Source organism: Thalassophryne amazonica, chromosome 4 (genome assembly GCF_902500255.1).
Source record: "Thalassophryne amazonica chromosome 4, fThaAma1.1, whole genome shotgun sequence".
In the NCBI taxonomy this organism is placed as follows: Eukaryota; Metazoa; Chordata; class Actinopteri; order Batrachoidiformes; family Batrachoididae; genus Thalassophryne; species Thalassophryne amazonica.
The window spans coordinates 2362851-2645576 of NC_047106.1; the positions used below are offsets into that span (position 1 = coordinate 2362851).

Below are 282726 nucleotides of genomic sequence, written 5' to 3' on the forward strand. Positions count from 1 at the left end.
GCTTGTGGCGTCCCACAGGGGTCAGTATTGGGTCCAAAACTGTTTCTAATTTATATAAATGATATTGTCAATGTTTCCAAAATATTAAAATTAGTATTATTTGCAGATGACACAAGCATTTTTTGTTCAGGGGGGGATTTGCAGGAGTTACTGAGGAGGATCAGTATAGAAATGGGAAAATTGAAAATATGGTTTGACAGAAACAAATTATCATTAAACTTAAGTAAAACAAAATACATGTTATTTGGCTATTGTAATACAGACATACAGGTTCAGTTACAAGTCGAGGGGGTAGATATTGAAAGGGTACATGAAAATAAGTTTCTGGGGGTGATAATAGATGATAAGATAAACTGGAAGACTCATATAAAACATATACAAAGTAAACTGTCAACAAGCATTTCAGTTCTAAACAAAGCGAAACATATTCTGGACCACAACTCACTCCGCATTCTTTACTGCTCACTGGTTTTACCATATTTACAGTACTGTGCAGAGGTATGGGGTAATACTTATAAAGGTACAACACAATAAACAATTTACTTCCAGCAAATATTAAAAATATGTTTTTTAACAGATCAGGGGATTACAGTCTGAGGGGGAAATTTAATTTAAAGCATCAGTGGGCACGAACAACATAAAAAGGTTTCTGTATTTCTGTCTGTGGGGTGAGGATGTGGAACAGATTGGGAGTGGGGCTCAAGCAATGTCCAAGCATGAACCAGTTCAAACAGCAGTACAAAAATATGGTTTTTCTAGGTATAGGGAGGAGGAAGGGTAATGAGGGTTAGGGTGTTTTTGTTTTTTGCTTTGGCTTGTAAATATATAGTATTTTGTATGTAAGTAGGTATGTGTAGGTGTATATTTATGTTTGTGTATATATATGTGTATATATGTGTATGTGTGTATATGTGTATATATATGTGTATGTATGTTGATATATATATATATATATATATATATATATATATATATATATCGGTTTAGGTGTGTAGGAATCTATGTGTATATGTGGCAAAGGGTATTACTGGTTGTGGGGAAGAAGGGGTAGGGATAAATAAGCTGATGCTTCACCCTACCCCTTTTCGGACATGTTGGGTACACAGTAGGAACTTTTTTGTTGTTGTCTTTACTGATCTATCTTGTAATTGTTGTTGTATCAAATGTTCGAAATAAACAGTTTTCATTCATTCATTCATTCATTCAGTCTTGGTGGGATAAGTCCTAAGTACATGGTTTTGAAGTCGAATGGTATCCATGTATTGAGGACTTCCTGTATTGCATTATGTACATCTTTCCAATAATTTTGTATTTTTGGACAATCCCAAAAAACATGATAGTGATTTGCAGTCTGACATCCACAGCCTCGCCAGCAGAGAGCATTATTATTGTTTTGGTGCACCTTCATGACTGGGGTGATGAAGTATCGGGTTATATTTTTCCAACAGAATTCCTTCCATGCATGAGATTTTGTAGTTTTCCATTGAAGTGTGCAAATATCTTCCCATTCTTTATCTGTTATTGTTATGTTTCCTTCCCTTTCCCATTTAACTTGTATATATTTTGTTGAGTTAGTTTGTAAGTTCTGTAGACTCTTATACAGTCGGGAGATAATCCCTCTCTCTATGTTCGATTTGTATGCATCAATAAATAATTGAACAAATGGTTTACTGGCCTCTCTACCATCCCTATTTTTTATTTTTTTTGATTAGAATAATGTAGTAATTGGAGGTATCTATAGAAATCTTGTCTTTGTAATGAGAAATTATCCTTTAGACTTTGAAAACTCATAAGAGTATCCTTCTGTATAATACTGCACACTGATGTGATGCCTTTTTCAGTCCAAGCTTTGAATCTATCATCAAATTTGTTTGGTATGAAATCCGAATCAAAAGCACACCAACTTAAAATTCTAACCTCCGCATTCAGTTTATATTTTCTAATTAATGATTTCCATGTTTTGAGAGTGGAGTTCACCCATGGATTTTCGAGTCTATCTATATATTGTAAGTTTTTATCCGGTAGTACGGCCTGTATATTTTTCCAAATTTTTATATTGAGAAACTTGATTTACTTTTTGTATTTGAAATGGCATAAATTAAAATGCATGAAATACCAAGGGGCCAAATACTTTTGCAAACCACTGTATTTTGATCTCCGTCAACTCCAATCAGTATTTTTTTATGCCTCTGGTATATTGTCTACTTTTTCTTTTGTAAAAGTGCTGCTAAAAAAATTATTGAGGCTTTCTGCTTTTTCTTGGTCAGCGGTTGCCACATTTGTCTCATCCTTCTCGTTTTTGACTTTTTATTCACGTACTTCCAGAATAACTTTGGGTTTTTCTTATTATTTTTTGCCATCCATTTCTCATAGTTCTTAGCTGCCTTCCTTGGTGCCCACCAAGCTTGAGTTCTCGCTTTAGTGTACTTGGTGTCGTCTTCTGGCAGTTTAATTTCTGAAAATCACTTCGTCTTTTTGTTTCTTGTTTAGCTTGGTTATGGTTTCTCTGGTTTTCCACGGCAGCCTTTGTTTCTTCTTGGTTGACAACCTGGTTACGTGTTTGTCAACAGCTGTTCTAACAGTATTGGCAAAAAGTGACCAGCTTTCTTTTGTATCTTTATTTTGAAGAAGCTCCACCCACTTGAGGTCTAGTTCCTCAGCCATCATTTCATCGATTCCCTCATAGCTCTTGCTGCAAATTGCTCTTTAATGTTGGAATGTATCTGGATGACATTCAGATGACTGCATTCCACACAGCTGGCACAGCTTGAGGTTGACTGGCACACCACTGACTGATCGGCCAGCTCCCACTGGAATGCCCGTTGCCAGGAAGTCCAGCGTGGTCAGCACCTGTGTGGGCACAGACAGCCCCTGGCTCCTCACTGTATTGCTCTCTGGGCCGGCTGCAGTTTTGTGCACAACTCCAGTAACAGTGGCTTCATAATCAAAATCGGCTTATGAGCCAATTATCCTCATTTGCAAGTAAATCCTCATGTTCCTTGTATACATGCTCACGTCGGATTGAACCATTTGTAAAGGTGCCCTGATGTTAGCACAACTTTGATCCGCACACTTGCACGCACATCGTCATGATGATCCCACTTGCTGTGTTCCCAGCTGGATGCCGTGCTTTGTGCGCTGGACACTGTGTATATAAAATTATTATTTCATAGCGGATTCATCGCTCTGAGGTGTCTGTTGAAAACATCTGTAATTGTTTCTGGAAACACAGCGTCCTGCTCCAGCTGCAGCGTTTCTCTCTCATGCGCGTGCTTAATGTGGTGGAGAACGCATGTGGAACAGTCTATAAAGGTAATTATTTGTAATATTTATATTGCAGTGGCTTGATAAAACAGTTGCATGTTCATTCCTTTTAATAAGCAGCTGTAATTTCATCAGAATTTTGGCTCTCTGTTGGGACTGTTTACACAGAGACTGCTACCTGCTGCTTTGGACTTTGAACTAACAGTCTTTTTCAAGACTTTTTTACTTTTTTACCTTTTTACTTTTTTTACTTTTTTACTGTGCTCCAACGCCTAAGGAAGACCTCTAACGGTCGAAACATCGCGACGGAGCACTTTTATCAGCTAACTTTCATCAGCGTTGGCAAGCTAACTTGCCAACGCTTTCGTTTTTATTTTTTATTTTTTTTATTTTTTATTTTTTAGCACTGTTGTCGTGCGTTATCTGTGCTGCTCCACAGCGTGTTTAGTCGATTTTTATTTTATTTTAGCACCGTTGTCGTGCGTTACCTGTGCTGCTTCATGGCCTGTCTGGTGCCTTAACTAAAGCACTCCTTCTGCTGAATCACCTCTAAATTATTTACACATTATTCACTTTGTGTGTTTTTAGGAATCCGCTAGGTTGCGTAGCTACTAGCTCTTAGCCGATTTAGCATGGCGGCTTCTCCTGTCTCTCCCGTACTTTTCTGCTCTGGGTGTGAAATGTTTAGTTATTCCTCGGCCTCCTTTAGCAGTAACGGTACTTGTAATAAGTGCAGCTTATTCGTAGCTTTGGAGGCCAGGCTGGGCGAATTGGAGACTCGGCTCCGCACCGTGGAAAATTCTACAGCTAGCCAGGCCCCTGTAGTCGGTGTGGACCAAGGTAGCTTAGCCGCCGTTAGTTACCCCCTGGCAGATCACGAGCAGTCGGGAAAGCAGGCCGACTGGGTGACTGTGAGGAGGAAGCGTAGCCCTAAACAGAAGCCCCGTGTACACCGTCAACCCGTTCACATCTCTAACCGTTTTTCCCCACTCGACGATACACTCGCCGAGGATCAAACTCTGGTTATTGGCGACTCTGTTTTGAGAAATGTGAAGTTAGCGACACTAGCAACCATTGTCAATTGTCTTCCGGGGGCCAGAGCAGGCGACATCGAAGGACATTTGAAACTGCTGGCTAAGGCTAAGCGTAAATTTGGTAAGATTGTAATTCACGTCGGCAGTAATGACACCCGGTTACGCCAATCGGAGGTCACTAAAATTAACATTAAATCGGTGTGTAACTTTGCAAAAACAATGTCGGACTCTGTAGTTTTCTCTGGGCCCCTCCCCAATCAGACCGGGAGTGACATGTTTAGCCGCATGTTCTCCTTGAATTGCTGGCTGTCTGAGTGGTGTCCAAAAAATGAGGTGGGCTTCATAGATAATTGGCAAAGCTTCTGGGGAAAACCTGGTCTTGTTAGGAGAGACGGCATCCATCCCACTTTGGATGGAGCAGCTCTCATTTCTAGAAATCTGGCCAATTTTCTTGGATCCTCCAAACTGTGACTGTCCAGGGTTGGGACCAGGAAGCAGAGTTGTAGTCTTACACACCTCTCTGCAGCTTCTCTCCCCCTGCCATCCCCTCGTTGCCCCATCCCCGTAGAGACGGTGCCTGCTCCCAGACTACCAATAACCAGCAAAAATCTATTTAAGCATAAAAATTCAAAAAGAAAAAATAATATAGCACCTTCAACTGCACCACAGACTAAAACAGTTAAATGTGGTCTATTAAACATTAGGTCTCTCTCTTCTAAGTCCCTGTTGGTAAATGATATAATAATTGATCAACGTATTGATTTATTCTGCCTAACAGAAACCTGGTTACAGCAGGATGAATATGTTAGTTTAAATGAGTCAACACCCCCGAGTCACACTAACTGTCAGAATGCTCGTAGCACGGGCCGGGGTGGAGGATTAGCAGCAATCTTCCATTCCAGCTTATTAATTAATCAAAAACCTAGACAGAGCTTTAATTCATTTGAAAGCTTGTCTCTTAGTCTTGTCCATCCAAATTGGAAGTCCCAAAAACCAGTTTTATTTGTTATTATCTATCGTCCACCTGGTCGTTACTGTGAGTTTCTCTGTGAATTTTCAGACCTTTTGTCTGACTTAGTGCTTAGCTCAGATAAGATAATTATAGTGGGCGATTTTAACATCCACACAGATGCTGAGAATGACAGCCTCAACACTGCATTTAATCTATTATTAGACTCTATTGGCTTTGCTCAAAAAGTAAATGAGTCCACCCACCACTTTAATCATATTTTAGATCTTGTTCTGACTTATGGTATGGAAATAGAAGACTTAACAGTATTCCCTGAAAACTCCCTTCTGTCTGATCATTTCTTAATAACATTTACATTTACCCTGATGGACTACCCTGCAGTGGGGAATAAGTTTCATTACACTAGAAGTCTTTCAGAAAGCGCTGTAACTAGGTTTAAGGATATGATTCCTTCTTTATGTTCTCTAATGTCATATACCAACACAGAGCAGAGTAGCTACCTAAACTCTGTAAGGGAGTTAGAGTATCTCGTCAGTAGTTTTACATCCTCTTTGAAGACAACTTTGGATGCTGTAGCTCCTCTGAAAAAGAGAGCTTTAAATCAGAAGTGTCTGACTCCGTGGTATAACTCACAAACTCGTAGCTTAAAGCAGATAACCCGTAAGTTGGAGAGGAAATGGCGTCTCACTAATATAGAAGATCTTCACTTAGCCTGGAAAAAGAGTTTGTTGCTCTATAAAAAAGCCCTCCGTAAAGCTAGGACATCTTTCTACTCATCACTAATTGAAGAAAATAAGAATAACCTCAGGTTTCTTTTCAGCACTGTAGCCAGGCTGACAAAGAGTCAGAGCTCTATTGAGCTGAGTATTCCTTTAACTTTAACTAGTAATGACTTCATGACTTTCTTTGCTAACAAAATTTTGACTATTAGAGAAAAAATTACTCATAACCATCCCAAAGATGTATCGTTATCTTTGGCTGCTTTCAGTGATGCCGGTATTTGGTTAGACTCTTTCTCTCCGATTGTTCTGAGTTATTTTCATTAGTTACTTCATCCAAACCATCAACATGTTTATTAGACCCCATTCCTGCCAGGCTGCTCAAGGAAGTCCTACCATTATTTAATGCTTCAATCTTAAATATGATCAATCTATCTTTGTTAGTTGGTTATGTACCACAGGCCTTTAAGGTGGCAGTAATTAAACCATTACTTAAAAAGCCATCACTTGACCCAGCTATCTTAGCTAATTATAGGCCAATCTCCAACCTTCCTTTTCTCTCAAAGATTCTTGAGAGGGTAGTTGTAAAACAGCTAACTGATCACCTTCAGAGGAATGGTCTATTTGAAGTTTCAGTCAGGTTTTAGAATTCATCATAGTACAGAAACAGCATTAGTGAAGGTTACAAATGATCTTCTTATGGCTTCGGACAGTGGACTTATCTCTGTGCTTGTTCTGTTGGACCTCAGTGCTGCTTTTGATACTGTTGACCATAAAATTTTATTACAGAGATTAGAGCATGTCATAGGTATTAAAGGCACTTAGCTGCGGTGGTTTGAATCATATTTGTCTAATAGATTACAGTTTGTTCATGTAAATGGGGAATCTTCTTCACAGACTAAAGTTAATTATGGAGTTCCACAAGGTTCTGTGCTAGGACCAATTTTATTCACTTTATACATGCTTCCCTTAGGCAGTATTATTAGACGGTATTGCTTAAATTTTCATTGTTACGCAGATGATACCCAGCTTTATCTATCCATGAAGCCAGAGGATACACACCAATTAGCTAAACTGCAGGATTGTCTTACAGACATAAAGACATGGATGACCTCTAATTTCCTGCTTTTAAACTCAGATAAAACTGAAGTTATTGTACTTGGCCCCACAAATCTTAGAAGCATGGTGTCTAACCAGATCGTTACTCTGGATGGCATTACCCTGACCTCTAGTAATACTGTGAGAAATCTTGGAGTCATTTTTGATCAGGATATGTCATTCAAAGCGCATATTAAACAAATATGTAGGACTGCCTTTTTGCATTTACGCAATATCTCTAAAATCAGAAAGGTCTTGTCTCAGAGTGATGCTGAAAAACTAATTCATGCATTTATTTCCTCTAGGCTGGACTATTGTAATTCATTATTATCAGGTTGTCCTAAAAGTTCCCTAAAAAGCCTTCAGTTGGTTCAGAATGCTGCAGCTAGAGTACTGACGGGGACTAGCAGGAGAGAGCATATCTCACCCATGTTGACCTCTCTTCATTGGCTTCCTGTTAATTCTAGAATAGAATTTAAAATTCTTCTTCTTACTTATAAGGTTTTGAATAATCAGGTCCCATCTTATCTTAGGGACCTCGTAGTACCATATCACCCCACTAGAGCGCTTCGCTCTCAGACTGCAGGCTTACTTGTAGTTCCTAGGGTTTGTAAGAGTAGAATGGGAGGCAGAGCCTTCAGCTTTCAGGCTCCTCTCCTGTGGAACCAGCTCCCAATTCAGATCAGGGAGACAGACACCCTCTCTACTTTTAAGATTAGGCTTAAAACTTTCCTTTTCGCCAAGGCTTATAGTTAGGGCTGGATCGGGTGACCCTGGACCATCCCTTGGTTATGCTGCTTTAGACGTAGATTGTGGGGGGGTTCCCATGATGCACTGTTTCTTTCTCTTTTTGCTCCGTATGCATCACTCTGCATTTAATCATTAGTGATCGATCTCTGCTCCCCTCCACAGCATGTCTTTTTCCTGGTTCTCTCCCTCAGCCCCAACCAGTCCCAGCAGAAGACTGCCCCTCCCTGAGCCTGGTTCTGCTGGAGGTTTCTTCCTGTTAAAAGGGAGTTTTTCCTTCCCACTGTGGCCAAGTGCTTGCTCATAGGGGGTCGTTTTGACCGTTGGGGTTTTTCTGTAATTATTGTATGGCCTTGCCTTACAATATAAAGCGCCTTGGGGCAACTGTTTGTTGTGATTTGGCGCTATATAAGAAAAAAGTTGATTGATTGTAAAAGTATGTTTATGATCGATTTAACATCTTGTTACAATCGATCAGACGAGCTGCGCTCTGATGCGATGAGTTTTTGTCATTTGCATTCACGTGACGTTAACGTCACTAATGCATGATGGAGATTTTGAACATTTCAAAATTTTCTTTGCGCATGAAACCGCACACGGTTTACGAGTTTGAGACAAGTTTACTCTCGTGCACGGCAGAGTGTGTGCGAGTGTCAGGGGGTGTTAAGGTCCTCTAACAACACTCACGCAGCCACTGCTGGTGCCATTTTTATGCATCACTTTGTTTTTATATCCATCCATGTAACAAATGTTCATCAGTGTGTCTCTGATGTGCACGTCACTCTGATGACTTCATGTTTTCACATTATTAACGGTTCCCAGCTTCACCTCTACATGTCTGAAGAGAGGAACAGTAGCTGTAGAAATGTGCGTACGCCCAGCCAGGATGTTGGAGTGGTGCACCGCACATTTCCACGCTAACCCTGAACCGCGCTTTTATGATGCTGGATTGAAACCAAAAAAGACCTTTGACCCCGTAATTCCAACTGCTCCATTTCCACGATGACAAAGAAACAGGAAGTCAAAATCTGTTTCAAAACCTGTTTTTTTTTTTTTTTTGTGCTGCAGTAAAAACAAAATCTGAGTCGGGTTCGTCTTCTGCAGGATTTAATAGTTTCTTGGATGTTTTTGTTACAGCTCGACAGCATTACTCCATATACAAGTACAAGTACTGCGTTTTGTACACATTTTATTCAAATACATCATTTCAGCGCCGTATTTACAAACACGTTCATATTTACACAGTTTCATGTCAGTGCAACGTCACGTTTCAACATGTTACAAAAAGCTCTTTAAATTAACTTCAGATCCACAAAAACCAACTTACAGCTCAGTAGTCGACATATCGCAACATTCCTGTGGGCGGGGCCAGGGGTGGGACTCAGAAGCACCATGAAATTGATGAGGTGGAGCTACTAGCGTGACGAGAGTCAGAGGGTTCGACAGTTTCACGCACATTTCATTTTTGGGGACAGAAACATTTACCTGCAATCAGTCAGACGCAGTGCTGAAATATGGAAACACTAAAACCACTTTTTGAAATATGTGGACATTATCTTCTTATTTTGCACCAACAGCATTTGTATTTTGTGCTTGTTTTTTTGGCATTCACTCCTCTGGCAACACCTCGATGGGACTCGGCCCACAGATTTGGAACCAGCAGTCTGCAGAAAAATGAAGCTTTGTTCACAAACAAACTGTGTTCACAGTGATCAGAGTCTAAACAACAAACACTCAGAAACCTGCTGACAGTGAACGGAGCACGAGGCGGCGCTCACGCGTGTGAAGCTTCAGGCAAAGAAAAAAAAGAAAAAAGAAAAAAAAAGATGCATTTTAAGCAACTGAGTTCAGAATCGCAGTGAACACGTTAACAAAGGTGAAGTGAGGCAGTGAATCAGAATCAGGTGAATTCTTCAAATTGGATTTCAGAATCGGAAAATGTCAGTCACACCGAGGGGGCGGGGCCAGAGAAAGACCAGTTATTCTTACACATCAACATCTGCATGAAATTCTTATTTCAAGGTCATGAATTAGACAAAAGACCAAATTAATAAATGATAATTGAAGAATGTGAATTTAGTCGTTTGCATCAATTTGTTTTTCTTCATATTTGTGCAAAGGAAGATTCATGTAAAAGTGAATTAATTTGTGCACACCACTGATTATTCTGTTATCAATAAATGCAAACTTTCTGTGAGTGAAATAATTCATGCAGTAATTAAACTGATGATTTGTGACAAGCACAAATTAATAATTACATATTAATTATTAAGCAAATCACAGAAAGTGAAATGTGAACGATTTATTCATTCAAAGTCTCCAAACAGGAATTAGTGTTAAATCTTTTTTTTTTTGACCATGAAGGAAGAATTAAAGTGCAGATTAATGTTAAGAATTCTAATTGTTATATTCATGAATTTAACACTGAATTAATACATCTGAGTGCTAATTAAGAACTTTGAATGGAATGAATTAAAACTACATATTTTGGAATTTGTGAGCAATTAATTATTCATTATAATGAGTCTCAAAGTTAAATATTTTATTTTTAAACAAAAAACATACACACACACACACACTATATATACATACATACATACATATTATATATATATATATATATATATATATATATATATATATATACACACACACACAAACAAATAAAATCTTTATTAAACATGAAATAAAGAGTTCAACAACTTTTGTAGCTTTCTTTTGAAATCGTGGCACCCGTCATTTTATTTGCAAAATGAGTAACGTGGATGAGACATTTTGGGTCAAAGGTCAAATAGCGCATAAATCAGCAGTGATTATTTGGCAGCGATGTCACATTTATGTGTTAAGTGAAATGTGTGAAGCTCATCAATGACATGGAAGTGAGTAATACTGTCGCAGTTTAGCCAAAAACTACACAAATCAATGAGGTAGCATACGACCCCCCCAACACACTACCCCCCACACACAAACAAAACAAAATAAAATAAATAAAAACAACAAAATTAATAAAAACTATTTCCTCAGTTTCTTGTTTTAACAAGAACATTTCATGTTAAAGACATTTTTCTCTGCAATAATTTATTTTGAAGGACTTTTAGGAAACGTCACCGCGTTCAGAACGATTCGCTCCGATGTACAAATCGCTCTTCTTTGTTGTGCGTTACATGAGAAAGCTTCAGTCATTGCAGAACGCTAATGAGGAAACCCCGACCAGAACATCTGCAGAGTTCATAATTGACGTGAAACCTTCAACCAGAGAAAAATGTCGTTAAATGGTGAAAACAATTATTGATCGCGAGAACAGAAACCGGCTGCTTTTGCTTCTTGGCGGTTGAACTGTGACATGCTGTTGGCACCGAGGAGACGGCGGGTCAGTCTGGTTCCATTTGTGCAGGACTCCGTTCTACACCTGGAATTTAAAACCTGGAGCCCCAATCAGCCAATCACAGCACTCCGTTCTGATTCATTTCAAATGTTCAGCAGCAGACTTTATTTATTCATTTATTTATTTTAAATTCTTATTTATTGTACTTTAAACTGGTTTGAAACCAGATCCAAGTTTCTTCTGAAGTTAAACCAGTTTGAAGATGAACCGGTTTTGCCTGTGATCCGTTTGGATCCTTGGTTCTGTCTCACTAAGACTTCTTAAAAGAATTTTCTCAAATTTTCTGACAGATTTTTTTTTTGTTTCAGCTGAATTTCAGATATTTAGCAAAGAAAAGACTTCAGTTCTGATCCTCAGTCGTGGGACCGGCGGTTTTGTGGGTCGTTTCAAAACAAAACATTCAAACTGCTTAAATCGATTTATTTTTTTGTGACGTCGTGTTGGATAATTCCAGGTGTAGACATCCCCCCCATTCTGACATCATAAACAAAGCAGCACCGTTTCACGCGTTGGACACTGGGGGGGGGGCTAGTCTGGACAGATGCGTTTTTCCCGCTGAGCCTCGGCCGCGGTGAGGAGGGTCCATTTGTTCCGCTGGGCTCAGAAAAGTGCAGCAGTTTAGTGCTTGAACTGCAGCTTCGTCTCGGCAAACGTAAGTTCACATGGATGCAGAAAAAGTGCTGCGATGCATCCTGAAGGACGAAGTGCCGCCGTGCGACGGCGCCGTCCATCAGTTCCTGGTACTTTGTTAACCAACACGTGGCGCAATATGAGCAGCGTTACTGCAGGACGCAGTACTTCTTATAGTCCGACTCAAAGTCTTCGTCCATGCTACTGGTGTCGGCAATCTTCTTCCCCTCGACCTTTGGGAGGAACTGCGAGTATGCGACGTCCTGCTGCTCATAGAACAAGATGTAGGCGGAGTCAGTGTCAATCTCCTCTGAGTGCACCTCCTGAAAATTAATTCAAAGAGTTTAGATTTCTGTTATTTGAAATCACAACAAAGCAGGTTTATTTATGTCTTAATTTTTAAAGTTAGGAGTGTGTGAAGGCTCCATTAATCTCTGCTGGTCAGAACGCCCCCTGCAGGTGGAGTATATAACGTACACAGGAATGAATTTACTCTAAAACCTGGATTTGGATGACGGCTCACGAACTGTGGGAGCAGACAGTCTCCTTCGGTCTGCACAAACAAACCATTTGGAGAATGTGAGAGACTCAAAGAGACCTCCACAACAAGAGCAAATTTCACATTTATTTTGGCTTCTCTCACTTTTTTCTTTCAAAGGAAATAATCTGAGTGCCTCTGTGGTTTAGGAAAACAAATCAACATATCTGTCTGTTATTTTGGTATTTTTCAGGACTATTCCCAGATCTCGGCTGTTTACTCTGTAATGTCGCATCTTCGGTTTTTTACTTTGTATGTTTGATGGGGAAAAGTTTATACTGAAGAAAAGGATTTAGGTTTTTTTCTATTTAGCCGAAATATATCTCTCTCCAGGCAACATTTTTCTTTCACTAATATAGCGAGCGAGAAAACAACATATTATAAATGAAAGCAAATTAAAGATAATCAATTGCTCCACATTACGAATCATCACTTTTGGATAACATCAGCAATGAGAATAATAATATACTTTTTGACATGATCAAATCAAACTCGTCCAAACTGAAGCTTGATTCATTTTTCAGGAAATGCACTTAAAATTTCCCCGTAAACAAAACGGCGGCGTGTTTTTGGGCCTCACCTTGCAGCTGCTGTCGTTGTAACAGTACCACTTGTCGTTGGGGTTTTTGGCGTACGTCACATAGTGGCCTCCTCCCAGAATTCCTGAATGGCACTGAGGACAGAAACGGGCTTCAGCAGAAACATTCCACAGCCTCCACAAAGCTACAGCCACATATCATGGAAAAGGACCGACCCCTTGCCATGGCGACGGCAGTGACTCACAGATATTGCATAGAGGTTGTAGACGGCGTCCAGACAGACGTCTCGCTGTGGCAGCGAGGCGTCGAGGTCGGAGGCATCGGAGCCCAGCCCGCTGCCCTCGCCGTTCATAAGGACCATATCGCCGTGGCTGGCGGGCGCCTCGGGACCCGACAGAGACTCGTCTCCTGATGCAGGAAGCCCGTCTGTCTCTGTCTGCGGCGCACCGACCCCGGTGTCAGGATCATGGATGGCGGCAGCCTCCAGGTTCTCCTTGCTGCTGGACAGACGGCTCCGACTGCCCAGCTGGGGTAGACGGAGCCGACCCGGCCTGCGACCCCCGCTGCCGGTCTTGGGACTGCTGGAGGGGCTGCTGGTCCGGCTCGGAGACCGCGCTGGCGTTCTGCTAGAGGTGGGGGAAGCTGTTTGAAAAGCAAAGACTTTAATGACGCCATGTTCAGAAGTGTAGCCTGAAAACACTGTGAATAAAACGCCGTGTGAGGTCATTTAGGGGTCACCGCCCACCGCCAGGTTCTGATTGGCCCGTTGGTGTTCTACCTTTGGGGAGGTTGCAGAATCCAGCAGGGGCAGAAATGGAGGACAAGTTGTCCTCTCCAACCCTCAGCAGGTCCTCGCCTTCGCTCCGGGAGTGGAGGTGATGCTGCGCCATGTCTCTTGGTGCCAGGAAGGCGCTGGGATCGAAACTCTCTTGCGGAAACTTAACGATCTTCTGGGACTTGATCCAGCGACCGTTCACAAACTGGAACCGCTTTAAGTGAACAATCTGGAGAGAACAAACGTGACATTTTGATGTCATTTGGACAACAGGTGACCAACCCGTCTATGTCATGATGAACCCTTTGAACCCTCTCTCTGCATAGTCACGGCTCAAACTAAAAAAAACTGTCGGACACAGACCAGAATGGGCGGCAGCCTCCAGAGGTCCAACTTCTTGGTGGCCATGCGGTGCGTCTTGCACTTGGAGCAGTAGTAGAGTTCGTCCTCGCCCAGCTCCTCTTCGCCGGTGAACGCCCTCAGACAGCTGTCCAGACTGATGGGCTCGGCCTGAGCCCGGCGTGACTGCTCCACGCTGCAGTGCTCCTCCACGATCTGCACACAGAGAACCCTCAGACACCTCCTCAGGACCTTCAGTCTGCAGCCAGACGGCACAGAACAACGTCTGGTCCTCTGCGGTCATACTCAGAACGTCTTTTCATTTGGACATTTAAACCATCAACCAGAACGGTGACTCCAATTATCATCATCACATCTGACTGTCTGAGGGTCCATGACACCACCTCAAATTAACATCACCCTGTTTTTCACCTTCTCACAGCTGCTGCTTTTACTGTGACTGCATCAAAATGAACAGTTCTCACTTAAAAACGAGACGTCAGAACACGACATCACACTTACTGGAATTATTCTGTGCCTCCGTTCTTAATGTTAGCAGCTACATTCCATTGAAGCGCACGCTGGGACGCTGCTAGTAACGACGTCACTGCTGTCGGAAACACCCGAGTACTCAGGAGTACTTTGTTTTCAGACGTCTCCGTAGCTGGTGGCTCTTCAGATGGTCACTAACTAGGGATGGGTATTGATAAGATTTTATCAATATCGATGCCATTATCAATTCTGCTTATCGATCTGCTTCCTTATTGATTCCCTTATCGATACCTCCTGTGAATTTTCTGTGTACTAAAAGTCAGCTTTACAGGTTTTTCTATGTCAACATTTATTGAGTCTTAAGGTAAATAAATGTGAAATTGGTCACTGGATCTGTAATTTTTTGTTAAACAAGACAAACTTAGATGATGAACTTAGATGAACTGTCAGGAAAGGATTATATTGTGTGTTTCTGATGACATTGAACAGATGTTTAACAGAAAATATGTTTTCTGCAAAATGTGTTTTCTTTTAAAGGAAACTATACGTAAGACCAGAAATTGGAGTTAAAAGAAGAATTTGAGTGAAAACACTTAATCTGTAAAGAAAATGAACAATGGATTAAAAACGTTGAGTGACCCCACAGACTGGGTGGAGCTCAAGAAGTGAGCTTATTAGTATTTTTGGTGTAAAAGTGTTAAGTTTAGAAAGGCCACTCATTCTGGGTGGAGTCACTGACCCCTGAAGTGTATAAAATGCTTTGTCCAGTGTCAGGTCTTCAAAGCGGCCCTGGTGATGCTGTAACGTGATCTCTGTGTGCTGCTTCCTTTTGCCGGCAAAATCAAAACTGTGACTTTGGGACTTTAATTCTCTCTGATTTTTATGGACACTTTTAAGGAAAAGATTCTCTGATTGAGCAGCAGAAAAAACTCAGACTGTGTCTGGTGAGTAAGAACTTTGCTCTAAATTCTCTACGACAGATCTTTGATCTCTGGACATAAATAAAAATAAACTAAATCTGTAGTTTTTGTCAAAAGCATTTCCTTTCAGGTATTAATGAGACAAATGTAACTCCACAGACTGAGCTGAGTTCTCCTTTCACTAACAACCTAAATCCAAGCTGTTATGATTTCAGTGTGACATGTCCTTTAAAATCGGGGTGGAAAAAAGGGAACATTTTTAATTTTAGAAATTTAAAAAGGTTTGTGGCTGTGATAACTAACGATTATTTAGACTTAAAGGCCTCTACTGGTGGTTGGCTCTCACTGCGGTATTGTATCACTTCCTGTTCCGGAGCACAGTGGTGTTTTTCTGTATCTGTTAGCTGTTTAATCTGCGCAGTTAGATTGATCTAGTTAACTAGATAACGATTTGTTTCACAGTGTAATCTTCACGTGCCTTAACTAAAGCACTCCCTCTGCTGAATCACCTCTAAATTATTTACACATTATTCACTTTGTGTGTTTTTAGGAATCCACTAGCTTAGCGCAGCTACTAGCTCTCAGCCGATTTAGCATGGCGGCTTCTCCTGTCTCTCCCGCACTTTTCTGCTCTGGGTGTGAAATGTTTAGTTATTCCTTGGCCTCCTTTAGCAGTAACGGTACTTGTAATAAGTGTAGCTTATTCGTAGCTTTGGAGGCCAGGCTGGGCGAATTGGAGACTCGGCTCTGCACCGTGGAAAATTCTACAGCTAGCCGGGCCCCTGTAGTCGGTGCGGACCAAGGTAGCTTAGCCGCCGTTAGTTCCCTTCCAGCAGATCCCGAGCAGCCGGGAAAGCAGGCCGACTGGGTGACTGTGAGGAGGAAGCGTAGCCCTAAACAGAAGCCCCGTGTACACCGCCAACCCATTCACATCTCTAACCGTTTTTCCCCACTCGGTGACACACCCGCCGAGGAATAAACTCTGGTTATTGGCGACTCTGTTTTGAGAAATGTGAAGTTAGCGATACCAGCAACCATAGTCAATTGTCTTCCGGGGGCCAGAGCAGGCGACATTGAAGGAAATTTGAAACTGCTGGCTAAGGCTAAGCGTAAATTTGGTAAGATTGTAATTCACGTCGGCAGTAATGACACTCGGTTACGCCAATCGGAGGTCACTAAAATTAACATTGAATCGGTGTGTAACTTTGCAAAAACAATGTCGGACTCTGTAGTTTTCTCTGGGCCCCTCCCCAATCGGACCGGGAGTGACATGTTTAGCCGCGTGTTCTCCTTGAATTGCTGGCTGTCTGAGTGGTGTCCAAAAAATGAGGTGGGCTTCATAGATAATTGGCAAAGCTTCTGGGGAAAACCTGGTCTTGTTAGGAGAGACAGCATCCATCCCACTTTGGATGGAGCAGCTCTCATTTCTAGAAATCTGGCCAATTTTCTTAAATCCTCCAAACCGTGACTATCCAGGGCTGGGACCAGGAAGCAGAGTTGTAGTCTTACACACCTCTCTGCAGCTTCTCTCCAACTGCCATCCCCTCATTACCCCATCCCCGTAGAGACGGTGCCTGCTCCCAGACTACCAATAACCAGCAAAAATCTATTTAAGCATAAAAATTCAAAAAGAAAAAACAATATAGCACCTTCAACTGCACCACAGACTAAAACAGTTAAATGTGGTCTATTAAACATTAGGTCTCTCTCTTCTAAGTCTCTGTTAGTAAATGATATAATAATTGATCAACATATTGATTTATTCTGCCTAACAGAAACCTGGTTACAGCAGGATGAATATGTTAGTTTAAATGAGTCAACACCCCCGAGTCACACTAACTGCCAGAACGCTCGTAGCACGGGCCGAGGCGGAGGATTAGCAGCAATCTTCCACTCCAGCTTATTAATTAATCAAAAACCCAGACAGAGCTTTAATTCATTTGAAAGCTTGACTCTTAGTCTTGTCCATCCAAATTGGAAGTCCCAAAAACCAGTTTTATTTGTTATTATCTATCATCCACCTGGTCGTTACTGTGAGTTTCTCTGAATTTTCAGACCTTTTGTCTGACTTAGTGCTTAGCTCAGATAATTATAGTGGGCGATTTTAACATCCACACAGATGCTGAGAATGACAGCCTCAACACTGCATTTAATCTATTATTAGACTCAATTGGCTTTGCTCAAAATGTAAATGAGTCCACCCACCACTTTAATCATATCTTAGATCTTGTTCTGACTGCTTCGATCTTAAATATGATCAATCTATCTTTATTAGTTGGCTATGTACCACAGGCTTTTAAGGTGGCAGTAATTAAACCATTACTTAAAAAGCCATCACTTGACCCAGCTATCTTAGCTAATTATAGGCTAATCTCCAACCTTCCTTTTCTCTCAAAAATTCTTGAAAGGGTAGTTGTAAAACAGCTAACTGATCATCTGCAGAGGAATGGTCTATTTGAAGAGTTTCAGTCAGGTTTTAGAATCCATCATAGTACAGAAACAGCATTAGTAAAGGTTACAAATGATCTTCTTATGGCCTCAGACAGTGGACTCATCTCTGTGCTTGTTCTGTAAGACCTCAGTGCTGCGTTTGATACTGTTGGCCATAAAATTTTATTACAGAGATTAGAGCATGCCATAGGTATTAAAGGCACTGCGCTGCGATGGTTTAGATCATTATTTATCTAATAGATTACAATTTGTTCATGTAAATGGGGAATCTTCTTCACAGACTAAGGTTAATTATGGAGTTCCACAAGGTTCTGTGCTAGGACCAATTTTATTCACTTTATACATGTTTCCCTTAGGCAGTATTATTAGACAGCATTGCTTAAATTTTCATTGTTACGCAGATGATACCCAGCTTTAGGGTATGTCCTTCAATGCACATATTAAACAAATATGTAGGACTGCTTTTTTGCATTTGTGCAATATCTCTAAAATTAGAAAGGTCTCGTCTCAGAGTGATGCTGAAAAACTAATTCATGCATTTATTTCCTCTAGGCTGGACTACTGTAATTCATTATTATCAGGTTGTCCTAAAAGTTCCCTGAAAAGCCTTCAGTTAATTCAAAATGCTGCAGCTAGAGTACTGACAGGGACTAGAAGGAGAGAGCATATCTCACCCATATTGGCCTCTCTTCATTGGCTTCCTGTTAATTCTAGAATAGAATTTAAAATTCTTCTTCTTACTTATAAGGTTTTGAATAATCAGGTCCCATCTTATCTTAGGGACCTCATAGTACCATATCACCCCAATAGAGCGCTTTGCTCTCAGACTGCAGGCTTACTTGTAGTTCCTAGGGTTTGTAAGAGTAGAATGGGAGGCAGAGCCTTCAGCTTTCAGGCTCCTCTCCTGTGGAACCAGCTCCCAATTCAGATCAGGGAGACAGACACCCTCTCTACTTTTAAGATTAGGCTTAAAACTTTCCTTTTTGTTCAAGCTTATAGTTAGGGCTGGATCAGGTGACCCTGAACCATCCCTTAGTTATGCTGCTATAGACTTAGACTGCTGGGGGGTTCCCATGATGCACTGAGTGTTTCTTTCTTTTTGCTCTGTATGCACCACTCTGCATGTAATCATTAGTGATTGATCTCTGCTCCCCTCCACAGCATGTCTTTTTCCTGGTTCTCTCCCTCAGCCCCAACCAGTCCCAGCAGAAGACTGCCCCTCCCTGAGCCTGGTTCTGCTGGAGGTTTCTTCCTGTTAAAAGGGAGTTTTTCCTTCCCACTGTCGCCAAGTGCTTGCCCACAGGGGGTCGTTTTGACCGTTGGGGTTTTTCTGTAATTATTGTATGGCCTTGCCTTACAATATAAGGCGCCTTGGGGCAACTGTTTGTTGTGATTTGGCGCTATATAAATAAAATTGATTTGATTTGATTAAAGGAGTCAGCAGAACCTAAAGTCCATTGGTTAAAGTTGTTTGTGCAGTTAATTCTTGGGTCAATTTCTGATTTCCATGTTATTTATTTATTTATTTATTTACTTTCAAACAGCGCCACCTGCAGTTTAGCCTGAAGTGGATTAAAGTTACACCTGAAATCTGACTGACTCAGAGGCAGCACACAGATCAGATCCAGGATCAGAGCCATGTCTGTCTTCAAAAAGCAGAGACAAAGTCTGTGGCCTGTCCTCCCACTTCACAGAACACGTCAAGGTCATCAGTCTTAGGTCAAGGCCAAATCAGAGGTCATGATGCTCCGCTTCCTGTATTTTAGAGGCGTGGCTTTCCTTGTACGGCTGTGGAACACAGCGGCGAGAGAGTCGACGTCGCTCGACTTACAATCGCTTCAGTCACATCCGGACCTCAGGGCAAAGTCTCGGCACTCGGAGGTGTTTCTGTGTCTCACCCTCTCCTGGGACGTCTGATAGCGTAGGTGCAGGGCCGTGGGGTCCCAGTCCACAGCGATGTAAGAGTTCCCCAAAGATGCTTGGTCCTCCGTGCACTTGACTGTGCAACCTCTGCAGAACCTGGAAAAACAAACCCACAGCCTCAGAGACGCACATTTAAGATCATGAGCCTCCTGCACAAACATAATCCACAGAATCATTTAAATTATTATCGCCAGGGGGCAGTAGTCCATTACAGCCCATCAAACTGCCTCCAGCCACCTGAGAAGACGTAAGATGTTCATGTGAGGTGCACGTAGACACCTCACCTGTACCAGGGGCACCAGGCGCACGAGTTTCCATCCTTACCCACCGCTCGTAACGTGAAGGGGTACTGGTAGCCCAAACTGTCGTCACTGCGGATTGAAACATCATGAGCATTGATTACAACAGCACACCTCCAACAAAATAAAGAATAAATTAGACAATAAATTAAAGACGAATGTTTTATTGTGGCGACACAGAATGAAGATGCTTGCGTCGTCGTCCAGATGCTTATGACACCAAGCGTATCGTATATGGAGCAATGACTCAACAAGTTGAAATGGAACCAATTTTGAAATACATGATGCTTCTCCCCGTGTTTGTGTGGGTCCCTCCCGGTGCTCCGGCTTCCTCCCACATCCAAAGACATGCAGGTGAGATGGACCGGAGACTTTAATTTGTCCGTAGGTGTGACTGTGTGTGTCTGTCTGCGTGTGCCCGTGACAGACTGGCGTCCTGTCCAGGCTGAACCCACCACACACGCTGTGACTGCTGGGATAGACTCCAGTCCCCCGTCACCCTTAATTGGAGTAAACGGTTGTAGATGAGTGAGCGAGTGTTCCTTTAATTATTTTCATCAGTGTATTTCTTTATTTACCAAGTAGACACAACAATACAAGGAATCTGACTTCTGTTTGAGCTGCACTCTCTCTGTGTACAACATGTATACAGATACACTAAAAGTTCAAGTTCAAGTTCATCATTTATTCGCCTCATCATATATACAGATACATACAATGTGGAAATCATTTTAGTCCTATGCGCTCTCTTAAAAAAAAAAAAAAAAAACACTGAATGATTCGCAGTACAGATGTGCAAATGAAACATGCAAGAAAAAATGTGCAGTAAAAAATGTGTGCAAAGGAGAAACAGACAAAAACATTAAAGTTGCACATAAGGTATATGAATGAGTGAGTTTTTTGTCAGGTTAAATTGTTCATCAGTGTGATGGCATGTGGAAAGAAACTGTTCCTGTGTCTGGTTGTTCTGACGTACAGAGCTCTGTCACGTCTACCAGAGGGGATGAGTTTAATCAGGGTGTGTCCAGGGTGGGAGGGGTCTGCAGAGATGTTACCAGCTCGTTGCCTGGTCCTGGGCCAGTATAAGTCCTGGATGGAGGGCAGACTGGCTCCGATGATTATTTTCTGCAGACCTGACAGTTGGTTGAAGTCTGCGCCTGTCACGTTTGGAGGCAGAGGGTAACCAAGCAGAGATGGAGATGCAGGACAGACAGGACAGACTGGATGATGGATGTGTAGAAGATGATGAGCAGTTGAACTTCATGAGCTGTCTGAGGAAGTACATCCTCTGCTGGGCCTTTTTCCTGATGGAGTCTATATGGGACGTCCACTTCAGATCCCCAGAGATGGTGGATCCCAGGAACCGGAAAGTGTCCACAGTAGGCACAGCGTTGTTGAGAAGGTGGGTGATGGTGGGTTTCTCCTGAAGTCTACTATCATCTCCACAGTCTTGAGTGGGTTCAGGTCCAGGATGCTCTGACTGCACCAGAGGACTAACTACTCCACCTCCTGTCTGTATGCAACCTCAGCACCATCCTGGATGAGTCCAATGATGGTGGTGTCGTCTGCAATCGTCAGGAGTTTAACAGAGGGGTTCCCTGAGCTGCAGTTGTTGGTGTAGAGGGAGAAGAGCAGTGGGGAGAGCACACACCCAACGGGCACCAGTGCTGATTGTCCATGTGCTGGATGCGGTGGTGGGCACAGTTCCGCTAATGCGTTAACTACTAATTAGCGAAGCTAACTTTTTTGTTAGCGGATTAGCTTTTCAGCTAACTTTGAAAACCATCAACGGACCAATTAGCGTCTGCTAAATTTAGTTTCGCTAACTTTTAGTCTGCTAACGTTTTTTGCTGGCATAGTGAGTAAAGCCAAAAGGTCAAAAATGTTTGTAAACCCTAAAATCATACATGTCAGTTCCTGTCTGTTATGTGCTTTGCAGCAGTCAGGCAGCTGTGAAGAGCTGAGCTCAACCCGACCCCAGCAGAAGGGGCCTGGCTGCTACTAAAAAAAAAGGAGTTAACATACAGTGCCCCATACTGTGGCAGAAGACCTCAAAAACAAAGCAGTTTTGACTTATGGTCTCATGACTCATTCATCTTCAACAGCTTATCAGGGATTGGGTCATGGGGGCAACAGCTCTAGCAGGGAACTCCAGACTTCCATTTCTTGGGCAACATTGACCACCTCTGACTGGGCGATCCCGAGGCGTTCCCAGGCCAGTGTGGAGATATAATCTCTCCACCTAGTCCTGGGTCTTCCCCGGGGTTTCCTCCCAGATGGATATGCCTTGAATACCTCCCTAGGGAGGCATCCAGGGGGCATCCTTACCAGATGCCCGAACCACCAGCTGGCTCCTTTCAACGCGAAAGACCAGCAGCTCTACTCCAAGCTTTCAATTTTTTGAATTTCAATTTTATTTGGTAAGAGGGACTCCCCATGGATGACCAAGCTTCTCACCCTATTTCTAAGGGAGACACCAGCCACCCTCCTGAGGAAGCCCATTTTGGCCGCTTGTACCCCTGATCGAGTTCTTTCGGTCATGAGCCAAACCTCATGACCATAGGTGAGAGTAGGAATGAAGACTGACCAGTAGATGGAGAGCTTCGTTTTTGGGCTCAGCTCCCTTTTCGTCACAACAGTACGGTAGAGCGAATGCAACACTGTCCCTGCTGCACCGATTCTCCGGCCAATCTCACACTCCATTGTACTCTCACTCGTGAACAAGATCCAGAGTTACTTGAACTATTTCACTTAGGGCAAGACCTCATTCTCTACCCGGAGTAGGCAATCCATCGATTTCCTGCTCAGAACCATGGCCTCAGATTTAGAGGTGCTGAAACTCATTCCAGCTGCTTCACACTCGGCTGCGAACCGATCCAGTGAGTGTTGGAGATCACAGGCCGATGAAGCCAACAGGACCATATCATCTGCAAAAAGAAGTGATGAGACCCTGAGCTGGAAACCAAACTGGAAACCGTCCTCCCCCCGACTACGCCTTGATGTCCTGTCCATGAATATCACAAACAGGATTGAAGAAAAGACGGAGCCCTGGTGGAGGCCAACCCCCACCGGAAACGAGTCCGACTTACTGCCGAGCACGCGAACACAGCTCTCACTTTGCGAGTACAGAGATTGGATGGCCCTGAGAAGGGACCCCCTCACTCCATACTTGTGCAGCACCTCTCACAGTATCTCCCAGAGTACCCGATCATACGCCTTCTCCAAGTCCACAAAACACGTGTAGACTGGATGGGCATACTCTCGCTGCAGCTTCAGCAATGGAAGCTTTGAACATTGCCCATTCTGGTTCAATATCCCCAACCTCCACAGGGAGGGATGAATGAATGAATGAATGAATGAATTTATTTGGCACACAAACTCAACAGTAACAAAAAACTGATACACAAGACAATTCCACAGTGACGTGTGACCAAAAGGGGGTGAGCAGAAGCAAAGCTTAAATGCTAGAAAAGCTCCATCCGAGGTGGGAGTTGAAGATCTGTTGGACAGTGAGCTCCTCCAGACGTTCCAAGATCACCCGCACTATCCGTTTGGGCTAACCAGGTCTATCCAAAGTCCTCCCCCACCCTCTGATCCAACTGACCATCAGAGCTGATCAGTTGACAGCTCTGCCCCTCTCTTCACCTGAGTGTCCAGAACGTGCGTCAGATCAGATGATACGATCACAAAATTGGTCATCAATTTTCGGCCAAGGGTGCTCTGGTACAATGTACACTTATGAGCATCCTTATGTCTATGTGTTTGGACAGCCTGTGACTAGCACAGACGTCAAATAACAAATGACCATTCAGGTTTAGATCAACCAGTTGAAGTTGTTCAAACTTATAAATACCTTGGGACCCTCATTGATAATTCACTGAAAAGTTTGAGTTAAACTGTGAGTCGGTGTCCAGGAAGGGGCACCAGCACTGGGTCTGTATCAGGAAGCTGCCCAACTTCAGCCAAACCATGTTAACACTGTTTTAATGGAGTCTTTTCTGTGGTGGCCTGGTTTGGCAGTCTGACCCTGAGGGACAGGAACAGAGTGTAGGAGATCATTAAATGGTCCAGTTGGCTGATTGGTGAGTCGCAGCTGAGCTTAGAATCCCTGAACACCAGACTGTTACAGCGGATAACCAGCTGCATCACAAGTGATGACTCCACCGTCTGGACAACGAATTCCAGCTCCTACCTTCTGGTCGTAGGTTCAGAGTCCCAAGGTGTCAGACAAAACGCTCGCTACAGGAGCAGCTTTATTCAGCTGCAGTTGTCCACTTGAACAAATCTTAGCAGAGTTTGCACATATTTATTTGATTGAACTATTTATTTGCCCTTTGCACACTAATTTTACACTGGCGCTTTTAGTGGTTTCTCTTGATCAGTGGTGGGCACAGCTAACGAAAACGTTAGCTTCGATAACCATCAATCAGGTACCTGTAAAGTTATCTTTTATGATGATAAACTGATAAAAAAATTTATCTTTATCACAGAAAACTGATAACTATTAGTACTGATTTGGACGCGGCCACATCAGATTACACTGTCGGCTTCTGATAAACCAGTTTCACTTGAAGCGCCGCAGGGGCTGCTGGGTAAATTCAAGGATCACAAACACAAAGAACATATGAAACCCCAAACACTGTCATCATGTTTCAAAAGCAGTAAAACAGTATTAGAAGTCACAGTTTATCTCGGTATTAGATACACCGTCACTTACGAGCTAAAAGCTGCTGCTTTTTTCACACGCTTTGAACCCCGAGGCTTACACAACCGAAATACATCCATTAATGCATTGACTGGCAGAATAAAATACACGTAGTAAATATACATTCTTACCTGTTAGTTTCAGTGGGATTCATCTGAATAAATAATCCACGTTTTAAATCCAAAACAATGTCTTATGCCATGTTCACACCGGGCATGACGCGAGTGACAGCAGCGACAGGTTGCCATGTAATCCCTATGTAAGGACGCGTTTTGGTGCGAAGTCACGCAGCGCGACGGACGCGAATGAAGTGACGCAAGTGAAGCGTTTTTGAGCGACTGGCGCGATATTGCGTCGCGTCACGTCGCCCTCCACCCCAACTTGAAAAATCTGAACCTTTTCATCTTGTTGCGTCGCGATGACCAATCAGGGACTAAATATGTAGTGACGTGGAGATGTCTGGAGTTTGACTGAAGATGTGAACATGTCCTGTATCTGGTAGCAGCCTGTGAGCAGGACTTATATCTCTTTTGTCCTTTATTTCACAATTATGACAGAGTTTTTGGAGCGAGCAGCTCCACAGCAGCGGGAGCAAAGTTTCTTTCTCTTTTTGTTTTACGTGCGCGCGCGAGCGAATCGTCCATGGAGATTATTTTACTTATTAACTACACAGATGTATAATAAAACAAATGGTGACTGGTTTCTAAACACAATTATGACAGTTTTTGGAGCGAGCAGCAGCCCCACAGGAGGGGCAGCGGAGTTTCTTTCTTTTTTTTTTTTAAGTGCGTGCACAAGTGAATCGTCTGTGGAGAGTATTTTATTAATTAACTACACAGATGTATAATAAAACAAATGGTGACTGGTTTCTAAACACAATTATGACAGAGTTTTTTTGGGGAAGAGCGAGCTGCAGCCCCGCAGCAAGCAGCGGAGTGTCTTCCTTTTTTTTTTTCTTTTTCTTAAATTGTTCACATGTGCGCGTGTGAATGGGACAGTTGGTCCTCAAACTGGGTCCCACAGAGGTGGAAGGACCACTGAAAGCAGCCGTGCACGCAGCTCCTGCAGCAAATAATGATACTCCCCGAATTGGGAGCTTTCCACAACAACTCGCTCTGTGTGATCAAGGTCCGTCATGTTAACTTGACTGACAACCGGAGCCAGCGAGCGGAATGGAAGCTCCTCCTATTTGATGACGCACCGGGGCGAATTTTCGCAGCAAAAGCAGAGCGACACACCGGGCAATGGTGATGCGTCCATCACCACGCGACCCCTGCGAATCTGTGGCGTATGATCGCGCCTGGTGTGAACGCGGCATAAATGTGAAGAAAAGTCCCTCTGTACACACAGCTGCGCTGTTAGAGCTCCTCTCCCCCACCGAGTCTTGGCAATTAAATTACAGCCACAAAGAAAGAAAATAAAATAATGTTAAAATTAGTCTGTTTTGTTTTTGTGTCGAGTGGACAAGCCACTGTAACTTGCAAAGTGAACCTGAACTACACTACCCACAAAGCTCCCTGCGTCCGGCCAGTCACGTTGTGCACTTAATGATGTCATCAGTAAGCGACAGGCAGCCACTCTGCTCCGTGGCTACAAACACACAACAAATGGACTAAAATGTTTGATTTTAGGGTTTACAAATGTTTTTGACTGTTAAACTTTACCAGCAAAGAAAATGTTATCGGACTGAAAGTTATCGGAACTAAATTTATCGGAAGATAACTTATCTGAAAAGCTAATCTGACAGCAAAAACACTAGCTTTGATAATTATTTGCTATCGGATTAGCTCAACTGTGCCCTCACTGCTCTTGAGTCCTGTTTTTAGTCTTTCATTCAGCCTGTGGGAACCCGTTTGCGTCTGTGTTACAGTTTTGTTTTGCACATGTTCTTTGTCAGTGTTTTTCCTGTTTTATTGTCAATGTTTTCGTCTGGCTACATGGACGCCCTCTGTTCTGTTTTGCTGCCAGACAAATCTACCGCCGGGTACAAATAAAGTCACCTGAGGCCGGTCTCCCGTACTTGGTGGCATGCTGAAGACCTATCCACACTGCTGCAGGGTCACTGGCTGAAACCTGTTTTTTTTTTTCAGCCTGTCAGAGTTGCTCCTCTTTGCTGGTCTGATCTCCTTTGTCAGCGTGTTTCTGGTCTTCTTGTACAGGAGCCTGTCTCCGTCTCTGTAGGCCTCTTCCTGGGCCTGGAGGAGTTCCCCAGTCAACCAGGGTTTGTTGTTGCTGTCTGTGCAGGAGGTTTCGGTCTGCACACACAGGTCCTTACAAAAACTGGTGTAAGATGTCAGAATGTCAGAGTCCATGAATGTCTGTAGATGCAGCTTCAAAGACGCTTCAGTCTGTAGCTACTGCCTCGACTCATCCATCCACGTCTTCACTACAGGCTTGCAGACCTTAGTGGCTGCCTGTCGGTGGGGATAAGTGTCCATTACTATGGTGTCGCAGTGGTCAAGAATGTTCTCGCTCCTGCTCGCCAGTGTCTCCTGTAAACTCTAAACACAGCTGCTGCTGCTCCTCCAACCAAAACATCTGGAGAACTCCCCGGCTCGGTGAAACCCGGCAAAAAAGTTTCAACAGATGACAACACAATGTTTATGCTCTTCCTCGGTGTAAGAGACCAAAGGAGAGCAGAATGAAAAAAACCACACACACACAGTACGAGACAGCGCAGCTCCACGATGGCCATCTGCGGCGCCATGAAATGAGTTAATGTTAAATGTTAAATAAAAGACATGTGCAGAAGAGGTTACAATTTGCCAAAGAACACATCAACTGGCCTAAAGAGAAATGGAGGAATATTTTGTGGACTGATGAGAGTAAAATTGTTCTTTTTGGGTCCAAGGGCCACAGACAGTTTGTGAGACGACCCCCAAACTCTGAATTCAAGCCACAGTTCACAGTGAAGACAGTGAAGCATGGTGGTGCAAGCATCATGATATGGGCATGTTTCTCCTACTATGGTGTTGGGCCTATATATCACATACCAGGTATCATGGATCAGTTTGGATATGTCAAAATACTTGAAGAGGTCATGTTGCCTTATGCTGAAGAGGACATGCCCTTGAAATGGGTGTTTCAACAAGACAATGACCCCAAGCACACTAGTAAACCAGCAAAATCTTGGTTCCAAACCAACAAAATTAATGCCTCGCAGATGTGAAGAAATCATAAAAAAAACTGTGGTTATACAACTAAATACTAGTTTAGTGATTCACAGGATTGCTAAAAAATTACTGTGAACACCCCCTTTTCTACTTTTTTTTACTAATAGCCCAATTTCATAGCCTTAAGAGTGTGCATATCATGAATGCTTGGTCTTGTTGGATTTGTGAGAATCTCCTGAATCTACTGGTACCTTGTTTCCCAAGTAACAATAAGAAATATACTCAAAACCTGGATTAATCTTTTTAATCACATAGCACTACTATTATTCTGAACACTACTGTATTTACAGTAAAACCGTTTTCTGCAGCTGAGAATCTCGTTTAGCAGATTTGGGAGTGTGTGTGCGTTTAGCTGTTGCTCAGCGTTTTCACAATTCTGGAATGAAACTGGTTCTGTAGTTTTCGTCACGTTTCCTCCAGGTGGACCTGCAGCAGGTGGAGCTGAATCCCTGGACTTCACTAAAAAGGATTGAGGGATTTGTTCATGGATCAGGTTTTATTTAGGCAACAGTGACTTTTTTACAGTAACGTCTAATCCTCCCTGAGCCAGCGCAGATCTTTCCTCACCGTCTTCATGTGTTGTGTAAGACTCAGTGAAGTGGACAGAACACAGACATAAAAACAGCAAAACAGTGACGTTCTTAGACTGAACCCTGGCTTGTGTCAGAACCCAGGCCCTGAATAAATACGACAGCCCCTAATTTCAAAGAAAGAACTGAACTGCCTCAGATCACTATTTGCTACTTTCTTTATACTCTAATGTCCGTTTTATTTTCAGTGGATGTGATGACATCACTTTAATAACTTCCTCTGTACGGTCTTTTCTTCTTCTATCTGTGAGCCTGATGTCTAAATGTTTGATGAATCATCGGATCCTGTTCATCGCAGTGGATCAGGTATCAATCAGATCAAACTGTGAGCCAAACGTGGCCGCTAATGTTTGTGGTCGTGCATTTTACTGGGAACTGCTCTGACGGTTGCAGATCCTCATTGTGTGAAGATCTGTGCCTACCAGTCCTGGGCGTGGTTACTGGCTTCCTGCGGGGGCAGCGGGCTGGCCAGTCGGGACACTTGGATCCAGACGGCATCGTATAAGTCCTTCTTGCTGGTGTGGACCGTGCAGGGCACAATAAGAGGCATGCCGAACAAACTGGGACGGTTCTTCTGAGATGACAGGAAGTAGAGCTCCGTACGCATCTGAAGGGTGGACAGAGAAACAAGAAAAGCAGACTGAGAGCCGGAACTCCAACCCAGGAGGACGTCTTGACAGGACAGCAAGCAGGTACAACCTCAGACATCTGACAGATGGAGATTATCCAGCGTTCCCTGGACCCAGTCCTCCAGGACCACCTAACCTCCACAGGTGAGGGGGGCGAGGAGAACTGGGTTAAGAACAGTGGTGGGCACAGCTAACCAAAAAGTTTGCTTTGATAACCGCAAATCCGCTAACTGAAAAGTTAACTTTTATAATGCTAAATCGATAAACCGCTAAAAAATTTAGCGCAAGTTGCAGTTAACTGCAAACTTTTAGCATTGATTCAGTACACTGTTGGCTATTGATAAGCCATGTTCAAGTTTAAGCACCGCAGGGGCTGCTGGGTAAATTCAAAGGCAATCACAAACCCAAAACACACACAAAAAATAAAGAAATACAAAAATTAAACCCTAACAGAAAGAAGTCACAATTTATCTCTACATTATGTATTGTGGCGAGCTGCGTGGAAGGAGGAGTCAGAGCTTCTGTCTATACACACTCTGCTGGCTGCTGCAAGCTTTTCACACACACACACGGTGGCAGAAGACATCAAACACAAGACGCTCTTCACTCATGGTCACAACATAAGCCTTAACCAAACTGACTACACAACGTGAACTATACACAACAAATCTACAACACTAACAACACGGCTAAATGGAAAATCACTAAGGGCCCTTGAGCAAGGACCTTAATCCCCGAGTTGCTCGTGGTGTGTAGTGAGCGCCGTTCATCTCTTCTGCCACAGCCTGTGTTGTGTGTAAAAAGTAAAGGATACTTCTTTGCGGCAGCCGACCCGCCCCCTTCAGCTGGAACAGACGTGTGTGATTTTAGGCTTTACAAACATTTTTGACCGTTAAACTTTACTCATTATCATATGAATCATATTTATCTAATAGATTACAATTTGTTCATGTAAATGGGGAATCGTCTTCACAGACTAAGGTTAATTATGGAGTTCCACAAGGTTCTGTGCTAGGACCAATTTTATTCACTTTATATATGCTTCCCTTAGGCAGTATTATTAGACGGTATTGCTTAAATTTTCATTGTTACGCAGATGATACCCAGCTTTATCTATCCATGAAGCCAGAGGACACACACCAATTAGCTAAACTGCAGGATTGTCTTACAGACATAAAGACATGGATGACCTCTAATTTCCTGCTTTTAAATTCAGATAAAACTGAAGTTATTGTACTTGGCCCCACAAATCTTAGAAACATGGTGTCTAACCAGATCCTTACTCTGGATGGCATTACCCTGAGCTCTAGTAATACTGTGAGAAATCTTGGAGTCGTTTTTGATCAGGATATGTCATTCAATGCGCATATTAAACAAATATGTAGGACTGCTTTTTTGCATTTGCGCAGTATCTCTAAAATTAGAAAGGTCTTGTCTCAGAGTGATGCTGAAAAACTAATTCATGCATTTATTTCCTCTAGGCTGGACTATTGTAATTCATTATTATCAGGTTGTCCTAAAAGTTCCCTGAAAAGCCTTCAGTTAATTCAGAATGCTGCAGCTAGAGTACTGACGGGGACTAGCAGGAGAGAGCATATCTCACCCATATTGGCCTCTCTTCATTGGCTTCCTGTTAATTCTAGAATAGAATTTAAAATTCTTCTTCTTACTTATAAGGTTTTGAATAATCAGGTCCCATCTTATCTTAGGGACCTCGTAGTACCATATCACCCCAATAGAGCGCTTCGCTCTCAGACTGCAGGCTTACTTGTAGTTCCTAGGGTTTGTAAGAGTAGAATGGGAGGCAGAGCCTTCAGCTTTCAGGCTCCTCTCCTGTGGAACCAGCTCCCAATTCAGATCAGGGAGACAGACACCCTCTCTACTTTTAAGATTAGGCTTAAAACTTTCCTTTTTGCTAAAGCTTATAGTTAGGGCTGGATCAGGTGACCCTGAACCATCCCTTAGTTATGCTGCTATAGACTTAGACTGCTGGGGGGTTCCCATGATGGACTGAGTGTTTCTTTCTCTTTTTGCTCTGTATGCACCACTCTGCATTTAATCATTAGTGATTGATCTCTGCTCCCCTCCACAGCATGTCTTTTTCCTGGTTCTCTCCCTCAGCCCCAACCAGTCCCAGCAGAAGACTGCCCCTCCCTGAGCCTGGTTCTGTTGGAGGTTTCTTCCTGTTAAAAGGGAGTTTTTCCTTCCCACTGTAGCCAAGTGCTTGCTCACAGGGGGTCGTTTTGACCGTTGGGGTTTTTCCGTAAATATTGTATGGCTTTTGCCTTACAATATAAAGCGCCTTGGGGCAACTGTTTGTTGTGATTTGGCGGTATATAAATAAAATTGATTTGATTTGATTATACAGACTGAAAGTTAGCAGAACTAAATTTAGTGGAAGCTAACTGGGACATTGAGCTGGACGTTTGTGTGCACGCACTCCCCATTAAAACAGTTTCACATGTTTGAGGTTTCCCCCAGTTTCACAAACTCTGGTGCTAAAAGCAGAATTTAGGCCAGAAAGTGTCCGAGTTAGACGTCTGTCTGTCCCGTCAGAGGAGGCGTCTCCGACAGGACAGCAGCTTCTTTCTGTTTAAGCGACAGGCACAGAAACGGTTCTTCACGGACGTGGCCCCGGCATCACTCTCACCATCTTCCTGTGCATGGCGATGATGTATCCGGTGAAGGGGCTGTCCTGCACCAGGGAAACGTGCACGTTGGTGACCCCATTGACGAGTGGCGTCTCTGGGCTGCAGTTCACCACAGCGCTCAGCCCGCCGTTGGGGATGAGGACGAGTTTCTCACCGAGGTGTCCGTTAGCAGGTGAGCCGTTGGGTACTGGGGTGATGTCTGAGGACAGGAACAGTGGCAACTTTAATTCATTAAATTAAAAATAATAACTAAATAAAACAAACAGATCTGACCTGAAAGGAAACATTTTCACACAGTCATCATCACACGCTTCACTCCACCATATCGACGTGTTTAACACGATTCTGTCTAAATCAAGCTGCGTCAGTCACAGTCAGTCAGAGCTGCGTGTCGTCAGAGTGAGCTGCAAAAAGTTTGTACCTGAGTTTTCAGAGGTGGTGTTTGTAGTTGCCATCTGCCACGCCGGTGTTTGCCAACCCGGACAGTGGGAATACCACCTCAACCGGCAACTTAGCCCCGCGACTGGACAGCAACAACGTCCGAGGCCCAACGTGGTGAATTCACTGAGGCCGCGCGCTGCGTCATTAGAACCGCGCGTCACGAGTGCCGCTTCCCCGAGGCCTCGTGCAGCCACCGCGCATCCATCAGCGCGGAAACACCGAGGCCGCGCGGCACCAGCGAAGTGCAGATCCATCCCGGTGACAAACAACGCAGGCTGTTAACATCGGCGATCGACAAGCTGCTCATAAGCCGACCATGGGGCCTAAGAAGGTTCTGACAGCGGAGGAAGGTGACGATATTAAAAAATCTCTGGACTTTTTATCAGAGGAGATTTCTGTTGTGAAGCAGCAACAGAAATCAATCATGGATCTGGTGGAGGAGGTGAAGGCATTACGGCTCCAGAATGCCGAGAAAGACCGGCATCTGGTGCAGCTGGAAAATAGAGTGGCTGAATTGGAGCAGTACACCAGAATCAACGACGTCATCATCACAGGTCTTCACATCAAACCACGGTCCTACGCACGGGCGGTAACAGATGAGAGCGGAGGGGAGCCCAGTGAACAGGAGGTCAGCTCTGTGGAAAAACAGGTTGCTGATTTCCTCCTATCTAAAGGTATAGAAATGGATTTAAATAACATTGAAGCATGCCACCCTCTGCCCCGGAGAAATGACGGTGATAAACGAACCGTCATCATGAGATTCATCAACAGAAAACACAAAACAGCACTGTTAAAACAAGGAAGAAAACTGAAAGGGACAAACGTATTCATCAATGAACATCTCACCAAACGGAATGCCGACATCGCCAGGAAAGCACGCTTCTTGAAGAAACAGGGAAAAATCCAGCACACATGGACTTCAAACTGTAAAATATTCATCAAACTGAACGGATCACCAGAACAAGCAAAAGTCATGGCAATAAGGAACATCGAGGAGCTGGACAAATATGAACAATAGTGTTTCTTAAAGCGAGGATCTGGACAGATATGACCAATAAGGTATGAGGACACAAACACATCACAACACCATGACACAGACCAGAGGAACCTATTCATCTACTACCTATTCATCTACATCTGGAGACAAGAAGGATATAACTCAAAGGATTGCTGATCATGGAAAAGTAGAACTGAGAACATTTAAATACACAGACCACAATGTACTGGACTTGGAGCACGATATAGACCCGGACAATAATTTCTTCTCAAATATCAATGACAGTTGTTGCTATTATACAGATGAACAGTTTAATCGGATCATTAAAACGGATAACAAATTATCAATAATCCATTTCAACAGCAGAAGTCTATATGCAAACTTTAACAACATTAAAGAATATTTAAGTCAGTTTAAAAAAATATTTAACATAATTGCTATATCAGAAACATGGATCAATGAAGATAAAGGAATGGATTTTGAACTGGATGGATATGAATTTAATTGTGTAAACAGAAAAAATAAGAGTGGAGGAGGAGTGGCTGTGTATGTGGATAAGAACATGGATTATAAAATAGTAGACAATATGACAACTGTGATTGATAACTTATTAGAATGTATAACTATTGAAATATGTGAAGAAAAAAGCAAAATGTATTAGTCAGCTGTATATATAGAGCACCAGGATCTAGTATTGAAACATTCACTGACTGTATGGGAAAAATGTTCTCAAAAACTAATCAAAAAACTGTGTTCATTTGTGGTGACTTAAATATTGATCTGCTCAATCCAAATAAGCATAAAATAACAGATGAATTTATCAGTATAATGTACAGTATGAGTTTATATCCAAAAATCACCAGGCCAAGCAGAATTACATCCCATAGTGCCACCTTAATTGATAATATATTCAGCAATGATATTGAGAATAACACTGTGAGTGGATTATTAATCAATGACATTAGTGATCATCTACCAGTTTTCATCGTTTATAATAGAAACCATCGGCGGAATCAGCCAGAGGAGAAAATAAAATACAGGCGAGTGCGGACAGAGGAAAACATGAACACACTAAAGAAGGATTTACAGGAGCAAAACTGGGAAAAGGTATACAGTGAAAGTGATGTTGATAGTGCATATGAAACTTTTTTACAAATATTTACATCATTATATGATAAAAATTGTCCAATTAAACAAGACTACAGAAAACAAAAAATCCAAGCTCGACCATGGATGACGAAAGGGTTACGAAATGCATGTAATAAGAAAAATACACTGTATAGAGAATTCATAAAACTAAAGACTAAAGAGGCAGAAAATAGATATAAGAAATACAAAAATAGATTAACTAATATTATACGGGTATGTAGGAAGGAATATTATAGTAACATATTATATAATAACAAAAACAATATTAAAGGAATATGGGATATATTAAATAGCATTATCAAAAATGGTAATAAAAAACAGAGTTACCCTCAGTATTTCATTGATAATAATGTCAAGAAGGAAAATAAGGATGAGGTAGTCAACGGTTTTAATAATTTTTTTGTAAATATTGGACCAAGCTTGGCAGAAAAAATTCCCGATTCCCAACCTGAGGATTGGGATAATAATCTCATAGAAAGAAATCCCTGTTCAATGTTCCTCACAGCAGTGGATGGAAATGAAATTATAGACATTGTGAATAATTGTAAATATAAAACATCTACCGATTTAAATGAAATTGATATGGTGGTGGTAAAACAGGTCATTGAATGGATTGTAGAACCATTAACATATATCTGTAACTTATCATTTCAAACCGGTAAATTTCCCAATCAAATGAAAATAGCTAAGGTTGTGCCGCTGTATAAGACTGGGGATAGACACCACTTCACAAATTATAGACCTGTTTCTTTGCTTCCACAATTTTCCAAATTATTAGAAAAGTTATTCAATAATAGATTAGACAAATTCATAAATAAACATAAATTACTTACTGATAGTCAATATGGATTCAGAGCACATAGTTCAACATCACTTGCATTAATAGAATCAGTTGAGGAGATTACAAACGCCATAGACCACAAATTACATTCAGTTGGAATATTTATAGACCTTAAAAAGGCTTTTGATACAATCAATCATGACATATTAATCAGTAAACTTGAACAGTATGGGATTAGGGGGTTGGTGTTGCACTGGGTGAGAAGCTACTTAAGTAACAGAAAACAGTTTGTGAAGTTGGGGGAATATACATCATCATGCTTGGACAATGCTTGTGGCGTCCCACAGGGGTCAGTATTGGGTCCAAAACTGTTTCTAATTTATATAAATGATATTGTCAATGTTTCCAAAATATTAAAATTAGTATTATTTGCAGATGACACAAGCATTTTTTGTTCAGGGGGGGATTTGCAGGAGTTATTGAGGAGGATCAGTATAGAAATGGGAAAATTGAAAATATGGTTTGACAGAAATAAATTATCATTAAACTTAAGTAAAACAAAATACATGTTATTTGGCTATTGTAATACAGACATACAGGTTCAGTTACAAGTCGAGGGGGTAGATATTGAAAGGGTACATGAAAATAAGTTTCTGGGGGTGATAATAGATGATAAGATAAACTGGAAGACTCATATAAAACATATACAAAGTAAACTGTCAAGAAGCATTTCAGTTCTAAACAAAGCGAAACATATTCTGGACCACAACTCACTCCGCATTCTTTACTGCTCACTGGTTTTACCATATTTACAGTACTGTGCAGAGGTATGGGGTAATACTTATAAAGGTACAACACAATCACTATCAGTAATGCAGAAAAGAGCTATAAGAATTATTCATAATACTGGCTATAGAGATCATACAAATCCACTATTTTTACAATCCAAATTATTAAAATTCACAGACTTGGTTCATTTTCAAACAGTACAAATTGTGTATAAAGCAATAAACAATTTACTTCCAGCAAATATTAAAAATATGTTTTTTAACAGATCAGGGGATTACAGTCTGAGGGGGAAATTTAATTTAAAGCATCAGTGGGCACGAACAACATTAAAAGGTTTCTGTATTTCTGTCTGTGGGGTGAGGATGTGGAACAGATTGGGAGTGGGGCTCAAGCAATGTCCAAGCATGAACCAGTTCAAACAGCGGTACAAAAATATGGTTTTTTCTGGGTATAGGGAGGAGGAAGGGTAATGAGGGTTAGGGTGTTTTTGTTGTTTGCTTCGGCTTGTAAATATATAGTATTTTGTATGTAAGTAGGTATGTGTAGGTGTATATTTATGTTTGTGTATATATACGTGTATATATGTATATGTGTATATATGTGTATGTTGATGTGTATATGTATGTGTGTGTATATATATGTATATATATATATATATTGATATCGGTTTAGGTGTGTAGGAATTTATGTGTATATGTGGCAAAGGGTATTACTGGTTGTGGGGAAGAAGGGGTAGGGATAAATAAGCTGATGCTTCACCCTACCCCTTTTCGGACATGTTGGGTACACAGTAGGAACTTTTTTGTTGTTGTCTTTACTGATCTATCTTGTAATTGTTGTTGTATCAAATGTTCGAAATAAACAGTTTTCATTCATTCATTCATTCATTCATCAAACTACTTCTGCAAGTTTGGCTCCACCACCTCTTTGATGACTGCTCTGTGTGTGTGTGTGTGTGTATGTATCTGTGTGCATGTGTGTGCGCGCGTCTGTGCGTGTGCATGCATATCACACCTGTTAGCGTTGGCGAGCTCAGGGAGGTGGGGGTACCAGGTACTGGGACCTCAAACGCACACAGGAAGCCGTTCACAGACAGACGGACCTTCTGGTTGTCCTGAGGAAAGTTCTGCACACAAACAAAGCGCTGCTGACACCGAGCTCACCGTGCCGCCGCGGCTGTGACTGGCGGTTGTTTTCACAGTGTCTCCAGTCACAGCCGCTCCACCTTGTACTTTATTGTTGTGTTGGGAGGGTTAAAGCAGGAGAACCTTGATGTTTGAGGCGTGGACCTCAGCCAGGAGGATCTGCTCAGGCTTCAGGCTGCAAAGTTCGCTCAGCTGTTTCTTCAGACCTGTGTACTTCTCGTCCATGTTCAACCTCAGGCCGAAGCGCACCGGAGTCGAACCGTCCAGTTTGATGACTAAACACAAGTATAACAGAATTTCTCATGTTTTAAAAAACCAACACTGAAGCAGAAACTTCAGTCTGGTCCTGCAGCGTCCTCACCAGTGATCTCCAGGTGCATGGAGCTGTCCATGGGCAGCGGCAGGGACAGAAAGTTGAAGGGGTCGAAGCGGGCACTGATGTGGCCACAGGTCTTACATTTCACCTGGGACTTGAGCTGGCCGTGGAACAAATCCACCACGATGGAGCGGTTCCTCCTTAAGTGGTTGTCCCAGGCCTTCAGGAGGACACAGAGACAGTGCTCAGAAAAGCCTGATCATCCCCAACATCAGGACCAACAAACATTCACACCATCACATGAGCACTTCCTCTCTCTCAAGAAGTGATTTTGTTTAAAATCTCACACACACACACACACACACACACACACACACACACACACACACACACACACACACACACACACACACACACACACACACTCTGAGGCAAACGACTATTTGATCCACTGTTGATTTTGCAGGTTTTCCCACCTACAAAGAATGTAGAGGTCTGTAATTTTTATCGTAGGTTCACTTCAACTGTGAGAGACAAAATCTAAAAAAAAAATAAAAATCCAGTAAATCACAATGTATGATTTTTTAATAATTTATTTGTATGTTACTGCTGCAAATAAGTATTTGATCACCTACCAACCAGCAAGAATTCTGTCTCACACAGACCTGTTAATGTTTCTTTAAGAAGCCCTCTTATTCTGCACTCTTTACCTGTATTAACTGCACCTGTTTGAACTTGTTACCTGTATAAAAGACACCTGTTCACACACTCAATCAATCACACTCCAACCTGTCCACCATAGCCAAGACCAAAGAGCTGTCTCAGGACACCAGGTGTTGTGTGGGCCGCCAGAAGAGGAGGTACTGCTGGCCCACCACCAGAGGGCGCCCTGCATGAAGTGCAGGCTTCAGGCACGAGGGCGCTGCCGCCACGGACACAGCCGGGGGTGACAACTGTCACTCATTATCTCATGACAGCTGTCACCCATCTACACTTCATCGTACTACTGCATAAAACCCGGACGTCATCTCCACCTCAATGCCGAGATATCATCTACCTGTGAAGGTAATTCTCTGCTGTACTGAAAACTGTGTCATAGTCTGAACTCTTTTTGCAGCCGCTTTCCTGTTGTGAGCCTTATCTGCTGGATTGGCGTTTGGTGTGAACAGCGACGGCTTCGCTTCATACCCCAACCAGATAAGTGGTTAACAGGAGCTGCACGAGTGTGTGATTAGAGGTGGAGGTGACTTTCCACCTTTTGACTGTTTTTGTTACTGGGTGTGCACACACCCACATCTCACTGTTTGTGCTCCTCACCAGCAGTACCAGATCCGACAGTCGGGGACGGTGATCACCTGGGAATTCGGAACTTGGCGGCTCCAGTATTCACCAGGTTCGGTGGCGGCGGAAATCGTGTGGTTCCGGCTCTTCTCAGGACAGACGTCTTCTATCCTCGAGCCTGCCCACATGTCACCTTTGTGTATTGACTGCTATCAGATTCTGAGATTGTCTGTATAGTCGTTGTGCACATTCACAACATTAAATTGTTACCTTTTGGCTCATCTATTGACCGTTCATTTGCGCCCCCTGTTGTGGGTCCGTGTCACTACACTTTCCCCAACACCAGGGACAAAACTGTAGACCTGCAGAAGGCTGGGATGGACTACAGGACAACAGGCAAGCAGCTTGGTAGAAGACAACAACTGTTATGATTATTTATTAGAAAGAGGAAGAAACACAAGATGACTGTCAATCTCCCTCAGTCTGGGATTCCATGCAAGATCTCACTTTGTGGGGTAAGGATGATTCTGAGAAAGCTCAGAACTACACAGGAGGACCTGGTCAATGACCTGAAGAGAGCTGGGACCACAGTCACAAAGATTACATTAGTAACACATGATGCTGTCATGGTTTAAAATCCTGCAGGGCAGCAAGGTCCCCCTGCTCAAGCCAGCACATGTCCAGGCCCGTTTGAAGTTCACCAGTGACCATCTGGATGATCCAGAGGAGGCATGGGAGAAGGTCATGTGGTCAGATGAGACCAGAATAGAGCTTTTTGGAATCAACTCCACTTACCATGTTTAGAGGATGAGAACAACCCCAAGAAAACCATCCCAACCGTGAAGCATGGGGGTGGAAACATCATACTCTGGGGGTGCTCTTCTGCAAAGGGGACAGGACGACTGCACCGTATTGAAGGGAGGATGGATGGGGTCATGTATTGCGAGATTTTGGCAATAACCTCCTTCCCTCAGTAAGAGCATTGAAGATGGGTCATGGCTGGGTCTTTCAGCATGACAATGACCCCAAACACACAGCTAGGGCAACTAAGGAGGGGCTCCGTAAGAAGCATTTCAAGGTCCTGGAGTGGCCTGGCCAGTCTGCAGACCTGAACTCAATAGAAAATCTTTGGAGGGAGCTGAAACTCCAAACCTGAAAGATCTAGAGAAGATCTGTGTGGAGGAGTGGAACAAAATCCCTGCTGCAGTGTGTGAAAACCTGGTGAAAAACTACAGGAAACATTTGACCTCTGGAACTGCAAACAAAGCCTACTGTACCAAATATTAAGGTCTGTTTTTCTATTGGATCAAATACTTATTTCATGCAATAAAATGAAAATTAATTATTTAAAAATCATACAATGTGATTTTCTTTATTTTTTAGATTCTGTCTCTCACAGTTGAAGTGAACCTACGATAGAAATGACAGACCTCTTCATTCTTTGGAGGTGGGAAAAGTTGCAAAATTGACAGTGGATCAAATACTTATTTACCTCTCTCTCTCTCTGTGTGTGTGTGTGTGTGCGTGAAATAGTTTGAGACTGTTAATTAAAATAAATAAACAGTGATGCATTCATGGGTGATGAAAGAATACAAAAATGATCAAACCATCATGAGCACACTTCATCCACATTCAAGTAAAGCTCAAACCTCAGAACTGAACTTGGACCAACGTGTCTCAACCAACAACCACCCAAAAACAAGCAGGTGGAATTACAATGACAAAAATGGTAAATGGACTGCATTTATATAGCGCTTTTCCATCTGCATCAGACGCTCAAAGCGCTTTACAATTATGCCTCACATTCAACCCGATGTCAGGGTGCTGCCATACAAGGCGCTCACTACACACCGGGAGTTATAGGGCATTAAGGACCTTGCCCAAGGGCCTTTAGTGATTTTCCAGTCAGGCTGGGATTTGAAACGAGGATTTTCTGGTCTCAAGCCCAACACCTCCCCCACTAGACCAACACCTCCCCCAACAAAAAACTGAGTTATAAGATTAGACTGTGAACTCTGACCTCTGACGCCACCTCCCAGTCGGGACGGCCATCACTGTCCTTCAGTTCCACATAGGGCTTCTCATGGACTCTGTTTAGGTCTTCATGGAGGCCGTCCAACAGAAAGGCTAACAGCTCCTGGGAGTCCTGCTGTTGGAAGCCATTGAAGCGCGGAGCATACTTGGCGATCGTCCACTGCAAATCACATCAAGAGGGTCAGTTACCATTGTTTCCTGATTGTCTTTTTTTTTTTTTTTTTTACTTGTTTCACCGGTCCTGCAGCTTATACATGGGGGTAAAAAAATACTGCATTATCTACATCTAAATGAGGTCCTGTGAATCACACTCTTTAGCAGAAGGTGACGGGAAGGCACCATTGAACTCAATGGCAACTGCTGTACTACAAGAATAAGAAGACGATCTCTGAGAAGGATGTGGAAGGTGTTAGAGAATGAGTGGAATTCATAAATCAGGCTCTCAAACTGAAAAGATCACACTTGAAGACAGAGGGAATACCCTTCATATTACTCAGCACTCCACTTGTTAGGACTGTGTGAGACAAAAACAACAACGGTGAGGATGGCTAAGTCAGTGGTTTTTAAAATGTATTTTAAAAAATTATGGGAGGGGGACTCATGGCTGAGGGGTTCAGGCGCGCCACATACCACAAAACCCACTGAAACACCCACTGAAAAAAGAGTTTGAGCTTTTGCCCTCAGGCTGTCATTTTAGGGTTCCTATGAGGAGGCCTAAAAGATTTCAGGTCTCGTTTATCCCAAGTGCAATTTTATTACTTAATGGCAATTAGTCCTTAGGTCCTGTTGTTTTTCTTGCACTACTATTGCTTATTTACATATCCACACTTTGCACTTTTGCAATACTTTGTACTGTTTTTTTCAGTTTTGGCATGAATTCTGGATTGCACATTTGACATTTCATAGTGATTTTGTGTATGTGTATGGTACTTTTTAATATTGCATTATTTTTATTATGTCTGATTTTTGACTTTTAATTGGGTCTTATCTTCACTGTAAATATTGTTATATTATTGTCATTGTGTACCTTGTCTTTTGTGTGCTCCTGCTGCAACACTAATTTCCCTTTACAGGACAATAAAGAAATAAAGTACAAATAAATTAAGTAATAAAGTACTGGTTGCATGTCAATCCCTGTCTTCAATCCACCGTTATGTCTCTCTTCTATGATAAAAGCTGAAAATGCCCAAAAATATATTTTATATAATGAATGGGAAATGTAATATGTTTAATTACATTTCCTGAGGTAAATGTGCATATTTACCTCTGAACAGATGTTTTTCTCTGTTCTATAGTTACATGAAGCAAAACGGTAAATGGACTGCATTTATATAGCGCTTTTCCATCCCCGATGTCAGGGTGCTGCCATACAAGGCGCTCACTACACACCGGGAGCAATAGGGGATTAAAGGCCTTGCCCAAGGGCCCTTAGTGATGTTCCAGTCAGGCTGGGGATTTGAACCCATGATCTTCTGGACTCAAGGCCAACACCTTAAGCACTAAACCATCACCTCCCAGCAGCAGTTTACAAATAATTATCCTGTTAGCTTCTGCTCACTAACACAGTGTTTGTCTTATTATGAATAATGTTCTGATTACAACCCCAATTCCAATGAACTTGGGACGTTGTGTAAAATGTAAATAAAAACAGAATACAATGATTTGCAAATCCTCTTCAACCTATATTCAGTTGAATACACCACAAAGACAAGATATTTAATGTAATTATATTATATTATTGTTTCTGATTTTAGAAATTGCTGCATTTATTTCTTACATTGTTGTTTATGATATCAATGAGTTATTTTGTTCTTCTGTTATTTGTGGTAGATCTAAGCCATTTAAGAAAACGTCAGTTTGGGATTCATTGTTATTATGTGCTTGGGAGTACAACCTATCATAGTAAAATTCAAAGCATTTATGAATGTGAGCTGCCTTGTATACCACAGAATTCTTTTGTGGCTCTTGTATTTTGTAAATGTTTCTCAATGTTTGCTGCTTTTTTTTTTGGAATTTTTTTTATTTTTAAGTTTTCAAATATACGATGGGGAATGAATGGGGAAGAGTGCTGTTACATTTGGTCAGAAAATGAATAATCAGTATTCATTTATAAAAATATTGTTCAAGTAAAGTCCGATCTTGTATATTTCACATATTCTGTCCACTTTGTCCATGTTTCGTAAAAAGAGTCTCTTTGGTTCTGAATGATGGAGGATAGTTTTTCCATCTCGTAGATATCGTGGACTATTTCTATACATTCTTCAACCGAGGGAGGGTCTGCCTTCAACCATTTTCTTGTGATGGCTTTTTTACTTGCTATTAATAGGATTGCCAATAATTTTGTTTCACCCCTTCTCCAATTCTGAACATTTACATCTCCCAAATATAAGCATTCAAATGTAAACGACACTTTAGAGCCAAAAACATAATTCACATGATTGCAAATCTGTGACCAGTATGATTTGAGAATACTGCAATCCCAAAAAATGTGATAGTGGTTGGCCCCAGAGGAGCCACAGAGCCTCCAACATGAATCCCCACTCCCTCTGTGTCTTTTTTGAACAGGTGTCGTAAAGAACCTCGTAATACTCTTACATCCAAACTCTCGCCATGTATTAGATCCTGTGGTCTTCCACTGAAGATGACAGGGTGATGAGTGTGAAGTTGGAAATTGAAGGGGTGATGATCAATCAATCAATCAATTTTTTTTTTATATAGCGCCAAATCACAACAAACAGTTGCCCCAAGGCGCTTTATATTGTAAGGCAAGGCCATACAATAATTATGTAAAACCCCAACGGTCAAAACGACCCCCTGTGAGCAAGCACTTGGCTACAGTGGGAAGGAAAAACTCCCTTTTAACAGGAAGAAACCTCCAGCAGAACCAGGCTCAGGGAGGGGCAGTCTTCTGCTGGGACTGGTTGGGGCTGAGGGAGAGAACCGGGAAAAAGACATGCTGTGGAGGGGAGCAGAGATCGATCACTAATGATTAAATGCAGAGTGGTGCATACAGAGCAAAAAGAGAAAGAAACAGTGCATCATGGGAACCCCCCAGCAGTCTACGTCTATAGCAGCATAACTAAGGGATGGTTCAGGGTCACCTGATCCAGCCCTAACTATAAGCTTTAGCAAAGAGGAAAGTTTTAAGCCTAATCTTAAAAGTAGAGAGGGTGTCTGTCTCCCTGATCTGAATTAGGAGCTGGTTCCACAGGAGAGGAGCCTGAAAGCTGAAGGCTCTGCCTCCCATTCTACTCTTACAAACCCTAGGAACTACAAGTAAGCCTGCAGTCTGAGAGCGAAGCGCTCTATTGGGGTGATATGGTACTACGAGGTCCTTAAGATAAGATGGGACCTGATTATTCAAAACCTTATAAGTAAGAAGAAGAATTTTAAATTCTATTCTAGAATTAACAGGAAGCCAATGAAGAGAGGCCAATATGGGTGAGATATGCTCTCTCCTTCTAGTCCCCGTCAGTACTCTAGCTGCAGCATTTTGAATTAACTGAAGGCTTTTTAGGGAACTTTTAGGACAACCTGATAATAATGAATTACAATAGTCCAGCCTAGAGGAAATAAATGCATGAATTAGTTTTTCAGCATCACTCTGAGACAAGACCTTTCTGATTTTAGAGATATTGCGTAAATGCAAAAAAGCAGTACTACATATTTGTTTAATATGCGCTTTGAATGACATATCCTGATCAAAAATGACTCCAAGATTTCTCACAGTATTACTAGAGGTCAGGGTAATGCCATCCACAGTAAGGATCTGGTTAGACACCATGTTTCTAAGATTTGTGGGGCCAAGTACAATAACTTCAGTTTTATCTGAGTTTAAAAGCAGGAAATTAGAGGTCATCCATGTCTTTATGTCTGTAAGACAATCCTGCAGTTTAGCTAATTGGTGTGTGTCCTCTGGCTTCATGGATAGATAAAGCTGGGTATCATCTGCGTAACAATGAAAATTTAAGCAATACCGTCTAATAATACTGCCTAAGGGAAGCATGTATAAAGTGAATAAAATTGGTCCTAGCATGACGATGATGATGAATATCATCAGTGCATATGCCCCACAGGTAGGTTGTGAGATGAAGGAGAAAGAAGATTTCTGGAGTGTGTTAGATGAGGTGGTGGAGAGTGAACCCAAGCATGAAAGAGTGGTGATAGGAGCAGACTTCAATGGGCATGTTGGTGAAGGGAACAGAGGTGATGAGGAAGTAATGGGTAGATATGGTATCAAGGATAGGAATGGGGAAGGACAGATGGTAGTTGATTTTGCGAAAAGGATGGAAATGGCTGTGGTGAACACCTACTTTAAGAAAAGGGAGAAGCACAGGGTAACATATAAGAGTGGAGGAAGGTGCACACAGGTGGACTACATTCTTTATAGGAGATGCAAGTTATGTAAGGTGGTAGCAGGAGAGAGTGTCACTAGACAGCACAGGATGGTTGTTTGTAGGATGACTTTAGAGGTAAAGAAGAAGAAGAGAGTGAGAGCTCAACAAAGGATCAGATGGTGGAAGTTGAAGGCGGAAGACTGTTGTGTGAAATTTAGCGAGCAGGTGAGAGAAGCACTGGGAGGGGAAGCAATTTTGGACAACTGGAAAAGTACTGCAGATGTGGTGAGGGAGACAGCTAGGACAGTACTGGGTATGACATCTGGACAGTAGAAAGAAGACAAGGAGAATTGGTGGTGGAATGAAGAGGTCGAGGAAAGCATAAGGAGAAAGAGGTTGGCAAAAAAGTTTTGGGATAGTCGGAGAGATGAAGAAAGTAGACAGGAGTACAAGGAGATGCAGCGTAAGGCGAAAAGAGAAGTGGCAAAAGCAAAAGAAAAGGCATATTGTGAGCTGTACAAGAAGTTGAATAGTAAGGAAGGAGAAAAGGACTTGTACCGATTGGCCAGACAAAGGGACAGAGCTGGAAAGGATGTGCAGCAGGTTAGGGTGGTAAAAGATGCACATGGTAATGTGCTGACAAGTGATGAGTGTGTGCTGAGAAGGTGGAGGGAATATTTTGAAGAGTTGATGAATAAAGAAAATGAGCGAGAGAAAAGGCTGGATGATGTGGTGAGAGTAAATCAGGAAGTACAAGAGATTAGCAAGGAAGAAGTGAGGGCTGCTATGAAGAGGATGAAGATTGGAAAGGCACTTGTTCCAGATGACATTCCAGTGGAGGCATGGAAATGTCTAGGAGAGATGGCAGTAGAGTTTCTAACCAGATTGTTTAATAAAATCTTGGAAAGTGAGAGCATGCCTGATGAGTGGAGACGAAGTGTGCTGGTTCCTATTGTCAAGAACAAGGGTGATGTGCAGAGCTGCAGTAACTACAGAGGCATAAAGCTGATCAGCCACAGCATGAAGTTATGGGAAAGAGTAGTAGAAGCTAGGCTTAGAAAACAGGTGAAGATCTGTGAGCAGCAATATGGTTTCATGCCAAGAAAGAGCACTACAGATGCAATGTTTGCTCTGAGAATACTGTTGGAAAAGTACAGAGAAGGACAGAAAGAGTTACATTGTGTGTTTGTGGACTTAGAAAAAGCTTATGATAGGGTGCCAAGAGAAGAGTTGTGGCATTGTATGAGGAAGTCTGGAGTGGCAGAGAAGCATGTTAGGGTAGTGCAGGACATGTACAAGAATAGTGTGACAGCGGTGAGATGCACAGTCGGAATGACAGACTCATTCAAGGTGGAGGTGGGATTACACCAAGGATCAGCTCTGAGTCCTTTCTTGTTTGCAGTGGTGATGGACAGGTTGACGGATGAGATCAGACAGGAGTCCCCATGGACTATGATGTTTGCAGATGACATTGTGATCTGTAGTGAGAGTAGAGAGCAAGTTGAGTCTAGTCTGGAGAAGTGGAGATATGCTTTGGAGAGAAGGGGAATGAAAGTCAGTAGAAGCAAGACTGAGTACATGTGTGTGAATGAGAGGGAGCCCAGTGGAATAGTGCAGTTACAAGGAGTAGATGTGGTGAAAGTAGATGAGTTTAAATATTTGGGGTCAACTGTTCAAAGTAATGGAGAGTGTGGTAGAGAGGTGAAGAAGAGAGTGCAGGCAGGGTGGAGTGGGTGGAGAAAGGTGGCAGGAGTGATTTGTGATTGATGAATATCAGCAAGAGTGAAGGGGAAAGTTTACAAAACAGTAGTGAGACCAGCTATGTTGTTGTTGTTGAGATTCTCTTTGGGAGTGACAAGAATGGACAAGATTAGGAATGAACATATCAGAGGGACAGCTCAGGTGGGACGGTTTGGAGACAAAGTCAGAGAGGCGAGATTGAGATGGTTTGGACATGTGCAGAGGAGGGACCCAGGGTATATAGGGAGAAGGATGCTGAGGATGGAGCCACCAGGCAGGAGGAGAAGAGGGAGACCAAAGAGGAGGTTCATGGATGTGCTGAGAGAGGACATGCAGGTGGTTGGTGTGACAGAGGAAGATACAGAGGACAGGGTGAGATGGAAACGATTGATCTGCTGTGGCGACCCTTAACGGGAACAGCCGAAAGACAAAGAAGAAGTTAAGACTAGATGTTCTTGCATAGCTTTATACCACTCTGAATTAAATCCATCGGCCCCTGGGCTTTTGCCATTTTTCAATCTCTTTATTGATGCTGAAACTTCTTCCTTTGTTATTTTTGATGTCAATCTCTTATTTTGATCCTCTGAGACTTTAGGTAAGTTTAGGGATAATAAAAATGCGTCAATGTCTTCACTGCTCCCTAATTGTGGTTGAGAATACAATTTCCGGTAATATTCTTCAAAGCATTCTTGTATTTTTTCAGGGCTAGTCACCACAGCATTTGTTACTGGGTGTTTTATTTTATGTATTGTCCGTTCTGCCTCTTGTTTTCTTAATCTGTAAGATAAAAGCTTGAGTGCTCTCCCGCCTGCGTCGTTATATCGTTGTTTTGTAAAAAGGAGCTTTTTTGAATCTCCTGTGTGTTTATAGCATCTATCTCATTTTTCACTTCTTTTATTTTTAATTTGACCAAATTATTTAGTGGAGTGTTCTTTCACAAGTTCTTTAAGTTTGGTTTCTAATTCTTGTATTTTTTGAATTTTACGCTTCTTTAGAGTAGCAGAGATTGCTATCATCTTTCCTCGAATTCCTCGAGTGACACCTGAGCTGGTGGGTCAATAAGCGAGCAGCTTTTGCACCATATTCATAGTAGTTACAACTGCTCAACTTCCCTCGTCGAGATCAAGTTGAACTCACGCTGCAAATTAAGACGCTGCTTATAAACGTCTGGTGAAGGTTTCTGGGCAGACTGATGGTCACGTTTTAAAATTTGGAATGACAAATCATTTGGCCTGTAAGATAAACTTTTAGAGTTTCCCATAATAAAGTGTTTGAGGTGGCATCAGATTTATTAGTAATTAAAAAGTTATCGGTAGAAGATGAAATATACTCACAGAAGGTAGAGTCAGTGAGTAGTTGGGGGTTTAACCTTTGAGGAGGTTGAGATGTATGGTGAGGGGACAAGAACCAAAGGAGCATGATCTGAGATCACAACAGGAAGATATTCAGAATTATGAACTTTTGAAATAAAATTGCCATTAATTTAAAAAAAAAATGATACGAGAATATGTGTGATGAACATACGAGAAAAAAGAAGATACTCTGGATTGTTTTTATTTATTTAGCTTGTAATTTTACTGTTGTTTTTTTTGTTTGTTGCTGTTGTTGATGTTTATGCACCAATGACACCAGATCAAATTCCTCGTATGTGAGAACCTACTTGGCAATAAAGTCGATTCTGATTGTGATTCTTCTGGATTATGAAATCGCCAAGGATCCATGTATTTGTTTTGGGTCATAAAGTCTGAAAAGGATCAAGACAGAGCAGAAGGGGTTTTTATACTAGAGGCAAGTACAGGATCCATCCAACCAATTTCTTCCGCTTTATCCGGAGTCGGGTCGCGGGGGCAGCAGCTCAAGCAAAGCCGCCCAAACCTCCCGATCCACACACACCTCCCCCAGCTCCTCCTTGTTTTTATGCTTTTCACTCTTTTAAATTCATTTTATTAGTAAATGGAGCGGGCCGCGGCCTCAACTTCATCTAAATTCTGGGTTTTTTTAGTTAAGTTTAGGCCTAGTGGCCGGCAATCACCTTAGTATTTCTTCTGTTTTTCTTGTTGCTTAATGCTGACAAATTACACTGTATTTCTCTTTCTGATGCTTGATTCTGCTTTTTTTCTTTTGTCTCTGTTTGAGGTGCGGCTCCATCCAGAGATGGGTGTGGTATCTGTTCCAGAAACCACCCTGTGCAATGGCAACATTTCCTGTACATTCGTTTTGTGAACTGTTCTTAATTTGTGTCTGTATCATGGCCCAAGCAGAGGGTCACCCCTTTTAGTCTGGTCTGCTTGAGGTTTCTTCCTCAGAGGGAGTTTTTCCTTAACACTGTTGCTCTGAGGGTTGGTAAGGTTAGACCTTACTTGTGTGAAGTGCCTTGAGGCAACCTTGTGATTTCATGCTATATAAAATGAAATAAATTGAAATTGAAATCTGTAACCTCCTACTGCCGGCTCCAGCCACATTATCCTCATGACTTTATGAAAATATAATGCAATACTAAAATACCCTCGGCCGTATGAGCCTTGTGTTCTTTATAATTAGCAGTTGTTTAATTAATTATTAAGATCCTGTTATCTTACACACAATTTGTACATGTTCAATGAAGCCCCTCTCTTAATCAGTTAAATGTTTTGACAGCGTCTGCAGGAGGCTTTGCGTGTATATAAGCTTTTGACAAAAGCAGAAGCTATGCAAATCAAGGAGTATTTGTCGATGACCCTCTGTGCATTTCCTGATATTGAGACAAATTTAACTATATAGGAAGTTAGCTTTGAGTTAGTGTGCACACTAACGCTACAAAATATGTTATCAGGTTACAAAAAGAGTATTTTCAGTTGTAGAAGCATTTATTTCTCGCTAGCTTTTACATAATACTTGTATATGAAAGACATATATATAAACAAAAGCAAAGCGGTTTTGAAAAGACCAGTCACTGACATCACAGTGCAGCTCTACTCTGATTGGCTGTCATCTCCCACCACTCAAAAACAAAGCAGAACAGATTCAAACAGAATGTGACTTTTTAACCTCTTAAAATACCTCTTAAAATAAATCAAGGTTAGCCATCTTTGAACTTGTCCAATGTCTGTGTCCCAAAAATGTTCCCTGTGAATTTGAAGACTGTGGCAGTAATAGAACTGGACTTATGCTGAACACAGACAGACAGACGGACGGCACGTCTTCACAATACCTGATGGTCATATGCTGTCCTCAGGAAAAAACAAACCAAAAAAGCAACCTCAGATGATAAGGTCTTAATATTAAGAGCAAAAAAAAAGAAAAAAAAAAAAAATCAGCAAAACATTTTATTAAAGTTATTAATCCAGTGAGACATGGATGCAAGCACTGGAAATTATGAGGGGGGGGGGGAATATATATATATATATATATATATATATATATACATATTACACTTCATACCATCAAGTAAACCTACAATCCAAACAAACATTCTGGCGTCTGCTGCGTCCCTCCAGGTCTGACATCTTGGATTTTAACCACTCGTTATGTTTTCGGAGTGCAGAGTATTCACCCTCGAGCTGGTCCAAACACTGATCAAAGTCAGTGTGCGCAAATTCGAGAGAATTAATACGTAAACCTTGTTCACTCATTGCTGATTGGACACTGTCCCGCTTAGACGACAAACTTTCAAAAGAAGACAAAGTCTGCAGAGAGCGCAGCTCTGTGGTCTTCCAGCAGGAGGCCAATCTCTGCCACAGTTACAGGTGTCACAAGCGGAGATGTTTCTCTGTCTCGTTCAGACTTACTCTTGGACATTTTGCAGGTGGTCAGAAAGCAGTAAATACAAAAAATAAAAATAAAACTGTGATTCCAAATACATTGTGAGGGTCTGCAAGGTAAAAAATCTTTATGGTGCAGTGGAGCAAGCTGAATATACATTTACTCACTAAACACCATACTGGAAGGCTCTCTGTTTGTGGAAACTTAATGGGCAAATTTGCAAAGCCATGATCTCATGTATTATAGATCTGAGGTCACGAACCCTGCTGCCGGAGGTCACCTGCTGCAGCTGGTTAATTGCGGATGGCTCTTGACTGGCTGTGAAACATGAAACAGAGATGCTCACCCTGAGTTTGAGTGGAGCAACATTCTTCTGGGTTCCACTCCACAGCTCCATCACCAGGTCACCGTAGCACTTGGCCATGTGACCTCGCATTCCAATGGGGTTCGTTCTGTAAAAGCACCACAGGAAGATCACATGTTCAGGATGATTCATTTGAGATTCAGATTCTAAGGAGTTTTGTGCACACACACACACACACACACACACACACACACACACACACACACACACACACACACACACACACACACACACACACACACACACACACACACACACACACACACACACACACACACACACACCTGTTGAGCTCGTACAGGTGTTTCCCTGAGATGAAATAGTCCGTCAGAGGCTTGGTGTTGCTCACACACTGAATGCTAGAGTTCATGAAGCATGTGTTGCCAAGGTTACTGAGGCCAGTGGCTCCTTTCTCTGTTGGAACTAAGAAGCAGAACAAGAACTTACTGGGTGAATGCAAAGATCAACATGATTCACTCTGCTGCACATCCATCAAAAACAGTGACATCTGTCCATCAAGAGACACTCTGTGACATCATGACAGTCCTGACCAATCACAGATGTGGTATTTTGTTGCTTCATGGACTAAATAGTGTAACTCAAGCCACATGGGGTGTGCAGTCAGTACACTCTGAGCACCGGTCCCCAACCCAGATAAAAGAGGAGGGTTGTGTCAGGAAGGGCATCTGGTGTAGGACAAGCCAACACAACCATGAAGAGCACAAATTGAATTTCTTTACCGACTGGTCGAGGCCCGGGTTAAACAACGGCTGCCACCAGTGCCGTTGCGGGCTACTGCTGGGTGAAGAAGGAAAACGTATCCAGAGAAAGCGGGAGAAGAGGAAAATTAGATGGGTGGAAGTGAGTGGGGACTGTGAATGTTGGCAGTCTGACTGGTAAAGAGAGAGAGAGCTGGCTGATATGATGGAGAGGAGAAAGGTAGACATATTGGCAGTGGAAACCTCATGTTTGGTCCCTTAGAACCCCAACACAATGACTACAGACCTGTGGCCCTGACATCACACATTATGAAGTCACTGCACAGGCTCATCCTGAGGCTCCTCCACACAGTCACTGAATCATCACTGGACCTCCTGCAGCTTGTGTACCAGCCCAACAGGGGAGTGGAGGATGCCACCTTCTTCTTGCTGCACAGAGCTCACTCTCACCTGGAGGAGGCAGGCAGCACTGTCAGAGTCATGTTCTTTAACATCTCCAGCGCCTTCAACATCATCCAGCCTGACTTCCTCAGTGATGAGATACAGGACATGAAGGTGGAGACTCCACTGTTGGCCTGGATCACCAACTGCATCACAGGCCGCCCACAGTATGTGAGGCTTCTGGACATTACAATCGACACCATCAGGAGCAGCACGGGGCACCACAGGGGACGGTCCTGTCTCCCTTCCTGTTCACACTCTACACCTCAGACTTCAGGTTCTGGTCACAGTCGTGTCACCTGCAGAAGTTTTTAGACGACTCTGCTATTGTGGGCAGTGACCAGGAGGCTGAGTACAGGAGTGTGGTGGACAGGTTTGTGGAGTGGTGTGGACTCAACCACCTGCAGCTCAACGTATCTAAAACGAAGAAGCTGGTGGTGGACTTGAGAAGACCAAAGACCCATCCGAACCCAGTTAAGAACAGTGGAACTGATGTGGACATTGTGGACTACTACACGTGCCTGGGTGTCCACATAGACAACAAACTGGAGTGGTGTCAGAAAGGTCAGAGCCAACTGTACTTCTTCAGGAGGCTCAGATCTTTCAATGTCTGTAGAAATATGTTGCAGATGTTTTATCACTCAGTGGTCTCCAGCGTCATCTTCTACACTGTAGTGTGCTGGGGCAGCAGGCTGACGACAACTAACATGAACAAACTCAACAAGCTCATCAGGAGAGCTGGCTCTGTCCTGGGGGTGGAACCGGAGTCTGTGGTGGAGGTGTCAGAGAGAAGATGCTGAGGAAGCTGCTCAGCATACATGACAACATCTCCACCCCCTGCATGCCACACTGACGTCCTGTCAGAGCACCTTCAGCCACAGACTGAGACCACCGAGGTGCACCACAGAACACCACAGGAGGTCCTTCCTACCTGTGGCAATCAGGCTGTATAACTCCTCCCCCTTCTGCAGGATGAATACATACTGAACAGTTATTCAGTTACTCAGAGCTATGTGCAACACTGTCAAACATCTTGTGCAAATGTCTTTCAGTCACTTTGCATAAACATGTAGTCATTGTTCTCACTGTAGCCCAAAAAAAAAAAAAAAAAAAAACAACAACAAAAAAGCAATGTTTACTGTATTGGCACTCTGGCAAAACAATTTCCTTTGGGATAAATAAAGTTCTTTTTTTTATTTATATTTTATTCAGCCTTAAAACAAGAGCACTGTAGCTTCGAACCAGGTTGTACAGAAACATCATTCAAAGTCTTTATATATCCAAGAGTCCACTTAATGTCACATTAAAGTCCACTCAAAGCAGAAGGGGGGGGAAGAAAAAAAAAAAATAGAAATGTCCCTGACGTGCAGTAAAGTCCTTTACAAAATCTGATCTGTATTGTCTAATGTATTGTAGCCATCCCTTCATATGATTGAATTTGTTTACCTCTGGTCTAACAGATGCGGTCACTTTCTCCATAATGTATATATATTCAACATGACATCAACCATTCCTCCAGCTTGGGGACCAGATCTGTTCACCATCTTCTGCTGATTGCCTTTTTGCTAGCCAAGAGCATGATTCTCATAATTTATTATCATCTTTTCTTAAGTTCAACATTTCAATTTTACCCAAATACACAATTTCAAACCTTATTGGAATTTTAATATGTAGTACATCTATAACTTTTTTAATTTCAGTCCAGTATTGAATTAAGGGGCAACCCCAGAACATGTGGAAGTGATCTGCTTTATCCTCACCACATAACCTCAACATTTAATACAGCATACTTCCTTTGCGCAGAAGTAATGAAAAAAACTTTTTTTTTTATTTTACACCCATATTATCTCCAAAACAAGGAACTAGTTTTCCAATGATATATCATTTGTTCCCAGTCCCCTTCCAAAATTTCAAGGTTTGTTTCCCTCGCCCACCTTTCCTTCACATATACTGTGGCATCCCCTTTTAACTCTTCTAAAGCTATATATAGTTTTGAAATAACTTTACTACTTAACTCTGATTTATAAGAAGCCAGGGCAATTTTAAGTATATTCAATTCAGAAATATTAACATTCCCATTTTTATTTTTGCTGTATATAATGCCTTAGCTGTAGGTATCCTGATTGCTGAAACAAAAACAACTTTTACTTGCTGAAAACGCATCACTTCATCTCTTTTAATTAATCTCCCAAGACATTTTTGGACCATTTTCCCACATTTTAAATGTGCCATCCACTGCATTTGGTGCAAAATCAGTATCATATGCGATCCATCTCAATAGCCTGCATTTTTCTATCAGTTGTACTTTTCAGGATTTCGGACCACAACCTCAGACACCCACAGCCAAGGATTCACATTTTGTCCCCAGATTTTCTGTAATTGCAGATCCCACAAAAAAAAAAAAAAAAAGCTTGGACTGGTGGTACAGTTTTCCCCTCAATGTCTTTCCATTTTGCAACATATTCTGGATCACATAAACCTAGAAGGACCTTCAACTGAGCAGCTTGGTAATAGCGCTTAAGGCAAGGTAAAGCTAGACCGCCCTTTTTTTGGCAATTGAGGAGTTCTATATTTAAACAGTGGTCTAGCACCCTGCTCTATGTAAGTAGATATTAATTTGTCCCATTCTCTAAAATCCTTCTCTGTTAACTCAATGGGAAGGTTTTGAAATATATACAGCAAGCGTGGCACTATATTCATCTTAATCACCTCCACTCTTGATACCAAGCTTAAAAAAGGATAAAATTCCATTTTGATAAATCAGCTTTTATAATTGATATTACCTTATAATTTGACGCTTTCAGGTTTCCAAAGTCTTTTGTTAGGTGACTGCCCAAGTACTTCATTGATTGTTGCTCCCAATTAATCGAACAGTTTTGTTTTATAAATTGGTTTAGTTCAAAATTAAAAGATAAAGATTGGGGTTTTTTGAACATTAATTTTGCATCCCGACAGGCTACCAAACTCTGTCAAGGATGTCATCAGGACAGGTAATGATGAGTTTGGGTTCTCCAGATAAATCAAGACATCGTCTGCAAACAGCGCTATTTTCTGTTCTTGTTCCGACATGGTTATACCCTTAATATTCACACACTGTTTTATCCATTGGCTAAGGGGTTCCAGAAAGATGGCAAATAATAATGGGCTGATCGAGCAGCCTTGACGACACCCCCTCTCGAGCTTGATTGCCTTTGACAGACTACCACTGAGCTTGATCCTTGCTATTGGATCCATATATAGAGATCGCACAGTCCTAATACATCCATCATGAAAGTTAAACTTTTTTCATTACTCTAAACAAAAATTCCCACTTTACGGAATTGAATGCTTTTTCTGCATCCATTCCCAAGATGACAGCCTCCAAGTTTTTTTCTTTAACATGTTGCATAATCAGTAGAATACGTCAGATACTGTCATGTGTCTGTCTTTGTTTCATAAATCCAGTCTGATCTAAACTTTTGATCTCTGGCAATATTTTCTCCATTCTTCGAGCTAAAATTGCAGTAAAAATTTTATGATCCACATTAAGTACGCTAATGGGTCTGTAGAGCAATTTGTTCCATCTTTACCCTCTTTCGCAATAAACAAAATTATTGCTTCCCTCCAAGAATCTGGAATTTTCCCAGCCTGTCAAATCCAACTGAAATTTTTTGTAGTAATGGAATTAGAGTTTTTCTATATATACTTTATACCATTCAGAGCCATAGCCATTGGCACCAGGACTTGTATTAGTTTTGAGTCTGGAAATGGCAGAATTTATTTCTTCCCCTGTTATTTCAGCCATTGACTTTTGATTCTGCTCCTCTGTTATTTTTGGTAGATGTAACTCATCTAAATACTTTTCTATTTGGGATTCATTGTCATTTTTTGTTTGGGCGTACAACTTAGCATAGTAGTATTCAAAACATCTACGTATATCTTCTGTTTTGTATACCTCTTGTTTTGTTTGGGGGTCTTTCATCTAATAAATTTGTCTTAATGTTTATTGCTTTTTAAGTTTATATGCCAATAATTGTGCGGATTTACTCCCCGCCTCATAATATCTTTGTTTGGTGTAAATCCTCTGGATTTCTTGGGATAAAATATCATTAACTTTTGCCCGTATTGTTTTAATCTCATCAATAATCTTACTATCAACCTTGTTTTTATTTTCGTTCTAAGTAAAACAAGTAAGTTTCACAATACACGGTGTATTGTGAAACTTGTTTTTATTTTCCTTCTCCCTCAATCCAAATCTGTTTGTAATGACTTCAGTGTTGCTTGTCTCATCTTTTTTAAGTGAACGAATTTTGCTATCAACTTCCCTCTCAATACCACCTTACATGCATCCCATAATACAGATGGAGACACCTCGCCATTATCATTTTCTTGAATATATTCACAAATATCCCTCTCAATTTCCTCCTTCATCTGACCATTGAGAAGACTTGAATTTAGTCACCATAATGTTTTTTTTTTCAGTCCCCATGTACATTTTTAAATATATTGGACAGTGATCAGACAGATCCATAAGCCCCATATCACATAATTTTACTCTATAACAATCTTTTGTGTGTATTAGAAAATAATCAATCTGTGAATACAGAGCAAGAGAGGCCAAGTAATAGGTGTAATCTTTTTTCAGTGGGTTAAGTTCCCTCCATATGTCCAAAATCCCATGTTCTGATAGTAATTTAGAAATTCTTTTACCAATAGTAGTGTTTTGTTGGGCTTTCCCCGAGGAATCTAACTGTGGATTAAGTCTCTGATTAAGGTCGCCTCCCCCAATCAATACCCCTTCACTCTCAGTTATCACCAAATCAAAGAGGTGCTTTAAAAAAAAAAAATCTCCAATATGAAACTTGGGGGGGTGGGTGCGCATAAATGTTGAGGAATGCAACCAAAACTCCTTCTGGGCTCTCAATGACTATGATATACCAACCTTCCCCATCTTTTATGGTATTAAGTATTTCAAAACTCATTCTCTTACATATTAATATACAAATGCCTCTCCTATGCCCCAACTGATGCGAAGATGAAAAAATCTGATTATAACCATTTCTCTTAAGTTTTTCATGCTCTTTATCAGTCATATGGGTCTCCTGTAAATATAGTACCTCCACACCCTCTTTCTTCATCTTGCTCAAAACTGTACTCCTCTTGATTGGACTGAGGAGCCCGTTTAGATTATAGGAGTCTACTTTAATCTGATTACTCTGTAGTACGATTTTGTACAGCTGAAAACAATTTTCATGATTCTTTCCACCCATTGTGCTACTTAACACAAACTTCTAGAACAATTATAACAAAAAATTAATTTTGAATAACATATGTAGGACTTCCAAACCTGAGGTCCAAGAAAGAACCTTTCTGGGGCAAGTTACCAGCTCTGAGGGATAACCCCTAGTCCCATCTGGTAGGGGGCCCTTTTGGCCATGTTCATTCTTCAAAAGTTCTCGTTTTCCCTTTCAAAGAAAAAAGCACCCCTGAATGACACTTTAAATAAAAAGAAGGTGGCTCACTTGTCCATATTCTAAACTTAAGCACGATGTTAAAGTATCTTCAACATCATCTCGCTATAACCCCATTGTATCTTACTGATTAAATGTTCCTGTTGGTCCATTGGCTCACCGGCCTTACGCTTCTGTAGTTAAAGGCCTGCAGTTTCTCCTTGTATCACAAAGACGTTGCCTGGTCCGGCTTGTCTCCTTGCCGAGCAGAGCGCCACAAACGGTAGAATCTCTCCAGGGGGGTCCTCTGCTGGCTTCACGATGTGAACTTGAAATCCTCTTGCCGTCATATCCTTAGTTGCTTCTGCTGCCATGTTGTACACACGAGTCCCTTCTTCATAGAAAATGAAGCTTTGCAGGAAAGGATGTCTGGAATCTGATTTTCTTCTCTTTCAGCACTCTTTTCGCTCCGGCGTATTCTTTTCTCCTCTTCATCACCTCAGGCGCATAATCATGGTCCACGTAAACCCGTTGCTCCTCGTACATAAAGCCCCTCTTCTCCCACTTCTTTATAATTTCTTCTTTGCATTTGTAACTTGACAGTTTCACAACAATCGATCGTGGTGGGGCATCTGTGGGGGGACGTGGTCCGAGCACTCTGTGTGCTCTCAACGCGGAGTGCAAAAGTCTTTCCCACAGTTTCCACGAAATCTCCCAGTGACTCCACGCTTTCCTCAGGCCGTTCTCGGATGTTGTGAAGGTGCATATTTTCACGTCGCCCACGTCCATCTTGGTCCACCAATCGCTCCTCCAGCCTTTTCTGAAGCTTGATAAGCTCACATCGCCTCCTCTATGCCCTTGACTCAATCTTCAGCCCCCCGATACATCACTCTGTTTCGTCAACCTGCTATTAGCCGTTTTTAGTTCTGCCTGTATATCGTTCAGGTTTTCCACTGTTTCCAGGTGGAATTCCCTTATTTCTCGTAGAACTGTCTCCAAGTCAGAGACCTGTTCACTGGCCGCTCTCCCTACGCATCCACCTCTGTTAGCTCTGATGCTAGCTTAGCCCGTTCCGTGGTTTCGTCTGTAACTAACTCAGAGGCACAAGTAGCTCTTTTTGGCTTGCCTCTTGTCATCGTAAAGGCCCCCGTACTGCATTGGTATTTTACGCTTACAGCTCAAATTGCACCTCTCAGGGCCTGTTACCACTAAAAGTCGGGGGAGCGATGTTTTTAGGCTACTGCCATTCTCAAGTTCCGACCGGAAGTCCGAATAAAGTTCTTTCTTATTCTTATTGTGTGTGCAAGAGACCAAGTGGAAGTGAATTAAAAGCAGGAGCATAGGAGGTGGGTTCAAGTTGTTGTATCATGGTGAGGACAGGAAGAGAAATGGTTCTGGCATCATTTTAAAGGAAGAGTATATGAAGTTGGAAATTGCTGGGGTGATGATGAATATCATCAGTATGTATGCCCCAGGTAGGTTGGGACATGAAGGAGAAAGAAGATTTCTGGAGTGAGTTAGATGAGGTGGTGGAGAGTGAACACAAGCACGGAAGAGTGGTGATAGGAGCGGACTTAAATGGGCAAGTGATGAGGAAGTAATGGGTAGATATAGTATCAAAGATAGGAATGTGGAAGGACAGATGGTAGGATGAAAATGGCGGGTTTATTTGTCTGTCTGTTAGCAGGATTACATCAAATCTACTGCACGGATTTAGACAAACCTTTTACCACAGATATTAGGTCATGGAAGACTCCATTAAATTTTGGAGTTGATTGGGATGAAGATCTCGATTCTGGATCATTTCTTAAATTTTCACCATTTCATCATGTCAGCTTGGGACTCCGGCAAGGGCCGTTGCATTCCTCCCCTGTCCTCTCCTCCTTTCTGTTCTCTATCTCTGCTCCGACCTTCAAAGTCCCAGCTTCAGCAGACTGTGAAGATTTCAAATTAAGATTCGGATCAACTATGAAACTGATCAGCTGGTCTCTCAACACTATTGACAACATTTTTCGACAAGGAAATCAGGGCTGGAGAGCGTGCCCTGATGGAATCTACCCAGCGGGCTACATGCTCGACGCCTGTGAGAAATGGAGTGTGACATGCTTGGTGCCACTCTGTGTGGAAGACGCTGAGGATTTATTTCTATTCGCTTTTATGGTGGGAGGTTTGGCACTGATTGGTCTGTGCGCTGCCCTGACCCACAGGCTCCAGAAGGTCAACTGTCCTGCTCTTCCCCCAGAAGGATCAACAGCCTTGGTGAAGGAATTTAGCTCCCCCTTCTTATCTATCTAGACACCCCCCCCCCCGAGCCTGCTGTTGCCTAGCAACATCAGACTTTATGCACACACGGACAGAAACTTAACTCATCTGCAAACGACGCACAACGCACCCCCCCCCCCCCCCCCCCCGCGCCACACACACACACACACACACACACACACACACACACACACACACACACACACACACAGACCGTGACTCTCCACTCCCCTCAGCCTGGCTTCCTCCACGCCACCTCGAAGGCAGTGCGGTTTTTACTGCTGCAGCCTTCAACACCCCAAGCTGGGCGGTGAGGGCCCCTCCTGCTGCAACCTTCACCCACTTTGCCTCAATACGGATGACGGACTGCTTCAAGTTTAGTGCACATAAACAATGTCAAATGTATATGTGTTGTCTTTCATTCTGATGTGTGCCATTATTACGGTAAACTAGTAATTTTGTTGTTGCACTCGTGCAAAGACAATGACAATAAAGCTCATCTCATCTCATTTCGAGGATCATCTCAAATCTGCTTGATGGATCATGACAAAATGTAAATCACATGTGGCTGTTGTACAAAGGAAGAGCCTGTTAGTGCTGGATGTTGGGATCCAGATCAATATGCAGGTTCTGCAACAGAAAACAATCTATATTTTTCTGGAAAACTATAGATTGTTGAATTTTGAAAATATTCAAAAAATGGCTAGTATCCAATTAGTGCACAGAATGATTCATAACTCTGTTCCTGCTCCTCGGCAGAACTTTGTCCAGTTAACATCTCAAGTGACAAACAGACGCACACGCTCCACCACCAGGGGGCAGTGTACTGTTCCAAAACGCAAAACAACTTTTGCAGACAGCTTTTTCGTATAGAGCAATTAAAGAATGGAACAATCTTCCTACTGCACTAAAAAGTCAAACAAATTATTTTATTTTCACCAGTGAATTAAAAAAGTAGCTGTTGAATGGTCAGACCTGTCAGCACTGACTCCAAGTCTGTTTTTTTATTATCTGTGTAAGAAACTGTTCAATGTTATTTCCATGTTTTCTTACATACAATCTTTTTTGTTTTTAGATGTGTAATAGTTCAGCCTCTAGGGGGCATGGATTTTAAAGTAATTTAAGCTGTGTTGTAAATACTAGTAGAAATGAAATTGATTAGTATTGTATTGAGAGTGGTGAATTATTCTGTGGTAGATGAATGTATGTGATATGATCTGATTGTGACGGACTGTGATATGATCTGACTTTGCCTGTGAAAGTGAGTGATTGTGGCAGATCAATTTTTGAATATTGTGCAATTTCATTGTTAAATTATTTGACGTATCCAGGGACTGCAGATGGAAATTAGCCATTCTGGTGCAACTCATCTCTGTCTCACTGAGCTTAACGATGCTTTACATTGTCCCTTAAATAATCTAATAAACTAAACTAAAGATACAACATCACAATATAAAATCAAGATCAGGATGACACTAATTTGTTTCAACTTGTGATTTAATACAGATTGCAGCATCTTGATCAGTCGTTCTGGATTAGTATGCAGTTATTGCATTGTGCTGTGGAATCTGGATCCAGGTAAAGTCCAGATCACGATGTGAATCACATTTTATTTTGAGTCCTTGTCAGCCCTTGGAGGACGTCAGAAATCTCAGACTGCTCTTGTTACCTTTGCGCCTGTCTCACTCACACATCTTCAACCGCTTACTCCAATTAAAGGTCACGGGGGGCTGGAGCCTATCCCAGCAGTCATAGAGCGTGAGGCGGGTTCACCCTGGACAGCACGCCAGTCTGTCTCAGGGACACATACAGACAAACAAACACATTCACACCTACGGACAATTTAAAGTTTCCAGTCCATCTAACCTGCATGTCTTTGGATGTGGGAGGAAGCCGGCGCACCTGGAGGAAACTCACACAGACACGAGGAGAACATGCAAACTCCACACAGACGGACACAGGTTGTGTCCGTCTGTGGTCCCATTTATATTCACCTTTGCGCCTGTGGTCCTATTCACCTTTGCGCCTGTGGTCCTCTTCACCTTTACGTCTGTGGTCCTATTCACCTTTGTGCCTGTGGTCCTATTCACCTTTGTGCCTGTGGTCCTATTCACCTTTACGTCTGTGGTCCTATTCACCTTTACGTCTGTGGTCCTATTCACCTTTGTGCCTGTGGTCCTCTTCACCTTTGTGCCTGTGGTCCTCTTCACCTTTACGTCTGTGGTCCTCTTCACCTTTGAGCCTGTGGTCCTATTCACCTTTGTGCCTGTGGTCCTATTCACCTTTGTGCCTGTGGTCCTCTTCACCTTTACGTCTGTGGTCCTCTTCACCTTTACGTCTGTGGTCCTCTTCACCTTTGAGCCTGTGGTCCTATTCACCTTTGTGCCTGTGGTCCTATTCACCTTTGTGCCTGTGGTCCTATTCACCTTTGAGCCTGTGGTCCTATTCACCTTTGAGCCTGTGGTCCTATTCACCTTTGAGCCTGTGGTCCTCTTCACCTTTGAGCCTGTGGTCCTATTCACCTTTGTGCCTGTGGTCCTATTCACCTTTGTGCCTGTGGTCCTATTCACCTTTGTGCCTGTGGTCCTATTCACCTTTACGTCTGTGGTCCTATTCACCTTTACGTCTGTGGTCCTATTCACCTTTGAGCCTGTGGTCCTATTCACCTTTACGTCTGTGGTCCTATTCACCTTTGAGCCTGTGGTCCTATTCACCTTTACGTCTGTGGTCCTATTCACCTTTACGTCTGTGGTCCTATTTACCTTTGTGTCTGTCCATCTTGCTGCTGTTAGCAATGAAAGACATCTCCTCCGGCCAGCTCATGTCTTTGTTCCTGACTGAGGAGAAGAAAATGGTTTTGGGTCAACAGACTCTTTCTGTCTCCACTCAACATGGGGAAGGTTTCTTACCCTCAATAACGAGCTGCTGGTCATCCTGGATCTTTAGACTTTCCAGCATGTGGTCTTCATCATCCAGAAGAGTGAGGTAGTTCTGGAAAAAGAAGAAAACTTTTAAACGTTTGCACCTGACCAGGGATGTCCTGATTAAGGATTTTCTGATAAAGACATGAAACGTCTGTTCCATGTTCTCCAGGGGGCACACTGAAGACCTGAGCTGAGCTTCCTTCTGTTCTCCTATTAACATCCTTCTCTGCTCCACCATGAAGCTCTATAACTGGTGACACAAAAGACAAGTAGTTCCAATCACAACCACAGAAGCTTGTAACTCCTTCAGAGCCGTCTGGGCATCTTGGTGGCTTCAATCACTTGTCTTCTTCTTGCATGGTCACTCCAGTTTTAAGAACTGCCTCCTGCACACAGATTTACTATACAGTCCCAGACTGTTTGTGTTTCTATGAGAAGATCCAAAAGCCGCTTAGAGGGACCCAAAGAGCTCACAGGAGTTTTACGTTTCAAAAAGGGGGGATGAAAACTTCTGAACAGATATAATTTTCATTACTGCAATACAAACTTCTTTTCATTTGTTCAAGCTGAATGCACAAAAACATGTTTATTTAAAAACCCTGTTTTGTTTTTTCTTTGTGCCGTTTCAAACTTGGCAGACAGAAAGGTCGTGCAGGACAGAAGTGGAGCCTCAGAGTCCTGCCCTGAGCTGACCTCACCTCACTGTTGTAGAGCCACAGTCTCATGTCCTCCTCCTTGATGCGGAGTCTCTGGGACAAGTAAAGGTGAATGTCTTTGATGGTGCCCATGCGACTGAAGCAGCCGGTGCACGCCAACACACGCTTCATAGGAGCACTGGGGGAGGGCACGTTACCTGTCAACACACACACACACACACACACACACACACACACACACACACACACACACACACACACACACACACACACACACACACACACACACACACACACACACACACACCACATATCAGCAAGTCTGCTGTTTAAAATATAGACAGAATAAATCTAAAGTCAAATTTGGTCACTGGATGTTTTGCACAGAGCACGTTTCATTTATTACGTCCACCAAGGATGTAATAAAATCATCGGGGTTTACTTATTTGTCTGTCTGTTAGCAGTATTACTGTCAAACCTACTTCACAGATTTGCACCAAAACTGCACCACAGACAGATATTGAAACATGGAAGAAGCCACTGAATTTTGGAGATGATCTGGACTGGTGGATGTCAGAAATCTCTGACTGCTCTTGTTTGTAGTGCATCCAGAAAGTATTCACAGTGCAGTATCCACATTTTGTTTTGTTACAGCCTTATTCCAAAATGGATACAATTTATTTATTTTTTCCTCAAGATTCTACACACAATATCCCATAATGACAATGTTTTTTTTTTTTCTTTTGCAAATTTATAATAAAAAAAAAAACAACAAACAAACCAAAAACTAAGAAATCACATGTCCATAAGTATTCACAGTCGTTGCCACAAAGCTCAAAATTGAGCTCACGTGCCTCCTGTTTCCACTGATCATCGCTGAGATGTTTCTACAGCTTAATTGGAGTCCACCTGGGGTAAAGTCAGTTGATTGGACATGATTAGGAAAGATACACACTTGTCTACATATAAGGTCCTACAGCTGACAGTCAGAGCACAAACCAAGCATGAAGTCAAAGGAATTGTCTGTAGACCTCAGAGACAGGATTGTCTCAAGGCACAAATCTGGGGAAGGGTACAGACACATTTCTGCTGCTTTCAGCACAGTGGTCTCCATCATCTGTAAATGGAAGAAAATTGGATCCACCAAGACTCTTCCTAGAGCTGGTTGCCCATCTAAACTGAGTGATCAGGGGAGAAGGACCTCAGTCAGAGGTGACCAAGAACCCAATGGTCACCGTGTCAGAGCTCCAGCATTCTTCTGTGGAGAGAGAACCTTCCAGAAGGACAATCATCTCTGCAGCAATCCACCAATCAGGCCTGTATGGTAGAGTGACCAGACGGAAATGGCAGCCCACCTGGAATGTGTCAAAAGGCACCTGAAGGACTCTCAGACCAGGAGAAACAAAATTCTTTGGTCTGATGAGACAAAGACTGAACACTTTGGTGTCATGTTTGGAGGAAACCAGACACCATCCCTACAGTGAAGCATGGTGGTGGCAGCATCATGCTGTGGGGATGTGTTTCAGCAGCAGGAACTGGGAGACTAGTCAGGATTGAGGGAAAGATGAATGCAGCAATGTACAGAGACATCCTGGATGAAAACCTGCACCAGAGCACTCTTGACCTCAGACTGGGATGAGGGTTCATCTTTCAGCAGGACAATGACCCTAAACACACAGCCAAGATATCAATGGAGTGGCTTCAGGAAAACTCTGTGAATATCCTTGAGTGGCCCAGCCAGAGCCCAGACCTGAATCCGACTGAACATCTCTGGAGAGATCTGAAAATGTCTGTGCACCGACGCTCCACATCCAACCTGATGGAGCTTGAGAGGTGCTGCAAAGAGGACTGAACCAAACTGCCTAAAGATAGGTGCACCAAGCTTGTGGTGTCAGATTCAAGAAGACTTCAAATCAAATCAAATCAATTTCATTTATATAGCGCCAAATCACAACAAACAGTTGCCCCAAGGCACTTCATATTGTAAGGCAAAGCCATACAATAATTACAGAAAAACCCTAATGGTCAAAACGACCCCCTGTGAGCAAGCACTTGGCGATAGTGTGTAGGAAAAACTCCCTTTTAACAGGAAGAAACCTCCAGCAGAACCAGGCTCAGGGAGGGGCAGTCTTCTGCTGGGACTGGTTGGAGCTGAGGGAGAGAACCAGGAAAAAGACATGCTGTGGAAGAGAGCAGAGATCAATCACTAATGATTAAATGCAGAGTGGTGCATACAGAGCAAAAAGAGAAAGAAACACTCAGTGCATCATGGGAACACCCCAGCAGTCTAAGTCTATAGCAGCATAACTAAGGGATGGTTCAGGGTCACCTGATCCAGCCCTAACTATAAGCTTTAGCAAAAAGGAAAGTTTTAAGCCTAATCTTAAAAGTAGAGAGGGTGTCTGTCTCCCTGATCTGAATTGGGAGCTGGTTCCACAGGAGAGGAGCCTGAAAGCTGAAGGCTCTGCCTCCCATTCTACTCTTACAAACCCTAGGAACTACAAGTAAGCCTGCAGTCTGAGAGCGAAGCGCTCTATTGGGGTGATATGGTACTATGAGGTCCCTAAGATAAGATGGGACCTGATTATTCAAAACCTTATAAGTAAGAAGAAGAATTTTAAATTCTATTCTAGAATTAACAGGAAGCCAATGAAGAGAGGCCAATATGGGTGAGATATGCTCTCTCCTTCTAGTCCCTGTTAGTACTCTAGCTGCAGCATTTTGAATTAACTGAAGGCTTTTCAGGGAACTTTTAGGACAACCTGATAATAATGAATTACAATAGTCCAGCCTAGAGGAAATAAATGCATGAATTAGTTTTTCAGCATCACTCTGAGACAAGACCTTTCTAATTTTAGAGATATTGCGCAAATGCAAAAAAGCAGTCCTACATATTTGTTTAATATGCGCTTTGAATGACATATCCTGATCAAAAATGACTCCAAGATTTCTCACAGTATTACTAGAGGTCAGGGTAATGCCATCCAGAGTAAGGATCTGGTTAGACACCATGTTTCTAAGATTTGTGGGGCCAAGTACAATAACTTCAGTTTTATCTGAGTTTAAAAGCAGGAAATTAGAGGTCATCCACGTCTTTATGTCTGTAAGACAATCCTGCAGTTTAGCTAATTGGTGTGTGTCCTCTGGCTTCGTGGATAGATAAAGCTGGGTATCAGCTGTGTAACAACGAAAATTTAAGCAATGCTGTCTAATAATACTGCCTAAGGGAAACATGTATAAAGTGAATAAAATTGGTCCTAGCACAGAACCTTGTGGAACGCCATAATTAACCTTAGTCTGTGAAGAAGATTCCCCATTTACATGAACAAATTGTAATCTATTAGATAAATATGATTCAAACCACCGCAGCTAAGTGCCTTTAATACCTATGGCATGCTCTAATCTCTGTAATAAAATTTTATGGTCAACAGTATCAAAAGCAGCACTGAGGTCTAACAGAACAAGCACAGAGATTAGTCCACTGTCTGAGGCCATAAGAAGATCATTTGTAACCGTCACTAATGCTATTTCTGTACTATGATGAATTCTAAAACCTGACTGAAACTCTTCAAATAGACCATTCCTCTGCAGATGATCAGTTAGCTGTTTTACAACTACCCTTTCAAGAATTTTTGAGAGAAAAGGAAGGTTGGAGATTGGCCTATAATTAGCTGTTTTTTTAAGTAATGGTTTAATTACTGCCACCTTAAAAGCCTGTGGTACATAGCCAACTAATAAAGACGAAGAAGTAACTAATGAAAATAACTCAGACAGAACAATCGGAGAGAAAGGGTCTAACCAAATACCGGCATCACTGAAAGCAGCCAAAGAGAACGATATGTCTTTGGGATGGTTATGAGTAATTTTTTCTCTAATAGTTAAAATTTTATTAGCAAAGAAAGTCATGAAGTCATTACTAGTTAAAGTTAAAGGAATACTCGGCTCAATAGAGCTCTGACTCTGTCAGCCTGGCTACAGTGCTGAAAAGAAACCTGGGGTTGTTCTTATTTTCTTCAATTAGTGATGAGTAGTAAGATGTCCTAGCTTTACGGAGGGCTTTTTTATAGAGCAACAGACTCTTTTTCCAGGCTAAGTGAAGCTCTTCTAAATTAGTGAGACGCCATTTCCTCTCCAACTTACGGGTTATCTGCTTTAAGCTGCGAGTTTGTGAGTTATACCACGGAGTCAGGCACTTCTGATTTAAAGCTCTCTTTTTCAGAGGAGCTACAGCATCCAAAGTTGTCCTCAATGAGGATATAAAACTATTGACGAGATTTCCATACCATAAGTCAGAACAAGATCTAAGGTATGATTAAAGTGGTGGGTGGACTCACTTACATTTTGAGCAAAACCAATCGAGTCTAACAATAGATTAAATGCAGTGTTGAGGCTGTCATTCTCAGCATCTGTGTGGATGTTAAAATCACCCACTATAATTATCTTATCTGAGCTAAGCACTAAGTCAGACAAAAGGTCCGAAAATTCACAGAGAAACTCACAGTAACGACCAGGAGGATGATAGATAACAACAAATAAAACTGGTTTTTGGGACTTCCAATTTGGATGGACAAGACTAAGAGTCAAGCTTTCAAATGAATTAAACCTCTGTCTGGGTTTTTGATTAATTAATAAGCTGGAGTGGAAGATTGCTGCTAATCCTATGTTGATCAATTATTATATCATTTACTAACAGGGACTTAGAAGAGAGAGATTTAATGTTTAATAGACCACATTTAACTGTTTTAGTCTGTGGTGCAGTTGAAGGTGCTATATTATTTTTTCTTTTTGAATTTTTATGCTTAAATAGATTTTTACTGGTTGTTGGTGGCCTGGGAGCAGGCACCGTCTCTACGGGGATGGGGTAATGAGGGGATGGCAGGGGGAGAGAAGCTGCAGAGAGGTGTGTAAGACTACAACTCTGCTTCCTGGTCCCAACCCTGGATAGTCACGGTTTGGAGGATTTAAGAAAATTGGCCAGATTTCTAGAAATGAGAGCTGCTCCATCCAAAGTGGGATGGATGCCGTCTCTCCTAACAAGACCAGGTTTTCCCCAGAAGCTTTGCCAATTATCTATTAAGCCCACATCATTTTTTGGACACCACTCAGACAGCCAGCAATTCAAGGAGAACATGCGGCTAAACATGTCACTCCCGGTCCGATTGGGGAGGGGCCCAGAGAAAACTACAGAGTCCGACATTGACTTGAGGCTGTAGTTGCTGCAAAAGATGCATCAACAAAGTATTGAGCAAAAGCTGTGAACACGTAGGTACATGTGATTATTTTAGTTTTCCATTTTTATTTTTAATAAATTTTCAAAAAGACAAAAAAAAAAAAACCTTTTTCCATGTTGTCATTATGGGGTGTTGTGTGTATAATATTGTGGGGAAAAAAATGAATTTACTCCATTTTGGAATAAGACTGCAGCATAACAAAATATGGAAAAAGTGAAGTGCTGTGAATAAAATCCTTGATGTTTATTTGTCTTTTAGCAGGATTACATCAAAACTACTGCACGGATTTAGACAAAAGTTTCACCAGCGACAGATATTAGGTCATGGAAGACTCCATTATATTTTGGAGTGGATCAGGATCAAGATCGTGATTGTGGATCATTTCTTAGATTTTCACCATTTGGAGGATCATCTCAAATCTGCTTGATTAATCTTGACAAAATGCAAATCACATGTGGCTGTTGTACAAAAGAAGAGTCTGTTAGTGTTGGATGTTGGGATACGGATCAATATGCAGGTTCTGCAGCTGACAGATACGACATCACGATGTAAAATCAAGATCAGGAAGACACTACTTTGTTTCAACTTGTGAATTAAATACAGATTGCAGCATCCTGATCAGTCGGACCGTTCTGGATCAGTATGCAGTTATTGCATTGTGTTGTGGAATCTGGATCCAGGTAAAGTCCAGGACACGATGTGAATCACATTTTATTTTGAGTCCTCATCAGCCCTTGGAGGACGTCAGAAATCTCAGACTGCTCTTGTTGTTTACGTGTCAGTTATTTGCACAGTGCACGTGTCAGTTATTATTAAGTCAGTTATTTACGTGTCAGTTATTTGCACAGTGCACGTGTCAGTTATTATTAAGTCAGTTATTTACGTGTCAGTTATTTGCACAGTGCACGTGTCAGTTATTCTTAAGTCAGTTATTTACGTGTCAGTTATTTGCACAGTGCACGTGTCAGTTATTCTTAAGTCAGTTATTTGCACAGTGCACTTGTCAGTTATTTGCACAGTGCACGTGTCAGTTATTCTTAAGTCAGTTATTTGCACAGTGCACGTGTCAGTTATTCTTAAGTCAGTTATTTACAGGTCAGTTATTTGCACAGTGCACGTGTCAGTTATTCTTAAGTCAGTTATTTACAGGTCAGTTATTTGCACAGTGCACGTGTCAGTTATTCTTAAGTCAGTTATTTACAGGTCAGTTATTTGCACAGTGCACGTGTCAGTTATTCTTAAGTCAGTTATTTACAGGTCAGTTATTTGCACAGTGCACGTGTCAGTTATTCTTAAGTCAGTTATTTACAGGTCAGTTATTTGCACAGTGCACGTGTCAGTTATTCTTAAGTCAGTTATTTACAGGTCAGTTATTTGCACAGTGCACGTGTCAGTTATTTACAGGTCAGTTATTTGCACGCAGTGAGAAAACTGCAGGCTGAAAACCTGCACGTGCAGTGAATGTGTATGTGAAAGTGTGTGAATGAGAGGATTAGCTGTAAGAAAGCAGCAAGAATCAGCACACGTTCACTGGTCAATCATCTTAGTCTACTTACATCAAATAACCAATCTGCATTAGTTTTGTTAAATCAATATTAAAAGTCATTGAAATGATTGATTGATTGATGTAATTGGTGTCCGATTTGGAATTCTTTTCTATCAGGACAGTCTTGCCGTTGCAGGAACTTGCGGTGGAGAGCTGTTTTCTCTTGTCAGGATGATGGTTTGTGGAATATTCCACCAGGGGATAATAACCAGAACGATGCTCACAGTCTGCTCTGACGGTTGTCGTCCAGATGTGGTGAGGATCAGATCCCCCTGAACAACTGTCCACCTTAGTCTTACTTCTTTTGTTGAACTGGTTTAAGAGCAAATAAATGTGTTCTGTACTTCTGGTCAGCTGGTGACAGACTGAATTCTTTAAATTATTTTACTTTGCCTTTGTGATGAAATATTTTATTGCATCTCACAGACATCAGAAGAAGTCAGGTCTCACCAAACGTCTAGTTGTATGCACAAACATTTACGCCATGGCTGACTTTACACCCTGACAGTGACAGTTTACATCACAGTTAACTTTACACCCTGACGACAACTGTTGACGTCACAGCTGACTTTACACCTTGATGACGACTGTTTACGTCATGGCTGACTTTACACCCCAACAGTGACAGTATATATCACAGTAAACTTTACACCCTGACGTTTCTGTGTAGGCTCTCAGTTGTCCAGGTGGTTTCCATAGTAGAGAAGCTTGAATCTTCGACTGGACTGGGTTGCTTGATGCGAGGACGTTTCGCTTCAAATCGCAGAAGCTTCCTCAGCTAAAATTCTTGCTCTGGAAGTCTGACTTCTGTCTTGACTCTTGTAGAGAAGAATAAAACAGAAGCCAACAAAAGCTGGAGTTTTAAACCTAACCAGACCCCTCCTACTGAGAGGCAGACTGCTATAGGCTAGTGACTAAACAATAGCTCTAATTAGCAACTACTGTGCTCTAGTTAGCACACCTAATGACAGGACAGCTGTCCCTCTGATGATGGGATGGATGCCTTTCTGATGGCTCCCTTGATGACGTGAATGACTCATTACCATGAACAAAAGACTGAAACTCCTTTGACCTGAGTACCCCATTGTAAACAGGGGACAACGCGTGTCTCAGACCCCCTCCCCGGTTAAGGCTGGGTTTCAAACGTTTCACAAAGAATGCCTCCTTGATCCCTCTCTCAAAACATTTCTTCTCTCTGGCTAATATTTTAACTTCCTTGTCCTCAAACGTGTGGTTAGTGTCTTTAAGGTGGAGATAAACCGCAGACTGAGGTCCACTGGTGCCCTCTCTGCGGTGCTGGTATAACCTTTTGTGTAAAGGTTGCTTTGTCTCACCTATGTAGTGTTCGTTACAGTTTTCCTGACATCTGATATGATACACTACATTGCTCTGTTTGTAACTAGGGATCCTGTCCTTAGGGTGAACTAATTTCTGTCTCAAGGTGTTAACCGGTTTAGAGTAAACTGGGATTTTGTGCTGTCTGAAGATCCTCTGTAGTTTTTCCCCTACTCCTGCTAAATAAGGGAGAGACACTCCTCTTCTTCTTGTCTCCGTCTCCTGTCTATCTGGTCTCTTTGAACTCTGGGACTTCTGCACTTTGTCCAGGGACCATCGTGGGTACCCACATACTGTGAGGGCTTTCCAGACACGTTGTTGTTCTTTAGCCCTTCCCTCTGCAGTTGTGGGCACCTGTAGGGCTCTGTGTTGAAGCGTCCTGATCACCCTGAGCTTGTGTTCAAGGGGGTGGTTTGAGCCAAAGAGCAGCTATTGGTCAGTGTGAGTTGGTTTTCTTTAAACCTCTGTCTGGAGCTGCCTGTTCTCTCCAATCGTAACATCACAGTCCAAGAAGGCTAAATGGTTGTTTCTGGCATCCTCACGTGTGAACTTGATGTTGGCGTCCACCGAGTTGATGTGTTCTGTAAAGTCCTCAACTTGCTGTTGCTTGATTTTAACCCATGTGTCATCAACATATCTGAACCAGTGACTGGGAGAGATGCCCGTGAAAGATGTTAAGGCTGTCTTCTCCACTCGCTCCATGTACAGATTGGCCACAATGGGGGATACCGGAGACCCCATTGCACAACCATGGATCTGCCTGTAGTAATTCCCCCTAAACAGGAAATACGTGGTGTTGCGACAGATCTCCAAGAGTTGGCAGATGTGGTCTGGTGTGAGTTTGGTCCTTTCAAGTAGAGACACATCCTCCAGCAGTCTCTGCCTCACAGCTGAAACGGCCTCAGCAGTGGGGATGCAGGTGAACAATGATGTCACATCAAATGACACCATAGTTTCATCTGCCTCCAGCTGTAAGTCCTTGATCTTGTTCACAAAATCTTGTGTGTTCTCCACATGGTGGTCTGAGTTACCCACTAGATGAGCCAAAATCCACTTGAGGTACTTGGCCAAATTGTACGTGATGGAATCTGTGCTACATACAATAGGCCTGAGTGGCACGTCCTGTTTATGGATTTTGGGCAGTCCATAGATGCACGGCTGACTTTACGCCTTGATGACGACTGTTTACGCCACGGCTGACTTTACGCCTTGATGACGACTGTTTACGCCACGGCTGACTTTACGCCTTGATGACGACTGTTTACGTCACGGTTGACTTTACGCCTTGATGACGACTGTTTACATCACGGCTGACTTTACGCCTTGATGACGACTGTTTACGTCACGGCTGACTTTACGCCTTGATGACGACTGTTTACGCCACGGCTGACTTTACGCCTTGATGACGACTGTTTACGCCACGGCTGACATTACGCCTTGATGACGACTGTTTACGCCACTGCTGACATTACGCCTTGATGACGACTGTTTACGTCACTGCTGACATTACGCCTTGATGACGACTGTTTACGCCACAGCTGACATTACGCCTTGATGACGACTGTTTACGCCACAGCTGACATTACGCCTTGATGACGACTGTTTACGTCACGGCTGACTTTACGCCTTGATGACGACTGTTTACGCCACAGCTGACATTACGCCTTGATGACGACTGTTTACGCCACAGCTGACATTACGCCTTGATGACGACTGTTTACGCCACGGCTGACTTTACGCCTTGATGACGACTGTTTACGCCACGGCTGACTTTACGCCTTGATGATGACTGTTTACGTCACGGCTGACAAGATTCAAGCTTCTCTACTTTACACCCCGACAGTGACAGTATATATCACAGTAAACTTTACACCCTGATGTCAACCGTTTGCGTCCCAGCTAGCTTTATACCCTGACGACTACCGTTCACGTCCCAGCTAACTTTACACTGTGACGTGACCGTTTACATCAAAGGAGGTATCGGAGGTATTGTTTACACCATTAACTTTGCACCCTGATGACAGCCGTTCATGTCCCGGCTAAATTTAGGCCCTGATAGCGACCATTTACATCACGGCTAAATTTAGGCCCTGACAGTGACCATTTACATCACGGCTAAATTTAGGCCCTGACAGTGACCATTTACATCACGGCTAAATTTAGGCCCTGACGGTGACGTTCACATCACAGCTAACTTTATACCCTGTCGGCAACCGTGCAACTTTGAGCTTCTGATATAGATGGAAAAGCGCTCTATAAAAGCAGTCCATTTACCATTTAGGTGGAGCTATAAAGCCAATGTACAGTGGGGAAAATAAGTATTTGACCCCTGTCAGTTTTGCAGGTTTTCCCACCTACAAAGAATGTAGAGGTCTGTAATTTTTATTGCAGGTAAACTTCAACTGTGAGAGACACCCCTACAAACCAGCAAGAATTCTGGCTCTCACAGACCTGTTAATTTTTTCTTTAAGAAGCCCTCTTATTCTGCACTCTTTACCTGAATTAATTGCACCTGTTTGAACTTGTTACCTGTATAAAAGACACCTGTTCACACACTCAATCAATCACACTCCAACCTGTCCACCACAGCCAAGACCAAAGAGCTGTCTAAGGACACCAGGGACAAAACTGTAGACCTGCACAAGGCTGGTATGGACTACAGGACAACAGGCAAGCAGCTTGGTAGAAGACATCCCAACCGTGAAGCATGGGGGTGGAAACATCATACTCTAGGGGTGGTATTCTGCAAAGGGGACAGGACGACTGCACCGTATTGAAGGGAGGATGGATGGGGTCATATATTGTGAGATTTTGGCAAACAACCTCCTTCCCTCAGTAAGAGCATTGAAGATGGGTCATGGCTGGGTCTTCCAGCATGACAATGACCCCAAACACACAGCCAGGGCAACTAAGGAGGGGCTCCGTAAGAAACATTTCAAGGTCCTGGAGTGGCCTGGCCAGTCTCCAGACCTGAACTCAATAGAAAATCTTTGGAGGGAGCTGAAACTCCAAACCTGAAAGATCTAGAGAAGATCTGTATGGAGGAGTGGACCAAAATCCCTGCTGCAGTGTGTGAAAACCTGGTGAAAAACTACAGGAAACGTCTGACCTCTGTAATGGCAGACAAATGTTTCTGTACCAATTGTTAAGCTGTTTTTCTAGGGGGTCAATACTTATTTTATGCAATAAAATGCTAATTATTTAAAAATCATACAATGTGATTTTCTGGATTTTTTTTGTCTTAGATTCTGTCTCTCACAGTTGAAGTGAACCTACGATAAAAATTACAGACCACTACATTCTTTGTAGGTGGGAAAACCTGCAAAACTGACAGGGGGTCAAATACTTATTTTCTCCACTGTATATATGCTTTTAAGAGCTTCAAAATGTTTGTGTTTTGTACTTTTGTGCTGCTACTTCTCTGTGGCCGTGGTTTGACACAGCTCTGGATCCGTGATAAACAACAACAGCAAAGTCTGTGCAGATAGAAAAGTTTAACAAGCAGTGATTCCCCTTCACGGGCACGTGGTTCATTCCACAGCTCACTGCAGAACCCCGTCCAAACCGAGTCAGACCCCCTCCAAGAACACCACTTTAACTGGATCAGCCCACTCCAGGTGGATTAAGGGGGTGTGCAGGCTGCTGAATCAAAACGTTGGCAGACGGTTGGCTGTGGTCTTGCTGCAGGCTTACATTACCTCTTGATGGGGGGAAATACGGTGGGAACATTCGGAGGCTGGCCATACCCATATTGACCCAGATGTTGGATTGAGGCGAGCGGGTAGCCGGCTGCTGGCGGAGGAAAAGGAGGTATCGAGGAAATAGCTCCAGCTCCGGTTGGCTCGTTCTACTGTCCAGGATGACCTGTTGGGACCACAGCGCCCAATCTGCCATGATTCATCATCACACTAGTGCAGCAGAAAACAGAATATTTACAGAGGAATCCTGCAAGGGCTGATACAAGCACCAAATTCAGCACAAATACTCCTTAGACGTTCCTCTTTTGAAAAAACTAATTGGCCACTTGAATTTTCAATAGGCAGCCAGATAGGTGTCAACTGAAGAACTACACAGGATGCTCCAATCAGACTGAAAACTGTATCACATTATTTGTCTGATTAGTACAAAGTACAGAGATTCCACAACAGTATAGTTTGGACTATACCTGACTGCAAACTGAAACTGACCTTTGTTACCATTCTTGCTGTTTTTAACCCCATAACTCCAGAACATTCAGTCACAGACAGTCCAAACGGTACCTTTTTTGGAATTTTTATGATCAGACAAATAATTTGGTATAGGTTTCAATATGATTGAAGCATCTTTTAATTTTGACCCCTGTGTAATTCTTCAATTGACCCCTACATGGCCACCTAATGACCGAATTTCAAAGAGTTCATGTCTAAAGAGTATTTGTGCTGAATTTGGTGCTTCTATCACCATTTGAAGGATTATTTCAGTTATCTGCTGCACGACACATCCTGACAGAAGGTTTAAAGGTTTATGACGATGACACGCCAGACAACAGAACTACATGATCCACATTATCTCACTCACACACTCATCTTCAACCGCTTACTCTGATTAAAGGTCATTGGTGGGGGGGGGGGGGGGGGGGGGGGGGGGGGCACTATACCAGCAGCTCCACGTTATTGGTAGTGTAAAGACAGTGATGATGTTGGCTGAGCAGGGCCTGGCCAATGCACTTTATTTTGTAATTACTGCTAGTGTTTGTTTACCGTTACTTTCATGGGTGTTATCTCCAAGTGTGTTGCCATAAAGGAGTGCAAAAACCTCAGGAATATGAGGACCCCACAGTTGCAAAAAATGTCTCTGCATACGGCTGTGTTTGTGATGTCGATGGTAGAGCTGCGACATGGACACGGGACTTGAAATGGCGACTACTCAGAAGTATCTTTGTTTACATATGAAGCCGTGTGAAACCGGAGCAGCACTAGGCAGCAGAACAATATTCCACATGGCTAACGTGCTAACACAGGAGAAGTAAAATCAGCAGGATGTGGTTGTGTATTTATTACTACCCTGTTTGTGTGTTATGAATACTGTACACCATGGGTTACAAAAGAGCTGGAAAAACGTTTGTCCGCCAGCATCTGTAAACTCAGGTAAAATCAAACAGTCTGCCCCCTGTGATAGGATGGAGAATTACAGATGCTACAACTATTTCTAAAGCTGGTAAAAGTCAGTGATTTACTTACTGTACTCAAACACACACACACACACACACACACACACACACACACACACACACACACACACACACACACACACACGCTGATCTGTTGTCTCTCATGTATCAGGTCAATAAAAATTATCCTGGTGGATCAGATTTGGAAATGGCTGCATGGGATTACCGTACAGGCTTTTTTAATCTTCTGTTCTTCACAGTGACGAAATGTCTATATTTAAAATCAGGTTTTCTTTTTTTATGCCATAAAATAATAAAAGTGTATAAAAAGCTTGAGGAGTTTATTTGCTCACCGGTCGCGGCAGGCTGAGGTTGGCGCCGTACCAGTGATAGAGCGCTCGCCACACCGGCTCTGGTACAGTCTCAAAGTCTTGACCAGGTACCAGCTGCAGGGAGCGTTTCAGTCGACCGCCTTCCAGTGTCAGCGTAGGAGCCTGGACAGGAAGTAACAAAACACAACGTCAAAAAAAAAAAAAAAACCCACAACCAAATCTGACTGCTTGAGATAAAGAAACCGGAAAAAAACTGAGGAGACCAAAGACACCAGACAAGAAAGTGTTTGGGATGTGAATCTGGATTTTAGAATCCAGATCTTGCTTGACCCGCTTTTAAACCAGCTTTAGCCAGCGGCAAAACATGCACATACGGGATTACACCGAAAGGTTTCATATTCAATAAAAGCAGCAGGCTGAACACACACGGAAGAGTGTAACATTAACACTGTGATCCACCCAACACCAGATTCAACACTTTACTGCCACATCAACCAGGTTGACTGGAATCCATCAACAACAGACGGTGAAAAAGTGCTCACACAGGGCTGCCATAAAGCAATCGGAGCAGAGTGCGCTAACTACTGTGGTTGGGCTGATTCACAACAACAATGAGACAGCCTACAGAGAGGAGGTCCTGAACCTCACTACCTGGTGCTCCCTAAATAACCTGGCACTTAACTCCTCAAAGACAAAGGAGTTGGTGCTAGATTTCAGGTGAAAGAGGGAGGACTGACCCCCCCCTTGAATACAGTGGTGGAATACAGTGGTGAATAGAGCGGGGCCCATCATAAGTATCATATACACTGATATCATAGACGCTGATTTACATTTTGACTGGTAGACGTCACTGCAATACAGCTGGATGCACTTTTTGTTTGGACTATGGATAAGAATAAATGACAGTTTTAAGGTGCATTTACACATAACTCTGTGAATTTTCAGACCTTTTGTCTGACTTAGTGCTTAGCTCAGATAAGATAATTATAGTGGGCGATTTTAATATCCACACAGATGCTGAGAATGACAGCCTCAACACTGCATTTAATCTATTATTAGACTCTATCGGCTTTGCTCAAAAAGTAAATGAGTCCACCCACCACTTTAATCATATCTTAGATCTTGTTCTGACTTATGGTATGGAAATAGAAGACTTAACAGTATTCCCTGAAAACTCCCTGCTGTCTGATCATTTTTTAATAACATTTACATTTACCCTGATGGACAACCCTGCAGTGGGGAATAAGTTTCATTACACTAGAAGTCTTTCAGAAAGCGCTGTAACTAGGTTTAAGGATATGATTCCTTCGTTATGTTCTCTAATGTCATATACCAACACAGAGCAGAGTAGCTACCTAAACTCTGTAAGGGAGATAGAGTATCTCGTCAATAGTTTTACATCCTCTTTGAAGACAACTTTGGATGCTGTAGCTCCTCTGAAAAAGAGAGCTTTAAATCAGAAGTGTCTGACTCCGTGGTATAACTCACAAACTCGTAGCTTAAAGCAGATAACCCGTAAGTTGGAGAGGAAATGGCGTCTCACTAATTTAGAAGATCTTCACTTAGCCTGGAAAAAGAGTTTGTTGCTCTATAAAAAAGCCCTCCGTAAAGCTAGGACATCTTTCTACTCATCACTAATTGAAGAAAATAAGTATAACCTCAGGTTTCTTTTCAGCACTGTAGCTAGGCTGACAAAGAGTCAGAGCTCTATTGAGCTGAGTATTCCATTAACTTTAACTAGTAATGACTTCATGACTTTCTTTGCTAACAAAATTTTGACTATTAGAGAAAAAATTACTCATAACCATCCCAAAGATGTATCGTTATCTTTGGCTGCTTTCAGTGATGCCGGTATTTGGTTAGACTCTTTCTCTCCGGTTGTTCTGTCTGAGTTATTTTCATTGGTTGCTTCGTCCAAACCATCGGCATGTTTATTGGACCCCATTCCTGCCAGGCTGCTCAAGGGAAGTCCTACCATTATTTAATGCTTCAATCTTAAATATGATCAATCTATCTTTGTTAGTTGGTTATGTACCACAGGCCTTTAAGGTGGCAGTAATTAAACCATTACTTAAAAGCCATCACTTGACCCAGCTATCTTAGCTAATTATAGGCCAATTTCCAACCTTCCTTTTCTCTCAAAGATTCTTGAGAGGGTAGTTGTAAAACAGCTAACTGATCACCTGCAGAGGAATGGTCTATTTGAAGAGTTTTAGTCAGGTTTTAGAATTCATCATAGTACAGAAACAGCATTAGTGAAGGTTACAAATGATCTTCTTATGGCTTCGGACAGTGGACTTATCTCTGTGCTTGTTCTGTTGGACCTCAGTGCTGCTTTTGATACTGTTGACCATAAAATTTTATTACAGAGATTAGAGCATGTCATAGGTATTAAAGGCACTGCGCTGCGGTGGTTTGAATCATATTTGTCTAATAGATTACAGTTTGTTCATGTAAATGGGGAATCTTCTTCACAGACTAAAGTTAATTATGGAGTTCCACAAGGTTCTGTGCTAGGACCAATTTTATTCACTTTATACATGTTTCCCTTAGGCAGTATTATTAGACGGTATTGCTTAAATTTTCATTGTTACGCAGAAGATACCCAGCTTTATCTATCCATGAAGCCAGAGGATACACACCAATTAGCTAAACTGCAGGATTGTCTTACAGACATAAAGACATGGATGACCTCTAATTTCCTGCTTTTAAACTCAGATAAAACTGAAGTTATTGTACTTGGCCCCACAAATCTTAGAAGCATGGTGTCTAACCAGATCGTTACTCTGGATGGCATTACCCTGATCTCTAGTAATACTGTGAGAAATCTTGGAGTCATTTTTGATCAGGATATGTCATTCAAAGCGCATATTAAACAAATATGTAGGACTGCCTTTTTTGCATTTACGCAATATCTCTAAAATCAGAAAGGTCTTGTCTCAGAGTGATGCTGAAAAACTAATTCATGCATTTATTTCCTCTAGGCTGGACTATTGTAATTCATTATTATCAGGTTGTCCTAAAAGTTCCCTAAAAAGCCTTCAGTTGGTTCAGAATGCTGCAGCTAGAGTACTGACGGGGACTAGCAGGAGAGAGCATATCTCACCCGTGTTGGCCTCTCTTCATTGGCTTCCTGTTAATTCTAGAATAGAATTTAAAATTCTTCTTCTTACTTATAAGGTTTTGAATAATCAGGTCCCATCTTATCTTAGGGACCTCGTAGTACCATATTACCCCATTAGAGCGCTTCGTTCTCAGACTGCGAGCTTACTTGTAGTTCCTAGGGTTTGTAAGAGTAGAATGGGAGGCAGAGCCTTCAGCTTTCAGGCTCCTCTCCTGTGGAACCAGCTCCCAATTCAGATCAGGGAGACAGATACCCTCTCTACTTTTAAGATTAGGCTTAAAACTTTCCTTTTCGCTAAGGCTTATAGTTAGGGCTGGATCGGGTGACCCTGGACCATCCCTTGGTTATGCTGCTTTAGACGTAGATTGTGGGGGGGTTCCCATGATGCACTGTTTCTTTCTCTTTTTGCTCCGTATGCATCACTCTGCATTTAATCATTAGTGATCGATCTCTGCCCCCCTCCACAGCATGTCTTTTTCCTGGTTTTTTCCCTCAGCCCCAACCAGTCTCAGCAGAAGACTGCCCCTCCCTGAGCCTGGTTCTGCTGGAGGTTTCTTCCTGTTAAAAGGGAGTTTTTCCTTCCCACTGTTGCCAAGTGCTTGCTCATAGGGGGTCGTTTTGACCGTTGGGGTTTTTCATAATTATTGTATGGCCTTGCCTTGCAATATGGAGCACCTTGGGGCAACTGTTTGTTGTGATTTGGCGCTATATAAGAAAAAAGTTGATTGATTGATTGATTGATAACGACAAGTCATGAATGTCACAAAGTACACATTCTTGGCCGCTGATCACGAATGTGATGATTTGAGGCAGAGGCGTCAGGTGTCTTCAGGAACTGCTGCAACCTGATACCACGCATTACGATTAATGGAACGTGTTGCTGGAAAATGATCAGGAACCATTACGCACAGTCAAGAATAAGTTTCCATGTTGTTGCGTGCTTTTTCCATGTTGGAAAAAGCACTGTCCTTCAGCATGCTGCAGCAATGAAACTGAATGCGGTGCAGGAGGGTTTAATTGTGCACACGTGAGAGAAGAATGCTGTCACGCTTTAGGATCAACACTAATCAAGACAGATCAACACACTCAGTTGCGACTTCCACGACATGATGCATTAAGTCACGTTAAGAATGTCAGGAATGTGCCAAGAATGATGCAAATATGACATTCGTAACGCGTCCTGCCTATGTGTAAACACAGCAGTAGGCACCTGAAGACCATAAAAGGGAGGGGAAAAACAATACAAGAAAAAATACATTGGAATGAGGATCCATCAACAGTTTATATTATAATATATATATATATTCTCTCTGCTCTCTTTTTCGCTGCCACACAATGTTAATGTTTAATGCCAAGTTCTAATTTATATTGTAACCCTGAGAGTATTTTTGCTATATTCTTTATTCATTTTTTTTTTCTTCCTGTGTTTAATTAAAACCTTGTTATTACTGTTGCCAATCTGGTTTGATGCTACCTCTATCCTGTGGGGATATTCCTCAATTGTAAGTGCTAAGAATTCTAACTTCTGATCCAATAAGTGACAGTACATATGCAGCAATAATGGCATTGGGGGGATCCCTATGTTATTTTGTTCTACCTTTGCAGAGTTCATGCGAGTGTTTGAGTCAATGTTGACATGTTATATGCTTACGAGTAGGAGGAGAGGTTATAGGGCAGTCTTGGGTTCAAAGAAGACCAGCCCAGGAGACCAGGATGGTAAAAGTAGGTATGTTTAACTGTTTGTTTTTGTCTGGGTTTTTTGGGGGGTTATGGTTTGACTCAAACATTCAATTCAATTTCAACTTACTCAATTTATAATGCGCCAATTCGCGACAGCGTCACCTCAAGGCGCCTCACACAAAACAGTTCAAGAACAATGTAAAATAAAATTAAAAGATCAAAAGTACAATTAAAAGTAAAAAAAAAAAAAGCACAATAAAAAGTAAAAACATTAAAAGAATTAAAAAAGATGCTAACATAACATCCTAACTATAAGACTGATTAAAAAGGTGCCTTTAGTCTGTTCTTAAAAGTCTCCACAGAATCTGAATGTCTTATTGAGGCCGGGAGATCATTCCACAAAACAGGGGCACGATATGAGAAGGCTCTCTCTCCTGCAGACTTTTTATTCACCCTTGGAACACAGAGCAGTCCTGCATCCTGTGAAGGCACAGCCCGGGCCGGTACGTAGGGTTTAATTCAATCAGCCAGACAGACCAGTGCCAGTCCATGTACAATTTTATAGGCCAATAGCAGAATCTTGAAATTGGATCTCACAGAGGCAGGACGCCAATGAAGAGATACCAGAATAGGTGTAATGTGCTCAAACTTTCTGCTTCAGCAGCAGCATTCTGAACCAGCTGAAGACCCCTAATGCTGGACGGCGGTAACCCTGGAAAGTAGGACATTACAACAACGTAATCTGGAAGAAACAAAAGCATTGATCAGGGTCTCAGCATCAGCCATAGACAGGATGGAACAAATCCTCACTATATTTTGCAGAGAGAAAAGGGCACTTCTTGTAATATCCATAATATGGAGGCCAAAGGATCAAAAGTCACCCCAAGGTTCCTCACCTTATCCGTATGATGTATGACACACAAAGCCAGGTCAAGCTCCAGCTGGTCAAATTGATGCTGAACGTGAACGTACTGAGGTACTCAGATATAGCCAACATGTAGGACCGGCTCATCCCAAAATGTCACGATGGGATTTTGGATAAAGTAAGTAATTGAAAAAGAGTAATTTCGTTTGTTAGCTGGAACATCAAAGAGTTGAAAAATTTGGTTAAACGGAGCAAAAATATTTAGTCATTTCAAATCATTAAAACCTGATATAATATTGTTGCAAGAGATGCATTTAAATGCTAATTCTCAAAAAAGACTAAGCTGTAAGTGGATTGGGCAAATTATTCATTCATTCATGCTTTAACTATAAAGCCAGGGGAACAGCAGTTTAATTAGGAAAGGGATTCCATTTGAACACTCTGAAGTCATATCATATAGTTTTACATCCTCATTGAAGACAACTTTGGATGCTGTAGCTCCTCTGAAAAAGAGAGCTTTAAATCAGAAGTGTCTGACTCCGTGGTATAACTCACAAACTCGTAGCTTAAAGCAGATAACCCGTAAGTTGGAGAGGAAATGGCGTCTCACTAATTTAGAAGATCTTCACTTAGCCTGGAAAAAGAGTTTGTTGCTCTATAAGAAAGCCCTTCGTGAAGCTAGGACATCTTTCTACTCATCACTAATTGAAGAAAATAAGAACAACCCCAGGTTCTTTTCAGCACTGTAGCCAGGCTGACAAAGAGTCAGAGCTCTATTGAGCTGAGTATTCCATTAACTTTAACTAGTAATGACTTCATGACTTTCTTTGCTAACAAAATTTTGACTATTAGAGAAAAAATTACTCATAACCATCCCAAAGATGTATCGTTATCTTTGGCTGCTTTCAGTAATGCCGGTATTTGGTTAGACTCTTTCTCTCCGATTGTTCTGTCTGAGTTATTTTCATTAGTTACTTCATCCAAACCATCAACATGCTTATTAGACCCCATTCCTGCCAGGCTGCTCAAGGAAGTCCTACCATTATTTAATGCTTCAATCTTAAATATGATCAATCTATCTTTGTTAGTTGGTTATGTACCACAGGCCTTTAAGGTGGCAGTAATTAAACCATTACTTAAAAAGCCATCACTTGACCCAGCTATCTTAGCTAATTATAGGCCAATCTCCAACCTTCCTTTTCTCTCAAAGATTCTTGAGAGGGTAGTTGTAAAACAGCTAACTGATCACCTGCAGAGGAATGGTCTATTTGAAGAGTTTCAGTCAGGTTTTAGAATTCATCATAGTACAGAAACAGCATTAGTGAAGGTTACAAATGATCTTCTTATGGCTTCGGACAGTGGACTTATCTCTGTGCTTGTTCTGTTGGACCTCAGTGCTGCTTTTGATACTGTTGACCATAAAATTTTATTACAGAGACTAGAGCATGTCATAGGTATTAAAGGCATTGCGCTGCGGTGGTTTGAATCATATTTGTCTAATAGATTACAGTTTGTTCATGTAAATGGGGAATCTTCTTCACAGACTAAAGTTAATTATGGAGTTCCACAAGGTTCTGTGCTAGGACCAATTTTATTCACTTTATACATGCTTCCCTTGGGCAGTATTATTAGATGGTATTGCTTAAATTTTCATTGTTACGCAGATGATACCCAGCTTTATCTATCCATGAAGCCAGAGGATATGCACCAATTAGCTAAACTGCAGGATTGTCTTACAGACATAAAGACATGGATGACCTCTAATTTCCTGCTTTTAAACTCAGATAAAACTGAAGTTATTGTACTTGGCCCCACAAATCTTAGAAGCATGGTGTCTAACCAGATCGTTACTCTGGATGGCATTTCCCTGATCTCTAGTAATAATGTGAGAAATCTTGGAGTTATTTTTGATCAGGATATGTCATTCAAAGCGCATATTAAACAAATATGTAGGACTGCCTTTTTGCATTTACGCAATATCTCTAAAATCAGAAAGGTCTTGTCTCAGAGTGATGCTGAAAAACTAATTCATGCATTTGTTTCCTCTAGGCTGGACTATTGTAATTCATTATTATCAGGTTGTCCTAAAAGTTCCCTAAAAAGCCTTCAGTTGGTTCAGAATGCTGCAGCTAGAGTACTGACGGGGACTAGCAGGAGAGAGCATATCTCACCCGTGTTGGCCTCCCTTCATTGGCTTCCTGTTAATGCTAGAATAGAATTTAAAATTCTTCTTCTTACTTATAAGGTTTTGAATAATCAGGTCCCATCTTATCTTAGGGACCTCATAGTACCATATTACCCCATTAGAGCGCTTCGCTCTCAGACTGCGGGCTTACTTGTAGTTCCTAGGGTTTGTAAGAGTAGAATGGGAGGCAGAGCCTTCAGCTTTCAGGCTCCTCTCCTGTGGAACCAGCTCCCAATTCAGATCAGGGAGACAGATACCCTCTCTACTTTTAAGATTAGGCTTAAAACTTTCCTTTTCGCTAAGGCTTATAGTTAGGGCTGGATCGGGTGACCCTGGACCATCCCTTGGTTATGTTGCTTTAGACGTAGACTGTGTTTCATAATTATTGTATGGCCTTGCCTTGCAATGTGGAGCGCCTTGGGGCAACTGTTTGTTGTGATTTGGCGCTATACAAGAAAAAAGTTGATTGATTGATTGATATCAGATGCTAATGGCAGATATGTTGTTGTAGTGGGTAAGTTCTTTAACACACCATTGATATTGGCAAACATTTATGGACCAAATTGGGACAACACACAATTTTTTCTTTAATTTGTTTTCAACTCTCCCGGATCTTAATTCCTACAAACTAGTATTAGGTGGAGATTTTAATTGTGTCCTTCATGCCCAACTAGACAGGTCAAGTATAAGGTCAGGCAATACTCTCTTGTCAGCTGCAGTGGCCATTAATTCTCTCCTTCATTCTTACGGTTTATCTGACACTTGGTAGATAACAATCCAACTGCGAAACAATTCTACTTCTTCTACCCTGTTCCCCATAGTTATTCCAGGATTGACTATTTCATTGTTGACAATCTGCTACTTCCCTTAATCTCAAGCAGCAAATATCACAATATAGTGCTATCAGATCATTGTCCAGTGCAGATGGACCTATTCTTTATAGGCAATGTAGCACCCCAACGAACTTGGCGGCTAGACCCCCCAACTACTTCTATGGAAACATTTTAAGACATTTCTTATTAATCAGATTGACTTCTTTCTGGAAATTAATGATACTCCAAATGTGTCAAGGGGAGTTTTGTGGGAGTCCATGAAGGCTTACATTAGGGGTCAAATTGTCCTTCTGTGTGGCACATAGGGATCGAGAGCGCTTCAAACAACTTAAAGAGCTGGCGGACAAAATTGCAGATATTGGCAGACACTATGCTTTCTCACCCATACCAGGTCTTTTCAAAGAGAAACTAAATTGCTGCAAACAATTTAATACACTTGTGACATGGAAAGTCAAAAAAGTATCAGGACAGGGAGGGACGGAGACTCCGTGCACTTCAACTTAAACAGCAGTCAGCTGAGCAATTGAGCTCAGGAATTGATACAGAGGTGCTGATTTGATTTCTCGTAGCCCCACGGGTCATTAATGACCCCTTTAAACAATATTATTCTACTTTATATCAATCAGAAGTAGATAGTATCATGCTGAAAATGCATTTGACAGGGTTGAGTGGAATTGTTTGTTTTTTACTTTATAAAGGTTTGGTTTCAGACCTTTATTTTGTTCCTGGGTTAAACTTCTAGTGCTTTGGCTTCAGTTTTACCTAACTGTCGCTATTCTGACTATTTTAGGTTTTCCCGTGGCAGGGCTGTCCTTTAAGTCCTTTGCTTTTTGCCCTAATGATCGAAACTCTAGCAATTGGGATTTGTGGCAATGGGGACATACAAAGCATTTGGGGGGGGGGGGGGGGGGGGGGGTGTATTGAGCACAGGGTCTCACTTTATGCTGATGATCTTTTGTGGTTCCTTTCCAATCCTTTCACTTCTTTACCTGCTGCACTTAATATAGTGGATGGTTTCAGCAAGATTTCTGGATACAAAATTAATATGAAGAAAAGTGAATTATTTGTTATTAATTGATAAGGTTCCAGACACGGGTCTTGAAAATGTCCATTTTAAAGTAGTTACTGATCGTTTCAATTATCTTGGAATATGTGTCACTTAATTTAATCGTGTTTAAAAAGAATTTTCTCCCCATTCTTGATCAGTGCAAGCAAATACTGCCTAAATGGTCCCAATTATCTTTATCTTTAATTGGCAGAATTAATTCTGTTAAAATGAGGTTACTTCCAAAATTTTTAAACTTCAGTGTCCTCAGTGTCTTCCCATTCTGATTCCTAAATCCTTTTTAACTCTCTGAATTCTTTATAATTATTTAATTTATTTGGAATGGCAAACATCCAGGACTGAGGAAGGCTCTTGAGACCGAAGAGGATGGGAGGTATGGCTCTGCCTAACTTTCAACATTATTATTGGGCTACAAATATCAAGTGTATGTTGTACTGAAAACGCTTTTATTGGAACCACCACCACCTGTCTGGGTTATCATGGAGTCTCATGCAGACAATACGATTTCTTTGCCTGCAACTTTAGGTTTATCACTTCCTCTCGCTTTGTCTTTACCTAGTAATAATAATAATAATAATAATAATAATAATAGAGTAGCACACCATTCTATCAGAATGTGGTCTCAGTTTAGGAATTGTTTTGGTCTCCAGTCTCTCACTTCAAAGTCCAGTTGCTGCGAATCACTTATTTGTTCCTTTAATGACAGATGATGCCTTTCACATTTGGCACAGAAAGGGTTTAATTAAAATGTTTTACTGATTTATATTTAGATGGACAATTTGCAAGCTTTTCTCAACTGTCTACCAAATCTGATATTCCATCTACTCATTTCTGTCATTTTTTGCAGGTCAGACACTACATGCGAACTATGATTGCACAGTTTTCTCAAAACCCTCCACACAATCCCATCGATGATCTGTTAATGTTCAAGCCAACTTGTAAGGGTATAATTTCAACCTTGTACAACTATATCTCAGACCTTCAGTGTCCCTCTGCAGCCGTTATTAAATCCAGATGGGAACAAGATCTCAATCTTATTACAATGAACTGTGGGATCCTATCCTTGGCCAGGTTCACACTGCATCCATGTGTGCACTCATTCAGTTTAAGACTGTTCATGGTGTGCACCTGTCCAAGGTTACGTTGGCACGCATGTACCCAGATGTTGATCCAGCTTGTTCAAGGTGTAGATGTTGTCCTAGTACATTGTTTCACATGTACTGGTCCTGTCCCTCATTGGTCTGTTTTTGGAATTCTGTTTTTTTGCACAATGTGTGGTATCTTGCAGCATCAAATTAAACCAGATCCATTCTGTGCTATTTTTGGAGTGGCCCCGGACCTGAACTTGCCAAATTCCAAGCTTAAAGTTTTGAAATTTTCATTTTTCAAGAGCTATTTTACTTGTGTGGAAGGATTCCTCACCCCCTTCACTTACACAGTGGTCAAGAGCAGAGGTGGGCGGATCGATCCTAATATCTATAATATCGATACCAACGCTGATATTGATACTGAATGATCCTCGTGTAAAAAAAAAAAAAAAAAAATCGATGCGCAAGCTTTTTTCTCTCCCGCATGCACTGACTGCTGCGCACGCAGATTCATCAAAGTATACAATCTGTCTGTACAAGCAGCACTGCGCTGTGTCACACAACATGGAGCAGCACACCCTTGTATTGTGGTTTGTCAGCCCTTTACCTCAGGAGATTTTGTTTTAAGTTGTGTTGAGTGATATTTTTTTAAACAAAAATGTTGACTGTGATAATAAAGTATTTTGTTGTCACATACAATGTTTGGCGGAATTCTATCCTAGGTCTTTTGGATCCTTTGGATCCATGAAGCTTAAATATGAAAAAGTATTGGTATCGGTATCGATATCAGTGATACTGGGCCCTATATTTACTTGGTATCGGATCAATACCAAAATTCCCGTTATCGCCCACCTCAAGTTAAGAGAAGTAATGTCCTGCATGGATTTAGAAAAAAAACAAACAAACAAAAAAAAACAAACAGATACACAATTCGTGGATCTGAAAACATTTTTTTTATAAATTGTGGTGTCCTTTTCTGGAATTCTTTGAGTGATCCACAACTAATGCCTTTGAGTAGCCCACTGACTCCCCTTCCCCATTCTACACCCCCCCCCCTTTTATTTTATATATATTGTTTTATGTTTACTCATTCTATTCCTCTTTTTTTTCTTTGGGTTTCTTTGTTATATTTTGATGTTTAGTGTTCATGGGAAGATAATTTAAAAATAATTGTAATTTTTTACGGATCAGTGCAGCATCTGCAGTGATGCCGTCGCTGTATCGGACCGTCGTGGTGAAGAGAGAGCTGAGTAGGGGGGCAAAGCTCTCGATTTGCCGATCGATCTACGTTCCGATCCTCACCTATGGTCATGAGATTTAGCTCATGACCAAAAGAACGAGATCGCGAGTACAAGCGGCCGAGATAAGTTTCCTCTGCAGGGTGGCTGGGAGCTCCCTTAGAGATAGGGTGAGGAGCTCGGTCACTCGGGAGGAGCTCGGAGTCGAGCCGCTGCTCCCCCACGTCAAAAGGAGTCAGTTGAGGTGGCTCGGGCATCTTTTCTGGATGGCCCCTGGATGCCTCGCTGGAGAGGTGTTCCGGGCACTTCCCACTGGGAGGAGGCCCCGGGGAAGACCCAGGACACGCTGGAGGGACTACATCTCTCGGCCAGCTTGGGAACGCCTTGGGGTTCCCCCAGAGGAGCTGGGGGAGGTGTGTGTGTGGATCGGGAGGTCTGGGCGGCTTTGCTTGAGCTGCTGCCCCCACGACCCGACTCCGGATAAAGTGGAAGAAAATGGATGGATATTTCAAAATGTATCTCAGTTTACAAAATTTATACATTTTTACCTCTTCTGATAGTTAATTCAATACACTTTCTCACAAATAAGAACATATGTGAACAAATGGCGTCTCAGGGGTTTTGGGTAATTGTCACAACATACAGCTTTCAAAGTTTCAGTTAGAATATCCCAAAAAAGAGAACAAAAACAAAAGGGCATGGATGAAGGCACATACAATAATACTAGTATTGTGTTATACCATAGCATTATGGCATCACTGTGTCCAGCCATAATATTTGCTTACTGGATCTCACAGCTCTTTAAATTGATCAAATTTCAAATGAAGTTGAGCCGTAATTTTTTCCATGTGAAACACTGATTTCAGACCCTCTTTCCATTGATTAAGTGTAGGGGGTTGGACTTCAAGCCACAATTTTATCAATTTTTTTTGCCACTAATAGTAGTATTTATATCAATTTGGCATGCTTATATGTCTCCACATTTGGGGATATTCCGATAACTTCTTCTTCTTCTTCTTCTTTGTCTTTCGGCTGTTCCCGTTAAGGGTCGCCACAGCAGATCAATCGTTTCCATCTCACCCTGTCCTCTGTATCTTCCTCTGTCACACCAACCACCTGCATGTCCTCTCTCAGCACATCCATGAACCTCCTCTTTGGTCTCCCTCTTCTCCTCCTGCCTGGTGGATCCATCCTCAGCATCCTTCTCCCTATATACCCTGGGTCCCTCCTCTGCACATGTCCAAACCATCTCAATCTCGCCTCTCTGACTTTGTCTCCAAACCGTCCCACCTGAGCTGTCCCTCTGATACGTTCATTCCTAATCTTGTCCGTTCTTGTCACTTCCAAAGAGAATCTTAACATCTTCAGCTCTGCCACCTCCAGCTCTGCCTCCTGACTTTTTGTTAGTGCCACTGTCTCTAAACCATACAACATAGCTGGTCTCACTACTGTTTTGTAATCTTTCCCCTTCACTCTTGCTGATATTCTTCGGTCACAAATCACTCCTGCCACCTTTCTCCACCCACTCCACCCTGCCTGCACTCTCTTCTTCACCTCTCTACCACACTCTCCATTACTTTGAACAGTTGACCCCAAATATTTAAACTCATCTACTTTCACCACTTCTACTCCTTGTAACTGCACTATTCCACTGGGCTCCCTCTCATTCACACACATGTACTCAGTCTTGCTTCTAATGACTTTCATTCCCCTTCTCTCCAAAGCATATCTCCACTTCTCCAGACTAGACTCAACTTGCTCTCTACTCTCACTACAGATCAATGTCATCTGCAAACATCATAGTCCATGGGGAGTCCTGTCTGATCTCATCTGTCAACCTGTCCATCACCACTGCAAACAAGAAAGGACTCAGAGCTGATCCTTGGTGTAATCCCACCTCCACCTTGAATGAGTCTGTCATTCCGACTGCGCATCTCACCGCTGTCACACTATTCTTGTACATGTCCTGCACTACCCTAACGTACTTCCTCATACAATGCCACAACTCTTCTCTTGGCACCCTATCATAAGCTTTTTCTAAGTCCACAAACACACAATGTAACTCTTTCTGTCCTTCTCTATACTTTTCCAACAGTATTCTCAGAGCAAACATTGCATCTGTAGTGCTCTTTCTCGGCATGAAACCATATTGCTGCTCACAGATCTTCACCTGTTTTCTAAGCCTAGCTTCTAATACTCTTTCCCATAACTTCATGCTGTGGCTGATCAGCTTTATGCCTCTGTAGTTACTGCAGCTCTGCACATCACCCTTGTTCTTGAAAATAGGAACCAGCACACTTCGTCTCCACTCCTCAGGCATCCTCTCACTTTCCAAGATTTTATTAAACAATCTGGTTAGAAACTCTACTGCCATCTCTCCTAGACATTTCCATGCCTCCATTGGAATGTCATCTGGACCAACTGCCTTTCCACTCTTCATCCTCTTCATAGCAGCCCTCACTTCGTCCTTGCTAATCTCTTTTACTCAACTCTTCAAAATATTCCCTCCACCTTCTCAGCACACACTCCTCACTTGTCAGCACATTACCATGTGCATCTTTTACCACCCTAACCTGCTGCACATCCTTTCCAGCTCTGTCCCTTTATCTGGCCAATCGGTACAAGTCCTTTTCTCCTTCCTTACTATTCAACTTCTTGTACAGCTCGCAATATGCCTTTTCCTTTGCTTTTGCCACTTCTCTTCTTGCCTTACGCCACATCTCCTTGTACTCCTGTCTACTTTCTTCATCTCTCTGACGATCCCAAAACTTTTTCGCCAACCTCTTTCTCCTTATGCTTTCCTGGACCTCCTCATTCCACCACCAAGTCTCCTTGTCTTCCTTCCACTGTCCAGATGTCATACCCAGTACTGCCCTAGCTGTCTCCCTCACCACATCTGCAGTACTTTTCCAGTTGTCCAAAATTGCTTCCCCTCCAACTAGTGCTTCTCTCACCTGCTCGCTAAATTTCACACAACAGTCTTCCTCCTTCAGCTTCCACCATCTGATCCTTTGTTGAGCTCTCACTCTCTTCTTCTTCTTTACCTCTAAAGTCATCCTACAAACAACCATCCTATGCTGTCTAGTGACACTCTCTCCTGCTACCACCTTACAGTCTGTGATTTCTTTTAGCTTGCATCTCCTATAAAGAATGTAGTCCACCTGTGTGCACCTTCCTCCACTCTTATATGTTACCCTGTGCTCCTCCCTTTTCTTAAAGTAGGTATTCACCACAGCCATTTCCATCCTTTTTGCAAAATCAACTACCATCTGTCCTTCCCCATTCCTATCCTTGATACCATATCTACCCATTACTTCCTCATCACCTCTGTTCCCTTCACCAACATGCCCATTGAAGTCTGCTCCTATCATCACTCTTTCATGCTTGGGCACACTCTCCACCACCTCATCTAACACACTCTAGAAATCTTCTTTCTCCTTCATCTCACATCCTACCTCTGGGGCATATGCACTGATGATATTCATCATCACCCCTTCAATTTCCAACTTCACACTCATCACCCTGTCAGACACTCACTTAACCTCCAACACACTTAACATACTCTTCCTTTAAAATGACCCCAACACCATTTCTCTTGCTGTCCTCACCATGGTACAACAACTTGTACCCACCGCCGATGCTCCTGCTCTTACTTCCCTTCCACTTGGTCTCTTGCACACACAATATGTCTACCTTTCTCCTCTCCATCATATCAGCCAGCTCTCTCCCTTTACCAGTCATACTACCAACATTCAAAGTCCCCACTCTCATTTCCACCCTTCTAGTTTGCTTCTTCTCCCGCTGTTCGTGGCAACGTTTTCCTCCTCTTCTTCCTCGTCTTCGCCCAGCAGTAGCCCAATTTCCACCGGCACCTTGTTGGGCAATAGCACCGGTGGCGGACGTTGTTAACCCGGGCCGCGACCGATCCGGTATGGGAATCGATTACACAACTAATTATTTCCAGAGACACTCTGTACTTCAAAATAGTTTCAACCTAACTCAAAAACCCCTGCCAAAATGGTCCCAATACTGGACAAGCCCAAAACATGTGTATGATCACCAATCTGTCCACAGTTTCTCCAACATAAATGTGATTTATTTTTATCAAAACTTAATGTGATGTGATTGGGGGTCTTAAAAAAAATCTAATCATATTTTTCCATCCAAATCTGAAGTTATCTTGATGCTGAAAAAGCATTTGATAGAATGGAATGGGCTTATCTCTTTGCAGCCTTAGAAAAAAATCGGAATGGGCCCACTTTCTGTAGGTGGATCAAAGTATTATATTCTACACCTATGGCTGCAGTCAGGACAAATTATGTGATTTCGGAATATTTTTTCCTTTACATAGGTACAAGTCAGGGTTGTTGTTTGTCAACCTTTTTGTTTGATATTGCGATCGAAGAACTGGCGATTGCTATTAGAGCAGACAGCAGGATTAAGAGTATTTCCAGGAGTGAAACAAACAAAAAATACTGCTTTATGCTGATGATTTACTTCTGCTAATATCAGATCCAACTGAGAGCATGCCTTACCTTTTTATTGGCTGCAAAAATTTTGTACTATATCAGGGTATAGAGTTAATTTGTCAAAATCTTTGTTATTTCCATTGAATAATCTGGTAAAACAGATTACATATGAAAATCACATGTTTAAAATTGAGAGCACCAAATTTACTTACCTGGGAATAGAAGTAGCAGGTTCAACTAAAGCTATATTTTTTCTTTTTAATCAGAACTACAAATCTATTTTAGACCGTACCAATACTGATCTGGACAGGTGGTCAAAACTTCCATCCTCACTGGCAGGATGGATAAATGCTATAAAGACAACTGAGATGCCCAAGTTTCTTTATCTATTTCAAATGATGCCTATTTTTTCTTCCACAATCCTATTTTGCTCAGCTGGATCGCTTTATCACAACATTCATCTGGAATAAAAAGCCTGCACGTATAAAGAAGGCGAGCATGGAGAGAATTAAGTCTAACGGTGGTTGGGGTCTACCAAATTTTTTATTTTACTACTGGGCAGCTCATATTGTTAAGATGACGTATTGTTTCACACCATACAGTTGTATGCAAAAGTTTGGGCCCCCCTGATAATTTTCATGATTTTCCTCTATAAATCATTGGTTGTCTGGATCAGAAATTTCAGTTAAATATATCATATAGCAGACGAACATGCTGATATTTGAGAAGTGAAGTTTATAGCATTTCCAGAAAGTGTGCATTAATTATTTAAACAAAATTAGGCAGGTGCATAAATTTGGGCACCTTGTCATTTTACTGATTTGAATACATTTAGCACTAATTATGGGAACACAAAATTGTTAAGGCCTGAAGTGGCAGGCCAAGAAAAATCTCAGATAAGCTGAAGCGAAGGATGATGAGAACAGTCATAGTCAACCCACAGACCTACAACATGATCTTGTTGCAGATAGTGTCTCTGTGCATCGTTCAACTATACAGCGTACTTTGCACAAAGAGATTGTCGCGGCTCGTCTTTTTGGTCTTCTCAGGATGTCGTCTTTTAGATAACACAAACTAATTGCAAGTGATATGCTAGAAAGAGGACACAACACTTTAGAATAATTCAGCCTTAAGCAAGATAAAATGCACAGAGTTTTTAAGTTTATTTAAGCCTTCGACACAAAGCTTAGACAAACTGAGTCCTCTAGAGAGACTGAATATGACAACCGCGCTCGTCTATTTATTGGAGACCCGCGGGCATCGCTCCTCCTTCGACTTTTTTATTTATTTCATTCCCAAGACATGGTTTTCTATTGGAAGCGTCCTCTAGTGAACCCTAAGCAGGTGTTAGGCCATTATTTCAATGTGACAAACGCTCCCATTAAAACATGAAGGATTTACAACTGATTTTTTTAAAAGACCTTCAGCCACAGGTGCAGCTGGCCTGAGGCCCCCGCACGTGGCCTGCGGGAAAGCACCTAAAAGGCCTTGGAAAGCCCCTGACAGACTAAATGACTAATAGAGCCCTTTTTTTGGGTTGAACACCTGCTAGTTCAACCAGAGGACATACAGTTCGGATCAGGACACTTGATAGTTCATCACAGTTCAAATATGGACCTAAAAATTCTTCTACAAGATACTGTATAATGCTGTAATGCAGAGGAAGCCTTTTCTGCGTACATGCCACAAACAGAGTCGCTTGCTACCTACAGTAAAATCTGGAGGTGGTTCCATCATGCTGTGGGGCTGTGGGGCCAGTGCAGGTACTGGTAATCTTGTTAAAGTTAAGGGTCACATGGATTCCAGTCAATATCAGCAGATTCTTGAGAACAATGTTCACGAATCAGTGACAAAGTTGAAGTTGCGCCGGGGCTGGATCTTTCAACAAGTCAATGACCCTAAACACTGCTCAAAATCTACTAAGGCATTCATGCAGAGGAACAAGTACAACGTTCTGGAATGGCCATCTCAGTCCCCAGACCTGAATATTATTCAAAATCTGTGGTGTGATTTTAAGCGGGCTGTCCATGCTCGGAAACCAACAAACCTGAGATGTTTTGTAAAGAGGAATGGTCCAAAATACCTTCAATCAGAATCCAGAATCTCATTAGAAGCTACAGGAAGTGTTTAGAGGCTGTTATTTCTGCAAAAGGAGGATCTACTTGGGGAGGTGATGGTCTAGTGGTTAAGGTGCTGGGCTTGAATCCAGAAGATCATGGGTTCAAATCCTCGCCTGACTGGAAAATCACTAAGGGCCCTTGGGCAAGGCCTTTAATCCCCTACTGCTCCCGGTGTGTAGTGAGCGCCTTGTATGGCAGCACCCTGACATTGGGGTGAATGTGAGGCATAATTGTAAAGCGCTTTGAGCATCTGATGCAGATGGAAAAGCACTTTTTTCTGTTGGGGTGCACAAATTTATGCACCTGTCTAATTTTGTTTAAAAAATTATTGCACACTTTCTGTAAATCCTATAAACTTCATTTCACTTCTCAAATATCACTGTGTTTGTCTGCTATATGATATATTTAACTGAAATTGCTGATCCAAACAACCAATGACTATGACAATGACAATGACTAAAAGAATTAGCACACATTTGTTACATTAGCTGATATGGTAACAGTAGCAAAAGCATTTTGAGAAGGGACCCCCAGAAAAACATGCAGGGCAGGTTGGCGACCTCTGCTGTGAAACAATGTGCCTTTAGCGGCGGACTCACCTTCATGGCATCGGTGATAACCAGCGGCTGGTTGTCGATGGCTCCGGGTCTTTGTGCTGCCAGCTGTGAAGGCAGGTGGCCATTGGCTGCAGAAAAACACTGACTGTTGTCTGACACATTGTGCTGACGGGCAAAACAACTTTCTGACACCGAGGACACCACCTGTGGGCTGAGCGCTGGAGAGACCAGAGGGGAGTGAGAGCAAGATGTGAGGGAGCGAGGCGTGGGCGACATGTGAGGGAGCGAGGCGTGGGCGACATGTGAGGGAGCGAGGCGTGGGCGACATGTGAGGGAGCGAGGCGTGGGCGACATGTGAGGGAGCGAGGCGTGGGCGACATGTGAGGGAGCGAGGCGTGGGCGACATGTGAGGGAGCGAGGCGTGGGCGACATGTGAGGGAGCGAGGCGTGGGCGAGATGTGAGGGAGCGAGGCGTGGGCGACACGTGGGCGAGGGGGGACAGAGGGAGCGATGTGTGAGTGACACGTGGGCGACATGTGAGGGAGCGAGGCGTGGGCGACATGTGAGGGAGCGAGGCGTGGGCGACATGTGAGGGAGCGAGGCGTGGGCGACATGTGAGGGAGCGAGGCGTGGGCGACATGTGAGGGAGCGAGGCGTGGGCGACATGTGAGGGAGCGACGCGTGGGCGAGATGTGAGGGAGCGACGCGTGGGCGAGATGTGAGGGAGCGAGGCGTGGGCGACACGTGGGCGAGGGGGGAGAGAGGGAGCGATGTGTGAGTGACACGTGGGCGAGATGTGAGGGAGCGACACGTGGGCGAGGGGGAGAGAGCGATACGTGGGCAAGGGGAGGGAGGGGATAGAAAGGAGGGACAGAGGAGCAACAGGAGAGTGAGAGGGGCCACAACAGAAGCCATGGGGGTGACAGAGGAGTGAGAGGAGCAAAGAGTAAAAAGGAGGAAAAAAGTGTCAACATGTGTTTCAGAAGCTGCTGTTCAGCCGTTTTTATTCCAAAGCTTTCAAACATGGGAGAAGATGAATGCAAAATGATTATTCAAGCAGGCGGAGTCAGACCAGGTAAAAAGATTATCTACAGTTGAAACTAAAATGTCCCAGCGGGATTTTTTAGATCAGGAATAATCAGAGAATTTCCTCATTTCCAGTTTGAACAGAGCAGTACACTGATTTTTAATCATTTTGTCCTCCCACTGGCAGATGGGGTGGAGTTTATGAGAATGACCTTGTCAGTCTGCTTATAGACACTAATACTCAAATGGTGATTTATGGGTCTGAGAACTCAGTCTAGAATCAAAGAAAGACTGAGCAAGCCTTCTTTTCCTTTTTCCTCCCTCATTCTACCTTTATGACATCATGAAGTCCCATCAGAGCTGACTGGCCTCCTCTGACAGTCGGCAGATGTAATTATGTATGTCTATCCCTGCCGACTGACAGAGGAAGGTGGAGGTCGTGTGGTCATCCTGTTTATTTATATATTGCTTTATGAGATCAACATGGAGGAATGGACTTGACAAATGTTCATGTTGATGGTAACTGGATCAGAAACGAGTTTATGCTATTTTAAAGAAGACTGGGATCAGTTTCAAAATCTTTTCATTTCTCCTTTTTCTGTTACAACAAGAAAGATCTCTATCTCTACGGACCCTGTGCACACTGACCCATTTCTGTGGCCTCGGAAGCGCTGGACACGGCGTCAGGGGAGCGCTCCTCAGTGGGGCTGACCGGGCTGAAGACTTCCAGACGTTCTACCAGGACCGACTCCAGGGCGGGCATGGACATCGGAGTTCGCAGTGAGCTCAGAATGGATGGCTGCTCCACCACAATACCTTTAAGGTCCTGGACAAGACCACAACAGCAGATATGAGGTGGGTTCCTGTTTCAGTCTTACTGCAAAACCCGATCCAATCGGGTGGTATTTTTACCAAAACTGTGACACCTGAGTGAACATGAGTCACGGTAACACCTGAACAGTCTCTTCCTCTGAGTACAGGGTGGCAGTGGAATCAGAACTCTTCATTTCTGAACTGGCAGTCGTCTACCTGCTCTGCGTTTTCTGTTGGTTACTGCTGTATTGTTATCTATTCTGTGTGAAATCACCACTGGATTGCTAGTGTATGATCACCAGGCACTCACTGATCTCAAACTTTCTCACAAGCTGGTTTTAAGTAACACTTTTGGGGACCAAACATCCAGACTCCTTCCTCCCTTGAGCTCTGTACCTGCTTACCTGCTGCGCTCACCTGTCCTCACGCAGTGGAAGCGACCCAGAAAACGCGGGAAACGCGGAGGTGTCCTTGTGAAAATTAAGGCTCACTGGAGGTCCAACCGTGGAATTGTCCCTCTCTTCAGGACTCCTGGATTCCCAGTATTTAGAAGATTGTATGGATTACGATGGATCCAGCCCGTGTTCCCTGCGTCATCTGCCGCTTGCAGCACCTCAGCTCAAACGCCTGGCGAAGCGCCACGGGGTGGATTTTGGCGCCCTCCAGCTGCTGTATCACTGCTCCTCGCGGGTCTGTGAAAGTGTGTCATTACGCCTTGGCCTGTTGAATGCTAGATCGCTAGCTAACAAAACATTTTTATTGAATTAATTTTTTACATTACGCAAACTGGATATGATGCTGCTCACAGAGACCTGGCTCCAAGTCGGTGAGTCTTCACCTTTCTCCGAGCTTTTACCCCCTGCATGCCTTTACTTTTGTACACCTTGGATGTCTGGCAGAGGCGGTGGGCTCGCTACTGTATATAAAGAAAGCTACAGTTGTCGGCAGGTACCGGCTCCGGGTCTCCAGCTTTGACCTGCAGACTTTTGTGATAAGCTCTGATATTCCAGTCCTGTGCGCACTGGTGTATCGCCCTCCAAAGCCAAATAAAGACTTCATTCAGGACTTTACTGACTTTGTGGCCAGCTTATCATTGAATCACGATCACTTTCTGATTGTTGGGGATTTTAATATCCACGTCTGTTGCGAATTCAAGCCGATGGTTAAAGACTTCTTGGATTTGATTGACTCAGTCTGTGTCAAGCTGTACGCATGAGAAGGGGCATATTTTGGACATTGTGCTTTCTTTCGGTCTTAATCCTAATGTAATTGAGATTTGTGAAACCCACTTCTCTGATCACTTTGCTGTTTTATTCTCTGTAGCATTGTCTCGGAGCATGGTCAGTCCGTGCGCCACGGTGCACACATTCAACACTGAGTAAGCCGCCCTGTTTTCTGATGCTTTTCATGAAACGTATAGAAACGACTCAGATAATGCAACTCCTGATAAACTCCTTTCTTATTTTAATGTTGCGTGCACAAAGGCTTTGGACTCTGTGGCTCCTTTACGGCTGAAGCACTTAAAGCCCACGGCACAGCCTTGGTTAAACGAGCGCACTTGTGAACTCAGGCGCTCTTGTAGGCGCGCTGAGCAACAATGGAAAAAAGATCATCTTCACATTTCCTTGCAAATACTGAGGGACAGACTGTCTGAGTATCAGAGAGTAGTTAAAGCTGCTAAAACTAGATTCACGTCAGATCTTGTGTCCTCAAACTGTCATAAACCTCAGGTGCTTTTTAACACTCTGAATTCGCTCATTAATCCTCGTGGGAGCAATATTGCTGTGCCCTCGGCCAGCCTTTGTGATGTTTTTCTCTCTTATTTCAGAGATAAAATCTCTGATCTTATATCATGTCCTGTATCTGAGGTGGAGTCAGCAGATCCATCCATGTGTCATGCTGTTTTTGAGTGTTTTAATCCTGTATCTACTTGTGAGCTGACTAAAACTGTTAATCAGCTTAAGTCTTCTTCCTGCACTTTGGACATTGTTCCAGGTCATTTGTTTAAAGATGTTTTTCAGTGTATTGGTCTGTACATTGCTGAACTTGTGAACGCTTCTCTATCAAGTGGTTGTTTTCCGTCAGCTCTTAAACATGCTGTAGTCCAGCCGCTCATTAAAAAGAGCAATCTTGACCCAAATGTGTTGTCCAACTATAGGCCGATCTCTAAATTGCCATTTGTGTTTAAAGTTTTAGAGAAAGCTGTCTATGACCAATGATCTTAATGAAATAGGGGAGAAGTTTCAATCTGGTTTTAAATTAAGACAGAGCACTGAAACAGCCCTTTTAAAAGTTTTTAATGACCTTCTTTTAACTGTTGATGCAAGGAACTCTGCGGTTCTTCTGCTTTTAGATTTATCTGCAGCCTTTGACACAGTGGACCACGGTGTTCTTGTGACTCGTCTCGAGACTCACATAGGTATTAAGGGGTCAGCGCAGTCAGGTGGATGATTTGACCTAAAAATTAATATCACTGTGCACGTATGTGTCATTTTTTTGGACACTGACGGCATTACATCATAGTATAACTCCTTTTGCACTATATGACCCCTTTAATAACAATCTTTTCTGAATAAGTATTGAACCTGAGTTTTATATAATTAAAAGCTTGTTAAGGCTTAAATCAGCCAGCAGCGCAAAAACAATCACAGGGTGGGTTTCCATTACAGATATCAGTTCAAGACATATGTTGCAGATACAAAACAGAAATGATATTTTCAGAATGTTGACAAAACAATAGTGATATGACAGCATTTCTCCAGAGTGAAGTTATGCATCTTTCATCATGGCAGCAGATGTGCAAGTCCTGCTAAATATTATTTGGAAATATAAATTGTTCTTTCATCTCAAATACCAAATCAAAGTCAAAGTGAAGAAAGTGCACACGCTGGTGGATTCATTACATTACAGGTTCAGGCCACTGGCCAAAAATCATTATTTCATTTCATTTATTTATTTAAAAGGGACAACACATATTAATGAACACATAAAGTGTAAATATGTCAGATTTATGCCATGGGCTAATTTCCATCTGTAGTCCCTGACAGACTTATTAATATAATAGTCTGTCAGGGATTATTATTATTATTCACTTGGGGGTGTGATTTCTTGGGGACTGGAATAATAACTGATCTCTTCCAAAGCTCAGGTACTGAATAAATATCAATAGAGAGCTGGAAGAGTTGATGCCAAGCTGGAGTGAGCTCCTCTGCAAATGTTTTTAAAGAAAAGCAGACATACTGTCTGGCCCTGTGGCTTTATTAGTATACACTGATTTAAAAACTCGAGTAACTGATTGTGGGTCAATTAAAATTCTGTCCTCATGCAAATGACACCTAATCTCTTTTAAAATGTCCCTGCACTCTTCCTGGTTATCACTCTCAAAATGCAAATAAAAATCATTTAGCTCATTGGCTTTTGCATATTCATTATTGTCAATGACAGGTCTCCTTTTTGTGTCCATGTGTGTCATGTCCCGAACAGAATCCCACAGTCTCTTGTTGTTTGCTCTGGAAAGGTCCCGTTCTGTGCGCTCCTTATGTTGCCGTCGAGCATCTCTCATCTTCTGGTTCAGGTCTTTTTGTGTGACCCTGACCTCTGCAAAGTCCCTTGATTTAAAAGCAGCTTTCTTCCTATTAATACATTCCCGTATTTCCCGTGTGACATACGATTTATTATTCGGGTATTTCTAAATAATCTTTTGGGGAATGATTGACTCCACACAGAAAGAGATGTAACCAGTAACTGCCTCTGTGGCAGTGTTGATATCCGCATCTTGGAAAAAAAATGTCCCAATCTGTACACAAGAAACATCCTTTCAGCTCCTCTGTCTTGTCAGCAGACCAGTTTGACAGAGTGGACCTCAGGTTTACTAGATTTAAACGCTGATCAACAGGTGGGGAGAAGCTGGACTACATTATGGTCCGAAATACCAAGGGGGGGTCTGACTCTGGCTGTGTAGGCATCTCTTATGTTCCCATAGCACTTATCCAGAGTCTTATTGCTCCTGGTGCTACACTGAACATATTGATAGAAGCCAGGCAGGGATTTATTTAAACTGCAGTGATTTAAATCACCAAGAACAAACATGGCAGCATCCAGTTTATTTTGAAGATGAGAATGGACACAATCTGAAATCTGACTAGCTGCTCTGGCGGCATTTCAACTTGGTGGAATATAAACTACACACACAAATATATTTGTGAATTTTCGAGGAAGGTAATAAGGTTGTAAGGTTACACAGAGGAGCTCAAGATCGGAGTTACATACCCTGTCTGACAGCAAAGTTTGTACACCACCTGTCTTTAACATATAAATGACAGGGTTTTCTCTATGTTGTCAACAGTGATGCCGGTAACGCATTACTTAACGCGTTACTCTAATCCGACCACTTTTTTTTAGTAACGAGTAATCTAACGCGTTAATCTTTCCAAATCAGTAATCAGATTAAAGTTACTTCTCCATGTCACTGTGTGTTACTATTATTTTTCATTGTGGGTCGACAGCAGCATTAAACTTGGTCTGTGGGCAGGAGGTCGGGGTTCGACTGAACTGCACACTTTCAGTGAGCTGTGAGCTTTTCATCCACGGTTTTTTGCAGCTGCTCAACTCGTCCTCACCTCTTAAAGCGCGGTGATCAGCACACCTGCACTGAGCTTTACAAAGACATTTTTATACTTTTTCCCCTCCTTTATTTAGAATTCTGAGCTGAGCCGTTCTGTATCGTCTCATTAAAAACAGCTGATCCTCCGTGACGCGTCAACAACACTATTTTCCACTCAAATGCACCTAAACTCTCTTTCTGAGGACCACATGATGTGAAAACGCAATAAAACTTTCTTACCTGTAAATCTGGTCATGTTTTCTGCATAAATAAATGTTATCCATTCTTTGTGCTCAAACGCCAAAGCAGGGGCGAATCCAGATGGAATGGGGGCGTGGGGCAAGGATGTGCCCCCCTCCCCCACAACACCCCTAGATTAAAGGTCCAGTTTTGAAGCCGTTTTTTACTACAACTACTAATATTGCTTAAAATAATAATAATTTCGACAAGTAAAATGTTTAGGGAGTTAGAATTTAATAGTTACATTTCTAAACAATGTAGGTTTGAAATTGAAAGTTTTACTGTTACAGTGCTGTCAACAGTTAAATATGAGGTCAAGAAAGAGGTCTTTATTTTACTTTTTATAAAACAAGTATTTATTTTCATTGAAGTCAAGAAAGGGTGACTATAAAGTGAGTTGTTGTCGGCAGCTGGGGAAAGTAACTAAAAAAGTAACTAGTAATCTAACTTAGTTACTTTTACAATTGAGTAATCAGTAAAGTAACTAAGTTACTTTTTCAAGGAGTAATCAGTAATTGGATTACTTTTTCAAAGTAACTGTGGCAACACTGGTTGTCAATATATATTATCAAATATTAATGTCTTTACTTTGATGTACTCTCTGTGATCGTGTCTTTGATACTGTTCTCTATTTTTCATATATACGTATATGCATGTGTGAGAGTTCATGTACCATTATTCCTTTAAATAATTACTTAGTGTCAAAAGCAATCATATACACTGAACGGCTCAAGTGATCATTAAAACTGCCACACGAGAAAGTGAGCAGATGATCTTTGGCTTAGTCAATGTGCAGACTGTTTTGCTAGAGTTATGTTTTTGCTAAGCGCAGATGTGCACCTTTAATTAACAGTTCAGCCTTGAGGAAAGAGCATTGTAACCGGAACACCGGTTCGGGGCTGGACATTATTATGGGAAGCTTAGGAGAGTGAGGGCTCAAAGCCATAACAGTTTTCATATCAATGTGAGACCAGACTTTGTGTCTTTCCATTGTTTTGTAATACTGTCACTCCTATATGCTTGTATGTAACTATATTCAATAAAAAGGAGAAGCAAATGGGCGGGGCCTTCAGAGCAGACGACAGTTCTTTCTGAAGGAGCGGCTCGTTTGTCCTCTCCTGATCAGGAAAAGAAATTCTGTGTCTCTTGCGTGATCATTTTCTGTGTGTGTGTGTAAACTGGGTTGTTCTTTCCAGGTCCAACACTGAACAACTCTGACAATAAACAACACCCCCCGTGTTTTACCAGAGTTTTTGTTCCTGTCCAGGCGGATGTGTGTAAATCCATCCACTTGAATGAAGCTGTCCGGTACATCGTCGCTAAACCCCCGCTTCCTGAGTCTCCTGCCCTGCCGACGGTCCAGTTGGTATTGTCGTACCAACTCCCTCGGAACCTCGTCCAGCAGGCCAGACGGTGGAAGAGCGCCGTGGTCTAAACCCAGCAGCTCAGTCCGGCTATACACTAGCCCCCCAGTGCTAACAGCCCAATCCACAAAACAATGGACTATCTGGCTAAGTAGCACTAGCCATGCTAGTGCTAACAGCACCATACTCCCTCTCAGCCTCCACGCACAGTCAAAAGCACAAGCCACACATTTAGGCCACCGCTGACAAGCGGTAGACAGAAAGAAAAGAACAAACATCAACAGCCTCCATACCAAACAAACATTTTGCAGCAGAAACCCTCCTCTGTGTCACCAGCAGAGCAGCGCCATCATTTCAAACACCTTTCATTTAAAAAAAATAAATAAATAAAAAATACCCGTCTCTTACAGCTCTCGGTTTCTTCTTAAATGGACTTCATTTACAGATATAATACTTTTCTATCTGAACCAGAAGCTCAAAGCACTTTAAAATGATGGTTCATATTCTCTCTCTTGCGAGCGCTCACTAATGTCATCATGCCATGAAAGGTGCTCAGCTGCACATGGACTGAAGGCTTTGCCCAAGGTCTGATTGGGATTTGAACCAAAGATCCTCCGGTTTCAAGTCCACTGCTTTAACCACAAGATCATCACCTCCTGTCCTTGATGGAAGATCCACAAGTACTGACTCGTGTATTTTTAGAAGGTCATGTGACACTTTCTCTAAGTCATGTGAAGTGTTTCCATTGCAGTTTTCTGAAATATGGCTTTTCCCCCAATTGCATGAAAAGCCACCTTACGTCAATGAAAAAAACTTTGTTGCATTATTTCAGAAGTTTCCCCACAAAATGTACTTTTTTTAAAGCACATTTCCAATTCACTCTTTCATACTATGTATGTGCTTGAAGGGTAATGGAAACCTGCCTACAGTTTAACCACTGTTTTTTTTTTATGTATAATTCATTTGTAGATTTTAACAAACACATACATACGCACCCCCTCACATTAAAACATGAGTGCAATATTTCAGGGGTTTTGCCCCACCCCCCATATCTGTTTATGTCCAACATCCACTGCTACTGAAATATCCACCGTTTTGGATGGGATGCAGGTTACTTCCTGATCCAAAGCCAGTATGCATTTACAGCTGAGTGAACTGAGACGATGCAGATTAATCTGCATTCCATTCTCGTGGAAAAACTGGTTTCGATCTATTGAAAGACAGCCCTCGATCCAAGCTTTTGTTGGGCGGATGTGCGTACATCTCCCCAGCACCCCTGAAGTACCCGTCGCAGCACCAGGGGCGCAGAGACCTGGCCAGAATCTTTACAAAGTGTGAAGCAGTGCACCAGGGGCTTAGACACCTGGACAGAACTTTTGCAAAGTGTGGGTGCAGGGCACCAGGGGCGCAGAGCCTTTGAGGCAATGGCTAAAGGGTGGGTAGGTTGTGTTGGGGAGGGGTGCCGCTTAAGATTGGGTGTGCAGGGACCGACTGGGGAGCCCAGTTGCCCAAGACATGGGCCTGGACCTGAGCATGGGTCTAAGCATAAGCCTTGCCCTGTCCCTAAACCTAACCCCGACCCTGGGTGTGCAGGGACCGCCTGTTGATCCAGGTTGCCCTAACCCTAACCCTGGCACTCTGCACCTGGCTCTGAGCCTAAGCATAAGCCTTGCCCTGTCCCTAAACCTAACCCCATCCCTGGGTGTACAGGGACCACCTGGTGGGCCTGGCCCTAAGCATAAGCTTAACTGTCCCGCAACCTAACCCATCCCTGGGTGTACCAGGGCCCGCCTGGTGCTGGCAGTATTGTGCACTATCACACACCGATGATGACTACTATGACGCCGCAGTACTGCCCCACCCTGAGCGTGAAGGTTTTAAGAGAGGAAGGTTCTCCAGGAGCACCACCTGACTATGAGGCCGGTCTATCCCACCACTACCCGCCCTCCTGGAAAACTCTGCCCAGAGAGAGATCCAAAACATATCCGTCAAATCTGTAAACTCTGTGCTGTTTGTACACATTAACTCATTGCTGCTGAAGTGAACTCAGCCCTTCACTGGAAAAAGCAGGTTTAGGTAATGAATGAATGAAGTGTACTCACATATTTAACGTAATCCTTCCACTGCTGCCACCACAGCATGGAGATAAGGAACCAGTTCTGGCCCCGCTGCAGCCCATGTCTGCTCTCCCTCTCCAACCAACCTCTACACACACACACACACACACACACACACACACACACACACACACACACACACACACACACACACCTCAGTCCAACACACCTCCTCCGAAAGAGGCCAGAAAGAAGAAGTGGATGCTCACTTACCGGATAATCTGCCCTTCTTCTTCGGGTGTGGCAGGTCTGAGTCCCAGGACGATGTGACAAACCTGGATTGAGGGAGAAATTAAACTTTTCCCCATCAAAAACAAACACCAAGTTTCTCTTGAAGCATCAACGTGCTGTCTTATTGTATTTTCCAGAGCAGAACTGTGACCTCCTGAAAAAGTGCTTCCAATATGTAAGAAAGGTAAATAACCACATTTAGGGGCCAGGTGCTGATAGAATCGCATCCAAAATGTGTATGTTGGTACTTTAAAAACCAGTAGAGTTTGTCAAACAGTTTGTGAATCATTTCACATTTAACTGACAAAACCAAAGGTTTCTGAGAGGCTACAGGCCTCAAAGCAATAGGCACAGCCTGCTGGTTTCTTTAGGTCACAGATTCCAAAGACAAAGATCCTCATCTTTTATCTGGAACCCTGTAAAAAGGCATTTAATAAAGGTTTGGGTCAACTCACCTGGAAAAGCAGGTTCAGGAACTCATTGGCCAAAGGGCTTTTCACGCTCCAGATCTGATAGTCCTCGAGGGTCAGATGGCCCAACTGGAAAGGAATCAAACAGTCACCTTCACCACGTTTCAGTCCATAAGCTTTTTTTTTTTTTTTTTATTAATTTTGTATCCATGGGCAGTGTGTCTGTGTCTCACCTTGGTTGTGTCGTGCATCTTCAAGATGTCCTCAACGATGTCCAACACACTGCTGTGCAGCTCCTGCAAAGTTCCCAAAGAAACATACAGAATGTGTTTTAAATGGTCATTCAGCTTCAATTAATTAAAAAAAAAAAACAAAAACAAAAAAAACCTACAACTAACCCACGAGCAAATGTTCCTCCACTCACAACCTCGTTGTGCCTTTGGAGACTTAATGGTAAATTTTGTTCTTCATTTCAATTCAATTTATTTTCATTTATATAGCGCCAAATCACAACAAAGTTGCCTCAAGGCGCTTCACACAAGTAAGATCTAACCTTACCAACCCCCAGAGCAAGAACACAGGCAACAGTGGTGTAGCGCCATCAGAATCAGAATGCCTTTTATTGTCATTATACATTGGTACAACGAGATTAGGGCCATCCAGTTGCAGTGCAATAAAATAGAATAAAAATAAAAATAGTGCAAAAAAAGAGATAAAAATAGTGCAGGAGTATGTATCAAAAACAAGATATAAAGAAAAATTCAACAATGTAATGAAAAATATATATACAATTGACACTAGTGCGAGGTGCGGCTAGGATATAAATATATTGCACAGAAATGTATATTGTCTATGGGTGATTGGGTTATTGCACATGGTTAAGATTGCATGAGGAGGATCACTGCATGCTAGAGTTCAATGTAGTTATGGCTTTGGGGAAGAAACTGTTTTTCAGTCTGTTTGTTTTTGTCCTTGTGAGCCTGTAGCGCAGGGGTGGCCAAGTTCGGTCCTCGAGAGCCACATTCCTGACACTCTTAGTTGTCTCCCTGCTCCAACACACCTGAATCCAATGAAAGACTCGTTAGCAGGTTTTTAATGAGCCTTTCATTGGATTCAGGTGTGTTGGAGCAGGGAGACAACTAAGAGTATCAGGAAGGTAGCTCTCGAGGACCAAACTTGGCCACCCTTGCTGTAGCGCCTCCCTGAGGGCATCAGGTTAAACAGGGCAGAGCCAGGGTGAAAGCAGTCTTTGGAGATCGCTTTGGCTCTGCTGAGGCAGCGGGAGGTGTAAATGTCCAACAGGGAGGGGAGAGGGCGGCTGATCTTCTGTGCTGCCTTAACAACCCTCTGCATTCTCTCCCTGTCAGCAATGGTGGAGCTGCCAAACCATACTGTGATGCAGTATGTCAGCAGGCTCTCAATGGATGAGCGGTAGAAGGCCAGCAGCAGGTCGGTGTTGAGGTTGTACTTCCTGAGGACTCTCAGGAAGTGTAGCCGCTGCTGAGCCTTCCTGAGAATAGAGGAGATGTTGTTGGACCAGGAGATGCAGTCTGAGATGAGAACGCCGAGATACCTGAAGGTGTGGACCCTTTCCACACGCTCACTGTTGATGAGAAGGGGGGCAGGGTCGGTGCAGTGTTTCCTAAAGTCAATGATGATCTCTCTGGTCTTCCTAGTGTTCAGAGCGAGGTTGTTCTCTGAGCACCAGGCTGCCAGCTGCCGGATCTCCTCTCTGTAGGCAGCCTCATCACCTCCGGAGATGAGACCGACCACTGTGGTATCGTCTGCAAACTTGACGATAAGGTTGTTCTTGTGGGCCGGTCTGCAGTCATAGGTGTAGAGGCAGTAGAGGAGGGGGCTCAGCACACAGCCCTGTGGAGAACCGATGCTCAGCGTGCAGGTGGAAGAGAACTTGGGGGCCGAGTCTGCCAGTCTGGGGACGGTTGGAAAGAAAGTCTTTAATCCAGGCACATGTGAGAGGGTAGAAGCCGAGAGTGTCCAGTTTTGTGGTGAGTCTGTCCGGGATTATTGTGTTGAAGGCAGAACTATAATCCACAAAGAGCAGTCGGACGTAGCTCTGCAGCTGCTCCAGGTGGTTTAGAGCAGAGTGGAGAGCTACAGTGATGGCGTCCTCTGTGGATCTGTTTGCCCTGTATGCAAACTGGTGAGGGTCGAGATCTGGGGGGAGGTGGTCCTTGATGTGCTGACGAACCAGTCTCTCAAAGCACTTCATGATTACCGGAGTGAGGGCCACCGGGCGGTAATCATTCAGGCTGGTAATGGGAGACTTCTTCGGCACCGGGATTATGGTGGAGGTTTTCAGGCAGGACGGGATGACTGCTTGGTCCAGGGCGAGGTTGAAGATCCTGGTGAAGGTGGGGGCGAGCTGGTTGGCACACGCTCTGAGCACCTTGCCAGGTACTCCGTCTGGGCCAGCAGCTTTCCTGGGGTTCGCTGCGAGGAGCACTCACCTGACATCATGCTCTTTTACAGTGAGTGGAGTGGTGCGGGGACCAGGTGGGGGCGGGGCAGGAGCAGGTGAGTGCAGCTGGGAAGATCCGAACCGAGCAAAGAAGCTGTTTAGCTCCTCTGCCAGTGGTGCACTCAGGTCCACTGTTGGAGCATCACAACCCCGGAAGTTTGTGATGTCATGTATTCCCTGCCACACCCTCCGTGCGTTGTTGCTAGACAGATGGGACTATCTGCATCCTGTGGTCAGCCTTTGCTCTTTTTACTCCCCTCTTCAGGTCAGCTCTGGCAGCACTATACAGAGCTCTGTCACCTGACCTGAAGGCAGCATCGCGGGCCCTGAGGAGTGAGCGAACCTGGCTGGTCATCCAGGGTTTCTGATTTGGAAAAGCCCGGATGGTTTTTGTCACAGTCACATTCCCGATGCAGAACTGAATGTAGCCCAGAACCGTTCCCGTGTGTGTGTCTCCAGCTCATGATGTTCAAATAGGCCCCAGTCTGTCTGTTGGAAGCAGTCTAGGAGTATTGGGGAGTGCGTTGTCAGGCCAGATTGTAACAGTCTTTGTTGTGGGCTCAAGCCTGCGTCTAAGAGGACTGTAAGCTGGCGTGAGCAGGAGGGAAAGATGGTCTGACTGTCCGAGGTGGGGGAGGGGTACGGCTCTGTATGCAAGTTTGATATTGGAGTAAACATGATCCGATGTGTTCTCCCCTCTTGTAGCACATTTCACGTGCTGGTAGAAGTGAGGCAGTACAGTCTTTAAGTTGGCCTTGTTAAAATCCCCTGCTAAGATGTGTACTCCATCTGGGTGAGCCCGCTGCTGTTCGTTCACAGTGCGAACAGCATGGCCTCGATTCGCCCTAATTAAATAAATACATTAATGCTGGCTCAACAAAAACCTGAGTTTGTAACTACGGACAAAAGACTGTTTTCCCTCTCAGTTGAGAAATTCCTAAGTCATCTGGAGATCTTCAGATAAGCTTGAAGACATCTCCCATGGGCCAACACTGGGATTCACAGCAAAACAAAACTGTAATTCAAAGTTCTTCAAAGGGGAGCCCTTGCCTTTTTATCAGTGAATTTTCGGTCATTATGAATTACATGGCATTATAATGGCTTCGCGTCAGAATCTGAGTTTTCCAGGCCAGGAGAACCCAAATTTTATGACCTCACGCCAAGGCCAGACCCTCTCAAGACTGCAAGACGATATCCCTTCCAAAACACAGGCCCATAAAACTTTGTCTTGATAACAGCTATTATCTTTAGGTTTAAGTGAAGAAAGACATTCTTTTAAAATAAAAGAATTGCACTAGTATTCTTTGATTCATATATCTAAAAACTTATATGTTGGATTGTATTGATTAATCAAACAAAATGCTTTGCATATAATCATTCCATTTTATTACGTGTTCCTATAACTGATGTGTGTTTAAATGTGATCTTTCTGTCTGCATTATGGTGATGGTGAAATATTCTGGTTTATCCAAAGGATGTGTCTGGACTATTAATAATCAGGGCTGTGAAATGAAAATTGTGAAATCTGAGGAAAATTCGCAGGGGGTCTGGGGGGCGCACCCACCTGAGGAGCCGGGGTCTAGGGCCTTGTGGGGCCCCAGAAACCAAATTAAATTTTCATCTACTGATACATTTTCAACATCTCCTGGAAGAACAAAAAAATTAGTGTATATTTAAATGATCCTAGATTCAACCTTTATTGAACCTTCAATGATCATGTTGAAATAACAGAATATGACGTGGAAGTAGGACCTGGTATGATTTTCATTTTAACTGTAAACTGAATTATGCATTAACTCAGAACAATTAAACTACATGAAATTCATGAAGACTGAAAAGACTGTTAAAGTATTTCAAAAACCACAGCTATAGCTTTGTACAATATTTTAAAATCAGGGTAAAACATCAATAACATACCTAATAATAAAAAGCCACACATTCTTGTGTAAATTCCTGTGAATCCACTCAAAGCCACAATGTCTTTTTTTCCCATGAAAAAAGTCTACATTAATAAAAACTAATTTACACTGTTGCGTAAATTCATGTAGCCTAGATTCATTCGAAGCCCACAATGTCTTTTTTCAATGAAAGAAGTCTAGATTAATGAAAGAAAAAAAGGCACATAATCTTTTCTGAAATCCTGTTTGAACAGCACAATGTTTATTTACCAGAGAGAAATCATTTCTGATCATTTCGCTTTTCCCGTTATCTTTCAGGTGTGTTCATGAAGCCAGCAACAATTCCACGGATTCTGTCCTTATCACACTTTTTCAAACCATCTTTCTCACCATCTTCACTCTGTCTGATGTCGCTCTGTGACACAGACATGCTGTAAAATTCTTCTTTTAAAACTTTAAAAGTGTGCGATGTCCACATGCTAAGTTTAGCTAAACGTTGCACAGGAGCCACACAGTGTCACCGCAGCAACCAACCAGTCCTGCTTTACGACAACTGTCATAACAGCCAGGCTTTGAGTGGCATTTATTCGCCTCAAAACTCCGCCGATCCGAGGAAACTGATTTGTATCTGTAACACACAGATCAGTGTCCGCAGACTTATAAAACTTGCATGATGTCATAAAAAAAAAAGAACGTTTTGCGATAAGCATTTTAAAAACTCAGTAACGATCACGATTAAAGAGTACAACACTAAACCCCCACCCCATCCCCCATCCGCTGAGTTTTCACAGCCCTGAATAATGTGTATCCATTCGAGTGTCTCAGAGCAGATATTAAGTCAAAATAGTTCATGTGTTTAAATAATTGAATCATTTGTGTCTGCACTGTGACCACATGAAGTTTTCTGTGAAACTACACACCCTAAATGGGTGGAGTTTGGTGATGACAGTCCCCCTTTAAAAATTCAGAACAGAGTCTTGCCACTCTTCTCTTGCCTCTCTTCCTTTCTTAAAGCTTAATTTTTATTCTTGGGCCAAGGACCCATTGCTAAGCTAAGTTACCACGTGGCATTCATTCTTTGTTCATTTTTGCTAATTTTAAAAGTTTTAACCTGATGCTTTAAGGTGCGTCAAGTCTTTTGAATTTTTAAGAGACCGTCCAAGCTGAACTTTTCAAATTAATAGCGAATTTACAGAAAGCGACTCTCCTTTTCTGTCGGCTATTTGTTTTGTTTTTTCCAACGCTTTTAAAGTTTTAACTTTTTTCCTAAAGTCACAAAGATTTTTAATCCAGTTCCAACAAACTTTTTAAAAGCTACCAGAAACCCATTTTCAACAAACACCTTCCTCCTCTGGGTTCCTGCAAGCTGACGACGGTGCGATTTCAACCATCAGCCATTCTGTCCTGTAAAGCCAACCAAGCCTTTGGGATCGCCTGGGGTGTCTGCCCGAGTTAACCCCTTGACCCAAGTGAGCACGACGGATGGCGGACTAACAGATCCCTCCGAACCACCTTTCAACAGAACAGCTAAGTGACCCAGTTAAAGGTTCCAGAAAAAGGGTTTGTTGTTAATGGATACAAAGTGGCTCCTCATTATTATTCTTCCTTTTAAACATATTCATATGTTTATATTTTTCTTAATAATTGGCTTCAATATCATTAAATTCTAATCAGATTTATTCACTTAAAGTCTTTAAGCTTCATCCTCTCTCCTCTCTCTCTCCTCCTCGCTCTCACTCTCTCTCTCATCTTCTCTCTCTCTCTCTCTCTCTCTCTCTCTCCTCCCTCTCTCTCATCTCGCTCCTCTCATCTTCTCTCCTCTCTCTCTCGCTCTCTCTCCTCTCTCTCTCTCTCTCTCTCTCTCTCTCTCTCTCTCTCTCTCTCTCTCTCTCTCTCGAGATGTTGAGAGAGAAAGAAAATTGTTTCCATGAATGAACTTATTTAATCACTGTCCGTGAAAATGCCAGTAAACTGTCCATTACTTGTAAATAAATTATAAATATTTCTGCTGTGGTTCATTTTGTATTCAGAAGGAAACCCTTGGTCAATCGTATTATGAATTCAAACTTCAGATCAGAGACTGACTGAGACTGATTAATTCAATTGAGACTGATTAATTAGAGACTGATAAATTAATGAATATTTAATTTAAAGTACCTATGCTATAAATAGGTGGTGCCCCGAATAATACTTATTATTTAAGTATTAAAACCTAAATTGTTCATTATTTTGGTGACTCATCAGATGGGGCCTAATCCAATCTAATTCAATGTGGGAGTTTAACTGCTTATTCACTACCCTCTTATGGTGCTCCTGTGTGAGCCGATATAGATTTAACTGAATGATTACATCTTTATGGCCCCCCGTGTGGAGGCTTTATTAAATATTTGCTACATACATTTATTGGTGCTCCCGTGTGGAGGCTCTAATAAATAAATACACTACATTCTTTTGGTCCCCCCTTGCAAGGCTATATTTGTAATTTCACTACAGTGGTAAGAAAAAAAAAAAAAAAAAAAAAAAAAAACTACTGATGATTTGAGGAAGACACCTCAAGCAGACCAGACTCAGATGGGGGACCCTCTGCTTAGGCCATTCTAACAGTTATGAGTTTTTTACAGATTGTACAATAATTTCTTAAACAGAAGAAACAGAAGAGCAACAAAAAAAGAGACCTGAAATAGAACTACAGTAAAATAGAGTCCATCTGAGGTCTCTAATCCATAGGCTTCCATGTTGTTCATCTACTTATGTCAGTATGAACAGTGGAAGAATGTCTTCTGCTCTGCTGGAAGCATTTTGTTAACCTCTGCTACTTAATCTATGACCGTGTGATTACTAAATTAAAACATTATCACAGACGCTTCACTTCAGGCCTTCCAAGCAGAGAAGGGGACAACTTGTCCACATAAAGATTAATCTGACAGAATCTTCAGTTTTCTGCAGCCCTTCTCCACACAATCTGGTCATGAACCTCCTGTTCCTTCAAGTCTTTCTTGTTTCCATCCAGCTCCTCTTTCTCTTCATGTTTCTTTAGAGACACATTCACCATCGTTTTTGGCACTGAGATGTTCTGAGTCCATGACCCCGTCAGTCTGCACGTAGTCCATAAATGTGCACACGATGTGTGTGAACGTACGGGCAGTGTATCTGTGCGATTGTCCTTCCAAACCTCCAGCAAGGCCACCACCATCTCCAGGAGCTCCTTGGGAGACAGAACCCCATCATGGTCCACATCAAAGACTTTGAAGCAAACTGTGACAGGAAGTAACACACGTGAGAAAACGCCACACTGGAGTCAAAGAATAACTAAATATAGCATCCGGTGGTTTGTGTCTGAAACATGTTACCGTCCAAACAACGAGCCCCGTGAACACACGGATGTTTACAGTTTAAACACAGAACCACAGTTTTTACATTCATCAATTTGATCATGTGGTGCGTGTGTGTGTAACTTACATTTCTGTCTTTCGGCTATCGGCCCCCTGCAGCACGCTGACAGGCCACAGGAAATCTCCTTGAAGTCAATATGATTGTCCCGATTCTCATCAAAGGCATGAAACAAGCCTATAACACACGCACGCACGCACACCCACACAAACACACACACACACACACCTTGGTGGATTCCCTCACCAGTCTCCTTCTTGCATGGTCACTTCGTATTTTAGAACAGCCAACTCCAAACAGATTTACAAAACTGTCTGTATTTCTTAACATCTGATGACAACTGGCCGTAAAAGTGATAATTTGGAGGCACATCCTCATATTTAGTTTGTCCAATTAATTATGAACCTGTTATTGATCATAACCAGGTGTGAATAAACCTGCAGGAGGTTTGACAGGACGTCGTCGCAACGTCAAACCTTCACACCGCCATTTAAAAACCTGTGATTTTTGTCTTTTTTACATTTGTAAAGAACTGGGGATGCTGGGGATGCTGATCTTCTTACCTGCGCTCAGCGAGGCGTGGATGGGAGGAGAAACCAGTGGAACAAAGGTTTCCAGGTCAAAGCGTCCGGTCCGAGACTGAGCTTTCAGAAGCCAATAGCGCTTCTCCAAGTCGATGATGTCAGACTCCTCCACTACACAACAAGGCAGTGTCTCACACACACAGTTGTACTGATCACATGATGCAGTTATTTATCATCCATGATGATGACATCATCTGAACAAACTTCAAGTCTGCAAACTAACAACAACTTTGATCTGAAAACCAGTTTAAAGATCCTTAAAGTGACTTTGGAAACATTTACCACATTGTAAATATTCAAATATTGAAAAGAAAATATCATGATTATACACTGGTATGATTTCTGACTCATTTATTAGAAACTGTGCAAACAAATATGTACAAGTATTCATCAATAAACTGATAAGATAAACTTTACTGATCTCACAGAGGAAAAATTCACATGTTACATCAGCTCTTAAAAAACACACAAGGTGGGTGCAAGTAGAGGAAAATGTTCAAACAGCGTGTGCAAGGATAAGCAATAATAATAATACTTGTAACAGTACAAGACAAAAGAAGAGGTAGAAATGGAATATATATATATATATAATATATATATATATAATAACACACACACAAACACACACACACAACCCCTGGCAAAAATTATGGAATCACCGGCCTCAATCAATCAATCAACTTTTTTTTATATAGCGCCAAATCACAACAAACAGTTGCCCCAAGGCGCTTTATATTGTAAGGCAAGGCCATACAATAATTATGAAAAACCCCAACGGTCAAAACGACCCCCTGTGAGCAAGCACTTGGCAACAGTGGGAAGGAAAAAATCCCTTTTAACAGGAAGAAACCTCCAGCAGAACCAGGCTCAGGGAGGGGCAGTCTTCTGCTGAGACTGGTTGGGGCTGAGGGAAAGAACCACGAAAAAGACATGCTGTGGAGGGGGCAGAGATCGATCACTAATGATTAAATGCGGAGTGATGCATACAGAGCAAAAAGAGAAAGAAACAGTGCATCATGGGAACCCCCCCACAGTCTACGTCTAAAGCAGCATAACCAAGGGATAGTCCAGGGTCACCCGATCCAGCCCTAACTATAAGCCTTAGCGAAAAGGAAAGTTTTAAGCCTAACCTTAAAAGTAGAGAGGGTATCTGTCTCCCTGATCTGAATTGGGAGCTGGTTCCACAGGAGAGGAGCCTGAAAGCTGAAGAGGATGCCTCAGAGGATGTTCATTCAGTTGTTTAATTTTGTAGAAAAAAAGCAGATCACAGACATGACACAAAACTAAAGTCATTTCAAATGGTAACTTTCTGGCTTTAAGAAACACTATAAGAAATCAAGAAAAATAATTGTGGCAGTCAGTAACGGTTACTTTTTTAGACCAAGCAGAGGGAAAAAAATATGGAATCACTCAATTCTGAGGAATAAATTATGGAATCACCCTGTAAATTTTCATCCCCAAAACTAACACCTGCATCAAATCAGATCTGCTCGTTAGTCTGCATCTAAAAAGGAGTGATCACACCTTGGAGAGCTGTTGCACCACGTGGACTGACATGAATCATGGCTCCAACACGAGAGATGTCAATTGAAACAAAGGAGAGGATTATCAACCTCTTAAAAGAGGGTAAATCATCACGCAATGTTGCAAAAGATGTTGGTTGTTCACAGTCAGCTGTGTCTAAACTCTGGACAAAATACAAACAACATGGGAAGGTTGTTAAAGGCAAACATACTGGTAGACCAAGGAAGACATCAAAGCGTCAAGACAGAAAACTTAAAGCAATATGTCTCAAAAATGCACAACAAAACAAATGAGGAACGAATGGGAGGAAACTGGAGTCAACGTCTGTGACCGAACTGTAAGAAACCGCCTAAAGGAAATGGGATTTACATACAGAAAAGCTAAACGAAAGCCATTAACACCTAAACAGAAAAAAACAAGGTTACAATGGGCTAAGGAAAAGCAATCGTGGACTGTGGATGACTGGATGAAAGTCATATTCAGTGATGAATCTCGAATCTGCATTGGGCAAGGTGATGATGCTGGAACTTTTGTTTGGTGCCTTTCCAATGAGATTTATAAAGATGACTGCCTGAAGAGAACATTAAATTTTCCACAGTCATTGATGAATTGGGCTGCATGTCATGTAAAGGCACTGGGGAGATGGCTGTCATTACATCATCAATAAATGCACAAGTTTACCGTTGATATTTTGGACACTTTTTCTTATCCCATCAATTGAAAGGATGTTTGGGGATGATGAAATCATTTTTCAAGATGATAATGCATCTTGCCATAGAGCAAAAACTGTGAAAACATCCTTGCAAAAAGACCATAGGGTCAATGTCATGCCTGCAAATAATCCGGATCTTAATCCAATTGAAAATCTTGGTGGAAGTTGAAGAAAATGGTCCATGCAAAGGCTCCAACCTGCAAAGCTGATCTGACAACAGCAATCAGAGAAAGTTGGCGCCAGATTGATGAAGAGTACTGTTTGTCACTCATTAAGTCCATGCCTCAGAGACTACAAGCTGTTATAAAAGCCAGAGGTGGTGCAACAAAATACTAGTGATGTGTTGGAGCGTTCTTTTGTTTTCATGATTCCATAATTTTTCCTCAGAATTGAGTGATTCCACATTTTTTCTCTCTGCTTGTTCTAAAAAAGTAACCGTTACTGACTGCCACAATTTTTTTTCCTGATTTCTTATAATGTTTCTTAAAGCCAGAAAGTTACCATTTGAAATGACTTTAGTTTTGTGTCATGTCTGTGATCTGCTTTTTTTCTACAAAATTAAACAACTGAATGAACATCCTCCGAGGTCGGTGATTCCATCATTTTTGCCAGGGGTTGTATATGTGTATAAAACACATATGCACACACATATACAGATGCATACATATATGTACGTACACATATAAGTACATAAGCATATATATAAACATGTTTGGGATTGAAAAACACATAGGAGCATCTTCTTTACAATATGTGAAGTGGAGTTTAGATGTGATAAGGTGACATTAGTGCAGGGATTTGTAAACGAGTTGTTATGCACGTGATTTGTGGACATATTACTGCACGTGATTATTTCACAGTGTTATTGCACAGTCTGATAACATCAGTTGACAGTTGAAACTGCTTCATGCTAAACTTTCTAAGATTAACTAAAAGCAGCAGATGAGAATTTTTTTAATTTGTAGAAATAACATTTGTTTTATTATAACTATAAATGTTCTGTTCTAAAAGACATCATCAAAAAGAAATGGTTAAGTTTCCCTCCATCAGAGTGCTCGTAAAGACTGAGCAGCACAGAAGGTCAGTAAAAACTGCTCAACTGTGCCACAACTAATGTCATAAACCAACGTGTTTTTTTTTTTTTTGGTGAATAAAGTGATTGTGATGAAATAACGCTTTGCTTACTTCAAGGACAGTCAGAAATGTGAAATCCAACATTTTCCATTTCAGTTTCTGGCTGTGATAACAGGTGTGATTTTTTGTTTTGGGAAAAACAAAACAGAATGAGTTAAAATAATTCATATGTAATATTTGTCAATGATCAAAGAAAGTGACCATGATAACGTCTATTCGCAGGCGAACTGGGGGGTCCCCCTCTCTAAGGTAAACGGATGTGATGTCTTCTTACGTGGTGCTCGGTGGGCGTTGTCATATTTGACGAACTACTAAATACACACCCTGAGAACCAACCAAATGCCTCCTTTTATTCAGCCTCAAATAAGATTCATAATGAAGTGAAGTAACAAAAACAGTGATGAGCCGTGAGAACTCAATAACCTGTGAAGTGGTTCACATTCCCGACTGTAATTCCATGACACAGCTAATAGGATCGAGACTTTCTCTACAAGTCATGAAGAGTCGCTAAGACCTCAGGGCCACTGTTCCACTGAGAAATATTACAGTACTCTAAACAGATTCCAGTCTGCTGTCTGTGTCTCGACAGCTGAGTGCCACGGGTCTGATACCACCTAAAGGTGCGACTCTGTCCGAGTGGCAGCAGAGGTACCATACCATGATCCAGGTAACATCCTCAGAGAGATGCTGCTGCGGCCAGCTGGGACCATCAAACAGTTCCAATCAAATCTACAAATCTGTTCAGGAGACCGCCTCGTCGCATCCAGCAGACAGTTATTAGTCAGGATTTGTAACGTGGGAAGAAGGAATCTAAGCAGCTAAGGAGCTCGGCTCAGCCATGACTCAAGCTACCGTTCTGGAAATAGTCACGAACCACAACTGTGCAGAGTTAAGAGGATCAGCAAAGAGCAGGAAGATTAAAGGCCACATCCAGGTTCCCCCGTCAGGTTCTGTCCAGCTCTCTGTCCTCCGGCTCAAAGTAAGAACCTCGTGGTGGACCTCAAAGCCACGCAGTCCTAAGAAGGAACCAATCAGAGGGCTGGATGGAGTTTGTGTGTCATCCTCCTGTCTCTCTGTCTGTCTGTGAAAATCAACTCGACACAAAGTCTGGAAGTCTGATTTTCTGAGAAGGAGTGACCTGTCTAATCCACCCCAACCCATCAGGTCTCACGAGTGGCGTTTCCACAAAAGCTGCACTGATAAATCAAAACTCTTATCAAATCCAAATAAAAGCCTTTTTTTTTTTTTTTTTGAACAGTTAAATGTGATCCACTTAAAGGCGTGTCCTTTTGAGGTGGAGAGCAGCCAGTGGACCAAACCGGGTTAGGGTTTTTATATATATATATATATATATATATAATATATATATATATATATATATATATATACATACATATATATACATATATATATATATATAATATATATTATATATATAATATACATACACATATATATATATATGTGTGTGTGTGTGTGTACACTCAACAAAAATATAATGCAACACTTCTGGTTTTGCTCCCATTTTGTATGAGATGAACTCAAAGATCTAAAACTTTTTCCACATACACAATATCACCATTTCCCTCAAATATTGTTCACAAACCAGTCTAAATCTGTGATAGTGAGCACTTCTCCTTTGCTGAGATAATCCATCCCACCTCACAGGTGTGCCATATCAAGATGCTGATTAGACACCATGATTAGTGCACAGGTGTGCCTTAGACTGTCCACAATAAAAGGCCACTCTGAAAGGTTGCAGTTTTATCACACAGCACAATGTCATTTCTCTACCATAAGCCGTCTCCAAAGGCGTTTCAGAGAATTTGGCAGTACATCCAACTAGCCTCACAACCGCAGACCACGTTGGAGAGGTGTTCTCTTCACGGATGAATCCCGGTTCACACTGTTCAGGGCAGATGGCAGACAGCGTGTGTGGCGTCGTGTGGGTGAGCGGTTTTCTGATGTCAGTGTTGTGGATCGAGTGGCCCATGGTGGCGGTGGGGTTATGGTATGGGCAGGTGTCTGTTATGGATGAAGAACACAGGTGCATTTTATTGATGGCATTTGAATGCACAGAGATACCGTGACGAGATCCTGAGGCCCATTGGTTGTGCCATACATCCAAGAACATCACCTCATGTTGCAGCAGGATAATGCACGGCCCCATGTTGCAAGGATCTGTACACAATTCTTGGAAGCTGAAAATGTCCCATACGCACCGGACATGTCGCCCATGGAGCATGTTTGGGATGCTCTGGACCGGCGTATACGACAGCGTGTACCAGTTCCTGCCAATATCCAGCAACTTCGCACAGCCATTGAAGAGGAGTGGGACCAACATTCCACAGGCCACAATTGACAACCTGATCAACTCTATGCGAAGGAGATGTGTTGCACTGCATGAGGCAAATGGTGGTCACACCAGATACTGACTGGTATCCCCCCCCAATAAAACAAAACTCCACCTTTCAGAGTGGCCTTTATTGTGGGCAGTCTAGGCACACCTGTGCACTAATCATGGTGTCTAATCAGCATCTTGATATGGCACACCTGTGAGGTGGGATGGATTATCTCAGCAAAGGAGAAGTGCTCACTATCACAGATTAGACTGGTTTGTGAACAATATTTGAGGGAAATGGTGATATTGTGTATGTGGAAAAAGTTTAGATCTTTGAGTTCATCTCATACAAAAATGGGAGCAAAACCAAAATTGTGTTATATTTTGTTGAGTGTAATATATATATATATATATACTATATATATATATATATATATATATATATATATATATATATATACACACACACACAAAACACACAGTTTCACTTTAAATGCGGCAATAGGTTCACGATGATCAGCGCGGACCCGTTTTCCTCTTAAAAGGCTTTGATGTTACTCAGTGGTGCAGCATTGTAAAGTTGTAGCATCACCAGCTACATTGATTAGTTCTTACATTAGCAATGCACATGCTCTATGGGCTTTTTCCCCTGCTTTTTGTGGGAGCGATACAGCACCACAGACAGGACTGGCGTATGTACTACAGTGTTAAACAAAGCATCGAGGGCAAAGAATTTGCCTCAAACATTTTTGGAATCGAATTATTCGATGGATTGGAGGTCTGGGCGGCTTTGCTTGAGCTGCTGCCCCTGCGACCTGACGGAAGAAAAGGATGGATGGATGGAATTATTCAAATTACTTGATTAATCGTCTCAGCCCTAATCCTATCAACATTCAGTTTTAGCAGCATTCATCCTTGACCAAATACATAAGCACACCAAACAGCAACTGTCAGCTCTTCTGGGTTTCGCCGTGAACGAAGCCACACACAGGCACTTTGGTAATATGATTTTTTTTTTATATTTGTTTACCGAGAATACACACACACACACACACGGGTTTTATTTCTATGACAACATTACAAGTTTTAATGCTCAAGACGCACTTGTTTTCCCTTTCGTATGGCTAGCATACTGGCATAGTATGTTACTAATGAAAGAGCAAAACGCTTCAGTCAGTGCAGAGTGAGAGAGCGTGCGGAGAGCAGAGAAGGAAGCAACACAAACAAAACTGTGGTCCTGCCTTTATTTCTCTCTGGACTGTTCTGACGGTACGTCCTGTTCACACCGTCTGCACGTGTCAGTGACAGTTATACTGAATTTATATGAAATAAATGGTCAAAAATCCCTTAAAAATGAGAATATAAGAAGGAGAGTTATAAAATCACACACACATGATGTGGAGAAACTCTGCAGTGATGTTCAGAAGCAGAAATCACATAAAGCAGCTTTGAACTCTGAACCTTAACAGGCTGTTATTTTCCAAAGATATTTATTTTAGATGGCTTAATGTCATTTTATGTTCAAGTACAAAATGTGACTGAGGAGGAGAAAAAAAGAAATGAACTCTAGCCAGAATAAATATAAGCTGCTGATTTTTGTTACTTTTCAAAGGTGCTCTCTGCAGCTCAGCGTTTCATTTATTTCAAAGTCAGTTACTTATTATTTTAAAAATCATGAGAGTCAAATCAGTCTGCATTGTTCAGTTTTTCCTGCACGTTTGTGTATTTTCTCCTTCTTCATAAGAGTTTGGTGTTTGTGTTTGTTCTACAAAGTTTAAAAAAAATAATAAAATGTTAACACTTTCTTTACAGCAGTTCTGTAATATCAGAAAGGCAACAGAAACAACCACAAATCAGAAAATTGGGACTGTATGTAAAATGAAGATAAAAATAAAAATGTTGCACTATTCCCATTAGGGGTTCGGGCGAAAAAAAAAAAAAAAAAAAAAAAATCGATTCACGTCCAAATCGCGATTCTTATTTATTACGATTCTGAATTGATCCAAAATGTCCAAGAATCGATTTTTAAAAAGCATTTTTTAAACATTTTCTTGCTTACTCGCTGCATGTACCATTGTCAGGCAGCGGCTTCCGTACTACAGTGTGCCCGCGGGGGGGTCTGGCGTGCGTGAGCTGCAGCTTAGCATGGTGGATGAAGAGCTAATTCAGTCAGCACCGTCTTTGCTGAAGGCAAATGTTGGATGCATTTTGGATTTTATTATTTGCTGCATAAGAAGGAGCTTGATATGACTTACGCAGTGTGCAAAATCTGCAAAATGAAAGTCAAGTACTTTGGAAACACTTCAAATCCACAAGCCCACATGCTACGTCATCACCCGGCGTTAAAAGAGGGGAGCAGCGGTCTCTGCCGACTACTGACCAGCGCTTTGTTAAACTGCCAGCCAACTTTGAATCAAATGGTGATTTATGGGTCTGAGAACTCAGTCTAGAATCAAAGAAAGACTGAGCAAGCCTTCTTTTCCTTTTTCCTCCCTCATTCTACCTTATGACATCATGAAGTCCCATCAGAGCTGACTGGCTCCTCTGACAGTCGGCAGATGTAATTATGTATGTCTATCCCTGCCGACTGACAGAGGAAGGTGGAGGTCGTGTGGTCATCCTGTTTATTTATATATTGCTTTATGAGATCAACATGGAGGAATGGACTTGACAAATGTTCATGTTGATGGTAACTGGATCAGAAACGAGTTTATGCTATTTTAAAGAAGACTGGGATCAGTTTCAAAATCTTTTCATTTCTCCTTTTTCTGTTACAACAAGAAAGATCTCTATCTCTACGGACCCTGTGCACACTGACCCATTTCTGTGGCCTCGGAAGCGCTGGACACGGCGTCAGGGGAGCGCTCCTCAGTGGGGCTGACCGGGCTGAAGACTTCCAGACGTTTCTACCAGGACCGACTCCAGGGCGGCATGGACATCGGAGTTCGCAGTGAGCTCAGAATGGATGGCTGCTCCACCACAATACCTTTAAGGTCCTGGACAAGACCACAACAGCAGATATGAGGTGGGTTCCTGTTTCAGTCTTACTGCAAAACCCGATCCAATCGGGTGGTATTTTTACCAAAACTGTGACACCTGAGTGAACATGAGTCACGGTAACACCTGAACAGTCTCTTCCTGAGTACAGGGTGGCAGTGGAATCAGAACTCTTCATTTCTGAACTGGCAGTCGTCTACCTGCTCTGCGTTTTCTGTTGGTTACTGCTGTATTGTTATCTATTCTGTGTGAAATCACCACTGGATTGCTAGTGTATGATCACCAGCACTCACTGATCTCAAACTTTCTCACAAGCTGGTTTTAAGTAACACTTTTGGGGACCAAACATCCAGACTCCTTCCTCCCTTGAGCTCTGTACCTGCTTACCTGCTGCGCTCACCTGTCCTCACGCAGTGGAAGCGACCCAGAAAACGCGGGAAACGCGGAGGTGTCCTTGTGAAAATTAAGGCTCACTGGAGGTCCAACCGTGGAATTGTCCCTCTCTTCAGGACTCCTGGATTCCCAGTATTTAGAAGATTGTATGGATTACGATGGATCCAGCCCGTGTTCCCTGCGTCATCTGCCGCTTGCAGCACCTCAGCTCAAACGCCTGGCGAAGCGCCACGGGGTGGATTTTGGCGCCCTCCCGCTGTATCACTGCTCCTCGCGGGTCTGTGAAAGTGTGTCATTACGCCTTGGCCTGTTGAATGCTAGATCGCTAGCTAACAAAACATTTTTATTGAATTAATTTTTTACATTACGCAAACTGGATATGATGCTGCTCACAGAGACCTGGCTCCAAGTCGGTGAGTCTTCACCTTTCTCCGAGCTTTTACCCCCTGCATGCCTTTACTTTTGTACACCTTGGATGTCTGGCAGAGGCGGTGGGCTCGCTACTGTATATAAAGAAAGCTACAGTTGTCGGCAGGTACCGGCTCCGGGTCTCCAGCTTTGACCTGCAGACTTTTGTGATAAGCTCTGATATTCCAGTCCTGTGCGCACTGGTGTATCGCCCTCCAAAGCCAAATAAAGACTTCATTCAGGACTTTACTGACTTTGTGGCCAGCTTATCATTGAATCACGATCACTTTCTGATTGTTGGGGATTTTAATATCCACGTCTGTTGCGAATTCAAGCCGATGGTTAAAGACTTCTTGGATTTGATTGACTCAGTCTGTGTCAAGCTGTACGCATGAGAAGGGGCATATTTTGGACATTGTGCTTTCTTTCGGTCTTAATCCTAATGTAATTGAGATTTGTGAAACCCACTTCTCTGATCACTTTGCTGTTTTATTCTCTGTAGCATTGTCTCGGAGCATGGTCAGTCCGTGCGCCACGGGCACACATTCACACTGAGTAGCCGCCCTGTTTTCTGATGCTTTTCATGAAACGTATAGAAACGACTCAGATAATGCAACTCCTGATAAACTCCTTTCTTATTTTAATGTGCGTGCACAAAGGCTTTGGACTCTGTGGCTCCTTTACGGCTGAAGCACTTAAAGCCCACGGCACAGCCTTGGTTAAACGAGCGCACTTGAACTCAGGCGCTCTTGTAGGCGCGCTGAGCACAATGGAAAAAAGATATCTTCACATTTCCTTGCAAATACTGAGGGACAGACTGTCTGAGTATCAGAGAGTAGTTAAAGCTGCTAAAACTAGATTCACGTCAGATCTTGTGTCCTCAAACTGTCATAAACCTCAGGTGCTTTTTAACACTCTGAATTCGCTCATTAATCCTCGTGGAGCAATATTGCTGTGCCCTCGGCCAGCCTTTGTGATTTTCTCTCTTATTTCAGAGATAAAATCTCTGATCTTATATCGTCCTGTATCTGAGGTGGAGTCAGCAGATCCATCCATGTGTCATGCTGTTTTTGAGTGTTTTAATCCTGTATCTACTTGTGAGCTGACTAAAACTGTTAATCAGCTTAAGTCTTCTTCCTGCACTTTGGACATTGTTCCAGGTCATTTGTTTAAAGATGTTTTTCAGTGTATTGGTCTGTACATTGCTGAACTTGTGAACGCTTCTCTATCAAGTGGTGTTTTCCGTCAGCTCTTAAACATGCTGTAGTCCAGCCGCTCATTAAAAAGAGCAATCTTGACCCAAATGTGTTGTCCAACTATAGGCCGATCTCTAAATTGCCATTTGTGTTTAAAGTTTTAGAGAAAGCTGTCTATGACCAATGATCTTAATGAAATAGGGGAGAAGTTTCAATCTGGTTTTAAATTAAGACAGAGCACTGAAACAGCCCTTTTAAAAGTTTTTAATGACCTTCTTTTAACTGTTGATGCAAGGAACTCTGCGGTTCTTCTGCTTTTAGATTTATCTGCAGCCTTTGACACAGTGGACCACGGTGTTCTTGTGACTCGTCTCGAGACTCACATAGGTATTAAGGGGTCAGCGCAGTCAGGTGGATGATTTGACCTAAAAATTAATATCACTGTGCACGTATGTGTCATTTTTTTGGACACTGACGGCATTACATCATAGTATAACTCCTTTTGCACTATATGACCCCTTTAATAACAATCTTTTCTGAATAAGTATTGAACCTGAGTTTTATATAATTAAAAGCTTGTTAAGGCTTAAATCAGCCAGCAGCGCAAAAACAATCACAGGGTGGGTTTCCATTACAGATATCAGTTCAAGACATATGTTGCAGATACAAAACAGAAATGATATTTTCAGAATGTTGACAAAACAATAGTGATATGACAGCATTTCTCCAGAGTGAAGTTATGCATCTTTCATCATGGCAGCAGATGTGCAAGTCCTGCTAAATATTTTGGAAATATAAATTGTTCTTTCATCTCAAATACCAAATCAAAGTCAAAGTGAAGAAAGTGCACACGCTGGTGGATTCATTACATTACAGGTTCAGGCCACTGGCCAAAAATCATTATTTCATTTCATTTATTTATTTAAAAGGGACAACACATATTAATGAACACATAAAGTGTAAATATGTCAGATTTATGCCATGGGCTAATTTCCATCTGTAGTCCCTGACAGACTATTATATTAATAGTCTGTCAGGGATTATTATTATTCACTTGGGGGTGTGATTTCTTGGGGACTGGAATAATAACTGATCTCTTCCAAAGCTCAGGTACTGAATAAATATCAATAGAGAGCTGGAAGAGTTGATGCCAAGCTGGAGTGAGCTCCTCTGCAAATGTTTTTAAAAGAAAAGCAGACATACTGTCTGGCCCTGTGGCTTTATTAGTATACACTGATTTAAAAACTCGAGTAACTGATTGTGGGTCAATTAAAATTCTGTCCTCATGCAAATGACACCTAATCTCTTTTAAAATGTCCCTGCACTCTTCCTGGTTATCACTCTCAAAATGCAAATAAAAATCATTTAGCTCATTGGCTTTTGCATATTCATTATTGTCAATGACAGGTCTCCTTTTTGTGTCCATGTGTGTCATGTCCCGAACAGAATCCCACAGTCTCTTGTTGTTTGCTCTGGAAAGGTCCCGTTCTGTGCGCTCCTTATGTTGCCGTCGAGCATCTCTCATCTTCTGGTTCAGGTCTTTTTGTGTGACCCTGACCTCTGCAAAGTCCCTTGATTTAAAAGCAGCTTTCTTCCTATTAATACATTCCCGTATTTCCCGTGTGACATACGATTTATTATTCGGGTATTTCTAAATAATCTTTTGGGGAATGATTGACTCCACACAGAAAGAGATGTAACCAGTAACTGCCTCTGTGGCAGTGTTGATATCCGCATCTTGGAAAAAAAATGTCCCAATCTGTACACAAGAAACATCCTTTCAGCTCCTCTGTCTTGTCAGCAGACCAGTTTGACAGAGTGGACCTCAGGTTTACTAGATTTAAACGCTGATCAACAGGTGGGGAGAAGCTGGACTACATTATGGTCCGAAATACCAAGGGGGGGTCTGACTCTGGCTGTGTAGGCATCTCTTATGTTCCCATAGCACTTATCCAGAGTCTTATTGCTCCTGGTGCTACACTGAACATATTGATAGAAGCCAGGCAGGGATTTATTTAAACTGCAGTGATTTAAATCACCAAGAACAAACATGGCAGCATCCAGTTTATTTTGAAGATGAGAATGGACACAATCTGAAATCTGACTAGCTGCTCTGGCGGCATTTCAACTTGGTGGAATATAAACTACACACACAAATATATTTGTGAATTTTCGAGGAAGGTAATAAGGTTGTAAGGTTACACAGAGGAGCTCAAGATCGGAGTTACATACCCTGTCTGACAGCAAAGTTTGTACACCACCTGTCTTTAACATATAAATGACAGGGTTTTCTCTATGTTGTCAACAGTGATGCCGGTAACGCATTACTTAACGCGTTACTCTAATCCGACCACTTTTTTTTAGTAACGAGTAATCTAACGCGTTAATCTTTCCAAATCAGTAATCAGATTAAAGTTACTTCTCCATGTCACTGTGTGTTACTATTATTTTCATTGTGGGTCGACAGCAGCATTAAACTTGGTCTGTGGGCAGGAGGTCGGGGTTCGACTGAACTGCACACTTTCAGTGAGCTGTGAGCTTTTCATCCACGGTTTTTTGCAGCTGCTCAACTCGTCCTCACCTCTTAAAGCGCGGTGATCAGCACACCTGCACTGAGCTTTACAAAGACATTTTTATACTTTTTCCCCTCCTTTATTTAGAATTCTGAGCTGAGCCGTTCTGTATCGTCTCATTAAAAACAGCTGATCCTCCGTGACGCGTCAACAACACTATTTTCCACTCAAATGCACCTAAACTCTCTTTCTGAGGACCACATGATGTGAAAACGCAATAAAACTTTCTTACCTGTAAATCTGGTCATGTTTTCTGCATAAATAAATGTTATCCATTCTTTGTGCTCAAACGCCAAAGCAGGGGCGAATCCAGATGGAATGGGGGCGTGGGGCAAGGATGTGCCCCCCTCCCCCACAACACCCCTAGATTAAAGGTCCAGTTTTGAAGCCGTTTTTTACTACAACTACTAATATTGCTTAAAATAATAATAATTTCGACAAGTAAAATGTTTAGGGAGTTAGAATTTAATAGTTACATTTCTAAACAATGTAGGTTTGAAATTGAAAGTTTTACTGTTACAGTGCTGTCAACAGTTAAATATGAGGTCAAGAAAGAGGTCTTTATTTACTTTTTATAAAACAAGTATTTATTTTCATTGAAGTCAAGAAAGGGTGACTATAAAGTGAGTTGTTGTCGGCAGCTGGGGAAAGTAACTAAAAAAGTAACTAGTAATCTAACTTAGTTACTTTTACAATTGAGTAATCAGTAAAGTAACTAAGTTACTTTTTCAAGGAGTAATCAGTAATTGGATTACTTTTTCAAAGTAACTGTGGCAACACTGGTTGTCAATATATATTATCAATATTAATGTCTTTACTTTGATGTACTCTCTGTGATCGTGTCTTTGATACTGTTCTCTATTTTTCATATATACGTATATGCATGTGTGAGAGTTCATGTACCATTATTCCTTTAAATAATTACTTAGTGTCAAAAGCAATCATATACACTGAACGGCTCAAGTGATCATTAAAACTGCCACACGAGAAAGTGAGCAGATGATCTTTGGCTTAGTCAATGTGCAGACTGTTTTGCTAGAGTTTGTTTTTGCTAAGCGCAGATGTGCACCTTTAATTAACAGTTCAGCCTTGAGGAAAGAGCATTGTAACCGGAACACCGGTTCGGGGCTGGACATTATTATGGGAAGCTTAGGAGAGTGAGGGCTCAAAGCCATAACAGTTTTCATATCAATGTGAGACCAGACTTTGTGTCTTTCCATTGTTTTGTAATACTGTCACTCCTATATGCTTGTATGTAACTATATTCAATAAAAAGGAGAAGCAAATGGGCGGGGCCTTCAGAGCAGACGACAGTTCTTTCTGAAGGAGCGGCTCGTTTGTCCTCTCCTGATCAGGAAAAGAAATTCTGTGTCTCTTGCGTGATCATTTTCTGTGTGTGTGTGTAAACTGGGTTGTTCTTTCCAGGTCCAACACTGAACAACTCTGACAATAAACAACACCCCCGTGTTTTACCAGAGTTTTTGTTCCTGTCCAGGCGGATGTGTGTAAATCCATCCACTTGAATGAAGCTGTCCGGTACATCGTCGCTAAACCCCCTTCCTGAGTCTCCTGCCCTGCCGACGGTCCAGTTGGTATTGTCGTACCAACTCCCTCGGAACCTCGTCCAGCAGGCCAGACGGTGGAAGAGCGCCGTGGTCTAAACCCAGCAGCTCAGTCCGCTATACACTAGCCCCCCAGTGCTAACAGCCCAATCCACAAAACAATGGACTATCTGGCTAAGTAGCACTAGCCATGCTAGTGCTAACAGCACCATACTCCCTCTCAGCCTCCACGCACAGTCAAAAGCACAAGCCACACATTTAGGCCACCGCTGACAAGCGGTAGACAGAAAGAAAAGAACAAACATCAACAGCCTCCATACCAAACAAACATTTTGCAGCAGAAACCCTCCTCTGTGTCACCAGCAGAGCAGCGCCATCATTTCAAACACCTTTCATTTAAAAAAATAAATAAATAAAAAATACCCGTCTCTTACAGCTCTCGGTTTCTTCTTAAATGGACTTCATTTACAGATATAATACTTTTCTATCTGAACCAGAAGCTCAAAGCACTTTAAAATGATGGTTCATATTCTCTCTCTTGCGAGCGCTCACTAATGTCATCATGCCATGAAAGGTGCTCAGCTGCACATGGACTGAAGGCTTTGCCCAAGGTCTGATTGGGATTTGAACCAAAGATCCTCCGGTTTCAAGTCCACTGCTTTAACCACAAGATCATCACCTCCTGTCCTTGATGGAAGATCCACAAGTACTGACTCGTGTATTTTTAGAAGGTCATGTGACACTTTCTCTAAGTCATGTGAAGTGTTTCCATTGCAGTTTTCTGAAATATGGCTTTTCCCCCAATTGCATGAAAAGCCACCTTACGTCAATGAAAAAAACTTTGTTGCATTATTTCAGAAGTTTCCCCACAAAATGTACTTTTTTTAAAGCACATTTCCAATTCACTCTTTCATACTATGTATGTGCTTGAAGGGTAATGGAAACCTGCCTACAGTTTAACCACTGTTTTTTTTTTATGTATAATTCATTTGTAGATTTTAACAAACACATACATACGCACCCCTCACATTAAAACATGAGTGCAATATTTCAGGGGTTTTGCCCCACCCCCCATATCTGTTTATGTCCAACATCCACTGCTACTGAAATATCCACCGTTTTGGATGGGATGCAGGTTACTTCCTGATCCAAAGCCAGTATGCATTTACAGCTGAGTGAACTGAGACGATGCAGATTAATCTGCATTCCATTCTCGTGGAAAAACTGGTTTCGATCTATTGAAAGACAGCCCTCGATCCAAGCTTTTGTTGGGCGGATGTGCGTACATCTCCCCAGCACCCCTGAAGTACCCGTCGCAGCACCAGGGGCGCAGAGACCTGGCCAGAATCTTTACAAAGTGTGAAGCAGTGCACCAGGGGCTTAGACACCTGGACAGAACTTTTGCAAAGTGTGGGTGCAGGGCACCAGGGGCGCAGAGCCTTTGAGGCAATGGCTAAAGGGTGGGTAGGTTGTGTTGGGGAGGGTGCCGCTTAAGATTGGGTGTGCAGGGACCGACTGGGGAGCCCAGTTGCCCAAGACATGGGCCTGGACCTGAGCATGGGTCTAAGCATAAGCCTTGCCCTGTCCCTAAACCTAACCCCGACCCTGGGTGTGCAGGGACCGCCTGTTGATCCAGGTTGCCCTAACCCTAACCCTGGCACTCTGCACCTGGCTCTGAGCCTAAGCATAAGCCTTGCCCTGTCCCTAAACCTAACCCCATCCCTGGGTGTACAGGGACCACCTGGTGGGCCTGGCCCTAAGCATAAGCTTAACTGTCCCGCAACCTAACCCCATCCCTGGGTGTACCAGGGCCCGCCTGGTGCTGGCAGTATTGTGCACTATCACACACCGATGATGACTACTATGACGCCGCAGTACTGCCCCACCCTGAGCGTGAAGGTTTTAAGAGAGGAAGGTTCTCCAGGAGCACCACCTGACTATGAGGCCGGTCTATCCCACCACTACCCGCCCTCCTGGAAAACTCTGCCCAGAGAGAGATCCAAAATATCCGTCAAATCTGTAAACTCTGTGCTGTTTGTACACATTAACTCATTGCTGCTGAAGTGAACTCAGCCCTTCACTGGAAAAAGCAGGTTTAGGTAATGAATGAATGAAGTGTACTCACATATTTAACGTAATCCTTCCACTGCTGCCACCACAGCATGGAGATAAGGAACCAGTTCTGGCCCCGCTGCAGCCCATGTCTGCTCTCCCTCTCCAACCAACCTCTACACACACACACACACACACACACACACACACACACACACACACACACACACACACCTCAGTCCAACACACCTCCTCCGAAAGAGGCCAGAAAGAAGAAGTGGATGCTCACTTACCGGATAATCTGCCCTTCTTCTTCGGTGTGGCAGGTCTGAGTCCCAGGACGATGTGACAAACCTGGATTGAGGGAGAAATTAAACTTTTCCCCATCAAAAACAAACACCAAGTTTCTCTTGAAGCATCAACGTGCTGTCTTATTGTATTTTCCAGAGCAGAACTGTGACCTCCTGAAAAAGTGCTTCCAATATGTAAGAAAGGTAAATAACCACATTTAGGGGCCAGGTGCTGATAGAATCGCATCCAAAATGTGTATGTTGGTACTTTAAAAACCAGTAGAGTTTGTCAAACAGTTTGTGAATCATTTCACATTTAACTGACAAAACCAAAGGTTTCTGAGAGGCTACAGGCCTCAAAGCAATAGGCACAGCCTGCTGGTTTCTTTAGGTCACAGATTCCAAAGACAAAGATCCTCATCTTTTATCTGGAACCCTGTAAAAAGGCATTTAATAAAGGTTTGGGTCAACTCACCTGGAAAAGCAGGTTCAGGAACTCATTGGCCAAAGGGCTTTTCACGCTCCAGATCTGATAGTCCTCGAGGGTCAGATGGCCCAACTGGAAAGGAATCAAACAGTCACCTTCACCACGTTTCAGTCCATAAGCTTTTTTTTTTTTTTTTATTAATTTTGTATCCATGGGCAGTGTGTCTGTGTCTCACCTTGGTTGTGTCGTGCATCTTCAAGATGTCCTCAACGATGTCCAACACACTGCTGTGCAGCTCCTGCAAAGTTCCCAAAGAAACATACAGAATGTGTTTTAAATGGTCATTCAGCTTCAATTAATTAAAAAAAAAAAACAAAAACAAAAAAAACCTACAACTAACCCACGAGCAAATGTTCCTCCACTCACAACCTCGTTGTGCCTTTGGAGACTTAATGGTAAATTTTGTTCTTCATTTCAATTCAATTTATTTTCATTTATAGCGCCAAATCACAACAAAGTTGCCTCAAGGCGCTTCACACAAGTAAGATCTAACCTTACCAACCCCCAGAGCAAGAACACAGGCAACAGTGGTGTAGCGCCATCAGAATCAGAATGCCTTTTATTGTCATTATACATTGGTACAACGAGATTAGGGCCATCCAGTTGCAGTGCAATAAAATAGAATAAAAATAAAAATAGTGCAAAAAAAGAGATAAAAATAGTGCAGGAGTATGTATCAAAAACAAGATATAAAGAAAATTCAACAATGTAATGAAAAATATATACAATTGACACTAGTGCGAGGTGCGGCTAGGATATAAATATTGCACAGAAATGTATATTGTCTATGGGTGATTGGGTTATTGCACATGGTTAAGATTGCATGAGGAGGATCACTGCATGCTAGAGTTCAATGTAGTTATGGCTTTGGGGAAGAAACTGTTTTTCAGTCTGTTTGTTTTTGTCCTTGTGAGCCTGTAGCGCAGGGGTGGCCAAGTTCGGTCCTCGAGAGCCACATTCCTGACACTCTTAGTTGTCTCCCTGCTCCAACACACCTGAATCCAATGAAAGACTCGTTAGCAGGTTTTTAATGAGCCTTTCATTGGATTCAGGTGTGTTGGAGCAGGGAGACAACTAAGAGTATCAGGAAGGTAGCTCTCGAGGACCAAACTTGGCCACCCTTGCTGTAGCGCCTCCCTGAGGGCATCAGGTTAAACAGGGCAGAGCCAGGGTGAAAGCAGTCTTTGGAGATCGCTTTGGCTCTGCTGAGGCAGCGGGAGGTGTAAATGTCCAACAGGGAGGGGAGAGGGCGGCTGATCTTCTGTGCTGCCTTAACAACCCTCTGCATTCTCTCCCTGTCAGCAATGGTGGAGCTGCCAAACCATACTGTGATGCAGTATGTCAGCAGGCTCTCAATGGATGAGCGGTAGAAGGCCAGCAGCAGGTCGGTGTTGAGGTTGTACTTCCTGAGGACTCTCAGGAAGTGTAGCCGCTGCTGAGCCTTCCTGAGAATAGAGGAGATGTTGTTGGACCAGGAGATGCAGTCTGAGATGAGAACGCCGAGATACCTGAAGGTGTGGACCCTTTCCACACGCTCACTGTTGATGAGAAGGGGGGCAGGGTCGGTGCAGTGTTTCCTAAAGTCAATGATGATCTCTCTGGTCTTCCTAGTGTTCAGAGCGAGGTTGTTCTCTGAGCACCAGGCTGCCAGCTGCCGGATCTCCTCTCTGGCAGCCTCATCACCTCCGGAGATGAGACCGACCACTGTGGTATCGTCTGCAAACTTGACGATAAGGTTGTTCTTGTGGGCCGGTCTGCAGTCATAGGTGTAGAGGCAGTAGAGGAGGGGGCTCAGCACACAGCCCTGTGGAGAACCGATGCTCAGCGTGCAGGTGGAAGAGAACTTGGGGGCCGAGTCTGCCAGTCTGGGGACGGTTGGAAAGAAAGTCTTTAATCCAGGCACATGTGAGAGGGTAGAAGCCGAGAGTGTCCAGTTTTGTGGTGAGTCTGTCCGGGATTATTGTGTTGAAGGCAGAACTATAATCCACAAAGAGCAGTCGGACGTAGCTCTGCAGCTGCTCCAGGTGGTTTAGAGCAGAGTGGAGAGCTACAGTGATGGCGTCCTCTGTGGATCTGTTTGCCCTGTATGCAAACTGGTGAGGGTCGAGATCTGGGGGGAGGTGGTCCTTGATGTGCTGACGAACCAGTCTCTCAAAGCACTTCATGATTACCGGAGTGAGGGCCACCGGGCGGTAATCATTCAGGCTGGTAATGGGAGACTTCTTCGGCACCGGGATTATGGTGGAGGTTTTCAGGCAGGACGGGATGACTGCTTGGTCCAGGGCGAGGTTGAAGATCCTGGTGAAGGTGGGGGCGAGCTGGTTGGCACACGCTCTGAGCACCTTGCCAGGTACTCCGTCTGGGCCAGCAGCTTTCCTGGGGTTCGCTGCGAGGAGCACTCACCTGACATCATGCTCTTTTACAGTGAGTGGAGTGGTGCGGGGACCAGGTGGGGGCGGGGCAGGAGCAGGTGAGTGCAGCTGGGAAGATCCGAACCGAGCAAAGAAGCTGTTTAGCTCCTCTGCCAGTGGTGCACTCAGGTCCACTGTTGGAGCATCACAACCCCGGAAGTTTGTGATGTCATGTATTCCCTGCCACACCCTCCGTGCGTTGTTGCTAGACAGATGGGACTATCTGCATCCTGTGGTCAGCCTTTGCTCTTTTTACTCCCCTCTTCAGGTCAGCTCTGGCAGCACTATACAGAGCTCTGTCACCTGACCTGAAGGCAGCATCGCGGGCCCTGAGGAGTGAGCGAACCTGGCTGGTCATCCAGGGTTTCTGATTTGGAAAAGCCCGGATGGTTTTTGTCACAGTCACATTCCCGATGCAGAACTGAATGTAGCCCAGAACCGTTCCCGTGTGTGTGTCTCCAGCTCATGATGTTCAAATAGGCCCCAGTCTGTCTGTTGGAAGCAGTCTAGGAGTATTGGGGAGTGCGTTGTCAGGCCAGATTGTAACAGTCTTTGTTGTGGGCTCAAGCCTGCGTCTAAGAGGACTGTAAGCTGGCGTGAGCAGGAGGGAAAGATGGTCTGACTGTCCGAGGTGGGGGAGGGGTACGGCTCTGTATGCAAGTTTGATATTGGAGTAAACATGATCCGATGTGTTCTCCCCTCTTGTAGCACATTTCACGTGCTGGTAGAAGTGAGGCAGTACAGTCTTTAAGTTGGCCTTGTTAAAATCCCCTGCTAAGATGTGTACTCCATCTGGGTGAGCCCGCTGCTGTTCGTTCACAGTGCGAACAGCATGGCCTCGATTCGCCCTAATTAAATAAATACATTAATGCTGGCTCAACAAAAACCTGAGTTTGTAACTACGGACAAAAGACTGTTTTCCCTCTCAGTTGAGAAATTCCTAAGTCATCTGGAGATCTTCAGATAAGCTTGAAGACATCTCCCATGGGCCAACACTGGGATTCACAGCAAAACAAAACTGTAATTCAAAGTTCTTCAAAGGGGAGCCCTTGCCTTTTTATCAGTGAATTTTCGGTCATTATGAATTACATGGCATTATAATGGCTTCGCGTCAGAATCTGAGTTTTCCAGGCCAGGAGAACCCAAATTTTATGACCTCACGCCAAGGCCAGACCCTCTCAAGACTGCAAGACGATATCCCTTCCAAAACACAGGCCCATAAAACTTTGTCTTGATAACAGCTATTATCTTTAGGTTTAAGTGAAGAAAGACATTCTTTTAAAATAAAAGAATTGCACTAGTATTCTTTGATTCATATATCTAAAAACTTATATGTTGGATTGTATTGATTAATCAAACAAAATGCTTTGCATATAATCATTCCATTTTATTTACGTGTTCCTATAACTGATGTGTGTTTAAATGTGATCTTTCTGTCTGCATTATGGTGATGGTGAAATATTCTGGTTTATCCAAAGGATGTGTCTGACTATTAATAATCAGGGCTGTGAAATGAAAATTGTGAAATCTGAGGAAAATTCGCAGGGGGTCTGGGGGGCGCACCCACCTGAGGAGCCGGGGTCTAGGGCCTTGTGGGGCCCCAGAAACCAAATTAAATTTTCATCTACTGATACATTTTCAACATCTCCTGGAAGAACAAAAAAATTAGTGTATATTTAAATGATCCTAGATTCAACCTTTTATTTGAACCTTCAATGATCATGTTGAAATAACAGAATATGACGTGGAAGTAGGACCTGGTATGATTTTCATTTTAACTGTAAACTGAATTATGCATTAACTCAGAACAATTAAACTACATGAAATTCATGAAGACTGAAAAGACTGTTAAAGTATTTCAAAAACCACAGCTATAGCTTGTACAATATTTTAAAAATCAGGGTAAAACATCAATAACATACCTAATAATAAAAAGCCACACATTCTTGTGTAAATTCCTGTGAATCCACTCAAAGCCACAATGTCTTTTTTCCCATGAAAAAAGTCTACATTAATAAAAACTAATTTACACTGTTGCGTAAATTCATGTAGCCTAGATTCATTCGAAGCCACAATGTCTTTTTTCAATGAAAGAAAGTCTAGATTAATGAAAGAAAAAAAAGGCACATAATCTTTTCTGAAATCCTGTTTGAACAGCACAATGTTTATTTACCAGAGAGAAATCATTTCTGATCATTTCGCTTTTCCCGTTTATCTTTCAGGTGTGTTCATGAAGCCAGCAACAATTCCACGGATTCTTGTCCTTATCACACTTTTTCAAACCATCTTTCTCACCATCTTCACTCTGTCTGATGTCGCTCTGTGACACAGACATGCTGTAAAATTCTTCTTTTAAAAACTTTAAAAGTGTGCGATGTCCACATGCTAAGTTTAGCTAAACGTTGCACAGGAGCCACACAGTGTCACCGCAGCAACCAACCAGTCCTGCTTTACGACAACTGTCATAACAGCCAGGCTTTGAGTGGCATTTATTCGCCTCAAAACTCCGCCGATCCGAGGAAACTGATTTGTATCTGTAACACACAGATCAGTGTCCGCAGACTTATAAAACTTGCATGATGTCATAAAAAAAAAAGAACGTTTTGCGATAAGCATTTTAAAAACTCAGTAACGATCACGATTAAAGAGTACAACACTAACACCCCACCCCATTCCCCATCCGCTGAGTTTTCACAGCCCTGAATAATGTGTATCCATTCGAGTGTCTCAGAGCAGATATTAAGTCAAAATAGTTCATGTGTTTAAATAATTGAATCATTTGTGTCTGCACTGTGACCACATGAAGTTTTCTGTGAAACTACACACCCTAAATGGGTGGAGTTTGGTGATGACAGTCCCCCTTTAAAAATTCAGAACAGAGTCTTGCCACTCTTCTCTTGCCTCTCTTCCTTTCTTAAAGCTTAATTTTTATTCTTGGGCCAAGGACCCATTGCTAAGCTAAGTTACCACGTGGCATTCATTCTTTGTTCATTTTTGCTAATTTTAAAAAGTTTTAACCTGATGCTTTAAGGTGCGTCAAGTCTTTTGAATTTTTAAGAGACCGTCCAAGCTGAACTTTTCAAATTAATAGCGAATTTACAGAAAGCGACTCTCCTTTTCTGTCGGCTATTTTGTTTTGTTTTTTCCAACGCTTTTAAAGTTTTAACTTTTTTCCTAAAGTCACAAAGATTTTTAATCCAGTTCCAACAAACTTTTTAAAAGCTACCAGAAACCATTTTCAACAAACACCTTCCGCCTCTGGGTTCCTGCAAGCTGACGACGGTGCTGATTTCAAACCATCAGCCATTCTGTCTGTAAAGCCAACACAAGCCTTTGGGATCGCCTGGGGTGTCTGCCGAGTTAACCCCTTGACCCAAGTGAGCACGACGGATGGGCGGACGTACAGATCCCTCCGAACCACCTTTTCAACAGAACAGCTAAGTGACCCAGTTAAAGGTTCCAGAAAAAGGGTTTGTTGTTAATGGATACAAAGTGGCTCCTCATTATTATTCTTCCTTTTAAACATATTCATATGTTTAATATTTTTCTTAATAATTGGCTTCAAATATCATTAAATTCTAATCAGATTTATTCACTTAAAGTCTTTAAGCTTCATCTCTCTCTCTCTCTCTCTCTCTCCTCTCTCTCTCTCTCTCTCTCTATCTCCTCTCTCTCTCTCTCTCTCTCTCCTCTCCTCTCTCTCCTCTCTCTCTCTCTCTCTCTCCTCTCTCTCTCTCTCTCTCTCTCTCTCTCTCTCTCTCTCTCTCTCTCTCTCTCTCTCGAGATGTTGAGAGAGAAAGAAAATTGTTTCCATGAATGAACTTATTTAATCACTGTCCGTGAAAATGCCAGTAAACTGTCCATTACTTGTAAATAAATTATAAATATTTCTGCTGTGGTTCATTTTGTATTCAGAAGGAAACCCTTGGTCAATCGTATTATGAATTCAAACTTCAGATCAGAGACTGACTGAGACTGATTAATTCAATTGAGACTGATTAATTAGAGACTGATAAATTAATGAATATTTAATTTAAAGTACCTATGCTATAAATAGGTGGTGCCCCGAATAATACTTATTATTTAAGTATTAAAACCTAAATTGTTCATTATTTTGGTGACTCATCAGATGGGGCCTAATCCAATCTAATTCAATGTGGGAGTTTAACTGCTTATTCACTACCCTCTTATGGTGCTCCTGTGTGAGCCGATATAGATTTAACTGAATGATTACATCTTTATGGCCCCCCCGTGTGGAGGCTTTATTAAATATTTGCTACATACATTTATTGGTGCTCCCGTGTGGAGGCTCTAATAAATAAATACACTACATTCTTTTGGTCCCCCCTTGCAAGGCTATATTTGTAATTTCACTACAGTGGTAAGAAAAAAAAAAAAAAAAAAAAAAAAAAAACTACTGATGATTTGAGGAAGACACCTCAAGCAGACCAGACTCAGATGGGGGACCCTCTGCTTAGGCCATTCTAACAGTTATGAGTTTTTTACAGATTGTACAATAATTTCTTAAACAGAAGAAACAGAAGAGCAACAAAAAAGAGACCTGAAATAGAACTACAGTAAAATAGAGTCCATCTGAGGTCTCTAATCCATAGGCTTCCATGTTGTTCATCTACTTATGTCAGTATGAACAGTGGAAGAATGTCTTCTGCTCTGCTGGAAGCATTTTGTTAACCTCTGCTACTTAATCTATGACCGTGTGATTACTAAATTAAAACATTATCACAGACGCTTCACTTCAGGCCTTCCAAGCAGAGAAGGGGACAACTTGTCCACATAAAGATTAATCTGACAGAATCTTCAGTTTTCTGCAGCCCTTCTCCACACAATCTGGTCATGAACCTCCTGTTCCTTCAAGTCTTTCTTGTTTCCATCCAGCTCCTCTTTCTCTTCATGTTTCTTTAGAGACACATTCACCATCGTTTTTGGCACTGAGATGTTCTGAGTCCATGACCCCGTCAGTCTGCACGTAGTCCATAAATGTGCACACGATGTGTGTGAACGTACGGGCAGTGTATCTGTGCGATTGTCCTTCCAAACCTCCAGCAAGGCCACCACCATCTCCAGGAGCTCCTTGGGAGACAGAACCCCATCATGGTCCACATCAAAGACTTTGAAGCAAACTGTGACAGGAAGTAACACACGTGAGAAAACGCCACACTGGAGTCAAAGAATAACTAAATATAGCATCCGGTGGTTTGTGTCTGAAACATGTTACCGTCCAAACAACGAGCCCCGTGAACACACGGATGTTTACAGTTTAAACACAGAACCACAGTTTTTACATTCATCAATTTGATCATGTGGTGCGTGTGTGTGTAACTTACATTTCTGTCTTTCGGCTATCGGCCCCCTGCAGCACGCTGACAGGCCACAGGAAATCTCCTTGAAGTCAATATGATTGTCCCGATTCTCATCAAAGGCATGAAACAAGCCTATAACACACGCACGCACGCACACCCACACAAACACACACACACACACACACCTTGGTGGATTCCCTCACCAGTCTCCTTCTTGCATGGTCACTTCGTATTTTAGAACAGCCAACTCCAAACAGATTTACAAAACTGTCTGTATTTCTTAACATCTGATGACAACTGGCCGTAAAAGTGATAATTTGGAGGCACATCCTCATATTTAGTTTGTCCAATTAATTATGAACCTGTTATTGATCATAACCAGGTGTGAATAAACCTGCAGGAGGTTTGACAGGACGTCGTCGCAACGTCAAACCTTCACACCGCCATTTAAAACCTGTGATTTTTGTCTTTTTACATTTGTAAAGAACTGGGGATGCTGGGGATGCTGATCTTCTTACCTGCGCTCAGCGAGGCGTGGATGGGAGGAGAAACCAGTGGAACAAAGGTTTCCAGGTCAAAGCGTCCGGTCCGAGACTGAGCTTTCAGAAGCCAATAGCGCTTCTCCAAGTCGATGATGTCAGACTCCTCCACTACACAACAAGGCAGTGTCTCACACACACAGTTGTACTGATCACATGATGCAGTTATTTATCATCCATGATGATGACATCATCTGAACAAACTTCAAGTCTGCAAACTAACAACAACTTTGATCTGAAAACCAGTTTAAAGATCCTTAAAGTGACTTTGGAAACATTTACCACATTGTAAATATTCAAATATTGAAAAGAAAATATCATGATTAATACACTGGTATTGATTTCTGACTCATTATTAGAAACTGTGCAAACAAATATGTACAAGTATTCATCAATAAACTGATAAGATAAACTTTACTGATCTCACAGAGGAAAAATTCACATGTTACATCAGCTCTTAAAAAACACACAAGGTGGGTGCAAGTAGAGGAAAATGTTCAAACAGCGTGTGCAAGGATAAGCAATAATAATAATAATACTTGTAACAGTACAAGACAAAAGAAGAGGTAGAAATGGAATATATATATATATATATATATATATATATATATATACACACACACACAAACACACACACACAACCCCTGGCAAAAATTATGGAATCACCGGCCTCAATCAATCAATCAACTTTTTTTTTATATAGCGCCAAATCACAACAAACAGTTGCCCCAAGGCGCTTTATATTGTAAGGCAAGGCCATACAATAATTATGAAAAACCCCAACGGTCAAAACGACCCCCTGTGAGCAAGCACTTGGCAACAGTGGGAAGGAAAAACTCCCTTTTAACAGGAAGAAACCTCCAGCAGAACCAGGCTCAGGGAGGGGCAGTCTTCTGCTGAGACTGGTTGGGGCTGAGGGAAAGAACCACGAAAAAGACATGCTGTGGAGGGGGGCAGAGATCGATCACTAATGATTAAATGCGGAGTGATGCATACAGAGCAAAAGAGAAAGAAACAGTGCATCATGGGAACCCCCCCACAGTCTACGTCTAAAGCAGCATAACCAAGGGATAGTCCAGGGTCACCCGATCCAGCCCTAACTATAAGCCTTAGCGAAAAGGAAAGTTTTAAGCCTAACCTTAAAAGTAGAGAGGGTATCTGTCTCCCTGATCTGAATTGGGAGCTGGTTCCACAGGAGAGGAGCCTGAAAGCTGAAGAGGATGCCTCAGAGGATGTTCATTCAGTTGTTTAATTTTGTAGAAAAAAAGCAGATCACAGACATGACACAAAACTAAAGTCATTTCAAATGGTAACTTTCTGGCTTTAAGAAACACTATAAGAAATCAAGAAAAATAATTGTGGCAGTCAGTAACGGTTACTTTTTTAGACCAAGCAGAGGGAAAAAAATATGGAATCACTCAATTCTGAGGAATAAATTATGGAATCACCCTGTAAATTTTCATCCCCAAAACTAACACCTGCATCAAATCAGATCTGCTCGTTAGTCTGCATCTAAAAAGGAGTGATCACACCTTGGAGAGCTGTTGCACCACGTGGACTGACATGAATCATGGCTCCAACACGAGAGATGTCAATTGAAACAAAGGAGAGGATTATCAACCTCTTAAAAGAGGGTAAATCATCACGCAATGTTGCAAAAGATGTTGGTTGTTCACAGTCAGCTGTGTCTAAACTCTGGACAAAATACAAACAACATGGGAAGGTTGTTAAAGGCAAACATACTGGTAGACCAAGGAAGACATCAAAGCGTCAAGACAGAAAACTTAAAGCAATATGTCTCAAAAATGCACAACAAAACAAATGAGGAACGAATGGGAGGAAACTGGAGTCAACGTCTGTGACCGAACTGTAAGAAACCGCCTAAAGGAAATGGGATTTACATACAGAAAAGCTAAACGAAAGCCATCATTAACACCTAAACAGAAAAAAACAAGGTTACAATGGGCTAAGGAAAAGCAATCGTGGACTGTGGATGACTGGATGAAAGTCATATTCAGTGATGAATCTCGAATCTGCATTGGGCAAGGTGATGATGCTGGAACTTTTGTTTGGTGCCTTTCCAATGAGATTTATAAAGATGACTGCCTGAAGAGAACATGTAAATTTCCACAGTCATTGATGATATGGGGCTGCATGTCAGGTAAAGGCACTGGGGAGATGGCTGTCATTACATCATCAATAAATGCACAAGTTTACGTTGATATTTTGGACACTTTTCTTATCCCATCAATTGAAAGGATGTTTGGGGATGATGAAATCATTTTTCAAGATGATAATGCATCTTGCCATAGAGCAAAAACTGTGAAAACATTCCTTGCAAAAAGACACATAGGGTCAATGTCATGGCCTGCAAATAATCCGGATCTTAATCCAATTGAAAATCTTTGGTGGAAGTTGAAGAAAATGGTCCATGACAAGGCTCCAACCTGCAAAGCTGATCTGACAACAGCAATCAGAGAAAGTTGGCGCCAGATTGATGAAGAGTACTGTTTGTCACTCATTAAGTCCATGCCTCAGAGACTACAAGCTGTTATAAAAGCCAGAGGTGGTGCAACAAAATACTAGTGATGTGTTGGAGCGTTCTTTTGTTTTTCATGATTCCATAATTTTTTCCTCAGAATTGAGTGATTCCACATTTTTTCTCTCTGCTTGGTCTAAAAAAGTAACCGTTACTGACTGCCACAATTTTTTTTCCTGATTTCTTATAATGTTTCTTAAAGCCAGAAAGTTACCATTTGAAATGACTTTAGTTTTGTGTCATGTCTGTGATCTGCTTTTTTTCTACAAAATTAAACAACTGAATGAACATCCTCCGAGGTCGGTGATTCCATCATTTTTGCCAGGGGTTGTATATGTGTATAAACACATATGCACACACATATACAGATGCATACATATATGTACGTACACATATAAGTACATAAGCATATATATAAACATGTTTGGGATTGAAAAACACATAGGAGCATCTTCTTTACAATATGTGAAGTGGAGTTTAGATGTGATAAGGTGACATTAGTGCAGGGATTTGTAAACGAGTTGTTATTGCACGTGATTTGTGGACATATTACTGCACGTGATTATTTCACAGTGTTATTGCACAGTCTGATAAACATCAGTTGACAGTGAAACTGCTTCATGCTAAACTTTCTAAGAATTAACTAAAAGCAGCAGATGAGAATTTTTTTAATTTGTAGAAATAACATTTGTTTTATTTATAACTATAAATGTTCTGTTCTAAAAGACATCATCAAAAAGAAATGGTTAAGTTTCCCTCCATCAGAGTGCTCGTAAAGACTGAGCAGCACAGAAGGTCAGTAAAACTGCTCAAACTGTGCCACAACTAATGTCATAAACCAACGTGTTTTTTTTTTTTTTGGTGAATAAAGTGATTGTGATGAAATAACGCTTTGCTTACTTCAAGGACAGTCAGAAATGTGAAAATCCAACATTTTCCATTTTCAGTTTCTGGCTGTGATAACAGGTGTGATTTTTTGTTTTGGGAAAAACAAAACAGAATGAGTTAAAATAATTCATATGTAATATTTGTCAATTGATCAAAGAAAGTGACCATGATAACGTCTATTCGCAGGCGAACTGGGGGGTCCCCCTCTCTAAGGTAAACGGATGTGATGTTTCTTACGTGGTGCTCGGTGGGCGTTGTCATATTTGACGAACTACTAAATACACACCCTGAGAACCAAACCAAATGCCTCCTTTTATTCAGCCTCAAATAAGATTCATAATGAAGTGAAGTAACAAAAACAGTGATGAGCCGTGAGAACTCAATAACCTGTGAAGTGGTTCACATTCCCGACTGTAATTCCATGACACAGCTAATAGGATCGAGACTTTCTCTACAAGTCATGAAGAGTCGCTAAGACCTCAGGGCCACTGTTCCACTGAGAAATATTACAGTACTCTAAACAGATTCCAGTCTGCTGTCTGTGTCTCGACAGCTGAGTGCCACGGGTCTGATACCCACCTAAAGGTGCGACTCTGTCCGAGTGGCAGCAGAGGTACCATACCATGATCCAGGTAACATCCTCAGAGAGATGCTGCTGCGGCCAGCTGGGACCATCAAACAGTTCCAATCAAATCTACAAATCTGTTCAGGAGACCGCCTCGTCGCATCCAGCAGACAGTTATTAGTCAGGATTTGTAACGTGGGAAGAAGGAATCTAAGCAGCTAAGGAGCTCGGCTCAGCCATGACTCAAGCTACCGTTCTGGAAATAGTCACGAACCACAACTGTGCAGAGTTAAGAGGATCAGCAAAGAGCAGGAAGATTAAAGGCCACATCCAGGTTCCCCCGTCAGGTTCTGTCCAGCTCTCTGTCCTCCGGCTCAAAGTAAGAACCTCGTGGTGGACCTCAAAGCCACGCAGTCCTAAGAAGGAACCAATCAGAGGGCTGGATGGAGTTTGTGTGTCATCCTCCTGTCTCTCTGTCTGTCTGTGAAAATCAACTCGACACAAAGTCTGGAAGTCTGATTTTCTGAGAAGGAGTGACCTGTCTAATCCACCCCAACCCATCAGGTCTCACGAGTGGCGTTTCCACAAAAGCTGCACTGATAAATCAAAACTCTTATCAAATCCAAATAAAAGCTTTTTTTTTTTTTTTTTGAACAGTTAAATGTGATCCACTTAAAGGCGTGTCCTTTTGAGGTGGAGAGCAGCCAGTGGACCAAACCGGGTTAGGGTTTTTATATATATATATATATATATATATATATATATATATATATATATATATATATATACATACATATATATATATATATATATATATATATATATATATATATATATACATATACATACACATATATATATATATGTGTGTGTGTGTGTGTACACTCAACAAAAATATAAATGCAACACTTCTGGTTTTGCTCCCATTTTGTATGAGATGAACTCAAAGATCTAAAACTTTTTCCACATACACAATATCACCATTTCCCTCAAATATTGTTCACAAACCAGTCTAAATCTGTGATAGTGAGCACTTCTCCTTTGCTGAGATAATCCATCCCACCTCACAGGTGTGCCATATCAAGATGCTGATTAGACACCATGATTAGTGCACAGGTGTGCCTTAGACTGTCCACAATAAAAGGCCACTCTGAAAGGTGCAGTTTTATCACACAGCACAATGTCATTTCTCTACCATAAGCCGTCTCCAAAGGCGTTTCAGAGAATTTGGCAGTACATCCAACTAGCCTCACAACCGCAGACCACGTTGGAGAGGTGTTCTCTTCACGGATGAATCCCGGTTCACACTGTTCAGGGCAGATGGCAGACAGCGTGTGTGGCGTCGTGTGGGTGAGCGGTTTTCTGATGTCAGTGTTGTGGATCGAGTGGCCCATGGTGGCGGTGGGGTTATGGTATGGGCAGGTGTCTGTTATGGATGAAGAACACAGGTGCATTTTATTGATGGCATTTTGAATGCACAGAGATACCGTGACGAGATCCTGAGGCCCATTGTTGTGCCATACATCCAAGAACATCACCTCATGTTGCAGCAGGATAATGCACGGCCCCATGTTGCAAGGATCTGTACACAATTCTTGGAAGCTGAAAATGTCCCATACTCACCGGACATGTCGCCCATTGAGCATGTTTGGGATGCTCTGGACCGGCGTATACGACAGCGTGTACCAGTTCCTGCCAATATCCAGCAACTTCGCACAGCCATTGAAGAGGAGTGGACCAACATTCCACAGGCCACAATTGACAACCTGATCAACTCTATGCGAAGGAGATGTGTTGCACTGCATGAGGCAAATGGTGGTCACACCAGATACTGACTGGTATCCCCCCCCAATAAAACAAAACTCCACCTTTCAGAGTGGCCTTTTATTGTGGGCAGTCTAAGGCACACCTGTGCACTAATCATGGTGTCTAATCAGCATCTTGATATGGCACACCTGTGAGGTGGGATGGATTATCTCAGCAAAGGAGAAGTGCTCACTATCACAGATTTAGACTGGTTTGTGAACAATATTTGAGGGAAATGGTGATATTGTGTATGTGGAAAAAGTTTTAGATCTTTGAGTTCATCTCATACAAAATGGGAGCAAAACCAAAATTGTGTTTATATTTTTGTTGAGTGTAATATATATATATATATATATATATATATATATATATATATATATATATATATATATATATATACACACACACACAAACACACAGTTTCACTTTAAATGCGCAATAGGTTCACGATGATCAGCGCGGACCCGTTTTCCTCTTAAAAGGCTTTATTTTACTCAGTGTGCAGCATTGTAAAGTTGTAGCATCACCAGCTACATTGATTAGTTCTTACATTAGCAATGCACATGCTCTATGGGCTTTTTCCCTGCTTTTTGTGGGAGCGATACAGCACCACATACAGGACTGGCGTATGTACTACAGTGTTAAACAAAGCATCGAGGCAAAGAATTTGCCTCAAACATTTTTTGGAATCGAATTATTCGATTGGATTGGGAGGTCTGGGCGGCTTTGCTTGAGCTGCTGCCCCTGCGACCTGACGGAAGAAAATGGATGGATGGATGGAATTATTCAAATTACTTGATTAATCGTCTCAGCCCTAATCCTATCAACATTCAGTTTTAGCAGCATTCATCCTTGACCAAATACATAAGCACACCAAACAGCAACTGTCAGCTCTTCTGGGTTTCGCCGTGAACGAAGCCACACACAGGCACTTTGGTAATATGATTTTTTTTTTTATATTTGTTTACCGAGAATACACACACACACACACACACGGGTTTTATTTCTATGACAACATTACAAGTTTATAATGCTCAAGACGCACTTGTTTTCCCTTTCGTATGGCTAGCATACTGGCATAGTATGTTACTAATGAAAGAGCAAAACGCTTCAGTCAGTGCAGAGTGAGAGAGCGTGCGGAGAGCAGAGAAGGAAGCAACACAAACAAAACTGTGGTCCTGCCTTTATTTCTCTCTGGACTGTTCTGACGGTACGTCCTGTTCACACCGTCTGCACGTGTCAGTGACAGTTATACTGAATTTATAAGATGAAATAAATGGTCAAAAATCCCTTAAAAATGAGAATATAAGAAGGAGAGTTATAAAAATCACACACACATGATGTGGAGAAACTCTGCAGTGATGTTCAGAAGCAGAAATCACATAAAGCAGCTTTGAACTCTGAACCTTAACAGGCTGTTATTTTCCAAAGATATTTATTTTAGATGGCTTAATGTCATTTTATGTTCAAGTACAAAATGTGACTGAGGAGGAGAAAAAAAGAGGAAATGAACTCTAGCCAGAATAAAAATATAAGCTGCTGATTTTTGTTACTTTTCAAAGGTGCTCTCTGCAGCTCAGCGTTTCATTTATTTCAAAGTCAGTTACTTATTATTTTAAAAATCATGAGAGTCAAATCAGTCTGCATTGTTCAGTTTTTCCTGCACGTTTGTGTATTTTCTCCTTCTTCATAAGAGTTTGGTGTTTGTGTTTGTTCTACAAAGTTTAAAAAAAATAATAAAATGTTAACACTTTTCTTTACAGCAGTTCTGTAATATCAGAAAGGCAACAGAAACAACCACAAATCAGAAAAAGTTGGGACTGTATGTAAAATGAAGATAAAAATAAAAATGTTGCACTATTCCCATTAGGGGTGTCGGGCGAAAAAAAAAAAAAAAAAAAAAAAATCGATTCACGTCCAAATCGCGATTCTTATTTATTACGATTCTGAATTGATCCAAAATGTCCAAGAATCGATTTTTAAAAAGCATTTTTTAAACATTTTCTTGCTTACTCGCTGCATGTACCATTTGTCAGGCAGCGGCTTCCGTACTACAGTGTGCCCGCGGGGGGGTCTGGCGTGCGTGAGCTGCAGCTTAGCATGGTGGATGAAGAGCTAATTCAGTCAGCACCGTCTTTGCTGAAGGCAAATGTTTGGATGCATTTTGGATTTTATTATTTGCTGCATAAGAAGGAGCTTGATATGACTTACGCAGTGTGCAAAATCTGCAAAATGAAAGTCAAGTACTTTGGAAACACTTCAAATCCACAAGCCCACATGCTACGTCATCACCCGGCGTTAAAAGAGGGGAGCAGCGGTCTCTGCCGACTACTGACCAGCGCTTTGTTAAACTGCCAGCCAACTTTGAATGAGCAAAGCAGATAAGTAAATTTACATCTTTAGAATCACTTGATTAACCTAATTAAAGCTGCATTTTCTTAAACATAAACATTTTTTAAGTAATATAACTATTTGTCAGAGCTCTTTGAATCGAAAATCGATTCTGATTTGAATCGTCACCCCAAGAATCGGAATCGAACTGAATCGTGAGTTGCTGTACGATTCACATCCCTAATTCCCATTTTCTCCACTCACACCCACAAAAGCCAAAAGTTCTTCCAGAGTTGTGTCTTGGTGGCTTCCCTTACTTTTCTTTCAGCATGGACATTTAGTTTTCGAGAACTGCCTACCGGACACAGATTTACCATAAAATACCACAGTTATTATTTCTGAATGACTGATGTACAGTGGGGTAAAAAAAAGTATTTAGTCAGTCCCTGATGGTGCAAGTTCTCCTACTTAGAAAGATGAGAGAGGTCTGTAATTTTCAACATAGGTACACTTCAACTATGAGACACAAAATGAGGAAAAAACAAAAAACAAAAAATTATCAAAGAAATCACATTGTAGGATTTTTAAAGAATTTATTTGGAAATTATGGTGGAAAATAAGTATTTGGTCAATAACAAAAGTTCAACTCAATACTTTGTAACATAATCTTTGTTGGCAATGACAGAGGTCATTTCCTGTAAGTCTTCACCAGGTTTGCACACACTGTAGCTGGTATTTTGGTCCATTCCTCCATGCAGCTCTCTAGAGCAGTGATGTTTTGGGGCTGTCGCTGGACAACACGGACTTTCAACTCCCTCCACAAATTTTCTATGGGGTTGAAGTCTGGAGACTGGTTCAGCCACTCCAGGACCTTGAAATGCTTTTTACAGAGCCACTCCTTTGTAGCCCGAGCGGTGTGTTCGGGATCACTGTCATGCTGGACGACCTAGCCACGTTGCATCTTCAATGCTCTCACTGATGGAAGGAGGTTTTGGCTTAAAATCTCACGATACATGGCCCCGTTCATTCTTCCCTTAACACGGATCAGTCGTCCTGTCCCCTTTACAGAAAAACAGCCCCAAAGCATGATGTTTCCACCTCCATGCTTCACAGTAGATATGGTGTTCTTGGGATGCAACTCAGCATTCTTCTTCCTCCAAACACGACGAGTTGAGTTTTTACCAAAATGTTCTACTTTGGTTTCATCTGACCACATGATATTCTCCCAATCCTCTTCTATCTTCAGTCCATACGAGGTCTGTCCAAAAAGTATCGTACCTTTTTATTTTTTTCAAAAACTATATGGATTTGAATCACGTGTGATTACATCAGCCAAGCTTGAACTTTCGTGCGCATGCGTGAGTTTTTCCACGCCTGTCGGTTGCGTCATTCATCTGTGGGCAGGCTTTGAGCGAGCACTGGTCCAGCCCTCCCGTCTGATTTCTTTTGTCTGAGAACTTGCTGAGAGACTGCCGCTTTGCTCCATGAAATTTTTTTCAGAAACTGTTAGAGACAGGCAGTTGGAAACCATTCGATAGATTCAGTTGGATATCGGTGAAGATTCTGTCGGCGTCACGCGGATTATGGACTGTTAAAACCTTTTTAAAGACAGCCCACAGTGGCGGAGGGCGCGCGGCGCGCCGAGCGGCCATTCAACAGGCTGGATCGACCAGATCATTTCTAAACTGAATGCTGTGTTGATCCGGGACATCGTGTGACTACCACAGAAATGGCAACAGAGCAGGACATAACACTTTTGCAGCACATTCCACTGTTACAGGAGATTTTGTAATGAAAGACGTGCGGAGGATTTCGCGTGTCGGCACGAAGCAGCTCAGAACGCGCAGCAAAAAAACACCTCCGTCTTGGAAGTCTCACAGGACATGTTGGGCATGTCCAGCTGTTACACAATTTCTCGGACACTCACGCGACTGAAAGCCATCGAAAGCCGTCTGAATCTTCTGAATGGTTTCCAACATGGAGATTTTTTTTTTGCTGTCTGTCTTACAGCAAAAGAGTCAGTCTTTACTGTGTTAAGCAGGGGGACACGCCTGGCACTGCAGGATTTGAGTCCCTCTCTGCGTAGTGTGTAGCCTTTGTTACTTTGGTCCCAGCTCTCTGCAGGTCATTCATCAGGTCCCTCTGTGTAGTTCTGGGATTTTTGTTCACCGTTCATTTTGACCCCACGGGATGACATCTTGCGTGGAGCCCCAGATCAAGGGAGATTATCAATGGTCTTGTATGTCTTCCATTTTCATACAATTACTCCCACAGTTGATTTATTCAGACCAACCTGCTTGACTATTGTAGATTCACTCTTCCCAGCCTGGTGCACATCTACAATTTTCTTCCTGGTGTCATTCAACAGCTCTTTGGTCTTGGCCATGGTTGAGTTTGGAGTCTGACTGTTTGAGGCTGTGGACAGGTGTCTTTTATACAGATAACGAGTTCCAACAAATGCCATTAATACAGGTAACAGGTGGAGGGCAGAAGAGCTTCTTAAAGAGGAAGTTACAGGTCTGTGAGAGCCAGAAATCTTGTTTGTTTGTGGGTGACCAAATACTTATTTTCCACCATAATTTACAAATAAATTCTTTAAAAATCCATCCATCCATTTTCTTCCGCTTTATCCGGAGTCGGGTCGCGGGGGCAGCAGCTCAAGCAAAGCCGCCCAGACCTCCCGATCCACACACACCTCCCCCAGCTCCTCCGGGGGAACCCCAAGGCGTTCCCAAGCCAGCCGAGAGATGTAATCCTTCCAGCGTGTCCTGGGTCTTCCCCGGGGCCTCCTCCCAATGGGACGTGCCCGGAACACCTCTCCAGCGAGGCGTCCAGGGGGCATCCGGAAAAGATGCCCGAGCCACCTCAACTGACTCCTTTCGACATGGAGGAGCAGCGGCTCGACTCCGAGCTCCTCCCGAGTGACCGAGCTCCTCACCCTATCTCTAAGGGAGCGCCCAGCCACCCTGCGGAGGAAACTCATCTCGGCCGCTTGTACCCGCGATCTCGTTCTTTCGGTCATGAGCCAAATCTCATGACCATAGGTGAGGATCGGAACGCAGATCGAGAGCTTTGCCCCCCTACTCAGCTTTCTCTTCACGACGGTCCGATACAGCAACCATATCACTGCAGATGCTGCACCGATCCGTCTATCGATCTCACGCTCCATCTGTCCCTCACTCGTGAACAAGACCCCAAGATACTTAAACTCCTCCACTTGAGACAAGGACACTCCACAGACCTGAAGTGGGCAAAGCACCTTTTTCCGGTTGAGAACCATGGCCTTGGATTTGGAGGTGCTGATTTTCATCCCGGACGCCTCACAGTCGGCTGGAAACTGCCCCAGTGCACGCTGAAGGTCCTGATTTGACGAAGCCAACAGAACCACATTGTCCGCAAACAGCAGAGACGAGATTCTGTGGTTCCCAAACCAGACCCCCTCTACACCCTGGCTGCGCCTAGAAATTCTGTCCATAAAAATAATGAACAGAACCAGTGACAAAGGGCAGCCCTGGCGGAGGCCAACATGCACAGGAAACAGGTTTGACTTACTACCGGCAATGCGAACCAAGCTCCTGCTGCGGTCGTACCCCAGACCCCGTACTGCCACTACAGGGTGCCCCGAGGGACATGGTCGAACGCCTTCTCCAGATCCACAAAACACATATGGACTGGTTGGGCGAACTCCCATGAACCCTCGAGCACCCAATGGAGCGTGTAGAGCTGGTTCAGTGTGCTGTGACCAGGACGAAAACCACACTGCTCCTCCTGAATCCGAGGTTCGACCATCAGTCGAATTCTCCTCTCCAGTACTCTGGAATAGACCTTACCGGGGAGGCTGAGGAGTGTGATCCCCCTATAGTTGGAACACACCCTCCGGTCCCCCTTCTTAAAAATCTTTAAACATTTCTTTAAAAATCCTACAATGTCATTTTCTTTTTTTTTCTCATTTTGTCTCTTATAGTTGAAGTGTACCTATGATGAAAATTACAGACCTCTCTCATCTTTCTAAATAGTAGGAGAACTTGCACAATCAGGGGCTGACTATATACTTTTTTACCCTACTGTAAATGAAGTCTAAGAAATATTCACTGAGTTGGAAATGTTCATGTTTTGATCCTGACATTTCTCAAGAAAACTGTCTGTAAAAATTATTAATTCTTACATTTACAATAAACTGCCCTGTCCCAACCTTTTTTTTTTTTGGAAAATGCTGCAGGCCTTAAATGTAGGAATGGATATATATTGGCAAAAAATTAAATAAAAATAAAGCTGACCACACAAAACATGAAATATGTTGGTTTCATACAGTCAGCAGTTACAGAAATAGAAGTCAAAGTAAATGTCAGGATCATTACTTGTCCACCACCACATTTTGAAAAACTGTAAGACCACAGGCCATGCATTATTTATGTTTTGTGTCTTTCAGTGAATTTTTATTTATTTTTTTAATTAAGGCAATAAGTGCCTCCCTGTATTACCACAGATTAACTGTTTCTGTTGCCACATCTTCTGAAATAAAACTGCAGAACACTAAAGCCGAAAAACTAAAAGAAGGAAAAAATGGGAGTGGTACAGGAATGGGAGTCATTCTGAATGGGAGAGGGATGGGAGTGGGAGTCATTTTACCAGGAGCAGGACGGGACAGATTTTTTTTTTTTTTTTTTTTTTTTTTTTACTCTGGCTCGGGATTGGACAGTAATTTTTCTGTTGGAGTGGGATGGGACTGGAGAGAACCTGGAACCTTCTTAATGTAAGGCAACAGCACTAACCACTAAGCCACCATGCCGCCGCTCCAGAAAAAACAACAGTGAAAACACATGTTGAAGAATACAAGAACATTAAAAAGTCACAAAAATTTTTAACAAAGTGAAAAATTTATGATGGATTTAGATTTATTTTTTTTTAGTAGTGATTAAAGCAACTCTTATTTTTTTACCTCCATGTGTGAAACTTTTGTAGAAATGTTCAAATGATAAAAGTTGTGACCTGGACATAACGTGTTTCACAGTGTGTGGAATACATACTCTCCCCTGTTAACGTGGACTGAAGCGGTGTGTAAACACAGTGTGGTTGCAGCCATATTGGTCAGGTCTGACTTACAGACGAGACTTGAACATGTCAACATTATGTTAAATCTGGTTGAGTAAAGGAAACTTGAGTCTTCATCACCTGCTTACTTATTATTGGTTACTTGAATGCTAGATATGTTTGTCTCATTGACTACCTTACTGTCAGGAATATTTCACCGTGGGATGGTGGGAAACATAATTGCGATTGCTTTGTATGTCTGGTACATGTGAAGAATTGACAATAAAGCTGGCTTTGACTTTGGGGAAAAAAAAAAAGCTGAGAGTGATGATGGGACTCACAGTGCGTGACACCAGCCAGCGTCTGGTAGAAGGTGGGCGTGTCGCTGTCGTCAGTCAGCGTGACGCACACGCCGCTGGACAGGAGCCATCTGGATAAGGTGAAGGCCTCTTTGTTCTGGAGCAACCAGGTCCTGAAGCGCTCATAGTTCACCTTGTCGCCCTGCAGCAACACCGACCCAGGAAGGACGTAGACATTTGTGAACTTTCATACACCAAATTAACACAAATGGAACTTCACACACAACCGTCTACCATCTGCTGGATGGACAACAGATATTAGGAGCAGGTGTGGCTGTACTTACCAAAGAGGTTATATATGAGAACTAGACTCCGGACTCCCACTAAATGCGAACGTCCCTTTGTGGACAAGACGCCTCCTAACCGGGCAAAATATTAAGCGCCTTGAGGCAAGCTTGTTGTGATTTGGCGCTATATAAATGAAAATAAATTCAATTTAAAAATATTGACAAAGTTTCTGGATGTTAATGCATTTTCAATGGGGATTTGCGACTGACGGCACTTAGGAAAACACTCGCACATACGTCTTAAAATACCATTCTGACCAGGATATCAAGCCAGTAAAATTAATTTACATTAAATTATGTCAGGAAAGTATTAAACTTACTCTGACACACACACACATTCACAAATATTAGTGTTGAAAGTTACACGGATCTGCGTTGTTAAGCTACACTGCTGAACTGAACCGAGCTGCTGCTGTGTTCAGCGCAGCGCGGCTCCTAAAAACATTACTAAACATATACACACAACACACACACACAATTATTGGCCGAGTTTCATTCATGAAGTCAGTGGTGTGTGTGCACATCTGTGTGAGGCTGTGAGGTGTAAGCGGCACAGCGCGGGTCATAATCTCCAAGCAGCAGCTCCGTTATTTTAAAGGTGCAAATTTAAAAAAGAAAATAAAAAAATGTCGGTCTTGAACAATTTTAATCACTAACGACAAGTATTTTAACTAGACACTGGTCTAGCAGGGTGAAGAGTTAATGGTCCGTGTCCTTTGAAGACACGGGCAGGAAACATACACCTGTTTATCAAACAAATGTCACGGATAAAGTGACAAGAAGAACCAAAACCTCTTACTTATAGGAGGAAATATTGTCTCCCTTCTTCCTCCGTTTGTGGCTTTGCCAACATGTGCAGGTTTCCGGCATTTTCCACCTGTTTCTTGACGAGACTCATTGAGCGTCTATGAGCGGCGCTCAAAAATGGCGACCGCACCTCCTTGCCAGGACAGGGCTCAGTGCAAGTGAGGACTCTAATTCTCATACAGTAGTGTTCAGAATAATAGTAGTGCTATGTGACTAAAAAGATTAATCCAGGTTTTGAGTATATTTCTTATTGTTACATGGGAAACAAGGTACCAGTAGATTCAGTAGATTCTCACAAATCCAACAAGACCAAGCATTCATGATATGCACACTCTTAAGGCTATGAAATTGGGCTATTAGTAAAAAAAGTAGAAAAGGGGGTGTTCACAATAATAGTAGTGTGGCATTCAGTCAGTGAGTTCGTCATTTTTGTGGAACAAACAGGTGTGAATCAGGTGTCCCCAATTTAAGGATGAAGCCAGCACCTGTTGAACATGCTTTTCTCTTTGAAAGCCTGCGGAAAATGGGACGTTCAAGACATTGTTCAGAAGAACAGCGTAGTTTGATTAAAAAGTTGATTGCAGAGGAGAAAATTTATACGCAGGTGCAAAAAATTATAGGCTGTTCAACAACAATGATCTCCAATGCTTTAAAATGGACAAAAAAACCCCAAAAAAAAACAAGAGACGCATGGAAGAAAACAGAAAACAACCATCAAAATGGATAGAAGAATAACCAGAATGGCAAAGGCTCACCCACTGATCAGCTCCAGGATGATCAAAGACAGTCTGGAGTTATCTGTAAGTGCTGTGACAGTTAGAAGACGCCTGTGTGAAGCAAAACTCTGAATTCAAGCCACAGTTCACAGTGAAGACAGTGAAGCATGGTGGTGCAAGCATCATGATATGGGCATGTTTCTCCTACTATGGTGTTGGGCCTATATATCGCATACCAGGTATCATGGATCAGTTTGATATGTCAAAATACTTGAAGAGGTCATGTTGCCTTATGCTGAAGAGGACATGCCCTTGAAATGGGTGTTTCAGCAAGACAATGACCCCAAGCACACTAGTAAACCAGCAAAATCTTGGTTCCAAACCAACAAAATTAATGTTTTGGAGTGGCCTGCCCAATCCCCGGACCTAAATCCAATTGAGAACTTGTGGGGTGACATCAAAAAAACTGTTTATGAAACAAAACCAAGAAATGTGAATGAATTGTGGAATGTTGTTAAAGAATCTTGGAGTGGAATAACAGCTGAAAGGTGCAACAAGTGGGTTGACTCCATGCCTCGCAGATGTGAAGAAATCATGAAAAACTGTGGTTATACAACTAAATACCAGTTTAGTGATTCACAGGATTGCTAAAAAAGCAGTTTGAACATAATAGCTTTGAGTTTGTAGCATCAACAGCAGATGCTACTATTATTGTGAACACTCCCTTTTCTACTTTTTTTTTTTTTTCCTAATAGCCCAATTTCATAGCCTTAAGAGTGTGCATATCATGAATGCTTGGTCTTGTTGGATTTGTGAGAATCTACTGAATCTACTGGTACCTTGTTTCCCAAGTAACAATAAGAAATACGAGGTCTGTCAATAAAGTATAGGTCCTTTTTATTTTTTTCAAAAACTATATGGATTTCATTCATATGTTTTTACGTCAGACATGCTTGAACCCTCGTGCGCATGCGTGAGTTTTTCCACGCCTGCCGGTGACGTCATCCGCCTGTGAGCACTCCTTGTGGGAGGAGTCGTCTGAGAAGTTGCTGAGAGACTGGCGCTTTGTTTGATCAAAATTTTTTCTAAACCTGTGAGACACATCGAAGTGGACACGGTTCAAAAAATTAAGCTGGTTTTCGGTGAACATTTTAACGGCTGATGAGAGATTTTGAGGTGATACTGTCGCTTTAAGGACTTCCCACGGTGCGAGACGTCGCGCAGCGCTCTCAGGCGCCGTCGTCAGCCTGTTTCAAGCTGAAAACCTCCACATTTCAGGCTCTATTGATCCAGGACGTCGTGAGAGAACAGAGAAGTTTCAGAAGAAGTCGGTTTCAGCATTTTATCTGGATATTCCACTGTTAAAGGAGATTTTTTTAATGAAAGACGTGCGGACGGATTGCAGCGTCGGCTCGCAGCCGCTGCGACGCTCCGTCACAGGAAAAACACTTCTGTTGGAAGCCTTAAGGACAAGTTGGAACATGTCCAGCTGTTAAACAATTTCTCATATACTCACTTCACTGAAAGCCATCAAAAGCCACCTGGATTTTACAAATGGTTATCAACACGGAGGTGTTTTAGCTGCGTCCTGACGCGCAGACGGGTCCGCACATCTTTCATTAAAAAAATCTCCTTTAACAGTGGAATATCTGGATAAAATGCTGAAACCGACTTCTTCTGAAACTTCTCTGTTCTCTCACGACATCCTGGATCAATAGAGCCTGAAATGTGGAGGTTTTCAGCTTGAAACAGGCTGACGACGGCGCCTGAGAGTGCTGCGCGACGTCTCGCACCGTGGGAAGTCCTTAAAGTGACAGTATCGCCTCAAAATCTCTCATCAGCTGTTAAAATTTTCACCGAAAACCAGCTTAATTTTTCGAACCGTGTCCACTTCGATGTGTCTCACAGGTTTAGAAAAAATTTTGATCAAACAAAGCGCCAGTCTCTCAGCAACTTCTCAGACAAAGGAATTCTGACGAGGGGCTGGACGACTCCTCCCACAAGGAGTGCTCAAAGGCGAATGATGTCACCGACAGGCGTGGAAAAACTCACGCATGCGCACAAGGGTTCAAGCATGTCTGACGTAAAAACATATGAATGAAATCCATATAGTTTTTGAAAAAAATTAAAAGGACCTATACTTTATTGACAGCCCTTGTATACTCAAAACCTGGATTAATCTTTTTAGTCTTAATATTAATTTAGTCTTTAGTATTAATCTTTTTATTTTCATTAGTTACTTCCTCCAAACCATCAACATGTCTATTAGACCCCATTCCTACCAGGCTGCTCAAGGAAGCCCTACCATTAATTAATGCTTCAATCTTAAATATGATCAATCTATCTTTATTAGTTGGTTATGTACCGCAGGCTTTTAAGGTGGCAGTAATTAAACCATTACTTAAAAAGCCATCACTTGGCCCAGCTATCTTAGCTAATTATAGGCCAATCTCCAACCTCCCTTTTCTCTCAAAAATTCTTGAAAGAATAGTTGTAAAACAGCTAACTGATCATCTGCAGAGGAATGGTCTATTTGAAGAGTTTCAGTCAGGTTTTAGAATTCATCATAGTACAGAAACAGCATTAGTGACGGTTACAAATGATCTTATGGCCTCAGACAGTGGACTCATCTCTGTGCTTGTTCTGTTAGACCTCAGTGCTGCTTTTGATACTGTTGACCATAAAATTTTATTACAGAGATTAGAGCATGCCATAGGTATTAAAGGCACTGCGCTGCGGTGGTTTGAATCATATTTATCTAATAGATTACAATTTGTTCATGTAAATGGGGAATCTTCTTCACAGACTAAGGTTAATTATGGAGTTCCACAAGGTTCTGTGCTAGGACCAATTTTATTCACTTTATACATGTTTCCCTTAGGCAGTATTATTAGATGGCATTGCTTAAATTTTCATTGTTACGCAGATGATACCCAGCTTTATCTATCCATGAAGCCAGAGGACACACACCAATTAGCTAAACTGCAGGAATGTCTTACAGACATAAAGACATGGATGACCTCTAATTTCCTGCTTTTAAACTCATAAAACTGAAGTTATTGTACTTGGCCCCACAAATCTCACAAACATGGTGTCTAACCAGATCCTTACTCTGGATGGCATTACCCTGACCTCTAGTAATACTGTAAGAAATCTTGGAGTCATTTTTGATAAGGATATGTCATTCAATGCGCATATTAAACAAATATGTAGGACTGCTTTTTTGCATTTGCGCACTATCTCTAAAATTAGAAAGGTCTTGTCTCAGAGTGATGCTGAAAAACTAATTCATGCATTTATTTCCTCTAGGCTGGACTACTGTAATTCATTATTATCAGGTTGTCCTAAAAGTTCCCTGAAAAGCCTTCAGTTAATTCAAAATGCTGCAGCTAGAGTACTAACAGGGACAAGAAGGAGAGAGCATATCTCACCCATATTGGCCTCTCTTCATTGGCTTCCTGTTAATTCTAGAATAGAATTTAAAATTCTTCTTCTTACTTATAAGGTTTTGAATAATCAGGTCCCATCTTATCTTAGGGACCTCGTAGTACCATATCACCCCAATAGAGCGCTTCGCTCTCAGACTGCAGGCTTACTTGTAGTTCCTAGGGTTTGTAAGAGTAGAATGGGAGGCAGAGCCTTCAGCTTTCAGGCTCCTCTCCTGTGGAACCAGCTCCCAATTCAGATCAGGGAGACAGACACCCTCTCTACTTTTAAGATTAGGCTTAAAACTTTCCTCTTTGCTAAAGCTTATAGTTAGGGCTGGATCAGGTGACCCTGAACCATCCCTTAGTTATGCTGCTATAGACGTAGACTGCTGGGGGGTTCCCATGATGCACTGTTTCTTTCTCTTTTTGCTCTGTATGCACCACTCTGCATTTAATCATTAGTGATCGATCTCTGCTCCCCTCCACAGCATGTCTTTTTCCCGGTTCTCTCCCTCAGCCCCAACCAGTCCCAGCAGAAGACTGCCCCTCCCTGAGCCTGGTTCTGCTGGAGGTTTCTTCCTGTTAAAAGGGAGTTTTTCCTTCCCACTGTAGCCAAGTGCTTGCTCACAGGGGGTCGTTTTGACCATTGGGGTTTTACATAATTATTGTATGGCTTTTGCCTTACAATATAAAGCGCCTTGGGGCAACTGTTTGTTGTGATTTGGCGCTATATAAATAAAATTGATTTGATTTAGTCACATAGCACTACTATTATTCTGAACACTACTGTATCTGAGATTGTTGCAGGGAATAATCTTATCACATACATGAGAGAAATTGAACAGGTGTGGTTGAAGTAGCATGTAGCTTGAAATGAGCCGTTTTTAATTTTTTTTTTATTTCTAAAGCCTATATCTGTTGAGTCATTTGTTTTTGACAGTCAGTTTGTTTAGACCACTTGCAGACACTGAAGAGCATCTGGTGATGTTCAAACAGAGCATCAGAATGCCAGAGAAATGTGGTTTAAATCACTTTGAATGTGGTTGTTGTTCATGTCAGACAAACTGCTGATCTACTGGGATTTGAACCCACAACCGTCTCCAAGATCTCCAGTGACAAGCAGAGCCACTGGGTGGAACTCTGCACGCTCTCACTGAGCTGACTCAGCTCACGTTAGCTCCAACTAGCCTTGAAGATAAACATGACAGGGTCCCTCTATTAGACATGCTGTGTTTTAAAAAGCTGTTAACGTGGAAGTCCATCTTTAAAGCCGGTGTCAGAGCACTAACCGGCTGGAATAGGTTGATTCCGATATAGAATTTCCTCAGCTTTTCAGTAATGATATTTTTGTTGTTCTATCTGGAGGCTGTCTTGGTGAAAAATCATTACTTTGGCAACCAAAATGCTGAAATAAAACTAATTTGTTAAATATAGTAAGAAAATTTCTCCACACCTATTTATCTGATAGGCATTATTTTTGTGTTGAAATATTTTACCAAGTGTGGCCATCACAATGGAACTATGTGGGTTGAGATCAGAGATCAATTTAATTTGCATATGGAACGTTATGTCACAAAATTGACCGTTTGGATCAAGAAGGTGGGCGACATCTCTTGCGTTACTTTGCCAGTCATGGATATTATCATAAAATACAACTGGCAGTTTATCATGGCAACCTTCCCCCAAAAAAGGAGAGCAAAACTGTGATGTGGATGCCACTGAATTACAAGAAATTACCATGGAAACAGGGATGTTGACTTCTCTCATGTACACCGATTGCAAATTTGTGGCTCATCTTGTATCCACCAGAGATCAGTTAACATCTGTTTCAATTAGAAGTATCTCAGAGGACCAGTACTTCACAAGGTACTTCAAATTGTATCAAGCCTACAGAAGTAACCACACTCTTCATTCTGAAGATGAGCTTCAAATTTGCAATCAGGTGTACATGAGAGATGTTAACTTCCCTGTTTCCATGGTAATTTCTTGTAATTCAGTGGCATCCACATCACAATTTTGTTCTCCTTTTTTGGGGGAAGGTCGCCATGATAAACTGCCATTTGTGTTTTATGAGGATTGAGGATGTCCATGACTGGCAAAGTAACGCAAGAGATGTCACTTGATCTGAACGGTCAATTTTGTGGCATAATGTTCTATATGCAAATAAAATTGACCTCTGACCTCAACCCACATAGTTCCACTGTGACGACCACACTTGGTAACATATTTCGACAAAAATCATGCCTATCGGATAAATAGGCACGGAGATATTGAAATTACTATATTTCACAAATTTGTTTTATTTCAGCATTTTGGTTGCCACACACACACCAGAACACATTTATGTAGGCTGTCATGTTTCTGCAGTTACTAGTTTGATTGCACTTCGAAACCTCAACAATAGATGGAGAATAAATACTAATTGAGAAAGCAGCAATGTGTGACACTTTTCTGAAAGACTCCTGCTGTCTAGAGTTCAGCTTTTATTGTCGAGTAGTTTGAGGAAGTGTTTGTGCAAATAAATGTAAATGGACTTGATTCATGTTGGTCTTTCATGGTCAAAGCTGTGCCAGGCTGGAAAGGAAAGGGTGATCGTTTGGACTGTACCAAGTACAGAGTGCTACAGTCTGGGCAGCATGGATGACAAGTGGTTAGCATGCTTGTTTTCAGAGCAGAAGGTTCTCTGTTCAAGGCCAGCCCTATCCATTCTCCATGTAATGTGTCAGGAAGGGCATCCAGAGTAAAACTGATTCCAAATAAACAGGCAGGACCACACTGGATCTGCTGTGTCAACTCAGAGTGAACAAAAGGAGAAGACAAAAGAACTCACTTTTTATAATAATCCAACTTTAATTCATGTCTCTCAGATATATCTGAGGCCACTGACCTCAGAAAAACATCTCCTGAGAGAAGGTGGGACTTCTCCATCCAGGACCTGCAGGACTGCTTCCATATCGTCTCTGGCAGCGTATCCGCCCGGCTCACTGGCAAACAGACTAAAGAGGTCTGTGCACGCATGTCCACGTACGCGTGCGCGCACACACACACACACACACACACACACACACAGTATCACTTCAGCAAAGAGTAGCGCTGAGGATGTCATTATGATGTCACAAAGGCAAAGCTTTAGATGTGAGCGGACAAACTTACACTTGGCCTTCTCTTCATCTCGCCCTCGGGTCAGCAGCACCAGGCCCACAATCAGATTGTTAAAGTGCAGCCCTTTAGCCAAACCTCCAAATGACGTGTAGATCACCTACAAAAAAAAAAAAAAAGTCAAAAAAGGCAAATGAAGTATTAAAAGTATGTTTTGCTCTTATTTATTTGCACTGTGCTGACAGGAGCTTTTCTGGGATACACACAAATGTTAAAGGGACTGCGTGCATCTCCACCTGTTTATTTTCATGTGTGCAGCCTCCAAAAGTAACACGGCATCATCCATCACAGATCAAGTACAGAAGCAGAGGAAGAGCAACCACATCAACCGCTAAAGAGCTGGAACCATCAGTGAGCAGGAAGACCTCTGTGGAACCAAACATAACTTCAGACTGTGGCTGCTGCTCAAAAGGGTCCAATCTGAACCTGATCACGCAGCTCTCTTGTGTGGGTGAGGATGACAGGTCCAGTGCAGGAGCACTCAGGGGTGACGTCCATCCCCACTCCCCCAAAGTACATAGCCAGGTGGAACGTGGGCGTGTCCTCAACCTTCCTCAGCGGCTGTGGTCCTCTGAGGCACGCGGACACTGACTGGGTCACGTTCACAGACACACACCACACGGCCGCAACGCTGACGTCCTCACACAGTGCCAGTGATTCGCCAAAGTAACGGCTCCTTTGACACAAAGGACTCAGGGACCTGGTACCAAGAACAAAGCTCATCTTGGCTCCTCACTAAGGCATCTGTCTTCTCACAGAAACTCAGATGATTTTAACCCCAGTTGTTTCTACAGACTGAGTCAGCGTCTGAAGTCTGACTTAAGAGAAGAAACCATTGTTAAAGAGAGAGAAAAAAAATAAAGTCTTTCAGTCTCTCCACTCACAGCCCCTGAAGCTTCAAACTCCATCACAACCATTATGGTGTCTTGGTGGCTTCCCTCACCACTCCTTCATGCGTGCTGACTCAGTTTTTGTGTCCAGAATGATAGCTGACTGTAAAAATGATGATTTTTATATTTGCAGTAAAAAAAAAAAAAAAAACTTTCAATGTCTTTCTTTGTTTTAGGTTTAGATTGTTATGCGTTTATCTTTGGGTGTTAACAGCATCCTTTTTTCCAAATCATAGTATAAATAAGGCAGGATTTCATGCTTTTAAACTACAATATCTTCATTCTTTTTTCAAACTGTTTTAAATAAGACAATGTTTTACGCTTTTAAAACTATAATACCCATGATCCTTTTAAAAATTGTGTGAATAAGGCGGTTTTTTATGTTGTTACACTATTAAATCCTTTAACTGCATAAAATGTGACATAAGAGGAGCATAATGATATCCTTTTAATGTATCATGTGCAGCAGCCGGCCACCAGGAGGATGAGTCTGACGTGACTTTTGAAGGTCTGTTTTAGGTTTGTGGTTGTCACAGACTCCACGTTTGAGACAAGAGTCTGGACAAACACTGAGACAAACTCCCACAGCAGGTATTCTGGACTTTAATCAGGTCTCTCCCTGACTCCGTCTCTCAGGTGACACCGGATGATCCATTAAACCTAATAAAGGTTTGTCGAGTGGTTCCTGGGTAATATGTTATAATGCTGCAGCATAGTTATCACCCAAAATAAAATCAACCTTTTACCTCTGCGACTTTCGGGGGAACACCGTCTCCCAGCACCTCCCTGTAGAAGCATTGCTGGGTCATGTAGCAGGACAAGCCGCTGGTTCTCTTAAATGCATCCTTCAGCCGCTTCAATTCCACATCGGTGACTGAAAAAGACAAAAACAAAAAAAAGACCGATTCAAACAGAGGTGAGGCATTCAGAAACGCACTGTGCGCTTTGTATTTATGGGTCTGGATCATGAGACTTTGTCTCTTGATCAGAATTTTTTTGTTAACATTAAAGCACATCAAAGACAGACGAAGTGTTTAAAGAAGTTGATATTAACCTCAGGCAGCGGTTATAACCCCAGCAAACACTCCTACTGAAAGCGACATTTTGGTGAAGGTGCGAAACTTCCTCTCATGTGGTTGACATGTCCAAGACATGACCAGAGGGGAGGGGTCACAACTTGTGACTGACAGGAGTGAAACCACGGTGGCCCCAGCACATTGTATCGTACCCAAAAAGCTGATCAGGTTTGTCTCATTTTACTCCAAGGAGGAATGTTTTGAGTCCATCACAAGCCATCAAAGTCATTGAGAATCCCTGTGGAATTCTTGATCTACCATCTGATGATCAGAGTGAACCCTGCAAACCCGGGAGACTTTCCTCTGGTTAAATGTCCTGAGAGTCCAACTCACCTGTCACCTGTCATAGGACATGACGTGGAGTACACATTTAGACACAGAAACACACTGACGCCTGCAGGCACACCTATGATCAATTTAAAGTTTCAAATTCACCAAACATGCATGTCTTTCCGTGAGTTCGCTCCGGGTCCCTCCCACATCCAAACAAGAGGAGAACATGCAAACTCCACACAGAAAGGCCCCACATGGGACGTAACCCCATAGCTTTCTTGCTGTAAGGCAACAGTGCTAACCACTAAGCCACCATGCCACCCTGCATGAATGAACAGTACGTTTAAAGATGTGTATGAAGTGAAACTTCAGGGAAGAACATAATTGTTTGCTTGTGTAGGCAGAAGAGGCCCCGCCCTTTTTGTGTGGAATGTCACAGCATTCATTGTCACCGAAGTTGCCAAATTCATATTTTTTTTTTATAATTACAACAATGAAAGCAGTGACAGAGGCAACAAGGAGGCTAATTAAATGTTTTAAAAAAAAATCTATTTCATCTTGAAGTTTATCATCAAAATTGTAAAATAGAGAAATTGTGGATGTGCCTGGACATGCCAGAACATGTCCCGTGAGGCTTCACCACAGCATTGCTTTGCGCCATGCTGTGATATAACTGCTTTCTTATGGGGCATTCATTTTTCCCCCTCAATCCTGACTAGTCTCCCAGTTCCTGCTGCTGAAACATCCCCAGAGCATGATGCTGCCACCACCATGCTTCACTGTAGGGATGGTGTCTGGTTTCCTCCAAAGAGATCAATCTTTGTGTCATCAGACCAGTGAATTTTGTTTCTCCTGGTCTGAGAGTCCTTCAGATGTCTTTTTTCAAACTCCAGGTGGGCTGCCATGTGCCTTTTACTAAGGAGTGGCTTCTGTTTGGCCACTCTACCATGCAGGCCTGATTGGTGAATTGCTGCAGAGATTGTTGTCCTTCTGGAAGGTTCTCCTCTCTCCACAGTGGAATGCTGGAGCTCTGACAGACTGACCATCCCTGACTAAGATCATTCTCCCCCAATCACTCAGTTCAGACGTGCGGCTTAGGTCTAGGAAGAGTCCTGGTGGATCTGAACTTCTTCCATTTACAGATGATGGAAGCCACTGTGCTCATTAGGACCTTCAAAGCAGCAGAAATGTTTCTGTTCCCTTGCCCAGATTTGTGCCTCCAGACAATCCTGTCTCGGAGGTCTACAGACAATTCCTTTGACTTCATGATTGGTTTGTGCTCTGACGTGTACTGTCAAATGTGGCACCTTATATGTAGACAGGTGAGCTCCATGGCAAAGGCTGCGAATATTTATCTACATGTAATTTCTTGTTTATTTGTATTTATAATAAATTTTCAAACATCTAAAAACTTTTTTCATATTGTCATTATGGGGTATTATGTGTAGAATTTTGAGAAAAAAAAAATTGACTCCATTTTGGAAAAAGGCTGTAGCATAAATGTGGAAAAAGTGAAGCACTGTGAATACTTTCTAGATGCACAGTAAAAATTACTTTAAATGTGATTTTGTGCTTCAAAAATGAACTGAACTGAATGCAGGTGGTATTTGAAAGCACTTAAGCCGTGGTCACAACCCGCTGTACTTGCACGTGCGTGCAGTCTACTTGCAAAAACATGGGCTAAATTTGAAGATCCGTACTTCGTAAGTACTGCCTCAGTACGAATTTAGGAGCACGCAGACACACCGTAGAGGTTTTAGTGCATTTAGAACTTTCGCTGCGGTCAGGCTGCGGATTCACCAGCAGTACAGATGATGCACGTTGTGAGTACTGCCTCAGTACGGATTCAAAGCAGCACATTTTCATTCAATTACTATTGAATTGAATTAACGTACGTAGGCAGTACGGATTTGGAGGCCGACAGACGTGCATGCACAACGCAGCTTCTCACCTTAACTTGGACTTTATTTCCAAACATCAGCAACACACACTCCACAGCTTCAGTCTGTTAACTAGCTGTAAATTTTCGAGGCAAGTAAACACTCGTACAACTGACCGCTGCAGGCTGGACATACTCATGCATCGCCGACGCCGAAAAACACCTGCCGCGCCGGTCCCACTCATAAAAAAAGAAAAGCGACACCCCCCCAACACACACACACACACACACACACACACACACACACACACACACACACACACACACACACACCATTACTGTCATCTCTCTTTATCGTTACACTCCTAGAGACGTGCGTTGAACGTACTCCCTCCCTCCTCTTGCCACTGCTTCCCTACGTTTTCACAAAAATGTAGTGGCCGTGGCATCCACAGAAAACGTACGGCGAAAAAAAATGCACGGTGGGTTGTGACTGGGGCTTTACTGTTGTTGACTAATAAAATGCAAATGCTGACTTAAACCACAACAACACAAGCTGTTTATGCATTTATATTGAAACTGAAACAGACTTTAAAAGTGCTGCAGCTTGAATAATAACTAGGGTGGTTCAAAAAAATAAAAGTTGGAAATTCATTACTCTCACCCCTTCATTTTATGCTTTGGTAAAAAAGAAAGCCTGCCAAATATTTTTGTCATACATTAATATTTAGAGGTAGCACATCATAGCTGAAGGTTGTAAATATATCAGTTATCGCTGCCCAAGTGCCCGTGCAATAGGTTATCCATTATCCAGTATCTAATCACATCACTTATAAAGAGGATAGAAGTTAACCACCTGAGTGTAACTAAAGTATAATTTTATATTCAATTTAAAACTATACCTGGGTTTAAATATTTCTCACAAATAACATACTTTCAAAAATGTTATTTTAGACTACAAGCTGAAAATTTTGCTTCAATTCACATCTTCTTTTCTTTCAGATCTTTGGTGATGGTGAATCTAACATGAGATAAATGTAAAAAGAGACACTTGCTGACTTAACATGCTTACCATTAACTGGAAACTTCAGTAAAACATGTCAGCTACTAGAAGTAGAACATTTGTATACCTTATTGGTTCCACCGACTGAAATAAAGGGAAACGAATTGCCCTCAAATGGGCAAATACTCAAGGTATTTTTCTTCAAACACACTGATTTGAAGAAAACTGTCCATGATGCTGCTGTGACTTCTATAGACATGGCAATTCCTTTTTGGGAGAGAGCTAGAATCCCACTGAGGGCAAAGCAGCATCTGATCACAAAGTTAGAAAAGGTGTTCGGAAAATGGAAAACATTGAAAAAGACCAAGAATCGCAATACAGACAAGCAGAAGAAAGATGAAACAGTGTTTTGTGAATCTTTGGAGGACTTGTTTGACATGGCACATCAAGATGTCCTAACAATGATGAAGTTTGAAGATGACAGACAGTTCCTACTTGCTCAGTGAGAGAAAGGTAGAAGGGGATGCATGGCAGGCATAGATAAAATACAAACTGCCAAAAAACAAAGAGCAGAAAAAAAGAAAGCTGCAGAAGCAAAATACAAAGAGAAACTGGAGCCTGGACCATCTAATGTCTCACTACCTGACACTGTCTCCAGCCAGAGTGAAGAGAACACAAAGTCCAGATGAAGAATTTGTTATGCCAGTGTCACAAAAAGCCAGTAAAATTAAAGCTGTTGTAACACCAGGACTTGCAGCAGCATTGGATAGGACCAAAACAACAGACAGAAGTGCCACCTATATTCTGACTGAAACGGCAGCAAGTCTTGGTCATGATGCAAGCAACTTAAATATCATTATCATGTAAAGGATGTTCTCTTATGTTACACAGCTGTATAATTGGTTCTTGTGCTGATTCATACATTTTTGAATATTAATTACTGCAAGGCATAAAGAATATTATTGTTTGGAGCTAGATCAAAATATATGTGGAAATATATAAAGCATATACTTATTTAAATTTATCAATAATGAAACAGTATTTCATCAATAAAATGAAAATGCAATGTTTGATTGTTACAAAATCTTCGCTACCCCAGTATGTAGGTATTGTAGGAGCATGATACATGTACGAGAAGAACTGCATCTCACAATTCATGTTTTAGTGTTAACTATTTTATGGGATATGAAAAGATTTGATTTTGCAATGTATTGCCATAATTTCTGTCCTGATATATCAATATTAAACTGACAGAAATATTTTGAAAATATCTGGAAATGACCATACTATAGGACAAAGTTATTGCCAGCAAAATCTTTAAGGGCTGTGTGCTACCAGTAAAAATTATTAGAGTTTTATGAAATTGTACATGATGTGTTTTTATGTTAGGTACAACAAATTTAGAGGGTGAGACTTGAAGTTTTTTGAAAAAAAAATTTTGACCATTTTTATGGACCACCCTAATAATAACAGTTAAAGTCAGTGTAGCATGAGCGCTTAAACGGCTATGAATAAGACTTGTACATCATCCTCTGTAAAATTGTCCAGATATAATGAACCAGATCAGTATCCATGAAACAAATCAAATCAATTTTATTTATATAGCGCCAAATCACAACAAACAGTTGCCCCAAGGCGCTTTATATTGTAAGGCAAGGCCATACAATAATTACGGAAAAACCCCAACGGTCAAAACGACCCCCTGTGAGCAAGCACTTGGCGACAGTGGGAAGGAAAAACTCCCTTTTAACAGGAAGAAACCTCCAGCAGAACCAGGCTCAGGGAGGGGCAGTCTTCTCCTGGGACTGGTTGGGGCTGAGAGAGAGAACCAGGAAAAAGACATGCTGTGGAGGGGAGCAGAGATCAATCACTAATGATTAAATGCAGAGTGGTGCATACAGAGCAAAAAGAGAAAGAAACACTCACTGCATCATGGGAACCCCCCAGCAGTCTAAGTCTATAGCAGCATAAATAAGGGATGGTTCAGGGTCAACTGATGCAGCCCTAACTATAAGCTTTAGCAAAAAGGAAAGTTTTAAGCCTCATCTTAAAAGTAGAGAGGGTGTCTGTCTCCCTGATCTGAATTGGGAGCTGGTTCCACAGGAGAGGAGCCTGAAAGCTGAAGGCTCTGCCTCCCATTCTACTCTTACAAACCCTAGGAACTACAAGTAAGCCTGCAGTCTGAGAGCGAAGCGCTCTATTGGGGTGATATGGTACTATGAGGTCCCTAAGATAAGATGGGACCTGATTATTCAAAACCTTATAAGTAAGAAGAAGAATTTTAAATTCTATTATATGAAGGCTTTTTAGGGAACTTTTAGGACAACCTGATAATAATGAATTACAATAGTCCAGCCTAGAGGAAATAAATGCATGAATTAGTTTTTCAGCATCACTCTGAGACAAGACCTTTCTAATTTTAGAGATATTGCGCAAATGCAAAAAAGCAGTCCTACATATTTGTTTAATATGCGCATTGAATGACATATCCTGATCAAAAATTACTCCAAGATTTCTTACAGTATTACTAGAGGTCAGGGTAATGCCATCCAGAGTAAGGATCTGGTTAGACACCATGTTTCTAAGATTTGTGGGGCCAAGTACAATAACTTCAGTTTTATCTGAGTTTAAAAGCAAGAAATTAGAGGTCATCCATGTCTTTATGTCTGTAAGACAATCCTGCAGTTTAGCTAATTGGTGTGTGTCCTCTGGCTTCATGGATAGATAAAGCTGGGTATCATCTGCGTAACAATGAAAATTTAAGCAATGCTGTCTAATAATACTGCCTAAGGGAAACATGTATAAAGTGAATAAAATTGGTCCTAGCACAGAACCTTGTGGAACTCCATAATTAACCTTAGTCTGTGAAGAAGATTCCCCATTTACATGAACAAATTGTAATCTATTAGATAAATATGATTCAAACCATCGCAGTGCAGTGCCTTTAATACCTATGGCATGCTCTAATCTCTGTAATAAAATTTTATTGTCAACAGTATCAAAAGCAGCACTGAGGTCTAACAGAACAAGCACAGAGATGAGTCCACTGTCTGAGGCCATAAGATCATTTGTAACCTTCACTAATGCTGTTTCTGTACTATAATGAATTCTGAAACCTGACTGAAACTCTTCAAATAGACCATTTCTCTGCAGATGATCAGTTAGCTGTTTTACAACTATTCTTTCAAGAATTTTTGAGAGAAAAGGGAGGTTGGAGATTGGCCTATAATTAGCTAAGATAGCTGGGTCAAGTGATGGCTTTTTAAGTAATGGTTTAATTACTGCCACCTTAAAAGCCTGTGGTACATAGCCAACTAATAAAGATAGATTGATCATATTTAAGATCGAAGCATGAATTAATGGTAGGGCTTCTTTGAGCAGCCTGGTAGGAATGGGGTCTAATAGACATGTTGATGGTTTGGAGGAAGTAACTAATGAAATTAACTCAGAACAATCGGAGAGAAAGTGTTGTGTGGGCCGCTGAAGACGGGGTACTGCTGGCCAACCACCACCAGATGGCGCCCTGCTTGAAGTGCGGGCTTCAAGCATGAGAGGGCGTCATAGCAACTGGGAGTGACAGCTGTCACTCGTTATCAGCACCAGCTGTCACTCATCCACATCACCACCACCATAAAGGCCGGACTGCAAGTCCACCTCCCCGCCGAGAAATCAGCTATCAGAAGAGGTAATATTCTCTGCTGTGTCTGAACTTAACACTGACTTATAGTCTGAACTTCTTTGCAGCCGTTTTCCTGTGGGTGTTGCCTTATCTGTGGGATTGCCGTTTGGTGTGATCAGCGACAGCTTCGCTTCACACTCCAACCAAATAAGTGGTTAGACAGGAGCTGCGCGAGTGTGTGATTGGAGGTGGAGGTGCTCCCTCCCAAAAGAACACAGACTGTGGAATTACTGAGTGTGCGAACTCACACTCATCAATAGTTTTTCTGTTCTCTGCCAGCAGTACCAGGTCTGACAGCTGGAGACGGTGACCACCTGGGGACCCAGGACTTGGCCGCTCCGGTGTTCTTCAGATCCGTTGGCGGTGAAGGCCATGTGGGATCCGGCTCGGCTCAGGACGGATGTCTCCTATCCTCAAGCCTGCCCACACATCACTCAAATCTGTAATTCGTTGGTACCTAAACTGTGATTGTATTTCATTGTGCACTACAACATTAAATTGTTACTGTTTGGCTTATCCATTGCCCGTTCATTTAACGCCCCCTGTTGTGGGTCCGTGTTCCTACACTTTTACAACAGAGAGTCTAAGCAAATACCGGCATCACTGAAAGCAGCCAAAGATAACGATATGTCTTTGGGATGGTTATGAGTAATTTTTTCTCTAATAGTTAAAATTTTATTAGCAAAGAAAGTCATGAAGTCATTACTAGTTAAAGTTAAAGGAATACTCGGCTCAATAGAGCTCTGACTCTTTGTCAGCCTGGCTACAGTGCTGAAAAGAAACCTGGGGTTGTTCTTATTTTCTTCAATTAGTGGTAAGTAGTAAGATGTCCTAGTCTTACGGAGGGCTTTTTTTTATAGAGCAACAGACTCTTTTTCCAGGCTAAGTGAAGATCTTCTAAATTAGTGAGACACCATTTCCTCTCCAACTTACGGGTTATCTGCTTTAAGCTCCGAGTTTGTGAGTTATACCATGGAGTCAGGCACTTCTGATTTAAGGCTCTCTTTTTCAGAGGAGCTACAGCATCCAAAGTTGTCTTCAATGAGGATGTAAAACTATTGACAAGATACTCTATCTCACTCACAGAGTTTAGGTAGCTACTCTGCACTGTGTTGGTATATGGCATTAGAGAACATAAAGAAGGAATCATATCCTTAAACCTAGTTACAGCGCTTTCTGAAAGACTTCTAGTGTAATGAAACTTATTCCCCACTGCTGGGTAGTCCATCAGAGCAAATGTAAATGTTACTAAGAAATGATCAGACAGAAGGGAGTTTTCAGGGAATACTGTTAAGTCTTCAATTTCCATACCATAAGTCAGAACAAGATCTAAGATATGATTAAAGTGATGAGTGGATTAATTTACATTTTGAGCAAAGCCAATAGAGTCTAATAATAGATTAAATGCAGTGTTGAGGCTGTCATTCTCAGCATCTGTGTGGATGTTAAAATCACCCACTATAATTATCTTATCTGAGCTAAGCACTAAGTCAGACAAAAGGTCTGAAAATTCACAGAGAAACTCACAGTAACGACCAGGTGGACGATAGATAATAACAAATAAAACTGGTTTTTGGGACTTCCAATTTGGATGGACAAGACTAAGAGTCAAGCTTTCAAATGAATTAAAGCTCTGTCTGGGTTTTGGATTAATTAATAAGCTGGAATGGAAGATTGCTGCTAATCCTCCACCTCAGCCTATGCTACGAGCGTTCTGGCAGTTAGTGTGACTTGGGGGTGTTGACTCATTTAAACTGACTCATTGAAACACAGTCCTGACTCCTGAAATAATCCTTATAGGATGACATTTGTGCCATTAAACCTGAAGAGCACCTGCCCCCCATGCTTTCCAGCTCCGTCCACAGCGAATTCATTCGGACAAGTGTGTCAGAAGGTGGGGGACGCTGGCGTGGACAGAGCAAGGAGACATGGGAAACACACAGAGCAAAGCTCAGCTCTGTGATAATAGTTTTTCATTTAGCTGAACAAACAGGCAAAGTACAGAAAAGTGGAGCATGTGATGGACAACAGTGTGTATTGTGATGTTGTCTCTTCTTGGCTGCATTAACTGAAATGATACCGCTCAATGACACCATTCAACACGGTGTTCACACTCAGACCAGACCCATAAAGCCACACTGTTACTGCCTGATACTCAAATACCAAGGCTGCAACAATCGCTCAGGCAACATAGTCCAGCAACAACCCCGTTTACTGCGGGACACTGATAACAATAAAAGTGTTTGATGTTTGATGATAACTCCAGGGGACATACCAGTGTCTGTTCACGTTACTTCAGTCAGTCAGTGTTTTGAATTCTCTGAATGCAGCCCCGTCATTCCAGTGCAGACACACACATTTCTCAGTAACAGGTACCGCTGGTTACAATGTGATAATTCAGGAAGTGCAACACAAGTATTTCTGCTTAATGGAGACACGTCTACAGTTGGCCTTCACACGCCGTGTCGGACACAGCGTGTGAAGACCACGCCCACTTCTACAATAATATCTATTTCATTGCTGAGAACATCTGGTCAGTTTTTGTGTTCATGTGAAGTCAGTGGGCAGACGGATTTCATTGCAAGTATAAATTAAATCCTTCACACGATCATTTACTGTCAAACACACGTTGTAGTGATCTGCTAACAGAGTGATCCCAGGTCTGCAACAAGTCCAGTTAACCCTGATCTTACCGCAGAAACACCAGACATTCATGCTGGTCGAAGGAAGTCAAAGTTGATATTAATAGACACACTGACACAGAGTGTCCATGAATGTCGAGCTTGAAAGAGCTGCTGATATTCTGCTTCTGGATCTTAGTCTTGATCCAGGACCATCACAAACCCAGACACTCTAGGGGTGGGCGATATGACCTAAAATTCATGTCACGGCATAAACTGAATCCCTTCACGGTAACAGTATATTATATATATATATATATATATATATATATATATATATATAAACAAGTGTAAAAATTATAATGCAAGTGTTCTGAATGGGTCCCTTAGCAAAGCTAAATTGAGAAAAATAAATAAATAATGAAAACAACAACAAAAAACAAAAACAGATATAATGTAATTTTGAGAACATTTATTGTGTGGATTTCAAAACTAGAGCTACAATTTGGCACACTTGTTCGATTTGGTACACTTGTTGTTGGGTCAGTGACTGAAGTTTCTTCTCTTGAACACTAGATGGCACACCCATTCTGAATACATGAACTGTTATCAGGACAGAGACATCTCCTCACTGCCAAAATGCAACAAGACAACCCCCCCCCCAAAGTACTTAATTTACTCATATTTGAAGTCAGTCTGGGTAAATCACCGTTCCCTGGCTGATGTGTTATTTAATGTGGTGTTTTATGAGGAGCTACAGGGTGTTATACTGCTAAAATGTTATTGGCAAGCCCTATTTTACCAATTTTGAGTCATTTCAGATTTATTGAATGCAAGAATAATTGACCAAAAAAATGACTTGTGTTGTAATGTTTAATATTAAACGTTTCTGCATGTTTCTGTCAAAGTCTAAGTTAATAAAATAAATGATCATGAAAAGGTTATAAATAATGCTGAAAAAGGTTAAAAACACATTAATATTTCATCATGGATATAGCATGTGCTCTCAACTTCAAACTGATACACAGTTTTACTCCAGTGAGGAAGACGCCTGTGACAATGTAACACCATGACACTGACTGTGAATGTAAATTTACACACAGTAGCTTAGTTTTTCTGTCATATTGAAAGTTTTGCTTTCCCAACATTTTTAAGTGTGATTGCATAACTTTTCTTTAACAGAATAAATTAGAAATATATAAATAAAATACTCAGGAGGAGCTCGGAGTTGAGCTGCTGCTCCTCCATGTCGAAAGGAGCCAGCTGAGGTGGCTCGGGGATCTTTTCTGGATGCTCCCTGGACGCCTCGCTGGAGAAGTGTTCTGGGCACGTCCCTTCAGGAGGAGACCCTGGGGAAGACCCAGGACATGCTGGAGGGACTACGTCTCGCGGCTGGCTTAGGAACGCCTTGGAGTTCCCCGGAGAAGGTGTGTGTGGATCGGGAGGTCTGGGTGGCTTTGCCTGAGCTGCTGCCCCCGCGACTCAACCTCGGATGAAGCGCAGGAAAATGGATGGATGGATGGATGGATAAATAAAATGTAAAAAATAAAAAATAAAAAAAACAATGTTTGAACAACAGCTGCCTGAACCTGAACCAATTTGTCAAACCTGCTCTTTTAAAAATGAAATCTGAATTAAAAAAAAAAAATTCTACAAATGATTGTGGGATCATTTATAAACAGTAAAGAGTTTGTACAGTTGCTTCTTCATGTGAAAATGAGTAGAGCTCGATGGAGTTTTTTCTGATGCTGTTCGAGTGCTTGAGCTGATCAGAGAACAGGCAGCTGATGGCACAGTGACACTGAAAACAGATGCTGCTGCAGCCTGACAACTGGCCCAATTCAGCGGGCTAACACTGCTGTACTTCAGTGTCACTGAAATACCCCCCCCCCCAACACACACACACACTCAGCCCTCTGCATCAACACAGCAGTGGTTCACAGACACTTCACACAGATGTTTTCCTGGATTGAAAAACTCTGCAGACATTATCACGGATAGGCGGCGTTTGTGAAGTTAAGGTCAATTAACATTGCCTCACCAACAAAAGTGTCAAATCCCCGGTTTCCACAACTGAACACTGTTGAAACCAGAATATAACGCAGTGGAACACCAGCATTCCCTGGGAAAAGTCGGAGGTTCGACCCCAGCACCACACAGCAGCCACAGTATCTGTATCCAGCAACTTCTTGGGAATCCCACAAATTCTCAGATGTCCCACATAGTCCAGCTAACCAAATCAAACAGCTTCTGAACATCAACATCAGTCGCATAGAAGCACTGCTGATCTTTGAGACTGCATTCAGTAAATACTCGCACAGCAAGAATGCGGTCGATAGTTGACGACTTGGGCGAGAAGCCAGACTGTTCCAGCTGTCGAGTAGCAAGTAGCTGAAACTGGATTCTGTTCCAAATAATCCTTGCAAGCACCTCCCCTAGAACACAGAGTAGTGCATGTGTAGCCCTGTGGTTATTACAATCCATGTGATCACCTTTTAATTTCCAGAGTGCCACAACAGCAGAGGTGATGGTCAAGTGGAACCTCGGTTCAAATACCCATCAGACTGGATAAAGTCACTCTCTGTGTGCACTGGTATGCACCTTAACCTCAGCCACGAGGGCCCCAACAACTGCTCATTTCTGAAGGAAAAAAAGTAATTGGACAACTGTCTGCAGAGTTGTTTACTGATTGGGAGTGCAATATCCCTTAATTAGGAGCTGATTTTGGAACCTGTTAACTTTCAGTGTCAAGACATACAAGCAGTCAGTGAAATAATTCATCAATAAAACAAAACTCTTCACACATATTAAAATTGTGAAAAAAGGAGGAAAAAAGGAGGTAAAGCAGGACATTAACACAAATCAGTCACTCATATGCTGTAGATCAGCACCACGGACAGCTCACCTAAAGACTACACCATGCACACACTTAATGTCCTAGTCACACGGCACTTAACGAAGGGCAATGAAGCCTTAACGAAACAAGAAATCTGGACTTTCGTTGGCATCGTTTAACCTTCGCACAACTTTATTCCTGCAGCTGGTGCTTCGTCAGGATTTTTAAACTGTTGAAAATTTGAACGAAGGGCAACGAAAACCTCAATTCGTCCGTGTTTTGTTTTGCTGTTGTTCTTGACATTTTTAAATTGTTTAGTTTTTGTAAAGTTAGTGTTTAGTTTGACTTCCTTCAACCAGCTGAACGTTTCACACAGCGCAGAAGCCGGTTTGTGAGTGCTGAGGCTGCTGCTGCGTTCATGTACCGTTAGAAATTACAGGGAAAACTCAGCCAGTTTGCTTGGATTTCTCTTATCTGGGCGGGGAGTCAGGTTCACTGGGCTCAGGCACCTTATATAGGCCAGAATTAATCTTCTGTGTGGATACAAGTAATTATTTTGCCACAAGCAACTGCTGAATTTGAAACAACAACAAAAAAAAAACCCTGTAATTTCTGACGGTACTTGAACGCAGGGTCAGGGTCAGCAGCAGCTGCTGCGTGCACTTATTTTTGATTAAATATAACTATATAAGTGTAGGAATGACAATCCAGCCCTTATGTACATGTGGCAACGAGTAGATGATTCAGATGATTATATAAAGAGCTGTTCTGGAAGGAAGAATTCATGTTCTGGATCAGCTGCAGCTGGTGGAAATAACTGCACATGTGAGTCAATACGCAACGTTCACACGGACTGATCAATTCACTGCTCTGATATATTCAATCATCTTTACACATATTTATTCCTCCTTTTGACAGTTTTCTGTTATAAATCAATAACATATGGCTTAGAACATAATACAGTGATACAGCAGTGACCACGGCACACCAGAGGGTTTTTTCCTCTAATTGGAGCAAGACAGAGTGCGCAGCGTGTCGACAGACAGTGAGGGTTCTGATGATGAGGAGATGATCCCTCTTTTGTTTGGGATGAGGAACCACAGCAGGTGGTCCACCCACATGCACACAGATCTCCACAGCTTCTGTTTGCAGTTTCTCCAGGACTCAGGCGCTATGAGCTCCGTCCCAGCGCTGAGTCCTGGAACGCAGAGATGCAGACACACACTGCTCCAGCTGTGGCTCCAGGCACGTTTCATTTAAAGCTTCGAGATCGTTAGCTTCAGTTAAGTTGTTAAGTTCCTCTTTCGTCTCTTCTGCGCTCTTGCTTCACAGACTATTCGGTGACAACGCTCTTTCGTCCACCTTTTCTCAACGAATTGTGACTGTTTTTACTTTTTAAAACAGAGAAAAAAAACGAGCACTCCCAGGGACCAGGAGTGGAAGTGCACGGCTCAAAAACTAAGTCAATATAAAAATATAGCCAGCAACACTCAAGTGTCCTTCTTAATAAAAGTTTTAATGACTCACGGCAAGACGACAGGATCAGGAATGCAGACACGTTTCGACTAGGTCTTCATTAGTGTGTGATGTCACACACTGATGAAGACCTAGTCGTTTCCTAGTCGTTTCTACTTTTACTGATCATGTTTTGAGCCAGTAATGTATTTTTTACTCAAGTACATTTACCATCCCACAGCTTCATTCCAGCCACTCTGCTCCAGGGTCTGAGGAAGAGAGACAACACGCAACATGCCATCAGACACAAAATACAAACACACAAACACATTTTTGGGCAATAATAAAGATGTCACGTGCCGTGTTTTCTAGAGTTAAGAGCATCAGCTAATCTGCAGTGCAACAACGTTTCACCATTAGCCAAAAACACGTTCCTGTTTTCACTATTCTGACACAAGCGCAAAGTGCATTAGTGCAGCACAGCCAATGTGCATGTACCCGTTCATCACAATGAGGTGCACAGAAATGTTTTACATTTTACTTTGCTGGAGTGTTAATCAAAACACAGTCAGTCACTCACACACATGAGCCCACACTTACACGGGCGGCGGAAGCGGGGGGGAGGGCAATAGCTCCTCTGGGTTTGAGAATGAGTCACATGGGCACAAATATGGCTGATCTGTTCAACTGTTCAAGAAGGTATTGGAAATAAAGTCATTATGGCTCATTACAAATACTTCACTTGGAAAAGTATCAAGTACTAGCACAGCGAGAAAGAAGAAATCCTGTATCAAAGATTCATCAATTGCTTTATAATGGAACTGCAGCCCTCAGAGCTGCAACTGAATCAAATCATGAGCTGCCTAAAGATTCCCACCCTGAATGTTAATGATACTGTGTTCAGTAAAATAAACTGACATTTTTACACTTCCCTGTACAGAAAAGAGCTCTCCCTACATGCACACACAAACCGCTGTTGTCTGATTTTTTTTTTTTTTTTTTTTCAGTCAGACTGTATCTAGGATCCAAGATACAAGATGAGAAAATCTGACATCTACTCCACAGGTTTTGAGGAGCACAGCCAGTGTCTGACCCTCCACCTCCAAATATATTTTTTGAACTGCGTGATTTTTTTTTTTTTTGTTTTGCCAATGAAACAGTAGTTTACTGTTCATGTGATCCACTGTTAAACTCTTTAGTGATTCCTGTTTCACACCGTATAGTTGTATGCAAACGTTTGGGCACCCCTGATCATTTCCATGATTTTCCTTTATAAATCATTGGTTGTCTGAATCAGAAATTTCAGTTAAATATATCATATAGCAGACAAATACACTAATATTTGAGAAGTGAAATGAAGTTTGTAGTATTTACAGAAAGTGTGAAATAATTCTTTAACCCTCTGGGGCCGACGCCGTCATATACGGCGGCTAAGACCAAACGTTACTAAATTATAAATAACTTCTGAATGATATGAGATAGAAACTTACTTTTTTTTGCTGACAAGTTAACTCCGCTGACTTTCGAGCCAGCCATCGGCTATCTTTGTACTCCTCATAGAAGCTGTGTGATGACGTGCGTAATGTTAGTGTCCAATCGGAATTGGTTCACCGTCACATGGTTTTCCAAAATCCAATCGTAGGGCAGATTTACCTCACGTGAACAGCCAAAGATCGTTTTCAGGTGTGATATGTTACTAGTTGGCCCGTCTGAATAGCCCCCTGGGTGCTCCAATGAGTACATACTATTAGTACATACTTACGCACAGCAATCAGTGAAAGCAGGATCACACGGAGAGCCTCTGATGACAATCTCACGTACTCAAACAAAGAGCGTGTAACTATCAGGATTGCTCCACTAGTTTGCATGTGAATGTTACAGGATAACTCTGTTGCTTTCTCTGCATAAAGCACTGTTTACCATATCAATGGACAACAAAACGCATAGACCATTTTGTATATATTGTTCAAAATGTGCATTTGTGTTTATTGTTTGAACCTTTTTGCTGTACAATCTTTCTCACAAGACCTTAAATTACCTTTATATATTGTCAAAGCAGTTGTTTATTATAGTTTGCTGTGTGTTTTGAATAAATGTGTGTGGAAAATTATTTTTCGCTTTATTTTTTCCTTGCCTATTTTTGATTGTAAACCTTTATTACACTTATAAAACACAATAAAAACATATATATTCTGAAAGCACAGGTTGTCCTGAAAAAAAAGACATAAAACTTGATTGTGGGATGCAGGGAGAGCTGTTAACAGCAATAATAAAACATTTATGCCAGACTAGTGAACTGTCCAAAAAATGCCCTCGGACCCCAGAGGGTTAAACAAAATTAGGCAGGTGCACAAATTTAGGCACCCTTGTCATTTTATTGATTTGAATACATTTAGCACTAATTATTGGAAAACAAAATTGGTTTGGCAAGCTCACTGACCCTTGATCTCCTTACACAGGTGAATCCAATCATGAGAAAGGGTATTTAAGGTGGCCATTTGCAAATCTTTCCCCTCTTTACATCTCTTCTAATGAGTGGCAACATGGGAGCATCTAAACGACTCTCAAATGACCCGAAAACAAAGATTGTTCAACATCATGGTTTAGGGGAAGGACACAAAAAGCTACCTCAGAGATTTCAGCTGTCAGTTTCCACTGTGAGAAACATAGTGAGGATATGGAAGACCACAGGCACAGTACTAGTTAAGGCCCGAAGTGGCAGGCCAAGAAAAACCTCAGATAAGCTGAAGTGAAGGATGGTGAGAACAGTCATAGTTAAACCACAGACCTGCTCCAAAGACCTACAACATGATCTTGACTGCAGATACTGTCTGTGCATCGTTCAACTATACAGCGCACTTTGCACAAAGAGACGCTGTATGATGCTGTAATGCAGAGGGAGCCTTTTCTGTACACACGCCATAAACAGAGTCGCTTGAGGTATGCTAAAGCACATTTGGACAAGCCAGCTTCATTTTGGAATAAGGTGCTGTGGACTAATGAAACTAAAATTGAGTTATTTGGACATAATAAGGGGCGGTATGCATGGCTGAAAAAGAACATAGCATTCCAACAAAAACACTTGCTACCTACAGTAAAATTTGGAGGTGGTTTTATCATGCTGTGGGGCTGTGTGGCCAGTGCAGATACTGGGAATCTTGCTAAAGTTGAGGGTCACATGGATTCCAGTCAATATCAGCAGATTCTTGAGAACAATGTTCATGAATCAGTGACAAAGTTGAAGTTGCGCCGGGGCTGGATCTTTCAACAAGACTTCTTCTTTGTCTTTCGGCTGTTCCCGTTAGGGGTCGCCACAGCAGATCAATCGTTTCCATCTCACCCTGTCCTCTGTATCTTCCTCTGCACACCAACCACCTGCATGTCCTCTCTCAGCACATCCATGAACCTCCTCTTTGGTCTCCCTCTTCTCCTCCTGCCTGGTGGCTCCATCCTCAGCATCCTTCTCCCTATATACCCTGGGTCCCTCCTCTGTACAAGTCAATCTCGCCTCTCTGACTTTGTCTCCAAACTGTCCCACCTGAGCTGTCCCTCTGATACGTTCATTCCTAATCTTGTCCATTCTTGTCACTCCCAAAGAGAAACTCAACATCTTCAGCTCTGCCACCTCCAGCTCTGCCTCCTGTCTTTTTGTTAGTGCCACTGTCTCTAAACCATACAACATAGCTGGTCTCACTACTGTTTTGTAAACTTTCCCCTTCACTCTTGCTGATATTCTTCGATCACAAATCACTCCTGCCACCTTTCTCCACCCACTCCACCCTGCCTGCACTCTCTTCTTCACCTCTCTACCACACTCTCCATTACTTTGAACAGTTGACCCCAAATATTTAAACTCATCTACTTTCACCACTTCTACTCCTAACTGCACTATTCCACTGGGCTCCCTCTCATTCACACACATGTACTCAGTCTTGCTTCTAATGACTTTCATTCCCCTTCTCTCCAAAGCATATCTCCACTTCTCCAGACTAGACTCAACTTGCTCTCTACTCTCACTACAGATCAATGTCATCTGCAAACATCATAGTCCATGGGGAGTCCTGTCTGATCTCATCTGTCAACCTGTCCATCACCACTGCAAACAAGAAAGGACTCAGAGCTGATCCTTGGTGTAATCCCACCTCCACCTTGAATGAGTCTGTCATTCCGACTGCGCATCTCACCGCTGTCACACTATTCTTGTACATGTCCTGCACTACCCTAACGTACTTCTCTGCCACTCCAGACTTCCTCATACAATGCCACAACTCTTCTCTTGGCACTCTATCATAAGCTTTTTCTAAGTCCACAAACACACAATGTAACTCTTTCTGTCCTCTGTACTTTTCCAACAGTATTCTCAGAGCAAACATTGCATCTGTAGTGCTCTTTCTCGGCATGAAACCATATTGCTGCTCACAGATCTTCACCTGTTTTCTAAGCCTAGCTTCTACTACTCTTTCCCATAACTTCATGCTGTGGCTGATCAGCTTTATGCCTCTGTAGTTACTGCAGCTCTGCACATCACCCTTGTTCTTGAAAATAGGAACCAGCACACTTCGTCTCCACTCCTCAGGCATGCTCTCACTTTCCAAGATTTTATTAAACAATCTGGTTAGAAACTCTACTGCCATCTCTCCTAGACATTTCCATGCCTCCATTGGAATGTCATCTGGACCAACTGCCTTTCCACTCTTCATCCTCTTCATAGCAGCCCTCACTTCGTCCTTGCTAATCTCTTTTACTTCCTGATTTACTCTCACCACATAATCCAGCCTTTTCTCTCGCTCATTTTCTTTATTCATCAACTCTTCAAAATATTCCCTCCACCTTCTCAGCACACACTCCTCACTTGTCAGCACATTACCATGTGCATCTTTTACCACCCTAACCTGCTGCACATCCTTTCCAGCTCTGTCCCTTTGTCTGGCCAATCGGTACAAGTCCTTTTCTCCTTCCTTACTATTCAACTTCTTGTACAGCTCACAATATGCCTTTTCCTTTGCTTTTGCCACTTCTCTTCTTGCCTTACGCCGCATCTCCTTGTACTCCTGTCTACTTTCTTCATCTCCCCGACTATCCCAAAGCTTTTTCGCCAACCTCTTTCTCCTTATGCTTTCCTGGACCTCCCCATTCCACCACCAAGTCTCCTTGTCTTCCTTCCACTGTCCAGATGTCATACCCAGTACTGCCCTAGCTGTCTCCCTCACCACATCTGCAGTACTTTTCCAGTTGTCCAAAATTGCTTCCCCTCCAACTAGTGCTTCTCTCACCTGCTCGCTTCTTCCTCCTTCAGCTTCCACCATCTGATCCTTTGTTGAGCTCTCACTCTCTTCTTCTTCTTTACCTCTAAAGTCATCCTACAAACAACCATCCTATGCTGTCTAGTGACACTCTCTCCTGCTACCACCTTACAGTCTGTGATTTCTTTTAGCTTGCATCTCCTATAAAGAATGTAGTCCACCTGTGTGCAGCTTCCTCCATTCTTATATGTTACCCTGTGCTCCTCCCTTTTCTTAAAGTAGGTATTCACCACAGCCATTTCCATCCTTTTTGCAACATCAACTACCATCTGTCCTTCCCCATTCCTATCCTTGATACCATATCTACCCATTACTTCCTCATCACCTCTGTTCCCTTCACCAACATGCCCATTGAAGTCTGCTCCTGTCACCACTCTTTCATGCTTGGGCACACTCTCCACCACCTCATCTAACACACTCCAGAAATCTTCTTTCTCCTTCATCTCACAACCTACCTGTGGGGCATATGCACTGATGATATTCATCATCACCTCTTCAATTTCCAACTTCACACTCATCACCCTGTCAGACACTCGCTTATCCTCCAACACACTTTTAACATACTCTTCCTTTAAAATGACCCCAACACCATTTCTCTTCCTGTCCTCACCATGGTACAACAACTTGTACCCACCGCCGATGCTCCTGCTCTTACTTCCCTTCCACTTGGTCTCTTGCACACACAATATGTCTACCTTTCTCCTCTCCATCATATCAGCCAGCTCTCTCCCTTTACCAGTCATACTACCAACATTCAAAGTCCCCACTCTCATTTCCACCCTTCTAGTTTTCTTCTTCTCCCGCTGTTCGTGGCAACATTTTCCTCCTCTTCTTCGTCGTCTTCGCCTAGCAGTAGCCCAATTTCCACCGGCACCCTGTTGGGCAATAGCCACGGTGGCGGACATTTTTAACCCGGGCCGCGACCGATCCGGTATGGGAATTCAATTCTGAGTCTGCATAGTTGGGTTGGCTTGTTTTACGCCGGATGCCCTTCCTGACGCAACCCTCCTCATTTATCCGGGCTTGGGACCGGTACTCAGAATGTACTGGCTGCACACCCCATGTGGCTGAGTTGGATCTTTCAACAAGACAACGACCCTAAACACTGCTCAAAATCTACTACGGCATTCATGCAGACGAACAAGTACAATGTTCTGGAATGGCCATCTCAGTCCCCAGACCTGAATATTACTGAAAATCTGTGGTGTGATTTTAAGCGGGCTGTCCGTGCTCAGAAACCAACAAACCTGAGATGTTTTATAAAGAAGATTGATTGATTGATAAGAAATTAACAACAGTACCAACACATAAGTGTCATATAAGTGTTAAACAGTTTCCAAATATTTACCTGGTACAATAAACACAAAATTCAACGCAATGTAATGCATTACAGGTTAAATAGCAGGCTATCAGTAGTTTAGGAATGTGACTACTTCACCGGGATACATCCCAACTCTTTACGACAAACGAAGCAGGCTTTATAAAGAAGACTGGTCCAAAATACCTTCAACCAGAATCCAGACTCTCAATGGAAACTATAGGAAGTGTTTAGAGGCTGTTATTTCTGCAAAAGGAAGATCTACTAAATATTGATGTATTTTTTTCTGTTGAGGTGCCCAAATTTATGCACCTGCCTAATTTTGTTTAAAGAATTATTGCACACTTTCTTATAAACTTCATTTCACTTCTCAAATATTGGTGTGTTCGTCTGCTTTGATATATTTAACTGAAATTTCTGATCCATACAACCAATGATTTATGAAGGAAAATCATAGAAATCATCAGGGGGCCCAAACTTTTACATAGAACTGTACATCTGCTGAATCTAAATGATTAAAACAACAACAACACAGTGATTCTTAATGCACTGCTGCTGTGTTGAACAGTAGCTTGTTAAGTTGCTACACACACACGAATGATGTTACTAACTGGGGCCTCACAGGCCACATCTGGCCACGCCTCCTTTTATACAGACATGCTGTACCAAGGTATCTGAACTTCAGCTTTAACAGGGCTGTGAAATTAAAAATGTGAAATCCGAGGAAAATTTGCATTGGGTCTTGAGGGGTGCAGCCCCCCAGGAACTGGGGTTTAGGGCCCGCTGGGTCCCAGAAAACAAACAAATCTTGTATCTAATGATACATTTTCAGCATTCCCTGGAAGAAAAAAATCTCATAAGAAGCGCATATTTAAATGATCCTAGATTCAACCTTTCACCTGAACCATCAATGATCATGTTGAAATAACAGAATATGACGTGGAAGTAGGACCTGGAAAGATTTTCTTTTTAATTGTAAACCAAATTATGCATTAACTCAGAACAATTCAACTACATGAAATTCAAGAAGACTGAAAAGACAAAGTATTTCATAAACCACAGCTAAAGCTTGTAGAATATTTTGAAAATCATGGTAAAATATCAACAACGTACCTTATAGTAAAAAAAGCCACAAATTCTTGTGTGAATTCCTGTAAATCCATTCAAAGCCACAATGTCTTTTTCCAATGAAAGAAAGTCTAGATTAATAAAAAGTCTCATAATCTTGTGTGAGATCCTGTTTGAAAAGCACAATGTTTATTTTCTAGGGAGAGAAAAATTCTGTGTTTCCTGAGGGCACACGATGCAGTTTGCTTTTCTCGTTTCTTTTATCTTTTAGTTCATGAAGACGACTTTAAAATCAAGCCAGCAACAATTCCATGGATTCTTGATTCATTATCCAACTTACTGACAAAGTCTTTCTTCCCATCTTCTGTCTGTCTGACATCGCTCCGTGGCACAGACACCACAAAATTCTTCTTTTAAAAACTTGATAGCTCTAAAAAGTCTGTGATGCGTCCTACAACCGTACGGTAGAGTGAATGCAACACCACCCCTGCTGCACCGATTCTCCGGCCAATCTCGCGCTCCATTGTCCCCTCACTCATGAACAAGACCCTGAGGCACTTGAACTTCACTTGGGGCAAGACCTCATTCCCTACTTGTAGTAGGCAATCCATCAGTTTCCTGCTGAGAGCCATGGCCTCAGATTTAGAGGTGCTGATCCTCATCCCAGCCGCTTCACAGTCGGCTGCAAACTGATCCAGTGAGTGTTGGAGGTCACAGGTTGATGAAGCCAACAGGATCACATCATCTGCAAAAAGCAGTGATGAGACACTGAGCTCACCAAACCGGAAACCCTCTTCCCCCCGACTACGCCTCGATATTCTGTCCATGAATATCACAAACAGGATTGGTGACAAGGCTCAGCCCTGGTGGAGGCTGACCCCCACCGGAAACGAGTCCGATTTACTGCTGAGTACCTGAACACAGCTCTCCCTTTGTGAGTACAGAGATTGGATGGCCCTGAGAAGGGACCCCCTCACTCCATACTCCCGCAGCACCTCCCACAGTATTTCCCAGGATGCCCAGTCATATGCCTTCTGCAAGTCCACAAAACACGTGTAGACTGGATGAGCATACTCCTAGGCACCCTCCAGGATCCGTGTGAGAGTGAAGAGCTGCGCGGTTGTTCCACGACCAAGACAGAAGCCGCACTGTTCCTCTTCAATCAGAGGTTCAACTATCGGGTGGGGATTATAGACCAAAAATCATATCCCAATATTTTTTAGGCTGAATGGTGATATACAATACATATTAGGGGTGCCGGAAAAAATAAATAAATAAATAAATAAATAATCGATTCACGCCCGAATCGCAATTCTTATTTATTACGATTCTGAATCGATCTATAATGTCCAAGAATCAATTTTTAAAAAGCATTTTTTAAAACATTTTCTTGCTTACTCACTGCGTGTACTGTTTGTCAGGAAACGGCTTCCATACTACAGCGTCCCCGCGAGGGGAGAGTCCTGCGTAGAGTTCAGTGGCTGCAGCTTAGCATGGCGGACGAAGAGCTAATTCAGTCAGCACCGTCTTTGCTGAAGGCAAATGTCTGAGCGCATTTTGGATTTTTATTATTCGCTGCTTAAGAAGGAGCTTGACATGACTTACGCAGTGTGCAAAATCTGCAAAATGAAAGTCAAGTACTTTAGAAACACTTCAAATCCGCAAGCCCACATGCAACGTCATCACCGGAGCTAAAAGGAGCGGAGCAGCGGTCTCTGCCGACTACTGACCAGCGCTTCACTAAACTGCCAGCCAACTCTGAACGAGCAAAGCAGATAAGTAAATTTTGTTTTTTGTTGTTGTTCTTGTTTTGTTTTTTACAAAATGAGCTAAATATTTCATTTACCCTTGGTGCCACATGTATGATCCTGCAAGTACTTTTTTTTTTTTTTTTAACCAAATAAGAAACCTTTCGGGTTTTCTTTTGCTCATCAACACTGTCCAAAGTGTTCAGTCTAAACAAGAGTGGGTCCATTTTTTAAACACCTTTTCAAAGCTTTCTTGCTCCACTGATGCAGGACGGACCATATATTTAGTGATGCGTAAGACCACAGCTTTTACTTTTGATGAGAGATTCATGAGCAAAACAACAACATATCTGTGTTACATATGACAAGCATGAGAGTGAGATGTTCCGAAGAATCCAGGAAGTCGGCCGGGGATCTGGGACCTGCTGTAGGAGCTCCTGGGCTTTAGGCAAAATTGGACCCATTTTAAGCCTCATTTTGACAGCCAACAAGATGCTTGGAGGAGGGAAGTCAGGAATACTTTATCTAAATCATTCAAAAAAAAAAAAAAAAAATATATATATATATATATATATACAGGATTCAGGAAAATTCCTGAAAAAGTTTCATGCCTGAATGTTCTAAGTAGAATTCATAATTGTGATACACTGCCGAGCCTGAGGTGCTGCTGCACCCATAGATCTGTCAGTGATGACTGCAGGAATCCTGACTATAAATATGCACATTCAATTTACTTTAATCCCAAATATAATGTTTGTACCCATGAAGTGGATACTGTGGAATTCAGGGATGTGGAGTCCAACAAACCGAGGCCTGTTTGTTCACTCTGTCATTTACAGCAAGCTTTCTTATGCTGTGCCGTATGTGACATTACTGCATCTCCTCATATAAACTAATCTCATCAGTACGAGGCTAAACTGAGTGATCTGTCAATGATATACTCCATTACTTTAGTGTGTGGAAGAGCACTCTCTCAAAACAAAAGTACAGATAAGAATAGTTACAACCGCAAACCTCAACTTGTCGTTGTTGAGGTTTCTTCCTCCAAAATGCCAGAGGGAGTTTTTCCTTACCAGGGTCTCCTGTGTTCTTGCTCAGGGGGGTTGGTAAGGTTAGACCTCACTCATGTGAAGCCTCTTAAGGCAGTTTGCTGTGATTTGGTGAGATATAAATAAAATATATTGAACTGAAATTGAAAGTAATGGACTGAGAAGCAGTACTGTTCATTCATTTTAAACCGCTCATCTGGGTTCCGGTTGCAGCAGAGCACACAGCTCATCCCACACTTCCCTATCCTTGGCCAAGTCCTGTAACTATTTCAGGGGGATCCCAAGGCATTCCCATGCCAGCTGGGAAATATCTCTCCTGCATGTCCTAGGTCTTCCATGGGATCAGTATTCTAATTATTACAGGGTTCTAACTAGCACAAACTTGTGTTATGGCCCGTTACACTATAATTTTTGACTGTTACGCTTATTTTCAATACAGCGTCTGTAATTAACTGTTTCTGCAGTACGATTCCAGTTTGAAGCGTGAATCAAAGAGCCACAAGCTCTTCAGAAACGGTAATTCCACTTCTTAACCCCTCTGAAAGCCATTAAAATATGAGTCACTTTTGTGTGGATTAAAGTCACTAACTGGGACTCTTGTCTTGTTGCAGTCAAGAAACGAGAATCGTCCTCCATTCTGTTGGCACAGCTTCAAACACTGCGCGGCTCTGGGCTGAGAGAGTCCGCTCGGAATTAATAACTTCAAAATGAAAAGCAGAGAAGCTTGAATCTTCGACTGGACTGGGTTGCTTGACGCAAGGACATTTCGCTTCAAATCGCAGAAGCTTCCTCAGCTAAAATTCTTGCTCTGGTAGTCCGACTTCTGTCTTGACTCTTGTAGAGAAGAATAAACAGAAGCCACAAAAGCTGGAGTTTTAAACCTAACCAGACCGCTCCTACCGAGAGGCAGACTTCTATAGGCTAGTGACTAAACAACAGCTCTAATTAGCACCTATTGTGCTCTAGTTAGAACCCTCCTAATGACAGGGCAGCTGTCCCTCCTAATGATGGGACGGACGCCTCTCCTGACGGCTCCCTTGACGACTCTCCTGATGACGTGAATGACTCATTACTATGAACAAAAGACTGAAACTGCTTAGACCTGAGTACCCCATTGTAAACAGGGGACAAAGCGTGTCTCAGACCCCCTCCCCGGTTAAGGCTGGGTTTCAACTGTTTCACATAGAATGCCTCCTTGACCCCTCTCTCAAACCACTTCTTCTCTCTGGCTAAGATTTTAACTTCCTTGTCCTCAAATGTGTGGTTAGTGTCTTTAAGGTGGAGATGAACTGCAGACTGAGGTCCACTGGCGCCCTCTCTGAGGTGCTGGTATAACCTTTTGTGTAAAGGTTGCTTAGTCTCACCTATGTAGTGTTCGTTACAGTTTTCCTGACATCTGATAGAATACACTACATTGCTCTGTTTGTAACTAGGGATCCTGTCCTTAGGGTGAACTAATGTCTTTCTCAAGGTGATAACCGGTTTAAAGTAAATTCAAAAATAAAATGACACCTCTTATAAACATTGCAATACAGACAAGAAACTACAATCAACTAAACCGTTTTTTCCTCCCAAAATGAGACATCCTGCATTCTTTATGAACCTGACGTGGAGCGCAGTGAGCTGTAGAGCTCAGCTCAGATGTATGGAAAGACATTCATGCCAATAATAATGTCTGAAAGGAAATGCTTTTGACAAAAACTAATAGATTTTATTTCTGTTTATGTCCAGAGATCAAGGATCCACCATGTAGAGTTTATTATGTCCAGAGTTTAAGGATCCAGTAACTAATTTCATATTTATTTACTTTAAGACTCAATAAAATGTTGTTAAATTTCAATTTAATCAGCCTATAAAGCGCCAAATTACAACAAAAGCCGTCTCAAGGTGCCTCACACAGTTCAACATAAATAAAAATAAAAAAATTCAAATACCTAATTAAAAACAGAAGTAAAAGAATAAAACATAAAATAAAAACTACTCATAAGAAAGAGAATAAAAATAGGTTTTAAGTCTAGACTTAAAAATGTCCACAGACTCCGACTGCCTCACTGAGGGCCATGTACTGACAAACCCAGACTGAGATTACCCACTCAACAAACTTCCCCAGCCTTCTGGACATTTTGAAGGGACTTGGGCTGTCGTACCTGGCTTTTCCGCTTTGGGTACCCCTAGAATGGCCAATTTTTAGCTTGCTTCCCTCCTTCTGCACCATTACCCACCCCCCCACCCCCCGGTCGCTTCGCTACCTCGAAATTATCACTATGCTAAAATTTTATTCTAGCTAGAACCCTGTATTATCAGTATTATTATTTATACTTCTAGCTTGTCATTTGATTTTTAAATGGACCACAGTGGAAATAAGTGTTTTCACTTTCTTGTGTTATCCATGCATTTTTAATGCATTTACAAATATCTACTTACACTGAACTTACCAAATAAAAAAATCACACACACGCACTCCTAATATATCAATGATTTACTGCCCTCTGCTGGAATGAGGTATGAGTCCAGAATGTAAATATTAATGTCAATCGTTGAGTGTTATTAGCTAACATATGTAGCTTCTCTAAAAATATTAGTCGCATCAATGTTCAGTTTTGGTACCATTCATCCTTGAACCAAAATACATAAACATGCCAAACAGCAAATGTCAGCTCTCCACAGTTTGTACATGATCAAAATTGCACACACGCATGCACACACAGCTTTTTGTCTTTCTGCTATCTGTTGTAAGCAGGTGCTTTTAGGTTGACAGAGACACTGGCAGAAGACATTAAAAGCATTACATATTTCACTCATGGTACCAACATGACACTTAACTCACTTATGGTAACAACAACACACTCATCTAAAGTGACTAGACCAAAAACTGCAAACACACATCAACACAAACAAACTGTTAAACTAACAGAAACCACAACAACAACAACAACATTTAAAACCTCAAAATCCTGAACTCCCATGGTGGATTGCAGCAGTGTCCATTGTTTACTGGCTAGCTAAAAATCACTAATTTCTCAAAAAATATTTGGCCTATCAACTTTCCATTTTCACAGCATTCATCCTTGAACCAAAATACATAAGCATACCAAATGGCAAATGTCAGCTCACCCCTGGTCTGGGGTGTTGGAGGAGCAGCGTGTATACACACAGCTGCTGAGGGAAGCTCTAAATGCTCACCTCCCTCCTCCTCCTCCTCCCCATGCCACTCCACACCCCCACAACTTGAGAAACACTGCAGCGATATTCTGTTGTGCTATAACACATGAAACACAGGGGTTTTACATGTAATTGCTTACATGTAATTGATACTAGTGTTTTAAAAGTGTTTGTTACTGTTAAATTTAGAGAGATAGTTTACTTGATGCAATCAATTCCAGCTTTAATGTTGTTTTGCATTATGTTGCATTGAGTTTACCAAATACATTCAGTGTTCTATTTTTTTGAAGCGTGGTTTGTTTTGGGAACAAAGTGTAATTTATCACTCCAGCCGAAGAGCAGAGTTGTACAGTGTGTGAACAGTAAGACTATGTTGATTACTGTAACATGTTTATTGAGCTCCTGTTGAAAGCATTAATGTTGGTGAGGGTGAATTGACAGCAATGTAGAAGCAACAAATAATAACTCAATATTCTGATCATCCTGTGTTCTGATTGAAATAATGTGAACTCTCATGAGATACAACTAACCCCAGCTGCAAATCAAACAAGAAGCTGCAGGCTTTCATAAAGCATTGATGACCAGTGAAGTGCTTATTAATTATTAGTTGATGTATGCAGATGTATGCAGCCTTAAAGGGTAGAGATTGTTGGACAACTTTTCACGTTTACTGTCCATCTAGACCCATAGTTATTCCTGTAAACCAAACATTGTTTATGTATCAGATTCTGTCATTATTTCTATTTATTACTGAATTGATTAATCCAACAGTTCTATTCTGGGATAAATTGCAAAAAGATATTTCAATTCACGTTCAATGATCCACGGAGAAAAGGCTGGAGGAGATTAACTCACTCGATGCCATTGACTCTAAAACGCGTCTTTTCCGACAGTAACGCCCCGCACCAAAGACGCATCATCGAGCCAATTTCTTTTCTTGTGGTATGTTTGTTGTTGACATGGACATAGAACTCAATTTTCTATGGGTCTTGAAAAAAAACACTCTAATGCTAAAGAAATCCTGGCACTGGGATGTTCTGAACTTTGACAATTGCTGGCACTCAATGAGTTAAGCTAGCACAAAGTAAAGATGAACTGTGTAAAAAGGTAGTGAATTACTGTTTGACAGGTTGGCCAGAAAAGCGTAAGCTAGATCCAGAGTTAAGGGGGTACTGGCAATACAGAATGGACTTAAATGTAGCACATGGACTTCTCATGAAAGGGGAGAGACTGGTGATACCACCTCAACTGTGAGCGGATGTTTTGGCACGTCTCCATGAAGGCCACCAGGGCATTTCAAAAAAGAGGCTAAAGAGGCTGTGTGATGGCCGGGCATCTCAACTCCAATAGGACAGGTGGTAGACAGATGTGAAATGTGTCAAAAGCACAGGGGACAGAATCGTGAACCACTGTTACCAACTCCTGCTCCTGACTGCCCATGGCAAAAAGTTGACATGGATCTTTTTGAGTGGTCAAAGAAACAATACTTGCTGATTATTGACTTTTTCTCTAGGTACATCGAGATAGCTGAACTGAGGAACACAACTGCAGAGGTCACTATTAAAGCTGTAAAAGAGGCCTTTGCAAGACATGGAGTTGCAGAGACTGGTATCAGATAACGGGCTGCAGTTTTCATCAATCCAGTTCAGACAGTTTGCTAAAGTGTACCAGTTCACATGTCACGAGCAGCCCCAGGTACCCCCAAGCCAACAGGCAGGCAGAGCGCTGTTCGTACCATTAAAGACTTGTGGAAAAAGGACTGCGACTACAACAGAGTGCTGCTGGTGTACAGAGCCACCCCACTGGAGCACAGGTTCTCACCGGCACAGCTGCTCATGGGGAGACACCTGCACAGCTCCCTATCACAATCTGTTGCCAAGCTGATTTCCAAGTGGCCCGAGTTGAAGATTTTTCAAAAAAAGGATGAGGAGGGGAGGTGTGAGCAGGCAAAGCAATATAACAGGAGACACCGTGCCAGACCGCTCCCAGAACTAGCGACAGAACAGAAAGTGTGGCTAACTACTGAAGGAACCACTGGAGCAGTAGTTAGACCTGCCAATGCTCCGAGATCTTATGTGGTAGAGACAGACAGGGGTTTTCTAAGGAGAAATAGGAGCCACCTTAGACCAACAGAGACTGTTACCAGATCTGGACAAGTCGTGAGACCTCCAGAGAGGTTGGATATGTAAATCTGCTAATGGTATGCATTCATGCTTATAGAAATGTCAGATAGGCGTAAAAGAGAATGTTTACCAGAAATGCAGTTGTGTTCTATGTTAAAAATAACTGTACAACAAAAGTATTTAAAATGTTCACATTGAAGAATGCTCCACAGTTATGTTTTTTGTGAGACATTTTGAGTTGTCTTTATAGAGATGTCTTTAGCTAAAAGGAGGAGGTGTAGCGGGAGACTACCGTTTGCACAATGCACTTCTACGGATGTTGTACTGACTTCCAGGGGGTTGAGGAAAGATGGAAACTTTGCACGAAGCTACTGGGTCTGGTGTCCTGATTGTACACGGCCAGATCCGAAATTTATATTTTGGGGGTCTCACACATGGTTGCAATGAAATGGCGAAATAGCGCCCCCTACAAATTTTCAAAAAACCCTCTGCATTGGGGCAATTCCGCGCCGAAGTGGACAAATGAAAAAATGTAAAAGTCATCAGTATTTGACTGGAATTAGTTGGGATGATAAGTCTAAGGTCTATACCTCATTTATTCATGGAGATGAATTTATTTCAATATGTTTTTTTTTCCCAGCAGGAGATCATCATGCTATTGAAAAGTAAAAAAAAAAAAAAAATTAAAATAAAGGGTTAATCTACTCAGACCCTAACACTTAAAGACAACAGTAATTTAAAGTGTTTTATGCTTATTGAAAGTTTCAAGGTCTTGTCTAATGATTTCACAAACATTCAATACCAGATATTTGTCGGTTTTTCTGAAAATGTATTTCCTAACATTGAAGTAAAATATGTAACGTCAGTGATGAAAAAAGTTCTATGTTTATGCTGCAAAAATGTCTTTGGAGATGTTAATGTAACCTATTAATTTCTCCTACTAGGCACCGGGAGAAGCCTGTTGAGTACTTTTTTCAAGCTCTATGAGTTTTATGTAGGAGGTTATGAGGGTGTAAAGTTCGTAACGTCAGTGACGCGTAACATCAGTTAAGTGTTAAGTTAAACTCCCCTCTCAGATTATAATCCCCTACTCTATTAAATAACATGTTTTCAATATTTCCAGGAAGTAAATTGTTTATTGCTTTATACACGATTTGTACTGATTGAAAATGAACCAGATCAGTAAATTTTAAAATTTTTGATTTTAAGAATAGTAAATTTGTGTGGTCTCTATAACCAGTATTATGAATTATTCTTATAGCTCTTTTCTGCAGTATGAATAATGGTTGTGTTGTACATTTATAATTATTGTCCCAGACCTCTGCACAGTAGTATAAATATGGTATGATCAGTGAGCAATAGAGAATGCGGAGTGAGTTGTGGTCCAGAATGTTTTTAACTTTGTTCAGAACTGAAATGCTTCTTGACAGTTTGCTCTGTATATGTTTTATATGAGACTTCCAGTTTATTTTATCATCAATTATCACCCCAAGAAACTTAGTTTCATATACTCTTTCAATATCCACCCCCTGTACTTGTAACTGTACTTGTATGTCTTTATTCGTCCCTGCTTCATAGCAGCCTCCATCCCAGTTCGAGAAAATGCACAATGTTGATATTGTGTGGAATTTCTTTGCAACATCGCATGGAAAGGGGCCGGTGGACGGGATCGGAGGATCAGTAAAGCGCCAAATCTGGATGGCTGTAAAGACTAGAAAGGCAATTGTGAATGATGCTGCCTCATTTGTGGAGGCCTCACGTAGAGCCGGCACGTAGAGTTCCACCAGATCAGCCAGATAAGATGGTGCCAGTCCACGAACAACCTTATAAGTCAATAACAAAACCTTAAAATCTGCTCTCACAGAGACAGGGAGCCAGTGCAAGGATGCCAAAATGGGTGTGATACGTTCAGACCTTCTGCTACGTGTCAGAAGTCTGGCGGCAGCATTCTGAACCAGCTGAAGACCCCTAATGCTGGACTGTGGTAACCCTGAAAACAGAACATTACAATAATCTAGTCTAGAAGAAACAAAAGCATGAATCAGGGTCTCAGCATCAGCCATGGACAGGATGGGGCGGATCTTCCTTATATTTCTCAGATGGAAAAAAGCAGTCCTAGTAACATCCCTGATGTGGAGGTCAAAAGACAACGTGGGATCAAAAATTACCCCAAGGTTCCTCATTTTGTCCGTATGATGTATGACACACGAACCCAGGCTGAGCGCCAGCTGGTCAAACTGATGCCGATGTCTCGCTGGACCAAGAACCATCATTTCAGTCTTATCAAAGTTTAAAAGTAGGAAGTTACTAGACATCCAACTTCTCACTGATAGAAGACAGTCCTCCAGGGATTTTATGGGAGTGAGATTTCCCGTAGTTATCGGCGTGTACAACTGAGTATCATCAGCGTAACAATAAAAGGCAATCCCAAAACTCCGCAGTATACACTCAAGGGGTGCCACATACGGGGAGAAAAGCAAGGGGCCTAAACAGATCCCTGTGGAACCCCAAATCTCATGTCAGCAAGAAGTGCCATTATACAAGACACATTGAGAACGACTGGACAGATATGACATCAACCAGGCAAGGGCACTTACAGTAATCCCCAAAAAAATTCTCCAACCTACTGAGCAAAATATGATGATCCACGGTATCAAACGCAGCACTGAGATCTAACAACACCAAGACCGTAGTGGTGTCTGAGTCCATTGCTCGCAGAAGATCATTCACTACTTTAGTGGGCGCTGTCTCTGTGGAGTGATATTTCCAAAAAGCAGACTGCAGCGGCTCAGTAAGGTGGTCTACGAGCTGCCGTGAAACCACCTTTTCTAAAATTTTGGAACAGAATGATAGATTTGATATCGGCCTGTAATTTTTCAATACACTAGGGTCAAGATTAGATTTCTTAAGTAATGGTTTAATCACTGCTGATTTAAAACATTTCGGAACAGATCCAGAGGTTAATGACATTAATAATTTCCAGCACAGTCAGCACAAGAGTGGACCACAGGTCCTTAAACAATTTTGTTGGTATGGGATCAAATAAACAGGTTGTGCTTTTTGTAGACGCCACAAGTTTCGTCAGCATGCCCAGTGAAATACTATTAAATTCTGTCAATCTAGGTAACACCTCAATGGTAGCACCCACCTCCATAGCAGGTTTTAATGGCTGGGCCGAGGCGTGCTGTGATATGCTCAGCCTAATATCTTCTATTTTTTTCTCAAAATAATCCAAGAAATCCTGTGCTGAAAAGGGAGAACGACTAACAGGTGGCTGCCCGTGAATAAGAAATGTGACCGTGTCAAACAAAAACTTTGAGTTCTGTTTGTTTTTACTGATCAAATCAGAGTAATAGGTCCGCTTCGTGGCCAGAAGTGCATGCTTATAATCTAAAATAGCATCCCGCCACACAAGGCGGAACACCTCTAATTTGGAACAATGCCATTTCCGTTCCAAACCTCTAGCCTTCCGCCTGAGGTCACGCAAATAATCATTGAACCAAGGTGACTGTGCCTTAGGAGGGCGTGACCTTAAAAGAGGAGGAGCAATCTTATCAAGTGTAGTTTTAAGCGTTAAATTTAGACTATCCGCGAGGCTGTCCACTGATTTAGCATTCTCCAGATTCAAAGCTAAAATATCAGGTAGTCTGGCCTCAAGTTCAGTCATAGTTGAGGGTTTAATACGACGCTGCAGTTGTAGACAAGGTTGTTGTTCCACTAAACGCGGCAGCGTAAATGTAAACCTGATAAGTGAATGGTCAGAGACTATAGATGCGAGAGGCAAAATGTCAATATTTGTGACAGCAAACCCACGTGCAAGAACCAGATCCAGGGTATTTCCACTAATGTGTGTCAGGTCCTGAATGCATTGCTGGAATCCTAAAGCATCCACAATTTGCATAAATGATTTGCTAAGGGGTTCAGAGGGCTTATTTATATGAATGTTAAAGTAAGTAAGTAAGTAAGTAAGTAAACTTTATTTATATAGCACTTTTCACAGACCAGGGTCACAAAGTGCTTCACATGATAAAATCAATAAATACAAAATAACACATACAAACATTTAAAGTCACCTATAATCAAAATGTTATCTGCACTAGTTGACAAACTAGAGATGAACGCACCAAATTCATCTAATAAGTTAGAATATGGGCCAGGGGGCCTATAAACAGTGACAAAATAACATAGCTGAGCTCCAGTTTTATGACCCTGACAGTACTTAGCATCATGGGTGTAACGGAGAGTCAGATGCTCAAAGGAATTATATTTGTGACCCCCAACAGCTAATAAAGAAAACCTAGATTTGTAAATAAAAGCCACACCCCCCGCCTTGCTTCACACCACGAGACACATGACTAAATGTGTACGCTGGTGAACAGGCCTCATTCAAAGGAAGGAGAGTTGTGGGTTTGAGCCAGGTTTCACATAAGGGATGACAGTCTCACTGTTCGGAACCCGGCGAAGCAAGCCCAGGTTCCGAGAGCGCCACTGGCGCACATCAATACGGCAAAGACGTGGACAGCCGGGCCGACAGTCCTCAGAGCCGACCAGCGGCACCACACAGGCTCTAACCGGATCCACAAGGTGCCAGGGCAGCACAGATCCTGCCAGAATTCTGTGCACAGCTCATCCGGAAGCCAAACAGCAGGCCAAACAGAGCTTCAGCTTCACCAGACGTCCACTTCGTCTCCCGCGGTGAAGATTGCGCTTTCGGCCGAAAGGCAGCGCAGGAGCACGGCACAGAAAAGCTGGCACCTCTGATAAAAATGGGGGCGGAAAGTTCTTTATCAATGTTGTTAAACTCTTGTTTTTTCTGCTGTTTGAATTTTGACTGTTTACAGAAATATCAGAATAGTAGCTGCATGACTTTAATTTAAATGATTGATGATTTAGTAGTTTGATACATACAAATAGACGTATATATCACTATAGTCAAAAACATTTGTTCAATTATTGTAATATTCTCATCATCAATGTGGGTAAAATCAACTTCATATAGTTCTTTATACTTCAATCAAGTCACAGTATAAAGTATGATACATAATACCTGATAGTTTTCATGCACTCTTTAGATGTTTAGAGGTCAAGAATCCGTAATGTCAGTGACATGTAACATCAGTGACGCAATTTTCCGTTTGTACTGAGTTCAGAAATCATTAATTTTGAATGAAAGTATTGTGAATGATTTTGTCCATATGTTGGGTATAAATGAATATCATACTTGGTTTGAACTCATCAATAGTTTGAGGAGAAATTTTGAATAAAGTTGCTTGATTTTTCATGATGTCCTTTTTTCGGAATGTCAGTGACACACTCTTTTTCTGCCCTGGCAGTAAGCACAGTGGGAACAGTGACCAATTTGTAATACAGTGAGAATAAGTAAAGGTCAATTGTCTCTTACTGTAAAACTCTAGAATCTAAGTAGACGAACTTGGGAGCTATAGGGCTAAATGTCTGAAAATTCGTAACGTCAGTGACGCCGGAATTGCCCATTGGGGTTTTTTCGTCATAGCCTCACGAAATTCGGTACACGTATTTACCATGCTGTAATGCACAAAACGTTTGTTAAGGTCATGGTGAAATGTCAACAGGAAGTCGGCCATTTTGATTTTAAGTTTCAATTTTGAGGTAATTTTTGCCATTTTTGGCCATTTCCACTGCTTACATTTGAACAAACTCGTCCTAGGGATTTCATCCAATCGTCTTCAAATTTGGTCAACATCATCATGACCCCATGGTGATCAAAAGTTATCAAAAGAATTTCTGTAGGTCAAAAAGCGTGGCTGCTAGGGTTCGTCAAACTTTGGCGATCGTTTCGGAGCACGCCGTTTCACTTCGAAAGGCTGTCACACCCACATACTTCATCGTAGATCCTTCAAAGTTGCTGGACATGAGGGCTCCACCCTTAACATCTGCATATATTAACATCCCACCTAACGCACAGCACCCCCCGGTGGTAACAGGAAATGACCTATTTTTACTTTAACAGGTCCTGATGTCATATACTTATCTCCATCAACTTCATTCCACTTCTAAAACACGCAGAACAAGTTGGTGAACGCAGGCGATGATCGCTGTGAAGTTACGAGTACCGGCTTCCGTGTGGCAGCGTGCCGAATATCGCCCCTTCACCATGAAATTACATTCTTCCTTTTGACAGCTTTAATTTTGTCATATAATCATGAAAATTGATACACAGCTCAAGCATGACAACCTCTTACAATTCTTAGGAGTGTCGCCCATGGGTGGGGCAAAATGCCTCAATAGCACCCCCTTGCAACTTTCAAAAACCCCTTCCCATAGGGGTTTTTTTGGAGTAGGGAGGTGAAAATTGGTACACGTGTGACTTGCATATGTGTACAAAAAAAGTCTCTTGCACCATGGGTCTACTCCAAACACGAAGTCGGCCATTTTGAATTTTTGTCTAAATTTGATTTCCACACGTTGTATTTGAACGAACTCCTCTTAGGGATTTTGTCCAGTGCACTGATCAAAAGTTATTGAAAGCTTTTCTCTCTGTCGAAGGGTGTGGCCACTATGGCGACGCCATTTTGACCCTTCGCCATGGAACATGAAGTCATGATAACTCCTTCATGGTTTGCCTGACTGACTTGAAACTTCACGTGTGATGAGGGTTGGCCCCTGAACATACCTGCCCCCTCTCTTTGTGCTCTGAGCGCCCCCCAGTGGATGAACCATCAACATGTCATAACTCTTTCATGCATTGTCTGATTTGGTTGAAGTTTAAACCGTGAGATGACGGTTACCCCTGTATGCACCTGCCCACATCTAGTCATAAGGTGACGCGCTGGCCTGGGGAGGCGGTCGCATGACACAAGTGCCCGTATATGACTGCTTGTAGTCCTAGTAAATTTAACTTGTTCTTTAGAACTATTGGAACTTACATTGCTAATTCCTTGAATACAACCACCCAAAAGAAAATATCTGAAATGGGAAGCAGAATAATGCAGTTGTTGTGTGTTGGGGGGTTTGGCTGGATGTTTTTGTGTTTTCTTTTCTTTGCTCTCCAGGTGGTATGCAAACTGGTTTTTGTCTGTGGAGAAGGTGCTGGCAGAAGAGTCCTTCACCCTCATCAGCATTATTAGCTGCACCTGTGGAGGATGTTCACGTGCAGGCCTACTGACTCGCAGCACCTGTGGATGATGCTCACGTGTAAACTTAAAGGCTTTCAGCTGAAGCAGATAATGAGATGGCATTCTGCATTTAAGCCATGAGTGGTTCAAGCAGAAATGCCGGGAACTCGACCTTGTGACGTTCGTTTGTGAGACGCTGAGGACCGCGCCAGGGTTTGACACATCGTGCCTGTGAAGGAGGACTGGTGAGGGACACATGCTGTCAGCACACATCAGAGGTGATTATTGTCTGAATGATCGTTAATAGTAATTTGGCATTTTGTTACGCAGTATAGTTGAACATTGATGAGAATTGTGCAGTTTGCTTCTCACTGCCGTGGCGTACGGACTGATGATTCTCCACCTGTTGTGAGAAGCTGCTCATTTACATAAAGCTTAAATTCAGACCTGAATGTGTTGCTGATAGTGTGTGCCTCTGAGGGATATTTGCTGTAGCTCTGTTGACTTACCTCACCTTTTCCATCCTTCACAGAGTCAGTTTGTCGTGTCCACCTGGGGGGTGTTTGGCGGTGAATCTGAGTCCAGAAGCGCCGAGGCTTCGATCCTTTTGGGCGCTGGAGAGCGCGCCGTCCTTCACTCCACCAGACAAACCACATATTTATGTTGTACACTAATTATTGCACTAGAGGGGGAAATAAAATCGTTTTGTTTGTGGAACCGCTTTCTGGTTATTTTAGCGCTGGGTTCAGTCAGACGCTGGTCGCGCTCCTCAACTCGCATCTGCACATAACAGCAGTCTGGATTTGTTGGGGAGGTCAGTTTGTTTGTTTGTAATTCTTTATTCACAACAAAATGCTGTCCACTAAAAATGAAACATATTTATAACAAAAATAAAAATCTTAAAACAGCACCAGGCTGTCACCCTGTACATAAACAAGTAATAATCAAATGACATTCATGCTCATTCAAAAAGCCAACTTCGCAACTGTCTCTCATTTTACAGAGCTCCTTCATTTGGAGTGCAAGTCTTAATAAGTGACTATCAAAATTAAGCTGCCAAAAGGCACACATATTATTAATATCACAATTAAATTTATACAGGAGATATCTCTTATTAGCACCTATCACAGAATAAGTACCTAACAGTCCCATATTGGTAATGGTACTGACAACATTGTTATCACTATTACACAACTTATCAATAAATTTAATGATTGGCTTTGCAAGCAAGAGTTCAATGCTCATAGTATTTACAAGATAAGGTAAAATGTTACTATGAGTAGTATATGGCACATGTCAGACGTTCCAAATAGCTTTCTTCCATGCACAATAAATGATTTCTAATTCATTTGAGTACAAAGGGAGAATTTGGCTACCATAAAATAAAGTGCAATACTTGTGAAATAATTAATTTCTAATTAGGGCTGCAGCTATCGATTATTTTAGTAATCGAGTATTCTATCGATTATTCTGGCGATTAATCGAGTAATCGGATAAAAAGTGCTTCTGCATTTTTAAACAACACTGCGCCAAAGTGTTGGCATTTTGCCGAAATAGCAATGGGATGTGGCTTTTTGTTTTGTTTTCTCCAACTTGTAAAATGTAAGGGTTTTTTTGTTTGTTTGTTTTTATAAAGGTTGATGGACTGGGTCCCTGTGTGATTTTTTTTTATTTGTTATCCCTCTTTCTCTGAAATTCAACAGTTGCATTTCAGCTGGAGGTTGAACATGCAGCCTTGCAGTCAGTTTTTTTTTTTTATTTTATTTAAGTTACCATGTTTGTGAAGTGTTGTGTGTTGCCCAAAAAAGCAAAAATTAAAAAGTCAAACACTCAGTGTGAGTCTGAGGGAAACACAGAAGAAAGAGTGGACTTCTGCTCTTTGTCAATGTAGCCCGGCCTGAGAGCCCCTCACACTGGGCAGAGAGAGACAGCAGCCGGCCGGCCGCCGGGTCAATAGTCCCTCCACACGTAGAGCAGACCGTGTGTTTTTTTAAAAATAGACAAACACACTGATTCACTTTAAATGCACAGTAAGTCTATTTCAGATGATCAGAGTGGACCATCTTTCTCTTAAAAGGCTTTATTTTACTCTATCTGTCACGTTGGAAAGCGGTAGCTATCATTGCTAATTTGATTAGCTGTTATGCTCCAGTCTTGTTTTTTTTTCCTGCGGACGTTGCAGCGCCACACACAGGCCTGGCATATGTACTACAACGTTAAACGAAGCTTCGAGGCACAGAATTTGCCTCGAACATTTTTTGTAATCGAATTATTCGAGTTACTCGACTAATCGTTTCAGCCCTATTTCTAATGAAAGCATTAGCATTTTTAAAATAGCAAAAAACATATTACATTGACGATTGAAATCTGCAACACATTTCCCAGTAGATAATTTAAAAACATCCTCATAGAAATCATGGCCCAGACAAGCGACTTTATCTTTTCTAGGTACTCTGACATTATTCACAAAAATAAGAGGATCTGAAGGTCAAGCCTTTGTACATTTGTAAATAATGAGCTCACTCTTTTTTCCATTGAACATGATGTCAAATTCTCTGGCATAGTTTTCACATGCAGTAATCATGTCCTGCAAGGCACTTACACTTGGTGCCAATAATTTTACATCATCTGCATAGCTAAAAGCACCAGCATAAACACTTCCTATATGACAACCAACTCCAAAATTTTTCAATTTGCTCAACAAACCATCAACATAAATACAAAATACTGGGGACATAATCCCGCCTTGCTTGACACCATTTGAGATGGAAAAATAGGGAGAATGTGTATTCTCCCTTCTTACTCAATTTTTGACTAAGGTAGATGTTTAACAGAAATCTGCAATACTCGTATATTGGACACAATCCTTTATCCTTTATGTTTGAAACTGTGGCATTTCTCATTCATGGACAGCCACCTGTTATTCACTCTCCCTTTTCAGCACAGGATTTTTTGGACTATTTTGAGAAGAAAATTGAGGATATTAGGTTGAGCATATCTCAGCAGGCTTTGGTCCAACCACTACATACTGCTATGGAGGTGGATGCGCCCACTGAGGTGTAACCCAGATTTACAGATTTTGATGGTATCTCGCTAGGCGCGCTGATGAAGCTCATGATGTCTACAAAAAGTACAACTTGTTTACTTGATCCTATACCAACAAAACTATTTAAGGACCTGTGGTCCACTCTTGGACCGACTGTGCTGGAAATTATAAATCTCTCATTAACTTCTGGATCTGTTCCTAAATGTTTCAAGTCTGCAGTGATCAAACCATTACTTAAGAAATCCAATCTCGACCCTAGTGTATTGAAGAATTTATAGACCGATATGTAGTCTATCATTTTGTTCTAAAATCCTGGAAAAAGTGGTTTTGCAACAGCTCGTGGATGACCTCACTGAAAATAATCTTTTTGAGCCACTGCAGTCTGCTTTTAGAAAATATCACTCCGCAGAGACAGCACTTACTAAAGTAGTGCATGACCTTTTGTGAGCAATGGACTCAGATACCACTACAGTCTTGGTGCTGCTGGATCTTAGTGCTGCGTTTGATACTGTGGATCATCATATTTTACTCAATAGGCTGGAAAATCACTTTGGGATTACTGGAACTGCTCTTGCCTGGTTGACGTCATACCTGTCCAGTCGCTCTTACTGCGTATTGTGTAATGGCATCTCCTCTGATTGTAGGGACATGAAGTTTGAGGTTCCTAAGGGATCCGTTTTAGGCCCCCTGCTTTTTTCCCTTTACGTAGCACCTCTTGGGAATATCCTGTGGCCCTTAGAGATTTCCTTGCATTGCTATGCTGATGACACTCAATTGTACATGCCAATAACTGCTGGTAATCTCACTCACATAAAATCTTTGTAAGATTGCCTTGCATCAGTAAGAAGTTGGATGTCCAATAACATCCTACTTTTAAATTCTGATAAGACGGAAGTTATGGTTCTTGGTCCAGCGAGGTATCAGCATAAATTTGATCAGCTAGCACTTAGCGTAGGTCCGTGTGTTATATATCATACGGAAGTGAGGAACCTTGGAGTAATTTTTGATCCTACGTTGTCCTTTGATCTCCACATTAGAGACATTACGAGGACTGCTTTCTTCCATTTGTGAAATATAGCGAAGATTCGTCCCATCCTGTCTATGGCTGATGCTGAGACTTTGATTCATGCATTTGTCTCTTCTAGATTGGACTATTGTAATGCTCTATTTTCTGGCTTACCGCAGTCCAGGATTAGGGGTCTTCAACTGGTTCAAAACGCTGCTGCCAGACTCTTGACACAAAGCAGAAAGTTTGACCACATTAAACCCGTTTTGGCGTCCCTGCACTGGCTTCCTGTTCCTGCAAGATCGGATTTTAAAGTACTGTTATTAGTTTATAAAATCGTTCATGGACTTGCACCGCCCTATCTGGCTGACCTGGTAAGCCCTTGTGTACCAGCTTGGGCCCTGCGTTCTCAGGGTGCAGGACTTCTGTGTGTTCCCAGGGTGAATAAAAAGTCTGCTGGTCACAGAGCTTTCTCCTACCGTGCCCCAGCTCTGTGGAACGATCTCCCAGCACACATTCGGCAGTCGGATACTGTGGAGATTAAGTCATGTTTAAAGACTTATTTGTTTTCTCTGTTTTATTATTAGTATTATGAAGTGTTTTTATTCTTGTATTCTTTTATGGCTGTCTTTCTTTTATGGTCGTTTTTTTTATTATTATTATTATTATTGTGCTTTAAATTTTTTAATTGTTTTTTGTGTGAATCGCCTTGAGACAATTTTATCGTGAATTGGCGCTATATAAATTAATAAAATTGAATTTGAATATCTATTAACTTCCTAAAAAGATGACAGTAGTTGATTCGGTCAAACACCTTACTTGTGTCCAACATGAGTCCGTAAACATGTGAACCACCATTGACATAAATCAAATCAATTTTATTTATATAGCGCCAAATCACAACAAACAGTTGCCCCAAGGCGCTTTATATTGCAAGGCAAAGCCATACAATAATTACAGAAAAACCCCAACGGTCAAAACGACCCCCTGTGAGCAAGCACTTGGTGACAGTGGGAAGGAAAAACTCCCTTTTAACAGGAAGAAACCTCCAGCAGAACCAGGTTCAGGGAGGGGCAGTCTTCTGCTGGGACTGGTTGGGGCTGAGGGAGAGAACCAGGAAAAAGACATGCTGTGGAGGGGAGCAGAGACCAATCACTAATGACTAAATGCAGAGTGGTGCATACAGAGCAAAAAGAGAAAGAAACACTCAGTGCATCATGGGAAACCCCCAGCAGTCTAAGTCTATAGCAGCATAACTAAGGGATGGTTCAGGGTCACCTGATCCAGCCCTAACTATAAGCTTTAGCAAAAAGGAAAGTTTTAAGCCTAATCTTAAAAGTAGAGAGGGTGTCTGTCTCCCTGATCTGAATTGGGAGCTGGTTCCACAGGAACGGAGCCTGAAAGCTGAAGGCTCTGCCTCCCATTCTACTCTTACAAACCCTAGGAACTACAAGTAAGCCTGCAGTCTGAGAGCGAAGCGCTGTATTGGGGTGATATGGTACTATGAGGTCCCTAAGATAAGATGGGACCTGATTATTCAAAACCTTATAAGTAAGAATTTTAAATTCTATTCTAGAATTAACAGGAAGCCAATGAAGAGAGGCCAATATGGGTGAGATATGCTCTCTCCTTCTAGTCCCCGTCAGTACTCTAGCTGCAGCATAATATGACACTGTTTCTACAACCATTGCTGCACACATGCTAGTTGACAAACCATCTTTATACCCAAATTGTAAGTTACTGGTACATAGCTTCCAACTCTCTAAGATGATAACATCAAATAATTTGCAAACAACACTACCTAAGATAATGGCATGAAAATTATCTGACACAGTTAAGTTAGACCACTTACCCTTAGGGATAGGAACCATAGAGTCATCTGACATACCATCAAGTGTGAAACCATGCTTAATCATAGCAGTATACAAAATAGACAGAACAACAAACAATTTGTGACTACCATAGATAATATGGTCAGTAACAAGATCAGAAGTACCAGTACTTCTTATTACACTTAAGCCTGTTGATGCCATCAACAATGTCTGACACTGCTATTGAATGAAAACCATGAACACAAGCACCGTCTGTACTACACTCAACCCTTATGAGGAACACTGTTATAAACTGTATTAAATTTGCTGGCAAAAAGATCAGCAATATTCTCCCCACCAACTGCATCATCAACCTTGCTAGCATATGTACACTTTCTTTTCCTGAAAGACCTGGCATGTTTATACAGGTTTAACACAGACTTGTTGGCTACTGCGTCAGCCATCTTATCACACCTGATCTCAGCCTCCTTCTTGACAACCATCTTATAAACTTTGTGATATTGTGCTCTGGTCTTTCTCCTGAAATCAGCAATGAGACGACCATTATCAACCCACATGTTATGCCAAAACAGTGAGGCATCAAAATATTTTCGAACATACTCACTCCAACCTGGTACAACTTTGGCAAACTTTTTACTTTGACGTGCTGGTATACACTTATCACTTGCAAGTAACAATATATCAACAATATTGTGATACAGAGTCCTAAGCTCATCACAATGCAAATCACAGAACTTGTTATCACACATAACAGCATCAGTAGGCAGCTGCAAATTAGCCAACAAAACATCTAACTCATCATGGTCATCTAATATGTGCTTATCAGTGGCACAATCCCACATTACAACTTTACTGCTACAATAAGAATTTGCATCAACAACAGAAGAGCAATAACTGACATCAAACTGCAGTGTGCATATAAGTGCAAAGTGATCAGAGAAGTTTTGAGGACTGGTAATAAAATGATCTATGAAAGAGCAGTAACCAGTGCCTTTACTCTGATAGGTATACTCAACACAAGTACCGTATTTTCCGGACTATAAGTCGCACCGGAGTATAAGTCGCACCAGCCACTTTATCCATTATAAAGAAAAATAAACCATAAATAAGTTGCACTGGACTATAAGTCCCATGGACATACAGGTATGTTAACTTAACATGAAAAGTTCAGATGATAATATTGTGACGCTACCGTTTTCAGATGCATATTTCACCAGTCGTAACTTACAATCTGCAGAGTATGATTTTCTTTTTGGTGGCATTTTTTCGGGCCTTCTCCGTTGTCTTATCATCAGTAACGTTGAAATTTTTATTTTTCTATGGTAGTCAGAAGTCGCAGGAACAGTCACACAAGCCTATGTAGGGAGGTGCCAGTCCGTCAATAATTTTATAGACTAGTACATGGGTTAAAGTAATACATTTTCATCCGACTGAAACTTTTTCCTGGCAAAAATCAATGCCAGCAATATTTATTAGAAAGTGGAAGAAACACAAGATGACTGTCAATCTCCCTCAGTCTGGGATTCCATGCAAAATCTCACTTTGTGGGTTAAGGATGATTCTGAGAAAGCTCAGAACTACACAGGAGGACCTGGTCAATGACCTGAAGAGAGCTGGGACCACAGTCACAAAGATTACATTAGTAACACATGATGCTGTCATGGTTTAAAATCCTGCAGGGCAGCAAGGTCCCCCTGCTCAAGCCAGCACATGTCCAGACCCGTTTGAAGTTCACCAGTGACCATCTGGATGATCCAGAGGAGGCATGGGAGAAGGTCATGTGGTCAGATGAGACCAGAATAGAGTTTTTTGGAAGCAACTCCACTCCATGTTTAGAGGATGAGAACAACCCCAAGAAAACCATCCCAACCGTGAAGCATGGGGGTGGAAACATCATACTCTGGGGGTGCTCTTCTGCAAAGGGGACAGGACGACTGCACCGTATTGAAGGGAGGATGGATGGGGTCATGTATTGCGAGATTTTGGCAAGCAACCTCTTTCCCTCAGTAAGAGCATTGAAGATGGGTCATGGCTGGGTCTTCCAGCATGACAATGACCCTAAACACACAGCCAGGGCAACTAAGGAGGGGCTCCGTAAGAAGCATTTCAAGGTCCTGGAGTGGCCTGGCCAGTCTCCAGACCTGAACTCAATAGAAAATCTTTGGAGGGAGCTGAAACTCCAAACCTGAAAGATCTAGAGAAGATCTGTACGGAGAAATGGACCAAAATCCCTGCTGCAGTGTGTGAAAACCTGGTGAAAAACTACAGGAAACATTTGACCTCTGTAATTACAAACAAAGGCTACTGTACCAAATATTAACATTGATTTTCACAGGTTTTCAAATACTTATTTTCAGCAGTAACATACAAATAAATTATTTTAAAAAAATCATACATTGTGATTTCCAGATTTTAAGATTATGTCTCTCACAGTGGACATGCACCTAAGATGAAAATTTCAGACCCCTCCATGATTTCTAAGTGGGAGACCTTGCAAAATTGCAGGGTGTTCAAATACTTATTTTCCTCAATGTATATTATATATATATCTATACACACACACATACCTATACACATACATATTTATAAACATGATCGGGATTGAAAAGGAGACAGGAGCATCTTCTTTACAATATGTGAAATGGAGTTTAGGTGTGGTAAGGTGACATTAGTGCAGGGATTTGTAAACGAGTTGTAAATGCACATAATTTGTGGACATTTTAATATTGCACATGATTTGTGGACATATTATTGCCAGATGTGCCATCATTACTGCCAAAATTAGGAAGTTGCTAGACATCCAGCTTCTCACTGATGCAAGGCAATCTAAGGATTTTATGTGGATGAGATTACCAGCAGTTATCGGAATGTATAACCGAATCATCAGCACTGCAGTGAAAGGTCATCTCAAAGCACCGCAATAGGGCTGCAACAAATGATTATTTGGGTAATCGATTAATCTGATGGGGTTTCGACATGATTAATTGATTAATCGGATTAGCAGGGAATTTTTAAAATGTGCCAGTGAAACAATTTTTCTCTCCTTCCATCACTTTAACAGTAAGTCCCTTCAGCTGCTCCCTTGTTTGCACTCGGGGTCGCCACAGCTGCATGTTGAATTGGAACAGATTTTACGCTGGATGCCCTTCCTGACGCAACTCCACATTACATGGAGAAATGTGGCGGGGGTGGGATTTGAACCCGGAACCTTCTGCACTGAAACCAAGTGCATTAACCACTTGTCCACCACCCCCTTCATCACTTTATTTAACAACAGAACATTATTTGAAAACTTAAAATACTTGAAAATCAACAAATTGTCAAATGTCCCTTGGCTGTTGAAATATAAAATAATAAAGAATAGAACAGTTTATAATAAAGAACAAAGATAATTATTTCAAATGGCATTGCTTTATCAAAGTGCTGAGTTGCCATAAAACAACACTGAAACATAAATGTTATAAAATACGTATATGGTGAAAAAAAGAGGCATTTTATTGCTGCAAATGAGCAATTAGCATAACCAGTTAACCATAAAACCTAAATCAAAAACTGAAGCCTGACTCATTATACGAGGTCTGTGAGAAAAGTATCCGACCTTATTATTTTTTTCAAAAACTATATGGATTTATTTTTATTTTTATTTTATTTTATTTTTTAGCACTGTTGTCGTGCGTTACCTGTGCTGCTCCACAGCCTGTCTAGTGGATTTTTATTTTATTTTAGCACTGTTGTCGTGCGTTACCTGTGCTGCTCCACAGCCTGTCTAGTGTCGGATTCCCTGTTTGGGAATCCGCTAGCTTAGCGTAGCTACTAGCTCTTAGCCGTTTTAGCATGGCGGCTTCTCCTGTCTCTCCCGTACTTTTCTGCTCTGGGTGTGAAATGTTTAGTTATTCCTCGGCCTCTTTTAGCAGTAACGGTACTTGTAATAAGTGCAGCTTATTCGTAGCTTTGGAGGCCAGGCTGGGCGAATTGGAGGCTCGGCTCCGCACCGTGGAAAATTCTACAGCTAGCCAGGCCCCTGTAGTCGGTGCGGACCAAGGTAGCTTAGCCGCCGTTAGTTCCCCCCTGGCAGACCCCGTGCAGTTGGGAAGGCAGGCTGACTGGGTGACTGTGAGGAGGAAGCGTAGCCCTAAACAGAAGCCCCGTGTACACCGTCAACCGGTTCACATCTCTAACCGTTTTTCCCCACTCGACGATACACTCGCCGAGGATCAAACTCTAGTTATTGGCGACTCTGTTTTGAGAAATGTGAAGTTAGCGACACCAGCAACCATTGTCAATTGTCTTCCGGGGGCCAGAGCAGGCGACATCGAAGGACATTTGAAATTGCTGGCTAAGGCTAAGCGTAAATTTGGTAAGATTGTAATTCACGTCGGCAGTAATGACACTCGGTTACGCCAATCGGAGGTCACTAAAATTAACATTGAATCGGTGTGTAACTTTGCAAAAACAATGTCGGACTCTGTTGTTTTCTCTGGGCCCCTCCCCAATCAGACCGGGAGTGACATGTTTAGCCGCATGTTCTCCTTGAATTGCTGGCTGTCTGAGTGGTGTCCAAAAAATGAGGTGGGCTTCATTGATAATTGGCAAAGCTTCTGGGGAAAACCTGGTCTTGTTAGGAGAGACGGCATCCATCCCACTTTAGAGGGAGCAGCTCTCATTTCTAGAAATCTGGCCAATTTTTTGGGATCCTCCAAACTGTGACTGTCTAGCGTTGGGACCAGGAGGCAGAGCTGTGGTCTTACACACCTCTCTGCAGCTTCTCTCCCCCTGCCATCCCCTTATTACCCCATCCCCGTAGAGACGGTGCCTGCTCCCAGACCACCAATAACTAGCAAAAATCTATTTAAGCATAAAAATTCAAAAAGAAAAAATAATATAGCACCTTCAATTGCACCACAGACTAAAATAGTTAAATGTGGTCTATTAAACATTAGGTCTCTTTCTTCTAAGTCCCTGTTGGTAAATGATATAATAATTGATCAACGTATTGATTTATTCTGCCTAACAGAAACTTGGTTACAGCAGGATGAATATGTTAGTTTAAATGAGTCAACACCCCCGAGTCACACTAACTGTCAGAATGCTCGTAGCACGGGCCGGGGCGGAGGATTAGCAGCAATCTTCCATTCCAGCTTATTAATTAATCAAAAACCTAGACAGAGCTTTAATTCATTTGAAAGCTTGTCTCTTAGTCTTGTCCATCCAAATTGGAAGTCCCAAAAAACAGTTTTATTTGTTATTATCTATCGTCCACCTGGTCGTTACTGTGAGTTTCTCTGTGAATTTTCAGACCTTTTGTCTGACTTAGTGCTTAGCTCAGATAAGATAATTATAGTGGGCGATTTTAACATCCACACAGATGCTGAGAATGACAGCCTCAACACTGCATTTAATCTATTATTAGACTCTATCGGCTTTGCTCAAAAAGTAAATGAGTCCACCCACCACTTTAATCATATTTTAGATCTTGTTCTGACTTATGGTATGGAAATAGAAGACTTAACAGTATTCCCTGAAAACTCCCTTTTGTCTGATCATTTTTTAATAACATTTACATTTACCCTGATGGACTACCCTGCAGTGGGGAATAAGTTTCATTACACTAGAAGTCTTTCAGAAAGCGCTGTAACTAGGTTTAAGGATATGATTCCTTCTTTATGTTCTCTAATGTCATATACCAACACAGAGCAGAGTAGCTACCTAAACTCTGTAAGGGAGTTAGAGTATCTTGTCAATAGTTTTACATCCTCATTGAAGACAACTTTGGATGCTGTAGCTCCTCTGAAAAAGAGAGCTTTAAATCAGAAGTGTCTGACTCCGTGGTATAACTCACAAACTTGTAGCTTAAAGCAGATAACCCGTAAGTTGGAGAGGAAATGGCGTCTCACTAATTTAGAAGATCTTCACTTAGCCTGGAAAAAGAGTTTGTTGCTCTATAAGAAAGCCCTTCGTGAAGCTAGGACATCTTTCTACTCATCACTAATTGAAGAAAATAAGAACAACCCCAGGTTTCTTTTCAGCACTGTAGCCAGGCTGACAAAGAGTCAGAGCTCTATTGAGCTGAGTATTCCATTAACTTTAACTAGTAATGACTTCATGACTTTCTTTGCTAACAAAATTTTGACTATTAGAGAAAAAATTACTCATAACCATCCCAAAGATGTATCGTTATCTTTGGCTGCTTTCAGTGATGCCGGTATTTGGTTAGACTCTTTCTCTCCGATTGTTCTGTCTGAGTTATTTTCATTAGTTACTTCATCCAAACCATCAACATGCTTATTAGACCCCATTCCTGCCAGGCTGCTCAAGGAAGTCCTACCATTATTTAATGCTTCAATCTTAAATATGATCAATCTATCTTTGTTAGTTGGTTATGTACCACAGGCCTTTAAGGTGGCAGTAATTAAACCATTACTTAAAAAGCCATCACTTGACCCAGCTATCTTAGCTAATTATAGGCCAATCTCCAACCTTCCTTTTCTTTCAAAGATTCTTGAGAGGGTAGTTGTAAAACAGCTAACTGATCACCTGCAGAGGAATGGTCTATTTGAAGAGTTTCAGTCAGGTTTTAGAATTCATCATAGTACAGAAACAGCATTAGTGAAGGTTACAAATGATCTTCTTATGGCTTCGGACAGTGGACTTATCTCTGTGCTTGTTCTGTTGGACCTCAGTGCTGCTTTTGATACTGTTGACCATAAAATTTTATTACAGAGATTAGAGCATGTCATAGGTATTAAAGGCATTGCGCTGCGGTGGTTTGAATCATATTTGTCTAATAGATTACAGTTTGTTCATGTAAATGGGGAATCTTCTTCACAGACTAAAGTTAATTATGGAGTTCCACAAGGTTCTGTGCTAGGACCAATTTTATTCACTTTATACATGCTTCCCTTGGGCAGTATTATTAGACGGTATTGCTTAAATTTTCATTGTTACGCAGATGATACCCAGCTTGATCTATCCATGAAGCCAGAGGATACACACCAATTAGCTAAACTGCAGGATTGTCTTACAGACATAAAGACATGGATGACCTCTAATTTCCTGCTTTTAAACTCAGATAAAACTGAAGTTATTGTACTTGGCCCCACAAATCTTAGAAGCATGGTGTCTAACCAGATCGTTACTCTGGATGGCATTTCCCTGATCTCTAGTAATACTGTGAGAAATCTTGGAGTTATTTTTGATCAGGATATGTCATTCAAAGCGCATATTAAACAAATATGTAGGACTGCCTTTTTGCATTTACGCAATATCTCTAAAATCAGAAAGGTCTTGTCTCAGAGTGATGCTGAAAAACTAATTCATGCATTTATTTCCTCTAGGCTGGACTATTGTAATTCATTATTATCAGGTTGTCCTAAAAGTTCCCTAAAAAGCCTTCAGTTGGTTCAGAATGCTGCAGCTAGAGTACTGACGGGGACTAGCAGGAGAGAGCATATCTCACCCGTGTTGGCCTCCCTTCATTGGCTTCCTGTTAATGCTAGAATAGAATTTAAAATTCTTCTTCTTACTTATAAGGTTTTGAATAATCAGGTCCCATCTTATCTTAGGGACCTCGTAGTACCATATTACCCCATTAGAGCGCTTCGCTCTCAGACTGCGGGCTTACTTGTAGTTCCTAGGGTTTGTAAGAGTAGAATGGGAGGCAGAGCCTTCAGCTTTCAGGCTCCTCTCCTGTGGAACCAGCTCCCAATTCAGATCAGGGAGACAGATACCCTCTCTACTTTTAAGAATAGGCTTAAAACTTTCCTTTTCGCTAAGGCTTATAGTTAGGGCTGGATCGGGTGACCCTGGACCATCCCTTGGTTATGTTGCTTTAGACGTGGACTGTGGGGGGGTTCCCACGATGCACTGTTTCTTTCTCTTTTTGCTCCGTATGCATCACTCTGCATTTAATCATTAGTGATCGATCTCTTTTTCCTGGTTCTTTCCCTCAGCCCCAACCAGTCTCAGCAGAAGACTGCCCCTCCCTGAGCCTGGTTCTGCTGGAGGTTTCTTCCTGTTAAAAGGGAGTTTTTCCTTCCCACTGTGGCCAAGTGCTTGCTCATAGGGGGTCGTTTTGACCGTTGGGTTTTTCATAATTATTGTATGGCCTTGCCTTGCAATGTGGAGCGCCTTGGGGCAACTGTTTGTTGTGATTTGGCGCTATATAAAAAAAAAGTTGATTGATTGATTGATTGATTTGAATCACGTGTGATTACAACAGACATGCTTGAACCCTTGTGGGCATGCAAGACTTTTTCACGCCTGTCAGTTACGTCATTCGCCTGTGGGCAGTCTTTGAGTGAGGAGTCGCCCACCCTCTCGTCGTTTTTTCATTGTTTAGGAATGGCTCAGAGACTGCTGCTTTGTTTGATAAAAATTTCAAAACCTGTAAGGCACAACTGAGTGGACACCATTCGATAAATTCAGCTGGTTTTCGGTGAAAATTTTAACGGCTGATGAGAGATTTTGGAGTTTTACTGTCGCTGTAAGGACGGCCCACGGCGCCTGATGGTGATCTGTGCTCCGAGGCGGCGGTGTCTCGCTGTTTCAAGCTGAAAACTTCCTAATTTCAGGCTCTGTGGACCCAAGATGTCGTGAGATAACAGAGAACTTTCAGAAGAATTCAGGATCAGGAGTTTATCCAGACATTCCACTGTTAAAGGAGATTTTGTAATGAAAGAACGTGCGGGCAGATTCGCATGTCGGGCTGGACACGACCGCGGGGGGTCGCCACAGGAAAAACACCTCCGTTGGAAACCTTAACGGACAAGTTGGAACATGCCCAAGCTGTTAAACAATTTCTTAGATACTCACTTGTTGAAAGCCATCAAAAGCCGCCAGAATTTTACAAATGGTTTTCAACACGGAGGTGTTTTTCCTGTGGCGGCGCAAACGGATATGGGGCGTCGTCACGGACCCGACTCGGCAAATTTGTCCGCACGTTCTTTCATTACAAAATCTTTCTTTAACAGTGGAATGTCCACATAAACTCCTCATGTCAGCTTCTTCTGAAACTTCTCTGTTCTCTGACAACGTTCTGGGTGAACAGAGCTTTAAATTAGGATGTTTTCAGCTCGAAACAGCCAGACGGACGCCACCTCCGACCGCGCCGATCCGCTTTGTGGGCTGTGCTTAAAGCGAAAGAAACTCCACAATCTCTCATCAGCCGTTAAACTTTACACCGAAAACCAGCTGAATTTCTCGAATAGTGTCCACACGGATATCCCTCACCGGTCACTTCTGCACAAACAGCCTGACTGAATTTTTAAAAACGACCTGCAGAGTGCGACGGCGCTGTCAGAACACTGATGGTGCGGCGTCGTTGTTCCACTGTCTGGTGAGAACTCGGTGTTATCATGTTTTCCGATTGTCCGCTGCGTGGAGTGTGGCAGGAAAAACCGAAGACGCTTTCTCGCGAGGTGCGAGAAGGATTTGAACGTTTTAAACCAAGAAAAAAAAAAATGCCACTTGTCTGGTCGGACAACGATTTAGAGCTATTACTTGTCCGATCACATTTTACACTTGTCCCGGACAATCGGACAAGCGTTAATGTCAATGGTAGGACTTTGACAACATTAATAAAAAACTGTCGGTGCTGTTACTGTTCTTTTTCTTTTTCTCTCCCTCTGCCCCTCACCTTGCTGCTCTGGGAGACGCGCAGACGGCCTGAGCCTCCCGTGCCATGCGAGGTCCGACTTGCAAATGTTGCAGTTAACAAATGTCTTTGCGTTGTTTAACGTAAAGTGCTCCCACACTTTTAAAGTCTTAACTTTCTTTCGTCTACTTGCATCTGCCATATTCTAACTGTGTAGTTCTACGAAACAGCGTCTGATCTGCTCTGTGCACTGGTCGCTACTGGCGTCAGAAGCGGCCAGCAGCTTCTGGCGCCATAATCGCTCGACACAACATATCGATGACGCAATGTGTTGCCAACGCCTGTTGTAATCGATTTTTATCGATTTTAATCGATTCATTGTCGCAGCCCTACGCCGCAATATGTGCCCAAGGGGAGCTATCCCTTACCAAAAAATAGTACTGATAAGTATATAAAAAGTAAACTGGAAGTATACTTGAAACATACTTGCATGTACTACTTTTTGGTAAGGGATATAAAGGGAAAAAAGCAGGGGGCCTAAGATGGACCCCTGTGGAACGCCAAATTTCATGTCACTAAGGTTAGAGGTAGTGTAATTGTACAAAACACAGTGAGAACGACTGGTCAAATATGACGTCAACCATGCAAGGGCACTCCCAGTAATCCCAAAATGATTTTCCAGCCTATCGAGCAGAATATGATGATCCACTGTATCAAATGCAGCACTAAGATCTAACAGCACCAGAACCATAGTGGTGTCCGAATCCAATACAAACAAAAGATCATTCACCACTTTAGTGAGAGCCGTCTCTGTGGAATGATATTTTCTAAAAGCAGACTGCAGTGGCTCAAAGAGATTATTCTCAGTAAGATAGTCCAAGAGCTGTGGTGACACCACTTTTTCCAGAATTTTAGAGCAAAATGATAGATTTGGTATCAGCCTATAGTTTTTCAAACGAGATGTCTTAAGTAATGGTTTAATCACTGCAGATCTGAAACATTTAGGAACCGATCCAGAAGTTAATGAGAGATTAATCAGTCGGTCCAAGAGTGGACCAATGGTCCTTAAACAGTTTTGTTGGTACAGATCAAATAAGCAGGTTGTGCTTTTTGTAGACGCTACCAATTTCGTCAGCACACCTAGTGAGATACTATCAAATTCTGTAAATCTTGGTAATACCTCAGTAGTGGCGCCCACCTCAATAGCAGGGTGTAGTGGCTGGGTTAAGGCATGGTGGGATATGTTTAACCTAAAGTCTTCGATTTTCTTCTCAAAGTAATCCAAGAAATTTTGTGCTGTAAAAGGAGAGCGACTTACAAGTGGTTGTCCAAGAATAAGTGTTGCCATCGTGTCAAACAAGAACTTTGAGTTATGCTTGTTTTTGTTGATCAGTAATGCATGCTTATAGTCTAAGATAGCATCACGCCACGAGAGGTGGAATACTTCTAATTTTGAACTACGCCATTTCTGTTCTAGACCTTGAGCCTTATGCTTGAGGTCATGCAAGTAATCACTGAACCAAGATGACTGTTTTTTTTTGGGGGGGGGGGGGGGGGGGTTAAAAAGGTGGTGCAATCATGTCAAGTGTAGTTTTGAGCGCCGAGTTTAAACTATCCACAAGACTGTCTACTGATTGGGCATTTTCCAAATCTGAAGCTAAGATATCAGGCAGTCTACCTTTGAGTTCAGTCGTAGTTGAGGAGTTGATGTGTCGCCGTAGTGATAAATAAGGTTGTTGTTCCACTAAACACGGCAGTAAAACTGTAAACCTAATAAGTGAGTGATCAGAGACCAATGATGTAAGAGACATGATGTCAATATTAGTGACACCAATACCACGTGCGAGAACCAAATCCAGGGTATTTCCACTGATGTGCGTCGAGTCCTGAATACATTGCTGAAATCCTAATGCATCCACAATGTCCATAAATGATTTGCAGAGGGGATCAGAAGGCTTGTTTATATGAACGTTAAAGTCACCAATAATTAGAATGTTATCTACACTAGTTGACAAGTTACAGATGAACTCACCAAATTCATCTCAGAATTCAGAGTATGGGCCAGGGGGCCTATATACAGTGACAAAGTAATACGGCTGATTTTTATTCTTCTGACTTCTTCAATACGTAGCATCATGGGCAGAGCAGAGAATGAGATGCTCAAAAGAGTTATATTTGTGACCCGCAACAGCTAATAAGCTAAACCTAGATTTATATATAAGAGCAACACCCCCGCCTCGCTTCGCATCACGAGGGACGTGACTAAATGTGTATGCTGGTGGGCAGGCCTCATTTAAGGGGAGGACAGCAGTAGGTTTAAACCAGGTTTCACATAACCCAATCATATCTAAGTGATGATCCATCATTAGGTCATTAATCAGCAATGATTTTGAGGACAGTGATCTTATGTTAATGAGACCCAGACTAAGGACCTCAGTGGGGTTGACAGTTGGACTGTTTGGATTGAGGGGTGGTTCCAGAGCAGCATATATAAGATGCCTGGAAGTAGGTTTAGATTTGAGACATTCCACGTGGGTTGCTGGTAGCAGACACAAAATATGTGATATTGCTGCAACAGCCAACGGGCCATCCTCAATTTCAACATCATCCAATGTAGTAATGGGTATTAAGTTTGCAAAGCATATCCCTCCATGATTTTTATGGACACATCTATGAAACAGTCTCAACCTGTTGAATTTCCCTCCATGGCACATTCACTGCACTATCACCATAGTGGATTTTCTGCACTAATTTCCCCGTTAAGATAATGGATTCCACACCCACATCTGTCATATGCCTTGCAGGGTCTCTAATCACATGCTCCGTGGCCTGCTGTAAAGTCCTCGTGTTACCCTCCCTGTAGAGATCTATGTTCACAGACAAGATGGCGGCGCCTTCCCCAGTAGGGTGAAGGCCGTCCAGCATCAGCAAGCCAAGGCGCCCCCCAGAACGAAGGCCAGATATCAATAAAACTAAAGCCTTGCTGTCTACAAAATTGCGCCAGCCACCTATTTAACGATGTCAGCCTGCTAAACGCCTCATCAGTACCCCGGGAGGGGAGGGGACCTGAGACTATTAACCGATGCCGACACATCTTTCTGGCAAGGTCACAGTCCTTTTTCCTGTCTAAAAAGTGAATTAAATCTCTGATTTTCCTGTCTAATGACTCAATTAAATCTCTGATGTCTAAAGAGTGAATTATTTTGCGCGCACACGTGAAAAAAAAAAAAAAAAAGGTTGTCGCTGCGGTTCCTTTACGGAACCCGGGAGACATCAATCAATCAATCAATCAACTTTTTTCTTATATAGCGCCAAATCACAACAAACAGTTGCCCCAAGGCGCTCCACATTGCAAGGCAAGGCCATACAATAATTATGAAAAACCCCAACGGTCAAAACGACCCCCTATGAGCAAGCACTTGGCCACAGTGGGAAGGAAAAACTCCCTTTTAACAGGAAGAAACCTCCAGCAGAACCAGGCTCAGGGAGGGGCAGTCTTCTGCTGAGACTGGTTGGGGCTGAGGGAAAGAACCAGGAAAAAGAGATCGATCACTAATGATTAAATGCAGAGTGATGCATACGGAGCAAAAAGAGAAAGAAACAGTGCATCATGGGAACCCCCCCACAGTCTACGTCTAAAGCAACATAACCAAGGGATGGTCCAGGGTCACCCGATCCAGCCCTAACTATAAGCCTTAGCGAAAAGGAAAGTTTTAAGCCTAATCTTAAAAGTAGAGAGGGTATCTGTCTCCCTGATCTGAATTGGGAGCTGGTTCCACAGGAGAGGAGCCTGAAAGCTGAAGGCTCTGCCTCCCATTCTACTCTTACAAACCCTAGGAACTACAAGTAAGCCTGCAGTCTGAGAGTGAAGCGCTCTATTGGGGTGATATGGTACTACGAGGTCCCTAAGATAAGATGGGACCTGATTATTCAAAACCTTATAAGTAAGAAGAAGAATTTTAAATTCTATTCTAGCATTAACAGGAAGCCAATGAAGGGAGGCCAACACGGGTGAGATATGCTCTCTCCTGCTAGTCCCCGTCACTTAAAGTGATTTTTTTTGGGGGCCATGATAATTTGTGCGCACATTTTCCTTTAATTGAGCACACTAATTAATAAAATGTGCTCTCAAATTAATAAAACGTGCGCACGTTTTCCTTTAGTTCAAAATGAACTTCATAATATGACCTAAATCGTCATCCTCAAGACGCTTCGACCTCAGTATCCTTTTTAATGTGCTTAAACTTCAGATGATGTCATGCTGGGCAGCTGGAGTTCTTTTTATGTCCTTGTGCGCCCAAAACCATGATGATACACTCTGACCAGATCCATTTCTAATGGGGAAATGTATCACACTGTCTGCTGGTTTGTTGACTAATAGTCAGCATTTATGTGTCAAGACAATATTGAGTGCACGTTTTACAAATTGTGGCCACGTTTAAGTAGATCGTGCCCTTGTTTTACTCAAACGATGCTTAAAACGTGCGCACATTCTCTCCACATGCAAAACATTTTGCGATGACACTTCCAGGGCTCCGTAGTTCCTTGCTCTCTCTCCCCTGAAACTCTGTCATAATTGTGTTATAAACCAGTCACCATTTGTTTTATTATACATCTGTGTAGTTAATAAATAAAATAATCTTCACAGATGATTCGTTCGCACGTGCACTTTAAAAAAAAAAAAAAAACTGAGGGGAGAGCAGCAGCAGCAAACTCTCCCCAGAGAGGAATTAAGAGTCTGACACATCAGAGGAGGAGTTTTAAGGTTGATATAAGACTGACTTTTGGTTGTGCAAGTAACTTTTTTGTGCAAGTAATTTTTTTGTTACTAGCACCAGTGCAAGTAGGTTAAATAAATAATAAATAATAAATTAAATCTCTGATTTTCCTGGCTAATGAGTGAATTAAATCTCTGATTTTCCTGACTAATGGAGTGAATTAAATCTCTGATTTTCCAGTCTGAAGAAGTGAAATATTAAATCTGATTAGTGAATTAAATCTCTGATTTTCTGGTCTAATGAGTGAATTAAATTTGATTTTCCTGTCTAAAGAATTAAATCTCAGATTTTCCGGTCTAATGAGTGAATTAAATCTCTGATTTTCCAGTCTAATGAGTGAATTAAATCTTTGATTTTCCTGTCTAATAAGTGAATTAAATCTGATTTTCCTGTCTAAATGAGTGAATTATTAAATCTGATTACTGAATTAAATCTGATTTTCCTGTTTAATCAGCCAATTAAATCTGATTTTCCTGACTGAATTAAATCTCTGATTTCCTGTGATTTTAATGTCTAATGAGTGAATTAAATCTCTGATTTTCCTGTCTAAAGAGTGAATTATTAAATCTGTTTAGTGAATTAAATCTGACTGTCCTGTCTAATGAGTGAATTAAATCTCCGATTTTCCTGTCTAAGTGAATTAAATCTCCGATTTTCCTGTCTAAAGGAGTGAACTATTAAATCTGATTACTGAATGAAATCTGATTTTCCTGTCTAATGAGTGAATTAAATCTCTGATTGTCCTGTCTGAGTGAATTAAATCTCTGATTGTCCTAATGAATTAAATCTGATTGTCCTGTCTAATGAATTAAATCTGATTGTCCTGTCTAATGAGTGAATTATTACATCTGATTTGTGAATTAATTATCTGATTTTCCTGTCTAATGAGTCAATTAAATATGATTTTCCTGTGTAATGAATTAAATCTCTGATTTTCTAGTCTAATGAGTGAATTAAATCTCTGATTTTCCTGTCTAATGAGTAAATTAAATCTCTGATTTTCCTGTCTAATGAGTAAATTAAATCTCTGATTTTCCTGTCTAATGAGTAAATTAAATCTCTAACCCTCCAGCCAGAAACCTGATTCTACAACTTTGAGACAAACACCGCCCCAAAGCAGAGTCTGAAAATCTCTCCTCTAATACAACTTCACATCAAAATGGTTTTAATGACCACAGGAGTCACCGCTCATGTTTTCAGACCCCCAAACTCAGGTGTGTTCAGGTGCGAGTCCTGCTGCCAAATCCCACATGATCTCAAGGAACCTGTTTCAGGCTTAAACAGCAAAAACAACACATCTGTGGGCAAACTCACCAAATGGCTCGGATTAAAAAAATCTGAATTAACCTGAGTGAACCTCTAAAGTGAAAAGCCGAAAAGGCCCGTTTATACATGGAACTGACAGATATGACATGTAGAGGAAAGCTAACGGGTGTAACAACACAAAGCACGGAGAAACACTAAAGTTACCGCACAGTGTGAATGTAACTGACATCCAACAGAGGACAAAGTTATATTCCTGTAAACACATCAGCTAACTTTATAAGATCAGGCTAGCTGCTGTCAGATTAGCTAGCAGGGGGTTAGCCTAGCACTAGCCAGACAGAGCTAACACGTTTTCATGTTTTCAAACCTTCACCCACTAAATTTCCTTCAGAAAACATTCGGTTTAACGCGGCCTGGAGGGCACCGACACCAAAAATGCACACCGACGCGATTTCTGAGTCAACAGTAAGGAGAAAATCCAGGAAATTAACAATAAATAAGAATGGCTGTAAACAGACAAAGTTGATCATTAAATGCAGATTTAAAGGCTTCGCTGGTTGATAATAACGCGGAATTCATCAGTAGGTCCCATCGGTTCTGATCCGGGTCTGGTCGAGTCCCAGGGGCTTCGTTTCGGGTCACAGAACACGGGTTTGCTTTAAACGGAGGCATTTTGAAATGAATTCTGCGGTTAGCCAGATAAGCTAGCGCTCACCTCTTTTGACGGCCTCGTCGTAGGACAAGAATCCGATCCTCGACTCCTTCGCCCCCATGTTCTCTTCATCTCACGGCGGCAGCAGGAAGGAGGCTCCGGGTGGAGGTCACTTGACGGTCCGTCGCTGTCTTGTGAAATGGGTTCTGCTGTCTGTGGCGAACGGCTGGACTCTGTCACGTGATCCGACCGTCGGGTCAGTTGATCGGTTGTAAACATTGACGCACGCGCTGGACTTTGGACTCGTCAACGAGCCGACGACTGTTTATTACATTTCCGGAAACTATATAAGTAGGTTCGCACTTTTTAAGACTATCACAACCTTTCAAAAATACATATTTAATGTTTGTCGATGTACCTCAGTTGTACAAACAGCGAATAGCGCCTCCCCGTGGTTATGTCTTCCTCTGCATGCAAACAGGCAAAAACAAAAAACAACAACAAAAAAAAAACACCGCCATCAAGTGGACAAGTGTGAGAAATTTTCCCCATTCACAGTTTGGACTTTCTCATTATTCATTTTCATTACTCTCTCTCTCACTCTCTCTCTACGAATATATATACACGCGTGTGTGTGTAGACAATGGAACAGTTCTTAAGGTTGTGCTTCAGGAGGTCCTTGTACTGTTTCTTCTGCCTCCCCTGAACTGTTTTCCTTCTCTCAGTTGAGAGTTGAAGAAGTCGCTTGGGAAGTCAGCTGTCATCATCCTAACAATGTGACCGCCCAACAAAGGTGGATCCTGATGAAGACACTCGATGCTCTGGAGTTTGACTTCAGCCAGGAAGCTGATGTTGGTACGGTAGTCAACCCACCTGATGTAGAGGACACTCCTCAGGCAACATTGGCGGAATTGCTCGAGGGTCTTCAGGTTTTGGCAGTAAATGGTCCAGGTCTTAGATCTGTACAGCAGGGTTGGCACGATGAAGGCTTTGGAGACGAGGACTTTTGTCTCTTGTCAAAAGTCTTTGTTGTTGGAAACAATAGATGGGTGTGTAAAACTAAAATCTGCAAATAAAACATAAACCTTGGAGTTCTCCAGATGTTTGCTGATGAGGTGCGTCATGATGACTGCAGTGCCCTTTCAGCTCCGATCCACCTGTAAACTGAAGGGGTGCGCACACGTGGCAACATCTTGCATGATCAGGTTCATAAGAATGCTTTCATAACTGATGTAAGAGCCACAGGAGACTTTAGTGCAGAGAGATGATTATAGAGTTCTTCCACAGAGCCGGAACAGTCTGTCTGTCTAAGGACTGCTGGAAAACTGGGTGCCAAACAACAGCCAGTTCTGATGCACAGATAAACCATCAGGCCTGTAAAGTTCTTATTACAGACACGACTAAAAACCCTCTGTGGTCCAACCAACGTTCAGACAGTGACAGGGCACAGAGGTGGATAAAGAGTCGAAGGCGTCAGCCCCTCCCCAGAAAAGTCCTGGATCTGAAACCTGAGGAAGATCTCCTGAAGTTGACCAGGTCATGATCAACCTCTGATGAGCTGCTGGAGGTCATACAGAGTGTTATATGTTCATATCAGTGATGTTCTTCACTGAATCCCACAAACATGGAGGTGAAACTCTGTTCCAAAGCAGCCCGATGTTTCATTCTTGTTTTACTCCAAAGGTTGGCATCATACTTTTCTATTCTCTTCTTTTTCCTTTGAAGTTTTTGCCTCTTCATTTTTGCAAGTAACAGTAGTAGTAGTAATAGTAGTAATACCAAAAATCTAGTGATGCTGAAGGCAATTGCTACGTCCACACAGTCCATCCGTCATGTGGAGCATTAACTGACAGCCAGGACATGCACGTGGACCGCAGTGTGGCCAGCTCATGGGTACCACATCCTGGAGAAAGCCGTGAGCTCATTCATGTGTACACACTGCTGGTCCAGATAGAGGGGCATGTCGCTGACCGCCAGACAGCTGATATCCTGCAGGCTGAGGGAGCGAGTGGAAAAAAAGGTATACAATAGGAAACAAAGAGAACAGACAGAAAGGGGGTGAATAAATAGAGTAAAATGAACAACAAAAAGGCGAGAGAGAGGGAGTGACATGGAGAGAAGGCGAGAGCATGCATGTGTCGGGGGGACGGGGGTGCGGCTGCTGTGTGATGCTTTGATAACAGAATCTACTGTAGCTGTCCTCTGGATTACATCTTTGATCCACTATATGACTGATGTATACGAACCACAGTCCCATGATCATGGGCTGATTGCAATGCACCACGGACTGGTTTACTGGTATAATAACAGCTGTGGGTGTGCACACCGGTGATGTGATGTTTGTATTAACATGATCACATGCGGTCACATCCACTACAGTTATGCATTTGCCAGGGGACCCTGGTTGACATGTGATCACATCATGGGTTGGGTGTCATTTGAAATCTAGCAGGGAGACGGTGCTGTGCCATGCCCATAAACAGCTGACTTCCAGAGAGAGGGCGAGAGAGAGAGAAAGAGAGGAAGCTGTCCACCCAGACTTCGGGTGTCATGTATGGCATGGGGGGTGCATTCTGCATATTCCTGCTGAATTCTGCCAGCATTGTAGTGTTTTGTTCTGTGTTCACATAATTCACAACACAAATTAATCTAAAATCAAAATTAAAAGCAAGAAAAGCACAGTAAAAAGATAAAACACAGTAGAATAAAAAGAAATTACAAAGCAAACACAAACAGATTAAAAAATTAATGATAAGACAGTCTAAAAAAGTGGGTCTTCAGTCTTGATTTAAAAATCTCCACTGTGTCAGACTGCCGAATAACAGCAGGTAGATCGTTCCAAAGAGCCGGACCACGGTAGGAGAACGCTCTATACCCCACAGACTTTTTGTTCATCCTCAGAACACACAGAAGCCCTGCGCCCTGCGAACGCAAAGGCCTCGCAGGTACGTAGGGCTTAACCAAGTCCACCAGGTAGGAAGGTGCCAGTCCATGAACAATTTTATAAACCAACAATAAAACATTAAAATCCGATCTGGCAGAAACCGGTAGCCAATGAAGGGATGCCAGAATGGGAGTAATGTGGTCAAACCTTCTACTTTGTGTCAAAAGTCTGGCAGCAGCATTCTGTACCAACTGAAGTCCTCGAATGCTAGACTGCGGCAGACCAGAAAATAAAGCATTACAATAATCTAATCTAGAAGAGACAAACGCATGAATCAGAGTCTCAGCATCAGCCATAGACAGGATGGGGCGAATCTTTGCTATATTTCTCAGATGAAAGAAAGCAGTCCTCGTAATGTCCCTAATGTGGAGGTCAAAGGACAACGTAGGATCAAAGATTACCCAAAGGTTCCTCACTTTGTCAGTATGATGTATAACACATGAACCTAGGCTAAGCGCCAGCTGATCAAATTGATGCCGATGTCTTGCTGGACCAAGAACCATCATTTCAGTCTTATCAGAGTTCAAAAGTAGAAAGTTGCTACACATCCAACTTCTCACTGCTGCAAGACAGTCCTGTAAAGATTTTATGTGAACAGGATTTCCAGCAGCTATCGGCATATACAACTGAGTATCATCAGCATAACAATGAAAAGCAACCCCAAAACACCGCAAAATGTTCCCAAGGGGTGCCATATACACGGAAAAAAGCAGGGGACCCAGAACGGATCCCTGCGGAACCCTGAACTTCATGCCCTTAAAGTCAGAGGTAGTGTCATTGCACAAAACACAATGGGAACGACCAGACAGATAAGACGTCAGCCATGCAAGAGCAGTTCCAGTAATCCCGAAACAGTTTTCTAGCCTATCAAGTAGAATATGATGATCAACTGTGTCAAACGCAGCACTGAGATCCAACAACACCAATACTGTAGTCGTCTCCGAGTCCATTGCTCGCAGAAGATCATTAACTACTTTAATAAGTGCTGTTTCTGTGGAGTGATGTCTTCTAAAGGCAGACTGCAGTGGCTCAAAAAGGTCATTCTCAGTAAGATAGTCCACAAGCTGCCGTGAAACCACCTTTTCCAGAATTTTAGAGCAGAATGATAGATTTGATATCGGCCTATAATTTTTCAATACACCAGGATCAAGATTAGATTTCTTGAGTAGTGGTTTAACCACGGCAGATTTAAAACAATTTGGAACAGATCCAGAGTTTAAAGAAAGATTAACAATTTCCAGCACAGTCGGCCCAAGAATGGGCCAAAGATCCTTAAACAATTTTGTTGGTATAGGATCAACTAAACAAGTTGTGCTTCTAGTAGACATCACGAGGTTCGTCAGCACACCTTGTGAGATACTGTTAAATTCCGTGAATCTAGGTAGGACCTCAGTAGTAGTCCCCAGCTCAGTAGCTGAATACAATGATTGGACCAAAGTATGCTGAGATGTGCTCAACCTAATATCTTCTATTCTCTTTTCGAAATAGTCCAGAAAGTCCTGTGCTGAAAAAGGAGAATGACCAACAGGTGGCTGTCCATGAATAAGAAATGCCACCGTATCAAACAAGAACTTTGAGTTATGCTTTTAAGTAAAAATGAATAAACTGTTCCTCAAAATCGGATGCACAGGCACCTTCATGTTCCTGATGCTCCTTCAGACTGCCACATTTTGAATTGTCCCACTGTTGTTGTTATTAGCTTTATGCTCTGCCCTCCAGTGACATGTTGTGCTTTCATGTCGCTCATGTTTGCACTGAAAAGAGGAAAGAAAGCTTTCAGTTTTTCTGCTCCCTCTGAGTGGAACATCCTCCAGTCTGAACTGAAACTGTCTGACTTCTTTGAACGCCTTCCGCTGTTTTAAGAGACTGTGAATGGAATTCTTTTGCACAGTGCCCGTGTGTCTAAATTCTGATTTGTTTGATCCTATACATGGTTACAATGACCAAACTGATTGTTTTATTTTTCTGTTTATTTCTTGTATTTTACTTGTTTGTAACGTTCTCTAGATGATGTTAACCCATCTATTACGACGTGTGCTGCTGCCTTTCTTGTCCAGGTCACCCTTGTAGTAAAAGAGGTTTCGATCTCAATGGGATTTTTATTGGGTTAAATAAAAGTTATTATTATTACAGGACTTTTTCAAACATTGATGTGAGGGGGGAGGTTTACTTTGGTCTGTGAACGACGACCACAGAACATTGATTAGAATGTATGAGCCGAGAAACTTACTCACAAAATTTCTAAATAAGCATGTAAGTGTTGTGTGGGCCGCTGAAGAGGAGGTACTGCTGGCCCACTACCAAAGGGCGCCCTGCCTGAAGTGCGGGCTTCAGGCACGAGAGGGCACTGCCGCCTCACAGGAACAGCCGGGGTGACAGCTGTCACTCATCAACTATGACAGCTGTCACCAATCACCAGGTCATCACCCACACACACAAAAGCCGGACGACATCTCCACCTCGTCGAATATAGACATTCCACTGGTCATTCAACGACCCCCCCCCCCCCCCACCCCCCCCACCATCCCCTGAAGCATACATAAGTCCCCCAGAGCCATACGGGGCTGTGTGGAGACGTGTGTGGACTTTTTAATGCAGTGTTCGCTCGTCTTTTCACAACGTCCCGTGATGTACGCGTCAGACGCCAGTAGGGTGGCTTATGTGATTAATTTGCTTCGAGGTGAGGCACGCACCTGGGCTCTGGGAGCAGAATTCATGGCTCCTTACCTCTTATACTGGGTTTGTGAGGGAGTTCAGAACAGTATTTGATCACCCAAACAGAGGCGAGACTGCTTCAACAGCGCTGCTGTCAATGAGACAGGGGCGTCGGAGTGCAGCTGAGTATGCGGTCGACTTCCGCATCGCAGCTGCAAGGTCCGGCTGGAATACCGCTGCATTCCGCACCGCCTTCATAAACGGACTGTCGTCAGTCCTGAAGGAGCATCTGGTGGCTAAGGATGAGCCGCGGAATTTAGATGGGCTTATTGATCTGGTCATATGATTAGATAATCGGTTAGAGGAACGCCATCGGGAGCGAGACGAAGGGCGTGGTCGGGTACGCGCCGTCCCTCTCCCTTCCGGATCCAAAAAGGTACCGCCCTCCCCACGCTCCACTGCCTCAGCGCTCCGTTTGGCGACAGCTCCCCCAGCTGACGATGCTATGGACATGAGCAGGGCTAAAGTCAGAGCCACTAACAGACAAAGGAGACTGGTCCGCGGAGAGTGCTTTATCTGCGGCTCAAGCGAGCATCAGCAGAGAGACTGCCCCAAACGGTTAAACACCAACGCCCGCTCTTAGAAACTGGGCTAAGGGTGGGCCAAGAAATTCACGTGGGACAAACCCGTCTTTCTGCACGACTCCCAGTTACGATCCTGAGTGGGGAGCTAACCCTTCAGGCCCCTGCACTGGTGGACACGGGGTCAGAAGGGAATCTGCTGGACAGCAGATGGGCAAGGGAGGTAGGGCTCCCTCTGGTGGCGCTTCCTTCGCCATTGAAGGTGCGGGCGCTAGATGGCACCCTTCTCCCTTTAATCACAAGACACTACCTGTGACTCTGGTGGTGTCTGGGAATCATCGGGAGGAGAATGAGTTTTTTGTGACTCCTTCTACCTCCCGCGTGATTTTGGGCTTCCCATGGATGATCAAACACAATCCCCAGATTGATTGGCCATCTGGGGTTGTGGCTCAGTGGAGCGAAACCTGTCACCGGGAATGTCTAGGATCCTCGGTTCCGCCCGGTTTGACCGCTAACGAGGAGGTTAAAGTTCCCCCCAATCTTGCGGCGGTGCCTGAGGAGTACCACGATCTCGCTGACGTCTTCAGCAAAGATTGGGCACTCACTCTTCCCCCACACCGTCCGTACGATTGCGCCATTGATTTGATCCCGGGCACTGAGTACCCGTCCAGCCGGCTGTACAACCTCTCATGTCCGGAACGCGAATCAATGGAGACCTACATCCAGGACTCGTTAGCTGCCGGGCTGATCCAGAACTCCACCTCCCCGATGGGTGCAGGTTTCTTTTTTGTGGGCAAGAAAGACGGCGGCCTCCGTCCATGCATTGACTACAGGGGACTGAACGAGATCACGGTTCGCAACCGGTACCCTCTACCCCTGTTAGATTCGGTGTTCACGCCCCTGCATGGAGCCCAAATATTCACAAAACTCGATCTTAGGAATGCGTACCACCTGGTTCGGATCCGGAAGGGAGACGAGTGGAAGACGGCATTTAACACCCCATTAGGTCACTTTGAGTACCTGGTCATGCCGTTCAGCCTCACCAACACCCCCGCGACGTTTCAGGCTTTGGTAAATGACATCTTGCAGGACTTCCTGCACCGATTCGTCTTCGTATATGTCATGGTCTGGCCCTCTTGGGGCCAGCTGTTATGATTTTGGACCTTTTTTCCATGTTCTGAGCCTCTATGCCATGTCTTATTATCATTGTCATGTTCATGTTATGTTTGCTTTTGTTTCATTTATTCTCTGTGTATCTTTTCCTTGCCACATATTTTGTTTTGCTTTATTGTTTATTATTTGCTTTCACTCTTGGTCCCTTAGTTACTTTAGTCTTAGTTTCATTGTTTATCACATTTATTATATTATGCTTTAGTCACAGGGTTTTGTTATTATTTATCGTCAGTGTTTTTTATCTGATTATGTTCCATTTGTTATGTATTGCAATTTCTGTTTATCAGTTATCTTGTTTCATTAATTGCATTATTCTGTAGTCATCGGGTTTGTTTATTCTCTGTTTATCAGTAGTTTATTTTGGCTCTTCTCTTTTGTGATTTCAGTTATGTCCAGTTTTGTTTTCAGTTCTCATGTTCTGTCCTGGTTATGGTTGTATTTAATCTGTCCATGGTTTCTGTTTTTGCCTCATCTTCTTTGTTTGCCCCTACACCAGCTCTTATGTCCTCGTCTGTGATTATGACTCATTCTGTTTTGTTTCTGTTCACTCACACTCTTGCACCTGCTCCCGTGTCTTTGTCTATTACATCACGCCACTTTGCTCACTCCCTTCCTCAGACTTTTGCCCTGTCTTACTCTTTAGCCACACCCCTTCTAGATTGTTCCTCACGTGCACCTCGTTTACACCACCTGTCCCTTACTTCTCCCTAATTAGTCCACAAGTATTTAAACTCCACAGTCCTTCACTTCTTCGCCAGATTGTAGTCTTTGTACTCTTTCCAGCGCCCATCACAGTCCTGTTTTTGTCTTGCCGTCTTCTGAACTTTGCTCTGTACCTCGACCATGCCTTTTGTTTCATCCCGGATGTCTGAGTTTGCTCATGCCTCTGAACCCTGCTCGTTTGTGACTGCGTCTCAGCCTGATCCTGCTTGTACCTCTGCCACGCTGACTGATTACATGTGTACCGAAACCAAGCCTGCAATAAAGACCATGATTTCTCCCACACCAAAGCCTTGTCAGGGGGTTTGCACTGCGGGTCCAGCCACTCCTGGTGACGGGCTCCCTCCCATCCCGACAGTACAATCTGGCCAGAAATTCAACCCCGCGAACTCCACGTCAGTTGTCAGAGCCAACGACCTTGCCCTAATCAGAGACATTTTTTCCGAAATTGAATTCTGCTTTGACTGTTTTAGAGCTTGTTTCACACCCAAGAAAAGATTTGATTATCTTAACCAAGCCCTGGATCTTGTTGAGGCCAATGCTTGGCTGTATGAATTTTTCCCAGACCTGGAAAAACTAGACGAGTTTTTTGCAGCTGAGAAACTTCCAGCTTGGATTGGACAGCCTGAAGGCCATTTGGAATCCAGACTCCCACTCTCTGACAGCGACGCCGAGTGGGAGGACACTGATGACGACGCATCATCAGAGGCTGAAGGTCAGGTGCTGCAGGACACGGCTAATACACTACTTAAAATTCAAGACTTATTTTTTGAGTATCAGGACTGCCGCAGTCAGCGGAACCAACAGCGAATTTTCTCAGCTCTTGATCAGATCTTTGTAGCCGAACCAGAGCTGCTAACCACATTTCCTGAGCTGAGTGACATTAAGACGCAGTTTAAGCTAGGGTCGGTCCCACCCTGTATTGAGGACCCCATGGACTTTTTGTTCGAGGCCGAGCTCACCACCACCTGTTGTGAGGAGCCGCGCGTCATTACGCTTTCAGACGCTGCTCTCTCTCCAGCCTGGTACGACACTACACCAAGGAAAACTGCTTACCTGCTGCCCTTTGTTCCTGAAATGCAGTCAGACGGTCCAGCCACACTCCAGATTCCCCCAAAGCCAGCACCACGGAAAGTCCAAGCCGTGCGCGAGGCCTCGCGGCATGTTCCTGGTGAGCTGTGCGTCCCTGACGCTGGTTCCACAGCACGGCCGCTCCATGTAGCGCCAGTCCCCGCACCTCGGAGAATCCGAATGCCACAGCCAAAATCACGAGCTCCAGCCACAGCGATCTCTCCAGCTCCAGCGTTGCCCGAACCCTCTTTTGCGACCACTCCAAGTTCGGCTGAACACTCGCCACTGAGGTCGCAAATTGAGCCATCGGGAGAAGTCCTATCGTCATGGAGCTCGGAGGAGCCCGTGTCTCATGAGCAAGTTAAGTCGCCCATGTCTTCTGTGTGTCCCGCCTCGGTCGTGGTGTACGGCCTGCCGCTTGATGGTGTTGTCATGGCGCGCGGCCCGCAGCTCGATGAGGAAGCCGTCACGGTGCGTGGCCCGCTGCCCGAAGAGGAAGCCGTCATGGTGCGCGGCCCGCTGCCCGAAGTCAGTGACGTCTCGGCGCGCACTACGTGTCACTTCTACCGATCCATGCTACCCCTGTCGGTAGCTTGGTTGTCACCTACAGCCCACTCAGACTCTGCTTCCGTGTGCATCGTAACCACCTCACTGGTGACATCACGCCAATCTGCCATCTCATCTCCCATCTGCGAGTTCCACCGCACTTCTTTGTCCTTCCTGGGGTTCATAATCTCCTCCAACTCCGTCGCCCCTGATCCGGCCAAGGCTGCGGCGGTGAGAGACTGGCCCCAACCGACAAGCCGTAGGAAGCTGCAACAGTTCCTCGGCTTTGCGAATTTCTACAGGAGGTTCATTAAGGGCTACAGTCAGGTAGTTAGCCCCCTGACAGCTCTGACCTCCTCCAAAGTACCATTTACCTGGTCGGATCGGTGCAAGGCCATGTTTAGGGAGTTGAAACGCCGGTTTTCGACTGCACCAGTTCTAGTGCAGCCCGATCCTAGCCGCCAGTTTGTGGTAGAAGTGGATGCCTCGGACTCAGGGATAGGAGCCGTGCTGTCCCAGAGCGGGGAGTCCGATCAGATTCTCCATCCTAGTGCCTATTTTTCACGCAGGTTGACCCCAGCTGAGCAGAACTATGACGTGGGCAATCGGGAACTCCTCGCGGTGAAAGAGGCTCTTGAGGAGTGGAGACATCTGTTAGAGGGAGCCACGGTACCATTTACGGTTTTCACAGACCACCGGTTTTCACAGACCACCAGAACCTGGAGTACCGATTCTCCAAGGCGGCCCACTTCGTGGCCCTCCCAAAGCTCCCTACGGCCCAGGAGACAGCAGACCTCCTGGTCCACCACGTCGTGCGTCTGCATGGGATACCCGTGGACATCGTCTCGGATCGAGGTCCCCAGTTCTCCTCTCAAGTCTGGAGGAGTTTCTGCTGAGAACTGGGGGCCACCATGAGCCTCTCGTCTGGGTATCACCCGCAGACCAACGGACAGGCAGAACGGGCCAACCAAGAACTGGAGCAAGCCTTGCGCTGTGTGACGTCCGCACACCCGACGGCCTGGAGTGAACATCTGGCCTGGATCGAGTACGCGCATAACAGCCAGGTGTCCTCTGCCACCGGCCTCTCCCTGTTTGAGGTGTGTCTGGGGTACCAGCCCCCATTGTTTCCTGTGGTGGAGGGAGAGGTCGGTGTGCCCTCGGTCCAGGCCCACCTGCGGAGGTGCCGTCGGGTGTGGCGCGCCGCCCTTTATGCCTTGTTGAAAGCCCGGATGAGGGCCAAAGCCCATGCAGATCGCTGGCGTTCCCCAGCCCCTGCATACCAGCTCGGGCAGAAGGTATGGCTTTCCACGAAAGACGTTCCTCTACAAGTGGACTCCCCAAAACTCAAAGACAGATACATTGGACCATTTAAAATCCTCAAGGTCATCAGTCCGCGGTGGATCCGCAGTGAAGCTTGGAGCTGGAGCTGGGATCCACCCGGTTTTTCATGTCTCCAGAGTGAAACCATATCACACCTCACCCCTCTGTGCTCCCGGATCGGCACCGCCTCCTGCCCGGATCATCGACGGGGAGCCGGCTTGGACTGTGCGTCGGCTCCTGGACGTCCGCCGGAAGGGCCGGGGTTTCCGGTACTTGGTGGACTGGGAGGGTTATGGACACGAAGAACGCTCCTGGGTGAAGAGGAGCTTCATCCTGGATCCGGCCCTCCTGTCCGATTTCTACCATCGCCATCCCGACAAGCCGGGTCGGGCGCCAGGAGGCGCCCGTTGAGGGGGGGGTCCTGTTGTGTGGGCCGCTGAAGAGGAGGTACTGCTGGCCCACTACCAAAGGGCGCCCTGCCTGAAGTGCGGGCTTCAGGCACGAGAGGGCGCTGCCGCCTCACAGGAACAGCCGGGGTGACAGCTGTCACTCATCAGCTATGACAGCTGTCACCAATCACCAGGTCATCACCCACACACACAAAAGCCGGACGACATCTCCACCTCGTCGCCAAGATATCGTCTACCTCTACGGTAAAACTCTCAGCCATTTTTGGTGCCAAACATTTATTCTGAATACTTTGCAGGCGTTCCTGATACCTATCCGCAGCTGGAGGCTGGGGTTGTGGATTGTGAAGGAGACGACGTTCTTCTCTCCTCACACCAATCCGGATAAGTAGTCAGACGCTGCACGTTTGTTGTTTCTGTGTTAAAGGTGGAGGTGTTGTTCCCACCTGGAAAGACGAACTTGCTGACTGTTTACTGGGTGTGTTGTCACACACTCATTACATCTGTTCTTCTGCTTCCTGCCAGCAGTACCAGATCCGACAGTCAGAGACGGTGACCACCTGGGGACTCAGGACTTGGTGGCTCCAGTATCCTTCGGGTTCGGTGGCAGTGGAAATCGTGTGGGATCTGGTTCTACTCGGGACGGATGTCTCCTATCCTCGAGCCTACCCACACATCACCTTGTATATTTTGACTGTGATCCAAATTCTACGTTTGTCTGTATTCTATTTCTGCACATTTCACAACAGTAAAGTGTTGTATTTTTGGCTCATCTATTGTCCGCTCATTTACGTCCCCTGTTGTGGGTCCGTGTCACTACACCTTCCCAACAGTTAGTAAGAGACAAACGTACATATACTCAACAAAAATATAAACGCAACACTTTTGGTTTTGCTCCCATTTTGTATGAGATGAACTCAAAGATCTAAAACTTTTTCCACATACACAATATCACCATTTCCCTCAAATATTGTTCACAAACCAGTCTAAATCTGTGATAGTGAGCACTTCTCCTTTGCTGAGATAATCCATCCCACCTCACAGGTGTGCCATATCAAGATGCTGATTAGACACCAAGATTAGTGCACAGGTGTGCCTTAGACTGCCCACAATAAAAGGCCACTCTGAAAGGTGCAGTTTTGTTTTATTGGGGGGGGATACCAGTCAGTATCTGGTGTGACCACCATTTGCCTCATGCAGTGCAACACATCTCCTTCGCATAGAGTTGATCAGGTTGTCAATTGTGGCCTGTGGAATGTTGGTCCACTCCTCTTCAATGGCTGTGCGAAGTTGCTGGATACTGGCAGGAACTGGTACACGCTGTCGTATACACCGGTCCAGAGCATCCCAAACATGCTCAATGGGTGACATGTCCGGTGAGTATGCCGGCCATGCAAGAACTGGGACATTTTCAGCTTCCAAGAATTGTGTACAGATCCTTGCAACATGGGGCCGTGCATTATCCTGCTGCAACATGAGGTGATGTTCTTGGATGTATGGCACAACAATGGGCCTCAGGTTCTCGTCACGGTATCTCTGTGCATTCAAAATGCCATCAATAAAATGCATCTGTGTTCTTCGTCCATAACAGATGCCTGCCCATACCATAACCCCACCGCCACCATGGGCCACTCAATCCACAACATTGACATCAGAAAACCGCTCACCCACACGACGCCACACACGCTGTCTGCCATCTGCCCTGGACAGTGTGAACCGGGATTCATCCGTGAAGAGAACACCTCTCCAATGTGCCAAACGCCAGCGAATGTGAGCATTTGCCCACTCAAGTCGGTTACGACGACGAACTGGAGTCAGGTCGAGACCCCGATGAGGATGACGAGCATGCAGATGAGCTTCCCTGAGACGGTTTCTGACAGTTTGTGCAGAAATTCTTTGGTTATGCAAACCGATTGTTTCAGCAGCTGTCCGAGTGGCTGGTCTCAGACGATCTTGGAGGTGAACATGCTGGATGTGGAGGTCCTGGGCTGGTGTGGTTACACGTGGTCTGCGGTTGTGAGGCTGGTTGGATGTACTGCCAAATTCTCTGAAACGCCTTTGGAGACGGCTTATGGTAGAGAAATGAACATTCAATACACGAGCAACAGCTCTGGTTGACATTCCTGCTGTCAGCATGCCAATTGCACGCTCCCTCAAATCTTGTGACATCTGTGGCATTGTGCTGTGTGATAAAACTGCACCTTTCAGAGTGGCCTTTTATTGTGGGCAGTCTAAGGCACACCTGTGCACTAATCATGGTGTCTAATCAGCATCTTGATATGGCACACCTGTGAGGTGGGATGGATTATCTCAGCAAAGGAGAAGTGCTCACTATCACAGATTTAGACTGGTTTGTGAACAATATTTGAGGGAAATGGTGATATTGTGTATGTGGAAAAAGTTTTAGATCTTTGAGTTCATCTCATACAAAATGGGAGCAAAACCAAAAGTGTTGCATTTATATTTTTGTTGAGTATAGTTTAAAACAGTTATCTTGATAATAATAATTCATTTTATTTATATTGCACTTCACATTTAAAAAAGATCTTAAAGTGCTTCATGAATAGAACAATAAAAAACACAGGGGGGCAATAAAAAGAAGCACACATCAGAAATCCATGTACAGTTAGACTGTGATATGCTCTTGACAATAAAACTAAGTTTTTAATGTCTTATGCTGCGTTCACACCGGGAGTGACCAGACGCCACAAATTTGCATCCGGCGCCACCATCGCCCAGTGTGTTGCTCTGCTTTTGCTGTGAAAATTCGCCTCAGTGTGTCATCAAATAGGAGGAGCTTCCATTCTGCTCGCCAGCTCCGTTGTCAGTCAAGTTAACATGACGGATTGATCACACGGAGCGAGTTGCTGTGCTCTTAATTGTTGTGAAAAGCTGACAAACGTCGCCAGCGGTGCCGTCCCTGGGTTCACAACATCCTCACGGGGAGTATCATTATTTGCTGCAGGAGCTGCGTCTGGATGACGGCCCCTTTCAGCGGTCCTTCCGCCTCTGCAGGACCCAGTCTGAGGACCTCCTGTCCCGTTCACGCGCGCACATGTAAACAATTAAAAAAAAAAAAAACTCTGCTGCCCCTGCTGTGGTTCTGCTCCTCGCTCTTCCCCCAAACTCTGTCATAATTGTGTTTGTAAACCAGTCACCATTTGTTTTGTTATACTTCTGTGTAGTTAAGAAATAAAATAATCTTCACGGACGATTCGCGCGCACGCGAAAACAAAAAAAAAAGAAACTCCGCTGCCCCTGCTGTGGTTCTGCTGTTCACTCTTCCCCCAAAAACTGTTGGGAAAGTGTAGGTACACGGACCCACAACAGGGGGCACAAATGAACGGACAATGGAGGAAGTCAAATAACAACACTTTACTGTTGTGAATGGGCACAACAAATACAACAGATTACAACAATGGACAAAAAGCCAAATCACAAAAGGTGTCGTGTGGGCAGGCTCGAAGATAGGAGACGTCTGTCCAAAGCAGAACCGGAACCACACGATTTCCTCCGCCACCAGACCCCGGGAATACTGGAGCCGCCAAGTCCCGAATTCCCAGGTGGCCACTGCCTCCGCGTGTCGGACCTGGTACTGCTGGCGAGGAACAAAGAAACAATTAAATGTGGGCGCGTTTGCACCCAGCAATCCGCACGGCAGGAAAACTACCTCCACCTCTCGTTGGAAAAGGAGTCTGTTATACAACGCACAAAAGTCACAAAAGGTTACTGTCACACAGTTAGCTGAGAATGTTACCTTCCAGGTAGAACGATATCTCGTCAAAGAGGTGGAGACGTCGTCCTGCTGATGTACCCCTGCCGATCAGATGATTGGTAACAGCTGTTGCAGGTGATGTGTGACAGCTGTCACCCTGGCTGCTCCTGTGAGGCGGCTGCGCCCTCTGGTGCCTGGAGCCCGCACTCCAGACAGGGCGCCCTCTGGTGGTGGGCCAGCAGTACCTCCTCTTCTGGCGGCCCACACAACAAAAACTCTGTCATAATTGTGAAATAAAGGACAAAAGAGACATAAGTCCTGCTCACAGGCTGCTACCAGAGACAGGACATGTTCACATCCAACTCAGTCAAACTCCAGACATCTCCACGTCACTACATATCCAGTCCCTGATTGGTCATTGGGGCGTCCATTGCGTTGCGTTGCGTGGCTTGGCACCACAACGCGTCCTTCCATAGGGATTACATGGCAGTCTGTTGCTGCTGTCACTCGCGTCGCGCCCGGTGTGAACGCGGCATTAGGCTCACAAGAGAAAAATGCATAGTTAATTAAAAATATATTTACAGTTTTTCTTGTTCCTGGCCGTCATTATTCCCATGTTCAAACTGTGGTAAGACAGCTCTGAGAATATTACACACAGTTAAATGACAAAACACACCTGGGGGGGGGGGCATGAACCCTCAAGAAATGAACCTTTTAATGAACCAGTTGGTTGGAAGGTTTCATGAAGCTTTGTCTCGCCATCACTGGTGGCTGGGCCATGAGTAAGCCGTCTTGTCACTGAATATGAGAGTTTGTCAGGTGTGAAGGATGGAGCGGCAGCAGACGGCATCACTAGCAGACCTCAAGTGACCAGAACAAATTCCTGGAGAAAGTGAAATAAGTTGTCACTGATTGACCGTGTGAACCACTTCTGGAAGTGACTGGCTCAGCACTCACCATCCATGTCTCTCTCTCCAGCCTCGTCAACAGCTCGTGGCGGCCACCTGGCTCTGGATCCATCTGCTGGGACTGAAACCATCCTGGACTGCAGACTCCCTGGTTCCACCGCTCAGCGGGCCGGTCTCCACTCGGCTAGGCAGCCATTCACATTTATTCTGTTCAATAAATCCTTTGTTACCACTCACTTTCTGCTCTCTGCTTCTGGGTTTGTCTTCCACTCACGCCCAAATCATAACACCACATCTAGATCCTGTGGTTCCCCAGGGGTCAACGTCCTAGTACATTTTATTTGATTATGAATAGAATTATTTAATTACGTCTGCAGGGATGTAATAAAAATCATCAGCATTTATTTATTCATCTGTCTTTTAGCAGGATTTCGTCAAAACTACTGTACAGATTTTGATGAAATTTGCACCACAGATGGATATTAGGGCCTGGAAGACTCCACTGAATTTTGGAGGTGAGCCGGGTCCGTTTTGGTGGATGTCAGAAATCTCATACTGCTCTTGTTAACATATGTTTATCCTATAGACCTCAGATCCTGAGACTTACTACTTACAATAACAACTCATCAGACCCACTGAGAATCCTAGTAGAGGAGCTTGAATCTTCAACCGGACTGGGTTGCTTGACGCGAGGATGTTTCACTTCAGATCTTCTCTACAAGGGTCAAGACAGAAGTCAGGCTACCAGAGCAAGAATTTTAGCTGATGAAGCTTCTGTGATTTGAAGTGAAACGTCCTCACGTCAAGCAACCCAGTGCAGTCGAAGATTCACGCTTCTCCACTATGGAAACCACCTGGACAACTGAGAGCCTACACAGAAACACTGAGAACCCACCTTCATTATTTTTGGACTCAGACTTTGTAATATAATCCAGACAGATCTGTAGAATAAAATATCAGTAAAGATTTTGTAATTGATGGGTTAAACTCTATATTCAAAATGGTCTTTTTTTTTTATACCTTATACACATTATAGCAACACTGTACCACTGTAATAAGAACTTCAAAAAGCACGTTTTCAAATGTGATCTTGTTTTAATGTTGTTCATTCTATACCTTCATTATGAATTGTTAACAAGCTCATGTATGCCATTTAGCCTTTCACATAAAATATGCAATCTTGCTTTATCATGAGGAAATATTGCATCATGTGAACAATGGTAGTCTACTTGAAGACTTGATAAATCTGTGGTTTGTTTCAAGTATTTTCATTTGCTCTTTAAGTAAAATGGGTTATATACTGTCATCTATTTTGAAAGGCTCTCACTGAATCCCACTGTTCTATCTGTAATTATAAATTTCTCTTTCAAGTGTTGAACAGCACATACGAGGTCTGTCCAAAAAGTATCAGACCTTTTTATTTTTTTCAAAAACCTTATGGATTTGAATCACGTGTGCTTGCATGAGCCAACCTTGAACCTTCGTGTGCATGCGTGAGTTTTTTTCACGCCTGTCGGTTGCGTCATTCACCTGTGAGTAGGCTTTGAGTGAGCACTGGTCCTACCCCCTCGTTGGATTTTCATTTCGAGGAAAATGTCTGAACGATTGGAGCAGTGCTGAATCAAATTTTTCCAGAAACTGTGAGAGACAGCCAGGTGAAACCATTCGGAAGATTCAAACGGCTTTCGGTGGCTTTTCAGTCGAGTGAGTATCCGAGGAATTGTGTAAGAGCTGGACATGTCACAACATGTCCTGTGAGACTTCCAACTTCCGCACGTCTTTCATTACAAAATCTCCTGTAACAGTGGAATGTGCCGAAAAAGTGCTGATGTCCACCTCTTCTGCAATTTCTCTGGTAGTCAGACGACGTCCCGGATCAACACAGCGTTCACTTTGGAAATTATCTGGTCGTTTCAGCCTGTCGATGGCCGCTTGAAGCGCGGCACACCCTCCGCCATTGTGCGCCGTCTTTAAACCGGTTGTAACACTCCTTAATCTGTGTGATGCCCATAGGATCGTCACCGAAAGCCATCTGAATCTTCCGAATGGTTTCCACCTGGCTGTCTCTCACAGTTTCTGGAAAAATTTGATGCAGCAAAGCTCCAAATCGTTCCACCTCGCAATGAAAATCCAACGAGAGGGGAGGACCAGTGCTCACACAAAGCCTGCTCACAGGCGAAGTTAGTTAATGACCTACTATTAACGATTCAAGTTTTCAGTCACTTCAGTCACTTCAATTTCCCTGAGGGAGTCTTCCCAAGTGATTATTAATGTTCTATCTAATCAGTTGGATCAATCACCAATGTACAACACAACACTTTATCCTTGTTGTCTTGTTTACTGCAGGGCAACATTATTTTGAGAGACAGCATGGCTGCTGCTGACTGGTGTCACAAGACAAACGTTGAAGGTGAAGTGAAAATGCCTGCTGTCCTTACCATGGCCAAAGAGGACCAAGCAAATATGCTGGAGGACCTTCACAGCTGGGAAGGTGATTTTGAAGATGGTTCTCCAGCTGACATGTTCACGCTCACAAAAAGACAGGACTATGAATACTTTTGCACACAAATGATGGACAACAGGAAATACAAAGTTTATGCCAGATTTGAAGGCTGACTTTTAACGTTAAATGTTGTTTTGTATTTTTATTTGTTTTGTAATATTTTTATTTTATTTACATATTTATTTTTTCTTATGTGAATCAGTCATATATATAAATCAAATCAATGTTATTTATATAGCGCCAAATCACAACAAACAGTTGCCCCAAGGCGTCTTATATTGTAAGGCAAAGCCATACAGGTCTTTTTCATGTTGAATTGCTGATATTAAACCTTTTTTTTTTTTTTTTTTTTGGTAAAATTTACACATATATTAAGTCCCTTTAGCTGCTCCCTTGATTTCACTCAGGGTCACCACAGCAGATGCAAGGACGGTCTGCAGGTTGATTTGGCACACGCTGTACACCAGATGTCCTTCCTGCTGCAACGTCACATTACACAGTGAAATGTGGCAGGGGTGGGGTTCGAACCAGGAACCTTTGTTACTGAAACCAAGTGCACTAAACACTTGGCCACCACCCCTGATATCTGTCTGTATCTTATAGATTAATAAGCACAGTAGCTTTGTGGTTAGCGCATGTTGCCTTAGAGCAAGAAGGTCATTGCTTCAATTCCCACCTGTGGCCTTTCTGTGTGGAGTTTACATGTTCGCCCCATGTTTGTGTGGGTTTCCTCTGAGTGCTTCGATTTCCTCCCACATTTAAAGACATGCAAGTGAGGTGAATTGGAAACTTTATACATGTTCAGGTCTCCCTTAAAAAGAGATTTTGATCTCAATGGGACTAACCTGTTAAATGAAAACTGCACCCTACCATCAGATATTTCAACTATGCTCATCAGTGTGCACTGCCAACTGATGCCCACCTTCACATCACTTGAGTGGACGCTGAGCCCGGTAAAGTCTGGTTTTTAGAATAATTTCACAGACTGGTTGCTTGCTACACAGCGCCAATTTAGCAGCCTAGCTGCTAGCATCCATCCATCCATCTATCCATTTTCTTCCGCTTTATCCGGAGTTGGGTCGCGGGGGCAGCAGCTCAAGCAAAGCCGCCCAGACCTCCCGATCCACACACACCTCCCCCCAGCTCCTCCGGGGGAACCCAGAGGCATTCCCAAGCCAGCCGAGAGATGTAGTCCCTCCAGCATGTCCTGGGTCTTCCCCGGGGCCTCCTCCCAATGGGACGTGCCCGGAACACCTCTCCAGCAAGGCGTCCAGGGGGCATCCAGAAAAGATGCCCGAGCCACCTCAGCTGGCTCCTTTCGACGTGGAGAAGCAGTGGCTCGACTCCGAGCTCCTCACCGGAGGAGTTTGAGGACATAAAAGCTTCCCTCGACTTTTTGACCGGGTAAATGACTGCCGTCAGAGAACAGCAAACCAAGCTTCTGTCTCTATTGGAACAGGTGAACTTGCTATGTATTCAAAGTGCTGAGAAGGATCGGCACATTGAGGATTTGCAGCGGCGCATGGACGAGTTAGCGCAATATACTCGCATGAATGACCTGATCATCACTGGGATTAAAATCAAGCCACGCTCATATGCAGGAGCAGTGGCTGCCGACGCTATCAGCGGTCTGCCCAGCGAGGAGGAGTCACGGTCAGTGGAGCAACAGGTGGCATCGTTCCTCCAGGAGAATGGGATAGAGATGGACCTGGCGCACATCGAAGCCTGTCACCCGCTGCCCTCCAGGAACAATGAGAGCCCGGCAGCTGTCATTCTGAAGTTTGCCAATGGGAAAAACAAAGTCGCAAACTGAAAGGAACTGATGTCTTCATCAATGAACATTTAACAAAAAGGAATGCTGATATTGCTAGAAAGGCTAGACAACTAAAAAAACTTAAAAAAAAATACAACACACGTGGGTTTCCCACTGTAAGATCTTCATAAAACTGAACGGGAGCCCTGAGGAAGCCGGAGTGTTGGTGGTGAGGAAGATGGAGGATTTAGACAAATACATCTGAAAAATGGTGCTGATAAGGTAATACAAAACTAACATTGTCCTGACAACTTTAAATGTGCCTTCATCACCAAACAGCAAGGATTTGAGTATATTACAGACAATTCTCCAACACAAACAAATGGAACTGGAAACATTTAATTACATGGAGTGCAGCATACTTGATCAGCCTGAGATAGACCCTGATAATAATTGTCTTTCTATCTTGGTTGGTGACTGTAACTATTTCACACAAGATCAATTTAACAATAATGTAAATTCTGAGGGGAAAATGTCCATAATACACTTTAATAGTAGAAGTATGTGCAGCAATTTCAGCTTTATCAAAGAGTTTTTTCTCAAATTTAATTTTCCTTTTAGTGTTATTGCAATTACAGAAACCTGGATTAACAACGATAGAGATATGCAATTTTGTCTTGATGATTATGAGCTAAAATGTATGAATAGAGTAAGCAAATCAGGAGGTGGGGTAGCACTTTTTATCCACAAATCTGTAATGGGAAAAGGAAAAATATGACTGTACGTTGTGTGTATCGATCACCTGGTTCAAATATTGAAACTTTCACTGCAATTATGGAAGAAAGGTTTTCTTCTTTCAGCCAAAAACTGTTATTCATTTGTGATGATTTCAATATTGACTTGCTGAATCCTACCAAAGTGAAAGCAATAGATGATTTTTCTGATACAATGTACAGTTTGTCTCTTTTCCCTACAATAACCAAACCAAGCAGGATAATAACCTCACACAGTGCTACATTAATAGATATCTTTACCAATAATATGGGTGTTCCAGCAACAAGTGGTTTAATAATATGTGACATCACAGATCACTTGCCCGTGTTTACTCTGTGTGACTGTGAATTAAAGAAAAGCTATGAGGAAAGGAAGATTACTTACAAACGAACCATTAATGCTTTTATCAACAGTTTGAAAGAACAGGATTGGAGCTCAGTCATTTCTGAAACAGATGTTGATACAGCATATGACAATTTCCTGCATACGTTTGTCTCCTTGTATAATAATTATTGTCCAGTTAAAGAATATTGTAAAAAAAAAAATTGTGAAAAAAAAATCTACAAATAGTCCTTGGCTTACAAAAGGCATATTGAATGCATGTAAAAAAAAAAAAAAAAAAAAAAAGCAAAATCTGTACAAAATGTTTATTAAGCTTAGAACTAAAGATGCAGAACAAAGATATAAAATTTACAAAAATAAATTAACAGATATAATTAGAACTGTTAAACAGCTGTATTTTAAACAAAAACTATTTGATAATAAATCAAACACAAAGAAAACATGGGACATACTGAATGATATTATTAAACAGGGATCAATCAATCAATCAATCAATTTTTTTTATATAGCGCCAAATCACAACAAACAGTTGCCCCAAGGCGCTTTATATTGTAAGGCAAGGCCATACAATAATTATGTAAAACCCCAACGGTCAAAACGACCCCCTGTGAGCAAGCACTTGGCTACAGTGGGAAGGAAAAACTCCCTTTTAACAGGAAGAAACCTCCAGCAGAACCAGGCTCAGGGAGGGGCAGTCTTCTGCTGGGACTGGTTGGGGCTGAGGGAGAGAACCAGGAAAAAGACATGCTGTGGAGGGGAGCAGAGATCGATCACCAATGATTAAATGCAGAGTGGTGCATACAGAGCAAAAAGAGAAAGAAACAGTGCATCATGGGAACCCCCCAGCAGTCTACATCTATAGCGGCATAACTAAGGGATGATCCAGGGTCACCTGATCCAGCCCTAACTATAAGCTTTAGCAAAAAAGGAAAGTTTTAAGTCTAATCTTAAAAGTAGAGAGGGTGTCTGTCTCCCTGATCTGAATTGGGAGCTGGTTCCACAGGAGAGGAGCCTGAAAGCTGAAGGCTCTGCCTCCCATTCTACTCTTACAAACCCTAGGAACTACAAGTAAGCCTGCAGTCTGAGAGCGAAGCGCTCTATTGGGGTGATATGGTACTACGAGGTCCCTAAGATAAGATGGGACCTGATTATTCAAAACCTTATAAGTAAGAAGAAGAATTTTAAATTCTATTCTAGAATTAACAGGAAGCCAATGAAGAGAGGCCAATATGGGTGAGATATGCTCTCTCCTTCTAGTCCCCATCAGTACTCTAGCTGCAGCATTTTGAATTAACTGAAGGCTTTTTAGGGAACTTTTAGGACAACCTGATAATAATGAATTACAATAGTCCAGCCTAGAGGAAATAAATGCATGAATTAGTTTTTCAGCATCACTCTGAGACAAGACCTTTCTGATTTTAGAGATATTGCGTAAATGCAAAAAAGCAGTCCTACATATTTGTTTAATATGCGCTTTGAATGACATATCCTGATCAAAAATGACTCCAAGATTTCTCACAGTATTACTAGAGGTCAGGGTAATGCCATCCAGAGTAAGGATCTGGTTAGACACCATGTTTCTAAGATTTGTGGGGCCAAGTACAATAACTTCAGTTTTATCTGAGTTTAAAAGCAGGAAATTAGAGGTCATCCATGTCTTTATGTCTGTAAGACAATCCTGCAGTTTAGCTAATTGGTGTGTGTCCTCTGGCTTCATGGATAGATAAAGCTGGGTATCATCTGCGTAACAATGAAAATTTAAGCAATACCGTCTAATAATACTGCCTAAGGGAAGCATGTATAAAGTGAATAAAATTGGTCCTAGCACAGAACCTTGTGGAACTCCATAATTAACTTTAGTCTGTGAAGAAGATTCCCCATTTACATGAACAAATTGTAATCTATTAGACAAATATGATTCAAACCACCGCAGCGCAGTGCCTTTAATACCTATGGCATGCTCTAATCTCTGTAATAAAATTTTATGGTCAACAGTATCAAAAGCAGCACTGAGGTCCAACAGAACAAGCACAGAGATGAGTCCACTGTCTGAGGCCATAAGAAGATCATTTGTAACCTTCACTAATGCTGTTTCTGTACTATGATGAATTCTAAAACCTGACTGAAACTCTTCAAATAGACCATTCCTCTGCAGATGATCAGTTAGCTGTTTTACAACTACCCTTTCAAGAATTTTTGAGAGAAAAGGAAGGTTGGAGATTGGCCTATAATTAGCTAAGATAGCTGGGTCAAGTGATGGCTTTTTAAGTAATGGTTTAATTACTGCCACCTTAAAAGCCTGTGGTACATAGCCAACTAACAAAGATAGATTGATCATATTTAAGATCGAAGCATTAAATAATGGTAGGGCTTCCTTGAGCAGCCTGGTAGGAATGGGGTCTAATAAACATGTTGATGGTTTGGATGAAGTAACTAATGAAAATAACTCAGACAGAACAATCGGAGAGAAAGAGTCTAACCAAATACCGGCATCACTGAAAGCAGCCAAAGATAACGATACGTCTTTGGGATGGTTATGAGTAATTTTTTCTCTAATAGTTAAAATTTTGTTAGCAAAGAAAGTCATGAAGTCATTACTAGTTAAAGTTAATGGAATACTCAGCTCAATAGAGCTCTGACTCTTTGTCAGCCTGGCTACAGTGCTGAAAAGAAACCTGGGGTTGTTCTTATTTTCTTCAATTAGTGATGAGTAGAAAGATGTCCTAGCTTTACGGAGGGCTTTTTTATAGAGCAACAGACTCTTTTTCCAGGCTAAGTGAAGATCTTCTAAATTAGTGAGACGCCATTTCCTCTCCAACTTACGGGTTATCTGCTTTAAGCTGCGAGTTTGTGAGTTATACCACGGAGTCAGGCACTTCTGATTTAAAGCTCTCTTTTTCAGAGGAGCTACAGCATCCAAAGTTGTCTTCAATGAGGATGTAAAACTATTGACGAGATACTCTATCTCCCTTACAGAGTTTAGGTAGCTACTCTGCACTGCGTTGGTATATGGCATTAGAGAACATAAAGAAGGAATCATATCCTTAAACCTAGTTACAGCGCTTTCTGAAAGACTTCTAGTGTAATGAAACTTATTCCCCACTGCTGGGTAGTCCATCAGAGTAAATGTAAATGTTATTAAGAAATGATCAGACAGGAGGGAGTTTTCAGGGAATACTGTTAAGTCTTCTATTTCCATACCATAAGTCAGAACAAGATCTAAGATATGATTAAAGTGGTGGGTGGACTCATTTACTTTTTGAGCAAAGCCAATAGAGTCTAATAATAGATTAAATGCAGTGTTGAGGCTGTCATTCTCAGCATCTGTGTGGATGTTAAAATCGCCCACTATAATTATCTTATCTGAGCTAAGCACTAAGTCAGACAAAAGGTCTGAAAATTCACAGAGAAACTCACAGTAACGACCAGGTGGACGATAGATAATAACAAATAAAACTGGTTTTTGGGACTTCCAATTTGGATGGACAAGACTAAGAGACAAGCTTTCAAATGAATTAAAGCTCTGTCTGGGTTTTTGATTAATTAATAAGCTGGAATGGAAGATTGCTGCTAATCCTCCTCCTCGGCCCGTGCTACGAGCATTCTGACAGTTAGTGTGACTCGGGGGTGTTGACTCATTTAAACTAACATATTCATCCTGCTGTAACCAGGTTTCTGTTAGGCAGAATAAATCAATATGTTGATCAATTATTATATCATTTACTAACAGGGACTTAGAAGAGAGAGACCTAATGTTTAATAGACCACATTTAACTGTTTTAGTCTGTGGTGCAGTTGAAGGTGCTATATTATTTTTTCTTTTTGAATTTTTATGCTTAAATAGATTTTTGCTGGTTATTGGTGGTCTGGGAGCAGGCACCGTCTCTACGGGGATGGGGTAATGAGGGGATGGCAGGGGGAGAGAAGCTGCAGAGAGGTGTGTAAGACTACAACTCTGCTTCCTGGTCCCAACCCTGGATAGTCACGGTTTGGAGGATTTAAGAAAATTGGCCAGATTTCTAGAAATGAGAGCTGCTCCATCCAAAGTGGGATGGATGCCGTCTCTCCTAACAAGACCAGGTTTTCCCCAGAAGCTTTGCCAATTATCTATGAAGCCCACCTCATTTTTTGGACACCACTCAGACAGCCAGCAATTCAAGGAGAACATGCGGCTAAACATGTCACTCCCGGTCCGATTGGGGAGGGGCCCAGAGAAAACTACAGAGTCCGACATTGTTTTTGCAAAGTTACACACCGATTTAATGTTAATTTTAGTGACCTCTGATTGGCGTAACCGGGTGTCATTACTGCCGACGTGAATTACAATCTTACCAAATTTACGCTTAGCCTTAGCCAGCAGTTTCAAATTTCCTTCAATGTCGCCTGCTCTGGCCCCCGGAAGACAATTGACTATGGTTGCTGGTGTCGCTAACTTCACATTTCTCAAAATAGAGTCGCCAATAACCAGAGTTTGATCCTCGGCAGGTGTGTCGTCGAGTGGGGAAAAACGGTTAGAAATGTGAACGGGTTGGCGGTGTACACGGGGCTTCTGTTTAGAACTACGCTTCCTCCTCACAGTCACCCAGTCAGCCTGCTTGGGATCTGCCAGGGGGGAACTAACGGCGGCTAAGCTACCTTGGTCCGCACCGACTACAGGGGCCTGGCTAGCTGTAGAATTTTCCACGGTGCGGAGCCGAGTCTCCAATTCGCCCAGCCTGGCCTCCAAAGCTACGAATAAGCTACACTTATTACAAGTACCATTACTGCTAAAGGAGGCCGAGGAATAACTAAACATTTCACACCCAGAGCAGAAAAGTGTGGGAGAGACAGGAGAAGCCGCCATGCTAAATCGGCTAAGAGCTAGTAGCTACGCTAACCTAGCGGATTCCTAAAAACACGCAAAGTGAATAATTTAGAGGTGATTCAGCAGAAGGAGTGCTTTAGTTAAGGCACGTAAAGATTACACTGGGAAACAAATCGTAATCTAGATAACTAGATCAATCTAACTGCGCAGATTAAACAGCTAACAGATACAGAAAAACACCGCTGTGCTCCGGAACAGGAAGTGATACAATACCGCAGTGAGAGCCAACCACCAGTAGAGGCAAGCCTCTACAGAAACTTTTTTGAGGGATCAACAAAATCTGTCAGGAATTGAGTTTTGTCTGCTTTTATTTCTTGGCTTTGTGTTTTTTTCAGTTGTTTTCTGTTTTGTTTGTTCTCTTGTTGGAGTTTTTCCTCTTTGGGTCTGTCTGTCACTTTTTCTCTTGTCTGTCTCTGCTGGCTCTTGGTGGTGGGTGTTTCCCTCTCTCTGGCCACACCCCCATTCTGGTGTATTCCATGCACACCTGCTCTCAATCTGCACCTCATCACCTGGGTGTATTTAAGCTCCTCATTTTGCCAGATTGATGCGTCTAGTGCCTTCTCTCCAGCTCTGTATCTTGTTTTCTTGTTCGGCCTGCTTCATGTGTTTTTTGACCACCTGCTTGTTTCCTCGACCATTTGCCTTTGCCTGATGTTCCTGGTTTTGTTATTCCTGTTGGACTGCCTTTCTGTGTACCGGACCCCGTTTACTGTTTCAGTAAACTGTTTTTACATACAGAGCCAGTTGTTAGAGTCCTGCATTTGTGTCCAGCCTGAACTATCTTCCAGACCTGATAAAATCAGAATATCCCAATCATTTTGATAACATCAGTGGTGACCAGGTGCGTCAGACTGGGGGGGTAATGGGTATTATTCTACCCCTACCTGTGATAATGTCTTCTCATTGGCTGAGAAGATATCACATGACATGATACAGAGTGACTGTTGCCCTGTCAGGAGGGCAACAGTTCTTAAATTTCCTGCACTGTAGCCATGCATATCAACCAATCAGGATGCAGCATTATCCTAGCGCATGTCAAAGTAGAACAAGCACGACCGGTTGCAACCAGTTTGACGCTGCTTCTTTCTGCGAGTGAGTTGTTTGTAAACACACATCGATATGGATCATTCAGGTAATCCAAGGTTTCAACTGATGACAGACGATGATTTAAACAATCTGCTAGAAGAAAAGGATTCAAAAAACACTAAGAAAATTGTGAAAGGAGCAAAGAAGGCCTTCGATGACTACTGCAGTGCCAGAAATATTAATTTAGCAGCTGCTGATGACCTCACCAGTCTCCTTGCTGAAACATTGAAACGATTCTATGCAGAAGTTCGCCAGGTAGGATTATTAATGTGGTGAACACAGGTGACAGTTATTCTATAGGCATAAACAACTATGAAAATTAAAGTACATACATTAAATAGTAAATTTTCTGTGTTTTCAGCTGAATGGACAACTGTATTCGAAGAAATTTCTCGTGTCGTTGCGTTACGGTCTGCAAAAACATATGCAAGTCGCCTATGATGTGGACATTATGCATGACAGTCATTTTAAAGAAGCCAGTGACATTTTTAAAGCTGTTGTTGTAAAACTGAAAAATGAGGGTAAAGCAGTCGTGAAACACAAAGCAGCGATTCCAAAAGATGAGATGCATAAACTGTATAAATCAGCATGTCTGTCACCCGATACACCTGCAACTCTGCAAAACTGAGTGTTTACTGACATCATGATCTTCTTTGGTAACAGAGGAAGAGAAAATTTATGAGAAATGCAGAAGGATGACTTCACGATTACAGCAGATGAAAATGGAGAAAAGTATGTTCAGATGAAAGACAAAAAGACTAAAAACCACACTGGATCTCTGCAAGATGATGGAGAAAGTACTGGTGGGAGGATGTATGCGACCAGCACGCCCCTGTGTCCAGTCAGCTCAGTGGAGAAGTATACGAGGTCTGTCCATAAAGTATCGTACCTTTTTATTTTATTTTTTTTAAACTATATGGATTTGATCCATATGTTTTTACGTCAGACAAGCTTGAACCCTCGTGCGCATGCGTGAGTTCTTCCACGCCTGTCGGTGACGTAATTCGCCTGTGAGCACTCCTTGTGGGAGGAGTGGTCCCGCCCCGTCGTCGGATTTTCATTTTCTGGAAATGGCGGAATGATTTGGGGGTTTTTTCCATCAGAATTTTTTCAGAAGCTGTTAGAGACTGGCACCTGGAAACTATTCGAAAAATTTATCTGGCTTTCGGTGAAAATTTTACGGGCTTCACAGAGAATAAGGTCTGTTACTACAGCTTTAAGGACCCCTTTAAGGACGCTCAGCACGTCGCGCTCTGAGCTGCGACGACGCAGCACAAGCCACCAGACCATTTCTAAACGGATGGCTCTGTGGATACGAGACCGTCGTGTGCACTTTCTCTGGTTATCACAAGAGCTGGACATCAGCCATTTTCCAGCAGATTTCACTTTTAACAAGAGATTTTGTCATGGAAAGCCGCACGGAGGCTTCGCGCGTAAAGACTGATTCGCTTTGGAAGCGAGACAAAGGAACACCTCCGTTTCGGCGTGTCAGAGGACAAGTTTGGACATGTCCAGCTCTCCACAATTTCACTGATACTTACTGGACTGGTAAGCATTGAAAGCCAAGATAGACATGTCCAAACTTGTGGAAAAACTCACGCATGCGCACGAGGTTTCACGCTTGTCTGACGTAAAAACATATGAATCAAATCCATATAGTTTAAAAACAAAATAAAAAGGTACGATACTTTATGGACAGACCTCGTATGAAACGTCTCAATCCAGAGTGTCCTGATTTTTGGCAGCGCCCAAAGAGGGCATCTACGGCAACTGATGCTGTCTGGTATGAGAATGCACCGTTGGGGAAAAACACTCTTGGTGAAAAAATGAAATTGCTGTCAAAAGAGGCCGGTTTGCACATGACCTACACCAATCACTGTCTCCGGGCTACCACTATAACAACACTGGATCGGCAAGGACTTGAATCAAGACATATAATCGGTGTCACTGGTCACAAACAGGAATCAAGCCTGAAGCATTATCGCCAAGTTGAAAGTGAAAAAAGAAAACAGATGAGTGATGCTCTGAGCACACTAGCATCGTCCAGCACTGTTACGCACTCACCTGGACTACAAGACCCAGTACAAGCTGTGCCGTCCAGCTATAAACCTATGTCACCAGTGACACAGGTGGGACAGGTGCTCTCCTCCAAGATCATCAATATTAAAGATTGTGTGGTCAATATTGTTGTTAAGGACTAATGTGTTTTCAAGACTTTAATCCACGTATGGAGCTAAATGTTCTAGCTCCATATCAGTTCCAAAATAAGAAATAGACTTTAATCAATGTTCACAGTTAAAATAAGAGTATATTTGTTAGGTTTATGGTATAAATGTGTTCTGGCCCAATGAAATAAAACTACAAAAGTATGTTTTTTTATTGAACCAATAATTTTTATTATAAAGGTGCCCTATAAAAGCCCAGTCTGTAAATTTTTAGTCTACTAGAGAATCAATGGGGTAGAATAAAACAAATGTTGACTGGTGATTTTGGGCAACAGTCATTTTGTCACCCGAGGGAGGTTGCTGTAGCCCTCATTTGTATACAATGTACCCAGGGCCCAGAACATGGGGGGCGGGGGGGGAACACAAAAAACTGGCATTAAATACATTTTTGTGTTGCATTTTATTAATGTCCATACAATTCATATTGTAAAAGAATATAATTAGAATGAATGTATAAATGTTGCAAAACATAATTCTGCTCTAACATTAATATTGAAAGATCTTTGAGGGCCCTTCCACCCCTGCACATTTAGTCCAGGCGACACACGCTCACACACACACACACACACACACACACACACACACACACACACACACACACACACACACACACACACACACACACACACACACACACACATCCCAAACAGGATCTGACAGCATGAGGAGAGGTTTTTAGGCTGAAATAAGACATGTCTTTACTAAAAAAAAAAAAAAAAAAAAAAAAAATCAAAGTCCGGATTTCAAAAAAGAAGAGACAAAAGAAAACTAAATGAGGGAAAACAGCTGCTAACCAAATTCTTTGAGAAGAGAGATGAGCTCCAAAACTATCTTAACGTGCACGCAGGAAACTGGCTAATATCAGCACTGAGGACATACAGAGAGGGAGGGAGGGGGACACGGAGCAGCATGCAGCGGCTGCTGTGAAGACACACAGGACAGGAGCAGGATAGGAGCAGGACAGGGGCAGGACAGGACAGGAGCAGGATAGGAGCAGGACAGGGGCAGGACAGGACAGGAGCAGGATAGGAGCAGGACAGGGGCAGGACAGGAGCAGGACAGGGGCAGGACAGGAGCAGGACAGGGGCAGGACAGGAGCATGACAGGACAGGGGCAGAACAGGGGCAGGACAGGACAGGGGCAGGAGCAGGACAGGACAGGGGCAGGACAGGGGCAGGACAGGAGCAGGACAGGACAGGGGCAGGACAGGAGCATGACAGGACAGGGGCAGAACAGGGGCAGGACAGGAGCAGGACAGGGGCAGGACAGGACAGGAGCAGGATAGGAGCAGGACAGGAGCAGGACAGGGGCAGGACAGGGGCAGGACAGGAGCAGGATAGGAGCAGGACATGAGCAGGACAGGGGCAGGACAGGAGCAGGACAGGGGCAGGACAGGAGAGGGGCAGGACAGGACAGCTTACTTCTGCTGCAAGAAAATATAGTTAACAAATTTAACCAGTTCTTTGTGAATATTGGTCCAGAGGTATCTGCTGAGATTCCAGACCAACCCAAAAGTCAATTTAATGCAACAATGATTAAGAATATTCACTCAGCGTTTCTCTCCTCAACCAATGAACAAGAAATCAAAAGGATAGTTCTCAATTGTATAAGTAAATATTCCACTGATTGTCATGGCATTGACATGTCACTTGTTAAGCGTGTTGTTGATTATATTGTAATTCCTTTCACCCATGTTTGCAACTTATCATTCCAGTCCAGTTGTTTCCCAAGTAAAATGAAAATAGCAAAAGTGGGAATAAACACAGTTTCACCAATTACAGATCAATCTCACTGCTGCCTCAGTTCTAAAAATAATGGAAAAATTATTCTCTGCTAGACATGAAAGCTTCATCAACAAACATCAATTAATAAATGAAAGCCAGTATGGCTTTAGGCCAAATAGAACCAGGACAGGAGCAGGATAAATAGAACCACCTCTATGGCAATAGTTGACGCAGTAGAAGGCAAAACAAATGCACTGGATCAAAATAAGCTTGCTGTTGGTATCCTTATTGACTTTAAAAAAGCATTTGACACAATCAATCACTCTATTTTAATAAGCAAATTAGAGAATTATGGGATCAAAGGATTAGCTGGGAACTGGATCAGAAACTACCTGACTGGAAGAGTACAGTTTGTGATGATGGGTGAATATTCATCTGAACTTCTTAGCATTACCTGTGGCTCTTCTTTCAGATATTTGTTGTTTATATTTATGTGTTTAAAATGTAGGATTTTGGACCGAGCTGTGGAAGGAGGCCCTGCTGATTTGCTCTGGTGCTCTGTTGGAAGATTTCGTCCTGTGAGGCCGCTGGATGTGCCCTGTTTGCTGCTGTGGCTTTATGCTCGGTGTGGGCATTTGGAAAACTCTGCCAGCTGCGTGATGCAAGGGCGCCCTCATGTGGTCATGATCAGTAGTGTTTTAAATTAGTTTTTTTTATCAAATTGTCTTTAACTAGAAATCTTATTGTTAATAAATTATTTTTTTTTTGTATTTGGGAATCACTTCTCTGTCTCAATTGCAACGAACCTGTGCGTCTTATACCGCGTTCACACCGGACGCGATCAGACGCTTCAAATTCGCGGGGGTAGCGTGGCGACGGACGCGCCTCCTTTGCCCAGTGTGTCGCTCTGCTTGGGTGGACTTTCACTGCGAAAATTCGATCCAATGCATCATCAAATAGGAGGAGCTTCCATTCCGCTCGGCGTCAAGTCATCATGACGGACCTTGATCACACAGAGCGAGTTGTTGTGAAAAGCTCCCAATACAGACAGTATCATTATTTGCTGCAAGAGCTGCGTCTGGATGACGGCTGCTTTCAGTGGTCCTTCCACCTCTGCGGGACCCAGTTTGAGGACCAACTGTCCCGTTCACGCGCGCACATGTAAACAATTTAAAAAAAAAAACTACGCTGCTTGCTGCAGCTCGCCCTTCCCCCAAAAAACTGTCATAATTGTATTTAGAAACCAGTCACCATTTGTTTTATTATACATCTGTGTAGTTAATTAATAAAATATTCTCCACAGACGATTCGCTCGCACGCGCACATACAGAAAAGAAAAGGAAAAAACTCCGCTCCCCGCTGCTGCAGGGCTGCTGCTCGCTCCAAAAACTCTGTCATAATTGTGTTTAGAAACCAGTCACCATTTGTTTTATTATAAATCTGTGTAGTTAGTAGTAAAATAAAATAAAAAAAGTAAAGTAAGTAAAATAATCTCCATGGACGATTCGCTCGTGTGCGCACGGAAAATAAAAATAAAAAGAAACTCCGCTCCCCGCTGCTGTGGTGCTGCTGCTCGCTCCAAAAACTCTGTCATAATTGTGAAATAAAGGACAAAAGAGTCATAAGTCCTGCTCACAGGCTGCTACCAGATACAGGACATGTTCACATCTTCAGTCAAACTCCAGACATCTCCATTTTTCAACTTGGGGAGGAGGGTGATGTGACGCAATATCGTGCCACAAACACGCAAAACGCTCAAAATCGCTTCACTCGCATTGCTTCACTCGTATCCATTGTGTCGCGCTGCGCGGTTTGGCACCAAAACGTGTCCTTACATAGGGATTACATGGCAACCTGTGGCTACAGTCGCTCGTGTCGCGCCCAGTGTGAACGTGGCATTGAGTTGAAGTTAGAGAGAAAACTGACCCACCTTTCGTCAAAAAAGTGACAGCTGCCAATCAAAATCGGCCACGTCACTAAGCCCCGCCCCCTCTGTGACGTCATAGCCAATCAGAATCGATGACGTCACTATGTCCCGCCCCTAAGCCCCTCCCCTAGTCCCGCCTCCAAGCCCCGCCCCTTATGACGTCACAGCCAATCATAATCGATGACGTCATTATGCCCCGCCCCTAAGCCCCGCCCCTGATCCCGCCTCCGAGCCCCCGCCCCTTATGACGTCACATCCAATCAGAGTCGATGACGTCAGTATGCCCCGCCCCTAAGCCCCGCCCCCAGCTCCTCCCCTAGTTCCGCCCCTGGCTCCTCCCCTAGCCCCACCCCCAAGCTCCTCCCCTAACCCCGGCCAAGCACCGCCTCCAAGCCATACCTCCCCTCCCACCCAGGGTCTAATATTTTAATGTCATTTTATTTCATGAATTAAAGAACGATTAAAAATACCTAGATCTTTTTAATGTATTAAAGAATTAACTAATTCTGAAATAATTAAACATAAATCACTGTCTATTATTTAATGACCCTTTAATATCTTTAATTCTTAAATTATTACGTTTCCTTTTCTGTTTTTTAATTCGTAAATTAAAGAAGGGGAACAAATACCCGTCTCTCTCGGCTGTAAGTCTTTGCAGCAAGACGGTCAAATACCCACGCATAGAGCCGCTCGCGGAAACATGACCCCACGGCTGTAAAACCTGTTGCAGACGCTGTGTCTGTGTGAGTGCGTGTGTGTGTGCGTGTGTGTGTGTGTGTGTGTGTGTGTGTGTGTGTGTGGCGGGACACCCGCTGAGCGGAGATGCTGCCCCGAGGTGATGAACCCGAAGAACAATAAACAATGCTCCTTATCACTCACGCCAGATGATGTTTTCTTTTAAGATATTAGCCGATCGATCATGGGGCGCGGGACACCCGCTGAGCGGAGATGCTGCCCCGAGCCCGAACAATAAACAATGCTCCTTATCACTTACGCCAAACGGTGTTTTTAGAGCAAAAGGTAAGGAATTACGCCCCGCGGACGAAGAAGGGTTTAAAAATCCCCTTTCGACGATAGAGTGACATACAGCATTCACCATGGCGAGACGAACTCCGATCCTCCGCTACATCTGCGAGACCCCGGTTAACATCACCATGACAACAGAAGGCTCGCTTGCCCCAAAAAAAGCGAGAATGTACGTCAGCCGTCTGAGCCAGCCGATACCGGAGGAAGATCTGACGTACAGCCTGGAGGGGCACGAACGTTTAACTTACACGTTCGACCCGTATTATGCCCAAGTAAGTTTCTTCACTCTGGCCGAGGGTGAGACTGCCACTCGAGGAACCCCACGGGTGGCGCTTACTTCCGCCGATTGGGGTGTCTTCTCCGCGGCGGCGGGCTCGATGATTCGCGACACGGTCAACCCTGAACCTCCAGGAGATCGGACGCCGGAAAAGAAGAAAACACGCTTCCAACTCACCTGGCTCAGCGCCCAGGGGCCTCGCTATAGGGTGATATTCCAGCGTGGACCTCCTGACACTGTCTCTGAGGGTGAAATTAAGTTGGAGCGGGTTAGTGCCAGCGGCCACGTCAGAAGCGTCACAGCTGCGGCTGAGAGCTGGCATGAGATGTTCAACACCTGCAACGACAGGATTACGGGCCTCTTTACAAGGTGCCTGGCCTGGAGGGACGTTATCGAAGTCCGAAAAAACTTGGCCCCTCTTTTTACTTAAAAAAAATAAATAAAAAAATAAAATAAAAAATAAAATAAAAAAAATAAAAAAAATAAAAAAACTCTGACGTAGCTCCTCCCCGCATGCACGGGGATTTCTATAAAAACCAGGGGACCACATCTCATTCAAGCATCGGACGACGAACCAGCATGAGCTCCTCAACCTCTCCCATTGCAGCGGCCGACGACATCGCTTGTGACTGCGCGCTCGACTGTGGAAGAGACCGGCCCTCCCTGAGCCAGGCTTCACGGACCCGCGGTGGGTACGAGAGCCCGTGGGGAGTTCAGCTCGAGGCGGTCTGGGGCGAGATCCATCCTTCTCACGCGCTTTCCAGCCCGGGAGGCGTGGGGTCTCTTCCCGCTGTCACGGAGGCCGCGAGTCCGCGGGAGGTACAAGACCTCGAGCCGGCTGAGAAATACGCCACATCTTTCGCATCTGACCGGCCTGACGGGTTCCTGTCAGAGGAATTCCTGAAAACGGTGAAAGTCGGCGTGGCACACTTACTTTTGGCTGTGATCAAAAGTTACAGACAAAAACTCTGTTACGGGTGTGAGATCGATCACCCCAGCCAGCGCCAGCACGAGTGCCTGGACCCGTTAAATGAATATTTCTTTACCGGACATTTTGAGAGATTAATGGTGAGACTCTGGAGACCGACCTTCATCCCGGCTGTGGTAAAGCTCCTAGCCCAGCGCTTCCTCAACCCATCGGCTGCGAGGGTTCAGGGGGTGGTAGAAAACATCCTCACTGAGCTGAAATACACTGATACTTTTGAAGCAAAGATCAACGAACTGTACACATGTTTCGGTGAAGACGCAGATCTCGACCTGGAGGGGATGGTAGCCGTCTATAACCCAGACGACTGAAGAAAAACCTGTTTTTTTTTTTTTTTTTGTTTTTTTTTAAATATCATTATATTGTTTTACAGTCATGGGTAATTGTGTGATGATTCTCTTTCAAAGCTTGCGGGAAGTTTATATTATACGTGGACTCTCGTATAAGCTGGAGCGGGTAGTCATTCGCAGGCTGGAGATCCCAGACGCCCCGCCTTTATGCGCTATGGAGAGGGTTTTCGACGTTATCAGACGTCGCCCCGGGCCCGGAGTCTGGACAGATCATATCTACAGCGCGGCTCTCCATTCATCTGAAAAATCTCTGTACAACGTATTACTGAAAATCTCTGTTTTGACCACTGACGATTTTACACGGTGTAATACGATGCATCTGCTTACATTATACACTCTGTTTGTGGATGTGATAGCGTGCCGGGTGAAACAGATGGGGGTGTCCAGAGGGGAGATTGTTCCTACACTTTTACAGCTGAATACTGAAATAAACCGTAAATGCGGGGGAGATGTATTACTGAGAGTTTTCCAGTTTTGTACGTGAACGTATGCTTTTTTCCTTCACGTATGCTGTGTTTAATAAACATGAACAATTGCTTTTTTCTCTGTGTGTGACTTTAATGAATGTAATAAAGCACATATTCTAAACCTTATACGGCCTGTGTTCTTTCCTATAATATTGTTGAAAAAGGGTGAAATGTTTTTCATATTGCAAGACAGAGTCATACAAACGAGGTTTTGGTGGAAAAAAGGTGCTCGTATGAATTAATGAGGGGTTTTAACACGGTCTCATTAAAAGCTCGAGGCTGCTCTGTGAGCGCTCTCCGCGGTGCTGAATCAGAGTTCAATTTAACGTTTCCAAGAGCTCCTATTTAAAACGTATACTTTTTTCCTTCACACATGTTGTGTTTAATAAACATGAACAATTGCTTTTTTCTCTGTGCGTGACTTTAATGAATGTAATAAAGCATATATTCTAAACCTTATACGGCCTGTGTTCTTTCCTATAATATTGTTGAAAAAGGGTGAAATGTTTTACAAATCAAATTTATATAGTGCCAAAACCACAACAAAACAGTTGCCTCAAGGCGCTTCATATTGCAAGACAGAGTCATACAAACGAGGTTTTGGTGGAAAAAAGGTGCTCGTATGAATTAATGAGGGGTTTTAACACGGTCTTATTAAAAGCTCGAGGCTGCTCTGTGAGCGCTCTCCGCGGTGCTGAATCAGAGTTCAATTTAAAACAAAAGACTAATATTTATGGTCGCTAAAACATATAAAAATGCAAAAGGACTATCCGGTTCATCATTCTGAAGAGATCCGTCTTAAAAGATGGGTGATGAGGGTTTAATGAAGGATGTATATTATAGTCCGGTAAATCCGGGGAGTTTTGGAGGGCCGGAGCGTTTACGCAGGGCTCTGCATGATCAACACAGCTCTAAAATTCGTATGAAGCATATCAGAGATTTCCTGTCGGGGGAAGATGCATACACATTACACAAACCTGCCAGGACGCATTTTCCAAGAAATAGAGTATTTGTCACAAACCCGCTTAACCAATTTCAGGCGGATTTATGCGACATGCAGGGGTTATCAGATTTTAACGACGGGTACAAGTACCTGCTGACCGTTATCGATATCTTCTCAAAAAAAGCGTATGCCAGACCTCTGAAGTCAAAGCAAGGGCGCGAAGTCTCACAGGCCTTTGCCTCACTCTTAAAGCAGAGCGGGGTGCCTCTGAAGATGCAGACTGATGCCGGGAAAGAGTTTTTTAACAAATCGTTCAAGGATTTAATGAAAAAACACCGGATTCTACATTTTGCCACCGCAAGTGATCTGAAAGCCTCGGTTGTCGAGAGGTTTAATCGCACGCTAAAGACGAGAATGTGGAGATATTTTACTGCTAAAAACACGAGAAGATACATCGACGTCCTACCGTCTTTACTCACGGCTTATAACGAGAGTTATCATAAAAGCATTAAGATGAGGCCGAATGAGGTTAATGATCGAAATGTCGATCAAGTGTTTCAAAATTTGTATGGGGCATCCACCCTACGCAGGAGGCCTGTGAAGTGTAAATATAAGGTCGGAGATATAGTCAGGGTCTCCAAGCTCAGGGGAGTTTTTGATAAAAAATATGAACAAAGTTTTACGGATGAAATGTTCACGGTGTCAGAATGTATACAACGTACGCCGCCCGTTTATAAATTGAAAGATTATGACGGTGAGATCATTGAAGGCTCATTCTATGAACCGGAATTGCAGAAGGTTAAAATAGCAAAAGACAGACCGTATCAGGTTCAAGAAATTATTCGTGAACGTTTTACCAAGGGAAAGAAATTTGTATTTGTCAGATGGAAAAATTGGCCCGAGAAATTTAACTCCTGGGTTCCCGCGGACCAGCTGATGGCCGTATAAATATGAGAACTTCCATCTTCAACCGACATATGAGAAATGGATCGGGATCTGAAACACGGATTTTATATGACTCTGCCTTCAAACGCCAGCCTAAAAGTATTCCCGGACAACACAATTTCATGCTACCAGGTGGACTTGGCTCGACACCTGGATCTAGAGGGTGACTGGGATGTGGCGCTGACGGAAATTTGTTATCCGCACACCTGGTTAAATATCCCGGAAAAGCCTTCCTGTACGTTCCAGGTGATGAAAATTACGGGCAAGAACAAACTCGCCGTTCACTCGCGATATTTTGACACGGGATATTATGATAACTTTGAGGTTATTGCAGGGCTGATAAACCCTCGTTTGAAGACTATAGATCCGAATCTGACTTTAAAATATGACGATATCCAGAAAAAGTTTCTGTGGGAAGGAGACGGTACCAGCCAGGTATATTTTGAAGCCCCGACGGCGTACATGCTGGGGATGCACCCTAATCAATGGCTGAGATGCGGACCCGGGGTCACGAGCTGTCCCCGCTACCCCGATATAAAAGCAGGGATGTATCACCTGTTCTGTTATACAGACGTTGTACAGCCTCAGGCGGTGGGTGACGCTTTTGCTCCTCTCCTCCGAGCGTTCGAAATTGGAGGTCGTTTCGGGGAAATAATTACAAAGAAATTCAACCCCGCTTATTACATCCCGGTCTCCAAAAGACATATTGAGACAATACGCATCGAAATCAAAAGCGATCAAGATCAAACGGTGGATTTCAGATACGGTAAAGTGGTTGTGACATTACATTTTAAACCGGCGGGATAAAAAAAAATGGCTGGGGCAGCGCACAAAGCCGACATTTATAGATTTGTGCCTTACTATGAAAATCAAGTCGGGAATGGCCTTCACGGCTTCCACGGCGCTCCTGTTATGTACGGGCGCGGGCTCGGGAACATATTTTCGAAACTGTTCAAATTTGTGTCGCCGCTGATTAAACAAGGATACACGATCGCCAAACCTCACCTGAAAAACGCAGCCCGAAGCATCGCTTCCGACGTAGTGAGCCGCGTTGTTGAGAGGGCCGGACGGAGTCAGGAGCCCGAGCAGCAGCGGGGGTCCGGGATCATGGTGCTCTCAAGAAGGCCCCGGAAACGCCCCCCGGGGAAACGGGTCAAAACGGTTAAAAAGCGAAAGACCCCCGGAAAAAGCAGAACAGTTCGAAGGAAGCATAAGAAGAGGAGGTTGTCCGGGGATATTTTCTCTTAAACAATGTCTCTTTTGCGAAATAATTCCCCCGAATGCACCATGAGCGAATTGGATTTATTCGCCGTCCCCGGGACCCAGCTGTCCATCGAGCAAAGCCAATACGTTGAAGTCAGCCCGTTATCATCCCTGACGGACATGGGCCCTATCGAGTTTTTTATCCCCGGAGACGGTGAGAGGTATTTAGACCTCAATAATACGCTGCTTTATCTGCGAATGAAAATTACAAACGCCGACGGGACTGACCTGGCTAATGACGCCCGCGTGGGCGTCATAAATTATCCTCTCAATACGATTTTCTCACAAGTCGACGTGACTCTGGGTGACCGGCTGATTTCCCAGTCCAGCGCGACGCACCCGTACAGGGCAATGATTGAGACGCTGCTGAACTTTTCCCCCGCTTCATTGAAATCGCAGTTCACGGGCGGTTTGTTTTACAAGGACACCCCGGGTCAGCACAATTCGACCGCTGTGGATGACGCGGGCCCGAATAAAGGCCTCGTGAGCAGAGCGCGCTTTAGCGCCGAATCGCGTGAATTTCAAGTTCAGGGTCCGCTGCACGCGGACATATTTTTCTGCGAGAGGCTTCTTCTGAATAACATTGATCTAAGAGTTAAATTAATTCGAGCCAGCGATGCTTTCTGCCTGATGGGGCTGGCGGCCTCCACTTTCAAGCTGAAAATTCTGGGCGCGTCCCTATTCGTTAAGAAAGTCACCGTATCCCCTGCAGTGAGATTGGGCCACTCCGCGGCTCTCATGAAAGGGAACGCCGTGTACCCGTTATCACGAATCAACGTTAAGACTTACGTGATCCCCAGCCATTCCAGGATATGCAACCAGGAGAACCTGTTTTTAGGAACCATGCCCAAATATGTGGTTCTGGGTATGGTGAATCACAATGCATTCAGTGGGAGAAGAGATCTGTCCCCGTTTGAATTTGCACACTATGACCTGGAGTACCTCGCACTCAGTCAAAACGGGAGACAGCTGCCGGCTAAAGCTTTCCAGCCTGAATTTAACAACGAACTCTCTGTCAGGGAGTTTTACAATCTCTACACCGCGACCGGACGACACCTCAAAGACCAGCCTCTCTGTATAGACCGGGAGGATTTTGCGCGCGGCTACGCGCTGTACGTCTTCAATTTAAACCCGGAGGAGGACAGCGGCGCTCTGAGCCCCGTCTCCACAGGCACCCTGCGACTTGAAATGAGATTCAGAGTCGCGACTCCGCATACCACCACGCTGATAGTGTACGCGTGTTATGATTCTCTCCTGGAGATTAATTCCAAGCGACAGGTCCTTGTGGATTTTTACTGATGAACACCCTGGAATTGGACGCAGTTATGAGGGGCTTAATAGGAGACCTGTTTGCCGGTGTTTTTGCGTCTGACGAGTTATTCCGGATCAAGCCGGGCCCTCCCGTATATTTCATTGTAAACACCCACCCTAGACATTTACCGGGAGAACACTGGTTAGCGCTCACCGTTGAAAAAAATGGTCGAGCCACATTTTTTGACTCGTTCGGCCTCAGCCCTGACTTTGATTACTACCCTAAAAGCATCCTGCAATATCTGGAGAATCTCCCAGATGTTAAAAACATTCTGTATCACAACAAGCAGCTTCAGCACGAGTTATCCGACGTATGCGGACAACACTGCGTGTATTATCTGTATAACAGAGCCAGTGGGAAGTCGTACCGGGACGTGGTGTCTTTATACTCCGAAAATACTATCGCGAACGATGATTTGGTTTCTGATTTTGTGAAAAGATATCGTTATTGCCTTAAGAAAAGCTGCAATACCTCCTGTAACCAGCTAGCAGGGCCTCTGCATGAGTTTAAATATTGTCACGGCTTGTGTTAACCGGCGTTCCTATTTTTTTATGTTTTTCCGTGTGAAAATGTAACCCCCGTCTTAGAACGCTCTCCCGATCATACCTTTAAAGTTTTATTGCGTTTGGAAAATTTAAACCCCCGTTTTTTAAACGTAGAAAGAAGCCTTGACCTTTGACCTTTGATTTTTGTATGTGTTTTTTTCGCCTGAAAACGAGGTGGATGTGTGAGAGCGGCCTTCCGATCATACCTTTAAAGTTTTAACGCGTTTGCATAATGTAAACCCCCGTTTTTAAACGTAGAAAGAAGCTTTGACCTTTGACCTTTGATTTTTTTTATGTGTTTTTTTTTCACCTGAAAACGGGGTGGATGTGTGAGAGTGGCCTTCCGATCATACCTTTAAAGTTTTAACGCGTTTGCATAATGTAAACCTCCGTTTTTAAACGTAGAAAGAAGCTTTGACCTTTGACCTTTGATTTTTTGTATGTGTTTTTTTTCGCCTGAAAACGGGGTGGATGTGTGAGAGCGGCCTTCCGATCATACCTTTAAAGTTTTAACGCGTTTGCATAATGTAAACCTCCGTTTTTAAACGTAGAAAGAAGCTTTGACCTTTGACCTTTGATTTTTTGTATGTGTTTTTTTTTGCCTGAAAACGGGGTGGATGTGTGAGAGTGGCCTTCCGATCATACCTTTAAAGTTTTAACGCGTTTGCATAATGTAAGCCTCCGTTTTTAAACGTAGAAAGAAGCTTTGACCTTTGACCTTTGATTTTTTGTATGTGTTTTTTTTCGCCTGAAAACGGGGTGGATGTGTGAGAGCGGCCTTCCGAACATACCTTTAAAGTTTTAACGCGTTTGCATAATGTAAACCCCCGTTTTTAAACGTAGAAAGAAGCTTTGACCTTTGACCTTTGATTTTTTTTATGTGTTTTTTTTCGCCTGAAAACGGGGTGGATGTGTGAGAGCGGCCTTCCGAACATACCTTTAAAGTTTTATCGCGTTTGCACGCTTTAAAACATTGTTATTAAGTACAGAAAGAAGTGTTAATCTTTGATCCTAAATTTTTTTTATGTTTTTTTTTCGCCTGAAAACGGGGTGGATGTGTGAGAGCGGCCTTCCGATCATACCTTTAAAGTTTTATCGCGTTTGCATGATGTAAACCCCCGTTTTTAAACGTAGAAAGAAGCTTTGACCTTTGACCTTTGATTTTTTTTTATGTGTTTTTTGTGAAAAATGTTCCGAATGTGTAGAAAATGCACCCCCGATCATACCTTTAATGTTTTTGCATCGTTGTTATTAAGTAGAGAAGTGTTGAAAGTTGTTTTTTAAACCGTATACCGAATAAAAGTGATGAAGGCCGGAGATGAGTTTCAGTCTGTGTTTTATTAGTAACAATATACAAAAACGTGACTGACTGCGATGTATTTTAAAGAATCTTGATCATAATATCCAGTCAGTTTTTAATTCGATACCCTCCTTTTATGGTGAGAAACCTTCCCAGCGTTGGAAGTCTTTTTTTTTCTTAAGTTTCTTCCTGGCCGGCGAATCGGTTAAAAGAAGGGATTCATCCGGCGAGCTGCTCCGGCCTTTTTTAAGCTTCTGAAGCTGCTCGCGGGCTTGCGGGTTTGATACGCACGCCACCGGGATGTTCCGCTCCTGTAAAATATTGAGGAACTTCACCCAGCCTGTAGGAGGGCTCGATTTCTTGAACGAGGATCCGAGATGTTTCATAAGATCTATGGCGTGAGACCCCCTCACGACTTTCCCCTTGTAAATAAATTCCCCCGACGGACTCCAGCGCGTATCACCCTTCGATAATTTCCTCATAATATATTCAGCGTTTCTACGCTCTCTGGAGGGGATATTCTTCAGGACCTCTGTGACAGTCTCATCCTCCTCCTCCTCCTCCTCCACCCCCTCCTCCTCAGGTTGCTTAGCGACGCGAGTCTCTTGCGGGGGTGAAACGCGTGATTCGAGTTCCCCCTGCTTGATCAGGGTTAAATAGCGCTGCAGCAGAGCCTCATACTTTTTAATTTTTTCATAAGGAGAGTGAGTACGTTCTTCCAGTATACCTCGCATTCGCGAGTCTAAATCATTTTCCGCCGTTTGTCTGATGTTATTTCCGCTCGGCGGAACGGAATGACTGAGTTGAAGCATCTGCTGTGGAGTGAGTAAAAACATCTTTTGCGCCGCTTTGAACGCCATTATCCTCTGGGTACTATTAGACTCGTTATAACGGGCAGGGCCGCGGCGAGCAGAGGCAGGAGAAAGCCGCCCGTCTGAATCAGCGCTCCCCGCTTCTTTTTATAACTGGTTTTTCTGTCGGCCAGAAGACGTAAAACTCTTTTTCGTTTTTTCAAGGCCCGGAATTGAGAGTCGCTCAAGGCGATATTCCCCTTTAATATATTCAAAGCGATCTCGGATAAAGTTTTCAGAAGCTCCGCCCTGCAGGTCTTCAGGCTGTGGTGACGCTCCCTCGCCCCGGCTCTGATTAGCGCTTTAAGAGCGGGGGCGTTCCTTTTTAAAAGAGAGCTCATATCCGTTTATCTTTCTGTAAATAAACTGTGGGCCACTCGTGCGGGAGTAATCCCGATCTCAGTCTGAACTGATCTGGACACTCCTGCGTGCAATCCAGTAATAAATACCCGTAAGGTACGCTCGTAGCATCATCAAGTGCCTCCAAAAAAAATTGTTTTCTGCCGGGAAACATTTGCTGAGCCAGAATGTTCATCTGTAACTTGTCTCTGGGATTTTTAAACAGCACCATATAATTACAATTCAAACTGATGGTTCGACTGTATTTCCCTTTATGAAACACGTTCTGTGTGATCATGATGACGCTCATATTCCGGTGATGTCTGTACTGGGTGAAAATTCTTACAACTTCAGGATGATCCGTTGCTTGAAAGATGAGATCGTCCAAAATAACCAGATGGCTCTGACCTTCAGGGAAAAGGCTGTCGTCCAGAAATGAGTCAGGGAGTCCTCTTACAAATTTAATATTTTTATTCTTCAGTTCAGAATACAGAGGTTGTTCAGACGTATACAGCCATACAATGTTGTCAGGCACATGTCTCATAGCGTGGCTACAATTTTCCAGCAATGTTTTCACAAACACAGTCTTTCCCGAACCACTCGGTCCAACGATGAGACAGGAGAATGGGAGCTGAAGTCTGGGGTCAATCTCCACCGTATTTCCAGAGTGAGACATGTTTCAAAATCCGAACGGTTCGGTTTCCCCGTCCTTTAAAAGACGCCGCTTGTCATACACCACCCTGAAGGATTTTTGAAATGACACGTTTGTCAAACTGAAACTGCTTTTATGACGTTTAATTCCCTGCTGCGGCGTTATGATAGATGCAGCGAGGGCGGGATCTTTTATATAACCCTCGACCAGATCTTTGACGCTGTCAAAGTTTATTTTCTGACAGCTTTCGTGGGTTTGAGTGATCCCCTTCACACGCATGACCGTTTTACCTCGTGCGGTTTTATATGCGTAACTTTTAGGTCCCGCCGCTGCAAACTCTGTGATGACGTCGCCGTTCAACTCGTCGGTGAGCTGCCCCAGATAATTACCGGTAGGCAGCGGGGTTTCACCCCGCCTACAAACGTAAATCAGGCTATCGGTATCATAATACAGAATCCTGTCAGGATTTGCCACAGCCTCCATAAAACCGTACAAGGTCAAACGCGCGTACGCCGTTGTAAACGCCGCGATGAAAATATTGACGGTTTTACCCGGTCGGCTGACGTGCCGCGGGCCGTACCTCCATTGAACCATAGCCGCCTGACTGCTGAGGAATGTTAGATATGTGACCTCGTACTCTTCAGAAAACAGATACCTGAACAGATCGTCAGCATTTTTAACGAGCGCGGTCTGCGTCAGATTTGCCCTCTGGGCGAATTTCCCCCAGAAGGAGTTGAGGCAGATCTTAGCCATCTGACGTTTTGCCGGATTGTGACTGATTTTTTCTGGGTCTAAACGAATCTTCTGATTCAGCCAGTAGTCCGTGATGTATTTTTCTCTGCTCTCGGAGTCTTTATCAAATTCGGGAGGGAAACCAGAGGCTTCCTGCTTGTGTTTTAAGAAGGTGTTTATGTACCCCTCAAAGATTTTATCACTTTTTTCCTCAAAATGCCAGACTTCAAAAATCTTAGCTACAGCATAGCCTGTATCCAGAGCTTTGTGGAATTCCGGGGTCGTCCAAGTCCCAGACAGAGCTCTTTGCTGCTGACTGTGTGTGCACGCTGCAGCTTGATTATTTTCATCAGCGCAGGTGCGACACAGAGTAAACACCAGTTTACCGTGAGGAGTTCTGTGTGGGAGGACGGGGAATTTTAGCCCCTGGGGCGGGTACACGATGGCTTTGATGAGCCCGAAATAAGTCCTGGGGTCTCTGAAATTTCTCTCTATAATTTCCGGATGCCCCGTGGGATATGTGAAATTTCCGTTAACGTAAGGATACAGCGAGGTCACGTCGACGTAATAGACCGTCTCATCTTGCTCAGCCGTGTACCTCAGACGGGCCGCGCAAGTCCGACCGCCGTATAAAGCGTCGCGAGGTTCGAGGGGCGGCGGTAACCCCCTGCGGGCGAGGAAACACCGAACGCTCTCATCCCTCAGCCTCATTTCAAGCCATTGATGCTCCCAAATTACGTTGAGGGTGACGCCCGGCATAGCCCGCAGAAAGGCTATTTTTTTCTGACACGCTGCGTGGAGCTCTCCAAATGAGGTGTTTGTGAGAGGGTTTATTTCATGCTGTGTAAAACACCTTGCACACCCGTGGTAAAAACATCCGAGAAACTCCCACACTTTTATCCGGCCGTCAATCTGAGCATACCCATCAACATAATAACCTCCTATTTTTTTCTCGCCCCTGTTTAGAGCATGATCGATGATAATGTTTTGCGTCTCAGCAACCCATTCTAACCATTGCACGGCCACGTCCGAATATTTTTTATGCCTCGTTCTATAATTGTCGGCGGAGGGGATCGCCAGCGTTTTTGGAGCAAGAAAGTTAGTTTGGAAGACTTTCATACACGCCGAGGCGATTGTAACGCAGGTAAAAGGATCCACGAGTGTTTCAGCGATGAATTCAGACATAAATTTGGAGCAGGCTGCAGCCAAGATTTTTGTGTCGTTATCACAATACATAACGGCCTCGGCTTTAAAATCGAAAATTGCGTTTTTTTTTCCGCACGTACCACGCGTTAAATTCCTCTCTTTCTCCCTCTGACATATTTGCGACCCCGTAAGCCGCTGAGTCAGGGTACGGACCGACATAGTTCAGATTTTTTTCTGAACTGAACAGGTGCGGAAAGTAACCTTTGCGGATGATTTCGTCTTTCAGCCGGATCCCCAGGGCTTTAGGCATCTGAGATAAGCGCATTGTAAGGAAAGATAACGAATCTATATATTTCTGTTTAAAGGCGGCGTCTGTCATGAGTAATAGTTTACTCCCGGTCATAATCACAGCGGGGGTTACGCCCTGCTGGACTAAATACTTTAGAAGCAAATAGCCGTCAAAACCTTTTGAGTTGTGAGCGATGAACACGTATTCTTTGAATTTTCTCGTTCTAAAATGTTTAAAGAAGCGGGCTACGCAGTCTGTCCCCCATGCGCTCCAAAAATCACCCGTCTTTGTTACAGCGCTGACGTAAAACGGTACGTGTTCCCCGTTATTATCGACATACGTTTCAAAATCATAAAAAACATATTTCTCTGAATGCGTCTCTTCAGCTTTGAGCGGGGTCATATAGCAGAGGTGACCCTCGCCCGGCTCCTGGAGAGCCTCGCCGCATATATGACACCTCTTCTGCTTACACACGTGCGGAGCGCTGTTTTTAGAAAACGCTATGTAATACTCACGTTTACATCGAGAGCATTTTTTTCTGTTATCACACACATTAACGAACTTACCGGCGGAAGGACGATACTTCGGCTGTTTATGCAGGCTGTAACAGGTGGGAGAGCGACACTCCTTGTTACATTCGCTGCAGAATACAGGGTTATTTTTCTCATAACACTGCGTGGATTCACAAATTTTACAATATGACGGACAATTATGGGAGGCGTGGTTATTGTACCCCTCAAAGCAAAACTTACATACATATTTCACTCCCAAAAATCTCTTTAAATCGATGATTCCGTAAAAATGATTATTAAACAGAAAAACGAAAAGAGTTTTCTGCTGCGCCGGTATTCCTGTCTGGAATTTTGTCAGCTTTCTCTCCCCTTCGGCTCTGAAAAACACCACAATTTTACAACCCAGAGCGTTTTCAAATTTTCCCACCTGCTCTAAAGATACCGGCGTAGCTTCCGTTAATCCGACGCTATTTTGTAACGCCAGTCCGCGCTGCTCCGCCTCGTGCGTACTCAGATGAGGATTCAATAACTGAACGAGGTTTATCGCGAAACATAAACTGTTGTCAGGATTATACACGATATTAAGGCATTTGGATTTTTTCCTCAGAACCTCGTGATGGAGGAGGTCATCTATTCTGCGCTTCCCCGCGCCGTTCTGGTTGCGGATGACTTGAACCACTAATTCCAGAGACTCGTCGGCTAAAACGTTGGAATTTGATTGTATCAATCGTTCTAACAGATTTTGGAAGCCCGTCACATCGCCAGCGTCGTTATATGAGCTGATCAAAGCGGCCTCGTTGTAGACCGAGTCCCCACGAATCTCCATTTGGATAAAGTCCCCGGCCCTGGCGTGTGTTAAAGCCTTTTCGACCGAGTTATGAAGAGCCCCAACGACGTTACGGTAAAATTCCGCGTAGTCGGGAATTTCGTCGGCGCGCTGGAAATTGAGAGGCAGCCTGATTTCGATATTGTTAAAAGCAGGTCTCCTGATGACGTTAGCAGCCCCACCACCCGTCATGGGAGAGTGTCGGCTGGACCCCGGTCGTGCATCATCTCCGTCTTCCATCAAAACAGAGATCGCCGCGTTTATCGGGGTTAAACGAGCTCTGTTTAAAATCTCTTCTCCGCGCGCATTGCGCGGGGAGGGACTTCTTAAAGGTGAAAAAGCGCGAGCGTCGTTAGGCGTTTGATTTAATTCATCCACCGCGGATTGGACGTGAGGATTAACTTCACACGCGAGGAGGTTTACGGCGTTATTTAACGGAGTCAGACGTACCTGGTTCAACGCCGCGGGACCGGACTCGTCTGGAGGTGAGGTGTGCGGGGGGTCAGAGGGCTCTTCAGTATCAGACTGGACCGTCGAATTTATAGCGTTAATCGCAGAAATGATGTAGGGGTTAATTTCTTCCGATTCTCGTTCAGCCGCTAAATTGTTAAGAGCCTCATTTAACGGTGTTAAACGAACACGGCTTAAAAGTCTCTCTCCGGACTCGATGTTATTTTGAGGCGGCGAATTTAACGCCTCGGGTAATGGACCATCTGCTCCAGGAGCGCTCCCCGCTGAGTCGATTATTGAAGCGTTTAAATCCAATACACGTCCGAAGTTATTTTCCCGATGTGAATTCTCTCCTTCCATCTTTTAAAATCTGTAGCAGGAAGAATCTACCTCAAGAAATTCAGTTAATATACCTCTTCAAAATGAATTCTCCCGTTCCATCGGAATAAGAGAAAAAATAAAAAAATAAAAACAGACTACACATTTTCAAGAAAGTTGCGTGATGAGGTTAATCCCAGCTCAGAATATCTTCGAGCCTTGCGTCTCTGTGGAAAATAGACGGTCTCCCTCCACCGCGTGCTGAAAAAAGAGAAAATCGTTAGTTATTAAATATTTAAAATAAATAAATACATAAACTCCGACTCCTTACCGTGTACATCCGCGGATCGTTTTACGGGTCTCTCCCACTGACCCGCTTCTCCATGGGGTGTGACAGAAAAAATCGGGTTATTCCAGAGTTTTAATCGTGATTTAATCTCGATCGCTGTACTTACATCTGCGTGGTGAAGTCGGGGCTTCCAGCCTTCGAACTTCTTCAGGGGGCTCTGACTTGATTTCTAGAATTAACATAAATAAATGAATACAAAGCATCACCCTCGCAAGCGGATATTCTGTACTATTTCAAATATATTACCGAGGACGGGTCCGAACGCGCTCTGGACCGTCTGCGTGGTTTTGTCTAAAAAAAAAAAAAAACAGTTTCAGACGGCGTGCATCATTTAAAAACACTCATTTCTATCAAAACAGATTACTTAAATCACTTACCCTGAAAGCTGATGCGGTTTTCGCACTCTGCTCGAAGACAAGAAAACTTAATTAAACAACATGGTTTTCCAGGATTTTTTCCGCAAATTTATTCTATTTTATACCCATAGCTGGGGGTCCAGGCATCTTCACTCTTCACCGGTCGTAGTGGAAATGCTCGCTGACTCGTTCCCAGGGACGTAAGTGATAAGGAGCATTGTTTATTGTTCGGGCTCGGGGCAGCATCTCCGCTCAGCGGGTGTCCCGCGCCCCATGATCGATCGGCTAATATCTTAAAAGAAAACATCATCTGGCGTGAGTGATAAGGAGCATTGTTTATTGTTCTTCGGGTTCATCACCTCGGGGCAGCATCTCCGCTCAGCGGGTGTCCCGCCACACACACACACACACACACACACACACACACGCACACACACACGCACACACACAGACACAGCGTCTGCAACAGGTTTTACAGCCGTGGGGTCATGTTTCCGCGAGCGGCTCTATGCGTGGGTATTTGACCGTCTTGCTGCAAAGACTTACAGCCGAGAGAGACGGGTATTTGTTCCCCTTCTTTAATTTACGAATTAAAAAACAGAAAAGGAAACGTAATAATTTAAGAATTAAAGATATTAAAGGGTCATTAAATAATAGACAGTGATTTATGTTTAATTATTTCAGAATTAGTTAATTCTTTAATACATTAAAAAGATCTAGGTATTTTTAATCGTTCTTTAATTCATGAAATAAAATGACATTAAAATATTAGACCCTGGGTGGGAGGGGAGGTATGGCTTGGAGGCGGTGCTTGGCCGGGGTTAGGGGAGGAGCTTGGGGGTGGGGCTAGGGGAGGAGCCAGGGGCGGAACTAGGGGAGGAGCTGGGGGCGGGGCTTAGGGGCGGGACATACTGACGTCATCGACTCTGATTGGATGTGATGTCATAAGGGGCGGGGGCTCGGAGGCGGGATCAGGGGAGGGGCTTAGGGGCGGGACATAGTGACGTCATCGATTCTGATTGGCTATGACGTCATAGAGGGGGCGGGGCTTAGTGACGTGGCCGATTTTGATTGGCAGCTGTCACTTTTTTGACGAAAGGTGGGTCAGTTTTCTCTCTGAAGTTATTCAAATTCTTGAACTCCCAGTGTGGTGTCAGAATCCGACATATCATGTTTATTCGTGATTTATAATTGTCTTGACGATTAGGATTAACTTGTCCGCTTTGCTACATTTTGGTGTCAAGAAGTGGGATGCAAATTGAAACTAGAGAGGTGTGTTCTGTTTTTTGGTGAAGTAACATTTTTTGTGTGTGTTTAATTTGTTTTTTTTTTTTCTCTGTTTTCCAGAGCAAAGCAGCAGGTGGCCTCGGTGCAAGTGATTTCCCCTATTTTGGTTTCATCCTTATTGTGGGAAAGTCTCAGGTGGTATGGCAGAGGAAACGCAAGAGCTGAGAGAGTTAGTCACTCAGCTTAGGATGGAGAATGAGAGGTTGAAGCAGGAACAGGCTGAGGCAGTGCCTGGCCCGAGTATAGAACCCTGGTCTAAAGTGTCCTCCAGTGGTAATGCTCCAGTAATGGAGAGGTTTATTTTTTTTACCCCGAGATAGAAAATGTCCCATGTTTAATAGCAAGACAGGCATGGGGTTGGCTAAATGGTTGGAGGAGATGCAAGCTTGTGTCAGAGCCTGTCATGTCTCTGAAGCTGACCAGGCATTTTTTTATTTTGATCATCTGGAGGGAGAAGCATGTGAGGAAATAAAGCATCATTCCAGTGAAGAGCGTTCAGACCCATTAAAGATCATTGGAGTGTTGCAGGAGCTGTATGGGGATACAGAATCTTATGTAGCACTTTAAGAGACCTTTTTCTCCCGCAGACAGCATGAGGAAGAGACTCTATTAGGGTTTTCATTGGCATTAATGAGTCTGATGTCATCTGTTAAGCAGCGCGCGCCTAATGGTGTCCCAAATGCAGAGGTTTTGCTACGTGATCAGTTTGTTGAATGTGTGTTTGATGGGTCACTTCGGTGCAAGTTGAAGCAGTTTGTGCGCCGGCAGCCTACCGCTACCTTGTTGGAGGTTACGGGTGAGCAATTAAGTGGGAACAAGAGGGTTTTCCTGGAGGTACGAAGGGTAGTCATTTTTCCATCCAGTCTGTTGTGGGTACTCAGTGCATGGTTCAGGGCAGTGGGCAGGTGGAGGCTGGTTCTTTTCATGCCTCAGAACTACAGGAAGTAAGGGAGATGCTCCAGCAGCAACAGGAGCAGTTGAATCGGCTAAATCAGAGTATTTCCCCTTTGCAGGATTCTGGGCAGTTTCATCAATTAGTTCCCCGGGGATCTATAATTTGTAGGCGCTGCCAGAAACCAGGTCACTTTACCAGGGAGTGTGATGGAGTTCGGGTGGTGACTCACAGTCAATCCTTTTTGTTGGCCTCTTCATTAAACAAACCATCTTCCACTGCTCAGGGGTCGGGAAACTATTGCCCGCCGAGCTGCAGAGCCACAGCTCGGGGGGGGGGGGGGGGGGGGGGGGGGCAAGTTACTGGCTCAGGTTTGGGTAGGACGTGGTGAGCATGGGGGGGGGAGTTGGGATCCCTTGTCTGATAGATACAGGATCTATGGTGTCAACTATTCCAGAGTATTTTTTTCCATCAGCAGTTTGAGCCAGGGGGTTTGGGATGGCTGAAATCGTGTCACTGGCTACAGCTTAAATGGCTAATGGCTTAGCCATCCCTTACCTGGGCTATTTGGAGTTGGATGTGGAGCTTTGTGGCAAGCTGTTGCCAGCGTGTGGTATTCTGGTGGTTAAAGATGTGCCTGGTGGGTCTCCGCAGGCTTCTGGGGTCCTGGGGATGAATGTCATCCACAGGTGTTATGGGGAACTTTTTGGGCAGCACGGGGTTTCCCTGTTTGATTTGCCATCCTGAGTATGTCACGCAGGCATTTCAGAAGTGCCACAAGGCTAGTGGTATTGTGGATCAAGGAGCAGGGAAGGTTAAGGTTCATGGAGGAGAGGCTTGTCAGATCCCGGGCAGTGTAATGACGTTTGTTAGAACTACATGCTTGGAGCAGTATTCTGGTGGGGCGGCCCTGTTTGAGCCTGTGGAGTCTGGCTTGCCTGCTGGACTGTTGGCATCTCCTGCATTGGTGCAGGTGGAACGGGGTATAGCCTACATTCCGGTGGTGAATGTGAGAGGTGTCAGGTAGCAAAGGTGAACCAACCAGTGGCTCATGGCCCCATGGGACACCTGTTGGCATCCCAGCCTAATGAGATTCTTGCCATTGATTTTACTGTTCTAGAGCCTAGTCATGGTGGAGTGGAAAATGTTTTGGTAATGACTGACGTCTTTAGTAAGTACACGTGGGCAGTCCCTACCCGTGACCAGCGAGCTCCTACGGTAGCTCAAGTTCTGGTTACGGAGTGGTTTTCGAGGTTTGGGGTTCCAGCTCGGATACATTCTGATCAGGGACAGAGTTTTGAGAGTGTATTGATCCAGCGGTTGTGTGGCTTTTATGGCATAGAGAAGTCTCGTACTACACCATCTATCTGGGAATGGGCAGTGTAAGTGTTTTAATAGAATGCTTCATGATCTGTTGCGCATGCTGCCCGTGTCTTGAAAACATCATTGGGGTTCTTGTTTGCCCCAGGTTCTGTATGCTTATAACACGATGCCGCATCAGGCAACTGGTGAGTCTCCTTTTTTGTTGATGTTTGGTCAGGAGCCAAGACTTCCAGTTGATTTTCTGTTGGGTCGAGTTCAGGAGCCTGTGGGTGGTTTTGTTCATGAGTGGGTCTGGGAGCACCAGACCCGCTTGCAGATGGCTTTTGATGGAGCTCGGGATCGGCTGAAGGTCGCTGCAGAGCGGCGTAAGAAGGATTATGATCAGCGTGTCCGTGATGTTCCCCTGAAGGAGGGCCAGTTGGTCTGATTGTGAGATTTTGGGGTACGGGGCCGTCATAAGATCCAGGACCAGTGGTCCTCTGTGATGTATCGTGTCCTGAGGGCACCACAGGAAGAAGGGATTGTTTATATAATTGCCCCTAAGGATGATTTAACCAGAGCCAAGCAGGTTCATCGCTCGTTGTTGAAGGCAGTGGTAGGGGTTGGGTCCTCTGATGAGGTTGTGGCCCATTCTGTGCCCCCTGTGGAATTTTCTCCACCCGTGGTGGAGCCATTAGAGGACAGGTGGTGGCAGAATGGCGGGTGGTTGGTGTCAGGATCTGAGGACCCTGGGTCTACTTCAGTTGTGAGGGAAGTGGTGACTCCGCCTGCTCCTCAGGTGGAGGTGGTGGGAGAGGTGACCCAGGTTGCCCCTCAGGTGGAGGGGGCGGAGGTTGTGAGTTTACCTGCTTCCCTGCAGTTGAGTCCACCAGTAGATCCAGTGGTTGTTGTGCCATCTCTGCCAGTGGAGTCTAGTACGTCTTCCCTCCCCCCTAGTGAAGGATTTGTACTTCGGCGGACGACTAGGGTTACTGCGGGTCATCATTCTAATATTCATCATCTTCCACGGTCTGCAGTGCAAGTGGGTCCTTCTGGCCCTATGTAATATAGGTGGCATGAATAAGGTTAAGGAATGGAGGTTATTTCATCGTCGGGGTGACTATTCAATTTGTGGGGGTGGATTGTAGCAGGATGGATGACCTTAATGATGTTCAGCTGGTGGATTGAGTGCAGCTGGTTGTGGCAGAGGAGTGTTTGTATAAAAGATGGAGTGTGTGCTCTTCTCTTTCTCTTTCTGGAGATTGACTGCAGGTGTTTGGACGTGTTCACTTCCATGTTCCCGTGAAGACAGGTAGGCGCTGGCCAGAGCTGCAGGCTCCTTGAGGTGTAGTGGTGAGTGTTTAAGGAAATGGTTTTGTTGTACAGAGACCTCTGGGTGGGCTGTCATTGGCGGTGCGCTGCTGAGAGTTTGTGGTGCTGTGGACACTGGGGCGGTGTCAAGTTACAGTTAATTGCTGTGACGGTTGGTTCGGTATGTACAGTGCGAAGTTAAGCTCCTCTTTCAGATATTTGTTGTTTATAATTATCTGTTTAAAATGTAGAATTTTGGACCGAGCTGTGGAAGGCGGCCCTGCTGCTTTGCTCTGGTGCGCTGTTGGAAGATTAAAGTGAGAGCCGTGGCAAACAGGGCACATGCGGCTTTACGCTCTGTGTGGACATTTGTGAAAACTTTGCCAGCTGCGTGTGCTGCCGGGCTGCGTGATGCAAGGGCGCCCTCATGTGGTCGTGATCAGTAGTGTTTTAAATTAGTCTTTATAAAATTGTTTTAAACTAGAAATCTTATTAATAAATTATTTTTTTGTATCTATCTGCCTGCTACTAATAAACACAGTATCTATCTATCTGTTATTAATTAATATGTTATGTGTCGGACGCGGGCGGAGGACCGGCCAGCGTTTGAAGGACCCAGTATAAAATAAGCAGAGCACGGTTCAAAGGATAACAGAATTTAATAACATAACAGTGAGTGCTGAATTACAAACAAATAAGTGCGCGGTCTGGCGAGGTGGAAAGACGGTGCGCTCCCAGCAGCACAAACGGTCCGGAGCCAGAACAGTTCGGACCCAAGGACCCCGCCGACACCCCCCAGGTGGCCGCGACCAACCGAGTCTGTGAAAGAAGAAACCATCATGTGAGTCCACCACTCCACACACAGAGAGACCACTCAAAGGTGTACATAAACAGCAAACACTTCCTGGCTTAATCACCAATCAGCTTCCCACCCTGCAGGCATGGAACACCCAGTTCAATTCTCCACTGCAGTGGAAGCTGATTAAACGACTAACATAACAGCTCAATATAATAAGGTGTGAGGGACACCACATCTACTGACTGTACTCATGTTAGTCACAAAACCTAAAGTACCTCAGGAAGTGTGCTGACAAGCGTGAGACCTCACCCCCTCCTCTTTCACAGACCATGGCATCAAACCTGGTACGGTCTCTGCATCCATGATGATGAGATGGCTCTCTAGACGACGATCTCACCCGTCTGGTCACAAGGTCGAGTCTGGCAAATACACACTGTGTACTCCAGACTTAAATGCAACCATGCCCCAATCCATAAAGATGCACCACAGCTGTGAGTCCTGACGAGCTGCACATGACCAGCCTCAGGTGATCAGGGTGAGGTCCTAATAACTCAGCCACACAGCCACTCAGTCCTGAACGCATGCCACCTGGAAGGAAAAACAAAAGACAGAGAACAGAAGACAGAAACAAAAGGCAGCCAGGCACCCCAGCCATACAACATAATAACTGTTATAATGCAAAATAAATATGTTTGTTTTTGCATGTTAACAATTACAATATATGGAACAGATATAAAACAGAAAACACCAGCATCTACAACGGCACATGAAGATGCCACCGGAAGTGCTACGAGAAATACAAAAAACAGCAGCTGTCGCCACAGTGTACAGATGCCAGCATTTTTTAATACTTGTATTTTTATTTTTCATCTCTGGTCTGCTTATGCTTTTACATGTACACGTCTGACATAAATAAATCAGCTGAAAACACCATCATCTGCTCTCATTCACTTATGATGAAAGATTTTGAAAGCATTTTTAATTCTTGTATTTTTATTTTTCATCTCTGATCTGCTTATGCTTTTTAAATGTACATGTCTGAAATAAATGAACTGAAGACACTGATATGTGCCTCGGCAGGTAAATAAAACACCAGCATGTGCTCCAGCACATAAAGATGCCACCTGAAGTGCTGTGAGAAATACAAAAAACAGCACCAGATGCCAGCATTTTTTAATACTTGTATTTTTATTTTTCATCTCTGATCTGCTTATGCTTTCACATGTACACGTCTGAAATAAATGAACTCAGACTGCAGGCTTACTTGTAGTTCCTAGGGTTTGTAAGAGTAGAATGGGAGGCAGAGCCTTCAGCTTTCAGGCTCCTCTCCTGTGGAACCAGCTCCCAATTCAGATCAGGGAGACAGACACCCTCTCTACTTTTAAGATTAGGCTTAAAACTTTCCTTTTTGCTAAAGCTTATAGTTAGGGCTGGATCAGGTAACCCTGAACCATCCCTTAGTTATGCTGCTATAGACTTAGACTGCTGGGGGGTTCCCATGATGCACTGAGTGTTTCTTTCTCTTTTTGCTCTGTATGCACCACTCTGCATTTAATCATTAGTGATTGATCTCTGCTCCCCTCCACAGCATGTCTTTTTCCTGGTTCTCTCACTCAGCCCCAACCAGTCCCAGCAGAAGACTGCCCCTCCCTGAGCCTGGTTCTGCTGGAGGTTTCTTCCTGTTAGGAGGGGGTTTTTCCTTCCCACTGTCGCCGGGTGCTTGCTCACAGGGGGTCATCTTGACCGTTGGGGTTTTTACGTAATTATTGTATGGCTTTTGCCTTACAATATAAAGCGCCTTGGGGCAACTGTTTGTTGTGATTTGGTGCTATATAAATAAAATTGATTGATTGATTGATTGATTGATTGATTGATTGATGAACTGAAGACACTGATATGTGCCTCGGCAGGTAAATAAAAGACCAGCATGTGCTCCAGCACATAAAGATGCCACCTGAAGTGCTGTGAGAAATACAAAAAACAGCACCAGATGCCAGCATTTTTTAATACTTGTATTTTTATTTTTCATCTCTGGTCTGCTTATGCTTTCACATGTACACGTCTGAAATAAATAAATCAACTGAAAACACCATCATCTGCTCATCATTCACTTGTTATGATGAACAATTTTGAAAGAATTTTGTATTTTTATTTTTTTTCATCTGTGGTACAGGTCTGAAATAATCAATCAATCAAATAAACATTTATTTATAAAGCACTTTACAGCACCGACTGGTGTCCAAAGTACTTAACAATAAAAACACAAATTTACAAAAAATAAAACAAAATTTTAAAACAACACATAAAAAGAACATAAAAATAACAGAACATGTCACCTCCCCACTAAGTGTTAAAAGCCAGTTTAAATAAATAAGTCTTTAACTTAGATTTAAAAAGTGCTCGGTCAGGAATAGTACGTAACTCAAGAGGTAGCTCTTTCCACAGTCTGGGGCCAGCTACCGCGAAAGCATGATCACCCCAGCGTTTATATCTTGACCTTGGAACATCTAAGTAAAGCTGGCCAGACGCCCTTAATGTCCTACTGTAGGTGTGCAAAGTTAAAATTTCAGACAAGTAGGGAGGTGCAAGGCCATAAATAGCTTTAAAAACAAACATTAAAATTTTAAAATCAATTCTAAAACAAACTGGAAGCCAGTGGAGTGAGTACAGGACGGGCGTAATATGCTCACGTCTAAAAGTGTTTGTTAAAAGACGAGCAGCAGCATTCTGCACCAACTGGAGATGTGCAAGAGACTCGAGGAGGTGACCAAACGGCGGCGAGAGACAGGAACAAGTGGCTTACTAGCAGATGGAGGAGCAATAAATTCAAAACTAACAGGAAAGTGATCTGAAATAGCAGCGTCTGATATGTCCTTAAGTGAAACTGAGAGTCCAAAAGAAATAACCAGGTCCAAGGTGTGTCCAAGATTATGTGTTGGTCCATCCACAACTTGTGTTAGACCAAAAGAGTTCAGGAGGCTTTTAAAATCATCAGCCAGCTGATTAGAAGGACAACAGATATGAATATTAAAATCACCACAGACCAAAACTTTATGTAAACAGCAGCACAGAGCACAGGACAGTCGAACTCCATCACAAACAAGTGAAGTTCAAAAGTGGAGTAGACATTAGAAGATAAAAATCTGCATTTAAAGCTGTCTTTAAAAACCGTGGCCACACCACCGCCTCGACCTGATGCTCGCGGGGAGCTGAAAAACGAGCAGAAAAGGCGCTATTTTCACCTGGTTTCAACCAGGTCTCCGTTAACAGGAGAAAGTCCAGAGCACGACTGGAGAAAAAGTCATTCAAAATGAATGTCTTACTTGTGAGTGACCTTGTGTTGACGAGCGCCACACGGACTGAGCGCACGTCAGTCTGCTGCGAGACACGACCGAGACCCGGCACCCCGGACAACCGGCCGGAGCCACCGATAGCGAAAAGTCAGGGAACGCCGCACGTCGTAGCCGTCATATGGTGTGAAGAATCCGGCTATGAATTGTCGTGAAGCATGTTTGCAGGAAACAGCCAGGCACACTCTGAGCCGAACACGGACTCCTCCTCTCTTCCCGCGTCCTCTGCGGCGCAGACGCCGAGGCAACACGCCAAGCGGCCGGTGTAGAAAGTCCGGTACGGGCGCTAAGACAGGCGGCGGGGCAGCCGCGTCCC

At 42.9% G+C, this 282726-nt stretch overlaps 1 protein-coding gene and 1 long non-coding RNA gene across 2 annotated transcripts; both read right to left on the bottom strand.

Annotated features, from left to right (window-relative positions):
- Positions 1-8926: 8926 nt before the first annotated feature.
- On the bottom strand, positions 8927-224376 carry usp32 (ubiquitin specific peptidase 32). The gene is made up of 34 exons (XM_034169021.1): positions 224062-224376; positions 164886-165013; positions 163244-163349; positions 162978-163096; positions 154835-154994; positions 141313-141444; positions 140819-140926; positions 140499-140614; positions 133238-133300; positions 133051-133134; positions 106612-106673; positions 106384-106486; positions 97910-98087; positions 96278-96453; positions 77032-77172; positions 75276-75393; positions 63460-63614; positions 62747-62828; positions 62600-62674; positions 51271-51409; positions 50969-51074; positions 40791-40964; positions 37535-37709; positions 37297-37448; positions 37043-37154; positions 31871-32070; positions 29014-29198; positions 20109-20195; positions 19800-19920; positions 14063-14254; positions 13703-13928; positions 13169-13566; positions 12966-13058; positions 8927-12170 (listed from the first exon to the last, which is right to left on the bottom strand). The coding sequence occupies exons 1-34, from the start codon at positions 224117-224119 to the stop codon at positions 11997-11999; spliced, it is 4698 nt and encodes a 1565-aa protein (XP_034024912.1). The 5' UTR covers positions 224120-224376; the 3' UTR covers positions 8927-11996.
- A 17896-nt stretch (positions 224377-242272) lies between these two features.
- Positions 242273-255612, bottom strand: LOC117509078. Its single transcript, XR_004560226.1, has 3 exons — positions 255603-255612; positions 249359-249365; positions 242273-242567 (listed from the first exon to the last, which is right to left on the bottom strand). It is a non-coding gene; the product is annotated as an uncharacterized LOC117509078 (long non-coding RNA).
- Positions 255613-282726: the final 27114 nt, after the last annotated feature.

Excerpts from the sequence above, each read along its gene's own strand:
- usp32 (XM_034169021.1), bottom strand. The coding sequence starts at position 224,119 with ATGGGGGCGAAGGAGTCGAGGATCGGATTCTTGTCCTACGACGAGGCC. Across the intron at positions 140,927-141,312 it reads CCACGCCTCGCTGAGCGCAG|GCTTGTTTCATGCCTTTGAT; the intron begins GTAAGAAGATCA and ends CGTGTGTTATAG. Across the intron at positions 133,135-133,237 it reads AGATGCACGACACAACCAAG|TTGGGCCATCTGACCCTCGA; the intron begins GTGAGACACAGA and ends ATTCCTTTCCAG.